The 281,903-nt window shown below is 52.4% G+C and overlaps 9 protein-coding genes across 19 annotated transcripts; 5 read left to right on the top strand and 4 right to left on the bottom strand.

The window, feature by feature from the left end:
* Positions 1-67,698: 67,698 nt before the first annotated feature.
* Positions 67,699-110,065, bottom strand: SGSM1 (small G protein signaling modulator 1). The gene is made up of 27 exons (XM_059827936.1): positions 110,047-110,065; positions 109,919-109,962; positions 97,564-97,639; positions 88,427-88,589; positions 87,438-87,590; positions 86,811-86,878; positions 86,118-86,263; positions 85,479-85,610; positions 84,764-84,888; positions 83,704-83,766; positions 82,678-82,745; positions 82,077-82,240; positions 81,414-81,543; positions 80,064-80,243; positions 78,816-78,954; positions 78,366-78,430; positions 77,824-77,969; positions 77,057-77,185; positions 76,394-76,576; positions 73,909-73,980; positions 72,527-73,111; positions 72,199-72,323; positions 70,753-70,835; positions 70,279-70,388; positions 69,885-69,981; positions 69,296-69,463; positions 67,699-68,776 (listed from the first exon to the last, which is right to left on the bottom strand). Exons 1-27 carry the CDS (start codon positions 110,063-110,065, stop codon positions 68,688-68,690), a joined length of 3,522 nt encoding a protein of 1,173 aa, XP_059683919.1. The 3' UTR covers positions 67,699-68,687.
* Positions 110,066-117,742: 7,677 nt separating this feature from the next.
* LOC132318924 (sodium-dependent serotonin transporter-like) lies at positions 117,743-125,508 on the top strand. The gene is made up of 13 exons (XM_059827935.1): positions 117,743-117,962; positions 119,634-119,768; positions 119,925-120,144; positions 120,446-120,584; positions 120,903-121,037; positions 121,721-121,824; positions 122,105-122,232; positions 122,540-122,652; positions 122,966-123,097; positions 123,236-123,335; positions 123,551-123,651; positions 124,752-124,919; positions 125,428-125,508. Exons 1-13 carry the CDS (start codon positions 117,743-117,745, stop codon positions 125,506-125,508), a joined length of 1,776 nt encoding a protein of 591 aa, XP_059683918.1.
* A 1,665-nt stretch (positions 125,509-127,173) lies between these two features.
* On the top strand, positions 127,174-127,488 carry C21H12orf76 (chromosome 21 C12orf76 homolog). Its single transcript, XM_059827934.1, has 2 exons — positions 127,174-127,282; positions 127,403-127,488. Exons 1-2 carry the CDS (start codon positions 127,174-127,176, stop codon positions 127,486-127,488), a joined length of 195 nt encoding a protein of 64 aa, XP_059683917.1.
* A 2,839-nt stretch (positions 127,489-130,327) lies between these two features.
* On the bottom strand, positions 130,328-144,778 carry ANKRD13A (ankyrin repeat domain 13A). The gene is made up of 16 exons (XM_059827494.1): positions 144,689-144,778; positions 142,204-142,336; positions 141,945-142,069; positions 141,469-141,514; positions 140,630-140,773; positions 139,991-140,186; positions 138,786-138,852; positions 137,272-137,353; positions 136,467-136,525; positions 135,636-135,644; positions 135,411-135,535; positions 134,876-135,033; positions 134,276-134,389; positions 133,382-133,533; positions 133,081-133,145; positions 130,328-132,273 (listed from the first exon to the last, which is right to left on the bottom strand). Exons 3-16 carry the CDS (start codon positions 142,032-142,034, stop codon positions 132,075-132,077), a joined length of 1,506 nt encoding a protein of 501 aa, XP_059683477.1. The 5' UTR covers positions 142,035-142,069; positions 142,204-142,336; positions 144,689-144,778; the 3' UTR covers positions 130,328-132,074.
* Positions 144,779-146,462: 1,684 nt separating this feature from the next.
* GIT2 (GIT ArfGAP 2) lies at positions 146,463-181,180 on the top strand. Of its 11 annotated transcripts, none has more exons than XM_059827592.1 (21): positions 146,463-146,514; positions 151,327-151,460; positions 152,012-152,124; positions 152,865-152,970; positions 153,333-153,419; positions 153,565-153,695; positions 154,830-154,924; positions 155,749-155,794; positions 157,359-157,407; positions 159,483-159,555; positions 159,899-159,996; positions 160,302-160,413; positions 161,429-161,571; positions 162,369-162,518; positions 165,739-165,987; positions 167,406-167,495; positions 172,907-172,989; positions 173,104-173,286; positions 175,006-175,131; positions 178,410-178,473; positions 179,310-181,180. In XM_059827592.1, exons 1-21 carry the CDS (start codon positions 146,463-146,465, stop codon positions 179,520-179,522), a joined length of 2,397 nt encoding a protein of 798 aa, XP_059683575.1. In that variant the 3' UTR covers positions 179,523-181,180. The 11 variants fall into 11 exon arrangements, with proteins under 11 accessions (XP_059683575.1, XP_059683574.1, XP_059683585.1 ...); XM_059827591.1 differs by having other exon boundaries at positions 157,356-157,407; XM_059827602.1 differs by lacking the exon at positions 175,006-175,131.
* A 1,524-nt stretch (positions 181,181-182,704) lies between these two features.
* On the bottom strand, positions 182,705-189,524 carry TCHP (trichoplein keratin filament binding). The gene is made up of 12 exons (XM_059827933.1): positions 189,346-189,524; positions 189,020-189,224; positions 188,644-188,700; positions 188,013-188,081; positions 187,007-187,180; positions 186,396-186,508; positions 186,013-186,079; positions 185,552-185,724; positions 184,458-184,539; positions 184,035-184,220; positions 183,798-183,941; positions 182,705-183,104 (listed from the first exon to the last, which is right to left on the bottom strand). Exons 1-12 carry the CDS (start codon positions 189,522-189,524, stop codon positions 183,072-183,074), a joined length of 1,482 nt encoding a protein of 493 aa, XP_059683916.1. The 3' UTR covers positions 182,705-183,071.
* A 1,430-nt stretch (positions 189,525-190,954) lies between these two features.
* GLTP (glycolipid transfer protein) lies at positions 190,955-193,823 on the top strand. Its single transcript, XM_059827840.1, has 5 exons — positions 190,955-191,057; positions 192,021-192,082; positions 192,382-192,515; positions 192,847-192,997; positions 193,321-193,823. The coding sequence occupies exons 1-5, from the start codon at positions 190,955-190,957 to the stop codon at positions 193,501-193,503; spliced, it is 633 nt and encodes a 210-aa protein (XP_059683823.1). The 3' UTR covers positions 193,504-193,823.
* A 4,428-nt stretch (positions 193,824-198,251) lies between these two features.
* Positions 198,252-204,213, top strand: TRPV4 (transient receptor potential cation channel subfamily V member 4). The gene is made up of 15 exons (XM_059827712.1): positions 198,252-198,628; positions 199,667-199,839; positions 200,069-200,221; positions 200,455-200,595; positions 200,708-201,006; positions 201,277-201,456; positions 201,531-201,689; positions 201,824-201,916; positions 202,114-202,187; positions 202,298-202,463; positions 202,690-202,756; positions 202,996-203,312; positions 203,433-203,560; positions 203,799-203,920; positions 204,074-204,213. Exons 1-15 carry the CDS (start codon positions 198,252-198,254, stop codon positions 204,211-204,213), a joined length of 2,589 nt encoding a protein of 862 aa, XP_059683695.1.
* Positions 204,214-211,322: 7,109 nt separating this feature from the next.
* Positions 211,323-224,444, bottom strand: FAM222A (family with sequence similarity 222 member A). Its single transcript, XM_059827872.1, has 2 exons — positions 224,348-224,444; positions 211,323-212,539 (listed from the first exon to the last, which is right to left on the bottom strand). The coding sequence occupies exons 1-2, from the start codon at positions 224,427-224,429 to the stop codon at positions 211,323-211,325; spliced, it is 1,299 nt and encodes a 432-aa protein (XP_059683855.1). The 5' UTR covers positions 224,430-224,444.
* Positions 224,445-281,903: the final 57,459 nt, after the last annotated feature.

Raw genomic sequence — 281,903 nt, 5'->3', positions numbered from 1 at the left:
CCATTCCCAGATCAGCATGCAAAGGGATAGTGGACACACTGTTCCTGGGGCTTGGCACGGGCTGAGCACTGCTGCCAAATGGAGCCAATGCTCAGGGCTGATAAAAACAGAGCTTACGTTAGACAGGGCCTCCTTCCTCGCCTACAGCCCAACTCCTCTCTCCCCTCTCCCCTGCTGCAGAATGTGAGCTTTGTTTCCGAAGGTCTCTGCAAGCAGCATATCGCCCGTCTGGGGAGCAGGAAGGAAATTTTTTTTCACCCTATTTTGTACCATTTGTCTTGACTGCGGGTATTCCAACCTTCTCACTCTGTATACATTCATCTGCAGTAAGAAGGACTTGCGAGTTAGAAGCATGAAAACAAGCAGAAAAACGCATCTGGTGCTCAGGAAGTAAAGGTTAAAACGGCCAGCTCTAAAGAGAATTAGAGGATTCGGAAGCAAGTATGCGGGAGGTCCTTGACATTCTATAACCCCAACAAGGTGGCAGGAACGTTAAAGGGGTAAATGTCTCATACCTACCTAGTGGTAATTTATTAAAGCTGAAGCTTATGCCCGAACATGGATTCCCGTCTCACCCACATCTTCTGACAAAAAAAAAAAACATTCTCCACGGCACACAATGAGAATTGTCCAACATAACACTGTGAAAACAGCAAAAAGCTGTTGAAGCGTTATGCACGCAGCTGATTAAACTTCCATGTGCAAGGTTCCAAACCAGTTTTATTTACAAAGAGCTACCACCTTTAACATCTTTTCTTCTTCAATCTTTCAAAAAAAATAGAGCGACCAAGTCTGATCAACAAATTTGAAACACACAGTTAGACATCCACACACTTCAAACAAGACAAGAAAAAGATTAGAAATTTTGCTGGGACATCATCTTTCCCCCTCTCACGCAAGAAGCACATTAGCGCATACGAAATGAAGCTTTTTATCACAGAGAAATGTTTTGCAATGTTTGCTAAAGAAGGTCAGACATCGAACACATCTAATCTGCCTGCAAGTGCAGCCCGAGGCCTGACCCTTCTCACTAGAACACGTGGTGCCCAGCGGTCGTGCGTGCGCGCTGCCCATTTCTGTAAGCTCTCATCCACATCCCCCTCTCCGCTACCACCATCCTTCCCAACATGTTTCGTGGTATCACACAGCTTACATCCATTCTTTAGATTATTAATCTTTCAGGGAAGATTTGTCTTACTGTTTCTGGAAAAGAGATGTAACACTCATGTACACTGCAAGAACAACAACAAAACAAACAAACAAAAAAATCACAGCACTATCACCTCATTGAGCTATAATTCCATACCTTGCGTTCTCATTTAAGACAAGTCACATTTAAGTACAATACTTACACTTCTTACAGATTTAAATCAAAAAAAGATAACAGAAGGGGCAAGAACAGGGGAAAGCAGAGGCACTGAGTAAGTCTTATTAAGTTCCAAATGCACTTGAAAGCTGCACTTTCCTCCAAATTAACCAATATTAGAGAATACAGATAAGAAAAAACCCTTAAATCTGCATTCTTTATTTTCCTTACAAAACTACGCTTATGATAAACAAAACCACTATTAATAATTTTCATGACTGAACACTCCACAGTCTTGTTTATACCTGCCAAAATAATTTTACCTTTCTACTACCATGGCCATCCTTGATGGCATCAGTGAAAACCTGCAGTTTCCCATTTCATTTGTAATCCAAGTAGAAAGTCAGCCATCCTTTCCTCTGTACAAAATTCTGCACACTTTTACACTACTATGTTATTATTCCAAGACTAATAAAAATCTATAAAGGTAATTGTGAAATATAACTTTTAATCTAAGTTTTTAAACAGTTTAAGTTTAAATACAATTACCAGTAGTAATTGCAACAACTAGAGTGCCAAAAGAGTTTTTTCAGAAAATGTTAATTCTTTCGTCCCCCAAACTATGCTTCTCTTGAACTTAAGGAAGCCCAGTTAAACATCCTGAACATGCATACTTTTTGTACCTTGAATTGTTTCAGTATAAAACAAAGCTATCAACGTTAAAGCTGAGGAACAAGCTAAAAATATGCTATTTTGTTTGAAAAACCACGTACATAATCATTCAGCACTTCCCTTCCATCTCAATGGAGGAGGAAAAACTGAAAAACAAAACAGAAACAGGAAATTCCTACAGTACAAATATTCTGGAAAGTAGTAAAAACATTTTCTTTACATTTGTTTACACCAAAAGGATCACTCCAAGCAAAAGATGGATAGTTACAGGTTCTTCCATATATACAAATAAAAATCCACTATGAAGAAAGTTTTTTGTTGATAAACATTACCATACAAATACTAGACATTCCCTCCAGTGTGGGCTGAAAACTACAAACAAATTAGCTACAAGCTCAGCAACAAGCAAAGCGTTAGCTTTTGTATCACCTAAGGAAGATGCTACGGAAAAGCAGGCGCTATCTTACAGCAGGAGAGATAATCTAATGTCAACAAGAAACACAATGTGAAACTTACCCGTAAGAAAAGGAAGCTATTTGCACAGTGAAATGAAAATATGAGCATGCAAACAAATACAAATCAGGCTGTACACGACATGCTCCCTGTAAACGTGCCCGCACGTTCTCAGGAGCAGTTCTGTTGTTTTGATCAAATACACGATCTCAACACGCGACTGATTCAATCCTCCCCGAGGTCCCAATCTTCAATTAGGGAATCTCCCCAGCATGCCAGGCAGTCACAGGGCAAAAGCTTCAGCCTGCAAAGGACCTCCTTGCACCAGGGAGGCAAACCAAAGCAGTACCACAGCCAGGGCTCTTCCATTAAGTCCAAGACAGGAACAGTTATTTCTTCATCATTTGATCACAGAATCACCAAGGTTGGAAAAGACCTGTAAGATTGTCAAGTCCAACCATCACCCCAACCCCACCATGCCCACTAAACCATGTCCCGCAGTGCCACGTCCACACGTCCCTTGAACACCTCCAGGGATGGTGACTCCACCACCTCCCTGGGCAGCCTCTGCCAGTGCTTCACCACTCTCTCCGTAAAGAACTTTTTCCTAATACCCAGCCTGAACCTCCCCTGGCGCAACTTGAGGCCGTTTCCTCTTGTCCTGTCGCTTGTCACTTGGGAGAAGAGACCAACACCCACCTCACCACAACCCCCTTTCAGGCAGTTGTAGAGAGCGATGAGGTCTCCCCTCAGCCTCCTCTTCTCCAGACTAAACAACCCCAGATCCAACGGACTCTCACACATTAAGCACAGGTAACTGCAAAACACCTTTAACAGAGACTTCCTGAGGACAGAACGTGGCCTAAAATAGCTCCAACTGCTAAACTTTTCTCGCGGGGCAAAGAAGGTAAGTGAAGTGAAAGAAAACAAGCATGGGAACATGCTACTTCTGCTCAAAACGGAAAGAAGAGGCGTTGGGAAATCTCTTGCTCCTGTAAGAGTGAGTCAAATTACGTGCAAACGAGAAAGGATAATCCGGTACAAAGAAACATTCAAAGTATTTCCTTTTCTTTGACTGATACAAAGTTTGACTGTCAATTCAGACCCGCATACAAGCAATCATTCAAACCCCTCCTCACCAACACCCTTCTGCAAAGGCATCAAAATCCGACTTCAGGGATAATGCCAGATTCACCAATTTCATTCCATCTCCTTAAAATTTCACCATGAAATTCTGATTCATCTCGCTAAATGTGGTCTGAGCAGTTTTGTAGCATTACAGCTCAGGCAGCATCTCACTTTTCAGAGGCAGCCAGCCCCGGTACGCAGGCTGCATGGGGTTTGTCATCCCCACCCTAACAGCAGCAATCCCCTTATGCGAGAAGAGCTCTCTTCTTGTGCACAGCTGAGCTTTTGGGGAAGAAGGATTTGGCCCACACGCATTACATGTATTAAGCAGGTTCTAGCAGTCAGAAAACGGCTCCTCGAATCTCACAGGTTTTAGTGTTGCTTGGTAATGCTGTATCTAAAGTCAGGGTCCGTTTCAGTGTGCTCCCGAGCGTCAGGCAGCAAGGGCAATTCCAAACACAGCAAACACACGTGGGCCAATTTCAAGAAGTGACAGACAGACAGACTGCGTGCTATATGGGGGAACGATAGGTTCTCTGAAGAGTTAGATTTGGTCCAAAGCACGCTGCTCTCTTAAATCAGTCAGTAAATGCCAAGTTTACTGTTTCTTAAATAGTGCATTTCTGTAATCCTTTTCAAAGAGATAAAAATACGGAACTTTTTATTACCGTCTGCCTGGAGAAATTTGGCAGTATTTCTCTTTCTCACAGAGGATTCTGGGGTAATCTCCAACTACTGAAGGTTCAAATCTGACTTTCAGAATTCAGAGAACACTCCGAAGAAAGAGCATCATTTTTTGTGCAAGGGATTTCCTTCTTCAAAGAGTAGTAACAAGAAGCTGGAAGGTAGAACTGCATCTTAAACCATTTCAGCTGTTCTCAGCATAATCACATGCTGCCTAACAACTGTCTAAACCACCATCCCGTGGTACAGCTGGGAAGCACCAAGCACCTGATTGTTCCTTCCATTTTCTCCCCGCAAAACACTATTCCATGCATCTTTCATTTACATCAGCCACTTCTTGATCGCAGTAAGTAGAACAAGTGTCAGGTATAAGTTTATACAATACGTCCTTCATCCATTTTATCTTGCCACATGCCATTTTTATGAAAAAAGCAATAGCATTTATTTGCCATTGCTGTGTAACACTGCATGCATACACAGTTCCATCATTTCCTGGACTCCGCTCTTACTGTCTCCTCCTCCTCCCATGCACAGCACGTCAGCCCCACGTCACCCAACGGGAGGGTGGCCACACAGCCCAGCAGCACAACAGCCCGATGCTACCACATCCCCCGGGATGCGGTCAGTGCACTGGTGGGGGACCGCCAGCCAGCCGACCCCACGCTTGCACCGAGCTACATCCAACCAATGTGCTTTTCTGGAGCCCAGAACAGTGGCGTGGTACAAGAATAGCCCCGTGATGCTGCAGAAGGCTACATCGTGAATTGCTTATCGGTGTCATTGTTACAGGTGTGGCCTTCCTTTACATTTTTTAGATTAAGTGCATTATTTCCTGCTAGGTCTGCAACTTTGTGGAGCTAAAAGGCTGATCTGCTGAAATTCCTTCTGCGTTCTCAACTAGATTTGTTGTATTTCCTGCCCTGAACTGTGAAATACTGCAGAATTATGGAACAAATCCAGAAGTAAATCCAGTCTCACCCAACATGTGCAATCTCCAGCCCTAGCAATCAAAACTTGCCAAATATGTACTGTGGTTAGCAAATAATCTCTACTGCCTTCCTTAATGTGGCAGGTATTTACTAGCCTCAACCATGAATCACTAAACCAAATAGTATGTTTTTTCCAAGCTTCATTCAGGATTAAGATTTACCTGAAGTTAAGAAGCTTTGCACTGCAGTATGAAGTCCTGTCCTATCTTGAGGGAAGTCCACTACAAAGAACTACTTTCACCATGCTCAAGTCGCTCCCTCAAACACCGTTTCCTTTCAGTACAGTAAACACGCACTGGCTGTATGAACAACTCACAACTGCTGAAAGAACAGGAACAATAGTGGGAACTTGGCTGTCTCCCAGCGTCAGCAACATGGACAACAGCATGGGAAAGCAGGAACCGAGTCAAAACAACTTTAGATCAAAATATTAGTAGGGAGGCAGTGAAGTTACCTCTGTTTTGTATGTATAAATGAGATTTAACAATCCACTTCAGCTTCGTGTCAGAAGCGTAGGCACTACTTCAGACTCACATTAAAGGGGAGGGGGGCAGGGGCAGACAGTCCCCCAGTTCCAGCTGCTCTGAGACCGGAATGACACAGTCATTACAAAAAAAAATTACCGGGTCTACAAATAGGTACATCTTACTGAATGCAAGCCTTATTGCACCGAGTTAACCTAGAATGCACTATTTCATAAAAGCTTTTTATGGTAAATTAAACTTAGTACCACACTTAATTATAGCAAACTGTCTTGGATTCTGCACTGTTTCCCTTGCACAAGCTCTGAAGCTGCGTGAGGACGAGTAGCCTCACGCCAGCACGCCGGCCTCCTGCAGCTGAACAGCACTCTCTCGTGTTCCCGCGGGGAATGGGCTTCCTCGGCCAGGTTTATTTCGTCTGCTTGCTCTTAGCAATGACATAGAAGTTAGAATTCCTCTTCCACAGCAGCATTCAGGAATTAGGAAAATGCCTTTCTGAACAGATTTTTCCCTGCAACAGGGCTTCGTTTACTCAGATTATTTGAAAGGAAGATTTAGCTGCTGACATCAGTACAGCAGATACACCTCAGACATGACCTGGGTGTGAGGGATTTTTTAGTCTTTGGAAAAAATGCATGCCTGAAATGCGATTGCTCCATCGTCAAAAGTGAACCCCGTAACAGAATAGCAGCAGACACTGTCCACAGGAAACCCCCAAGCAGCGCACACAAAGGGAAGCCACACAAGACGGACACAGAATGCCCTTCCTCCCTTAAAGCAGGGATAACCATCATCCGCGGCACGCAGACTGATGATTACGGTTTCCTTCCATCACCCACCAAAATGCTGCTGCAGTGACATGCCGTGACAGCATGGTTATTAACGAGCTGCCACTTCCTCTGGAGTCACCTGATAGGAGGTATCAAAACCGCTTTTAAAAGGTAGTAACTAAAACCTTGTCAAAACAAACTTCAGATCTTACTTCTTCCTTAAATACCCCAATTTTCTTTTGATTTCGTAATTATTGTTTAATGACTGTCAATAAAGAATGTCTTTTTAAACCATCATGGTGCTGCAGGGTAACATTTTATTTAAAACATACCATTTTCTTTTGAATGTTTTCAGGATGTAGCATTTGCTATTTGAACAAAGACAAGTGCCAGGCTGAGAAGAAAGAGCTCATCAAGAATGGTACCCAGCATGTTCAGGGAACTCACCGCCATCATCCATAGCAGAAGGCCTGAACTGAGCACTGAATCTGGAGCACGCTTTCATTTCCACTGTGTATCACAGTATGACGTATGTATAACATAGAGCTACAAGATTTATGAGAGATTCCCTGCTGCTAATAGGACACTGGTCAGCCACAGGCTTTTCGGAACTTCATTTTGTTGAAGTGGAGCCAAGGCCACTCTTAAACCAGATCTATAAAGTTTTCATGTTTTCAAGGCATCTTCAGCCAATCACGTGCCCAGATGCTTTTTCTGTCCCACTCAGCTGAACTAATGAAACTATCCATTTTATGAAGCGTCAGGATTTATGCATCTACCACATGCGCTGTGGAGGGATCCGGACCAGGCCAACATCTGGCTGTCAAGAGAAAGTCTACCTATTCACTAGAGACCACAGTGTGCTCTCATATAAAGGGGTGTGCCAGCAGCTGCTCTCAGCTTTTCCAGCTGTTTTCTCTCACCTACTGACTTTATCTGTCTTATCTGGATTGAACAGCAATCGCACAGCTCTCCATCGAGCCCTAAGATTTTGATTGTTGCTTGTCTCCGATACCAGGGCAGCACAGCTGGAGGCCCAGCCAGCCCTCTGAGCCAGGTCCCTCACTAAGCATCAAACCAGCGAGGACCATTCTGAAGGCGGCTGGGGCCAAAGTTGCAGCTGCCTCCTGACCAAGGTACTAAAAACTGTGTCTAGGACAGCTCATGCCCTGACGCCAACGCTCCTCTCCCCACAAGTACCGCAGCGCCTGTTCAAAATCAGCCAGGGCACTTATTCTTTTCCTTCAGCACCTATTCTGGAACGGATCCAGAGCCTTCCTATGTCTTGCCAGCTCTGCCCCTGCTGCAAGAAGTCTGGCCTCCACTCACTCAGCTGGCTTATGTTACCTGGTCCTACTTGTGGCACGGATCACTGTTTATCAGTATGCTCCTACAGTAACCTCAGAAACATCAGAAAAGAGACTACATCATAAAAATTGCAGCATCCCACAAAATGCCCTGGGGCAGAGCAAGAATTGCTCACAACTTTCAGACGCTAAGGACAGGAACAGAACCAATTGAGAGCGCTCCGCTAGTGGCTGTGCCCACAAGCAAGCCAAAAAAGCTGGTTATTGGACAAAGGGCATTACAAAGGAACAGGAAACCTCACTACTGCGGCTGCATACCTGGCATGCTGACCAGCTCGGCAGTGTGACTGATGCAAGCAGCTGGACAGCAGACTACTGAGCTGCACTTAAAGGACTTCTTATGCAAGTCAGACCTAAAGACGTCTTGTATCAGCTGCAGAAAAGCTCCTTACCAGCTGGAAAAGGGAAGATGAATACCCCACGTACCCTGGAAAATACTCAAACATAATAATCATAGCACATGGTCACTGGAAGACTGGCACTAGAATACATAATTACAATAATTAACCAATTAAAGATGATTAAAAGATCACAGTTAGGAGGAAGGTACATGGCAGGGCAGAGAAGGAAGTGATGACGTGGAATACAGAGAGCTATGATTCAGTCTCTGAATTTCAGCTGCTGAACTACAGACCACCACAACACACTTGGCAATTAGCGTGCAGTGCTCTGCTTTATGCTTATCTGAGCATTTGACTGAAGGGCTCCAAATAACAAATACAGCCTGTAACTGAACGTAGGACTGAAAGCAACTCAGTTTGGATTCCAGGTTGACGGAAAAGGCAGTAAGAGGAATCAGTGCTGACACCAGCTGGATGGTGAACTGCCAGCCCTGGAAATGCCAGGAAGCACCACCAGCAGCCTATGGGAAACACAGACTAAGGCAGGACCAGCCACAGGCAGCCTTCCCAAAGGCTGCAGACAAGGTCCAGGCTGCCTCCGAGGTCTTTTTCCCCTATCACCAGCAAAAGCCTGGTTGTATGCCATACAGGTAATATCTCACACCATCTATAATCTGAACGGTCAGAATCAAAAAGAAGGGTTGATATATTGTGGGAGTCACAAAACCACAAGCTTCTGAGAAATTCCTCCCAACAACGAGCACATTTATAGCATGAAGAGACAACTTACTGCGAGTGAACCACACACAGAGTGGTGTTTAAGAGTCCTGCTCTTCCCCCTCTCAAAGAAACATCAACTAATTTGACCAAAACCAACTGGTTATCACACCATCCAGGAACTTTTGGATCCTTGAACAGCCATCTTAAAGACTCATAAAAGCCTTATGCAGCAATCTGCAAGGCTCCATCAGCACTCTTGGCTTTACTCTTTGATTGTTCTTTTTTTTTTTTGCTAGTTGGTACAGTTGCAGCAATAGTTCTCAGTAGCTCTCGTTAGTCCATCTCCTGTCATCAAAAAGTCCGATGCTCAGTCTTCCCTAGGAACCTGCTTCTCAGTAATCCCTGTTTCAGTGTTATGTATCACACTAAAGAAAACACCAACCAAGAGCGAGCTGCAATATTTCAGAGTCCTGCGGCATGCCTCATCAAGAGTGGTGCAAATGATCCGGGTTTGATAAGCTTGCTCTCTTCATCATTGCAACTTGAATTGAAAAGGGAGCTCAAGGCTGAATTACTAAACGGAACTCTGCCTGCATCTAATACAACCTACTGAACAAAACATTTTGCTGGACACAAAGACTACTTTTCAGAAACTTAGAGCTGTCACTCAACACCCCTGACTACAGGACACAGACTTCTTGGTGGTCAGTCATCATTTTACACACACTCAAGCAGACCACAAACTATGCTGTGCTCAAAAAATACTATGAGGATTTCTTTTGACAACCTTCCTACACATCACAATAATACATGTCCTATTCGAAGATCAGAAGAGGAATCAGGAAGTAATTAGCAGATAGCTGGCACTGAGTGGATCCACTGATGTCCAACAACTCCACCACTGTGCAGGAGTAAAAACAAATACACAGCAGAAGAGATGCAACCTACCAGTAACTCAAAATAGTAGCTTTAAAAATGGATTTTCATTATAATATTTTTTAATTAAGAGTTACAGCTTCTTCAGGTATGTCCACCTAATGAATAACCTATCTTAGCTCCCCAAGATAGATTAAGTAACACAAAGCTTGACAACTAACCCCGACATCTCTGGTTACTGCTGATTATAAATAGAGAGAACTGATAAATATCTCCTTAATAGCCTTCAGCTGTAACATCAACACAGAAAGCTGTGCTTTTCCCTTAAAATTTCTTTTTTTATATATATTTAATATCATGAAAATCACAGTTGTCCTTCCAATATTTTCTTGCAATATATCAGGAGAGTGTACACTAATGAAAATCCCTAAGAAATATTTCAAGGCCTCTACAAGAGCATATACACACAGAAAATATAACGTACCTGTTCTGTTACAGACTAAAACTGCACAAGATTAGGTATCATCCCAGTGATCTTCTGGACTGATCAAAAAGTTTGTTTTGGTTTGGTGGGTTTTTTCCTGGCCTTATGGAAAATCACCAGATACATGTGAAAGCAAAAGCATTCAGAGATCTCTTCCAGACTTCTCACTCTGGCAAGCCACAAAGAACATCCGCCCCCTCATCATACTAAAGTCTGATTAATATCAGGCTAATTTTTAAATGTGCAATTTAAAGAAAATTTGCCTCTTAAAAATCTAGCTAAAAAAATAAAAGAACTTAAGTAATGTCCAAAGACTTCCATGTTTTACAATACCACAGTCTCCAACAGGAAAAGATTTTTAAGAAAATGCCCAGTCCTTCAAGTACTATTTTCTCTCCCAGCTGCAAAAAATTCAGTCGTCAATCTCTTCTCACTACTGATCAAAGCACATACGAGGCAAGGACTGTAAAATTAAACTCTACATGAGGGAATCCAACACTTTGTTACCATTTCAAAATGCACTATCCAACAGCTAACGTTAAAAGGTTTCAAGTGTCAGTGCTGATTACACGCTGAATTTACAGCTGAAAAAATTCTGAGATTAATGCAGACAATACCACAAACAAATGAAAACTGCTATTTGATTAGTATGGATGAAATTAGGTTCAAAGTAATATAGCATCTATTCATAAAGGCTTTAAAAATCAAATTCATCTTTTATAAATGTGAAAGTATCAGACAAATAGCAATCACTGTGCAAAAGTAACCCTTCAAAGCTGGCAGACCAGCTCAGTAAAAGCAGCCTGTTAAACAGAGCTTTTCATTGACGAGGGCTCTAAGGATTGTTTGAAGAGGAAGTGCTCATTGAGACAAGCGGAACCTATTAACACAGTCAAATTAAAAATAAGTAAGGAATTGTAAAAATACACACTTCTAAAGCCATTAGTACTGGCCATTTTACTTAACTAGCAGGCAGCAGCTCTCACTAGCCGCAGGGGAAGGAGTGCTTCTGGAAGCAGCAGTCTCCAGAGTCCAAGGATAGCTTTTAAACAAATGGGGAGGAATATTTCTAATACGCCGCCTGCAAAACTACAACTCCTATGATTAGACATAAACAAGGAAGAAACTCCAATTACTAAGAGGGTTTTCTGATGCACATTCAGGTAGTTGGCAGTCTCCTCATTTTAAGTGAGTATTAAAGATAAAATAGCCTTTCTCACTCAAAATAAATCCCAAGTATTCAGAAAGATCAGAAAGAAACTGCAAAGTAAAGCCATCACTACATGTGAACGTTCTCAGGATTTCTGAAAACAGTTAAAAATGTCCAACTTGGTAAGTGCAGTTACATTAAAGAGGACACTTACCCACAAGTATTGCAGCAACTTCAGCAAACGTGGACAGTAATAATACTCCATCTTCCAAAGCACAAAGTTAACGCAAAACCATCCTCGTTAGAGTCAGCCTCCCCACTCTTCCCCACCTCCAGCAGAAGTTAAAAGCAGACCAGAGCAATTAAAAGCAACATGAATAATGTACAGAGTCTGTTTATCCGGCCCCACGTCACCACGCTGAGCTCTGTGCCTTTAACAGATGCTGTGGCTACTTATAAGCAGTAGCTGAGCTACCGGCACCATGTGACTTAACCACTTGTTATTTAGCATCTCACTGCTCAGGCTTCTCCCATCTCGGTAATCCGTAACGTGTTAGTCTAGAATTAATAATAGTACTTTGCGTTTCACACTAAAAAGCCCTTCATCTGGAAGGAAAGAGAAGCTTCTAAACCCACTCTGTTTTGCAGGCTGGGTTATGAAACGCTATTAATGCCATCGCAGTTGTCGGGGTTGCGAGCTGACCTTATTTTTTTGATAATGTCCAAGAAAAAGAAAAAACACACATGCGAAAGAAAAGCTCCTGCTTTCTATACAAAAATGTCTTTTGTGAACGAGAAGAGACAGACACAACAGTGTCTTTTTATATACCACTGGAATGTTCCCAGCAAACAAATACTACCAAAAAAGGAAGAAAGCCTGGGCAAACCGAGTTATTAACCAACACTGGGGCATCCGCCTCTGGGCTGGTTTTAGAAGTAGGAAGCAGAGCTACATGACCAAATGATGGTAGGTGTTGTGTGAAGAGCAAAAATAGCAATCGTAGCATTTCTATCTGTTCCTACTTTTTTGACCCATGTCCTTATTTTGATGGGAAAAGGAAAGATAAGTGACAGGAGCCAGTCCAGGGAGGACCCTGACTGCCCTTCCCCTCCCAGCACTCCTCCAGCTCTCACCTTCCCTGGGGAGGTACAATGCGGAGGTGACACGAAACAGCTTCCAGGACTCCACAATCTCCTTCACTTGCAATTTTGGTTCCGGATGTTTAAGAAAAATACCCCCCACTTTTCTAATCACCACCTATAAGATCTTGTAGAGATGACAAATTCTTTTGATTTTCACCCAGGCTGATTCAGTTTTCAGGCTAACAGAACAATTCGCACATGGCAATTCTTTAGTACATCTGTTTCCACCTGGGAAGGAGTGAAGCCCCAGCATTAGAGGCTTTATACAATCAGAAGATGAGAACACTTGTTTTTCAATGGGCAGGAGAGAGACCTGTCACGGCCAGAACTGGAAACAACTGGTGATCTGTGACAAGCCAAACTATAAATTCATCTGCACGTGTTTATAAAATATTTATCTTCTCTCCCTTGCCTTTCCTTTCCAAAATATTTTTAAGAGTCAGCTCATGATTTTTTTAAACAAGTCCTCTCCACCCACACATCACAGTCTCAAAGTAAGTGCATCTTTATATGGATACCATTATGGATACCAGATTTTCCTCACCAAAGCAAAAAACCCAAGTTAAATATAGAACAAATTAAAAAATATACAACCAGAGGCTTCAAAATTATTCATGCCTACACCAGTTCTAGTACCAGAGTGCTCCGTTTTAACTACACAAAGCAGCAATTTTGGTTATAAACCATAGAGGCATTAAAGCTGCTCTGTTTCCAGGTGAAGGCGCAATCCCTTCAGCCCAATAGAGCAAGCCCAGTTACTTCTATTTGGGGGATGAGCCCCATCGCACATTCCTCAGTTTTTAATTCATAAGCCTCCTATCAGTGTTGATGACTTAATCAGGAATTGAGGTTTGTGACAGAACGTCAGAGATTAAAGACCTGTGTCAGCTGTGATGGAATCATTGTGATTTATGAAAGACAATACTTGAAAATGTCTTCTGAAATTCAGGAGGTGTACTGTAGCACGTTGCAGTTACAGTGCCTTCTAAGGGAGCACAGAGTGCATAATAACCTGAAGTCTTACACCAGGCTACACAAACAGAGAGCATTTTTTTTTTTTACCGATCTGTCGTTACAGCAGAGGCTCACAGTCCCTCAAGCAGCATTCAAGGTCTAAAGGAAAAGACCCCTCCCATAGCCTAAGGCATACACTAAGCGATGCAAACGTGCTCTCTGCCTGCTAGAGAGTCGGAGATTTGCAGCCAGTTCTGTGAGCTAAAATCCCAGTTGTCAAGAGCAAACAGAAAGAGAACACCTTTATTTTTATACCGATACTGTGGTGCAGGCAGGACTAAAGCACAACATACAGAGTATTTGACTTCACGAAGGAGTAAATATTTTTAAATGGGTAGGGAAAAGTTTTGTCTTTTTGATACTGTTAGCTCTAATGAAGTAAACAGGAAATTATTTATTCACATAAATTCTATTATTTTCCTTAATACTCTATTAGATTAATGCCTTTAAATCGGAAACTATTTCCTTCTTTACTAGAATCAGGCTATATCAAAGAGTGAAAAGGGAAAGAAAAAAAAATCTTACGTTGGAATAGAACGTTTAAGCAGTAAGCTACAATTAGAAGTAATGTTTATAATATAGTCAGTCACTTGTTAAAAAAAAATACTAACAAAGCAGCTTATAATCATAAACTTATTCTAACGTCCAGGGAATGGAAATAAAGGCCAAAATATACACACAGAAATCATAAATTAGAAGAACTCGCCTTGCTTCTCACCTGTATCTTTGTCACTCACGCACCCCAGAAAGCAGAAGTCCATCTCCTGTCCTAACCCCAAGGACAGCTACCCGGCTGACTCCTGCTGCGCAAGTCCCTGCCTGAACATCTCAACAAAAGACAGCCAAGAGAACACTAAAACATCCAACTACGCAGCAGCAGGAATAGTTTTGCAGACCATAATACGTTCTCCAGTACACGACACACGTAATGTTACTGACCTCAGAGAAAAATACACTTTAAGAAATCTGTCATTCTTCAAAGATCTTCTCAGTTTGAAGGTTTTTAACCATGACACCTCTGCAGTCTCAAAGACCATCACATTAAAATGCAGACTTCATTATCCTCGGTTCTGGAAGAGCCCAAATAAATAAGGGGGCAGTTCCAAACTGTGATATCTCTATTATTCATGGGGAGTGAAACCATCTTTTCAAGTTGTAGAATATGTGATTTTTTTTTAAAGTACATAGAGACACTGTAGCCCTATTCTTCCTCAAACTCCAGCATATAAACTGCTGGTAGTATGATACGTTCACAGTCATTAATTCACCACAGTCCGATGCATTCACAGTCATTAATTCACCACAATCTTCGAAGGTGGTGAAGTCAGGAAGCTACTGCTGTAAGTACTGAACATCCTTCCCTTCCACTGTGAACATCATCGCTTTGAACGCCGTGATGCTTTTCAAGTCTTGCAATACTAACAGCACTGAAGGTTTTCTTTGTAAACATACAGAGCAAAGTACCACCCATAGTAAAAACACAGACGATGATAGTCTAGCAATGATGCTGGAAACGTTAAAAAAGCCTTATTCTGTTTTTAAGCAATACAAACTCAAAATAGCTAAAAAACGCAATCAAGACAAGTGCTAAATCTCAAGAGTATCATCCTTCGCAATTTCAGCCACCAAACCCATATCGGCAATTGTATATTTTAATGGTTTGATTTCAAAGAAGTAATACATAATGTTTTGAAAAATAACCTCATTGGAAGTAGATTCCCTAGAATATAATTACAAAGAAACTACTCCTCCAGAAGTAAAATTATACTATTGCACCTTGCTTCCATTTAGCATTGTATTCATCCATAAGAATCTAGTTCATTAGCTGCCTTGGAAATTTTCATTCAAGTAGTTGTTTGTTACTATAGGCAGATGGGAAATAATGCAACAAATGCATATTAATTTAAGTTGGTTTGTCAAACATCAAAGAATATGGGACAGTATATTCCACTACTTTAGTTGTGAATGTGAATGAAAGCGAATCTTTCATTCAACAATAAAGGTAGCAAGTTGTCACTTTGAGCACTATAGTGTCATTAGAAGGATAACGGTACCTTGTGTGACCAGTGATACGTACTGTAGCATATTTTTTTGTCACTATGCCACAAGAAAAAGTAACTTCACAACTAAACAGACAGAGTAGAAACAGTTCAAACGAAACAGCAGCAGTTTTGTTTCCTCCTATCCCCTTTCAAAGGTGTACTAAGCGAAACACAGATTGCATTCAAATTCAGAGGAAATACGTCACTTAACTGTGATTCTCCTGTGAATCCTGACCTCTCGCATCCCTCAAACTCAAACATAACTACGACGCGTCTCTCCACCAGAGGGAAGTATTGAAACGTACTTACGAGAGCAGCGACCGCACAGCAGAAGTCTTTGCATTTTCTCCAAATGAAAGCAAAGGTAACCTTGGTGCCAGAAGAAATGGTTCAGTTTTACATAATCTTCTGCAATACTTATGTGGGACTTTGGAAAACATGAAAGTGTGGCGAGTTTTCCACCTTCTAAACATGTGTCGAAATTGCTTCTCTGCATCTGCTCACTCACAATTTATATGCATGAACGCCAGACTGCCCTTTTGGCTACCATGGCACTGCATAACAACAAATACACCATGATTAAGCTTTTCAAAGCAATACAAAGCACTCGGATCTTACTGAACGCCAGTGGATGCTGGACATGTGACTTTTCTCTTTTAGTGGGGCTGACAGCCTTCCTTCCCTGTCTCAGGCTACACTTGATGAAGTCAAAGGTTTATTCCGAGTAACCTCACACTTAACGACCAAGTTGGAGAATAACAGTCATATTTATCCGAGTACACTACCTGAATGGTTCAATTATCCCAGCACTGTTTCTGGCAGCACTTTTCTCCCACATACTCTACCTCGTCAACAACATCTTTACATATTTGCACTGTAAGCTGATGGCATGTAACAACTTTTAGGGACTGACTGATAATTGCCCATCCTGTAAATAACACAAACTCTCCCCAAGATGAACACTCAACCTGAAGTCCACGCTAAGAATGGGAAAGACAAGGGGATATCAGCCCTTGGATACCTTCCATGGAGTTGTAAGACTAGAATTGGAACAGTATGAGCCTGTTTCCAAAATTCCTATTAGGAAACTTGTTTACAAAATCCTTATAGGTTTCGGTATTTTCTTTTTCTTCACTAGAAGAGAAAAAAGAACTTGCTCAGTTCCTTTCCTTTTTTATCTTTTTGTCTATTCTCTATTAAAGGGCTGTAAATAGCAGTATGAGTTAATTACAAAAACAGGATCTCTGCAGAGGGCAATACATTCGGTCACCACACGAGTGTGCTAGCAGACCAAGAGGACAGATGAGATTTGACCTTGGGACAGTTAGTATGATAACATCTTTCAACCACTCCTTTTCCGTACAAGTGGAAGAGTTTTGAAAAGATGTCGGACATCCAGATTTTCAAAAACTGCAAATATGAATGTGTAGAATTATAAAAGAGTGCACTCTGTAGAATTATAAAAGAGTGCACTCTGACGTGACTACAGTATTACTGCAGTGTATCCAATCTGCTTCCATGAACAAGGTTTAAAAAAAACAAAAAAAAACACCAAACCAAAAACAAACCACAGCACTTGCAGTGCTTCAAAACAAGTTCTTTCAGTAAGGAAGGATTTCAGTGGCAGCAGTAATGTCTCTCTTAAAATTGTAGAATTCCGTGCTGTTGATGTGGTTTTCAAATCTTTTGTTTTCCACAGAAAATTTTGATATTTCTTTTATTATGTAACTTTTGGAAGATTCAGATCTTTGCTTTGAATTTCAGAACAACATCTGGTCATAGGATGCTAACCATTTCCCAACACAAAATTCATCTGCGGACTGAAGTCACGAAATCCTCCTGTAACTTAGGAGAATATCACCCAACAACTTTAAGTCGGAATGTACCCCAAAAGTATGCATATTAAGGACAAATCAGACTACCAAAAAAGTCAGTTGTGATTCTTCACTGTGTGTTGCCTACAGAAATAAAATAAAACCCATCAGTTTTCAGTCTATGACATGGTTCTATTTGCCTGCACAATTTTCCAGAAAATATTTTCTGGAATCTAACCAGTTTTCATTATCTAAGCTAAGAAACAAGCAAAAAGGATCATGATCTAGACCCATCTTAAGAGTTCAGGATGAAAATTCTTTGCTTAGAAAGAAAAATGAACAAGCTGCATGGTTAATGCTTTGTGTTTGAAGATTTGGCGTAGGTCAGTGTGGTGGAATTCCAGGGAGAAGCCTTCTCTGCCAGTTGAACTCCACGGAAGGTGCATCTGCTCCTTCTGCTAGGAAGGCACTTACATACTTTCTTTCACAGCTATTTGCAAAAAGGGAAACAGTGCTGAAGGGAGTAAGCCAGGCTGCACCTCCCTTATCTCTCCCCTAGCCCCTGCCCAAGAACCTCCTCCAAAATAACATACCGTCCCGGTATCTGCCCTTCTGTCCTTATAAAAACTGTGGCGGCTTCTCTGAGTAGACACCAATGTAAAGTCTGTTCTGTCTGGTTTGTCCAAACTCTGCTTGGTCCACTCTTTCCTAGAAGCCTGTTAAAATAAAGTTATGTATGTTGTTACTTATACGTGCATACGCATACATATGTATATAAAATGCCATTTTGAATGAAAACAGAGAAAGTTCAAGGCTGAAAATGCAAAATGGAAAGCATTAGAACCAACAGCGTCCAACTGGCTATGCATTAATGCGTTAACATGTCACCGTGTTAAGCAAATCACTTGCATTTCAAAGTCAGTATCAGCAGTGAAGTTTCACATGTAAGTGAGGGCCATTCACCCAGTAAAAAAAATTTGCTTCCTTCAGGAAAAAAAAAAAAAAACCACAACAAAAAGAACTGCAAAAAGATCATTGCTGACAACTTATAAAATAAACCCAAACTGCTTCTTTTCAAATAATTATAAAATTGCAGAATTAACAATTTAAGATCCTAGGTTCATAGCATTAATAAAATAATATGCACACGTTTTAAAGCGTTTTCAAGCTCTCCATGGAAACATCAATAAATATTTATACACTGGAAACAAAGATCTAGTCATCTAGTACAATACAAATTCCTCAAGAAAATACAACCCAAAAGGAAATTAACTCTATTGAAAAGTATGTATCTGCTCACTTGCTGCAAAGTCACAGCTAACACTGAAAACCAGTACAGAGACATAATAAAAGCTTCTCCTCACTTCCAATTTTAGTTACAGGAAACACTTAGCTACCATTTGGTAATACCTTTTTATCCTCATGGAAGAAAGATTCTGACCGAGATGACATCTTGTGTTTCCACCCATTATCCACACTTTCCAACGGGAAGCTTTGCCTGGATCGGTATAGATCCTTTCTTCCCCTTACTTCTTGCATAAACGGTAGATTGTCTTTTCCTTGGCGACTCTTTTCTGAATAGGATCGTCTTAAATCTGGGGGTGCACTTCCTAAACCAGTTGTATAGTTCTTCCCATCAGCTTGACTTTTCACATTGGAAGAGTCAGTCTCACACGTAGTCTTATTTGCATTGTCTCTGTTCCTCGTTATAGAGCTCCTTGCTACATTTGTGCTCCAATCACCTTCTGGAGACACCTCCAAGAACTGTTCTTTTGTGACCAACTTCTTCTGTAAGAGGCCATCATCTGCCTTTATGGACAACTTGGAAGCAAAATTAACTTCCAACCTTTGGTCTGTACCAACTGCATTTACAGGCTGTACCTTATCAATTACGAATTTTGAACTTTGATTCCTGGAAGTTAAGTTCACTTCTTCATCCTCATCAACAATGAAAGTTTTCTTCCTAGTGAACTCCACAGGTGAATTTACAAACTGGTCTGAAAAATAGCTGCTAGGATTTCCCCAGTAAGGAGGACTGAACTTTCTGTCTTTGGACTTTTGTTTATCAAATTCGGGGCTATATGATTCCAGTTTCTCTTTGCTCTTTTCATTTAGAATTAATTTCTCTGGCCTGTGATACTCTTCTGCACAGTCACCTTGTTTATTAACAGAATAGTGATCTGATCCCTTCCACGCTTTCCAGCTATAGGAAGAAGTCGTCCTATCTGACACATTTCTTTTGTTCTTTGATTTCTCCCTACTAAATAAACCATGATCTTCAGAGACCTTGTCTTGAATGTTACTGGCCTTCACTGATTCTTCTTTATATTCTGCCATAAGTGCATCAATATCGAGAATTTGGGATCTGTAACCATCCTCAACCTTCCTTCCAGATAAATCATAATTATTTTCACTACTTTTCGGGGGGGCTAGTTCACTGTCTTTATGCAACTGTGCAAAACCCAGGAGGGATCTGGGTTCATGGCAAGAGGAGGCTTTTCTTCCGCTACTTTTGAGGTCAGTTTGAGTTGTGTTTTCCAGATCCGGTTTTAACAGAAAAGCATCAACATCTATAATTTTCTCCTTAGAATGATCCAGACCTCTTTCATGATACTGCTGGTTATCTTTCCTAGATATATGAAAATTACCAAATGCAATGTTTTTGGAAAAAATATCATCTTTGTCTTCTTCTTTGACCCAATTCTTGTTAATATGCACTTCCCATGAGTCTTCTCTACAATTTGTACTTGTCATATTTTTATTTGGCTGCTGCAATAAAGATTTGGACCTTCCAGGAAAAACAGGGTCCAGATTAATTGTTGCTCCCTCCCTTGAGCTACAAATCGTATTAGTTTCACTTGTGCTAGGAGTACCAACACAGCTTTTCTCTTTCTTGTTACCAGGAATCTGGTAAGTCACTGCAAAATAAGTTGCCTTTGGCTCAAAGGCAGAACTCTGATTTTTCAAGTAATCATCAGGACTGCCAAGAAGAGTTTGGTTTGCCTCATTCCCTTCCATCCCTTCTTTGCTTTTTTTGCTTCTCTTTTTAACTGAGCCTTCATCCAATTGCAATGAATCTGTCCGACTCAGCCTTTTGATATTTTCAGGAGTGAGCCAGACGACTTCTTCTGTCTTGACAGAATCTTGAGGCAAGGTCCTCCTTCTCCACCTTTCAGAAATCTTCAACTCAGAAACGCTACTTCTGGTTCTCCTGACTTTTTCTTCTGGATCTATTACTCTGATTTTTTCGCTGTTTTCATGAGCTGTACTACCTAAGCTAAAGTCTTGTTCTTTGCAATGTAAGCCTAGACTTTTCCTTAAACCAAAGGTCCTCGAATCCTCTTTAACGGTTAGTACTTTCGTATCAGGATGGTGGCTACTGGAAGACTTACAAAATTGCCCACTTGAAAGCACTGAAGAAGACTGGGCCCCGTGTTTATTCAGACTTGTTGAAATAACTTCATGATCAGAGCTGGTTCTGAATTCATAGCTGTCTGTCCCGCCTGGCCTAAAACTCCTTTTCTCAGAAGAGCATTTCATCATATTAGACCTCTCTGTTTTATCCACGGAAGAGACTTCACTCATATCACTTTCAATTTCAGAATGTAATTTGTTTACTTTTTCACTCATTCCCAAATATTTACTTTTGTTTGTAGAATAAGGTATTGGATCAGTTTCAGTTTTCTCAGAATCTTTTTCCTGTTCAGGTGAAGCGCATTCACTGGAGAAAAAATCAGTAGGTTCTCTCAACACAGACTTGCTCATTAAACCTTTAGCATCTCTAGCTTCTGAAACAATGTTATCTTCTTTCAAGTAGAGAGTTTTACTATTTGTCCTAACCGACTGACTAGTGCATAACACATCCTCATCATTTTTATTCTCTTTCACAGATGATTTTCTAGTTCTGAGTGTCATGGCCTTTTTTTCAGGAGCCATTGTAATGGCTTCGCTAAGAGCTCTTTCACCACACGTCTGAAAGATTTCGTATCTCGGCTCTATTCTTTGGTAAATTAGAGAGTCTTCTGCATTTTTAGGAGTGGGTTTTTCACTTCCCTCAACCAAAGATCTTTCTAAGAGAATTCCCGGAGTCATTTTCTTGTCTTCACTTGAACAAGTTGGTTTTCCACTTTTTTCTACATCTGCTGTATGTTTCGATGATTCAGATTGTTTGTGATACTCCTTCTTTATACTAGTGGTTTCCTCCACTTCTCCCATCCATGATCGTCTGTTGTGCCCCAAAGTCACCACATCATGCTTTGCCTCAAGCTCATTATTCATTTTCAGTGCAGAATCAATGCCAGGATGATCAGCAGCAACATTATGCCTCTGAACGTTATGGTCAAACATGGTGGCTCGGACAGTTTTAATGTAGGTCTTTTCCATAAGTGTGGTTGGTTTTAATTTTTTTTCCAAGTTGCTTGTGAATGAGACAGAATTTTCACTTTGCTGAGAAAAATGCTGACCATCTCCAAGGAAACTTCCTTTTCTCTCTATCTGATCAGGCTTATTTGTTATTTTTAAAATCTGCCGGGGTTTCCAAGGGTTCCCAGGAGCATGCGCTTCAGTGAAATCTGTGCCATGCGCAAGCTTGCTCTCCTTACTCTGGAACAAGAAAATCCATCAGTTGAGATAGTTTATTTAAAAGATGTGTAACAAAGTTTAAAAATAAACTTATTTGCACCTACTCTGTGCAATGCAGCCCGCACAAGTTATACACCTCCATGTTCTCTGAACACAAAATCCACCAAGACAAAGGTAATCTAAACAAATGTGCACCTCCAGCTCCTGAATCTTGATTCTGAATAACAGAATTATTTCATAGCTTGATTTTTACTTTTAATACAGGAAAGTGTTGATACATGAGATATGCGTGATTCTGTGAGTTCCTGAGCTCAGATTTCACAAGACATTTTAATCTGTAGTAAATTTACACCCACATCAGACTCCAGAGAAGGCAACACATGCCAAAGTAGTACAAAACTTTGGAAGGTTCATAACCCCAGCTACCACAGAAACATTTATGAACATTTTTGCTGTAAGCCCTACAGAAACTCAAGGTCAAAAGCGAAGCATAGAACAACACCACAGGGATGTAGGCACCTTAAGAGGAAGTCTGAACTCCTGGGAGACACCAAATACACTGTATTTTGTCAAAACTGTCTTTTCAAATGTAGCTGTTCACTAACCAAATAGTTACATGGTCAGTAACCGCAAGGAACATAAAGATCTGAGTAAATACCACAGCTGGAGCTGCTCAGCTAAGAAGAATGTTAAGTCTGAGCTGAAGTAAAAAGAGAAAGCGGGAATTTAATATTTATTGCCAATTCTTTACTATTATCTACTGGCAGGAAATACAACTAGCCTCCTGAAAGCTGCTATTTTTAATAGCATTCATTGAAAAGGCACAGCATGCAAATCATAAACAGAATCAAAGAACAGTCCTCGGTCCTACAAGAGTTCAATCTTTTTTTCACATTTTAAAATTTAAAACTTGGAATTTACTTCAGATTCTCTCCAAAAAAAAGCTGAAGAATAATCAGAAAATTAACACTAAAGGCATTTACAAATAAAGATTTTTAAATCTGATCTATATTCTTCTAGGAATTCAAAGGAGTTTTTTTAATCCTACTTTATTGTCAGATTCTGAAAACACCACTTCCATTAACGGAAGATTTTATTTTTAAAACAAATTGATCTTCTTTAAAATTATATTAAACTACAGAAACTTTGTATCCAGCTGCTAGTTTCCCTACCATATATTCCTATCTTAAACCTAGACGGGGAAAAAAGCACAGCCATGGAAACTCACAAGAAACACCCTTAAAACTGCATTAAATCTCCAATACTAAGAAGTGTCAGCAGAGAAGTTATGTTTTGCAACACAAAAGTGTTGCTTAGAAACAAACACAACCTAACAGCTTTTACGGCAAATCAGAAGTTTCTGTATAATACTTTATTGCCAAAACTTCTAAGTTAAATGTTATTTAGGAGATGGACATGAAACATACAGCATGTATTTTAATACGGAGTTGTGACTTACATGTAGAAATGCACAACACTAGCACTAGGCTCAGAGAAAATAAAGGATAGTCACGGCACAAACCCACAAGAGTCATAGTCGATTCACTATGGGTTTTCGTGCATTAAAAGTCCCTTTAAAACAGTATACAAAATACTTTTCACCCTATACCACTGCATGCATTTAACAGCATGCACATTTAACTTTTTAAAAACTCAACAGACATGATACTCCCATACTTTATCAGCATGTCCTAAAGACAGACTTACCCAAGTAAACCTATAAGGATTATGTCACTCTTAATACTCTCAATACCCATTTTAAAGTCATTGATGGATAAAGACACACGGGACACAGGACAGTACTCTCTGTCTCCTAAATGCAAACCTAGCTGGAGACCACATCAGCTGATGCCATTTTCTTACTTTTTGATTTTCTTGCATTTCATTGATAGAGTTGTTTCTTGTTTCAACAGGTTTCTCAGGCTTTGCTTCACTGCTTGATGTCAGACTTGAAAACCTAAGACAAAAGACTTCTGTTACTTCTTTTAGTCCAGTTAGATAGCAGGTGCACTTCCTACCAAAGCAGACGAGTAGGAATTATCTAATAAATTATATTTCTTAAAGGAGAAACATCACTATTTCATAGTAAGTAACTGTATTTGGTGGTTTAATTTTATCTAGACCAAAGGATTGTCGTTTCCTGAAAAATGGTTAGTTATGCAGCTTATTGTGTAGTGTAAGACTTTAGAGGTATATAATGAGGCATACTGAAAGAGATACTAATACTCTCATGCCTCAGTTAAATTTCTTGTATTCATGTTGATCACAATGTTAAAAGACAAAGGTTTGCTGAAAAATTGTACTATTCTACTGTTCATAAAGCAGGTCCTGTTAGCCAAACATCTGCTGCGCTCATTATGCAGATCACACTTCCTTTACACTACCAAAAACCATTATCCTTCTTTCCTTACCCCTTTGTCATCACATACAGAACATGAACTATCCAGACTAGCACCAGGCCCTGCAGCATGGCCTCAGATAGTATTGCAAAGTGCACAAAGCGCTATCTCATTCATGACACAAACAAATTTTTACAGTTCTGAATTATCAGTTACCTAACTTTGTACTGAGAGAATACATTTTATCTTGGACCAAATCTCTATTTACTGGAAAAGTTGGGGTTTTTGCGGATTTGCTATGTAAAAATTAGCAGATCTCATATTACTCTAACAACACTGCTCATTGCCACAGCTTAGGCAGAATAGATGCCATAGATCTTTAGGCTTTAATATGACAGCAAAATAAGATTCCTGTCTGGCTGAAAACCTGATACTCTATATCGCTGTCAAAGACATGGTAACCATTCTTTTGCTTTCTCACAAATATATAAGCTTGCAGTCTACAATGCTCACCTCAAGATTTCAAAATGCATGAAATTTTAATAATAGATATGCAGTTACAGTAACATACAAAGGCCACAATATTGACAGCAGGGGGTTTTTTGCAGCTGTTGTCAGGGTATATTTTGTTACATTTTCTTCTTCTGAGGTAGGAAAAAGTGGGAAAGAGGCTCAGGAAGAATAGTATAAAAATAATTACATGTAGAGGAACCAAAACATTTAGTTATTTTACTGTACTGAAAAAGCAAGTTTCACTGAATGAGATGAAGTTAAGAGGATTAAATAGAATTTCTCTGCAACCTACATCTTTGTTAAGTCCGCAGAAAGTGGTCGTGATTGAAGTGACCTGCGTAGATTTCCCGGCTTAACATCAGTATTTTCTGTTGTCAGTTCCTTGATTCTCTGTTGGATGTTCACACATCTGTTTTCCTTCTCAGCAGCTGATGGGAGCAGCTCTGTATCCATTGAGGTACTGGGATTTTCTGAAGTAAACAAACTAATGTGTTTTTTAACACTACCTCTCACGATATTATTCTCTTTTTCTGAGGAAGCTGCAGGGCTTTCACAGCCTAGAAGCATATACGTTTCTTTTTGATCTGGTCTTTTCCCCTCCTTATTATTTCTGCTTTCACTAGTGGTTTCATGGCTTCTTTCAGAACTGTGCAAGTTACTCATTATTTCTGGTTTTGTCTCAATTTGTTCACTTTTAGATTTAAGCTTTGTTTCCCATATGTATTTTCCATTATTTAGGATGCCAATGTCCTGACTGCTACACTTCATATTTGTTTTAGAAGAACTGCCTTTATTAAATTCAGTTTCTTCAGTTTTTGGCCCCATTTCAGACTGATCGTGACAGCCCACATCAGTAAAAGAAATTACCGATACATTCTCCTTGCTTTCGTGAGATGAACAAGTCTTCTTGCAAGAAGAAAGATCTTTATGTTCGAACTTAGCTGTCAGGTCCATGGACAAAGGCCTTGGTTTTCTAACTGAGGATTTCTCTGTAGGAGATTCCTCCTCAGAAGCTTCCACGGTCCGATGCTTTTGATCTCGTAATGATTCCAGAAAAATAGCAGATACTGGTCTATGTTTTGGCTTTTGCTGCACATCAATAGAGAAATCAACTTTACTGTTGATATTATTTGCATCATCGTTGTTTTTCTCCCCTGGACAAGCTTCACAAGCATCTTTTTTTTCACCAGTTTTGAGGGAGTTCCAAGAGACTGGTCTAAGACTGGAGGAAAGCGATACCTGCCTATGAAGAGACGCTTCAGGGTTCCTGGATGTCACAGATGGCTGAGATGGTTTCTCCAGCTTCGCATTGCACTGAAGCTCTTTTGTTTGCATAGTACTAAATACTCTGCGGTCATCAGCAGCCCTTTTTTCTTGGGCCAGGCTTACCTTTGATTGCTCTGTGCCCGCTGTCTCAAAAAGAATGACAGTATTTGCACTGGGACCAGTGTAGAAGGTCATGTTTGTGACTACTTCACTGCCAGACTTATTTTCATTTTCAATTACTTTCTGATCTACTAACGGAGGAACATTTCCACTTAATACCTTAACAGATGGTGTTTCTTCAGTGGCCTTTCTAATAAGACTACTTGATCTGAAAGCTGGAATAGGTGGTTTTACATTTGCGAAAGTATCTGAAGATTTCTCTTTAGAAAAAGGCTTTGGGAAGAGTCTTGGCCTTGATCCTAGCGACGGCATTGTTGCAGATCTCGAAGTACTCCCAAACTTACTCTTCTCTTCAAGAGTTAGTGATGCTGAAGCCTCCTTTGTCCTGTTACTTGCATCTGAAAGCACACTTACATACACACGCTGTGATTTATCCTCGTTTCTGATTTCATTTAGGTCAGGTACTGTCGTCAAAGACGCCAAAGTAGAATTTATTTCTACTCTTGTTGCCATAGTTGTTATTACACATTCAACAGAACTGAAAAAATCCAACAAGGAAAAAGAATCTGCAAAAAAGAAAGAAAATGCAAGTATTGCTTTAGAGTCAGCACGAACATCAAATAACATCATTCTAATTTAAATTCATAAGGTAGCTAAACTCAGATTAAGGTGCCTTTCAGATATGCTGTTTACAGAGCATATCACATAATGAAAGACATACTGTGCCTCCTCCTCTAAAAAACCAGCAAGAAACACCATTACTCATTCATTAGGCCTAACAATCACAGAATACATCACAAAACCTACAAGAGCACAACACTGAGTTCCCATCAGCCGAGTAAGTTTCAAGGGTTGAGATACTTAAAGAAATCAATTTCTTTCTTGAAGCAGATATCTCAATGTTGACATACAAACATCAACTCCTTTTTACAAGGAGTTGGCCAGATGCATTGAGTATGTACTTTCAAACTAACAAAAACATCCAGATTGGTGTGACTGAAAGTGTTATTTGTTATCTATTAGCTAAGGCCCACAATTAAACAATGGAAATAAATGCATATTCTACAAATGTCCAAAAGCTTTGCTACCACTTACCAAAATTTGCATTTTCTGCTGCAACCAATCTATACACCCTGATTCTCTTCTCATAGTGAAAACAAGATCCTGGTCGCCAAGATCACATTAAGAACAGTGGAAAGCGATCACTTCAGCAACGCTGATCAGACCTCTCCTGCAAACAAAGAAAGAGCACTCAGATTCAAGTATGGCACATACCCAGATCGACACAGGTGATACCACATGAGACAAAAATCCTGAGCATTTTAAAGAAAAAAAGCTGGCTCCCATTCTGAAGTATAAAGCCACCTGATTTAACTGTACACAGCAAAAGAATGTTTATTTTTCAGACAGTTATTAAAGAATCCACAAGAAATTATCACCTAAAGCCTGAAAGGTGTAACTGAAAGGTGAAGGGTAAATCATTTGGTCTGCACAATAGACAGACCGAATTTTAACATGGTTAAAACCACATGCAGCGAGTACTGTTTGCAAATTTAAATGTTGTCAATCACTGGTTAAACACCGAGCTCTGTATTACTGTAATCTCAATTACTGTAATTTACTCTCTGTTGTAAATCTCCTTTCTGTGACAACAGTATGTGAAGTGCTACCTGAGAAGCTGACCGGCTGAATGGCTGATTTTCAATCAAAATATGACTTTTACCATGACAAAGCAGTTTTTCCAGTATCTCACCAACAAAGGTAGGAGATTAGCTTTGGCTTTAATTATATTCTTACTGCAGAGATGAGGGAAAACCAGCAGTAATTAGAATTTCAGCCACAAGAAGTAACCTGAATTTTTCCTAATAAAAAGTATATTTAAACTTTGTAGCAGATGCTGGTGGCTATGTAAGGTTAGATGCATTTTTTTTCCTTTAAAAGCTGTCATACTCTTAATTTTTAGGAAATCCATACTGTATTTCACAGTCTTTCACTCAGGGGCTCAATTTTGTGTTGCCACCCTCTTGTTCACTTGTGGGCCATCTTTGAAGAGGAGGTCTTTGGCCTCCTTTAGCCTGATCTATTTTGGTGTGTATTTACCCCACGAATATGCCTATTTGCAGATTCTGTGGAATATGGAGCCCCCTGCATGTGAATATTAAAAACCCCAGAATATTGCCTTCCTGAGTCTGCAGTCTGGAAAAACGGTTACTTCACCTTCAGCTTCCCTTGAGTAGACTAACATCACATTGGCACCATAAATTGCAGAGATTTATTTTTGTCCCTTGCGTTTATGCCTTCCTCTCTCAAGCAGGCCAATGAACTCTGTTCACCTTGCCCGCTCCCTTTCATCTTTCAATCCATTTGAAATTCTGTCTCAACTACTTACACGCTATGCTAGTCCCCTTCGAGTCCACGACCTCTCCTTTCCAAAATAGTCACTAACCCAATCAGCTTATCAGAATCAATCTGTCCCTTCCACAATCTCACAGATCTTAATGAAATCTTCCTCCCTCTCCCATTCCTTATACTAAGAAACACCAGCAAAATCCGATTAAAATGCTCTCACATTCCAAGGATGCAAAGGTTTTGTGAAGAGCAGTTATACGGTAAAAGGAAAATAGTAACACTTGCTGAAATAAGGGTGATGCTAACAGAAAATACCACAAAGCAAAAAATTAAGCTGTAAAAACGGCATCTGTCTTGCAGTACTTGAGAATATGTTTGCTCCTATCATTCTGTAGTTCTTTCTCTTTGGAAAAGAAGAAGGGGGCACAGAGCTTCTTAAATGGAATAAAACTTGATCCTCACCGGAACGCAAGGCAGTGAGTATACAATGCGGGACATAATCCTTGCTAACAGCGTACAACTCATTTCTCCAGCCAACATTCCTAAAGCACAGTTTCCCCATTCTAATGATATTTGTTCCTTAGTTTTATTACAGTACGCTACAGCTTTACAGGGTCTCATTTTTTTTTCTACACGATCTAGCGAAGTCAGTTTTCAGGTTTTAAATTCTTATTGCTCAGATACTCTACAGCAGATACGTGGCCCAAACAGACAAGTATTCAAAACAGGAGAACAAAATATTTGGGGGAAAAAAACCCACCCAATTTTGAAAATCATAAATCTCCTGGAACTTCAAAAAGCTGTACATTTGGTAAAGAGGAATCATGTTATTAATACCACGTATAACACATACTAGACATCGCATCTGGGTTTTGAAATACACGCCTTGCTTTAAATAAACGTGCTTCTGTAATAAAATACTATCTAGTCAAGTCGGCAATGTACAAAATTTTGGGCAATTTAAAAATATCAAGTGTAAACTAAATTGCATGAGAATTTTAGACGCTACTAGTATTTAGTATTACTACTATTACAATTGTAAGTCCCTCATCGTCACCTACAATAAGCGATTCCTTTTCCTGACCTGCCTCTGCTCACGAACAGTCAGCCACGCTGCACGTGCTGCCATGGCCCCAAGTCAGCCGTGCTGCCCCACGCTGCCACTCTGTCCTCTACGTGTCCCCACGCCGTCCAGCAAAGCACCCAAACCATGCTGTCACCTTCTCTGGCCACTATTGCTCTTCGTGCTCCCTAAGCATCACTCACACTCCCCTCGGCTGTTTCAGGTTGCATTCTGCGTGCACAAATAAAAGTATACACGGCACTGAAATATCTTCCGAAATTCTTCCTGCTTTTAATGAAAAGGATGGCGCATGAAGGCCTAGCTCTGCCCCCGCTGCTCTTCTTCCTCAGCTTCCAAACAACTGCAACTGTGATTTTTCCTGGGCCAGACTGAACCACTACAGAGTGTTACAGAGATGCACACGCAAACACCACTCCAGGCTCAAACTGAGTCTTAAATTCTTAACGTCTTGAGGTGTTGTTTGGATTTTTAATTAAAAAATCTATCCTTACAAAGATTATTAACATTGCTCATTAGAAATCAAAATGGATTATTCACTTCACGGTGTTATTTTTGCAAAAACAATAGTGGAAGGGCTTCACCCAAAACACACCCTTTATATTTAGCATTTGCCTGCCCTGCCTTGCCCACCAGCGGCACACAGAACTATTATTTACATCAATGGTAATTCCTTTAAGCCTATTAGGACAACAGGAGCAGCAGCCTGCAGATAATTTTTCCACCATGAATCACGTGGTTATTGCCAACTTCCTTGCTCAAATAAGAATGTTTTAAATGACACAAAGCATAATAATCTATAATCTGTCCCTGAACCTCACAGCAGATAAACAAGTCCATCTGTCTTTTGTAAGGATGGAAAGCATAAAAGTCTGCAGAGAAAATGTCTCTGCTATTAAAAAAACCAAACAAAACAAAAAACCCCAAAAACCCAGTTTATAAAATCAAAAACAACCTGAAAACATGGCTCCAACAGTGAATATCCGTGTCTGTTTATACTAAGAATACTCCAGCAGAAAACTACCAAATAAAGGTCTTCCTCTTTAGACACAACTTTACCAGCAAATCTGCTACCAGTATAACAAAATTTAGTTATACTAAACTTTAGTGTCTAAATACAGGAAGAGATTTGTATAACTACATATATTAGCAGCTTCTGAAAACACAGCTTTGCCAATGACTATATATTCATCTGTCCTGCAGGTTTTCGCTGGTGTAGCAAGCCACAGGAGCTACTAAATAGAAATGCAGTGGCCAAATACACCGCACAGACACAAAACAAGATTGATTTCATTCCTTCTGCAAAAGGCTTCCCCACTGTCTTAAGTGTTTCAGTCTTAAAAAAAAAAAAGTGGTGGGTTTTTTTTTTTCCTTCCTCTCCTCATTGACCATATATCTGCATCAGTCTACAGCAGTTCATGTCAGTTATCCTAAGCAGTCATCCTTCTGCTGCTTCCTACCACACTTGGAGAGTTGCTGATAGGATCTGCTCTGCTAATTCTTATTTAATCCAATCACTCCCTGTGCATGTATGAAAAAAAGAATAACTTCACCATGTGTGTGAATACTGTTAAGAACATAAGACTTACTATAGCACAGTCAAAATCACATGTAGAGAAAAATACCCTCTTCTGAAACTTTTATAACTAAGTAGATCATGCAGCTGATTCAGTAGAAAAAGGCTTCTTCTATTCTTGGATTTAAGCCTGATTCACGTTATTAGTACCGTCACTCACTGAAATGGGATCCATCAGTTGTATTTAAGAGGACATACAGGGTCTCTCAAAGAGAAAGATTAACAAAAATACTGTCATACTGGATGTAATTTTTAAAAATATTCCTGGACAAAGTTATTCACAAAGTAAGAACAAGCAATAAAATGCATTTAAATTATCTTTTCCCAGATTCACAGTGAGAAGTTCAGCAGAAGAAGGTGCTTGTTCTGCTCCTCAATAATCAAAATTAACAGGCTGAGAACTAAAAATACATACTCCAAATCTCACAAGACAGATACCTTGTGACCTGCAAAGCTCCACAGATCTTTAATACTAATATTCCAAAGCATTGCAAAATTTAAAATATTCTTTCTCCATTCCCCATGTGCAAGCCTATTTGAAGCCTCTATGGTTTTTTTCAAAAAAAAAAAAAAGGGACAAAGTACTGTTTTGGATATTATAGTCCAGTCCCATCGCAAGGATGAAATACTCCACTCTGACATTTTCTCCCACTGCAGAGAAAGATTAGCGTTTCGTTAAATAAAGTGCCCATCCTATAAATAGCAGCATTCACAAGCACTTGTAAATCTCTAATTGCTATTGCCAGAACAATTGCATAACTATCATCACTTGTTAGAGCTTCGCCGAGATCTAGGCACGTACTAAAGAACAAAAATATGTTCAACTATCCTTTTGATTATGCTGGCATCTCAGTACCAGAGTGAAAACTTTACACCTTATATTTTAATACTCATTATTTTAATAATTTAAATAGTCTAACCCATGTTACAAGGTAAGATAGTTAAAAGGGTAACAAATTATAAAGCACTACAAGCAAGTGGCTTCAGTAATTCAAACTGGCCCAACACAGGCAATAACATTTATAGCAAACCAAAAGTTCAATGTTAAATACGCTGGCATGCCCACGGAATGGACAACATAAATGTAAGATGACATTCTTGGTGTAGCGGGATAATTGATTGAGACAATCATTCAGGAAAATACATTAATTTATGTTAAAATAGGATTCAACAGCAAAATGCAACTGTCCATAACCAAGATGGAAACGCCCTGTGACAGCAGTGGGGCAGAGGGAGTCATCCTCCAAATTCCCTTGAATTTGTGAGACAAAGATCAGCCTGGAGGGAATGACCTGTGAAAAAAAATTATATGTAATTGTCTGCTTCCGCAGCTGTCAGCCCTATAGAGTCTTCATAACAATGTTTGCGTGTCACGTATAAAAAGTAACCAAACAGGATTAATCTACAAAAATCACAGTCACCACTAGCGAGCACAGTCACGCCGGCCCTTGTCTGTTCGGCAGCGTGTCTGCACTCTGTCCAGAAAGAAAGGGTTATTTCTAGAAAACAGTTTCGGAATTTCACCCCTCAAAGATGTTCGGTTTGATTCTGGATTATCAGCCTGCTTGTTCTGTTGCTCTTGCTCCCCACACAGCGCCGATGGACGTAGCGCCCGCCACCCCTCCTGTCCAACAAAAAACGCTCTTCTCCTCTGTAGTGTCAAATGGTTTTAAAGGAAGAATCTGGGATTCTTCCCGGCAAAAAAGAGATCCCTCCACACATCAACTGTGACCATACTTTCCCCTGCATGGCCATCTCATTTATTATCAATTACCCATTTTCAGGGTTTTCAGCTCTGAAACATTCTCAAAAAAATCTGTACTGCGAGTTTTGGGGGCAATTACCACTGTTCTACAGACAATTAAGGGCAATTACTTCGCTGTCAAGATAAACTTTGTTAAAACCAGACTCTTGGCTAGGGTTTCTCCTCTTCCTACATCACTGCCAGTGTGTTCTCCTCAAGAGAGAGGTCCACCAAGAGCACACAGGCTGTATAACATAACAAGACCACGTTAGGCGTTTCTTCTGACCTGTACAACTACCTCATTACATCTCATTCTTCCATAATTTCATTCTCCACAACCCTTTCATTGACAGTTTCAGTGTAAACTCTTTTCCCTTCCAAGTTTCACAGAGGGTCTAATTTGTTTTGGAAGTCTCATGAGAGCTAGCTACAACAAACCCTAAACAAAGGAAAAATGCTTTGAAATGTTGATGAATCATCATTTTTTGGTACCAGATGCTGTGCCTCCTCACCCTCCTGAGTGAGTCATCTTTTATTTCCAGCTAGCATTCTGCATGAGGGAGTCCACCTGGCTCATCAGTGGGTGGGTATTTTCAGAAAGTCCAATTCTTTCAGCAGTTGAAATAGAGAACAAAAGCAAAATCTTGATTTCTGCCAAAGGATGACACTCAGCAGGAACAACGCGAATTACTGGATAAGGCTGAAGTCAGGCTCAGAGCGTGTTTGTGCGGAAGGTCGGTATTCCCAGCAGGCCTCAGAAAGCATTGTTTTGTTTGCTTATGTCATCAAACATTTGCTTTTGTGGTCAGTTTCAACTCCTGTTAATACTCTTTTAGGTTTCATCCTCCTAAACACGTTTCACCCACAAACAAGGCCAGCAAATAACTTCCCCCCATTATATGCAGTTTGGCATTAAAAAAACATTCCAGAAAAAAATGCATTGCATGCCAGATGAAATATTAATGATCAGGTTTGGTTACAAGCAAGAAAAATTGACTGTGGAACTGAAAAAAGAAAAAGAAGTCAAGCCAAGCCTCTTACAGGAAGGTGTTCAGCTCTTGCAGGCAGAACGCTATTCTATATGCAGTTCCCAACGGTCAACGGGGTTACATCCCTAACACAGCGGAGGGAGGAGACTTTAATTTGCAACCTGGCAAATTTCTCCTCAAACCTTTTCAGAACCATTATAAAACTCCCTCCTAGTTAATTTGTAGGAACAACACGGTCTTCGTGTTGCAGGAAGCTTAACTTGATTCTTAACTGTTTTTAAAATAAATTTTGTTTAGAGTAAGGGTTTTTTGCACAGATTCTAGAGGAACAGGGTTAAATCCCTAGCTATGTCTTTTTTGTACTCTTATGCTGTACATCACCAATACAATTAAATTAATCACATACTAATTTATTTATACCTCCTTTGAGCGTATGGTCTCCGTGACCTTGCTTTAGAAGAGGTGAAATTTGGTTCATTATTGTTTCAGAAATACATCAAGTAGCTACTGATCCCCCTGACCTCGAGCAGGCGGCACATTTTCAACCATTCCTTTCCAGCTGAAGCCCGCAGAGGCGAGGCAGGGCTGCATTGTCTCTAGAGGCTCCAGCTTTGAGTGTGAATGCTCTCCTTTGGCAGACACACCATGGACGCAGCTGAAGGAGAAGGAGATGGATGAGCCAGCTGTCTGCAGCATAGATAGAAATACAAGACTGAAAAAAAACTTTGGCATTCTTCCATTTAATATTCCCCTACAGAATACCATATTCAATACCATGTTTCAACAGTAAAAAGAGCTTAGAGACCACCCACACCTGAAAGTATTTACTGTAATTGCATGTACTTCTTGTCCTCTTGGCAGTAAGGGAAAACAAAGGACAACTGTCTCTGATCTCAGAGCTGACAGGACACAGATACCACCACTGGATTTTCCGTTTCGCTCACTGTGCTTGCTGCCTTCAGAGGTACCAGGTGCTGCAAATGCTTTATAAGCAGCAAAGACATTATCGGGACAGTTTCCTCCCAAAACACTGGTGAAAACTACACGGACACTGACATTGAAACTATTTACTTCATGGAGCAAATTCAAAGTTAGAATACCCCTCAAAAATCCCTGCAGTGGAACACCTTGCTAAGCTTGCCAGCCAGTATGGAAACAAGCAAAGCTAATGAGAACTGCAAAGGTGCAACACTCCCACCACTCATGAGAGAAGGGCCTGCTTCTGACCCAAAGTGGCATGCAAGTCAAAGTGTCGAGTGGAACAGATCTGTGGGCTTTGGTCTATTAAAAAAAAATCCACCTACTTGTTACAAAAATAGGCAAGTGCCTTCACAGAACTACTGCTTGCAAGCAAAGGCTATGAAGCCTTCAGAAATAAACCTGACATGTCACCCTCTGCACCCAGGAAGGAATCAGAGGGAACGGATCGTTTCATATAAACTGAGCTTCTGAAGGTCACTATATTACAGAAATAGCGTGATGTGAGAAGACATTTCCTGCTTGCCTTTATGCGTGGCAGGTGCTTTTGTGTCAGAAGGGACTGTAAGAAAGGACAAAGCCCATAATCCTCTGATCTTCCTCTTCACATTCTAACAGGATTTCCAGCGCTGGAAAACGCATTTGTGACCTGGCCCAGTAAACCACCTTCAGAAAGCATAACCAGCTCGTGTTGTTCTGTGACTTGGAATCTCCAGTACTAATTTATAAATGCTATGACTTTTATACATTTGTCTGATTGGTGAAAAAGGGTTTAAAGGTATTACCATATGGAGAAAAGAGCAAAGTAGTTTCATCAAGACTTTAAGAAAACCTGAGGCTACTGGCCTTGGAGCCCTACCTTCAACACACTAGGAGATCGCTTCAACAGTTTAGTCATCTGAAGAAAGCCTGAACCCATAAAATGGAGGACAAAGGAAACAGAGTGATGGGATAGAAGACCACAAAGAATCATGACAGATTAAAATTTTTTATATATATATATATGCGCATCTTCTCCAAGATAGAACACCTGGGCAAAGCTAAACTGCACCGTTTCCATAAGGAAGACAGCTTTTCTCCTGTTTTAATCCTCAGGATTTGTTCTCACTATGAAGGTTCCCAGCCAGCTGTCTCAGGCCACTATACAGCTACTGCCAGCAATTATTGAAGAGCAAAAACTAACTGACCCTGGGAAAATGGCTCTTGTATTAGATTTACACCTGTACTTGTCTTGAAGGATAGATTCTGAGCTGCACAATCACTAGCTAAAGGACTCATTCACAAAAAGCACGTGCCACCTACAGACGAAATTCTTAGAACAAAGATGCTGTAATATCTTATGCTGCTTCTAAGCTTTCACCTAGCTAAAAAGAAATTTGTCATTGCCTATTCTTGTTACAAATGTTTATGTTCTGCTTCAGCTCTTACAGCTATACCATTTCATGTCTTCACTAGCTTATTTTCAACTTCTTTTCTTAAAAATAATACACCAAAAAGCTCTGTGTTCAACAGCTTTGGATTTTGCTGCTAACGACACATTTTCTTTCAATACAGACAGAGAATATTGTCTAGCAGCAACTTCTCCATTCAGTCCACCATTCTACCTTTCAAATATTTGCATTATTCATAACAGAAGCATGTAGCCCAGCTTGGTCAACAAGCAACTATACTCAAGCCCAAAATACTGGTCCCAAGCACTACTCTAGAAATGAACTGCAGCATAATGGGAGAAACACACTCTGAACTGGCCCTGCTCTAAACAGGGGGGTGGACCAGATGATTCCCAGGAACACGTTATTCTGTTCCATGAACAAAAGAACAATTTCTAAGCCTGCTCCTCTAAGTTGTAGCAACCTTTGTCTTAAAGGTCAAGCTTGCCACAAAGCTGCACCACGGCGGTACCTATCTGAAGTGGACAATAGTGATACCTCACTGTTACCGCTGGAAAAGACAACTGCTATGACAACAGACTGACAGAGTCAGCATTAATTAAGAAAACAACTCGATCTCACTTCCCCCCATCCGCATGCCAAGGCAGGCAGGTGGTCCCATGGAGCAGCTTTTAAAGGCACTGCCAGCCGGGACACTGAGTGCTGACATTAGCACAACGCCTTGCACCAAGCCTTGCTTCTCCGAGATTCAGCTCAGAATCACCACAGAATGCAACTAAGTGTGCTGGGTACAGACGTTTAAAAAAAAAGCCATAGGCACTATCTAGCAAATTTTGACTAACGACATTCCTAACAGCTGACAATGACAACGGTGGCAGCGCACATAACACTGAATTGCCTAGAAAGGGGGAAGCACCTCCGTCCCGAACCCCGGGTCTGCAGGCACAGGGCTGACTGGCACTGCCGAGACAAACCCCAGCTCCACTGACAAGCTTCCTTTTGTGCGCCAGCAGAAGCAGATCCCGACACGCCTCTCTCAGATGTCTGAATACAGAGGAGTTTTTATGATTGACCCTTTTTTATGCCTGGTCCCCATAACCCAAAAATATTTAAGGCAAAATGGAAGGAATAGTAGAACTGAAATTGGACTTGGGTTTACATGTCATTGGAAAATCTCCCCCCGAGTTGATGCCAGTGTGCTCAGCGCTGGCCTGACCATGTTGAAAATCCAACTTCAGCACCAGTTCTGCTAGGCCAACACCACACAGCACGGAAAACACCAGTCTCTTAGCTGTTTTACCCACCACCACGTATGTATGTTATCTGATAAAACCCCTCCTTTGCCCAACCTGTTGCTCCTATAGCAGCAATTCAAATGCTTTACTTAAAAGATGACCCGATTTTGAACAAGCCAATTATTAACAACCTTCAACTGGATTAATTTTCCTCTAGTTATGCCTTTCAGTATACAGATGGAGCCATTAAAATTCATTCAAATTCAAATGGACATGACCATCAGATTTACAATTTCCACTCACTTCCCATAAATAGTGAAAAAAATACCAAACTAGCAAGAGATGGGTGGATCTATTTTGAGTCAAATAAAATATTGTTATAAAAGGAAAAGACGTGGTGGCATTTATCATTCTCTGGGCAAAAATCCCTTATGTCATCCTCTGCTCTACAAAACAATTACATACTTTGAAATTAATCTTTTTGCCTCTCAGGTTGTTAGCAATTTTCAGACAGCTCTTTGATCTCTTCCTTGTATACTCAACACAGCATTAATTTGGGTAGGATGTGTTACTGCAGCAGGGTGCTGCTGCCTCCTGTCAGGCATCAATAATCTGCCCCAAGCTGCATACCCACAAAAAAAGCTGCTATGTCAAGAATGTTTTATGTGCCAGAGGAGCTACTGCTGCTACCCTGATGATAAGGCTCCCATTTTTCCTTCAGTGGTCACACCTAGCTTTTCACATATGCAGGAAATAGTCTAAGTTTTTTTCCCCCACCAATGCAATTACCCATTTCAGAAACGCTGGCTGGTTTTGCTAATTTGTATGTTTCTTTTGTTACCTGCTAGCAGGTTATTGTGAACAGCAATCCACAAAGCAGTTTCCTCTTCCTCCAAAAGTGATATGAATTGAACACAGCACCAAAGAGTCCTGGGTGACTCTGAGGGACCAAAGCAGCAATACTACGTTTCTTCCCGTTTGCGAACAAAAGCACCTTTCAGCCAAGAACTCCGACAGCACAAAGCCTGCATGTGCACATCAGCCATCCTTTACTACCTTGCTCTTCAGAAACACAATGTTCTTCAGCAAAATCAAGGCCTGTAATGAATTACTGCTCAACACACTATCTAGAAGGTTTATGCCTACAAAAACAATCCCCTCCATCTCCCTATATGCTTGAGAAAGCACAGAGAGGGGAAAACTGCCTATTAATTGAAAGGCAACAGTTCAGACACTTAAAATGTTAACATTTTTATTGTGGGGGCAGAAGAAAAAAAAATAATAGCAGAAGTGTGAACAAACCAGCGCTGAAATGCAAACTGTGGAGGCACTGAGAACCTGGAAGTGCCTGGCTGGGAACAAACACTCGTGTGGAACACACCCCCGCGTCCAGCACACGGTGCTAGCAGGGGCACGGAGGGGAGGCCAAGGAAAGCGTAAGCGGCTACTTAAGTGACATTCACAAGCTTTAGCACAGAAGTGCATTTTTAGTCACAAGTGAACAGTGTTTTTTTAAAACTTTCTGGTAAGTTTTAAGCACAGAAGCCACAATAACCACTCTAACACATCAAAATGGAGATAGAGAGTAACATAAAAACACTTTAAAAAAATGCAGACACTGTCAAAGAATACATGGTGCAGTGTAGAGATCACCTACATTTTAAGGCAGGATAATAAAGAATAGCTGGCACAGGCATATGTTGAAGCTCACAAAAATTAGCAGGAATGAAAGATCACAGGTGTGTTCCGAGCAGCTCACCCAGACCTGAGAACCTAGGCATGAGCTCTCACTTGCCTGCAAGCATCCAGACTGAGAAGCTTCTCTCAAATCAGGCCCATCTAACCACACTCACACCAGTTATAACAGCAACCCCAGCACCTGATCCGAATTTCTCAAGGCATATCCAAGGAAAGGATTTTAATAGCATTTTAGTAACCTGAGAATGGTCTCACAGTGAACTTAGAAACAACATCTTCCCAAAGTTATTACAAAGAAGGTTCCTTTGACTGAAATCTGATCCAAAACAAAACCAGAATACACTGACTTCTCCCCACCTCTGTCCGTTCCTGCCCCCAGAAAGCCACACAGCAAAGCATGACTAACTGATCCTGGGTTTAGCTTCACTGTTAATACCACTGGATGCCTCTGGAAGGCACAAGACACATTCACCAACTTCAAGAGGCACGGTAAGTCCTGCAGCTACTAGGGAACCTGCTGAGCTGACTCCCTCTCCGGCCTGTTTGTTGGAGATCTGCAAGCTCATATAGTGTCACGATGCTGTCATGAAAACAACAGGTAACTGACACTGGATCCAGAATTTCTGCAGGAGGAATCCCATCCAAATCAAATCATTTACCGAACAGGAGCCAGGCCAATCCAAGGAGCTGAATGTTAAGGCCAAATGTATCTTTAGCTTCCCCAAGTCAGTGGCAAACTTGGCAGGTGAAATCAAAGATCCATACATCCCAGCATCTTTCATGAGACAGCAGCCAGTGGAGGATGCTTCAGAAGTGACATAAGCACAAAATATCCTTTCTTTTCAGTTTCCAGTAATCTATAGTTTAGAGACTTTATGAGCCAACAGAAGACCAGCTGTCTGCCCAGTGAAGAAGATTTGCTGATTTTTTTTCTTTTGTTTATCACCTATGAGCCAACCAGCATACCATGGACAAAAGACACATCTGAACTACCGATCACAAACACTGCCCAGGAATCGCACTGATCAACCTGACTTCCCCTCCCCAGAAGTCTTCAGGTTCAAGAGCCAAAGTGATAAAAACCAGGGTGAACGGAAAACAGATATACAGGGTGAGAGAAGAGATCTACCCGACCAAAACTGCCCAATCTTCAGGCAATGCGTAGCCTGTTTGTTTTGCAGCAAAATTATAAACCCTACAGATTTTGATGCCTAATAAAAGCCAGTCCAGCTTCTTATAAACACTGTCTTGCACATTGGTTTAAAGCCAATATTGGTTAAACAGCTATAAACAACCTTCTGTTAATTATGTAGTTTAAAATATACACTCATACCTCAACAAGTTTTTTACTCCAGCCTCCTCTCCAGCATGCTCTCCAGACATATTCGAGAGCAGAGCCATTGAATCTGGCCAACAGTACATTCCCTAGTTACTCTTTGAAGACAAGTTCAGGTATTGACCCTCTCCCTGTTTTGTTAGCTGTTACCACCCCTGGTCTCAAACACATCAGAGAGTTCCACAACCAGAGCCCATCAAGCACTGGCCACCACACTCAAAGCAATGCCAGGGACTTGGAGAGAACCCCACGCAGGAGCAGCTGAGCAGGAAGCTGCCAGACGGCCAAGTGTCCAAACGGCATCCTTTGCCTTCCAACATGGGCTGTCATCAGTTCTAAAGCTCTCTGGATGCTAACCTGCCATCCGCTTCATTACCTCCTTCTCCACAGTCCTGAAGATGTTCTCAAAATGCCAGGTTTCGGTGCCCCTCCCACATTCACAGGCTTTTTCCACACTCCCATCAGCAACTGAGTCCTGGTGGAACCAGTGTAATTAACAGGATGCTGAGATGCAGATCTCCAAAACAGAGTTGCCTCACAGTATTTGAAGGAGCCAACATAAGCAGAAAATGGAGCAGGCCACAGTTTATAAAGGTTTTAAAGCAGTAAGAAAAATCCAGACTACAGCAGCCCTGAGCAGGAGGTAGGCAGGAAAGCAGAAGTCACCCTGCCCCGAGAACTTGTGGGAAGGCTCCAACTGACCCAAGGTATAATGACGCCCCTCATTCATCAGGAGCAATACCACCGAGTTCAACTTCCCAACATTATTAGAAAGGACATAACAGACACAACAGCACAATCATTTCTAGAGCCAAACTGAACAGAAAAGATGGCAAGATCTTTAACCTCAAAGTAACCACTTTCAGCATCTATAAATGCAGCATTTTGGAAGTGTACTAACCTGGAATTAAAGCAGTTACATTTAAAAAAAACTTTAAAAAATGAAACTCAATGGAGCTAGGATGAGACTTTTGGAGACAATTTGAAAATATTTTTTGCCAAAAGCTTGTGCAAAAACCATCTTAGTCAAACAGACATCTACAGTACAAGAAAAATGGATTCAAAACTAACTGCTTTTTACATTGTGTGCAACAGTCCAATTACCAACAAACAAAACACTCTGTGTGATCATTACATTACACGTATATCACATACGCTTTAACGCATCACAAGTAATCTCTAAAGATACTACACATGCTGTTTAGGAAACAAAACTAATACACATTCCTAGTATTCAAGACCAAACATAAGAGAAAAGACTTAGTATTGTTTATAAGAGGTGTCAGTAATGAGATCTAAGTTCCACACCTGCTTCAATACACAACTCTCATTTCATTTTTGCACGCACATAAACAACAAATTCAGTCATTACAGCTGCTAGTCTACCCTAGCCTTTCATCCCCGTATAAAGTGCCTTCAGGAGAGGAAAATACGTATTTCATCTTAAACAAGGCTTCAACCTCCCCATCGTGGTATCTTCTCCTTAGATTTCATCTTCACGCATAAGCACCAGCATGACAGTGACACTATTTAAGCAAGTACTTCATGTAAAGAACTCAACACAAACAGAGATCTGCAGACACGTTTCTTGCATGCGATTACAATACAGCGTACAAGAAAGCTTCTCCCTCTCCAAAACTAACTCTCTGTACTCCAAGCGCAGACCAAAGGCTCTGATGGAATCTGCAAGCACTGCAGAAGCAAAAGGAAGCGCAATTCCAATATGTTTAACAACTGAATTAGCATAATGCTCACCACGCAGAAACCAGTTTCCCTGACCTTCTTGAAATGCTGATCTGTAACTATTGATGAGTCTTTCCTATGTGTACTGTGATTCAACTATACTAAGGAAGAAGTCAAGAAACCATCCGTTGCCCTGTCAAGTTTAAGGAGAATAGGTCATACATGCAGAAACCTGTCCTGCAGCCTCACACAACCACATAGCAATAGTGAGCATCTCCTTCCTACAAGGTAAAGTTGTATTTAAGAGAGTAACAAAAGATCTGAAGTTGTACTAGAAACTCTACTGTAATCAAATCAATTCATTTAATCTCTCCTTCGCAAGCAGTAACCACAGAGAGCTGCAGTGATTAATTTAAAAAAAAAATTAATACTAATTTTGTGAAGAACGTAAACTGAACATTATGATGACTAGTAAGAATTACGAGATACATAAATTCAAACATGTTCAGAAGTACTTAATATCATTTGCGTAAATCAAGATATCTATTTTCTTGGACGTAACTGTTATTGTAGGCTTGAACATGTAAAAGAAAAACCCTGTATCATTTGTACACGTGTACTGCAGGAATAGGATGATATTTAGATAAGTCTGCAACCATCATGTTGCTTAAAACATTCTAAGGGCAGATTATACTAATATCTGACATTTAATAGAGCCAATACAGTAAGAGCACTGTTTGACAACAAATAATAAAAGTGACGTTTCTTATAAGGTCTCTCAGTAAAGGAACGAGCCAGCAGAGCTGCACAACTTCGGCATAAATGCCCGTTTTAGAATGGCATCTGTGCTTATTTTATTCAATGAAGAATTCTGAGTGTTCTCATGAAAAATCAATTATGGTAGCCAAAAATTCCAACCCTGTTTAAAATGTATCATGGCTTTGCTGGGCCGAATGCTTTCATTATGGATGAGACAGCTTTGTCCATCGAAAGCCTTGTATGGTTGAACATACTTGCAGCAGATAAACATCCCTCTTAAATTTTGGCACAACTCACTCCCTACCAAGACTTACTGATACTGTGGCTGAATTGAAAAAACGGCCAGACTTAATCCAAGCTGAAGTCTGAGCTCATTAAAAGAACAGAATAAAGACAAATTCCATTCCTATTTATGTCTTTCAAAGTCTCATCAACTGTAGAATAAAGATCATCCCAGTTTTACAATAGTAGTAATAACAAGTTTTAGAACTTCACATTTATAAATATCACTTGTTGAAAGGCACAGAAAGCATGTATTTAACCAATACTAAGACCAGAAAAAACAGTCACTATGAAAATATGAACAGAAAGGGGCTGATGTGTATGGCAACAACGTTGTTTGCATCAGCAAAAGCACACACAAATATTCGTATTTTCATGCATTTCACTAAAATACTGGCAGCTTTTTACCCTTAGAAACGACGAAGGGTAAAATTGGCTTCAACAACTAGAATTAAAGCATTAATTAAAGCATAACAAAACAAAGCATTAGCACCTTCACTTCTTCACCTCTTCTCCAACATGCCAAACCTATCCATTTTAGATTTAAACAACAAAAATGCAGCTCATTTCTTTTTCTTCTATTTTTGCCACCCATCTTACTCGCATCCAAGCGCTGCTTCTGCAGCGAAGTTGAAGTTGTCTGTTCCTGGGCTGGCCCAGCTCACAGAGCGCACGCTCTCCCCAGCCACGCCAGAGCTCTGCAGGCTTCGCTGCCGAACCGTAACTGGGTCAAGCCTGTAGCGGGACTTAACCGGCCACTCCGCTCGTGGCAATCCTCTCCCCAGCCCCCAACCAAATTACAGGGGTATTTTGACCTGGAAAAAAAAGATTTAGCTCTCCTACCACCCCACATTAAAGCTTACGCTAATTCTGTAAAATAAGACAAGTAAAAATTACACCAAATCTAGAGCCGATCGTATGCTGTATACGTATGTTCTTCAAAGAAACTGCTGGAATGCACATGCATGCTTTTTCCCTCTAAGTGAAAACTGTGTAGATAACGATTCAATTGCTGAAGGTTTGGTTATCTTTTTCTACTTGTTACAGCAGGCTAATGACCATCCTGACTCATAATTACTACAATAGTAAGAAGCTTTCAGTTCTCACACTGCTTGCAAGTCCAACACTTACCTTCTTTCAGGCATGCAACAGCTTTATTATAGCCCAAAACTGAAAGTTTTGGCACTTAATTCTGATAAGAACTTCTAATGAATGGCTCTGTAAGTGGCTTTAAAGGAGCCCAGATCTCTCCCCCCCGCAGTGTTTAAGTGCATGTTCATAGGACATGACTCAAAACAAAAATAAGTAATGCTTTGGATAATAATCCTCTGTAGTCCTAAACTGCTCAAATTGCATCACAGCAGTCACACAAGCCTAGGAAAAAATTCATTTCCTCTCCTCAAGCCTGTTTTGTAGACATGAAGAGTATAAAAAGAAAATTCAACTCTTACTGTTTCAACGTAATTGTAAGGTATTCAGAACTGTGGAAATATCTATTAACAATCTCCTGTTTATACAGAGGCATTGAAAAATTAGCCAAAACAGTTTGGAAAGCTGTTTGAAGGCTTTCTCGTCTGCAGAAGTTCCAGCATTACATATTTCCAGAACAAACCAAAGAAAGCAGGAAGCAAGAAAATAAGCCACCTTGATCTGAGAAAAGAATCTAAAGATTAAGCTGTTTACAGAAGTATACTTCTTTTAAGAGTCTAGATTATTTAAGCCTAGGCCTGAGGAAAATCACCATCCGCTAGACCTTCATATCCCTTTCTGATCAGATGTTCAGGTCATACTAGCGTAAATTGATAACCAGTCATGAGGAGGGGAAAAAAAAAAAGGGAAACGTTACTAATTTTTTTTAACCAACAGCTGCAAAAAGAGAGAATACTCATCATACGAAATTTAGTGTGTTTTGCCAAAACTCAATACCCAGGTTTTCTTAAGAAGTTGTTTTTCCCGCCATTTAACAGAACCTAAGATATGGAAAGTCCACTGTGCGCAAAACGGCTTCACCCACAGAAGCCCATTCAAGGCAAACAGTAATTGACTTGCTATGTTTCCGATTTATTACTTTTTTTTTTTAAAGTATTACTACAACACAGCTTCAAAAGAAGGGCCTGAGAGTTCAGAGAAACATTTATGTATGCCCTTCAAACCTACTGCAAGTCAATCAAGGAAAAAAAAAGAGAGAACTTCTTTCACCTCTTTCAATCCAGCAAGTGGAGTATCCCCTCAGAATCGGCTCCTGATAGTCACGTCTCGCTGGAAGCAGTGTATGGGCAACCCAACAGCAAATTCCTGTACATTTTTAGGAAAAGGCTGTATATTCAACTGCACGGGGCAGGTGCATCTAAAGTTTATCAAGCATGGTGTCTTCCAGTTAAAGTGTTAAATCTACCAGGTCTGTGGTCATTCAGAAGGCTGTGATTAGAATTCAAGACTAGTTTGCTGCGGAGGGAATTCCACAGCTCTCCTGACGCTATTATTCCAGTCTCTCCGGCTGCAAACTCAAGACAACCACGCACTGGTTTACACTGCGAAGGCCACTACTGCAACCAAGGAGTCTTCATTTAAATAGATTTCTGAGGCAAAAGCAAAAAGTTTGTGGCTTTTTCCATATGATGTCTTTGGGCGATTCCTGCATACGAAACAAAAAACACACCTAAACCATTGCAACATTCTCGGGTTCTAGTCACCCTTGTGCATCAAACACAAAGAAGTGATACAGATTGTGCCCACAGCATCACTGCAAGTTTCGTGCCTGGGCTTGCAGGATTCAGCCGTTTACTTGAATCTCGCTTTTACAAACAGTCCACTGAATACAGTGTGATCTCCTATTCCGTGAACGTCTCTTTAACGTATTGAATAGACATAGTACTTTCCTCCCAAAAGCTGCCTGCAACTTAAGAATTGAACAAGGAGCCCCAAGAGAAATAAATTAGTAACATAAATTAGCAGAAAAGCTAAGACACTGAATACCTCCCTACAACCAACAGCATCATGTAAATTTACCAAACTATGAAAGTGAAAGAAAGACTTCCGACTAGCATTATTTGTATCCTCATGCAGGAAAACATCCTATAAATAGCTTGAAAATAAGAAAAGAGCAGTGACATTACTTGTAACTGGATGCAGAACATTCAAAACTTGCACTTAGACATGCATGCACGCACACACCCCTTTTACTAGTCACATTTTTAAGTAACTACACAGCACACAACTCACCATGACAAACTCATTTGCTAAAGAAAACTTCCCCTGGCTAGTGAGCAGTGCCAAATTATCAATTTCTGTGGAAATTTAAGAAAACACAGCAAGTCTTAAAGAAAAAGCTTGATATATGAGACTCCTCAGTAAGAAACCAGTACAATTTTTAAACACATGAGCAGCCAAAGGTATGACAGTGGCAGTTTTCTGCAGCCACAACTGTAACTCTGTCCCTAACCAACATGCTTGGAGTAATCCTCTCAAATATGATCCCAAGTCCTGTGTCCCTGATCTGCAGAATATTCCCCACAAGCACCGCTGTACTGAAATTTTCAAGACTATGGGAAGTTTTCTTACCACTATTTAAAAACTCATGGACAGGAGGAAAATCACCAGGAGTTCTATCAACTTGATACTGATGATACTTGGAAAAGCTACCGGAAGAGAGAAAGCTCCACGACCAAAGATGAAACAAAGACTAATCCAGAGGAAAGGACTAGGCAGCGAACGCAGCAACACATTCTTCACCAAGGCGAGAGAGCTCATTTTTCATTTTGCAGTAACCAAGCACATGTGGAAGGGAGTGACAGGACTGGCTTCAAAAAATTATCTAGTAGCCAGAGAAACAGAAGCACTGAATGGAGCAGAGTCCAGAACAACACCCAAGCAAAATCATGGAGCTGCGCAAAGAATCCCAGGAGGTGGAATACCCGAGCTCTCCATCAGCCTTCCACCTGGGACCTGCTGGTGAGGACTTGCTTCTTTCACACGTGGTCTAAATTTTACACTCAGTCCATGGAGCAGTAAGGGCTGGTGAACATTTCAAACATAGTCCTCCGAGTCTGAAATTTTTTCTTTCCGTAAAATCTATTTCCAAGTCATGACTGACATTTATTTTTTTCCTTTGGGAGAAATCAGGCATCCAGGAAGCATATTCCTGCTGTCAGAGGAGTCTGCAGACACATAAGGGGCTCAGTTAGCATCCAAGGTGACAGTGCTACACGTGGTTGGAAACAGTATTTTAAAAAAAAAAAAAAAAAAAACAAAAAAACCACCAAAACCCAACCAAACAACACAATCATCACTACACATAGCTCTCAGTATGGAAATGATTAGAGGTAATAAATTGTTTAATCATCAGACATCAAAATTTTCCTAATACATTGGTATCTAGTCAGCTAAGAGCCCAGGTCAGGAGAAATGTAGATGAGTACTCTGCCCTTTCTCCTCCAGCCGTAAGATAGGCAGCCTCTAGAACTGCAGCGTGAGCACAAACCTTGGATTGGCGACGCTCACTTCATTTACTACCACATATAAAATAAGACAGTAAAAAATTACAAACGCAAGTATTTGAATTGGAGAACAGCCCTAGATTTTTACTTCTTCTAAGGACTTTCCATACTATGACACTCTAGAGTCACTTTGTGCTATGTCTGACATACATTGGAAAAGCAGCATTTAGTTCAGGATTAGTTCAGAGCGTTGTCTGAAAGAGAACAAACTAAGGTTTACAAGTATATTTTCAACAAACTACACACCTATCAAAAGTGAATTACAGGCTACATCTTCTATTTCAATAGGATTCCTACCTCGTTAATTATTCTCAAGTAGAAAGGCTTTATAGATTTATTTCCTAATAAATATCCTGGACTATTTTTACAGAAAAAGCCATAGCAGACAGTGAAGAAAATCCTACCCCAAAAAAAGCAAAAAAAAGAAGTTTATAAATTCTTGAAAGATTTGGCGGGGGGGGGGGGGGGGGGGGGAATCTTTACCTCGATTAAACTGGCAGGCAACTTTATCAGCATTTCTGCCATACATTGTCTGTTTCCTTACCACACCCTAAAAATGTCACAGGGAAACAAAGAAAACCAGTATTTTCATGCAGTCGTTAAAAAGATGCAAAGCCTTCTAATTTACGGAACAGAGACAAGGAAAAGAAAATACCAACAACCTTCAATTCTGGCAAGAAGCACCTCTGAAGCAGCTAAACAACTTCACAGTTACCCTGGAAACATAGTTTACCTCTTCAGCCTACCATGGAAATTGCCTTCAATTACCACAATGGCATAAAGCATCAGTTTTGACAAAATATCAATTGCTATACGCTGCAATTCCTTTAATGCAGTACCAGTATTTTACCATGAGCAATACTTTATCTTGAATAGAATTATATTAGTAAACTCTGAAGAATTAAATCTGTAGGTATAATAAAAGGTTACAATGTCTCATAATGGTATAGAAGAGCTCCGTCATCTGCCAAGTGTGATTTCCCTTAATCCCGTTCCTCACACACAAATCAAAATCACACGGATTACACCACAGAAATAGAAGTCAATACCTGAATCCACAAGATTAATCTCCTACTTTCAGACGGGAGAAATGCAAGAACAGTAACAATGCTGCAAACAGACTCAGGAAGGCAAAGCTTTTTACACGACTCAACATAATACCACACAGGAAATAAAGTGATTTCACAGATTAGCTTCACCCTTTCAGAATCCCGATTTTGCTCCCTCCCAGATTCAAGCGCAGAACTCCATGCAAATTCAGGGAACTGACCTCCATGCGAACGTTCGGATCAACTATTTCCGCCCAGAAGCAGAACTCCACATCCCTCCATCCACACGTACATCACTTACATTTGGAGTCAGGAAGAAAGATGGACAAATGGGTTGCATAACACAACACAGCAACACAAATCTGCCCACCTAAACGTCAGACATGCTTCTAAAATAAAAACATATACCCATGCACGGGCTGATATGCCAACAAGCAAAGGTATGTGCATCCGCAGTTCAAAGGAACCAGCGTGATGACCTTAAACCGGCACTTAAAATCAACTCTAGAGAGGAGACAGATACATTTCCTAAAGTCCAAGGCGTAAGAGACTCGCGTACCGCACTTGTGAAATGCCCGCGGCCCTTCTGCAGACTGCTGTCAACACAAGGTAGTACTCGGCACGGCTGTAAACTCTTCGGGGGGAGAACATCTTTATTTGTACGTTTAAGAACGCCAAGCACATTATCATCACTAATCCAGAGGGGAACAGATAATTGCAGTGCTTACAAAAGTCATCGTGGATTACAAAATAAGGCTCTAATCCGCAGTGCTCGCCAGCAGAACATTATACCCATGAGCCATCAAAACCACCACGAAACTACCTATAACCGCACCCTAAAAGCACCGAGGGGAGTTTAACTCCGAGCGCACACACGAGGATCCAACTTCTCCCCTCGCCCTTGCCTCTGACGCAGTAAAAAACAGGCGGCGAGGCCATCCCAACACCACCGTGGCGGACCCCGGGGCGGGTTTGCCCCCAGCATCCCCCAGCGTGTGTGTGCCCCCCTCCCGCTGCCGGGGACCCGGGAGCCGCGGGAGCAGCGCCGCCCCGGGCCCCCCCCGCCCTGCCCCCGGGCCGGCTCTGAGGGCGAAGCCCTCAGAGCCGGCCCGGGGGCAGGGCGGGGGGGGCCCGGGGCGGCGCTCCCCTCAGGATGAGTGAGCCGGACCCGCTCGCTGCCTCACCGGGCCGGGCCGCCTTTGTCCCGCCGCCACCAGCGCGGCTCCGCGCCCCTCACCGGGAGCCCACCGCCGGCACTTACCCTGACGGGGCACCGGCTCGTCCCTCAGGGGCGCCGAGGCGGGACGGCGCTGGCTCCGCCGCAACGGGGAAGTTGCTAACTAAGTTTGAGCGCGGCGGAGCCCAGCGGCCTGCCCGGCTGAGGTGATCGGCGGCCGGGCACGGCCGGACACCCCCACCCGGGGGCGGGGCGGAGCGGGGGGCCGCCCCTCCGCGCTCCCCCGGGGGCGAGGGGCTTGCCGGGGGCAACGCGAGGGCCGCGGAGGGGAGGGGCAGGGAGGGCCGCGCCGGGGTGCCCCGCCCCGGTCCCGCCGCGTCCCGGGCTGCGGGAGCCGCCGGTCCTGCCGCGCCGCGGGGCGGGCCCGGCCCTTCGCCCCGGCGCCAGGAGCCGCCGGCCGCGGCGCGCGCGCAGCGCAGCCCGGCCCGGCCCCGCGGGAAGCGCCTCTGTTGCCATGGCGACCGCGCGGCTCCGCCGGCATGGGCGGGGCCCCGCCCGCGCAGCCCGGCGGCCGTTCGCGGGTGGCTCCGCCCCCTCCACCTGCCCCCCGGTGGCCCCGGGCGCGGCGCTGGAGGAGCGGAGGACGCGCGTTCGCGTCCCGGCCCTGGCCCGCGGCCAGCGGTGCCAATCCCCCCGCCCCGGCCCCCTGAGGGAGAGGGCCCGGGTGAGGGCGGCCGCCCCTCGGCATGCCGCAGCGCTCCGCCGCTGCCCTTCCGCCTCCTCTAGAGACAACACAACCGCCTGCCCCTCACCCAGCCCCCCGCAGCCCCTCGGGCCTCTCACCCTCCCCGGGCAGGCGCTGGGTGGGAGGCACCCCAGGCAGGGGTTGCCCTTCCGGGTGAGCTGTCTGCCCCCCTGCTTCAGGCCCTCTGCTTTGGGCTGCGGAGAGGGCCCTGTGAGAGCCTCCCCGCTACCCCCACCAGAGCGGCAGCCGCAGCCTTTGCAGGGTGCTCAAATGGTGGCCTGGAAGGCCCAGGAGCCCAGTCTGGGGAGCGCATCTCCTCACACCGAGGAGCCGTTCTCCTCAGACGGAGAGCCTTTCTCCTCAGACCAAGGAGGTTTTCTCCTCAGACCGAGGAGCCATTCTGCTCACACCGAGGCGCCTTTCTCCTCAGATGGAGAGCCTTTCTCCTCACACCGAGGAGCCTTTCTTCTCAGACGGAGAGCCTTTCTCCTCAGACCGAGGAGCCATTCTCCTCAGACCAAGGAGCCGTTCTCCTCAGACGGAGAGCCTTTCTCCTCAGATGGAGCGCCTTTCCCCTCAGACGGAGGAGCCTTTCTCCTCAGCCAGATGTGTGTGGTGTGTGTGTCCCACCCCAGCGAGGAATGGCACCCAAGTCACTGAATCTGCCTGCAGGCACCTCAGTGGCCCTTCTGCTGTTTCTAAGGCTGTGCCAGGGTTGTAGTAATTCACATGCTTCAAATGCTGCTCTTTGTCATTACAAAAGGTGTGGTTTCATGTGACGGCGGAGTCCAAAGTTGGCTTCTGCGGCAGGGCTGGCGCGGAGGCTCGTGACTCACGGCAGGCGGGCAGTGCCCACGCTGCGGCCCGGAGCGGGCCGGGAGGGCCGGCGCTGTGGCATGCAGGAGAAGGCAGCTCCGCATCCACGCCCCGGCTCCTGGCAGGACCTTGAGAGGTCAGGCAGCAGGTCCCGTGTCCCTGCCGTCAGTGGGGAGCTTACTAATCTTTAGCCATTAACTGGCCCTCGAGGGTGCCAGTTGAAATCTCGCCTCTTTTGCAGACGTTGGGGGCCCTGAGCAAATCAAGCTGACTGATCTCTCTGTGACCCGCTCCCGAACTGCACGAGGGAGGCGACACTTCCTCGGCATGCCTGAGCTAGACGGGTGCACAGTAGCTGCCTCTCAGCAGGTGCATGGATGGGGGCCAACGGAAAGGTTTCAGCAGCGAAAGCATCCAGCTCTGCAACAGCTGCAGGAATAAACGAGCGTGCCTCACCTCCTCTGTCCCCACCCTTGTTTTATATGCCCACATCCCATTTAAATTAAGATCCCTTTCCCACAGACCCCCCTTGCTACCAAATCAGGATAATGTATGTCTTTTCCCCACCTTAGCAAGCCTTTTATCTTCACTACACAGGCAAACACAAAGGGATCCCAATTCCATGACTCATTTGCCTTTCTCTTTTCCATAAACAAAAGACATAACCCATCCCCTCATCCACCTATCCCGCCCCCAGCACCCCCCCCCGCCAGCCTGGCAGCAGTCACCGCTGTGCCAGCACCCACCCTGCAGCTCAGGCTGTTGCTGGCGACTGGTACCTGCCCGTACGGAAGGGAGTGATCCATGGCTCGGACCAGTACCTCTGCAAAGCGGGTGTTACTGCTTCTTACACCTCTTTGAAGTGGCTTTTGTTCCACCCATGGCTTGGGAACCCCTGCTCTAGCACATGGGACTTTCAGCAACTAATGTGAAACAATGCAATTGTCTGATCAGTTATTCAGGTGCCGCTCTAATGGCAGCACCCTCCACAAAAACACCTACATCTGTCAACACAGCCAGAGACGATAGAACTGGCCAAGCCAAGCTCCGGAGGCTACATACCCTCTGGGAGGTTGCATTCAAATGGACGACTTCAAGAAGAGCAGACGCGTTCCCAGGGAGCTGCTGCCTCGTTTCCCACTGTCTGAGGAGGAACCTCAGCGTGTGCCTTTGGAAATGCCTGGGGAGATGAGAGCTGGGAGCTTCAAAGTAGCCACAAAAACTCTTGATGCTTCAAGCCCTGGCAGGCCAGAGGCGGCAGCTGCACCTGCGGGATTGCAGAGCTGAGGGGTAGATGCAGTGGTGCAGAGCAGGCCTGCTCTCGACGAGCCTCCGGTGCAAAGCTGGAGGGGCCATATCCTCACCCTTACTCAGCCTCTTGCCCTGGGGACATCCCGACCGCGTGGGAAAGGGAATGGTTATAGTGTGGGCGCAGCACAGAGCGGGGAACCGTGGGACCTACAGTGCTGCTGCGGGGAGCCGGGTACCCCACCGGCCGTCATGCTCAGCCCTCGCACCCCAGCTCCTGCACCAGGCAGGAGAACCACCACCCCACCGCCACCCCACCGCTGCGGCTCCCTTGGGCAAGCGTGGACCTAACGTGTGGCACGCAGCCCCGGCTCCAGGAAGGGTTTCTTCCCCCGGGCTTTCTCCCCGCCTGAGAACCTACGTGAACCTTTCTCCCACTGTGTTTATCAGCAAGTATTGGACTAGAGTTAACCGCAATCTAGGGGCAGAGTTAAACACAGAGTCCTGTTCTATCACCCCATGTACATAAATTAGAGCTGTAATTCCACCCTGAGGTGTGGATGGCAATAGCAAACAGACACTGCCAGACCCATCTCACACAGACGTTTGAGCTCTGAACCTTCGGTTTATGATTTCACCAGAACTGCCAATGCGATGATATGCAAGCAATATACAGTGAAGAAGTGCTTGCACTCGGAAAAAATGACAGGCCCCTTATCTCTGAAAAGTTTTCAATTTTTGAACACATTCTTCGTCGTCAAGCCAACAAAAGGCTCTGCCAGGCTGATGCACCAGTTTACTAGCAGCTCCGCCTCTCAGATGGGTAATGCCACTGTTTCTCCTGTCTACCATACAATTAACTTCCAAGGTGGGACCTTTTCAGAATTAAACTAAGAATTGCATAAAACAGTGAATAACAGTAAATGTTGCGTGTATCATGGAGGCTGCTCCGGCGATCTGGTTCCTCTCGCATAGTCTGTCAGTGCCCTGTAGTGGAGAAATGGGTTAATTGCATATGCCACATGGAACGACTGCCAAACTGCTGTGTTACACTCCCGCAAACCTGAGGTCAGGCCACAGAAGCCGGTGGGGAGATCCCAGGCAAACACCATTGCCACTTCATAACAGCAGCTGGCCTGCTGTCTCCGCGGGGATGGAAGTCTGCTCCCGCGTCACCTCTGCCGTAACGGCAGCCAGGCTCTGCCCGAATTCACCAGCTGCCGTGGCAAGAGTCCCTGCTTTGTTCCAGCCATTAACAACCTCCATCTCTTCCCGCTGAGCAAGTTGCTCCTGTTACAAAGAGGTGGAGATGTATGCAAAAACACTTCATCTGGATCTGGGGAACAAGCTCTTCTTAGACCCACGTGGGTTCAAAATGTCCGGCCCTAAGCAGTGAAGCACTTCAGTGTCCTGTCTTGCAACCCTCCACAAAGTAAGTGCTCTCATGAAAGGGAAAACTGTTGGTGAAGGTTCAAGGTGAGGCCCCAGGAGGAACCAGCCAGGAGCTCCCTGCCCATCTCAGGCATTAAGTACTGCAGGAAGGTGCTCCGCTGCCAACTACAGATAATCTGCAAAAAGGAAAGGAGAAAATCCTCCTACTCTCCATCACCACCACAGCAGGGGGCCTTAAAAGCTCCTTTCCCACCTCTTCATCTTCATCCTCCATAAAAATAGGCGCAGAGCTACGTAGAGAGCACTAAGTGTCCGGCTCAGAGCACAGCAGAGGGCACAGCCCTGGCACAGCCTTCCTGACAAAAGCCCCACCAGCCGTGGGACCCCCCATTGTTTCCTCTCCTGTCCCCAAGTTTTACTCCTGATTTAAACAGGAGCAGGACTGGGAGAAGGAATGCAGAAGAGAGAGTCCTGATTTAAAGGGAAGAGTCTGTGGAACACACAGCCCAATGTCAGCCAGCTCGCTTGGACCATTGTTTGTGCCCTTGCGAAGGTTGAGCTCTGCCAGGGCGCTGAGCAGCCCTGGCTGCAGGCCTGGAAAGGGCACCCCCCCTCTGACCGGTGCACGGTGCCTGCAGCATTGTCTCTTCGGTATCCACAAAATGCTTCTTCCTCCAGAAAGGAGAAATTCAGCAAGGCAGAGGTTGCCCAACCTCAGCTGCTGAAAGCAGCTGTAGCCAGAGATCCTTGAAAAAAACCCAAGGATAACTGAGCATCAAATTTGTATCTATAATACTGTTCAGCAGGAAGGAGTTGTTAGATTGCACTGTAGTGGTGGTTTTATTGCATCAGAGTAAAAAATCAGTGGGTGTGGAATTTTAGTCGATTATATAATCTCCGGCGGTTTTGCCCCCCCTGGTTTGGGCGAGGATGCAGCACCCATCCTGGTCGGAGGCCCGCCCTGTGCTATCAGCGAACGGCACATGGTCAGATGTGGGGGGACTGTGGGGAGAACAAAGGAAAGCAGATTTCCTGGGAGTCTGTTTTTGTTTTCCCAAGCAGAAGAGTGACTCAGATTTCAGCTCGCGCTCCTGTAACTCAGCCAACAACAACACGTTGTTAGTCAAAGTGATAAAGGCGAGTATCTTTGTTCCACTTGCTGAACTAATGAAAGCTCAAATAAACTTGTCCACCCAACAGCCAGCTCAGTTGCTAAACCAGAGACCATGCGCTGAACCCCAAGCCCCCCTCATGGTGACGACAGCATCTTGCTCCCAAACAGCCTCGCTGAACTCCAGGAAGCTCCTCGGCAAATACGCTTCTGCCTAAACCAGCACAGATGATCTCAGTTTGTGCATTATCATAGTTGAGAGCTTTCTGATAAATATCGTCAACGCATTCTAATGCAGCTGCTAAAAGTGTTGCAGAAATGCTTTCACTGTCAGAGAAATGCTCCAGGAAAAAGCACTCTACTTCCTTGTGCTTAAGAAACAGTTTAACACATCCCTGCTCCTTTGTCTCCTGTATAAGAGCTTGTTTTTCATGGCTGTGAGGTACATCCACAGATCTTTGGAAATACCATAGCACGAATTGCTCCATCACAGCCACAGCACACAAACCTAGCAAAAGGAGACTCCAAATCCCAGGCTGGCAAAGCCTGTCCCCATTGCACAGAGCTCTGGCTCTCGGCGCTGCTGGGCAGGGTAGGGACCCAAGGCTGTCAGCACGGTTTGTGCTAGTGCACCTGGCACCAGGGTAAGTTAGCGGTGCCCGTGCAAACTGGTGCTGTACTGGTGCAAAATGGGGCTCTCCAAAGGATTTGCCCAGGTATTGCTACAGCCAGTTGTGGGTGAGCCTTTCTATACTGGCTTTATTTTCGCTAGAAAATGGGCATCTCTGAAATACATGCTAGAACACCTTAACGAGTCAGACGCAGCTGGAGGTGTTAACAGGACAGAGCAGACCTTCGCAGAAGCAGATGTTTAGACTAGAAGTACTTTGTTTGTGCTGAGATTTTAACATGTTCATTCATGTATGTTAACGATGTGCTATAAATACACCTGGTCCTTCCCAGCTGCTGCGGCCACGGCTGAGGTGCTGCGCAGGTGCCGTGCGCTGCGATGTTGCGGGGAGGGTGTGTTAGGACGGGTGCTGCTGGCAGTGGGCTTACCACCACAGCCCCTCAGCTGCCCCCTCACCCCCATCAGACCCAGCCACCGCCTTGGGCTGCCCTGGGTAGGTGCCACGTAAAACTGGTTTGTCAGCCGCAGTTGCTGCATTCCCACAAGCAGCCTAAGGGCTCGGACTCATGCAGCAGAGGATAAAAGCGGACCAGGGAAAATACGGGGCTGCCGCCACCCCTCCCGCCCTTGGAGGAGCTGCCATCCTCGGACGCCGGCTGATGGTGAAGCATCTCCTGAAGTGCTCTCGTTTGCAGCCCAGAGCACGATGTCAGGAACGGTTCTTCTCCCTGCAGCGGACAGAAAGTTGCTGCCGTTCAGGAGCTGCTTTGCAGGCGGTTGTCTCCTCCGCTGCGTGGAGGTGGCAGTTCTGATGAAAATGTCAGTGGCTATACCAATGTAACTGCACTTCAAAGCACAACCTCAGGATATCTGCTTTTGTGAGAAAGTATCCCGAGTTAAAAATTAATGAAACTCACTTTTAGGATCATTTACTTCCCTCCATCTAAACAGCAGGGGTTTTGCCAATCTCCCCGCACCGTGAATGCTGAGCATGTCTGCTTTTGCAGGTTGGGGACCTGGCCTCTAGTCATTAGACTGCCAATTAACATCAGGTAATTAACACATTTGCAAGGGCTGGCTGAATCCCACCCTGACATTTTGCAAACGATGCGTGTTTGGGGAGTGTCTTCATCAGCCTTTTGAAGTTTGTAACTGTGAGCTCCCTGGCAATCAATTAGCCTGCACTAAAAACTGGTGCCATGCCATTAGAGCAAACATGCCCCAAGAAGCAAACATATTAAGGATTAATTAAATAGCAGGTTTTATTTAATTAAGCCTCTTCTCATAAGTATGTAGAGGCAGGAATCTGGAGCTAGAATCCAATCTTGCTTTCACTCCTATCCCATTTTTAGAAATGCATTTAAACTTGGTTGGTGCTGTTTAAAACATGACATTCAGGCTGATGCAAATCTGTTCTGCCTTCCCAGCACGAGCGCAGGAACCGACAAGCACAACATCGTTAAAAGGTGGCTGATGGCACCGAGCACTCCCAGGGTCAGGGTTCACCTCGTCCCCACTCCCACACACGACACCCTCCCCAGGGAGCACTGGAAGCCCCCGCAAGCACCCAAAGACCTTCTGGAGGCTACAGGGATGCCAAGTGCCAGCCCCCAGCACAGGCAGGGACCTGCGAGCGGCTCGTCCTCCTGCTCTGCTCTCATCCTCCGTGCATGTTTTAATGAAAAACTTGTCACTCCCATCACCCGCTTACCTGCAGTGAGAAAGGCACCGCAGCCTGTCATATCACTACGAGTTTAAAGGTCTAGAGATAGACCCAGGAAATATCAAGGCAAGCTAAGGTGATCAAGTCCAAGGGCATTTTACGCACTGTTACAGAGAGCACTCCCTTGCCTTCTGCACACCCCGTCTGTGTTAGTGGAGGATCACATGCAGATATAAAAAATCACCACCACGTCCTGGCTCTGGGCTGCCCCAACGGCCAGGAGCTGCCCTCGTACCAGGGCCCTCTGCCATCCTTCCATCGGCTGTACGTTGGTGCAATTCACTCACTTCGCGCAGCAGCCGAGGATCTGGCCCAGCCATTCCCTAGCGATTGGCAGTGTTTTTTCTCTTCTTTAGGTGCTCTATTTCAGTTTAACAGTCACCAGTTTAAATTCTCCACAGTACCGGTACAGCAAGAGGAAGGATGGAGGTGATGGTACCAGCAGGCTGAGAGCAGCAGGCAGCAGAGGCGAGGAGGTGTCACTGCCTGGCTGCACACAGCATCTGCCCGGGGAGGGACCGGGGCAGGCAGCAAGGCCACGGGCTGGCTGGACCAAGAAGGCCAAGAGATGTGATCGGGGAAGGTGAGGACCATGACACAGATCAGAACAAGCAACAGGGCAAGAGGGGAGAAGTGCAAAAGGGAGAAGAGGTGACAGAGGGGTCCCTGGGAGAGGAGGGACTCGACAAGAGCAAAGGAGGGCTCTGAAAACTGGAAGCGATGTGAAAATACAAATCTCCTCAAAAACGCACTTCCAACATCATCCCTCCAGCTGCTGGGGGTCCTGCAGTGCACGTTCCTCACCTGGCCACCTCCGTGCCTCCGGGACCCTGGGACCCAGCCCTCGGCTCTGCAGAGCAAAGCTGTTCTCCACCTTCCACGGAGCGAAGGACTGGCTCCGGGAACGGGACTGGGTGTGTGCGGAGCTGCCGCACGGTCTGAGTCTGAGAAAAGATGATCATGGGGGAGAGCCACCCCCTGAGAGCTCAGGTGGTGGGATGCGGAGGGCTGCAGATTCCCAGCACTGGGTTGTGTCTCCCCAGCCCGGCTGCAACCCCCAGCTCCCCCCTGCCCACCCCCCGGCCAGCCATGCCACCGCCCGCTCCGTTCCCCAGGTCCCCAGCTGCGGAGCAGGGCTGGGCTGCGGCAGAGCGTGTGCTGGCCTGGTGCCGCAGCACGGGCCTGTCCCAGCACCTCTCCGACCCCTCCAATGCATTAACACGGCACTCCCACCTCCCCCTCGGGCCCAGCTCATTTCGGCTCCCCCATCCCACAGGCTGCGATTCTCAGGGTCTTGGTAAAACTTGGCCCTGGCCCCAGCCGACACTTGCCTGGAGAGCAAGAGGAGCAGGCTGCAGCCGCGTGCGCAGGGATGGGAGCATGGAAGACCATGGTGCAGCTGGTCACGCTGGCATAAGCAGGGGGCTGGAAGCAGAGCCAGGAGCCTCCCGCCAATCCCCTGGGGGAGACGGAGCAGCAGCTCTGCCCCAGAGCATCTGCCCCGCTGGAGGCCGGGGCTGACGGGGTGCTGAGGAGCACCTCGCCCTGCTCATGTGCGGCTCCCGGCAGACCTCCGCACAGCCCGGCAGCGATGGGGCTCTCCTAGGAAAGGAGACACCTGGGTAAGATACGCGCGACCCCCAGCACCGCGGGGAGCCTGGGATCGCCCACACGGGCAGAGACCCGCAGCTCTGCTGAACCGCAGCAGGCAGCCAGGCTTCTCAAAACATCCCCAGAGCCATTCCCTGTCCCACTCCCTACGGCCACGCCTGGACTCCCCTGCACAAGCCGGCCCGCGGCCCAGGGCCCTTCTCGCCTCTCTCACCCCAGACTCCGGCGCTGAGGGACCTCTGCCGCAGTGCAGGCAGGTCTCCAGCCCAGCTGCCTGCACCCCAGCTGCAGCTGCTGCCTGCGGGGCTGCGCACGCCGCAGCTCCACGGCACCCAGGGGGACGAAACCAGCACACCTCTGCCCACCCCAGGACGATCTCCTCCCCGGTTCACTTGTACCCAAGAGGCACCGTTAGATCTCAGGCCTTCCCCTCACCAGTGCTGCGAGGAAACAAGGGAAGCTGTTACACAGCACAGAATAAACCGAACAGCAATCACAGCGCTGCACAGAGCTCTCTGTGACTTTCAGAAAATAAAAGTGCGTTGAGATGTGCTGGCAGTGGGAGGAGGGCAAACAAAAGATTCTGCTCTAGAAGATCTCAGGCCATGCAATGATTCTTACTTTGAAAAATTCCATCAGCAGCTTAGAGAGCACAGAAATAGCTTAGTGCAGATTAACTTCACTGGAATGATTCTTTCATTAACGGCACCAGCGAGCATTTACCGATGTGCGTTCAGCAACGAGAGGAGCTTTTTCCAGACCGAAGTTCTTACAGGCCCAGTTGTTTTGCTGTGGCTTTGAGTGCTCATTGAAAATTAGTAGCAGTTTTTCTAGCAACAAGGAGCAGGTATGCCACAGAGGGGAGCAGAAGTCCTGTGAAGAGCACCCAGATTGGATCGGTAGGAGAAGTTTTATCCTGGGACCCCAGGAGCCTCACCCCTGCGAGGCAGGGCGGATGCAGCCGGGCTCGGCAGCTCCCTGCAGACGCACTGGGAGCCCAGAGCCGAGCTGCAACTGCAGCTGCAACCGTGCAGCAGAACCAGCAAGGTGGAACCGGGACAGGGGATCTGCAGGACAACCACAGCCTGTTTCCAGTGCTGAACACTGCAACGCCTCGAGGGGAATAGCTCAGATACGGTGACAAGGAGCACAATAGAGCAGATGATACAATGTTTTTCAAACAGCGTTTAACACTTTTTTTTCCTGGAAGTGTTTTTCCAAGAATGATCCCCGCAAGGGCTATGCTTCAGCTGGCTTCTGCAGCCATCGCCATCTCCGCTTCAGGTTACATCTCAGAAGAAAAACTGCCACGTCTTTACCTCCATGCCTTCACAGGGCTTTTAAAACCTCAGTCTCATCTTCAGAATCACACTGAGCTTGAGCCTTAGCCGTTTTGTCAACTCTGCGGGGGGGTCCCAGAGAAACAACAACAGAAGCTGCCCCACCCTCCAAGCAGCCAGTCAAAATGGAAGAAGGCGGCATCACCAGCAGCCTCATTGGGAGCGCTGGAAGAGGTGAAACCTGGTACCACCCATCCCACACACGTTGCATGCATTTGGGCTCAAGAGACTCAATCCCGAGTCCATAGAGGAAGGTTTCCATTCCCACTGGTGCTCGGATCACAGAATCACTATGGCTGGAAAAGACCTGTAAGATCGTCAAGTCCAACCATCACCCCAACCCCACCATGCCCACTAAACCATGTCCCACAGTGCCACGTCTACACATCCCTTGAACACCTCCAGGGATGGTGACTCCACCACCTCCCTGGGCAGCCTCTTCCAGTGCTTCACCACGCTCTCAGGAAAGACATTTTTCCTAATACCCAGCCTGAACCTCCCCTGGCGCAACTTGAGGCCATTTCCTCTTGTCCTGTCGCTTGTCACTTGGGAGAAGAGACCAACACCCACCTCACCACAACCCCCTTTCAGGCAGTTGTAGAGAGCGATGAGGTCTCCCCTCAGCCTCCTCCTCTCCAGACTGAACAACCCCAGTTCCCTCAGCCGCTCCTCATCAGACTTGTGCTCCAGACCCCTCACCAGCTCCGTCGCCCTTCTCTGGACACGCTCCAGCACCTCAATGTCCTCGTCAATGTCAGATGAAGAGCTGGGTTTCACCTACCAGCTCTGCCCCTGGTCTGTACGGGTCCTTCGTGTCTGTCCTCAAAAGAAGGATAAAGGACTTGAGCACCCCCCTGCATCCCAGAGACTAAAGCATTTTTGGGTGTAGCGCAGATACCCCCCCAGTGCTCTCAGGAGCAACATTTCTGAAGGCGTCAGCGCTGCATTTTCAGGGTACTCCACATTTGCCATCTTACCAGGGACTGTGCAGCCATAAAGACCAACCAGGATTTTATTGATTTGAAAATACATTAACCATAGAGAATAGAGCTTTAATTTTTTTTCTTTCTGAACAACAATAAGGAACAGTTTACATAAAAACCAACAGCATGGATAAAATAATATAAAACATATTATACCACAGTGTGGAATTCAAATAATGTAAGAACATTAGCAGCACTTCTACAAATATATTAAAAGCTACAGTGCTCATTAAGCTCAGATAGAGCGACTCCCAGAGACCAAAATGGCATCCAACATAGAAAAGCAGCAATTCAGTGTAGGGCAACATAAAAGTCTAATGCCAGTACACCAGATACATTCATAACCCCGCTGTTGAGAGGTAATCCCTTGTCCCTCAGCGCTTGCGATGGTACCTGTCATCTCCACGACGGCTGCAGCAGGGTGACCACCCAGCGTCACCCGCTCGCCCTGCCAAGCTCTCCAGAACACGCCTTAGCACTAGGGAAGTGACAATCACGGGTCTAAGGTTCCATCCGAGTTGGATTTTCAACAAAAGCTTTTGTTAATTCTGTTTGTGAAAAACAGCTTTCTCCTTCCCTTGCTCCTGTGAATTACTCTCCCAGAAGAGACTGAATTTCTGAGAATTTAAGTAGATCTTCTTATGTAGTCATGAAAACGAAATTTTTAGTATCTCAGTATCCAGTATTAGGATTTTCAATAATCTTCCTTAGCAGTGAAGCCACACCGTTTCTTAAAACTTCCATGTACTTTTTGAGATCTTGTGCATAGTTTAAATTTTAGCATTGATTTATTTAAAAAGAAAAAAAAAAAAGATAAATGGTGCTTTTTACCCCTTACTAAAAGGTTGATGAAAAGCAGCCTTCCTTCTAGCCGTCTCCCATTTCGGTGGCACATAATGCCCGTTCCCTGCTGCGTGCCGAGCGGCTCAGAGGCTCTCACCACCGCCGAGGGCACGGGCCACGGCCGCTCTTGTTGGGCGGAGGGAAGTGGGGTTTTCTGTGGGAGACCCGTCCAGTGGGGCAGAGGCTGGGACACAACCTGCACGCCCCGGGCAGGGCTGTGCCTGCAAGGCTGGCCCCGGCTGCGGAGCCCCAGCTGCAGGCAGAGCCGATGGGGACACGGACCCTTCGTGTGCCAGCGGCTCGGGAGCCATCGCACCCAGCCCTGGGCCAGAGGCTGTCACCTGCAGCTCTGTATTTGGACTCCCTGCTCAGTCTCCATGTGCAAAATCAATTTAAAAAAGGAAGTTATTAAACTACTGAACGAGAATTTAAGGTTGAATATGCTTATCACTAATCTAAAATTAGACACATATTAAAAGACTGCTATGGCTATTCCAGCAACGTACATTCTCCGGGAAATTCAGGATTCAGACCAAGTTTAGAAGAAATCCAAACACTCCAAGCTGTACAACTGCACAGCTATGGCACCAAAACCACCTTAACTCTGGCCCACGCTGCCACCATAAAACCTAGACGTAGTGAGCGTGACTGGGCACCACAAAGACTTCAGGTGCCTTAATCAGTGATATGTGTTTACTTCAGGGCAGCAAGGAGGATAATGACCTTGAGAGAAGATCACGGGAGTGCCTGAAATAGCAGGCAACAGTAAGTGGCATTTTATCTACTTCTGAAAACTTCTATCAGAATTTCTGAAAACTGGTTCCAGTGAGAATTACAACCCTTCCATATTGCTAGGAAATCGTCACTTCATCTGCAAGTTGTGCTCTTTCACTATCAGTTTGTGCTCACACGGTAGCAAAATGCTGAAAATGTGCCCAGAACTGCTCGGTACTCATAAAAATTCCCAAATGGAGTGAAAAATACTTGACAGATGTTTTGATGAAATGACAATCATTTTGGCCCCACTGATGCACGGGCTCAGAGGCTACCACTACCTGAACAGCAACGCCACAGTAGAGAGCAGCAATTTAAGACAGTAGAAGATATTTTTAAAAGCAAACTTACATGATGAGAGTCCTGAAACTGGTCCCATACCTATTTTGAGGACTGTTTGCCACGGTGGCTCCCAGTGCAGAGCATTAGTCAGCTGCTCCAAGTAAACGGGGAAAGAAAGGAAAACTAGCCAGCCAGATTCAAATAAGTAAACAAATAAAGAAGAAAGAGTTAAGAGCCTCATCCCAAGCTCTTGGCCACCAGCCTGCCGCAAGCCTTGTGTCTCCAAGGTGGGATTTAGGGATGGGCTCAGCTTGCCCATGGATGGGTTCCCAGCAGAACTGCGATGCCAAGCCACCACATCAAGAATAGTCACTTCTCTTGATTTATTTTTTTTTTTTACTTATTCGTGACCACATTTCTACTGCTGGCTCGAGTTCCAATAAAAGGTCTATCTGGATATGTTAAGGGATGTTCAAAATGTAAGAGGCTGGATGGATGGGAGCAGAACAGGGTGGCAGCAAGAAGTTCCCATGCAAAAAACCCTCTCAGTCTTCATGAAAAATGTTAATAGCCAAGCAATTCAGAGACTCCACACAGTAAGAGAAAAACTCTTATAAAAATCTCACATTTAAGAACAAAGACAACTTCTAAAGTGTTTACATGAGTAACACTAAAAGAGCTGGGTACCAAGAGTTATTTGGTAGGGTGCATCAGCAGAAAGCTCAAATGCAGAAAGAAAATCCATTAGTAACGCCGTCAGGGGAACTCGGGGCCAGGACACAAACATTCACTGTATTTAAACATATCCAGATTATCTGTGAGCTGCGCAGCTCTAACAAAAGATAAAGCGAAAACCCCACACCTCTGCAGATGCTCAGTGTGGGTGCAACGCGAGGGGAACAGCTCAGCCCGTGGAGCCCGTCCTTCACTCAGGCTCAGCTCTGGAGCGACCCGGAGCGGAGAACATGGGCTGGGGGCAAAGGGATGCAAACCTTGCTGCACCCGGCGGGAAGGATGCAGCAGTCTCGAGTGGGAAGGCACAGCAGCTCGAGTCCCTGGTCCCGCAGAAGGAACAATAGCAGGCTAAAGATAGTCCCCGGCTTGTAGTGCCATTGCACGGGGTGGATTTCAGCTGCACGGAGCTGCTGGGATGAGACATTCCTCTCCCCGGAGGAGCCAGACAAGATTACTGTATATGGGCAAGCATTCCCCTGCGACGGGCTTCTCCCTCTGTGGTAAACAGGCGATCCTTCAGCTGCGCAGCCGGGAAAGATCTGTGCCGTCTCGCAGGGCCACGGGGATTCACGCTGTCGGAAACCCAGAATAACGCCTTCACCTCAGGGCAATCTAGCAGAGGGACAGAGCCAGGCAGGAGAGGCTGAGGCAGGAGAAGGCCTACGAACAGCTGGACAACAAAAACCTTTGCTTAAATTTTAGTAACTTTTAACCATTGAATAGACCTCAAGCCCCAGACTCCTGGTGTTGTTTCACTACGGGCCTCCACAAGCACATAAACCTGCCGGTCTGACAGCGGCTGCCCCGGAGGGGTCAGCAAGGAGCACGGCTGCTACCCGCTGCGGCTTCTGATAAGGTGCTCAAAACCGGGCTGAGACCACGCGAGGACAGGAGCTGTGGAAGGGCAGAGCACAGGGACTATCACAGCCTATTTCTGACCCCCCGCAACCGCTGTCGTGCCGGCAGCACGGCGAGGGTCTGGCAGGGCGGGCAGCCGGGGAACAGCACCCTCCACCAGTGCAGGGCCTGGAAACCGTTCACATCTTCTGCCTCAGATCTGCATGGGAACACAAAGCTGGATCTCCCAGTTGAGGCTCGAGTTCTCACGGGAGCAGTCGGGAGCAGATGGTTTGCGATGACTTTTGTACGAATGGGAGTAGAGCAGTGCGCGGGGCACACTGCGCTCAGCAGCACTAGGCTGGAGGGGCCCTCAGGCGAGCGGATCAGCCCCGCAAGTACTCTGTACAGGTCGTGTAATACTCCCTTCCTAACCAAAGGGTACGATCAGCTGCAAAGGAGAATGACTTTAGTCCCAATTTGAACGACATACCATATTCTTTGGACTGTCCAATTTCTTTGCAACCCCCACCAAGCCTCAACTCTGCAACTGCTCTGACCCAAGCTAATCCCAGGGCAGGCACGAAACCCTGCACAGCTCGAGCAGACGTCTGCTCCTGCGGACTCTACTCAGCACCATGGAACAAAGCTTTTTTAAATTTTTTTTCCCCCTCCTTTTTTCTTCTTCTTTTCCAGTTTTAAAGTCAGAACAAAAATCCAGCCAAGCCGAGGTCACGACGGTGGTTCTACTCTGAGCTTCCTGCTGCCATACCAGAACAACTCTCACAGTACAGGGACAGCGACAGATTGGCACATCATGGAATAGGTGCTATAGAAACCACACAGTCCTTAGAAGCAAAAGATTTCTTCTCCCCCCCTCAAAAAATAACCCACTTAATTCACATATTTTCTCTCTATACTGTATAGATCTATATCATATATAGACACAATTTTCTGGTAAATGTTTACAAGATATTGTAAAGAACATTGAAAAGATATATCTCCATTTGCATAACAATGCACACTCACATACTTCAGTATACAAGGACACACAGTAATGTACAATCAATAAATAAATACTTTTTTTCCCCAGAAGTTATTCAAAAAACACTGCTGTTGAGCGGCCCAAAGACACTCTTAGTTAATACAGACAGCAAACATTGTGCAGAATTTCTTGGCTGTTTTTGTTTAAAAACCAAGAAAAGAAAAACAGAAGCTTGAAAGATAAAGTGTCAGCGACATTGCTTGATAAGACTGTATTTAAGTTGACCTATTGGTTCTTGTCCCTCAAAGGGGAGGACAGAGCACTCCCCTTCCCCTTCGGAGAAGGTGATGCAGGCAGACTATTACCTGTCCTGGGACCTGGAGGGAACAGGACCAGCCTGGTAGGGAGGGCACGAGCTTCCCCCGCTCTGCTTTGTGGAAAGATCAAAGATTCACACACGAACTGGCAGATTTGAAGCTCAAATGCCTTTCTTTCCTGTGCTACTGCAGACCAAGCACTCTTTGGAGATGTAATGCAGAAAATTGCTTCAAAGAATTTCCTAGATTGTTGGTACACATTTGCTTGTTGGGATTGTAAGAAATGAGAGGCTCCCCACTGCCCTCACCCCCTGCTGCGGTCCTCCTCCCCAAAGGGTTCCGTACGCGCTGCTGTTCCCTGGTTTTTCTAGCTGTGGCCTCCATGTCCCAGCGCTGCAGAAAGACTAGCTGCCTTGCTCAGAAACTGCAAACCCTTCACCACACTCTGCAGAACTTTTCTGAAGCAGCAGTTTTCTCTTCTGCAGATTTACATCTGTCTTTTTTCTGCAAGCAACATCTGACACGTGCCACAAGTAAATACAAAACACAGTCAGCACAGACAGATGTTCCACAGAAGAAGAGAAGGGCCCCTTTTCCCTTCTGGTGAGCAGCACTCCAACAGCAAGAGAAGAGCAGGGCCTTATCTTGCAGAGGGGAGGAGGAGAGCGCACACACATCACACATTGCATGGAGGGGGAACGCAGATTTTTGCAGCAAAATTTGAGAGAAAGTACCCTTACAGAGAGCTACAACCCAGCGTCTGCCCTGCTGCTGAAAGCACACATTCACAGCAGCCTTCTGTGGCCACGACAAAGCCAGCCCTGGCTGAACTAGACCTACCAACAACCTACACCTCTCCTTTTCCTTTATTGTTTTTACCTGAGTTGAAAAATGAATCCAAACCCTCCGTTGCACAGCCTTAGCATGAAACAGCAGCTCAGCTCTCACGCTGGTAGTGCTGGAGAGGCACTTCATGCAGCGTGCTCCAGGAGAGCCACTGCAGGAAAAAGGGCCACAGAAGTGCATCTTCCAAAGAGCAAAGACCACTCAGGGACCTTGGGCTATTTTCCTCCTCACCGGCATGTGAAAGAAGCCCTAACTGGAGACTTTCAGTGGACTTAGGGGGCTTTGCAGCCAGCCCCAGAAGCACACAGAAAACCTGCAGGCACCAAGGGGATTGTTTGCCCTGTCTAGCTTTGAGCAGCTGGTCTTTCAATTAAGAGAGGAAGAGACAGGCACCTTCAGAGGGAAAGTGAGGACAGTCGCCGAAGTCGGGAGCTCTGACTTGCCTTCCGAGGAGCTCTCCCCTAAGAGGGGTTGCAGAGGAACGATAGGGAGACCAGACTCCTAACACAAGCAGCTAGAGTAAGGCAGGTATGCAAACCTCAAGTCTAGAGTTCCCAGAGGAGGTTAGGACCAGATTTTCCAGTGTTCAGAGAGCGTTACAGAGACTGGATTTTGAAAGAAAAACCCAATGCTGAATTTGGAGTTCTTCTGAAAATCCAGCCAGAGGTGAACCTCTTGTGTGCTCAGCTATTGTAGTAACAAAGAACATAAAAATCCCAGGGAGAGAACAGAGCCCTAAAAAAATACTAAAGGGGATGCTATGCATCAAGGGACAAGATCAAAAGAAGAGGAATTCCTGTGATCAAAGTCCCTCTCTGTTACTGGCAGAACCTCATGTTAGTAAGAAACTGAGTGCTGGCAGCATCCCGGTCTTGCCCAGGCTTGCAGGGCTGGCTGGCTTCCCCATGCCACAGGGTAACGGCTGTCCAAGGAAGCAGCTTTATTTCCTTGCAACAAAGGCTGTCGAGCCCAAGTCGGCCCCGAGGAGGGCTGGCAGCTCTGCTCTCCCAGACCCCCAGCTCTGACCTGGGATGCTGGCAACCGCCTCGGCAGTAGTGGTGGTAACCACACTCACTGCCCTTCTGCTGCAGCAAGGCAAGGAAGCGACTGCCTGGGTCCTGCCTCCAAAGCAAGTCCTTAGCAATAAAATGCAATCGTACAGATCTTTGGTTAAGTCACTGAAGAAGGCTGCGAAAATCTGAGCCGGGGCCCCTGGACCTAACACTGAACACAGCACTTGGAGAGCTAAGGGTACTTCCAGTTTAGACAGCAGCATGTGTCCAACTACCTTGTTTCCACAGGTGTGGCACTTCGAGAAAAAGGAGAAGGGGAGGAAGCATTGAAGGGGAGTCCTGGCTCTTTGTCTGGATGCCTCGTCTTCCCCATGTCCTTCATTTGTTCTCGATCAGAGTCTGGACTTTATAGACAAGGTCCCGAGCCAGCTTCAGGATCTGCTTGGTGTTGTGCCGCTCAGCCATTTCTGGAACACAGACAGAAGGAACCCACAAAGAGGCTAGACCTGAGCAGCCCCACGAATCGAGGAGTCCCCCCAGCCTCACAGCTCTCTGCTTCGCAGCTTCAGCTCCCGCCTGAAGCTCGGCTGAGAATTCCTGCCCGAGTCCCCAAGCACCATCCCTCGCAGACACCCGACTGTGAAAAGCCACCATTAACCAACTCATCTTGGGATGATTACAGCCAGCAGGAAGCACAACCTACACTCCCAGCTGCCTTTGGGCACGGTAAGGTGGGCTGTTGCCAAGGATGGCAGGGTGGCTTCCCCCAGGCACCGCCAGACCCCCTCAGAGCCGGAACGCTCAGGGGCAAGGGGTCTCTCTACCATCGTGTTCCAAGTATCGACATCGCACAACCATACACTGCTCTGTTTCTTTTAAACATTTACCAGTATAGCCCAGATCTGACTGTCTATAGTCAGACAGACATGTGCTGCCTACATCTCAGCAGCTGCCACAAATTCAGCCCAACAGAACACAAGCTGTACCGTTGAAAAACTTGATGATGTCTGTAAAATCCATATTGTTCTCCAAGATTATGTCCCGGTACATTTCCACCAAAGCCAGGGCTATGAAGAGCACATAGTGTGCAGAGGAAACGTGTGCAGCTGCCCAGATGGTCTCCCAGACGGCGAACACGTCATCATACACCAGCTCTGTTAACAGAGGGAAAAAGCCCAGCAGTTACCACACCAGCCACGCGTTTACAATCCTCCTGACTCACAGAGTTCACAGCAGCACTGGGAAGACACGCTGGGTGGTTTCTTCCCACAAGAACCTGTTCGAGTTGGAAACAATAATTAAGTCATCTGTAGAGACAAATATTCTGGCCTGCAGCAGGTGGCACAGGCTTCAGGACACAAACCCGGTGGAGGCTCACCAGCAGCTCTGGAACAACAGGTTCTGTAGCTAGACAGAGAAGTCAGCCACAAATCTTCCAGGGAAAAGCAAAACAAGAACACATGGTAAAAAGTTACAGTCAGAAGTTGCAGAGTGGTTTCAGACGCGTGGAAGCATGGCAGACCTTGCCTTCCCTCCCCATTTGCTGGTCTCAGCTGCCTCCCTCCCAGTACACACCTCTCTTGAAGTCCAGGAGAAACCATCGGTAGCAGAAGTAGAAATGAGTGTAATCACCATTCTGATGCATCAGCTCGAAGAGCTCAGAGTCCAGAATCTGCCAAGAAAAGCAAAAGGAAACTCATCAGTGCACACCAGAGGCACCAGCCGTTCCTCTGCCTGCCTTCCTCCATTCCCACTGCCCTCCTACCACACCACAACATCTTCCACGCAGCTTCTCCCTCCTCTGCAATCCTGGCACATGTTACTCCCAGGCTGTCTTTACAGCCCGCTGCTCTCTTTCCTGCTTCCCACCACTGACAGCTCCTCTCAGCCCCTCCGAGACCCCGTCCCAAGAACAGCTTTCCCCCCTCTGGTTTGAGAGGCTGCTGTCCCTGTGCCAGGACCCCCCTACCTGGATCAGAGATCTCATGTTAGCAAAGTGGGTGTCCATGGCTCCTCCGTGGGGGAAGTTCTGATTCATCCTCTTCATAAGCTCGGTGAAACAGCTGAAAGCCAGAGCCTCTGCGCAGGGAAGAGACACAGGCACTGCTCGGCTGCATGGACACTGCTGCATCTGCACCCGCATCACCACATCCTGCCATCCGCCCGCAGTGGGAATATCCCTCCCCGCTCCACACACACAGTCAGGGGCACGCAGCAGGGACTGGCCTCGGAAAGGCAGCTCACACTGCAAAAAGTACACGCTGTCCTCAGGTTGGGCTCCTGGGAGTCAGACAGCATCAAGGACAAACGACAGCCAGTCACCAGCTGCTCCACACCTCTGCCACGGGACCCTCCCACTGCAAAGGGCCACCGCCAGCCCAGCAGATCCCCCCACGCACTCCCACAAAGGTTTGGGGAAAGTGGAGCAGAGCCACCCACTCACCGTCATCCAGGATGACCAGGAGAGGGGCTAGCAGGTCGCACATCCCCTGCACGTAGCCGATCTCAATGTGCTGCCAGATGTAGCTGTGGGAGAGAGTAGGAAAAGTGGCCCGTGAGCCCTTCCCATGCCACGCATGAGCGCCACAGCCTGCCACCTTGCTTGCCCGCGCCCTGCCTCCATTCCTGGCATTTCCTGCATGCTGCCACCGACGCACGGCGGCAGGCAGGGCAAATCAGACCTGTTTATTCTGTTATGCCCATGCTCTGTTCCTCTACAGCCGGCCTGCAAACGATTAAGTTCCTGTGGTGACTTTCAGGTAAGCCATGCGTGGCACAGCCCTGGATTGACACCCTGCTGTGGCCATTGCACGGAAATCGATGGCATGGTGTTGATCCAGGGCTGTGCCGTGGCCATTGCATGGAAATCAGTGCAGGGGAAAGTGAAATTGGAAAGCACAGCAAGGTAGGGGATTGGTCAAAGGGCAGAGACTGATAGAGTTTGTTAGTTTATCTCTCATTCTCACCCTTCCCCCTCGATTCATCCTCTTGGCTCTCTCTGCACAATATTGCCTGCTTCGCCTCCCTGGACCCTGTGTCCCAGGAAGCAACCAGCCCTGCAGAGATATCTTCCCATATTTGGTAGCGAGTCAAAATGTGTTCAGAAAGGACTCGGATCCACTGCTGGCACAAGGGAACAATCTTTTCCATTCTCCTCATTAGTTTTCCAAAATCTGCTGTATTGTAGGTCTCATCTCAGCAGAGATCTCCAACTCTGGCTGTCAGATAAAGCAACAGCTTTAATGAAATAGCAGCTTCTCCTCGTATTTGCAAGATGAGTAATAATATTTTAGCCTTCGCTGCCCCTGAAGCAGCCGCAGCTGCTGAGCTGGAGCTGTTTTGAGTCGGTGAATGTCACACAGCAACCTCTTAGTCACAGGGACTAAGCAAAGAGAATCAGAAACACACCCAGGTATTGCTGTCTCCTGGGTTCTTGGGTAGGCACTAACCACTCGGACGCTTCAGGCACTTCCTCATTAGCACTACAGCTCTGCGGGCTCATCCTCATTAAAACATTTTCCAGACATATTCCAGAGAGCAGGTGGGCTGTGCTGGGTTCAGACCGCGAGGCAGCATGCCTGGGCAGCCCCAGGGAGCCCTCTGCTTTGGCCAACAACCCAGCACGGCAGTCACGGGGCAGAGCAGCACAAGACAGGATGCCTGGACTCCTCGGTCTGGTAACCATGAGGTCCTTGGAGCTGCAGCCCCAGTTCTGGCATGATGAGGGGATTTGGGGGAGGAAGTCAAGGCGGCAAAACTCAGTAACCAGAACAAAGTTTGAGGCTCCAGCCTCAAGGTGAATTCAGGGAAACCAGCCAGCAGTGTGAGGAGCCTGCTCCCGTCATAGGGAGGGCTGGCAGGCCCCCACCCTGACCCCCGCAGCTCCCACCTGCACATGATGTTGCGGAGTTTCTCCAGGTTGGCAGGGGTGAAGTACCAGTAGTTGCGGTCACACCGCTGCACGTCCTTCTCAATGCGGTGCAGGTTTACCGTGTACATGTCCAGTAGCTCTGGCTGCCCAAAACAAAAGCAAAGTTGATTTGTTTTCAAACAAAACCCAAAAAGAAAGTTGCAAGGGCAACAGAGCGACAGGGCAGAGTTTGGGTGGAAGACGGAGAGCCCCTGTACACACAACTACAGGATTTGCAGAGGGCAAATGCAGGCAAATGGTGAGACACCCAGGAAGAAACCCACTCTGTGAACAAGTCCATACTTACAGAGTAGGTGACACCCGTCGAGGAGACAGCAGACACATCACTATTGGCCAGATCAGCTACAGCCAGAGAATCCAGCTGCGGGTACAAACTCTCCATCTCTGGCTCTTCGAACAGGTTATCTTCACTCTCTACCAAGCTTTGCTTTTCAGCTTCGCTGTCTGCCCAGCTCTCTACCACAGTCAGGGCCACAGCATTACGATCACACAGGACACCTGCCGAGCTCTCACCCACAGGAACAAAGTCCACGCTTCCACCGCTGGGAAATTCACCTTCCAGGCTGTCTTGGCCCTGCAGCTTCACCTCCTGCCGGGCGCCATCTGGGTCCTGTGGGGCTGGCACGTTGGACCCGCCGGCCTTTCCCTGAGAGCTGGCCGAGGATTTGTTGGTTTCCAGGGCACTGTCCTCATTGCTGAAGCTGCGCTCCGAGAACCCTGATGCGATGGAGAAGTTCTGGGAAGAGGGGTGGCCAGAATCAGGGGAACACATGCCATTGGGAACCATCCCGTTGGGGATCTTGCTTTGTTTGCCATCTTCCAGCTGAGCATCTGCTTCAGTCTGTTCCACTTCATCAACAGATTCAAACACCTGCAAAGCACGAGCAGAGCGCCACGTGAGAGCGAGCAAAACCCCTGCTTTCAGCAAACTGTTGAGAACACGAGCGTTATGTCCCCAAGCAGTTAAACTGCTGAATGCAGCTCTTGGGGACCTAATGCCCTTGTTCCCAACAACGGGGAGGGAGGAAGATCTGCTGCATATGCAGGGCTTATACAAGCAACTGGTGGAAGAAACCTCAGAGGACTTGAGGGCATTTAACCTACTAGTGCTGTGCCTGGCTGTGGCCCCACATCTTCGATACAGTGAGAGACAACTTCAGCCTGAGCATCTAGCTCTCTGTCCCGTTTTAACCAGACTCTTGAAGGAATTTCTGGACATAATCCTCAGCCTTTAGGTTCCCTTGCCTGGATTTAGCAGGTCAGTGCTTGGTCATTTGCGCAACTCGGAGCCCACAGTCCCTGCTCCAAAGGACTACGCTTTCCTCAGCATAATATATTGGGTGGAATGCCATTTAAACAGGTTGGTTAAACACATGGTTACTAACATACGGAGCAGCCAAGGGCCCTCAAGTGTGAAGGCCACATGGGGGTTGGTCCTTCGAGCCTGGGCAGAGCAGGCTGGTGAATATTAAATACCATCAAGCAGCGCACAGCTCTGACCTTAGTGGCTCCAGAGGCAGATTTGAGTCATTTACCTCCTCCAACTACTGTTTCTGTTTGCCAGAAATCATTATGGTTATCGATCAGCCCAAGCCAGGGCAGAGCGCCATACGCTGTCGGGTGGCCGGTGTCTGAACAAGCAAGAGGGGACAAAGTGCTGCCGCTCACCTGCGTGCTGGAGCTGGAGTCGCTCTGCAGCCGGGCGTGATTCTGTCGGCCAGAACTGCAGCTCTGCGAAGACTGCAAGAGAGAACAAAAAGGCCAGTGAAAAGGCAAAAGGCCTGGTGTCTTGAGCAGAGGGAAGCTCAAGCCACGCTACCAGAGGTGGGCACATCTGCATGTAAAGAACAAGCAGAAAATGCATCCAATAAATTCTCGTATTTGACCCATGAAAGACGTTCATGTCACATCAACTCTGCCGTGCAGGTTTATCACATAGCGCAGCACTCTGCCTCAGCCCACCACTGACATTTACTGCTGGAGAAAACTACAAAAAACAAAGTCCCAGGCCAATCCAGTTGTTCAAACACTGTATGGTTTGGGTCTGAAAGGAACTGCCTTCTTCTGGCCTTCAGAGAGGTCACGTTGTCTCCCTGGAGTGCAAATTTCTACAAATCTCTGTCCTAATTTGGCAGCAATGAGACTCACCCCATCTTAGTTTACATAAACGATGAAGTCACAGGCTATAAAACAATCCCTCCAAGCATATTAATGTTTTTTCCTTTTCTTAAAGGACAAATATTGCTGTTTCAAGCCAGACTCAGTTGAGGCAGCCCCTCTAAAAGTCAACAGCACCCTTTTCTGGCTTCCAGCTGAAGCACAGAAGGAAGCATCGGGCTTTGCAGCGACCCGTTCGGTGCTCTGCCTCGTGGACTCCCTCTAAGCAACAAGTCTTCACTAAAGAGTGAGTCCTCCCTGTTATCTAAGCCGCCCCTGCGCCAGGCTGATCGTCGCGCAGGAGCCTGCAGCTGCTCACGCGGCACACAAGTCGGGATGTACGGAGCATTGCAATGACATCACACACAAACAATAGGGTTTTAAGAAAACACGGCACTTTCAGAACGGCAGCAGGAGTTGTCCCCACCCTAGTATTGTGGGTGTTTGCTGGGCAGGGCTCTGATGGGGAGAGGAAGGGCGACAGTTTTCCTCCATTACCATGGGAGCATTTTATAACAGGAAATTTCAGGTTAAGATGGGAAAAGGGTGAACCTTTGCATGTATTAACTCTGCCAGCTCCCCTCCCAGCACATGTTCCCAGAACAAGCAGACATGGATACAAAAAAAAGAACCACAGCAGAGATGCTGTGGGGATGGGAACGATTCACGGGGCTTCAGCAATGCCAACTGCGCAGCCCACCTCTGCTCATCCCCTGCGAGAGCTGTGTCATCCAGCTCTTGCACACGGACCCCGGTTTGGACTTGCCTTCCCTGCATCTCTCTCTCTCTGTACACATACACGTAGCCCGGATGGTTGGGGCTGAGCTCATCTCTTCCCAAAAGCATCCAGACAAACTCCCCAGAGGAAACCAGACGAAGTCGCCAGTGCTGCACCTACCAGGCCCTTTTTAGCTCGGCCTCCATTCACCTCCGGTGCAGCAGCACGAGGTCAGATAACCCAGCGCCGCTTGCTCTGCTGTGCCAGGCTGTTCTCCCACAAGGACAAAACCCACATGGAAACACTCCCTGGACTGCCTTTCCTTTAACAGGCTTTTCCTTCCACACCCTTTGGTTTGGGCTGTGACTCTAACTCCTCACTGCACTGCTATAAGCCAGTCCCATGGAGCCGGGGCCCAGCTCTGTCCCACGATGGCACGGTGTACCGAGGCTGCCCTGAGCCCCGCAGGCTCCTTCACAGCCAGTCCTAGAGCCATCCCGCTCCGCCTGCCCACAGGGAGCAGCCCAGGCTTCCTCTGTGCTGAGCAGCCTATGGAAGGAGGGAGTCAAGAAGCCCCCTGACCTGTTTCACAGCCCCTCAGTGCCAGAAACATGGTCTTCCTCCCTCCCCCTACTTCAGCACCGACTTCCATGGAGCTAATCCTGATGTGCACCAGGAGTGCAAACTGGGTAATGCATATCTATCTCTTGTTCTCCAGAAATAACCACAAGGAACATTTCACAGTACTGGTGAGAGTGTCTGGATTCGGATACGTGGCTCCACAAACGAGTTCTGGGCTCCTGGCTGACCAGCTGCCCTCTGCCAGGACCCCCTGCCCTCTCCCTGCCGCCCATGGCTTTCAGATCCCCTGTGCCCAGCACACCCACCCGGGGTCACGGACGCAGAGCTGTTCATTGCTGCTGCGGATACTGCGGCTGCAAGAACCAAAGCAAATTTGTTAGACCTCCAATACGTTGTCACTCAGGCTGCAGAACAAAACCTCTCAGTCAGTGCAGTATCACACAGTGTGGAAACTGGGGTGATACTGCAGGAGATGCCCACTCCTACTGCTAAACACTCCTGAAGAGCAGATGAAAGAAAACCAGTAAGAAAGCTCCAACTCTAACTTGCATGGATTACCGTGAGTAACGAGGTGCAGGGGCAGGCACAGGTCAGGGAAGGAGGGGGAGCAAGAACTGTGTCTCCGTCCCTCCCTGTAGCACAGGCTGACACGGAGCCTGGGTGGGCACAGTCCTCCCCGAGCCCCCGCGCCCTCACCTCGTTGCTGATCGTCGAGTCCCTGTGCATCATCCTTTGAATGTGGGAATCCAGACTGGCCCCGGAGGAGCACTTGGCCAGAGCTGCTGCGTGCGACTCCTTCTCCCGCTGCCGGACGATGGCCTCGCAGCCCAGCCACTCTGCCATGGTGTGCTCGTAGCAGGTGCGGATCTGGTCGTCAGCCTGCAGCGTTTAGAGACAGAGGGTCTTTGAACAGATGCCTCTGGAACAGCCCAGAAGCCAGTGCCTCCTCCATCCCCAAACAGCCCTGCACAGACAAGTTAAGTGTATGCTTGCATTAACTATGGTTAGATGGGACAAAGTCACCCATCTCCAGCATAGTGACAGCGAGAGCCTGACCCATAAAACCTTGCAAACATTAGGACTGCAAAATGACCATCCATCTCCTTCCTGCCTTCCAGAGGTGCACAGGGCACTGAACACCAGCAGCTGCACAGGGGAGCGTCAAGCTTGGTCCCATCAATTCTTGCTTATCTGAGACTTCCTCCCACCTCCTATCTACAGCCGCAGTACAAAGGGGACGCAAGGCCCAGTGGTTTCACAGGGTGGACTCTGGCATACGGGCGCTTCAAGCTGTGAAATATCCAGAGCACACCAATGCAATACACCAGGCTGCTGAGCTGGCAGCACACCCATACCCACCTCTTTTCTTTCTGCCTCTGTCATCCCAAACTGATAATGGCCCAAAAGGAAGGGCCAGACAGCCTTCCTGATCTCGTGCTGGATCCCGCCATAGTAGATCAGCCGCAGCAGCTCCTGGTCCTCGTAACTCTGTGGGAAGAGCTCTGAGTCAGCGCACAGACGCGGCCAGGACCACAGCCCATCAGCTGGCAGATGCAAGTGCAACCCCAGCCCAGCCATGCTGCCTTGCAGCACCCAGAGTGCTGCCCTGATGCTGATCACCCGCAAACTCGCTGCCTATTCATTGCAGATGCTCTCTCAGATCTCCACTTGGGCTTAAGCACAGCCAGAGGCTCCTGCGGATGGACATTTTGCAAAACACTGCCTCACCACAGCCAGAAAGCGACCCAAAGTCACCCAAGGTCAATGCTGTGCCTCTGAGCCCCAGCAGCACATCAGGACTGCAGCACTGGTCACAGCTCTCAAGCTGTCCTGCTGTAACAGCACGCTGGGACCCCCCAAGACCACGGTACTCAGGGTGACAGACACTGCTGCAGACAGGCTCCGAACAGCAGTGGGCTAAGGAGAGCACCCTTCGTTCCCCGGCTTCCACGTGTCAAGGATTAAGAGCCCCGGGCTCTGTGCAGCCTGGGGCAGGCTGTGTGACTTCTCTTCTCAGGGAACTTCTCAATTTGCTTTACCTTACTATGCTATGACCGCTTAAGTGACGCTGCCCTGGACATCCCAAGCCCACCACAACTGGCATGTCCCAAGAGCGCTGGCCCTACCGTGCTGTCCTGCAGGTATCTCTGCCATATGTCCACAGTTAGTCCTGAGCTGGCATTGCAGGGCACATCAGGAGACACGATGTTGTGGTTAACCAGTGCAGATAGGTGGGTTCGCACCGTGGAGAGGTGTCTGCAATAGGCCAGCCCTGCATCAGGCAGAAGCAAACATTCAGCCAGGGAACTCAGGGAGCCGTGAGGATGAAGTGCAGGAGAAAGCTCTGACGAATCTGGTCTCTGAAGGAGACCCTCTGAAGCCACATCCAGCCTAAGCAGCAAAGCAGGGAGTCTACTAGGACAGGTCAGTATCTCATTGTCTTGTACCACCAGCACTGCTGCTCACTGGGCTGAAGTCCAAGGATCAGAGTTCAGATGTTTGCTCCCAATCCTGAGCATGTGTACATAGGGCCCTGCACGCAACCGACTGGTCCCAGTACCCTTGGCCACTACCCTGCTGCCTCAGCACCACCCCTAGCCTGGAGCCCAGGACCTTATCCCTTGCCCACCACACAACTCAAGGCGTCACAGTTGTGACAAGTACTCACAGCCGTAGAAGGCCCGGGAGAGGATTTGGTACTTCATATTGTCGCACAGGAGCTTCAGCGGAGCTCTGCCAATAAAAACATACTGGATGTGAGAAGAGGAAATGCTCCCATGCATTCCCTCAGCCCCTGCTTTGATCTGACTGTTCCAGCTTTGCCTTCAGAGGTGCACCACGGGACTGCTGCTCAGCTTGGGAGCAGCAATTCTTGCTGCCAGGACATGGCCACAGAGCAGCTGAGACGTCCCAGACGAGGGGACAAGCCTCACTTCAGCCTGGACATGTCCCACTGGCCCCTGCAAATGGTCCCTGGACAACTGAGCTGAGTGTGAGCCTGGAGACACCACTTGCACCATAATGGCTCTCGTTCAGCCATGCAGCTGGGCTTTCACCTGTAACCCTTGTTTTATTTTACCTGTATTTCTCAAAGCAAGCCACAGCAGAGCCGTCATACCTTTCGTGGCTGCAGCCGTTGGATGGCCCACCGTCAGAGGAGCCACTCTGAGAGCAGGAGGAGCAGGAGGACTTGCGGGTGCTGGGCTGCCACATGGGAGGCAGGCCAGCACCCGGCGTGTCCATCAGGTCCTGGGGCACTATAAGAGGGCAGAGAGAGGAGCATCAGCTACTGTCTGGCACTGCCCCGGAGGCAGGTGGGCCACAGGAGGTCAACGGAGAGCAGAGTTTTGATTTGCAAATGCAGCATCCCACACTCTTCCCAAGGAGACTCCAGCAACCAGGAAGGACCCATGGCAGGTAATCACAGCACCAGCACTGGTGAGCTCAGGAGAAAGGAAAGGAAATGAAGAGCATTGATGAGAGCGAGCGAGAGAGAACCATCTGCTAATTAACTACAGTGCCTTCAGCAAGCTAATCTTAAACCGCTGAGTGCTGACCAAGGCAGAAAACGAACACCCAACCCAGACAGACTCGAGACAAGGGGCTGCAACAGACTGTCACACAAATGAGGAAAAAACCATGATTGAAATCAACCATTGCCCCAGGAAGAGCGATCACTGGAAGGGAAAAGCCCCCATCTCTCAAACACCAGGATCCCATCCAAGATTGAGGGAAAGACAGGAGCATCCAAATCACAAGAGAAAGTCTTTGATGAAGAGGTTGAGAGGGACAGCAGGAGCAAGTAGCTCTTCATGTTGTCACTTGCTAAATCCCTGCTTAAACTCCGAAGTGCTATTGCAATGGCCTCGGATCCTGCTGAGGTATTGCCCTGCGAACTGAACAGGCACAGAGACAGTGCAAGGGGAGCGCGCAGCCCCAAGAGCTGAGCTGCCCGCACGCCGAGCAGTTTGGCGGCTGTCCTGCCCTGGAACAGCCCCTGCCTTTTGGTCTTAGGCCTCCCTAGGAAAAGGCCATCACGAAGAAGGTGAACTATGGGATGCAGGAAAAGATTAATGAAGAATAAGCCTATTTGCTTCTCCTTGGAAATTAAATCATGGCAGAAATTCCAGCTTCCAGCTTGGAGAGGGCTTCCTCACTTGCCCTTGGTCTCACCGACTCTCCCTTCTTGTGATACTGCATAACTGATACTAGCAAGGAAAATATTGAAATATTCTTATTTCCCTCATACTGAGCAGGTGCTGATGGGTCAGTGACGGTCAGCAGTGACAGGGGACATCTCTGCAGGAATTATCAAGTGACAACATAGGCAAGCAGTAGTACCAGACACAAACGACAGCTGCATTACACTGACACTGAGGGGCCCCCAGAGCAGCAAGGGGAGGTCGGGATGTGATGGGGAGACTCGGAAACCATTTAGGGATCACCAACGTCTTGCTTGCAGCTTGAGTCCTTGCAATCTTCCCTCTCACAGCAGTGATGGAGATCACAGACGCAAGGAATGGATGAAAACTACCATTAATGGTAACTAGAGACACAGAGAGAGGACAAGGGCACAAATGAAAGGGGAGAAAGGAAGAATCTGTAGAGAAGAAAGAAGTCATGCAGTTCTACGCCCCCCTCTGGGAAGGTCGACAGGAACTGCACGGACTTTGATGATGCCAGCTGAGCAGATTGCAGCAATTCATTTCACAGAAAATTTGGCCCCCAGCATGGAATTTTAAGGGGTAGATCAAAAGGAAGCTACAGAAAGGAGCATCTCTATCTGCTATTTTAGCCTCAATCAAGATTTTTATCTGACTCACTGAGTTGCGTTAGTCAGCTAAAGGCAGTGTGAACTAAGTATAATCTTAACTGATGTTATGGAGGAGTCCCAGGAGAGGCGATTGCCCCCTTCTAGCCTCAAAAACACAGGAACAAGTTTTTGTTCAAATTTCACAGCTTTTTAAAAGCACTTCACAAGTCTTCTATTGCACTCTTGGTTCTCCCCCTTATAAAGTCATCTGCGATGTTCCCAGAGGCCAAAAAATTGTTCTTAGTATCTCACAGACGAGTGAGGGCAAATGTACAGTCACTTCAGCCAAGCACATTGTTCAAATCATTCACAACCAGACATTAAGAGAGATTTCTGGTTTGGTGAATCCAGCAGCATCCTCTCCCTTGCTCTGTGAGCTAGGGAGCAAAGACAGGTGGGTCAAGCCTGGCAGTACACAGAGAAGGGTGCCGTAACCTCTCCTTTGCGCTGTAGGGTGCTGTAACCTCTCCAGAAGCAACACTGAAGGAACACAGCTGGATTTAATGCAGCACTTGCAGAGCTGGCCTGGTGATGGCAAGAGAAGAATCAGCCCTGGAGGCTTGTAATGGTGAAAAGTGACCCCCAAGGAACATGACCAAAGCAAACCTTACTACTGAAATTATGTACAAGAATTTTTTTTCCAACCATTAAGGCAGTCATGGCCTGTTGTGCAGCTGCAGAAACGAAGTACTCAGTAGCAAATGAAAGGTTGAAACAAACAAACAAAAAAAAACCCCAGCCCATACATGATGCTGAATAAAAGGCAGTACTGTTACAAGCGAAGCCCATTTCTCAGGAACCATTTCCTGGCGCGAATTGCCATGTGCCTGTCAGTGCTGCATCCCTGTCTGCTCATACACCCCGTGATAACCCACCTGAAACACTCTCTGCCAACGCACTCACCAAATTCAGACTGCGTCCCTGGGTAGATTATCCTGAAAACGTAATCCGTGGCTTCGTCATCTTCCTTGTCGGACGCAGACTCGGAGGAGCCCTGGGGACTTCGCTTCCGCAGCTTGGGAAACACCTTCCCCTAGGTGAACAAAACCTGCTCTTCACAAGCCGCCCCAGGCTCGACCACGCAGGCCAGCATGGTCACTGCCTCATTTGCCGAACTCCTGCCCAACAAGAGCACGTGCTTTGTCAGCCCAGATGATGTTTGCATGTTTCCTGTGCTGGAGCAGCCTTTGGATTAAGCTTTCAATTACACGGTGAATATATAACCCTGGTTGCGCACAGGGTAGGTAAAATCCACGCAGCATGGCCAGATCCATGAGAACCAAACCTACCACGCCTCATGGCAAGCACCCCCATACCACCTCCCTTCCGATTTGTCCAGAAGGGTCTGTTTAGCTGGTCAAGGCCATAAGCTAAACCGAACTGCCATATTTCAAGCCCACCTTCCTTCTTGGTTTCGGGAGGGGGATTGTTTAAACTGCAGCAGCCACTAATGCCGGGCAGAGGGTCCTCCCCATCAGCTCTGCTCTGAGACACTCCCCAAGGGAACACCAGCAAGAACCCACAGTGCCGTGGGCTCAGGAACAAGCCCAGTTTCAGGGTGCCTACCTTTCCCCGCTGCGACCAGAGGGGTGGATCCAGCTGCCCATGGGGCAGGAGGCCGTTCTCCAGGCAGGACAGGAACTGCAGTAAGTGCCCTCCTCTGGGGAACCGCAGCGGAGGCCTCTGGATCCCATCCTGGCTCACCAAGACAACCGTTCCACCGCTGTCTACTATTAGCAACAGTGACAGCAATGAGAAGACACGGACGTGAATGAGGGAAACATTACCAGTCAAAAACGCAGAAGACAGGCAAGAAAACTCAGGGAATTGTCTTTTTGATGTGCAAAACAAAGAATTTCTTCCTTGTTTGGATTCTTCCCTAAGTCCATTACAAGTCTGGGGCCCTGGAGAAGGCTTGCCTGGGAAATCGCACCCTTGAAAACCACAGAGCATTGCTCTGCAGGGAGCACTCCCCAGCCAAGCACCACAGCCAGGAGCTGGTTTAAAGGTTTTACTAGAAGCACTTACATAGCAGTGACCACCTAGGGCTCTGGACATCTGCCCTGGAGCTGAATCAGAACATTCCCACATGGGCACTCCCCAAAGATCTAATGAAGCAAATGTCAGGGTGATAACACCCTCCAGCAGCCCCCCAGTCTGGCCTTACCTTGCTGGTGACAGTGCAAATAGACGATCTCCTCCAGGCGAATAGTCATGGCATAGTCCCAGTACACACTGGAACAGAGAAAGAGAGGAAGTCGTGAGCTTCAGGGATGCAAGAGGCTCTGCTTCTGTTCACATCAGCTCCAGATCCCGCCTCCAGCTATCCTGGCGCCAGGGGAAGCTACAGAAAGGATGAGGTCCCAGCGGCAGTGCGACTGCCACGAAGCCAGCCTGAGTCAGTGACAACATCCCTCCAGAACCAGTACCTGTCCCTGCCGCTACAGCTCAATCAGGGCAAGTCCAGTCCCACCTGCCCCGGGCTGTTTCTCTACCCTCACATCATTCCCAGACATGGACAACGTGCCCATGGATCCTGGCAATTGCAGGGAGGGGAGCGGAGCCCTGCAGAGCCGAGCACTCTCCTCTGGGCACCCCGGAAAGGATTCCTCACCCTGCTGTGGTGCTGGGAGAACCCCGTGAACCTGGTAGGAGCAGCCCCAGAGCCCCAAGAGAACATGCAGTGCAGCCCGAGTCTGGAGCGCTGCTCTGCTGAGCTCCTGGCCCCCGGGGAGCGGGAAACAGACCCTCGCAATTTGTGGGTTTTTTCCAAGCTGAAAACAGATTTGATCCCAGTTGCTTCTGTTCGAGAACTGCGCTCCCTCAGCACAGGCACCTCCAGGTGACTGAGCACATCTAGAAAACACTGGGAGAGCTGCCGGTCACCAGCAGGGCAGGGGGCCAGAGAGACGCTAGAAGGAAGCCGGGGAAGGGGATCTCGCCAGGAGACACGTGGCCTCACGCAGGGTTTCATTTCTCTGGAACGCCTAGCAAGAGCACTGCTCTGTGAGGGTGTCAGCGCTTAATAACATCCTACCTCTTTGCAACAAAGCAAATTTCCAGATTCTGAGCAGCATTATCTGCCACTTCACAAAAATAGCGCTTAAAATAAAGGCGTTATAAAACGGCTCATGAAGACAGTTAAGGATGGGAAGGGGTGCGTAAGAGTCACTCCTTGTAGGTTCATACTTACTTTGTCATCTGACTCCTCTCTTCCTTGGTCACGTCTTGACACTGGGAAGTTTTAGAGCTTAGGCTGATGCCCAAGTCAAGAACTCAGAAAAGTAGTGTAGAGATGAAAATAGCATTTTAGGGGGAGGGTACCAGGCATAACGGAATGGCCCAGCGGCCAAGAAGAAAGGGGAGATGAAAAGAACACAGGTAAACAAACCCCAAAAAACTACAATTGAGAATAAACAAAACTGAGAACAAGTTTTGCTGAAGAAGATCTTTAGCCCAGGTCAAAGAATCAGTGTCCTAAACACTAGAGCGTTTGCTGGTGGAAAGGGATTTCGTTTGCTTTGTTTCATTTCTCAGGCAAATTGGGACCCCACATGAATCTGTAGTTTGTGAAAAGGATTGCAGCTATGAAGAGAAATGCCAGCAGTCCGTAAGGCAATCCCAGGCAAAAGGGCAATACATCCTGCCGAGCAAACTAAGCAGACTTCAGGCCCACTGGAGAAACAAGCTCCAGGGACTCCGTTAAATCCAAGGGACTTCGAATACCTGCACGTAGGACCAGCTGCAGACTGCACCGAAACAGCACTACAAAATGGCACGCACTGTGTTACCAAGGTGTGATTATCTGGGAACTGCTCACACTCCCTCTCTCTGCAGATATTCTTCCCCTGTTTATGAGCTCCTCAGTTCTCCAGATTAAAATAACCACGACAAACCTGAAAGCACTCTGTGGTGTGTAGAGAGGGCATTCTCCTGAGAAAATCCCTGAGGGCAATAAATGAAACCACTTTGCGTCTTTCAGAACAAGCACCCCCCACTTCCCTTGACGAACACTTCCCAGCAGAGAAGGGCAATAGCACAGCATCTCACACTATCTCCCGCAGCCCGTCTCTCCCCCCACCTCAGGCCTCCTTCCCCATCCCTTCCCTTGTTACAGGCTCAAGGATGATTGCTTTGTTCTGCAGTCAGTGGGAAAACTCACTGATGGCCTTGGACACCAGATCCAAACTCTGAACCCGGGGAACATTTGCCTCCCCTCTGCCCTGCGCCAGGGCGCACTCGGAGCCAGTCACCTCTTCTCGTAGTCCAGATCCCCCACAGAGCCGTTCATCAGCTGGTTGGGAGTCCACTTCAGCGCCATGATGTCAGCAGTCTGGTGAAGGGACAGATATCCCGGGATTGCCTCCATGTCATCTCGCTTGAGAAGAGAAACGCAGGGAGAGAGTGAGCTGGTGAGAGCATGCTGGAAGATGCCAGGAGCACAAAGAACCACCTCAGGCTACCCGAAGCTGAGCCACGTCCTGGAGCACAGTCCCGGACCGTAACGCAGCCCTGCCTGCTGCCCCTGAACCCATCCACTCACCAGCAATGAGAAACCCACAGTGGCCCTGCAAAGCCTCCCAGCAGAGACAACAGGACACCTCACCAGCTTGGAAAAGGGCCGAGAGCAGCTGCCCAGCTGAGGTAAACTTAACAGCTCCACCCAAGCAGTTTGCACTTCATTTATTTGACTACAGTAAGCAGAAAGGGACAGGAGGAGGGTTCTGTGGCCTCTGGCCAAGAGTGGGCAGGGAGAGGAGCCTGTTTCTACTCGGACAGAAGCAGAGCTCTTCCATTCCACTGGGAGGATCCATATCACCAGGACCTCAACAAACGCAGTCCAGTCACTGCCTTCCCAGATTAGAAATGAGCCTGTGCTTTTCTCCATCAAAGAACAACTTGGGACAGAATTACCTGGCGGGGAGCAGAGCAGTATTGTAAAGCCCAGATCCCCCAGCAGGTACTTACTGGCTGCACCAGGACATTGTTCTTGCCATAGAGGAGCGTGGCTCGGGAATTCTGGTGCAGTGACTCCACGTAGTCCCTGGCAGACAGCGATGGCCGGTCATCCATACTGCCACTCGAATGCCTTTTCTGAATCTGGAAGAGATCCACCTACAAACGTGAGGTCAGCACAGATGCCTCTTGCTTTCAAAAAGCTTCTCCTGAAAGCTCATTCCCTCCTCACTTACACATTTAAAGTCACTGCTAGAAATCTTTCCCTTTGTGTCCTCTACGAGGATTCCTGGCTCTGGCCAAGCTCGATTCTGTATGCAGAGAAGCCCCAGGAGTGTGCTTTGTTTGCAATAAACGGAGCAGACTTCAGCTGCCTTCGCTTTTAGTTCATACATGCTATTCCCAAAGGGCGAAGACCCCATGATGCAGTGCCACGTTCGTCCAGCACGCCTGCAGTCTCCACGGCCCATGTTCCCAGCACTTCTGGCTTGAAGGCTTCAAGTAACTGCACTTTTCTACCTTTTCTCATCAGAGGGCTTCGCAGCCCTTTTCAAACAGACAGAGCCTCAAACCCTGGTGAGTGCTGCCTGTGCACCCCAAGAGGAGCGCTGCGAGGGGCTGCCCCTCCCAGCCTGACCGTCCCCCACTCACGCAGAGCGCCGGGCGCTTGGTGGGCGAGTCCTGGCGACAGTGCGAGCTGTGGATCCGGTGCCTCTGAACCAGCTCGTCAGCTGAGGGGTCTGTCCAGAAGTGGTCAGCGGTCTTCATCTTCGTGTACTCCAGCGCACAGGGCCCCACTGCACAGAGAAGAAAATCACAAACATAAGGAAGTCATCGGTGTTGTTCCGATGACTGTGGCCACTTGTCAGATGCCCGGAGCGCAGCATCTCAGAGCAGGGTTGGTGGGGCAGCAGGCAGCAAGCACCAGGCTTAGCACACATTGCTGCTGCAATGTATAACAGCAGTGAAGCATTCAGAGGGGTCAGCCCCGGCAGTGAGCGAGCGAGCAGCGAGCAATAACCCACTGCCCAACTGGTCGTGTGCACGCCAAGCCCGGCGTTGCAGCACCGCACGGCTTCCCAGGCCCCGGCCTCAGCCCTGATTTATGCTCGTCAGTATTACTGAAGCCTGAGCTCAGCCTTGCAACTCTCCATCTCTGTGCACTGCTCAGCAGCTGGGCATCATGTGGTCTTTCTAAGCGCTCCACAGGGCTACCTGTCCAGGGCTATTAAGTTTTCGGAAGCTCTTACTAGAAAACAACTGCATTTCACATCCCAGATCACAGAACTGGGAACACAGGCTTGGAAAGCAAGCTATCAAAGTAGGGTAAGAGGAAAGCGTTACCCAATAAAGATGCAAGAATTGGCCCATCCACAGGATCCATCAGGAGAGCTTCTTTCTCGTAGTACTTACTAGAGGAAATAAAAGAGAGCAGAATGCTGTAGCATTTCAGCCGCCTGGGACTGCAAAATGATAGAGACAGTGGTTTTAAATCACTGTAATGCCCTTCTCTTTCTGTATCATCCTTGATGGTGAGAGGGCAAGAAGCCCTTAACAGGCTACTTCTGCTAGCCGTGAAATTCCTGGGGAATAGACACCCTCCTGCAGCACATTGCAAGCACCACCATCTCCTAACAAGCCATCCCCAGGACTGGAGATGACACGTCCCCAGGACAGGACACCTCAGCATGCAGTTTTCAGAAGACAAGGATGATGCGGTCCCCAACAACCCAGCCATCAGCAGAGCAAGCGTGGCCTGTCTTTATTTTAGGGATGTACCGTGGCCACCAGCAGCAGGGTATCAGAGTCCCCACGATGGGCACAGAGTGACACCACTGGCCTGTCCCATCCAGGGACTTCTCTGGCCCACTTGGACACAGCTCAGCCAGCAACACCTCCCGCACCATCGGAAGGGGAAGATGCTAGTAGTGGGTTGGGACGGGCAAATGGTTGGCCTGTGCCAGCACTCACCTGCTATTTTCTACCAAGTAATGCACAATTTTATCCAAGACCTTTTCAAAGAGGGCTGTGCGGATCCAGAGGTGCTTGATGGCTTGAGGGGACAGGTTGGGCAGCTTCGGCATCTTGCGCACATTCTCCGGGATGCCCTGGACTTGATTTCGTCTTTAGAGGCACAAGACAAAAGACAACAACGTCACTGGCTCATCCCTGAGCACTGCAGGAGCCCAGGCCCAGGGCACTCAGGGCACCTCGTGGGGCACGAGGCTGGGGTTTCGGTGGAGCTGACTGTGGTGGCTGGGGGATGCCCGGGGAACGCATGGGGACAGGGCTCTGGAGACTGCTCCCTTCATCTGTTCCACCCCCTACTCCAGAAGGCCCACATCTGCATTTGAAAACTGACTTCAGTAAAACGGTTTCCCACTGTAAAGGCACCCTAGAACAAGCCTCTGCCTCAGCAGAGTCCTCCAACCCACACACCTTTTCCACGGGTGCCTGAGGACAGCAGTTTGCAAGCAAAGCGGCTTATCGTAGAACAGCATAAAGATTCCTGCCCCCAGGTAGCGGCACCATCCATCTCCCTGGTTCCTGGCCAAGGATGAGTAAGCCACTCTCAAACAGAAGTTGAATTACTGCAGGTTCAAGCCCTGCACATTGAGGCAGACCAAATTTGGTTCCAGTTGGCTTAGTGCACTGGTCCATAAACTGTGACAGTTCAGGGGCAAACATGCTTAGCTGTCCCTGAAGCATGAGACAAGGGGCAGAGGAAATAAGAACTTGCCCATTCTACCTGAAACCACAACCACAATTCACAGTCTCCTAGAAAAGCAACCTGTTCAGTCAAGATATCCAAAGCCCAAGACAGGACTCAGCTCCACCGAAAGAGCGATTCCTTCTGCGGAGGCTCAAGCTGGACATTGCGATCCACAGCCATACCCAAACTACACACCCACGCGGAAACGTGAGCAACCTGTGGGATAACAGCAATGCTGGTGCCTTACGCATTCTCAATGAGCTGCTCCAGGTCTTGCACCTTCTTGCAAAGCTCCTCTGCCAGAGGAAAACTCTTGCCCACCTTCATAAACAGAGCTGCTATCTTGTTGCTGCGCAGGAATCCTGCCGCCCTCCGCTTCAAGCCGTACAAGACACAGGCTTCCACAGCAGCTGCAACAGAGCAAAGTCGCTACTGAAGCGGCAGGAGAACTCAGAGCTCACATCACAGCAGCCGGTCTCCTGCTGCATAACCTCACTCCACAGCAGAAATGATTCCCGAGGGGAAACCAGTGCCATGTTCTACTTCTGCCTAAGCAGACAGGAGATCAGGGAACCCAGATGTCTTTTGACCCAAAGCAGCAGACAGTGGCACAGCTTTTCTGCCTGTGGAGTCATCAGTTCTGCTGACTATATAGAGGTATAATTTTAGTTTTGCAAAACAGAAAAAGAAAAATTGAGGTTGAAGACTATTAGAGGTTTGGCTAATCTGAACAAAATGACTAGCTTCATGGAAGTAAACATGAACTGTGGGTATGCCAAGATGTAAGTACTTCAAAGGAGAGTTAACTTGTGCTTGCTAAAGGAGATCCAGGGTCTCCCTAAACCACCTGAGAGGGACTAGTCAGGCAGACTAACTTGTCTTGTACTCACTTATCTGACCAACCAACAGCCTAAAGAGACCTTACTAGACTGGCGATGAAATGGGAACGCGCAGCTTTCGGACCACAGAGGTGGTACCTCTGTGCCACCGACAGCGAGCAGTCTGCGCTGACGGGCCAAGCTAGCAACCTGGATTAGGATTTCTCCAAGCACTTTGCTCATTCATAAAAACAGAGTGGGAGAAAGGACTTGGATCGCTGTGCTCGCAGCCCTTTGTTCCGAAAATGTCAGGATCCGGCTCCACTACACAATATCCTGAATGCAAACAAATCGATGCTAACGCTGGAAAATCTCAGCATGCACGGAGATCACATCCTGCTTCCAGGTCTGTGCCGGCACGATCACTGTTACCAGAGCGGTGATTTTCCCAGCAGAGGAGCGACCGGCTGATGGCGTGGCAGTAATCGCATGGAGCAGGAGCTGCCAAGAGCCAGGTCATACAGAGTCACTCAGGTTAAGTCTGTGGGAGTAAACAGTTTATCTGTGGTTTAACAGCTTGAAGTTAAGTGTGGCTGTACACTGCACAGCGATGCATCTGGCTGCGCTAAATGGGTCTGAAACCATTTCAGGTGACCAGACTGTCTATGGGGCCGGCAGCCCCAGCCAAGCCTGGGGCAGAGAGCAGGCTTTTGCAGTGTCTTTGGGGAGGGCACTGCCAACAGCGCGCCAGACGTGGGGTCCCTCTGCAAGCTCAGCACACGAGTCCCTCTCCATTCTCTCCAGTGTGCTCATCAGTCCAGCCACCATCATTAATCAATGGGCTAGATGGAAGGATGGGATGTAAAACTTCTCAGACAATATATTTTAAGGCAGAGAACATCCTCACCTGGCCTTCAGGAAAACATCCTCATCAGACATGCGACAACTAACAACCAAGCACACTGCATCTTCTCCAGGTAGGATAATTGCTTTGCTATGCAGACAAACAGGCTGACATTCTCCTTGCAGGTTTCTTGCAGATTGTAGAGAAACCAGACAACTCCCTGAAGTCTCCCCTTCGGCCCAGTCTGAGGGATGGGTACGGCTGGAACAGGAGATTTCACCCCCTGGCCCCCTGTGCTGGGATGGCCAAGCGAGAAAGAGAAAGCTCGGGAACGAGAGACAGGCACACTGAGGATTTCTAAAGCAGCAGAGGAAATGAGGCAATTTTTTCACAAAAAAATCTGTGTTCACACAAACATTTTCCTGAAAAACCTAAAGGCAACAGAGAACCTGGGGATAAACCACAGGCAATGCCAGCAGCTCAGTCTAGCTTCAGAGACCCTCCCAGCTTGGTGGTGATTCGGTCGGTTCCTTGCAGCTGGTACTTGGCAGTTAAGTCCCCGTGCAAGTCTTAACTCCCTGCACTGGGCTCTGCCGAAAGGCAGCGTCAGGCACCCACGGAACCACAGCGAGTGCCCAGAAAGCACCGGCCGCCTGCCCTCTCCTGCCAGGCTCCCTGCCCGGGCACGCAGGGAGCCAGCTCTGCTGGCGATGGGAGACGGCGATGACTCCACAGAAAGACGCGCACATGTACAGGCTCCACTGGCAATCTGTTTGCCGGATTCCCCTGGGAGGGCTCAGGATGGATGTCTAGTGTCAAACACAGACTTATTAAACAGGCTGATCAAAGCACTGGAAAATTACACGGGCCCACAGTTCTGCAGGCTATTGATCTGGGTCTGCCAACAAGCTTTCTGGCGCACCGGCACCCCTCCTTCCCCAGGAACCTGACGCTGCAGAGCCAGCCGCACTGAGCCTTCCCTGCAGCGGCCCAGCAGATGCTGATTCGCCTCTTGTTTGGAAAGGCATTTTTTCCTACAGCTGAACAACTCTATGGAGACATTTAAAAAAGCATTTCATGCAGACCCATCAACATCAGCTCCCAGGGCTGAGAGATGCTCTCATTATCTCTGCCCTGCTTAGTGCCATGCCCGAGTTCACCGCTGAGCGGGCAGGGCGGGCGTGCAGCATCTGAGGTGCTGTGAGACACATCCTGTGCTATCAGCAGAAAAACAACGCATTTGGGCCAGCCAAGTCCTGCTCTCCCCAAACCAGCCATTCAGAGCCGCTGGATGGATACCTAGTTTTTAAACAAAACCCTGCAAATATCCTGAAGCCCATATACGCTACAGAGCACGGCCCATGCATGGATGGGTCTTCCTACCTGTCCCAGAGGACTATTTGCAGCTGCAAAGTAAGAACAGACTGCTTCATGGCTTTGGGACCAAATGCAAGACCCACCCCTCCCTCACACACACTCAAATCACCTCACCCCACGTTTGTTCTACGCTCCAAGGCTGAAATACAAGTGACAGACACAAACAACTCTACCTGCCTGAGACTGCACCCAGTCCTACCCACTTTAGAGTGCCCAGCCACGGATCAGGCATCTCCCGAAAGCGCAGGCAGGTCTCTGCTGCTAACCTCAGCAGGGCGGAATAGCAGTCATCAACCCCAGCCAAGTGGGGTCAGGAGCCAGCTGGAAGTGGAACCGCAAGCGAAAAAGCCACATGAACACTAACCCACAGCTTTGGTTTTGGAATGTAAGGTTATGCTGACATACAGCTGAACAAGCAAATCACAGCAGAACCTTCAAAACCTGCGGAGAAGTTGCCCCTCTCCACCAAGACTGAACCAGGGTGAGGTCTCTGTGGGACCACACTGCCAATGTCAGCGTTCTGCCAGGGGAGTTGGACTGCAGCCCCAGCGTCTGCTGCCAGCACTGGGCAGGGCACCACCCCCCCCTCCTCCAATTCGTATCTTTTGGGATTTCCCTGTTCTTGAGCAGCCACCTCCAACTCTTTGGAGGTGGCCTCAGCTTCCGCAGCGGGCGCTAGCCTGGCCAGGCTCCAACGCTCACCTGGGGCAGCCGGGCACTGGAGCTGCCGGACACGGTGCAAGAGCAGCGCTGGATTTGTGGCATTCCCAGCTCTGCCAAGCCATCAGTTGTCAAAACAATTACGCTGCCAATCAGCAACTTATCAGGGCCCAGTTTTCCACCAGCTGCACGTGGTAACAAGAGGCCAGCAAGGCAATGAGCCCAAAAGGCCCCTTTGTGCCTCGCACCCACCCTTGTATGCCAGAGAGAAAAGTCACGCAAGCAAGCTTGGGGCAGGCAGATGAGGTCTCCCTGCCTCTGCTGCCCACCAAAATGCCTTAGCAAACCGGGCACCCTCTGCCTCCACCAGCCCCTGGAGTGCCGTACGGTAACAAGGCACCCCACCGGGGCAAGCACAGGGGCTTGCCGAGAGGCCGCCATGGCTCCCAGCGCCACGGGGGACCAGCAGCCAGGGCTGCCCCCCTGCAGCCCTCCCGAGAGACAACCCCTCTTGAGCACCAGATGCTGGATGTGCCATCACTTCCACTCCGAATTTCCAGCAGACATGCGAGAGCACTCATGCTCGTTCAGGAGAGCCGCAGATCGCTTTGCTCAGGACACTGCCAGTGCATCACACCTCGCTGCCAGCTAGGGAGCAGCACACGGGAGCAAACCCGGACTGCTGAAAAGCCTCCCAGCACGCTCCAGCAAGACGGAGCAGTCATCAGCATCTCCCCTCGACACCGTAGCCTGAAGCTCTCCAAAACGCTACTCCTGCTAGCAAAACTACACAAGAACGTGCAGTCTCCACAGGAAAAACTCTCCCTGTGCTCTCCCAAGGGCTCCGAAGCTTGAGCACATAAACTAAGTGCACCAGGTCCGTGCTAAATCCAGGGGTAATGGTAGATTCTCTTTTAACCTTATGATTTTTTGAGCCCAGTTCATAACTTACTGTCACCACTGCCAACTCTGTGAAGAGACTCTCCTCATTCCTACAGCAGGGATGCATGGTGCAGTGGCTCTGTGCAGCTACACCCAGGCAAGGTGGGAGTTTTATTTCTTGGCAAAAGACTAAAGATATTTAAGATCCCGAGAGCACTCTGGCCTGGCACGATCAAACCGCTCAGGGGTTGAGCATGAAGCAGTCTCCGCACTGAGGTGGACAACAAACCCCTGGGCTCACGCAGGCCCCCAGCCCTGCCGCCGGCTCTCCATCAGCCTCCCAGGGCAGCGTGAACGTGACAGATGCCAACTCGCGTTTGTCTGCTTCAAACCATTCCCTCGCAGGCAAAACAGGGCAGCTCGCCTTTCCTGCCAGACCACTGCTTTCATCAGAAGGGGTTTGCGGTACACTGGCTACACAGAGGATGAGGATGGCTCGACGAGGAGGGCTCTGTGAGGAAGGTAGCTCTCCCCAGAGAAAAGGGCAGCTCTGCCTAGCCAGAGCCAGGCTTGCAGCACGCTGTGCTTGTCAGGGAAAGAGGTTATTTATAAGCTCACCCGTCTCACAGAGAGCCACAGCACCAAGGAAGGTGCACATACCATTCAAATGAGAGAGCAACAGCAGACAGACCAGAAGGTGTAGACACGAGAAGCCAGTGAAAGTGCAGCGGCATCATTAAGAAGCCAGAAGGAACCAACGAGCCCTTCGTGCCTGGATGCTTCAGCTCCGTGTTGCAGGAGGCTATAAATAATTTCAGGCTGCGAAGCCTCGTGCTGCACAGAAAAGCAGAGAATGAGTCACACCTTGAAGTCTGTTCTGCTCTTTCGATGCCATTCGGTCGACAGCATACAAAGGCTCACAGGCCTGAAACAAGCACCCGCGTGTCTTTTGTGCGAGGGCCCAGGAGCAAAGGAATAAAGCAGCCTCTTTGCTCTCCAAAGCAGACCTCACAAGTCCCTTCTCTTTCTTTTTGTGCCTATGTCTGTGGATGCTACGGTCTTACTCAGCGGCGACAGTGCTGCACGAGCCTTCTCAGAGCAACTTCTTCAAAAGCTAGTTGTCATCACTTCTGCCATTTTCTTCCCAGCCTCCAAATTAGCAAGCTGCCCTTCAGCTATTTGTAAATTGAGGAGTGCCGCTCCCCCTCCGCACGCTGCCTGCAGCATTTGCTCAGCAGCAGCCACATGGCCCCAGCCTGGGCGTGCTGGAAGCGCAGCTGACTGTAACTCAGCAAACATCTCTGCTGAGAGTGACAGGCACAGCAAGCAGATCAGGCTCCAAACAGGCACGGGCTGCCACCCCCTTACCTGGAAGCCAGGGCTCCTGGTGTCGGAGTAGAGCAGCAGAGAAGTTCCCTGGCAGCTTCAGTCCCAGGGCTGAGCCACAGGACGACAGGGGAGTTTATTGCTTTGCTCTTCAAAGAAACTTGCTCAGCCAAGGACCCTGCGAGGTCCACATCCCTGTCTCAAATCCCTGGCAGTAGCAATGCTGAGCAGACACCCCGCAGCAGCGGAGGCTGGCTTCGAGCAGGGAGCACAGGGCTGGCTAGCTGTCACCCGGGGAGGGCAGGCGGCAGCAAACAGCAAGCCACGGACAAAACCGACAGGTAGCTTTCCCAGCAGCTGGTCGTGGTCTCCCCCAAGGCCCTTTCAGCTGTACCATTTGCAGGGGACAGCCAAGCCTCCCCCCCTTAACAGTCCTTCTTTGCAAAAAGCAGGGAAGGTTTGTCAGCAGCTCTGTGCCCTGCAGAAAGGAATACAGGTTGCTTCTGCCAGAGGCCTCGCTGCCTATCCGCCACCTAAGGGCTTTGCCTTTGGGAAGGCCCCTGGTCTCAGGGGTTCACCATTGCATGGCAGCAAGTGACAAGGAAGTGCCCAAGATCTGCTCCAGGAGCACCCAGGCACGATGCAGTGCCCAGACTTTGCCCAGCACTGCCCCCAGGGATTCCCCACAGACCTCCAGGACCACGAAGAGCAGGAAGCCATGGCTGTTAGGAAGGCTCAGGCTAAGGGAGCCCACGTCACCTCTGCTACATGGCAGAGCTGGCCCCAGACTCTGGCTCTGCAGCCGCCGGCACCACAGTCTGCCTGCTCAGCCATCACCCCGCATGTTGCCATAGACACTACCGCAGCAGCCAGGAGCAGGGAGAGCCGGCACGTGGTGAAGAGCACAGGCGCCAGGGCTGCAAAATTGGCGAGTGGGCAGAGAGGGAGCACAGCTTCTTCCAGCAGAGCTATGATGATGCCCCCTCTGTCTGTCTTCTCAGTAGAAATAAGTGAAATGGAGAGGGCAGCAGGCAAGCACCTCACCCTGCTAAACGGGAGGGGAGGCACGGCTGCCTCGGCAGTGAGTGTGCGAGATCAGATTGAGCCAGGAGAAAGGGCAGCGCCTACCTTGCAGATGGGACCTCTACCCATGCCAGGGGCACAGGCACACACACCACGCTCCCCAAAAGCCCCTTCCAAGCAGGGACAGATGCTGCGCTCCAAGACAAGACATCTTGCCCTGGGCAGAGGGAACTCTAACCACTTCCATCAGGAGTCCAGTGTGGGAACTTTGTCTTGCAAAATTCAGGGCGCATCCCAAAGAGCGCAGGTCCACCGATTTTGGTGGATGGAGCCTCGTCTCACACATGCGAGTGGGGAAGCACAGCAGGTAAGATGCTCAGCACAATCACTAGCCCTCAGCAAGCCACCTTCAACAAACTACCTCCACCATCTGCCCAGTGCTGTCAGTGACCAGCAGTGACAGCTTTTGCATCCACACCGCTCCGAGAGCAGCACCTGGAGGGAGAACCACTGTGTCTGGCAGGAGTCCGGCAGAACGGTCCGTTGCAATGCTGACTGCTGCTCTGTTATACATAACACTGCCAAGGGAAGGGGCTATAAACAGATCAAAAAACAAAGGCACCTGGGAAAATCACCATTGTGCAAGCCAGCTGCCAACTTGGAGGGCAGCAGGGGACTGGCTCTTCTTCCATAGCGGTCACTGGTTTCTCCCAAAACCAGTATCCGTCTCTCAAGAGACAGCTGCTAGTGAGGAGATAGAGGCAGACGGAGGGCACCAGGCGCCTTGCCAAAGCACGCTCTCGAGCTCTGGGTGAGTGGGTAAACACTTGACACTGACAGGGCTGCTGGGGCACAGAAACCACGTCTCACGCGTCTGATTAATGCTGTCCCTTTGTCTCCTCGAAGCCCCCCATCTGGCTCCAGCTCCATCCCACCTGCACCCCCGAGGGGCTGAGAAATTTTCTTACCCACACAGCACCTAGCACAAAGGGCCTGTTCAATGCCCAGGGCTCCTGGACTACAACCACCTTGCTCATCCGACAGCCTGAAGTGCTTGCCCTGCTATCAATAGACTAATTGGTTTCTGAAATTCAAACACCCCCCAGTCGACCTGCCAGGTCTCCCCACTTTTGCAAACGCTGACCCTGGCAGCACTGGGCAGACAGAACAACTGAAGCTGCTGAAGAAGCTGCTTTACCTGGGGCATTAACTGTGTCCAAGGCAGACACCCAGCCTGAATGGGTGACCAAAGCTGCACAGAAGGGCCAAAAAACCGGAAACAATCTAATTTTGCCACCTTGATTACAAAGTCTCCTCTGATGATCAGCAGTGATCTTATTAAAGGGCAAAATTCCGTTTCCATCTGTCGGAGAAGAGATGGGAACCCAACACGCTGGGCCGTTAGCACTGCTCTGTGGGCTGGTCCAGCCCCCAGAAACTTTCTTCAGCCCCCAGAAACCTTCTCCACCAGCTGAGAGGAGCCTGGGCACCGCTGCCAAGCGAGCTCGCCAGCCACGCTGTGCATTACTGCATCGCAGTTGCAGTCTGGGCTGCCACAAACCGTGCTGCTCCACGGGAGCTGGCAGGCTGCCCCAAATGCTCCTCCTGGGATGCGCTCGCCTGCTGAGCTCTGCGCCAGGAAGGGTGCTGAGACCTGCCCTCAAACTCGTGACACGTGCCACCAGGAAGAAGGCTGCTCTCTCCTGCTCCTGTGCTTCCTTTGAGATAGCAATACTCCTCCTCTCCTTGGGACCTCCACAGTCCTTGCCCAGAGTCGCCCCAGCACGTACCGCAGACGCAATCTAACAGTTCATCAGGGAGGTTTCTAAAAAACACTTTGCCAAGACTTTGATGGATCCATTCTGAAACACTTCCACATTTACAAAATTGTCATGCCAGTAGAAAAAAAAGAATAGGTGAAAAAAGCAGGTTAAGTGAAAAGCACAGCTGCCAGAAAACAAGGCCAAAACCAGCACAATATCAGAGCAGATCTTCCACAAACTCCATTTACAATTCCTTAGCAGCCTCCAGCCTCTTTCTCCTGCACTCACGCAGACTGAAGACTCCTTTCCATAAAGTCCTATTCCATAATAGCAAAGAAATATTTGGACCTAACAGACTTTCTGTTGAATCAATTCTCAAGGGAATTAAAAAAAAAATATTATTTCTAGTATTTCTTAGGTGACCGTATACACTGCCAACATCCCGCCCTTTTTCAACACATCTCAATATATTTCAAGCACAGAGCGAAGGCCTCAGGGACTCACACTGCTGCCAGAACAACTCATCCTCTGGCACTAACCACCTCCCCAGACCCAGCACAACGCCCCAGAGCTGGAGCGTGCCCCCAGGAAACACGTGTACCACAGCCCCATCGCCGGGCAGGGAAAGCCCAACATGAGGAGGGTGCTCCAGCCCCCAGCTCATGTCAACATCCCGCCACCAAAGACTCACCGCAGAAGGAGATGATGTGGCTGCTGTCCTCATGCACAAACTTCCTCGTCACTGCCTCTTCCATGATCTGCTTCACCTGTGGGACAGAAGCCCAGTTAGAGAAAATGTTGAATTTCAGCCATAGACCGGAGCGAGGAGACCTGTGGTGGAGGGACCACGAGATGCTTGCTTCATGTCTGTAAGGAAACCTCCTCTGCTCTCCAACTTCTCTAATCGCCTCTAACGGCACAAGAGGTCTCATGGAGTATCACTGTTTCCGCTTGCTGAATGTCTCCTGTCGGAAGCATGCTGTCCTCCCTCCGCATCTGCCACTGCTCCTGGGAGCTACCTTGCTGATGTGCTGAGCTCAGTTATTCTCTACAAGGAGGACATTGAAGGGAACACCAAAACACACACTGCTGCTAAACAGTAATGGTTCTGGGGACCTCAAGCAACCTCACACTCTCAACAGAAATGACTTCTCCCAGTGCCCATAGGCTGGGGAAATACTGGGGGTGCTCTGACTTTCAGGGTGGGATTCCGAATGAAATGCCCTTAAAGCTGGATGATGTGGGGGAATATGGTCCTGCAATCAGGGCCAAAGCGCTGCCAGGGGAACGCAGAGCAGCTCTGAGAGCTGCCCCAGCTCGCAAGCAAGATCGTCTCCATTTGTCCCCACACCTCTGTAGAACACTGGAGCTGCACACGAGAGATATGGAGTTTAGTGCTGAGGGAGGTTTGAGCCTTGCTCAGAAAGCACTGGAGAAACAGGCGTTATTAATGAAGGTGGTAGCCCCGACTGATGGCCCCACGAACCACCCTAGCTCTGCCAGCCGCCGGTCTCCAGCCAGACTGCTTCCTCGACACCGTACCCCCCGCAGCCTCGCTGGCTAAGCCCTGCCGGCTCACACCAGCAGGCCATAGGATCTGCCGTCCCTCTGCCTGTCCCCCCCTCACCCCACAGCCCTGGTGCGAACACCTTTCCAGGCAGATCCCAGCCGTCCTGCTCCCACGGCACCGTGCCTCTCACAGCCAGCCTCTCCTACCCTGCTTGGAGCGGCAGCAACTTCCATCCTCAGCTGTCACCCTCCCTACTCCTGCTGAAATCAGCAAAGGTCCAGCTAAATGTTTGGTCCTTAAACGTTCAGTTCCTAACCGCTTTTCCTTTTAAATACAGAGCTGCCAGCACGCCCGGCTCTCATCATCTAATGCCTCTATAACATCTTGCTTTTCACTCTCTGGTTTCAGAAATGCAGGGGAAAGGGCTCACAGTGGGTGTAAGAGAGGCTCTGCTTATCAAGATGTTCTTTCTGAAGGCACAGGGAAGAGGAAAAAACAGGTCAAGACTTGGCCAAGCAAACCTTGCATGTATGAGAGACCTTTAATGGCATCATTTGGGGAATTAAACTCCTTTGCAAGATATAATCAAGGTCAGTTATGCACAGCTGACAGCTCAATACAGGAAATCCTTTTACAAATATGGATTAAGAAAAAAGTCATCTCTAAAGTCAAAAGCATCTCTCTGCATGTCAAAGCAATCAGGTCAGCTCCCTGTGCCGCTCTGCTCAAAGCGCTGGGTGACTAACAGAGCTTGCTCGTGAACCCAGGAGGGCAGCAGGACTGGCGCAGTGGGTTCACCTGCACGCCGGCAGCTCAATGAGCTTACAGTGAGCCAGGAACTCACAGCAGGGAACGTCACCCAGACGTGGACCTCGGGACTGGAGGTGGTTCAGAGCGCTGGGAAATTCCCTCGGGCACGGCACGATGCAGCTCCTACATCCCGACTTTTGGAGCAGCAACTCCAGCCACAGGAACGCCCTGGGCACAGAGGGCTCCGCTTCCAGAGACCCGGAGAAAAGCTCCCTCTACCTCAGTGCTTTATTGTGGCAAGTGGCCAAAAACTGCATCTGTCCCTTATCGGGGCACCTTCCGGCAAGGCGAGGCCAGGCGAGGTTAGCGAGCCCTTCATTTCATGACGCCTCACGTACAGTTTTGCCCCTTGTACCGTTGCCACGTGCTGAGCACCACGGAAGGAGGCAGCTGCAACCCTCGCTCAGGCTTCACGGCTCCAGCAGTGTTTTATTTTAACCTTCAACAACAGAAGGAGCACTGTGAAACAGAAATGGGGACAAAGCAAGTGCCAGCAACAGGGAAGGAGTCTTCTTTGGTTTGCTGCATTATAGTGAGACACATCCCTTGACCTTGGCTGCAGTGGTGAATTAGAGCCGGGAAGCAGCACCCACCTCTCGTCCACCAGCAGCCAGTGCCCAGGTGTGCACCAAAACACGTTTCCTCCTTCTCCTCCATCTGACGTTACAAGCGTCTAACAAAGACCTGCCAATCCCTCCTTTTGAAACCCCGATCGGCCTAAGAACCGTCACTGATCCCCACCTTGTTGCAGCCCTGGCAGAGGCCCAGCGATGCACGCCTTGGGGCCCTCAGGGATTCCCCAAAATTGGGCTCTCCCTGCAGGCTGAGCTGCCTTCGTCCGGACGGCTCACGGCCCTCACCTGCCCAGGCTGAGCGTCCTCTGTCAGCGGGTCACGGGCACTTCTCCCTCACATATCCAACTAATCCACCAGAAAACGATGAGCACACAGATATAAAATGTACCCTCACGGCCACGGCGGTCCCAGGGGCTTGTTCCTGCCTCCCTGCTCCTCCCGGCAGTTGAAGGGATACAACAGCTCGTGGGGCCATGCTGCTAACCACAGCAGATATCGCTTTTTAAACTCCAATCAGAGCATCAGTTCTTGGGATCTGAAATTTCTTCTGCAACACTGATCAGGAACCACCAGGGAACTCAGCCTCTCTATGAATCACCCAAAAGTGTAAACCGAGAATCCATATTTTAACCCCCCTAAAATACACTGGGGAATCAATGCGCACAGTTTGTTACCAGCTTCTGATTAAAATTAGGAGCATATTCAAATTAAAGCAGTATATTCAAATATTTGTCAGCCACCTTTTGCGCAAGCCATCGTCTCACCGCTCTGATGCAATGCCCGCAGTCACACCTACCGCAGGACTGCCTTCTGGGGGGCAGGGACCATCTGGTTATTCGGTGCCTGTGGAGCCACCAGCACAGCGGAACTCCGGCTCTGACCGAGCATCTTGGTGCCAACACAGCACAAACCACCTGCACTCTCAAGGCACACCAAAAAAAGCCTTCCGAGAGACACAGTTTAGTGGAAAATTACCCATTAGAAGAAAAAAAAACCAAACCCACGCTGTATTGACTGAGGTTATCACACTAAACAAAATAAATCAAAGATATCTAAAGAATTAGAAGCGGAAAGGGCCTTGCAACAAGGGCACTCACCTGACATGAAGGGCTAGAGCAGAACAGGAGCAGCGATACAACAAATACAAAGCCCCAACAGGTAGGGGCCAGCCAGACAGATATGGTCTTGTTACAGAAAACAAGTGTTATACCGAGAAAGTTTTCAAACAAAACAATCTTACATTTGCGCGTAAATGGACACGGCTGGCGTCTGTAGGACAGCTCCAACCCAGAGAACCCCAAAACTCTTGACAGGTCTCCTATGCTGTTGCCTGCAGATCCCGAAGGACTCTCCCACCCGGACCCCAGCCCCTCCACAGCCAGCTGGGATCAGAAACGCCGCAGCAGCCGCCACCATCTGCCACGGTGCTCCCGGATCCTCTCCTGAAAGCAAAACGGGTTTGTGACACTGCGGGGATGGAGAACGCCGGCTAACCCACGTTTGGCTCGCTCCACAGAGGAGACTTGAACAGCCTGCAACTATGCTGCATTCCAGCATTTTAATGCTAATTCTCACATTGTAGCCAGAACAATCTCAACAAATGAAGCTGCCCACTCTTTATCTAAAGCCAGTCTAAGGAAAATGAGATGTTTGCTCTTCTTTTATTAGAAAGGAAATTAAAACAGCAACTAATAATTTAGCTGTAGGTAAACTCGAGAGGAATATCATAAAGTATTCCACAACAATAAAAACACTCCTCCTGGCTCGAGCTGTGAGCACAGGACAAGCCCCACCCTGCTCCAGGAGAGCAGGGTCACAGGGACACCCCACAACAAGGTGTCCACACAAACTCAACCGCATTAACTGCAGTTCCAAAACAGAAGACAGGCTAGTCTCGACATTATCATCTGAGTCACTGACTCGTGAACAAGTGAGCTAGTCCTTCTTTTCTTCACATGTGTGTCTGAATTACAAGGAAAACATTTTTTTTTCTTCCTTGCCCCACCTCCAAAGCCAGATCCAAGAGCCACAGGCATTGAGAAGAGCTCTTGGGTTATGGTGTTCATCAGGGGCATCAGGAATCCCGCCGCACCCAAATCCCCTTGGGTTTTGAGCTTGCACACCCACACCTCCAGTGAGGCTCCTGATCCTAGAGGTCTCTGCCTTTCCTCTGGTTCCTCTTGACCTGGCCAGCTCCATCACAGCTGAAACATTGCTATTAAAATTTTGTTTAACTAACCGCTTCCCCCCCCCCCCCTTCAAAAATGAAAACAAACCCTTACCTATCCAACAACCCCCACACCTCAATGAGGGACGCAGGCATAGATCTCTCTGCTACAAAATTCCCAGGGTTACGCTTCATCTCAAAGGCCAATTTTCCTGTAACAGAGCTTCATAAGCGTACCCAGTCCCAGCTGTCATTTACATTGGTGGAGCAAGCCAAATATTACAGCAGTTAAAATAACCACCGAGGTGCAGAGATCAGGAGCAAACCAGTAACTCTGGGTTTAATTAGAATAAGGCAATATTGACTCACAACTCTGTTTTACCTGGCTGGATTTTTCCAGGCAAGTCACCATACAACCTGTACTCTCGATTATTCAGTGATGTTTTTCAGTCACAATTTCCTCTGCCATGGTTCCTGCAAAGCCCTTCATGGGGTTATCAAGGCATTTGTATTGAAGCACAGCATCTCCCGTATATTTGGCCATGCTCGTAACTCTGTGGAATTCTTTATAGCAAGCCAGATGCAAACAGAGTTCCCAGCTTGATGCTTTTCCCGGTTTTTCCCCTGTTTCAAGGGGAAGCTCGGTCACTTCACCAAAAGGGGTGCAGAACAGTGAGCTCTGTGCCATACGGCTGCGGGGATGCTCCCAGGCGTGGGCCTGTTGGCTAGAGCCAGCCTCACGGGTCCCGGAGACAGGACCCTGGAAGACAGCCTCTGGTATGGAGGCACACGGGTAGCTGAGCAGCGAGGCCGACAGCCGGCTGCTCAGACTCCTCTGTCCCCCTCCAAAGGGGCAGAGCAGCCAGACACTGACGCATGTACGGCCAGAGCAACGGGAGAGCAGAACCAGGTCCCATTTCAGCCCCTGCAGTGAGACTTTCCACAAAGACAGTCCCTTCATATAAATAAAAGCTACAATAAAATAAATGCCTCTAGTGATTGAGGTGGTTTTTGCAGAAGTATGTTTTCAGAAACTGCTATCGATCTGGTTTGCTCAGAAACAGGAAGACCTTCTGCTGAATGTTCATGTAACCCGCATCCTGAAAACAAAAGATTTACAGTAACAAATACAGTGGAAATTAAGGTGTCTTCTGCTACCTCTGCACATCCACCGCTGCATGGGTTGTCAAGGATTTGGGTGGGATGAGGTGATGCCACACCAGAGCCAGGCAGCTGCACTGCCTGCATCCTCCCAGACCCCACCTTGCCCAGGAGGGCAACGAGCACCGACCATTATGGTGCCAGAGAAAACCAGTCTGCTCACCAGCAGCACTGCAATGGCTCTGAGAGACCCTGGCAGACACAGGAGGAGCCTTGGAAACCCCTCCTCCTTCCCATCTCTTTTTAGCAGACTGCAGGAAGACCACTCCTATCCCAAGTAAATATGCAAGGAATCGGAAGAGGCATCCCCATAAGTATCCAGCACAAACAAGCACTGTGTTCAGGACCTACAACTGCCGCTTGTCCTTTAAGTCTCCTCACTAAACCTCAATGCATTTCTTTTCCATGAGCTTGTTTAATCTGCTCTTCTATATGTTAAAAAAACCCCAAAACTAAACAAAAAAAACCCCAACAACACCCCCCCCACACACGATGATGATATATATAGGCTTTAAACTCAGTTTGCTTTGTATGTTCGCTTTTCAAATTCTTTTATGATCTGGTGTTCTCTCATTCTCATTGCAAGTCCTTAAGTGCTGCTTTGATTATGTATTTGGAAGTTAATTCTAGCACTTAAAAATCCCATTTTACACGTTAGTTTTGGTGCAGGCAAGTCCACGTGGGCACTCCTTGATGTAATCTGAGCGTTTCTTTAATTGCTTCTCCGAATCAAGGTCTCTTTCCAGGAATAAGCTCTGGTTAAGCTCCACAGGAAACCGTTTCCCATACACTGTGCAAGACTTGTCCACGTAGCGCTATGGTATTATCACTTCTCAGGTATTATAAAATGATAAAGGATGACTTAGTGGGGCAGACGCAGTATTAAGACAATCCTAGGCACGTTTGTATTCGCAAGGACAAACACAATTCACCTGCACCGCAGCTCCAGCGGTCACACTGCAGGGCTTTGCCACCAGCTCACCCAGCTAACGCTTCCCGGCAGAAACGCGAGGCTGGTCTTTGTCTCTGGCTCTTCACTTGGCTTGTACCGAAGGCGGTTCAGTGTCCGAGGAAAAGCAAGCGCAGGATCTCTGTTCAGCTGTAGGACACAAAGACATTACCCCAAACCCCAAGTCCTCTACTGCTGGACTGTCCACGCTGGGGCCCACAGACGTCTCTGTGGGGCACAGCGCGCTGGGGATTGTGGATAGAAAAACCAGTACGTTCAATCGAATCGTCTGCGCTGCAGCTAAAAGGCACTTTTTCAGCTAAAGCGGAACTTCTCAGTCCAAAACCTCTCACAAACTAGATTTATTTTCTCATCTGAAAATGAAATGTCTGCCTGTTGCCTGTCTTGTTGCTACAACATCCTTTTTTGGCAGACTTGTTTATAAAACTCACATTATCAAACTCAGTGTTGCAAGATACAGTTTCCTATCTTTGCAGCAACAAACACCCTGATTATTCCAAAAGCAGGTGCCAGACAGACTTTTCCGGCACCATCACAGGTTGCAGCCAAGCTCTGCCACTTATCTAACAGTTTACTAGCTGACCATTAAATAATTCCAATTAATTGTGCTCCGATCCGTTAAAATACTGCCAGCTTCAGAGTATATGGACTATTTAGACCCAGAGACTTGAAGGACTCTCGCCAGCCATTTCCACGGACCGACAGAGAGCACGGCCCCCTCGCACCGCGGGAGGACAGCTCGGGCACTGCTCTAATGGCACCGTGCATTTTACGTGCACTTGCCCTTAAAGCAGTTAGGCAGCTCCATACGCTTGCTGCCACAGAAACAGCGATGGCAATCCTACCAACTGAGACCTTTGGCTTTTCTAAAGTCTTACTTAATTATTTATCACTGCTTACTAAATAAAACATAGCACCTTCTGCAGCTGGGGTATCATCCATGTGACAGACATGGGATTTTCAGGCCAGGAAGCAGACCTTCCCCAGGAGCCACGTGGACTCACGGTTGGGAACTGGGCTGCGTCTCCTTGGGGGGTAAGGAGGAAGAAGGTGTTAAGGCATATAAACTCTGAATATTTGGACAGTTGGCTAGAGAAGAAATCAAAAAGACATTAAATGGAAGGGTCCATAATGCAACGTTGTACCCTGGGGGAAACAGGAATGATCCCAGTGACGTATATTTGCTGACGGTATTTTGCACCAGACTTTCTTTATAGGGCAGCAACTTTTGTCCAAAAATCCATGCCTGCAACACTAATTTAAGATCACTTAAGATGATGTTATAGCTGGTTCTATTCCTGTTGTGCTTGTCAAACGCAAATTTCCATGCCATCTGTTGGCACTGCTGGTACTGCTAGCTGCAAGTTGCTCAATAAAGACGCTGCAACGTTTCAGGAAAAACTTTAGTCATTTCTCCGTTTTCAACGCCTGATCTCAAAGCTTTATTACCCTGTTTTGTTCTGCACCCATCACACCGCAAAGCTTCTATTTTCCGAGGTGCTAAACGTTACGCTGACGAGCGTTTTGGATTCAATTAGCAAACATGGCAAAGACCGACACTACTTGCACTGAAACCAGGTGCAACTTCCAGCCCCGAATTGCTTTGAAGTCCTGAATCCGTGCAAAACCAGGTATTTCCATGGCAACAGATAGGACGCCACAAGGAGAAGAGGATGACATTTTGGCAACAGAGAGGAGAGGCTGGGTGGGGAGGAAGGAGGCTCCTCTGGCATACAGCTCTCGTCTCCCTGAACGCCGAGAAGGAAGATGAAGGAAGGAGGAAAGCAGCACAAAACCTGTTCTGGGTATGAAAGATCAAGCCAGGGGTTCCTGGAGCATGAGAGCACTTCTGCACACCACTGCTTTTATCTTCAAAAGGGGAGAAAACGGTCCCCAGCGATTAGTAACGCTCTTTTCAGAAGAGATCGATGCAGGCAATCGAGAAATGCTGCATTAAAGCCATCTGTTTACTTTTGATATAGGAACGTTTGGAAAAGGCTGACCTGGGTGCTTGAGAGACATCAGAAGGTCCCTCTGCAAACAGCAGCTTTCATTACAAACCTGCAGCTTATCATCCTCATCTTCATTTTGCCTGAACAGTTTTGACAGCTACACAAAGCCTTTTTTTTTTTAAATTGGCCTTGAGAACCTTTAAAGCTATCAACATTAATTTTTCAAATCCTAATAACATTAAATTAATTTACAATTTTCTACCAATCCAGAATGAAAGAGCTGGCATTGACACCCGCAATCTGATATTTTGGAACCACAGGCATACATACACGCTCCAGAAAAACAAACCCAAGCTGCAAAAATATTGCTCTTCCCAGTCACTCTGTGTTACTTAGCCACGAACTACACAACATGGCTGCGTAGGGGGGGCACTTCATTGAAAAGGTGGGAGGAAGAGAGGCTGACTGTTGTCCCTGTGATATATGATGACGGAATTAGTCAACAGCTACATAGCGACAACCATTCAAGCTATTAAAAGATAAACAATATATCCGACAGAAGACCACAGGACACTGACAAGCGAGCAGGCTGTGGTCAACCAATAAGTTTTGAAAAAATTCTAAGAACAGTCAGCAAAATATTCAATACAGGCACAGCCATTATTGATGAGTAAAAGACTTAAAGCTACTTGCTGAACGGCAAGTTAAATATAAACTAAGTTGTTGCAGAAGAATAAGCAAGACAACTGTTTACTTTCTTATTCCATTCAGCTTTCCACACAACTCATTTTCCAGGCACAGGGTAGTACAGCCTGTATTTCACGGGTAACACCTGCTTCCCCACCTATTCTTGTACGCAATACATACAACTATCTGGAGGTAGTTAAAAACGTACCACAGGATTCTCCTCTATTAAAAATGAAACTTGCAAAAGAAGAGGAGGAGCATGGGTTGCGAGAAGAATATTTTTAGTTAATCCAACACCCTTTTAAACCTGGATATTTCAGGCTCTGGGTTTTTAAAGAAGCATCATTCCATCTGATAACAGCTCTAAAATAAATCAGAGAGGATTTGGTTATGCTTCTTATCCTGCATAACAAGAAACAGGATTCCTCAGGAAGTCATACTTCCACTGCTTCCCTTGCAGTCTGCTGACAAATAGTCAATTTTGCAGCTTTCGGGATTAGTTTGATTTATTATAACCATGTTGGGAGGGAGGGAGGGGGGAGACGGTGATAGCACAACTCATTTCAACCTGCAAATCTTCTTAAAAAGAAAAATGCATTAATCATGGCAACGACCAAATATCAAAGTCCATTTGCTCACTGTGGTGCTTTGAGTAATTTCCATTTACTGTTTATCTACCTTCTCTCATCAGACCATGTCTTCACAATATTTTATTCTTTCAGTTATCGCACTAGGACGACAGATGTTGCGTGGCTTCCCAAGCACGATCCACGGCTGTCCCCAGCCAGTCTCGGTGGAGTTCACCTGCACTTGAGGGCCTCAGCAGATCACGCAGAGCCATGGCTGAAGCAAAACCAGACACGGTCTAATAAAATGCGAATATGCAGTTTTGTAAAAGGTAAAAATTCCAGGAGTGGGAAAAAATTAAAAAAATGAGATTTCTGCAGTTGGCCCTTTCTACTACTCCTTGGAGTCTGCACAACCTCCTGATTTATCCTGAAGTCAATCTAGGAGAGGAAGAAAAAACAAAGCCCCGAGCAAAATGGGCCTAAGGAGCAGGGAGCAACAGGCAAAAGAATGCCCACCAGCTCCCAATTTCAGGGACGTTGCTAGATAATTAACTACATCACCCATGGGATCATGTTTCCCCAGGTTTTTTCGAACCCTAACAGAGCACAGCCCAGGTGGAGAGAGCGCAGAGCATGGGTCTGACATGCCATTCACCCACCTGTGTGGCTGTCACAAACAGCCCCACCTCACTGGAGCAAGGCCCCCACCAGGTCTCGCTGCTTCCAGCGGGCACTGAGCTGGGAGAATCCCGAAGGGAAGTGCAACCACCCGGCACCTGCGCGGGCAAAGAACCCACACCCTCACCGATGTCCTGAGGCAGAGCCTGGAGCGATGAGACCACTCGGAAAAAAATCTCTGCTCTGCATCAGCACTGCCCTTGCTGAAGGGCTGCTGGAGAGATACTAGACTGTGTCAAACACCCACGCCACGGCACCGTGACATGTTGGCTGGTGGCATTTCACCCGGGCAGAAGGGCTCTCCCCAGACATCACCTCTCTCCTTCAGTCTTTACTTGCATTCACCAAACTCTCGTACCGTATGCTTATTTTACCAAAAGCCAGCAGAAGGGCACGTCACAACCCTCAGCTCTCCTCCCCTAGGCACAAGCTGCACTTTCTTCAAGCACACAGCCCCCGGACAAAGGGAGAGAAGCCCGGAACTGAACGCCAGCACGGAAGATGCTCACGTGCAGTGACTGCAGAGGCCACAGCAGTCTCCGGAAGGAAGCTCCCGTCCTCTGGCCGAGCGCTTTAACCAGCACGCCGATGGGCAATCCTTGCCTCCCATCCTGCAGTCGATGTGCAGTCTGCTATTTTGTCTCTCTCCACTCAGGAGGAGTCACAGACAGACGGTAATAATGAGCTGTCAGCTTTACCCACGATGCTAAATAAATGTCATACCCTTTTTCTGTTTTAATAGCTGTTGCCAAGGCAACAAGTAGTATTCCTTACCACCACACCCGACACAGGATTAAAGGTGGGAAGTGGTCTGGATGAACAGCCAAACACACTGCGCTGTCACCCTCCCCAGACCTACCACCCACGGGTCCTGTTCACCCTCCTCCCAGCAGCGTCTCCAGCAGGGCCGTTCCACTCTCCAGAGCCCGTAAGCTGGTTATCAAGATGCTCGTAAGATCACAAACAAAACATCACCCCCCTCCAAAATCCCAGGGGAGGTGACCTGTGGGGACAGACCACAGGCAGGAGATGACAACAGCTCCTGGCGATCCAGCGCTCCACCACACGGCAGAGCAAGTCCAGGCTCCCCTGCAGCGGGTCCCACGACATTCAGCCGCTTCAGACCCAGCAGCCGCGGACGGGCGGCTCAGACGGTCCCGCTGGCCCACGCAGCCCACCTCCACCCACAAGCAACACACGAACTACGTGGCAGAGCAGTGGGACTCTCAGCTCCCTGTCTCGATCTACCGTCAGCTCACTGCGTTAACGCTACGCGTGTCACCAACGCTAAGCTCTGCACAGACAGAAGGAGCTGGAGGCAGCTCAGCACAAAGCAGAGTATAAACTAATAGAGTTAAAGATGAAGAGAGACCAGAGCAAGCAGACGTAAAACGCCATCGCTTCGCACTGGACACACAAACACACGTGTGCACGTTCCCCGTTTTCTTGGGGGGCTGCCGGGCCCCCCGAGCCCGGCTGCCTCCCGCCCGGCGAAGGAGCACTTCGCTGCAACCCGGGCCCCGTCCCAGCCCAGCTCCCAAGCTGAGCAGCACCGGGAGTTGCCCCTTTTTCCCTGGGGAAAACCACAACTTGTGAGAGCAGCTCTGCCGCCAGAAAAAGATACGGGACATCGGGGTGCCAAAATTCGCGGAGGGATGCTCCGCCACCTACCCAGGAACCGGGCAGCCACGCTTGGCCCGGCCGCTGGAGCCCACGCCGCCCGGGGCGGGCGCACGCCACGACCCTGCTCGGGCTTGGGGGTTTTGGGGGGGCTGCTAAATCCGCTGCAGCAGCGGCGGCAGGAGCCGGCGGGACGCTGCGGGCGGGCGAGCGCGGGGCCGGGGCTCCCCTCCGGGCCAGGCCCCGCCGCAGACGCCCGTCACCGCGGGCCGGGGGTCACCGAGCCGTGAGAGGGGAGCGGGGGGACGGGGCCGCTCCCGCGGGGGCCGCCGCGGTCCCGCACCCACCTCCTTCTTGACGGTGCGCAGCAGCCGCTGCCGGGTCTCCGCCTCTGTGGGGAGAAGGGGGAGAGGCCCGTTAGTGCGGCCCGGCCCCGGCCCCGCCGCCCGCGCCCCCCGCCCGCCGCCCGCCCTACCCGCCGGGGCCGCCGCCATGGCCGCGCTCCTCGGCTCCGCAGCGCCGGCAGACTGGCGGCAGCGCCGCTCCGCGGGGCCGGGCCGGGCCGGGCCTACCGGGCCGCACCGCCCACCCGCGCCCGCCGGGGTGGGGCCGCCGCCGCCGCCGCCAATCCGCGCGCGCGCCGCCGGGCGACGGGCACCCCCGGCAACGGGCGGCCTTCGGGGAGCGGCCGCAACCGGGCCCGGGCCCTCGAAGGGGCCCGCAGCCGGGCCCGGCCCGCAGCAGGGGGACGCCGACTAGGCCTGGCCCCCTCACGGGGGGGCCACAGCGGGCCCCGGCCCCCCGCTCCCGGGGCCCACCACCATCAGGCACCCCCCAACTGGGACCCGCCCCGCAGCGAGGCCCCGGCACCCCCAGACCTGGAGCCGACGTGCCCCGAGTGCCCGGGGACGGCGAGCCGCGGGGCTGGGCGACACGGGGACGGGGCGCAGGCCGCAGCCGGGGCGAGGCCTCCGGGGGTCCCGGCATACAGGGCCGCTGTGGGCCGGGAGCCACCGGCCGTGTCCGGCGCCGTACGGGGGTTTGGGAGCTCCGGAGTTACATGGAGGCGCGAAGCGGCAACGTCCTGGCAGCCACGCGCCGTCCAGGCACGCTCCTGCGGGCTCCTCCGCACTGGGAAGGCGATAATGATCTGAGAAGACCCGTTCGCGGGAGACCCTGAGCCGCCTCCTCTCAAAATCCCAACCCGTTCAGAGAAAGCCCTGTCCATCAGCTCCCATTAACGTATCTTCTGTTTTTCTCTTCCCTCGTTTGCTGTTCCAGGACATTTCCATAGAAACAGGATCCCAGCTCCTTCGCAGTCCAGTTTCCAATAACTACTAACAGCATTAGTGCGAGGGCAGCGGCGCCCGGCCACGCTGCATGCCGGCACGTGGCCACCGGCCACCGACACAGTCCCAGCAGGCTCTCGCTGCCGTCACTTGGGAAGAGACTCAATCCCGGCACAGAGAGCGGGGAAGTTCCCATCCTGTTACAAATTCCCAGCCTTGCCAGCCCCCCCGGTGACCCGCCAGCCCCCGCAGCCCTGGGCACCGCTCCTCCGCCGTGCCAGGAGCTGGGCTGCATCCTCCGCGTCGGAGCAGCTGCCTTTTGCTCCGTGCTGGTGCTCCGCGGCCCTGAAGACGGCAGCAGCCATCCATCCCGATGGCTCCCCTCTGCCGCCCAGGCCGGGCATTCGTCTGCCAGGAGAACAGGAGGGAGCTCTGGACTCGGGATTAATCAGAATTTCACTCCTTCTGTACTTTACCTCTGGCACAGGGACCAGGAGAATACCTGTGCCGTACCCGTTGTAGAGAAAACCTGTTTCCTTGTACATTATTTGCTTTTCACTGTTTATTTGCTTGCTAAATACCCTGTCCAGAGAAGTGGTGGCAGCGCAAATGTTACTGAGCTGCAGCAGCAGGGCCGGCCTGCTTGGGGGTATGTGATTGCTGATCCAGATGGATCCCAGAAAGATTCTAGGTCTGGGATCCAGCCTGGGCAGCTCCAGGTGCTGCTGGTGGGGGTCACAACTCCCATCTGCAGTAGCTGAGTGTTGACTCGCAGAATCACAGAATCACCAAGGTTGGAAAAGACCTGTCAGATCATCAAGTCCAACCATCACCCCCACCCCCCCATGCCCACTAAACCATGTCCCGCAGTGCCACGGCCACACGGTCCTTGAACACTTCCAGGGATGGACTCTCGGGATGCCGATCGCAGCCCAGGGAGTCACCCCTGGCCTCAGGTTGGGCCCCCCGCAAGTGGCACAGGACTTGGCGTGCCATGTCGGGGGTCTCGCGCCTGCTTTCTCGGTACAGCTGCGGCTCTGTGCCCCACAACCGCCGGCTGCGGACCCCCGCAGCAGCAAGCCCAGCTGCCCGGTCTCACCAGGTGGCACCATTGCACCTCTTCTGCCCCGCAGCCTGCGGCGGGGGTCTCTCCATGGAGAGCCCTGCGGATGGGGGCCCCTTCCTCCAAAAAGGGTGCAGGAGGAGAAGGACCGAAGGTGCTAAGACACAGGAGCCCAGGGCTTTTCAGGTCTGACCTGCGACCCGCACAGCCGGCCAGGACTCAGGCTGTGCTCGCAGTCAGCCCACGCGGCTCGTACTGAGCTCTGCTGCTCTGCAACCCCGCCTGTCATTTATTGATGGCCGCGAGTCCTACAGTCTTGAACAGGCAATTAAGACAGGCTAATAAACAATCATAATGAAGGCATTGCGGCCTCATAAAACACCATGTAGGAGCGCCATCAGATATCAACAGTGAATCAAATTACCAAGGGCAGAGGCAGCCTACTCGCTCCCCGACCCTGAGTTGTCGTGGGGACAGCGTGGAGCCGTGGCTCTGCACACAAGCAGATGCTGAAACGGAAAAGGTGCCAGGTTCCCAAGGAGCCAGGGCACAGCACGAACGTGTCACGCGCAGCACCTTGCATGGCTCTGGTCTCTGTAAAGCTTCTCCAGCCCAGGATGAGACTGTCTGACTTAAACCAACAGCATCTGCCAGCCAGGAGAGCCTGGCCTGCCTGAGAAAGCTTTGAACTTGGCCTCGGACAGGCAGGCGAGTTTCTCTTGCCTGTTTCTCACTTCTGCTATTGTGAAAATGATGTTGGAGGCATTGACCTGCCTCTTGACTTGCAGAAGAATGGGCATAGCAGGAATTGTTCAGTTTAGCACCTGAATCAGGAAAACGAGCCTGTCCAAGCTGAGCCAAACCAACTCTTTTAGGACCTTTCCCAACAAACGAACAAATCCCACTTAATTTTAAGGGCCAAGACGAGCCCAAGCAACTTTTACAGAACCCAGAACACCTTGGCAGCTCTTCCGTAGCATTCGCGCTCTGACAAGCGCTGCCTGGGTGCCCCCGTGCCCGTGCCAGCAGGATGCGGCCGAGGGGTGATGCTGAGGGAGCCCACACCCCTCCCAGGCTCTGCTGAGCTCGGGGGAGCGATGACCACCCAGTGAGCCTGACTCAAACGCACAGCGCTGGCAGAGGGAAGCCCAGAGGAGCGAGAAGATCATTGATTCCTGGTAATGAACCGTGCTGGTTTTGTACAATCTTCAGTCCTGTCAATCTCTCTGCCATACTCCAGGCGAACTATGACGGGGTGGGCAGCATCCGCACGCCCAACGGACCCAGAGGGGTTCAGGTGGTCGGTGGGGCCGGCACTTCTGTGGGTCTGTGTACCAAGTAAGGCAACGCTTAGGCCATTTGAGAGGGACAAAAAGTGATTTTCCTGGGTTCTTTCTCCCCAGGAACAACGGTGCTATACAGGTGGTGGGAGCTTTTACTAATTTATTACTTTGCTTTGGGGAGAAGTTAGCTTAAAAAAGCACAGGGACAAGATCTCCATAAGCCTTGCTCGTTCCTTTTCCTTGGAAAATTCTGCTTCTCCCTGGATTAAAGATGGGTGGGAGACAATTGGCCCCTGTTTTCCAAAGTCTGGAGAGCTTAAATGAGAGCACATTGATCTACACTTAATGCGATTAAGTTATATCTCTGAGTATCACGCTAATTAAATTAAACTTCCCACTTCTGCCTCTGCGGCTTAAACAGGATAGTTGTTTTAAGACCACAGTTCACTCCTCTGCATTTCATTGCAGGCATGAGAAGATAGGATAAAAGCAATCTGCTAATCAAATAATGGTACTGTTTAGAAACAACTTCTAACTCAATGGAAATTCAAATTTAAATCAGATTTGAGCTAGAATTAAACTCTTCATTTTAAATCTAAAATGATTTGTGTTTTGAGTAAGGAAAATAACAGGAAAAAGTAAAAGTAAACCAACAAAGGGAGTGCACAGAGTACATCTGCCCATGATGTTGCAGGTGTTTGGACAGCATGATGGTTGATGCGCAGGCGACCAGCTGGCTTTCAGAGCTGCAGGAACTAAAAGGCGGAGACCCCCACCACAGCTGCCTGCCGGCTGCCCCTTCCTTGTCACGGGCCAAAGTGAACGCTCGGGTCCAGCACCCCTGACTTCAGCTGTGCATTATTTCAAATGCTGCGTAGTCTCCACAGCCTCCTCTCTGAAATACTTCTAATTGAATGTCAGATGATGGACAAAAATATTTGGGTACAATTGGCAAAATAACAACATTATACCCAGAAAACTCCCTTGTCTGGTGTGTCAGTGATGAGCACACCGAGCCCCCTGCGGTACAGCTGATGGGCCAGACTGGAGCAACACGTACAGCCCCTTACACAGGGGCTGGAAAACTGTGACCAGAATAAACAAAACTCTAGGGAAAACTTGTCTCTCTGGCGAGTCGCAGAGCCAGAATCCTGCTGGGAGCTCAGCGCTTGCAGGGCCCCAAAACACTGGGTCTGAGTCTGGGGAACACAACTCCTCGCAATGAAAACCACCTCCCAAAGACACCTCTCCCTCTGCCCTCCTCCCGTCTCCAGCAGCCCTGAGAACATGCAACGGCTTTTCCAGCTTGCAGCTTCTAAAAAAAATTGAGATGTCAAAGCTCCCTCCTCATTGACTTGACAGGGGCAGCCTTGACCCCACGCTGGAGAAGAGGCAGCCGCATTAGCGGGTCAGAGCGGAGAGGCAGCGGGCAGCAGCACGGGTGGGCGATGGGGTGCCGGAGGAGGAGGAGGGAGCTGGGGGAGCAGGACTGGAGCACTGGGTGCATTTGCGGCTCATTCACCAGTGAGGACCCCCGGGGGGAATCTGTCAGGGATGAAGGCTGCTGGAACGGCAGCTTAGGCATCGAACCGACGGCGCGGCACATCGGCTTGGCTGGAGCGGAGCAGCACCAGCGTGCTGGGAAACTGATGCCGGTCTGTGCCTCGGTGCAGGGAGCTTTTAGACAGCAACGTGCAGGCTGCACATCTCTGCGTTGCAAAACCACCGTGCAGCTCTGGCTTGGAGCTGTTGTGCGGATAGCTATAGCCGTGCCTGGCTAGTGCCGCTCCTGCACGCCCAGCTCTGCCCCAGCTGCGAGTACAAAGCCCACCTCGGGCCTCTCATCACGTATAATTTAAAAGATCAATGTGGAGAAAACAAGAGGCTCTTCAGGAGGCAAGTAGCTTAGATTTAAAAGATGCTGCTGCTTCACACCCGGGAAGCGGCCTCAGCCCGGCACCCCACGCTGGGGGATGCTGCGGGGGCACCTGCTCCCCGCAGACCACCGCAGACCACCTCTCACCCCCCCGCCAGCGCCGCCAGCTCCTCCGGTCGGGACTGGGAGCGACTCTGAGCCCATCCGCTGCGGCTTCCTGAGCCGGGAGCAGGACCTGGGCGCAGGAGGATCTCCACGCTCGGCACACCGAGCTGTCGCGCATAAACTACCTGGAGAAAAGAAGGGTCAGCTACAGAGAAAAAGCTATTATTTTTTTTACAGTTGCTATGGCATCAGCTGTCTCTGCTCTGTCATTTACGCCCTTAAGATGGTCCTCGGTCGGGGGGATTAGACCTTGCTCCCCCCAGCACGCTCCTCAGACAGATCGCACCGGCAGCGGGGATTTCTCACCTTCATCCCTAAGCGAGGGACAGCGGCAGCCCCTCTGCCAGCCCCCCGCAGCCCCGGCAGTCGCGTACAGCCTTGCCTTTGATTTCCCACGGCTGCGCCCACGCCCGCATTATAAGGACTGCAGCTGAAAGTCACGGCTTTGCAAAGTCCCAGGAATGACACAAATCCCGTATAAACCTGCAGGAGATTAATTGTCCCTCACTTGTGTGCCGGGCCTCGGCTTGGGGGAGAGCGGCACCGGCAAAGCCACGGGGCCACGTGCATGTGGGCTCACGGATGGGGGGGCTCTGCTTGGCCACGGCGGGACCCCCCCAACCTCCACTCGCTCCCCAGCCAGCGCTGGGACCAGCATGTGGGATCACCCTGCCATGCTCCAGCTGAACCCCTTCGCTGGGAGAAAAGCCCGTGCATAGAGCTGTTATCAGTCACTCCTCGTAAACCCACGAGCAGAAAATTGTTGCGTTTTCAAATGAGAGGTGTGAAAAGGAGCAATAATTTCACATTCCACGAGCAGAGAGGGAGAAGCCATGCCAAGCGCAGCCCGCCCTGCGCTGGGACTGACAGCGGGTGGGGGGCAGGAGCGGGTCCACCACCCATCACTGCCTGCTGGGAGGGGGCAGCTCGGGGCTGGGTGCCCCAGTTCGGCTGTCCACTGCTGGGGTCCCCACGCCGGGTCAGGGAACACCTGGGGACACACGGTGAGGTGTTGGGGGCAGCCAAATGCAGGAGGGCAAGGAGGGGTGGGTGGTTAAGACAAAAAAATCCTGTTCCCAGTGCTCTCGTCCTCACCTGTGTGGGCGAGGAGCCGGTGGGGTGATGTCCCCCAGCAGAGCCGCGTCTCTGCCCCGGGGTGGCTGTGCCACCCCAGACAGACTAAACCCACCAAGGCACAGCCTGTCCTGCCCACCTCGCCACAGCCACCCAGAGCACCGGGGCGTCCGCCCGGGGACCAGCATCTGCCCCCCGAGCCGCTCCGGTCCGACAGCCCTGGCAGCCAGAGCCAGGCACACCAAAAAACCTAACGTGTGTTTTTAACTGGGCGTTTCTAAGGGGTCTCCATGTGTGTGCCTGAAGGATTAACAGTGTCCAGAGGTTTCCAGTGCCGGGCAGACGCCGGCTGGGCGGCTGCGTCACGTCGTCACAGCAACCTGCTAACCATGGCCCTAAGAAACGCTGTTCCCGGTTTGATCTCTTCTGTAGTTTCATTTAATCACAGATAAGGGCGCCTGGAAAAGCCAGCGCTGGAGCACCTGGGGGCCCTGGGAGCACCCGGTGGTCCCAGGCAAGGGCTCGCTCGGCACTGGTCCCCGTGTCGTGGTCGGGGGTGAGATGCAGGGAGTTCCCCGGGCTGTAAGCCTGTGCAGGCACATTTCATTTGCAATCAAATTTGCTGTTAAACTATCAAACTGAAGAGAGCAATGGCTTTCGGTGCACTGCCATCCCCTCCCTGATTGCATCTGAGCTGCAAAAGTTATTTCACTTTCAAGTGGCTTATTTGCAACAACTCGCACCCCTGGGCTACAGAAAGCCCCAGCAAGGCCACGAGGACAGACGGGGAGAGGTGGGATGGCTCAAACCGGGCAGCTCGGTGCTGGCTCCGGGCAGCACACAGCCATGCTCCCAGCCCACGAGGCTCCGGCGGGCCCACGGCGAGCGCCGGTCGAGTTCGTGCCCTGCGCTTGCCTCCCGACCAGGGGGGCATTTCCAGACCCCGCTCGCTCCACAGTTTCCCCAGCGAGAATGAGCCGTCGTCTCCTTTGGTGGGTCTGGTGTCATCATTCGCAGAGCGGTAATTGCAAAATAAACCAAGAAGAAAGAAATAACTGTTTGTCAGGAGGAAGGAGCACCATCCCTGTGTGCAAACACAGTTCCCTTTCACCAACCCCACCCCAACCCCAAAAAGCCCCTACCCGGGTGCAGACCCGGGGAGCAGAGGGGACGGAAACCCGGGCGGTGAGGCGGCTCCCCACGCCTCAGCCCTGCGCTCGGAAAACTGCTCTCCCCCCTCCTGCCTGTGATCAGAGGATGGGTTTCTCTGCCGGCTGCTCTCCGTGCTGTGGGTTTCCAGCGGGAGGTGGGGAAGCGCAGGCAGCCTGACCCTCCCCTCCTCGGATCTGTCATCAGCAACAGGAAAATCTTTCCCGTCCCCAAGTCAGCCTGAATCCTGCAGGATTTGCCAGGGCGGCAGGATGGCAGAGCAGCCCTGTCCGGCACCCGCTGCCAGCCCTCTCCGTCAGGGCACGGCTGCCCACCTGGGTCCCACGGCCGGCCCCGCACCCCCGGGGTCCCAAACCCACCCCAGGGACAAGTGGAGCAAAAAAATGGATTTCCTCCTCTCGGTCATCGGATTCGCCGTTGATCTGGGCAACGTCTGGCGGTTCCCTTACATCTGCTACCAAAACGGAGGGGGTAAGGACACCACTAGGATTATTTAAGTCTTCTTTTGGAGAAAAGGAATCTGTTGTCCGTCTTTGCAATGCTGAAAAACTCGCTGTTTCTTTTCTTTCTTTGTCTCTAGCCACTGCTCTCCGGAGCGGGCGGTTTAGAGACCGACCCAACTTCTCCTGACATCTGTCTCTTTTCTGTTTTATGCCTTTCTTCATTCAAAATCTTCTTCCATTCACTCCTTCCCCGGTCTCATTCACTCCTTCCCCGGCACGGTTAGAGGTGCGTTAGCAGCTCTAGGATCACAAAGACAAAACTAGCCTGGTCCAAACTGCGTAAAAGGATTAAGAATCTGCAAATTTGGGGTGGGAGGTTCATACGCTTTATGATCTCGTGACTTTGTGAAAGCAACGCTTTCTGATGGCTTGTGTTTTAAAATAATCCTCGCAAGCATCCCAGCCGCTTGCCGCTGATCACGGCCATGCAGCCGACAGTGCCGGACCCTGCGGAGGAGCCCCGGCTCCCCGGGATGCGCAGCCCCGCGCCGCACAGGGCTCGGGGTGTTCAGTCCGGTGGGTGATCAACAGAAAGTTAAGATACAAAAGCTCCATGAAGGGAAAAAACCTTGAGTAAACGACATCTAAAAAAATTGCTTTAAGTAGAGCAGAATAGGAAAAAACCCTTGCATGGAAATTTAAAATGAGGAATGAAAAATTTGTGCTGTTTGCAAAAGCAGAGTGGATTTAATTGCCAAAGTCGGCATTCGGGTAACGTCCTCTACTGCTTGGGAAAATTAGAAGGAGATAATTAGTGCCACACTCAAGGCTAAAAATGTGGATCCCAGGTGCCCACACTGAAGCACAGTTATTTGTGATTTACTCCTGTGGGAGCGGAGCAAACTTTAGCCACTCTTCATCCCCGTGGTTCAGGCAGAGGCTTTCCTCGCCTGCCGCGCGCACACCGGAGGGTGGGGAGTTCGAACCGCAGCTCTCGGCAAGGACGGCCGTGGTCCACGCAGAGCGGGAGCACTGCTCCAGGCCGGCGGTGGGCTGACCCACCAGCGGGAGATGTTCCTAGAAGAGAAACCCTTGAGGGGTTGAGGGTGGAGCGCGTGGAGGGCTCTCGGAGAGAGGAGCCGTGGGGGTTAAATTAACTAATCCCAGCAGGGCTATTCTGACGAGCGTGGAGAGCAGCTCCAGTTCCAAAACCTCCATGGGGTACAAGTGTAGCCCTGGTATAAATAACTTTGTTATGAATAATGCAGATTGCAGCGTTAATTACTTGTGTCTTGGGGTGACCATGCATATTCAATGGGATTTTCTCCAAAACTCTTCTAGACCTGAGAGGTGTTTGGTGCCCCGTCCCCTGCGCCCTGATGGTTCCTATTGCTTTTTGTACCGCCCTGGCCAAACAATCCCTCCCCGGCGAAGGCTGGGATGCCAGCGGGGACCGACACAGCAGCCCGGGCAGCTGGGGCACCGAGTGGGGTCCTCACACCCATGAGCCCCTCTGAACAGATAATTTGCAAAGTGTCTCACAAACACACATCCAAACCCCTCCTGCATGTTGCTCTGTGACACATCCCTGCAGCGCTGGGAGGGATGGCAGCGGCAGCCCTCCGCCCGCAGCCTGCCTGTGCTCGCCGGCCGGCGCGGGGCCGCGGCGGTCACCGCCACTCTGCTCCTTGCCCTGCAGGAGCCTTTCTTATCCCGTACACACTGATGGCTGTTTTTGGAGGGGTGCCCCTCTTCTACATGGAGCTGGCCCTGGGGCAGTTCCACAGGACGGGCGCCATCCCCATCTGGAAGCACATCTGCCCCATCTTTAAAGGTAAGAGACCCCCAGGCCACCGCCACGCACTCGGGGCCACGCAGTGTTGGTGAGCGGGGCTGCGCTGGCGGTGCAGGTCCCCGCAGCCACGTGCCGCGGTACAACCAGAGGACTGGACCGGTGGGGGCTGCTGCGTCTGCCCCCCTCTTTCCCCAGGCATCGGCTTTGCCATTTGCATCATTGGCCTGTACGTCTCCTTCTACTACAACACCATCATTGCCTGGGCTCTCTACTACTTCTACTCGTCCTTCTCGGGCACCCTGCCCTGGGCGAGCTGTGACAACCCCTGGAACACGCCCAACTGCACCAACTACTTCGGGAGGAGCAACGTGACCTGGACCAACTTCTCCAGGTCCCCCGCTGAAGAGTTTTATACGTAAGTGCACGTACGTGGATAATGCGTTTGAGCCGGAGCACATCCCTGCGGAGGCACTCGGGTGGGCTGTGCGGGGAGCCGGACTGGGGTGCCTGGGAGCAGGTATGCTACTGCCCACAGCCATTGCATGGGGACACTCTTGGGGAGCTCACGGCCCCCGTTCTCGGTGCGCCACGTGAGAGGCGGGCATGGGACTGCTTGCCCAGGGCCGAGCCCGCTCCCCGGCTGCCTGCAAGAGCAGAGCCAGCAGCACCGCGCTGGCCTGAGACACCCTCCCCGGCCGCGGGGTCCCTGCCCACAGGAGGAAGGTCCTGGAGATCCAGAAGTCCGGGGGTCTGTACGACCTGGGGGGCATCCGCTGGCAGCTGCTCCTCTGCCTCTTCCTCATCTTCACCATTGTCTACTTCAGCCTGTGGAAAGGGGTGAAAACCTCCGGGAAGGTAAGAAAGAGGGCTCTGGTGCCAGCCCTGCCCGGCACGGACACACCAGAGCCCTGGGCACGGGGGGACTTGCAGCCCGGCACGCAGCATCCCTCCGTGGCCGGGGCCGGGCAGGAGGGACCGAGCAGAGCGTGTGCCTGGCAGCTGGTGGGGTCTTCCTGGCTGCTTAACCACGGGATATCGCCTCCTCCCCACACCCCCACCCCTCGGGCACCCCGGGGTAGCCACGAGCGAGCTGGCTGTGCCGGACACAGGCGGATTGGGTTCTCGGTGGAGCAGCTCTGCCGGTGCTGGGGGCTGATGACTGCCTCTCTCCAGGTGGTGTGGGTGACGGCCACGCTGCCCTACGTCGTCCTCCTCATCCTGCTGGTCCGGGGGGCCACCCTGCCCGGCGCCTGGAGAGGGGTCGTCTTCTACCTGCGCCCGGACTGGGGCAAGCTCCTGAGCACCACAGTGAGTGTGCGGTGGGACGCGCCGCCCTGGCTCTGGCTGCCCCCCACCCCGGGGATGGCAGCACCCAGACCCCCTTCCCGGGACGCACACCCGCCCCTGCTCACGGGTCTGGCCCCGACAGGGCGCTGGGGCCCTTGTTCCTGCAGAAACAAGAGGCCCTGGACAGGCTCTTGGAAATGTAAATCTATAATTGAATCACCCATCTCATTGCCGCTGGGTTTTGTTTGTGCGTGTTCTCACCCCGGCCTGACAATAGGCTTCCTGTAGGTAATTACCAGGCAGAGCTCGAGAATTCTCATTAAAGGTAATCAGGGCCATGCTGCTGGCACTGAACCCGCCTGGGCAGGAGTGGGCACGGGGGTCTCGGGGCTCCCCTCAACTTCGTCCCCCCTCCAGGCACGGGGGAGTGCAGATTCCATTGCTTAATTCTGCTGCTGCAGGACCCCAGGGTGGAAACGAGCTCCCTCCGTCCCGCGGCTGCTCCCCTGCTCCTGGGACGCCTTTGCGGGGAGACTGGGCAGGGGAAGGAGCCGCAGGCAAGAGGGGAGGTTTGGCTGCAAGTACCAACAAGGACTCCATCCCTATGCCATGGGATGGGCACACAGTGGGGCACCTCCCAGCCCCGTCCCACCCCTGAGGACCCCCTGCGCATTTTCCAGCCTGCCTGTTGCTTCTCCTGCCAGGTTTGGGTTGATGCTGCTGCGCAGATCTTCTTCTCCTTGGGCCCTGGATTCGGTGTCCTTCTCGCTCTGGCCAGTTACAACCATTTCCACAACAACTGCTACCGGTGAGCTCCCCCAGCCATGGATCCCTGCGGGCACGGGGGCTGCGCCCTGCGGGCACGGGGGCTGTGCCAGGCACGGCTGCAGCGGAGCCTCGTCCCGACTCCTGCACCCCGTGGCCACGGGCTGAGCATCTTTCCCCATTTTACTGACGGTTTTGGTATGTGGGGCCAGGAGAGGGAGCTGGCGGGGGTGCAGGCGACTGGGGCAGCCGAGCTGGGGCAAGAGCTGTGCTGGAGGGAGGTTTCTGCCGCAGGACACGTCTCCCTGCTTTCTGCTTTCCAGGGATGCGCTCGTCACCAGCGCAGTGAACTGCCTCACCAGCTTCCTCTCGGGCTTCGTCATCTTCACCGTGCTGGGCTACATGGCTGAGATGAGGGACGTGGAGGTGGAGGATGTCGCGAGAGATAAAGGTTCGCCTCCCTCCAGAGCCACTGCCCCATCCTGGCCCCACGGTGCCCAGGTGCCCCAGGGCTCTGTGCACCCATCGCGGCTGAGGGGAGCTGGGGAGACCGCCCTGAGCACCCCGGAGTCTGCCGGGGCGCGGGGGCTTGTGCCCGGGAGCGGTTCCCAGGGCACAAGGTGTCCAGCCCGTCTCAGCCGGGGCCAGGCACGGCCACTCTGGCTTCGGCATATCTTCCCCACGCGTGTTTCCACCGGCACCCAGGGCTGTGCCAGAGCAGTCGGGGAACAGCAAACCAAACCACTGTCCCCTCCTAGGGCCGAGCCTCCTTTTTATCACCTACCCTGAAGCAATCGCCAACATGGTGGGATCCACCTTCTTTGCCATCGTATTCTTCCTGATGATGATAACGCTGGGGCTGGACAGCACGGTAGGCACCTCCGTGGAGTGCGGCAGCACAGCCGTGCAGCCTGGGGCTGTGTCCCCAGTGGGGACCGGGGATGGCCGTGTCCTACAGCTAATAGTGGGGTGACAAGGGGATCTATGACCTCGGGAAGGGGGGCTGCCTGCCCGAGCCCTCTGAGCATGGCCAGCGCGGGGACGGAGGGAGGGGACAGGGTGGGACGTCCCCCCTCTGCCCACAGGCAGAGGGGGCTGTGGGGGGAGCAGATTTTCTCGGGGACTGGGACTGGGACTGTCCCCACATCTCATTTCTCCACCCCACGCCGGCGTTTCCTTTGCAGTTTGGGGGCTTGGAGGCCGTGATCACGGCTGTGATGGACGAGTACCCCCAAGTCCTGGCCGGGTGCCGGGAGCTCTTCGTCCTCGGCCTCATCACAGTCTGTTTCCTGGGCTCCCTGAGCACCCTCACCTACGTGAGTACCGGGCACCGCTCCGCTCCCGTCCCCGCCGCACACCTACTCGTTTCTCCAGCAACCCCTGGTGCGGGGCTTTGCCCAAGACCAGCCCCGCGTGGGGGCTGCAGCCGCCCTCCCCTCCTTGTGCTGTGCCAGGGGGGAGCCTACGTGGTGAAGCTGCTGGAGGAGTTTGGTGCTGGCTGCTCAATCCTGGCGGTGGTGCTCCTGGAAACAATAGCTGTCTCCTGGTTTTACGGTAAGAAAGTGCCTCTGTTAGGAAAAACATCCTGCAGGCACCCACACGGGTATTTATCCTTACGCATGTGAGTAAATGCCAGGGGGTTTGGGGGCAGAAGCACGTGTGTGACTCCTGGAGAGGCTGGGATGGGGCTCGGAGGGCGTCGTGTCCGCGTCCCTGTACCCACGTCCTCCGCGGGTCTCCAGGGCCATGACGGCTCTCTCCTCCGGCAGGGATACAGAGGTTCTCCCACGACGTGAAAGCCATGCTGGGCTTCACCCCGGGGATGTTCTGGAAGGTGTGCTGGATCGCCGTCAGCCCTGCCTTGTTAGCGGTGAGTATCTACGGCCCAAATTAAAGACCGGGTTGTCAACCCCCCTCTGAAAGCCCCGCAGGGGAGCTGCTCTTCCCCTCACCGGCTGCTGCCCAGCTCCCCGGGCGCCGGCGCCGCTGGCTCCCCTCTTGCTCGCATGGGGTGAACAAGCTGTCGAGAGGGCGGTCTGGGGTCCTGGCCGGGGCTGCAGGACGTCGTGCCAGCCCTCCCTGCCAGCTCCCCACCTTGCTGCTCCACCCACGGGCATCAACAAGCTGCCCGCAGCCCCTGGGACAGCGGGTTTCGCCGAGAAAGGGAGCTGGAAGTGCATTTTCCAGCCTCTTCTGCAGCTCCAGGGCAAAGCTGGGAGCTGGCAGCTGGGTGCTCACACAGGCGCAAGTGCCGCCTTGTTTCCTCCTCCCAGTCCACGGCATCCCATGCTCGCGCTGGCACGGCCAGCCACGGCTGCGTCTCTGACAGCACTGCGGCGCTGTGCGCCGGGCTGGATCCGTCCCCTTTGAAATGCCAGCTCCCCCGCACTTCAAAGGTTGCCATCTGCGAGAGGCAGAGGGGTCTAATCTCGCAGGAGAGGCCTTGTGAGGATTAATTACGGCTCTAAGCGCTTTGCCCAGGTTATTAAAAGAGAAGTGTTATAATCAAAGCAGACAGCAAATGATTTCATTTCAGCACGGGGACGTGCAGCCTCCACCGGCCGCCGTCTCAGTGGGCTTTGTTAGACGAAGACCACACCAAACGAGGGGCGGCAGCCTGGGAAATGTCACCGCAGCGTCCACGCTGGCCTTTCGCAGTTAGGAAAGCAGCGGTGGCGGTGGGACATGGACGGCATTAACCCGCGGGATGAGCCGGCGTCAGTGCCGGGGCTGGGGAGGTGTCGCAGCTGATCTGCCCTCCCTGGGGAACCAACAGGGCTCATCTGCCGGGGATGCCCGGCCGTCCCCAAAGAGCTTTTCTGGCCACCCATGTCGTGTGCGCGTGGGTTTTGCGGGCTGTACAGCCCTGCTACAGCCCCGTGCTGCTTGTGCCGGGCCGTGGGGCGTGTCCTGCCGTGGTCTGGCCCCATGAGCACCCTTCTCTAATGACCTCCACTTCATTCCTTACAGTTCATAGTCATCAGCTCCCTCCTGGACCAGCCACCTCTGATGCTCTTTGACTATCAGTACCCCGAGTGGAGCATCTCGGTGGGGTACCTCATAGGAGCATCGTCCTTCATCTGCATCCCCTTCTACATGGTGTACAAGCTCGTCTGGACACCGGGGTCTCTCAAGCAGGTGAGGAGCAGGGTGGGCGATCCCACGGCCCCTGTGCGGGCTGGGGGTGGGCAGGGACCCCCGCTCGGGTCAGCCCGAGACCACGGCTGGGGAGCTGGGCAGATGGCTGACACGTCCTCAGCACCTTTGTTCACGTGGCAATTAGATCACGCCTGGAGAGCTGCTTGGAAAAGGGCTCCGAGGAGCGTGGCTCGGTGGCCTGATCGTTTGAACTCGTATTTCTGAAGGCGTGATTTCGGTGGGGCCAGGAGGCAGCGGGGCCACATCAACACGGCCCTGGAGGCAGGAGGCCGTCCCCAGCTGTCACCCCTCCTCTCAGCCCATTTTTGGGATGCCTCCTGCCCGCTGCGGTCTGCTGCAGGCCAACACGGCCCCGGCCCCGCAGCAAGCAAGATCCTGGCGGGGACGGCTTCGGCACGCCGGGGCAGGCAGCCCTGCTCATGGCACCAGGCCCTGGTGCGGGAAGGAAACCCACTGCCTTTTTTCTTTGCCTGCTTACACCCTCCAGCGCCTCGCCGTCTGCATTCGGCCAGAGAAAACAACCCGAGACCCCCAGGCAGACACAGCGTGCATGTCCCCTGTCCTGTAGCCCTGCCCCGGAGGCTGCACGTGCTGGCGGCAGCTCCCCGGCCGCCGGCTCTCGTTGTGTCTGAGCATCTTGGCGGAAGCGGCACCACCAGCACGTGCTGGCAGACCGGAGCCTGTTCTCGCTGCGCGCACACAGCGGGGAGAACGGGACCCGCCGCTGAGCCCCGTGGGCTGGAAGCGAAGGGGCCAAACTCCTCCGGTTTGGAGGTGAACCCCGACTCCCTGTGAAGATGGAGGCGCAGCTGCGAGTGCCGCTGCAGAGGGATTGCTGTCCGACGGTACAAGCTGTGAACGCGCCTTGCTTAGAGACGCTCGCGACCTTGCTGTGCAAACTTCTTGGCGCGAGCAGTGCATGCCTTTAGCCGTGCCGTGAGTGACGTGGAAATAAAGCTGCTGTCGGTTGTTAGGAGATCAGACAAGGGAGAGGAGCCGGAGCTGGCTGTGCTGCGTTCACGAAACGCGACGCTGCGGCTGAGAGCACAGGGCTGGGCTGGGGGGGCTGCCGCTGTCCTGACCGACAAATACCTTGTTCTGTTGCAAAGACTGAAAGTTCGGCAGAGAAATTGCGTGGGCCCTCAGGTCGCTCCTGGCAGCACGCAGCTGCAGCGGGGCAGGTCAGTCCCTCCTGCTACCTCGTCGCCGCTCTGACCCCATGATGCGGCAGCTTTGCTGGGCCGGGAGGATGGGCTGCGAGAGCAGTGGCGGCCTCCAGCATTTGAAGAAGACCTGAATATATCTCATTTTAAGAACAAATATTGGGGTCAGGGTGAAGCAGCCCTGGTGCTGGTGCGAACCAGCCGCCTGTGGTCTGTTGCGGCTTCCCAACAATCTCACGTCACTTCCAGTGCAGCCTCACCATTCCTCAGCAGTTGTTGGGCCCATGACACACTTTCCAGCGCCCAACGTTCACCGTGGCGGAGGCAAAGCAGCAGCTCCCGGCCGGCGTCTCAGCTGCTCTGCCCCGGTGACCCCTCACCGTCCCCTCCCGGCGGCTCCCGCTCTCCGTCAGGGTGATGCAGAACAGAACAGGGGAGCGCAGCCGAGAGCTGGGGATAGGCATAGGGCTGGGGGGCACACGGGGCTGGGGGGGACATGGGGCTGGGGGGCACACGGGGCTGGGGGGCGCATGGGGCTGGGGGGCACACGGGGCTGGGGGGGACATGGGGCTGGGTGGGGGACACAGGGCAGGGGGGGACATGGGGCTGGGGGAGCACACGGGGCTGGGGGAGCACACGGGGCTGGGGGGGCACACGGGTCTGGGGGGCGACACGGGGCTGGGGGAGCACATGGGGCTGGGGGGGCACACGGGGCTGGGGGGGACACGGGGCTGGGGGGCACACGGGGCCGGGGAGCGGAGGAGCGCGGGGGCGCAGGGCCCCCCGGATCGGGCCCCCGGGTCTCGCCCGCTGACGACGCGCCCTGCGGGCAGAGCGCTGCCCGCGGCTCCCGGACGGTCGGTGCCGGCGGCGGGGCGGGGCGGGGCGGGGCGGGGCGGGGCGGGGCGGGGCGGGGCGGGGCGGGGCGGGGCGGGGCGGGGCGGGCCCTGCCCGGGGCGGGGCGGGGCGGGACGGGGCGGGGCGGGGCGGGCCCTGCCCGGGGCGGGGCGGGGCGGCAGGAAGAGGAAGGGCCGGGCCGCGCGCACAAGGGCCGGGGGCGGGGGGCGGCCATGGGGCTGGCGGCGGTGCGGGGCTGGGCGCTGGCGGCGCTGGCGCTGCTGGTCCCGGGCCCGGCGGAGCGCAGCCGGCCCTACGCCGTGCTGCAGAAGCAGAACCTGGGTAAGGAGCGGCGGCGGGGGGCGGCGGGCAGCGCCTTCCGCTTGGGGTCTGTCCGGCGGGGCGGGGCGGGGCGGGGGGGGCATCGCGGGTCCTAACCTGCCGCGCTCCCTCCTCCCGCAGTGCTGCTGGGCAGCATCCTCAGCGCCCTCCTGCTCGCCATCCTCCTCATGGCCCTCTGCGTCTACAAGCCCGTCCGGCGGCGGTAGCGGAGCGGGGCCCGGCCCCCCGCCCGGGGGGAGCGCTGCCCGGCCCGGCCCCACTCCCCGCCGCCTCTCCCGCCGTTGACGCCCCGATGTCGCGTGTCGAGGCTCCATCGTGACATCGTCTTCAGCGACGGCGTGGCCGGGTGCTGGAAGTCGCTGCCCGGGCCGCAGCAGAGCGACCCCCGGGCCCCCCGCCAGCCCTTCCGCAGCGAACCGGGTGGGTTCGAGCGGGGCCTTCACCGTCCCCCCGAAGCGCAGCGTTCCGCGAGGCTGGTGGGGCGCGATGTGCTCCATCCCTCTGCCTGCGCCCGGAGCCTCGGGAGGCTGCGGGGAGCGCGACCCGCCCTGGCACCCGTTCCGATCAGCGCCGGGGAACCACCCTGGCTTGGCGCAGGGACACGGCCAGGCTACGAACATCGCTGTCCGTCGAGCGGGCCCACGCGCTCGATCGCACCGCATCTAGTTTTGCTTTCTGATTAATTCAGTTCCTGGCTAATGGCTGAGTCTTGAGGGTTTGTAGTGCAGCCTTCAAGAGTAGTCCGACGGCGAAAGCTCAGCAACCTGCCGCAGCTGCGGCTCTTACCCCTGAGCAGAAATGCTGACGCGTGAGCGGAGCCTGGTGCGGCTGTGCAGGGACAGGCTGGTCATTCCTGACATCGTTTGCTTTAACTCTCGGCTAAGCAGCCCCAAGCAGCCTTGCACCAAAGCAGCCACGCTGAGCCCGTTATGAACTGGGGTGTGGATGAGGGTTTCCAGCTTGTGCTGAAGGCACATCTCCTCACAGGCGGGTTTGTGCTCCCCAGTGGGCTACTGTCCCGCTGGAAACAGGAGCCTCCAAAAGCCTGCAAGCCGGGAAGATGCTTGAGACCGCTGGGCTCGGGCACGCTCTGCAAGTGCGTGGTGCTTCCGCCCCGGACAGACCTGTTCTACACATTTTCCGTAATAAGTTCGAGTGTTTACACTGAAATCACACTTGTGTATGAATGCTGCTATTTTGTTTTGCACTGCAATGAGTAGTAACTGGATTTTGCTTATTAAGTCTTACTTTGGTATTTAACATAGGGGTGTTTTGGGTAGTAATTTATTTAGTGTTTTAAAACTTAACTTCCAGAACTGTTGTGTTGACCTGTTCTCTGAAAGCCCATGCTGCACCTGGCATGCCTTCTGTCCACTTTGTGTTGAAGGACACTATGCTCATTGCAACAGGGGATTTTCTTTGCTGCTGCTCTGTTAGTGCAGTGACAGTGGGAGGCTGGCCTAGAACAGATTAGTTACTAATCTAAGCAGAACATGAGTGAGGAAGCAAGGGAGCGCTGTTCCATCGCTTCCTGATCCTTTTTTTTTCATCACTGAGTCCTGTATCACTGATTTGTCTTGATCCCTCGTCTGGTCTAAAATGTGGCCTGTAGCCGTGCGCTGCTAACGGGGCGGGGGGGGTGGCTGGTGTAGCTTGCAGCTCCAGCTCCGTGTTCCCGGCAGCAGCATTCTTGTTTGCATTTGTTCTTCGCTCCCTGCTATGTCTCTTCGTACAAATAAAAAGCTAAGCAAACAAGCCGGGACTCTTATTTATTCATGGGTGTTCTGTTTGTTATTAACTCGGATGCAGCTGTACGAAGGGATGAGGCGGTCCCCTTGCTGACCCGGATCATCTTGCAGTTCTCACCCCCTTTTCCATGGCGAGGGAACGGGGCAGGGCTGCAGTGCGATACTAACGGCTGGGTGAAGCCCCTGTTTTCATGGTTGTTCGTTAGCGGGGAACTGTTACAGTAAACTGAAAAGGAAAGCTCATCTGCAAGTGTAGCACAGTTCCCAGCAGCCGTTGACAGGTAAAGTTCAGTTAACTCAGCTATCGAGACCAATTTCAAGCAAAGAATTTCCAAATTAAGTGCATTGTCAATTATTGTACGTTGAAACCACAGTCCAAAAGCACAAAGTAGTACATACTTAGTCTCACTTTCAGGAACAGATACACAGCACCAATGCTGTGGAAATGGTGTCAGTTTGGAGAACTCTAAATTGTGCTATTTAAAAGCTGGTTATGGTTTTAGAACAAATGACAGCTAGCTGTAGCTCTGAGCTTCTGCTTCCCTACATAAGCCTCAGGCTTGTGTGGAAGGAGAAGTTGGACTCAGCTTTTATCCCTGTGTTAATATTAAACATACTATGTACCTCTCCGCCAGTCTCCCATCCTGCTAATCAGGCGCACAGGAGCCCTCCCACCACCCCACCTTTCATTGCCCTAGAACCGTCCCTATTGTACTGATCCCGCTTCTCAAAACATTTCTGAAAGTGTCAGAAAAATGGTTCCAGGGATCATGAGTCTAAACTGAAGCAATCTTTGATAGTTTCACAGATGCGTGTCACCTTTAATGTACAAAAATGCAATAAAAAGGCAGATAAGGATAATTAGTAAAAAAGACTCCAGTTACCATGTTAAAAAAACTCCCTCCTGTGTGTAGTGTAACATTGTGCAGTAGCTTTGTTCTTTCCTGCAGCACACACAGAGGATCAGAGGATACTTTTTACCCATCCAGTGAAAGACCTAAGCTAGGATTTAAGAAAAGCAGCACCTGTTTTGGGGAAGCAGGGCCTTCTGCTTTAGAGGGAATGATGCAAATGTCACAGAAAGCAAAAAAAAGAAAACCATCAAAACAAATGTTTTTACAGTCCCAGACTAAGAAGCAGGAGCATAACAGAGCTTGGACTGAAACTGCTCAATATGTCTTAGTTTACAATATAAAAGACAGAGAAAAGTCAGCTTGAAAAAAGGTATTTCCCCGCCTTGTAATGTTTGAAATGCTTAATAGAAAAAAAAGCAGTGTCAGACAGATGGGTTTATAAAGGCAACAGCACTCTTTATTTCTGCTGGAGGAAGAAACCAGTTTCATCTCCTATCTCACAACTCTGTCAAGAGCTCAAGGCAAAGCTTATTATTCCCTTTTTTTAACTGTGAAGGTCACAGTAATCCCCTTTTCAAAGAAAGATGCAATTCCAACATAGACCACCGCCACTGTGCAAGAAAGTCAACGTTCCTGCAAACACCAAATAAGCTATTTAGGGATGCAAGCTGTATCATCAAACAAAAACAGTGCAGATATACCAGTTCTAGCGTACACTGAAGGAATTTCAATCATTTGCTATGTAAAACAATGGATTATTGGTTTAAAATAGGGTTCCAAGTTACCAACCACTCACTGGTTATGATCAAGTCCATTTGATAGTGATTTTCTACTGGTTAGTAGTTGGTCACGCAGAACCGCCCTGTTTGCCCAAGGAACAAGTGCAGGATTAGGTAGCAAGATCAGACCGTATGTACCATAGGTTCTTCACACTTCTGCCAGCCGGAACAGAGGAATATTGCTCACGTTTGACTACTGTAAGGCTTTCCTGTGGATGTACATTGTGTACTTGCGGAGTGCACTTGAGAGTCACAGTGTAAGTACTGTAAACACCGACAGAAGTGCAGATAAAATAGCTACAAATATATTGTATGACGAAAGACCTGAGGAAAGCTGGTTAAAACATACTTGTGAATTGTTACAATACCATTTTTATGAGTGTAGTCATATTGGCTTGTTTTAAAATCAATAAAAATATTCAGATAAAAAAATATATGTATTCACATGAAGGATGAGCGTTTGAACTTTAAAAAGCAACACACGTTTCCCTTTCAGATGACAGAATTAAAACTTATCTTCCAATAAGTATACATTAAAATTTCACCTGAATTTTCTTCTATTTGAATTTAGCACCCACACGCAGGCACGCACTCATGCACACACCCCAAGTGATCGCACAGAAGCACCTGTATCTATCGCTTATTTTCTTGCTGCCCTCTGACTATGGGAACTAGCTGGTTTTGAATCACTGCAGAAACTGCTACTTTACTAGACAGATGGTCCCATTTTAGGATCTAAAATTTTACTGGCTACTTGTTTTGTCCTTTTTCAGAAAGCACTAGTTTAATCTTGAGCTTGGACTAGCTGTTCAAGTATAAAATTATCCCTCTTAAGCAGGAGCACGTGATAAAATCTCAGTAACTAGAGAAGAGATAATCACGTATGAACAAACCCAACAGAAAACATCTGTCAGCATGGTACACTGTCAGCATGAAGAACTACCGTACGTGCGTATGTGTGCATATGCATATAGATAAACTTCCATGTAACAACTGGAAGAAACAAACAATGGCTTTGAATTATTCAGAAATTACTAAGCAGATGAGCATTTCTTTGGTAAGTAATGAAGTTTCCCTCCTGAACTCCCCAGAAATCAGGTTCTCAAGCTTTACTGCAATCCTATATCCTGATGCTAAGCAAAATTTCCATCTGCTCTCCAATAAATACGTTTAGATAAAAACTTTTCCTTCAAAGCTAAGACTGCATGGTTGGGGAGCCAAACGCAGAGTCCGTGATCTGAAACTCCCTCAAACAAAAATAAATCAGCTTTTTGTAGCTGATGATGCCAACTAAGAAGGCAGCTGAAATGTTTACTTAAGCAATCCAGGAGTGGTCTTCAGACTGATAGCTCTGAAAGCCTTTTGTTTTATGCAGATTTGGTCATCCTTAACTCAGGAGGTCGCTAAAGAGTTATTTTTCCACAAGAGAAAGCTGTAAAACTTGCTGAAGCTCCGCATCTTCCTCTTCACGGCGCTGCTTCTCCCGTTCCTCCTGCTCTCGGACAGACAACTCCATGGCAAGCTGTAAGTCTTTTTCAAAACTGGAGGGTTCACTAGGGGTGCTGCAGTGTGAGTTACCTGAGCTTGTTAGATAGCTCTCCTGCAGTGCCCTGAAGGAGAAAAAGAACTTCAAGAAGTAAGAGAGACAGAGCCTATTTCACATTTCCTGCAATGATCCTTCCTAGCAACTGTTTTCTAACTGCAAACCTGAAAATCTCTCCCCGGAGGGCAGAAAGCAGTTTTCAGGGTAAGAGAGCAGTTGTTCTGACATCTATAAAATTCCCAACATAAAACCTGTTCTTTGAAGGTTCCTCAGAATTTTTCATACATATTAGCAGTTAAATTTTCAATGGGCTTCTAAAAGCATTCTCACCTACTTTAAAGGTAACGTAATTTCCATGTACAAAAGAACCAAGAGGATGCAGTTCTTTGTGTGCGCAAAGATTTCTTTGCGCTTAACTGCAGGAAGACCCCACAGATACCAGAGCACATTCTCAAGGGTCCATTAAATATACGTTGCTAAGTTTTTAAGGATTACGTAATGATTTTGAAAAGAAAGAAGAGCTACCCTGAAGTGTGCTGCATCTAATAAACAAACATTCAACCCAGAGGGACCAAATTCACAGTTTTAAGAATAGAACAGAAGGGCTGTGTTTATTTGTTGGGTAAAGAATCTGTTATGTGCATGGTCCAGTCCCACAGCTGAGCTGAAGAGCTATACTATATAAGCAAGGGAGGCCCAGTTTAGAGTCCTTGCTTCTTGGAAAAGTAAAAGTTAGAAGAACCACAAGAAAAGAGACCTTGAGTTCTGTGCATCTGCTACCTACATACACAAAAAATGGCAAAATTGCTTCACGCTACTGTTGGAATTATTTTTGCTCTGTCACTGCATGGCCTGACAGGAAAAAATTAGTTACCTCTGATACTGTATATTGAAGTCCTGTGAAAATGCAACTGCTCCATTGGAATGCACCCCCACTTCCTAGAAAGGAGGAAAGACAGACAATTCCACAGCAGTTAACAGATCTGCAGCGCAACTCACTGAAAGGTAACTCTTAAAGCACTCTTATTTCTTCTTCGAAATACATTACTATTTTTCTCTTCTGAGGTTCTTAGAAAAATAGGTCCTACATTGGTTTAATTCAGAGATGCAGCTATTGCTGCATAGTCCTTGTCACAACTGTCAGATCTGCACTGCACAGATTAGAGCACACTTACTTTATTTCCACCGGATTCCAACAGACTCTGCTGAATGGCAAACTGCATGATCTCGTTATCTTCATCCTGCACGTGTATGTTCCTGCCATCATCTTGGACGTGGTAAGATTTGGGGATCTCAAACACTGACTGGTCAACCTCGAAATTAGCACCTGTAGAAGCCAAATACAGTTACAAACATGGCATAGTACATTTTTGCAAGTTGTAACTTAAAAAATTCTGCTGAATGTTTATGCAAGATTAAGATCACTCCAAAAATTCAGATAAACCACATGGCTAAATATACCAACAGGCTTTGAAAGACTTCTGTGGCAAACAAGCACAGCAGTGAGACAGAATGCAGAGTCTCTCTTTAGGATGCTGGCAAGTTCCACAAATAAAAGCAGCGTGCAGCAGAGCGCTAAGGCAGCTGAACTCTGACAAAACCAGATGGGGAAAAAAAAAGATTGCAAAGATAAACACCGCAGTGGCTCTTCTGAGGTTATTCCTAACGAATGGGTGTCCAACAGCTCATAGGTCAGAGTATCACTGGATAGATGCAGTCATGAGCGTCCCACTCAATCGTAATCCACTCTTTTTTGAAAGAGCATGCAGACTTAGCTGTCACAGCAATTTTGTATTCCACTTCCCATAGCAATAGCTTGCATCAGAATTTAGACCTCAAAATACTTGGGAAAGCTTGCTAGACCTCAGTTTAATCAGTCCGGCAGGCACGGAACAGGCAGAATGGGTCAGTATGACCAGTATCACACACTCCAGATCAGCTGTAATGCATTGCAGCTTCCTCTCACCTGTGAATGTTTCACTCTCTGCAGTTAACCCATCTCTCTCTCCTGTGCATTCCACTGACAGAAATGTAAAAACATACAATCACTGCATCTTTCCACTCCTCACCTGAATCACACTGTGCACCTCCAACCATTTGTGATGATGTTTTGTCAGCTGTCCTGCAGCCATTGACATTTTCAAATGTAATTCGGGCATTCAGCACATGAAATAGGGGAATTTCTATAAGAAAGAGCACAAGATTTCCGTCAAAAAGAGAACTCTCATTCACTTCCAACACCTACAGCCACATCAAACCCTTACATGTTTATTGAATATATTCCACAAGCAACATCCCGTAATGACAAAGTATATAGTAACTCGCCTTGCCAAGAAGTTGCCCTTAGTCTTTCTCACTTTCTCTCTAAATCTCTTATTTTATAATAGGATTTGCCAAATCTAAGGCATTGAAGCTAAGAGGAAAGGGCTAGCAACAGCTCATTCTTACTGAAATAATGCCGTCTTTAAAATTATACTTCTTACGGGTCATTCAGAATTTGGAGTCAATGAGCACAGATGTACAAGACAACGTACATCTGGGTTCTCAGTTCTAGATATTGGTGAGATGACGAGTAAAAAACTAACATGGTTTTTGTAAATCTATGCTGCCAAACCAACAGAAAGAATGGAAATGAAGAAAATGCTACAATAAAAATTGCTAAATATTACCAATTTTGACAGGAAATCCTGGTGGAAATTCCAGAGTGATGAAATCCCTAAGTCTGGCAAAATGAGCACTAGTTCTGGCCATCAGATCGATGATTGGAGTGACTTGTTCCATAAGAGACAAGGGAAACTCTTCACTCATCCACAAGGTCGCTTTAAATCTTAAACAGAAAGTTGCATATGAACATCCTAAGCTTACAGCTTAGGAACAGATGCAAAGCAAAACACGTAGCATTGTCACCTGCTTCATACATTTCAAAGAGTCAGAACAGTTACTGCTCTGAGAAACCGAACCATGTTCCTGGTCAGACCAAAGGCAAAGCACAGGAGGTTACTAACAAGTAACAGCACTAGTTCAAATGTTTTCTTTGACTTAGTGGAAGAAGAATTAGACTATAGCTGAACACTCCAAGATCTCTCTTTTGATTAATTTTGGAGGCTGGGGGGAAAACCACACTGGATATTTGTAAAAATGGTTTTCAGAGATTAGATGACTGGGAAGAGACAAAGTAGAAATACTTAAAATTTTATTTCTCACTTCTGCGTTCGAATGGTGACTTCTTTCGGTCTTCCTATGTCTCTACCTTTCAAATCAAATTCTGGGTCAAAGTATTCCTCCAGAGTAATAGCAGTAGGATTGTTACTCGCAGCATACTCTGTTGTCTTGGTCGTACTCTGTAAGAGGGAAAAAAAACAACCACAAAAGTGCAGAACAAATAGACAGTGGCTACTATAAGAAACTTTCAAGTTACCTCTTGCAAACTAACTCATTCTCTATTTTAGACATCAGTGACACACAGCCATAAATACAAGCACAGGCATTTAGACTGCTTTCTACTGAGGCTAAAAATCTCCAAGCATTTTAGAGACAGGAAAAATCCACTTAAATGCTCTAAAGCTAGAAACCAACCAGAAACACACATATAAGCTACAGCATTTCTAGGCTGCAAGTCCTTTATTACAGGCAAAACTTTGATGGGGTATTTTAAACAAATATCTCTAGATCCACGAAAGATCTGCAACGCCATCCTGATACAGAGCCAGCAGTTGGCAAATCTATTATCTACTGTACTTAAGTATGTACAGATGCAAGGGAGCTTCAAAAGCCATATCGAAATCATTACCAACACATGTCAGAACAGCAGAGGATATATGGTTTTCCTCCGAGTTGCTCAAGTGCAGTGTGCTAACATGTCACTTCATCCTACATATCTTTGTCTGTTAATCACCGTGCTAGCACAATCTCCCACCTGAGGCTCCTGCAGAGCTGTGGACTTGTCTTCCCAGATTACTGGTGGGCTGCCACTAAGATCTGTGCTTGCTCAGATTTACTGCCACTGCTCACACCCTAGCTCCTGCTGTGCTAACGGATTCTGTGTCTTTCTCGTAAGAGTGTTCAGAAGGAGGTACCTGCTATTCATAGGGAACATTGGAGGGCTTAAAACAAACAGAAACATCCTCAGGGAAAATTTAAGCCTCATAGTCAAAATTACTGCCAAACTAACAAAACAAGAGGCAACTCCGCACACCCAGAATTCCTACCGGCACAGATCTCTGCGCTGCAGTGGCCTGTTCCAACGTCAAAGATACTCACCTGAGCACCATATTCATGCTCCACTGTACCCAGAAACGATTCCAGGGGGTTCCTGTCAGCTTCAGATAACAGGAGGGAAAAACCAAAAAATCTATTACCATTAATTAGCAGTAAAATTTATGTACATACCAGGCTAACAAGCAAGGCTTCTAGCCCAAAGTGAAGTAAGCTGTTCCATAAGCTTTACCAAGCAAGCCCAAGACCTAAAGCTGACAGTATAAACCATCTCCAACACACAGAATAGAGGCAAAGATTTTCAGTGGTTTCTATCATTAGCAGAGAGCTGTATTATTCACAGTGCCTCTCCTCCTGGGCCCCAAGGTAGGCCAATGAAGGGCAGCGCTTCCACATGAAGTTACTGGCTGGTCACCCTTTAGTCTAGTTTAAATACTAGAAGAAATTAGTGGACGAAAACAAAACCAAAAAGCAAGACAAAAGTCCAAGCAAACAAAGCCTACATGAATCTTGTAATCGTGGCCAAAGCGAAGTAAAGACATGAATACATTCCAGAGCAGGAAAAAGCATGGAAAAGTGCAGCCTTTTAAAACTTTCCGTGAACTTTCAACAGTTTTGAAGAGCTCTTCTTTCCTCTAAATACAGCTAGGATAAATACTGGTTCATTTGTAGGCTAGGAGTCAAGTAATGAGCTACCTCAGACACACAACATGTGAAAGTAAAGCAGGGCAAAGTCAGCAAGAAAAGTACTTCCCTTGTCTATCTGCCCATTTCTTCTGCAGTCACACAGAGAAGGTATCAGAGAGCCAAAAGGTTCTACTTATTTCCAGTTATCCTATAGGAAAACTACCTTTATATCTTTTCTTCTCCTCTTCTGTTAAATGTTCCGTTCGGATTTTTGTGACCACATTCACATTGTTTGCAATGTATACCTTTAAAAAAGTGCAAGGACAAAACCCAAAAAGCAAAGGTTAAAAAAAGAGAGCTCTCTCTAGTAAAACACCACGTACACAAATCTAAAGACAAAATAAAGCAGCATGGATCTGCCTCTCATTGGCAAAGATCTTAATCTTTAACATACTGGTGATCAACAGGAAATGCTGCGCTTTGATTTTTCTATTCGCCTTGGTATAATGGAAGTCCTACATGATGTGTTCTTGACAGACCTACGCTAAAGCTGAAACTACATGCCACCTGCTGGGCAAGCTGATAAAATAAGAAACCCCGCAAATCATACACCACAGTATCTCCAGGCAGCGTTAATCTCGCAAACATCCTGCGCTGAAAGAATGGCAAAGGAGTTTGGTCATCGACTTTGACGGCAACAGAACTCAGCCTTTCAACCAGGTTCTTGGAAAGCAGATTTACACACTTCTATATACGCTTTTGTAACTAACTAAGCTGACCTTAAAACTAGACCGGCATTTCCAAGCTTACTGGAAAGAATCCTCACCTGGGCAGAGATTTTAAGAGAGAACGGGGAAGGAAAGTCAGGTAACGCTATTTCTAAACAGAGGTTACTCGTAAGACCTTCAAATGAAATTTAGTGATAGTTTAATTCTGCAGGAACACTGATGAACCCCATGTCCAACTGAATAGTCCTCCAGTCTTACCAGAAGAACCTTCATATAAATGTAGAAAGCTATTCAGCATTTATTCTTCTGTTAAATGACATTACAAAATGTAATTTATTGCACAAATTCCAAAACCTGGAGTAAACACAGACTTAGGAATCAGGGAAGTTAATTCTTGTGATTCTTAACTTAAATTCCTAACACAGTAAGGCTGTAAAGCCTCTTCAAAAATATTTCACTCAAGTGAAATGGAAGACAAAAAACAGTGTCACACAGAACAAATCTAAGCAACTGTATGACTCATGAGCATGGTCAGGGTCTTTAATTTACCAGCAGTCTTTTGTTACTTGAATTCATGATGCAACTCATGGCAGCAGGAGGCTGTTATTTCCTTGCAATACTGTTACTAGAGAGTGCTCAAGGCACTTCACCAACAGATTCCTCGTCTTTTAAACAGTGAAAGAACGACAGTAGTCAACAATGAGTTAAATTCTAGTTTTTGGATGGAACGGAGTTCTAGCACATATGCTGAATCTTTTGCCCCTCTTCTCCCGAAATGTTTTGATCCCCCCTCTCCCCTACAGCCCCTGCTGATGTTCCTGCCTACAGGCACCATCCCTCCCACAAGCCTGGCAGCCTTGAAGTTCCTCACTCCTGCTCAGCTCTGCTGGCAACACAATAAAGCTCTCGATGGGAAGTTTAAGACCTGAAATATTCAGGAAATACAGGCAAAACACAACCACATTTCAGTTAGCTGTAAGACTTCTTAACAGAATAGAATGGGCTTTACCTTCGCTTCATAACCATTTACACCTTCCGCTTTTTCTGTCCTCCATACCCAGAATCCGGACGTGGTTCTGACAAAAAGTGAACACCACAAGCGTCTATACAGTTGCATTTCTACACAACCCCCAGCCTGTTTTTCCAAAATTAAGTTTAAACAACATTTGATAGGTTATTTGATTATTAACCCCAGACAAAAGCACAGGCCAATCTGTCCGCACACACACATATCACAAGACAGCCGAGGAAGTCATGCCGTTTCTGTTCTTACTCAGTCCACGGCCAAAGCGCAAAGGCTCAGATAGAGATTTTAGAATGAGGTGTGAATACCTGAGCCACAGAGGAGGACAGCCTAAAAACCTACCACAGAATCACAGAATCACTAAGGTTGGAAAAGACCTGCAAGATCACCAAGTCCAACCATCACCCCAACACCATCGAATTATTTTGTCTGCCAGCCTGGGCATGGCAGCTTTTAGCACAGAGTTTAATCTCAAAAGTAACCTGTCACTGCAATTTGGGGAGCTGGATAGTAGGAATACTTCTGCCTAAGAAATCTTAGTTCCTGGATGTGTAGATGCTGCAGTTGCTAAGGCTCACTGAACATCGCAGGGACTGATTCTGGGCAGCTTTGAAAGGGTACTAAATATTCAGGAGAAAGATGCTGGAATTATACATCACACTTTGAAAACACTTGTTTCGTATGATCATGGGGTGGTTTACCGCACCACAGAATGCTGCAAAAGCAGCTTCCTAAAAAGGATTGTTTGAACTAAGCTGACGGATACCTGGATAAACACGTGTAGTAAACAAGGAAGAAAAATGTGTGTCTGTGGAAAGACACACTATACACATATTTCTATTTAAAGTATTAATGCGAGATTTGACTTACTGAGCTACAAGATGCAAGTTCTTGCCCATTAGTTTCAGCCCTATACATATGGATTTGGGCGAAATGTAAACTTGTAATGAGACATTAACATTGATCTCACTAATATGATAAACTGGAAGTTTTCTGCCAAGCAACAGTGGCAAGCTGACCAAGCCAAATTTCTTTATCTAACGGTATGTGAAGTTTAAAGTAATTTCAGATCTAGCCCTAAAAATTTTTATTACCAGGGCTTTTGAGAGTTTGTCTTTAAAGCTTAATTGCAAGTACGACCATCCATAATCTCGAGGTGTTTCTTTGTTATGAGAAACTTTGCATCTTACCTTTCAAAAGCAATATTTTTTGTATCAAGGCACGTATTAATAATTGGAGATGTAAGGCGCCTTTCCACATCTTTTCTTTTTGGTGTCATAGATCCCAACGTCAAACGCTTCATGTGTTGGGAAATCTCAAAACGCTCCGTTGTAACAAACTTATCATCATGATTGATCTCAATTAGTTCTGCCCAACCTCCAGTATCTGTTGGAAATGGTACATCTCAATCTAAAAAACTTAGCAACAGCATTCCAGAATGAAAAACTGAGAATATACTGTATATCAAATCAGGGTGGATGCTAATTCACTGTATTTTGCAGTCAGCTGAGATCAAATTTGGAGCTGTAGCTAAAATTATTTTTTATTTGGGGGGTGGGAGAACAAAAGGGGGAAAACTAAGTAAAAGCTTGAAGTAAAATTTTAGCCCTCTTGCTAAATTTTGACCTCAGAGTTACTCAAAGGAAAGAAGTTAAGCCGTTATGTTAAACCACAAAACAGTATCTCTATATGTATATCTCTATATGTATAAAACTTGTATAAAATTCAGTATTCAGCCTCAACAGGTCTTTCTATGCAAAATCGGGATTTCTCATTGTGGCTCACATAGTATTTGGCGATTAATGGTGCAGACATGCTAAAATATTTACCTTCTCCCTTGAAAATTAAACTACGCCTTCCTCTCTCCCAGCTCATATTTTCAAAGCCCAGTAAAGTGATATCAACACGCAGCTTGGCACCACTTTTCCAGATGCGGCAAACGTCACTTGGACAAACTCTAGAAACCAGTGGGACTATAAAAGAAAAAATGAAAAAAAACATAAATAGAAAATATTCAAGAGACTAAGCGCACAGGAAGTCTGAACTCAAGCAGAAGCTGTATCCCTGATACAGGATTGCTCAGTACTATGACCATTATTCTGGAGGAGGTGAGATACTGATCCTCTTCAGCTTTAAGAACAATCAGCTTAGGGACAAAACCCACCAATTTTAATTTAAAAGATGAATATGAAAAGGAAAAGACATTAGTTCAGACTAAAAGATGTGAAATGGCCTAAACCCCATCTCCTAGCAGTCTAATAGTTAGTTGTTTGGAAAATTAAGTCAACTGTAAGGCCTAGTGTTCATTCCTTTAAAAGAAAAGCAGGTACTTCCCAAGTAGTCTGTGCATCTATACATAACGTGTATGACTGTCTTAATCATCGATAGCCAGAGCCAGGTAAACAAAACCCCAAGAAAAGTCTTCAGCAATTCTAACAACGGTTAAACTCCCCATTAAAAAACAAACGAACAAACAAAAACCAAGCCAAATAAACAGGAAACAAAGAATAATTGTGCAACAAAAATGTAAGAGGTTGTTTTGAGACATGAAGAGATTAAGTATTCTGGGGAGTGGATATTTCTCGGCGTATCTTTTGTGACATTTGCACAAAACCAAGTCCCTTTGTCTACATAGTTTAGAAGAGGTAACGGTGACTAGGATTCTTACCCCAGCTAGTGAACTCCCATTTCATTTCCACATAGAAGTCAGGAGCCTGGAAAAGGAAAACACTTTATGAATACTTCATGAAATAGTTCTAATCTAACATTCACTACAGCATTTCTCGGGTACATTTTAGATAAATTAAAAAAAAAAAAGAACAGAACTCGAGATATGTTAAAAAACTGAAATTGAAACCAACAAACATAAAAGACATCAGGCCACCACTGCTGCTTTCTGACGAGCTATTCTTCCTTATTTTACTATAGGAGCAGTAACACCTTCAAGATTCAGCCTCCAATGTTGGAGGTCACGACTAAGGATTTCAAAGTAAAGTCAAGGAAAAAGCCTCCATCTCCCACAGCGCTATGGAATATGCAAGTTGAAACGAAGAACACAGTTGCCCATCTGATTTCAGTTTACTGAACAGAACTACTTGGATGAGAACTGTGGTCTGGAGTAAGAGGTTTAAACTAAGTAATTACCTCATTTATCTTTTGGAGTAGTTCGGGAACTCCTCCAAGTGTCATAGAGGTCTGCTGGTAGTCCCGATGCTGCAGAATCATTTGTACCATCTCTGGATCTCCTGTACTGACAGCCTCATGTAAGACTGAAAGAAATCCAGACACAAGCTAGTTCCTGTTTGCTTTCTGAGCAAAATACAGCATGTAAAAGCAGTCAAAATACAACATCTGCAACTGAAAAGGAATAACACACGACTTCTGTTTTCCAAGTGATCTTTACCTGTCCATCCCTGCGCATTCTCTTTAGTTACGTCTGCCTTGTGTTGAAGGAGGACTTTGGCAGATTCTATATAACCCAAGGAAACAGCAAGGTGCAACAAGGTCCGGCCTCGTGGATCACGTTGATCAACATCCTGTTGAGTATCCGAGAGAGAAATAATGCTGAAGCTGTCCTATCAAATGCCACTAACCAGAGCACACTGAGAAGAGCTTATATAAAGAAAGCTTGTCAGTAGAAATCCATGAGTCAATATTCCCTAGGTATTCCCACGTATCGGTCTGTGGTGCACAGTCGACTCAGTTTTCAAATGCTACTGTACTGCCCTTCTGCACTCCGTACAGTGCCATCTTACTTCCCCACTGAAATAAAAAGAGAAGCAGAACAGGGCCTATAAAACCGACACGGTAAGAACTGGTATCACTGTAAGACACGACTGAGTTCTTGCTGATGCTTCTCATTTCTTTTTCTGTAATTATTTCCCCTTCTGTCTCCCTTCAGAAGGGGTCTCCTTCAGGAGAAGACAGGAGTTCTGGTCGGTGTGCATTGCACCATGGACAGTAAACAGCCTGAGAGATCAATAGAGGGTTTAACATGATACAAGATAATCAGGGGGAGAAAGAAAAAAAAAAAAAAAAAAGAAACAGGGCATACAACACCAATTTTGTACAGCACTTTTTGAAAGTATAGAAGCAAATGGTATTTTACAAAGCATCCATTTGACTGACACACACAGCACAATGAAGAGTGAGTGCATTTTGTACAAGTCACTAAAAAACCAAACAAACAAACAAAACTACACAGGCATAAATATCCAAAACATGCAAGCACAACATACTCATACCTTACATATTTTTCACTATTAGCTTAGAGATTTGAAACAGAAGAGCATCTATAACTAAAGGAAAAGGGGAAAGTCAATAGCAGAATAAGAAAGGAAAATTATTATGCAAGTTAACATGGTTATCTGACAGCATTAAGTTGGAAAGATCACACACAGAGTAGGGAAAGCTTCATTTTAAAGCACTCTCTTTTCAATTCCGTGGTGGAATACTAATTAATTTGCTCCCCCACTTCCTACAGCTGCAATGTCTACCGCACTGACGGGTAAAGGACTCGAAGGCGTCCCTCCCAATTGTCTTTGCTGCTATTAACCGGTAACCACACATTCTACCCATCATTTGCCATACCAAGTGCAGCTGGCAAGTGTGTTTTGATTCCCTTACGCACCCCTCCAACAGCAAGAAGCTTATCCCAAGGAAGCAGGAGGAAACATATCTTTGGAACACTTCAAAAAAAAAGAAGTTATTTCAAAGCAGACAGACATATTCCATCCTAAGACGTTGCTCATTTCCTGGCAGTATAAAGCGTTTGAGGTAGGAAGCAGCACTTCACAGGTGTGACCTGCAGTCTTGGACTAACAAGAAGCAGAATGATCCTTATTTAATGACAAATTTTCACAGGCGAGAATGTTATTGAAACAGAAATAAATACACAGAAGCAACGTGCCAGTAAGGTTAAAGATTTTGTTAAGGAATAAGATCACACGAATTAGATAAAAAGTAGCTGCATTCCAAAGATTCTCCTAAAAATAGGACAGGAGCATGCTCTAAGCAAGCATTAGTAAATTGTCGTGTACCGTTAGAATTGCAGATGACAGTCACTAGTCAGGAGGTGGCACAGATGATCTTTGGCTCATATACTTGTGGTGTCAGGTATAATGTAATTAATATGCTCTGCTTCTGCAAAGCGTACTCCACACTAGCGAATGTCAGAGCTTTTACACAGCACCTCAGCAAGAAGGATGCTTGCTGCTCGAGCTCTGCTGCAGCTTTTCAGACCACTTCCTTACGTCATTACCATTTCTCGCTTAGCCGTCCCAGAGAGGGAACAGCTTTGTATTTTTCTACTCTACAGCATGAAACAATGATCCTTTTTTTTTTTTTTTTTACTAGAGATGCTGAAAACATTCCAGCCAGTATAAAAACGCTGCCCCCACAGTCTTGGACAGCAACGAATCTGTAAGAACTGCTGGTCCTCAGCAAGCGAGAAGCTGGTTTAATCTTCGGCAGCAGCAGCCACCTATGCTGCATGTTGACTTCCCGTTAAGGTAAGCAGTATTTATTGCTTTTCTGGCACAGAAAAAAAAATTAAATGTCCATCATATCTGCTCTTCCTCATCTTTTTCAATGACTCCTAATACTTTCTAAAGAGCTATTCTGCAACCTTGCACTTGAATGCTCTGAGCACAGCTTTACAGATAAGTCAATATTTAATATCTTACATAACAAAAAGTATATTCCTACACCTTCTTACATCACTCCCGCAACCACAAATAACTAGATAAAGAGAATGAAGCGCAGCAAGCCCAGCAGACAGACCTGGGAGTACCATCGAGGTTACTTCTCCCTAGAAAGGCAGTAAGCGGGGGGCACCAAGCCCTGTACCACGGCACAAGCTCTCTTGGTCGCCCGGGTGTCCCGGTTACCTTGTCCTGCAGCTCCTCGTCCAGCCGCCTGTAGTCATTATTCCAGACCAGGACGTGCAGGGGAAACGCGCTGCTGGCCCTGCCAGGGGAACTCATCATGCCACACACCTGCAGGAGCGGGGGAAGCAGGGTGCCTACCCTCACTGTTCCCCCTCCCCTTATTCTGGAGACCCCCGATTACTCAAACCCTGACCCCTCGAGCTTCTCCTCTCTCCCGGCACCCACCTGCCCCAGGCGGAACACGGGGCCACAACCCCCTACGAACCCCTCACCCCGCTCCAAGGGGTGCCCCATGCAAAATCCCACTCCTGGGGGTCCCCTGCTTCTGGGCACCCCCCCGTGTCCCCCTCCCCCAGCCCCAGGCTCTTGGGGGTCTCCCCTGCTCCTGGTGCCCCCCACAGTCCTGGGGGTCCCCTGTTCCTGGGCGCACACCCCCCCCGGCCCCACACTCTTGTGGGTCTCCCCTGCTCCTGGTGCCCCCCCCCGGCCCCACAGTCCTGGGGGTCCCCTGCTCCTGGTGCCCCCCGCTCCTGGGGTTCCCCTGCTCCTGGTGCCCCCCCCCCCCGGCCCCACACTCCTGGGGATCCCCTGCTCCTGGTGCCCCCCACAGTCCTGGGGGTCCCCTGCTCCTGGTGCCCCCCCCCCGCCCCACACTCCTAGGGGTCCCCTGCTCCTGGGCAACCCCCCCCCCGTGTCCCCCCCCACCAGCCCCAGGCTCTTGGGGGTCTCCCCTGCTCCTGGTGCACCCCACAGTCCTGGGGGTCCCCTGCTCCTGGTGCCCCCCACAGTCCTGGGGGTCCCCTGCTCCTGGTGCCCCCCCCGGCCCCACACTCCTGGGGGTCCCCTGCTCCTGGTGCCCCCCGCTCCTGGGGGTCCCCTGCTCCAGGACTCCCACAGACCCGGGCGCTCCCGCCCCCCCCCCCGCCTCACCCCCGCCTCCGCGTCCCTCCTTCCTGTCTCTCCAGGGCAGCGGCCGGGACGGACCACAGCGCAGCCGGTGCGGGGGGGGGAGGCTCCCCCTCGGTTCCCCTCAGCCTGCCGCCACCGGCGAGCCCACGGAAAGAGGAAGTTGCTGCTCCCCGCCCATCCTATCCCCCCCGCGGGCGGGCAGATGGAGCGTCCCGCCCGCAAGCTGCCCCATCGCCCTCTGCGCGAGGGGGTGGCAGCGCGGCGCTGGGCCGGACGCGGCGCTCAGTGCTGGCTGGTCTCCCCCCTCGCCTCCACCGAGCGTTGGTTTCACCTGCCCGCCCTGCCGCCGCCATGGCGGGTGAGGGCAGGGCTGGATGGAGAGCAGCCTCTTCCGCCAGCCTGCGGGGCCCGGCTTCCGAAACGTAGTTTCGCCCAGCTTCCCCCTCTGCCCTAGTCGTGAGGGGACAGGGAGCAGGCCGGCGCAGCCACCTACGGGAGGTGTCTATGCTCCCCCGCAAAAGCGCAACGCTTCTGTGAAGCGGAGCGCAGCCTGAGGCAAGCGTCCGCCAGGGACAAACGTGGCCGACCGCGCCGCGGCCAGAGCCTCGCCCGGGCTGACTACCGCCCTTTTGCCAGGAGCGAACATGGCGGCCCGGGGCCGCCTCGCACCACCCCCGTTCGCCCGCGGAACGCAACCCAGCGCTGGCGCACGCGGCTTGGTGAATGGCGCCGGCGGCGGAGCGGGCGGCGCTGCCGTGCGCCTGCGCGCTGCCGCCTCGGCTCGGCCGCCTGGCGGGGGCTGGCGGCGGGGACCCGTTAGCGCGGCAGGAAGCGCCCGGTCCCGCCGCCGCCGCCGCCGCGCACCATGTCGAAGCGCCTGAGGAGCAGCGAGGTCTGCGCCGACTGCAGCGCCCAGGGTAGGCACCGCCGGCGGCCGGGAGCGCGGCCAAGGCACCCCAGCGCCCGGGCCAGCCCATCCCCCTCCCCGCAGACCGGGCAGCGGCGCTTCCCCCTCGCAGGCGCCGAGCGGGCGCGGGCAGGTGGCGGCCGGGAAGCGCAGGGGCTCGGCCGGGCCGGCGCGGCGGCGGGGCGGTGGGGGGGCTCCTGTCAGCGGGCCGCCCCCGGCACCCGGCGCGGGGGGAGCGCGGCGCAGCGTCCCGGGGGAAGGCGGCGCTCCCGGCGCGGGCCCGCACCTCCCCGGCGCTGTTCCGGAGGTGTCGCCGCCCGGCAGCGGCCCCTCGGCGGCGGGGAGCCGGCCTTGCCGGGGTTTGGACGCGCTTTCAGCGGTTTTGTCCGTCTCGGTGCGGTCTGCCCTCGGTTGGCAGCGCGGGCGGCCCGGCTGTTCGCGCCGTCTCCCCCCCCACACACCCCGGCCCTGCCAGGTCGGCGCCGGGGCCGCGCTGAGGGGCCGGGCGGTCGGGGAGCGGCCCGCGGCAGCCCCCGCGCTCGGGTGATAAGTAACGTGGAGCTGCTGGGCTCCGAGGGGAGGAAGGCGGCCTTCCAGAATCCTCCCGTCACGGAGCGGGAGGAGGCTGTAGGCTGGGTCGCTGAGCGGGAGAGTGGCCCTTTCGGGGGGCCTGTGAAGGGGAGAGCGGTCGGACGTGGGGGACATCCCTTATTCTGAGGGGAAGTAAAACTTCAACTTCAGTGCATGACTTGCCCCACGGCCGGAGGTGAGCGGAGGTATCCCACACTTGTAAAGAAGGGGTGTCTGGAAATGCCCTGTGGACTCGGATTGAAACGTTCAGTGAGCAACACATGCTCTGTGTTGACATGCACATTGTCTGTCTTATGCTGCGGATCAGTTTGGGAGCTTATTGAAACAAATCCTGTTTTTAGAAAGTCAGTTGCATCTCCCTTTCTGACCATCTGTAGTTCTGCTGTTCTTATATTTTAAACTGTCCAATTTACTTTTTTTTTAGCATAGAGCATTTATATAGCATTTAGCGTATATTTGTTGCCTTTCCTTCTCAGAGTTAGGTAGGTTTTGTTGTTTGTGTTCTGTGCTGGTTCTTCCAGTGTAATTACTGATGTACCTACTGAAATGAATTAGAACACTGTAACGTGGATAACATTTGAATGGCCGGAATCACTAAGGTTGGAAAAGACCTGTCAGATCATCAAGTCCAACCATCACCCCAACACCACCACACCCACTAAACCATGTCCCGCAGTGCCACGTCCACACGTCCCTTGAACACCTCCAGGGATGGTGACTCCACCACCTCCCTGGGCAGCCCCTTCCAATGTTTCACTACTCTTTCAGTAAAGAACTTTTTCCTAATATCCAGCCTGAACCTCCCCTGGCACAACTTGAGGCCGTTTCCTCTTGTCCTGTTGCTTGTCACTTGGGAGAAGAGACCAACACCCACCTCACCACAACCTCCTTTCAGGTAGTTGTAGAGAGCGATGAGGTCTCCCCTCAGCCTCCTCTTCTCCAGACTGAACAACCCCAGCTCCCTCAGCCGCTCCTCATCAGACTTGTGCTCTAAACCCCTCACCAGCTTTGTTGCCCGAGGGGATAACAACTTGTATAAAATGGGACTTCTGTTTAACATAAAAAAATAAAAAAAAATCCCAAATTAACTCCCAGGGAGTTACTTCTATCTTCATAGCATTTTGCTCTCACAATAAATAGAGCTTGCCTATCTTACGTAGGCAGTTGTCCCTATCTCATACAGGGTAGCGTATCTATGCTTTGAAACATCAGTGGCATTATGACTCTGAGATAAAGTTGTTTTACTGTGTTTGTATTCGTTAAGCTCATCAGGAGCATGCAATGTATTGGAATCACTATTGGGGTTGTCTTGTAAGCTGGCCTTTCCTTTTGCTGTATCATGACATTATAGATTGTCAGATATTTATTTGATCTTGGTGAAGAAATCTGCTGGCTTATCCATATATATAAAGAAATCTTACCTTAATCCTTTCTTAAATAAAAAAAAAAAAAATCAAACCCTTCTTTCACTTAAACCAGAAGGAGTTTGTTGGAGGGGTGTTTGGGAGCTGCTATATGTGCAGCTGTGCCAAGAGACCTGGGGGGACTGCAGCCTTTTCACCCACATCAGGTGCAGCAAGTGCAGGGTGCCTGACTGCCGTAATAATTATTACTCGCCCCTTGAGCATCATCAATACACACTTTGTTTCTATGGTGAGGTCTGAATAGTATTCTTTTACATGAGGTGATTTTACGTGTACTTTCCTGGTACACTTCCTATTCTCGGGCAGGAGTTCACTGTTTGCGCTCACGGTTCGGGCTTGTCTTCATCACACGCTTCCTGTTTTGAATCGCTCTGCCATGTTCCTGAAAACAGATTTGACCTATCTTTCTGGCTTCTCCCCTTTTGTATTTTGGTATCGACTTAAGCATATTTTGATTGTGTCCATAATTGGAGCTCTTTTAAAAATGATTCAAATAAATTCCAGCACAGGCACTTCATTAAATTTAAACCTGAAATACCAATTTTCCCATAACCTGAAAGCTCTTTCTGTCTTCAGCCTGTCTAACGCTGTCTTCCTTCTCCTGTTCCCATCCCCATTTGTTACTGGGGAACAGGTGAACGCTACTAAGCCAGGTATGAATTGTATTGAGGGGCTACAAATCATTGTGCAGTTTCATTAAAAAAACTCTTTCAGTTAAACCAGTGTGACTCAGAAAATGGGTTGCAGTGCTTAACTTCCCTCTGCTTTTTGATCAGTCCCTTCTCCATCACGCACGCTGTCAAATCCGCGCTGTGTCATTTAGGCTCCTGAAATGGGGCCTGAGCTGCTGTCCATCTTCTCTCTGGCCTCCCCAACGCTTAATAGACACAGGGAGCATTCTCTTTCTTTTTTCTTTTACTGTCATACTTTCTTGCATCACACCATCTACATTTCCAATGGTACTAGTTTTTGACAGATTCTACGTAAACGTGGACTCTTGTCAATGTGGTTTCTTTTAAGTAGAATGTACAAGCTGGAATTACAAGCCAAGCCTCAGCTTTTTTCTTCAGAAGAATTTTAAAGCCCTGTTTCTGCTGTGAAATGACCAAATAAACAGCAGCTGAGTTTATCATGGCTAAACGGCCGTTGTTTGGAGCTGGTTAAGTTAGGTGTTGAGGTGGGTGTAAAGAAAAAAACTGGATGATGACTGTTAGTCAAACCAGAGTGAGGTTCAGGAGCAGCTGTAACTAGTGATTGAAACAGGAAATGTAATGGCTTTCAGAAGAATCCCGTTAGTTTATGAATGAGCGTGTGATAAGGTTGCCTGTAATGAAAAGGGACTAGACTCATTAATCTGGAAGGCTGCCTCCAGTCTTGGGTTGTTAGGTTAGTGCTAATGCATCTCATTTCATTGCTATTTTTCCCCTTCTTAGAAGTGAAAGAGGTTAAAATAATGGAATGATTAATAAGGAGGTTGCATGCTTGTTATTAATTTGTTTTTTAAATTAGGTTAGGTTTTTTCCTATAACACATGCTTTAATTTGGCTCTGGGCTGTGATAGTTATCATCGGTGAATAGATGCTCCCATCCCTCATGGCCCGTGGTTCGAACAGGTTTGCCTACGTTGCCTTCAGCACACACACAACATCAACTCTGCTTAAAATCCACAACTGTGATCGGATCTCATGTTTCAGGGATTCAGTAAATGTATTGCATGGGTCAGAGAAGACTTTTTTTTATGATGCACAATTGCTTAGATGTATTCTGACAGGATGCAGAAGATCTCTCATCAGATGCCAGGCTTGTGTTGTACTCACCTACTTAGCCTCAAAATCATCTCTGGATTTGAAATTAAGAAGAATTTTCCAAAACAGAAGAGATCTTGATTCCTTTTTCTTTCTCCTGGGATGTGCTAGGCCTGAAGATCTGTCTCGTTCCTGAGTTGCCTGTCACTGCAGGGTTCTTGGCATGTTGAGTTTCACAAGTCACTGACAGAAAACTGGAGTTTCTTCTGAAGACTGAGCTAGGAGCAGCAGAGGGACCCCAGCTTAATGTCCTGTTGTGCATATATTCAGTTTCAGTCTGATGTAACATTCTTACTCAGTTTTACACTTTCTGATGTTTGAAGCTACAGAATAGCTAGTATATATTATTTACTACTTCTACCTTCCGTCAGTTGTCTTTCTGGTTTGCTTATAAGATGGCTTCAGTTTGGCTCTGTTAAGAGTTTAAGTTAATTTTATTGACAGTTTCTGATTTTACTGAGCCTTTAACTGGACACAGATGTATCTTGCTCTTTTTCTTTTACTGTGACACTCTTGAGTGTTTTTATTATTTAGTGTAGAAATTAAAAAACATTGTAATAATACAGAACTGAAGAGTGAGTAATATGAAAAAGCATGACTACTATTAACACTTTTTATTTATAGACTTCCGAGATTTTCAAAAGAGCGGGTAGGTACTATTGTTAGAAATATTTCTGTAAGACTCCACTAAATGACAAGTAGGCACTTCAAGAAGGTAATAAGCGTAACAGGACGCTAAGTTTACGAAGGAAAGTATTTTCTTAGGAAGAACTGCAAACAGTGGGACTTTTTTCAGAGTTTCCACAGCAGGTATCCTTGCATCAGAGCAAGGGCTGTTATTTCCCCAGCATCCAGAGGCCCAGCAAGGTTGTAGCTTTTACAGGCTCATACACTGGCTAAGCTATAAGCTAAGGTTAGGAGGTGGGGCTCCTCGTTTTAGACTGTGTTTGAAATAAAAGGTCATGCTGCCTTCTGTGTTGCAATTAATGTATTCTTTTTCAGATCCTTGTTGGGCATCTATAAACAGAGGGATTCTGATCTGTGACGAGTGCTGTAGTGTTCATCGAAGTTTGGGGCGTCATATCTCTCAAGTGAGACATCTCAAGCATACACCATGGCCTCCAACACTGCTGCAGGTAAAAAGTAAAACTGTATCTTCCTTCATTAAAGCTAGATACACTGATTTTTTTAAAACATTTTTTATGGAATTTAAATCACTAAGCTTTTGTTTGAGAGGGGCTGGTCCTTTTAAGCTTTCTGTTTCTAAGTTAGTCTCCTTTTATTTCTCTTGTTTTGCTATGATGGACCACTAAAATCAGAATTGTCTATGCCTTTTTAATTTGATACCTTTGTTTTGGAAGGTCACCTTCAACTTTTCTTTCAGACTTCTGCAATGCATCTGCTGCAACCTGAATTTTCAATATATAGCAAGCCTCTCTTCTCAGTAGAGCTACTGTTGGGGAGAGCAGAGAATTTTAAGGGGGTTCTTATTACATTCCACATAATAACCTCCTAAGCATGTGCCTGGTTCTGATATCCCAGGAGGTTATGGGTGCTGGCACACAGAATATGAATCTCTGTTGGCTTGCTGTCTGCTTGAAAATAGTTACAGCTATTCGATTAGTCAGTCTGTGCAGCTAGCAGCAAAATTTCTTTACTGCCTATGTGTATACATTTTGGATTTCAGATGGTTGAAACACTGTATAATAATGGTGCTAACTCCATATGGGAACATTCGTTGCTGGACCCTGCCTCTGTTATGAGTGGAAGGCGCAAAGCTAGCCCACAGGATAAAGTGCAGTAAGTGGAAAATTACAGAATTTTTATTTTCGTAGAAGTGTGATTATTTTATTTAGCAGTGACAGAGGCAGCAAGGTATCCATGGGAACCTGTGTATGTTTTGTTGCTGGAAAGGAGTAAACTGGTTTGTTCACTCATTTTTAAATTCTTTTATTTAAAAAAAAAAATTCCAATAATTATGTTTTTAAAATTTATTGTAAAAATGGAAGTACATTGCTTGAGTTCTCTGAACTATTGATTCCTGACCTCTAGCTTTGAACAGTGAGGACCTTTATTTGTACTTGAATCAAAAGACTTTTAAATCTCATGCCACATGCTTCAGTTAACTGAATGCTGCTAATGAGATTGAGTTTGGTTGATTAAGTAAAAAAAAAATTATTTCTGTCACTGAATATGGTGCTTCATTTTAAAATGTAAATAACTGCATATAGTGAGTATAGATCTTAAGTTGACGTTATTTTAAGTGCAACGTTTGCTTCTAAGAAATACATACTACATCCCAGAGTCTGCAGATATTTTGATGTTTGTAACAAAAGTATGCTCTGTATAGTTAGACAATCTGCACTGGGTTATTTTTTTAAGGAATATATTTTTCCATGTCTGAATTTGCTAGTGGTGGCGTGCAAAGATCTAATGCAATCTTCACCTGTCAGTTTTCCTTTTTCTAGAGCATCTGTATTGTTGTGAAAGTGCTAATATTTGTTTTCTTTCCCTTCTGTTGCTTGGGTTTCTCTTTACAGTCCCAATAAAGCAGAATTTATTAGAGCTAAATATCAAATGTTAGCATTTGTTCATCGCTTGCCATGCCGTGAAGATGACAGTGTTACTGCCAAAGATCTTAGTAAGGTTAGTATGTTTTCTCTGTCAGTCTGCAGAAGGTACAGCTTGTGTGTAACAGAACGGTGAAATCTGACTGAATTAAATTAGTTGCTTTTGACTTGAGATAACTATTGTTGTTCTTCATCACTATTATGTAAACAAATACAGCTCGATTTCAACTTGAAGCCACTTTTTTGGTGATATATATGGATACTGGAGATGTGGGTGGTTGAGAGGCATCAATTTAGGTTAACTTGGAGAAAAACAGGTACACAAAACAGCTGTAGCAAGAATTCTTGCATACCTGTTTCTAAAAGCATGGCTGAAAAAACAAATGCTGAATCGCAGTTACTGCCGCTGTATTAACTATAATCCTGCTTCTTTTTCAGCAACTCCATTCCAGTGTAAGGACAGGGAATCTGGAGACGTGTTTGCGATTACTCTCCTTAGGAGCTCAAGCCAACTTCTTTCATCCTGTATGAACGCTTTTTTCATTATTTTGATATACAACCAATTCTTACAGTTTGTAATCTTTATACTGGTTTCAGCTGATGCACATTATATTTCAATCTTCCACTCAGACTTGTTGATTAAGTAGATATTTTTCTTAATAACTTGTAGGAGAAAGGAAACACACCGCTCCATGTTGCTGCTAAGGCAGGACAGACTTTACAAGCAGAATTACTAGCGGTTTATGGTGCTGATCCTGGCACACAAGATTCCAATGGCAAAACTCCGGTTGACTATGCAAGGTAGAAGGCTCCAACATATGTGATGCTCTTATATATTAACTGATGTTCATAAATCACATGATGAACCTGCTTAGATATGTTTCTGTCCTGAACATAATTTGAGTGTTAAATGCTAATAAGTACTTTTTCCAGAAAGATTGAATGCATAAAGAGTGTAAATAAGCATTTTCATCATTTCATAGCCTGTGTTCTCCTGCATGCTTGGGACAAGAGTTGTGATCCCAGTGAAATGGGCTGTGCCAATCTAACAGCTCACAGAAGGGTAATCTGAGGGAGAAGAGTTTCTGCGAGTTCAGCAATCTGAGTGGACTCCAGGAGTGCGGATTGACGAGGGAATTGCTGTAGGAAAGGGCTGGACTGCACAGATGGGTCAGGGAGCAGGGAGTGGAACCAGGCTTTTTAGCAGCAGGGAACCGTTAGGCACATCCCAGTTGCAGAAGTACACCTGCAGGAAAGCCTAGCTTGAGAAAAGCCCTAGGCTTCCCAAGGGCAGACAACATTCACGTCAAGAAAGATTAAACATGAATGTCTCTGCTGATCAGTTGGGCAGTAATGAGGCACTGCAAGATTTGTAGCACAGCATTGAAGATTTTCTGTGTTTATGTGCAAAATTGGACAGTACTGATCAACTAGAAGCTGCACATTTGCGTAAATAAAGCATCCTCGTTGCTCTGATTGCTTTTGAATTGAGGCCATACATGGAATCTGAAGACTGAGTAAGTTCACTTGGTTGCGGAACACGTTATGCCAGAATATTTCTATTTCTCAGTGCTATTAATCAAATGTGAAGTTGGGTGAGTTTGCTGCATGAGCTCAGGAACTGTCTAGAAAATTGTAAATAACGTATTCATAATAGCCTATATAATCTGTTTATTCTATACAGCAAAGCAGTAGGCAAAGGTTTTCAGAGTTCTCACTGACTTATTTTGTGACGTTCATAGAAGTTTATCTATATTTTTTTTGCCCACTGGAACATACTGTTGAAAATCCTGCTGTGAGTCTGTGCTGTGTTGATACACTCAAACGTGCAGTGTTGAACAGTGGCTTGTACTAAATCTATTTCTCAGACCATTTTTTAATTTTTTGTATGTCTCAGAATGAATAACTAATGTAACTTTTGTGTGTGTAAACCAGGCAAGGTGGGCATCACGAACTGGCAGAGCGCCTGGTGGAAATTCAGTATGAACTCACAGACAGGTTGGCTTTCTATCTCTGTGGCAGGAAACCAGGTAAGTAGGAAAAACTACACTCCAAGATCTTTCAGTGTAAATCATAGGATAGTTCAAACTATGGTATATAATGTTTGTGTCAGTCTTACTACACATTTTATATGCATTTCAAATATTCTAACTTTATATAAATTATACAGGAAGAACTAAAGAAAGGCTAAGATGTAAGATTAGTGATAATGCATTTAAAGTTTAGATAAAACTGCAGGATTTTAAGTATATCTAAATTAAAAAATAAGTTCTGTTTTTCCAGAAATATGTGTTCTATAAATGGAATACCCCTGAAAGTGTGGAGAAACTACATAAAAGATCAGCTGAGTACTGTTAACTTCAAGGAGTGAATTGCTGGGAAAATACAGGTTTTTGTGAATGTTGAGTAGTCTGCAGGAGATATTGTAGAAACTCTGCTGAGTAGTATCTTCTCATTGAAACACAAAAGCAGGGAGTATTCAATTAAGTCGGTGCCTTTTGAACATAAGCACCCTTAAAAATTTTTAGCCGTTAGGTGCCATAAAGGCACCTATGTTAGAACTTGATTTTTTTAAATGGAATTTTAATACAGTTGATAAGCCTTAATTGGAATCTTTGATAACACCAGGAAATTGTGGTAGGAACCTTCTTTTAAGACTTGCAACCTTCCTATAATTGGAAATTGAGTAATGACATGCAAGATAAATTACTCTGTGTTTGCCTGTTGCATATATTCTTGGGTTTCTCATTACTATGTCTTTTAGTAAAACTGAATACCAGCTGTATATCCTGACAACATCCAAAACTATAGTCCAGTAACAACCTATTAAAGTGCAATTTGTTTTCGATTCTAGAGCATAAAAATGGACAGCACTTTGTTATACCTCAGATGGCAGACAGGTAAGTTGCTGATTCCATGGCATGTCTGAAAACATCAAAATAAAAAAACCTAGTAATTAAGTTTCCTTTCCTTTCTGAAACAACTTCTAAGCTTGTTGTCATTCTAAATTTTTAATGTGTGCCTTTATCAATCTTGGAAACTTTTTTTTTCTAGAAAGAGTATTGTCATTTAAACAAAATCAGGAAATTAAAGATGTTTAGTGTATTTGTTTAAAATGCAGGGGGAAGGTGAGACAATTCTATTAAGGGAACATGCATGGGGATTCCTGGGAAACAGATTTTGTAAATAATGTAAGAACCAATTGAGTTAGTTTCCTGACACAGCATTTTGAAACTCATACTTGAAAGAAAGCTGCATTTTTCTCTGAATATATTTATAGTTTTGATCATGTCAGTGCTTTTAACTTTTGGTTATGATTAATGAAATCATATTTGTATGAAACATATGAAGTGTTATTAAAAGTCCCTATTTTTCTTTTATTGCTATGCAATTGGAAATAAGACGGCTGTAAGTAAACTACTGTTCAACTTATTGCTTGCAAAATTTCTATGGAAAACTAATAAAATAAAAATTATAGAAACAATGTAATAGTTGGTAAAATACTTAGAGTTAGCATCTGTAATTTTTTTAGATACGCTGTGTTTAGCAATTGGATAAAGTACTGTATATTTTCAGTGCAAAGTATTTAGCAAAGCAGAGTAAGTATCATTGCCTCATTACACAGAGAAGGAAGTTGGCATGCAGCGAAGAGGTCTTGTTCAAAGATGCTGCTCAGGTTGCAGAGCCTGCAGTACAACCTGACTGTCTTACCTCTGCCTGATGTCCTCCGCTGGTCTTCCGGGTGGTTTTTTTCTTGTCTAGGCGACTGCCTACACAAACTCTCTGTGATGTCAATTAATCATACAGAGGTTTTATTTGAGCCTTTCCATCCTTGTAGGTCAGGGGAGTCTTCCCCTGGGTGATAGAAATATGGACTCAAAATTTGTCAGCTTCCCGATCTGTGGCTTTTATGATAAATTCTGTAGAACTGCAGAATTTTCATCTTGTGCCTCGTGTTCAAGGCTGGAAACTAGTAGAAGAGATTGCTTACTAATCAGCGCAGAATAATTTTAAGCATGGCCCTATTGCTGTAGCCCTTTGCCAGCTTGATGGTCACCTGCCTCCTGCAGAGTCCAGTAGAACAAATGCTGTTTTCTGTGGGCTCGAGTTTTGGTCAGAATGATTGTATTATTCAGATTCCTTACAGAAGGCATTTTGTTGCAGCACAGCTTGACTGCTTCTTGAGCTATGCAAATGTGGGTATTCATATTCCAAAGGATTTTTGGGATTCTTTTGTTTTAAATTTAAGACTGTCATTTAGGAAAGCTTAAGAATATACTAATTGGTATATTAGCGATATTAATAAGATCAATGTATTAAATACTCTATTAAAAATACTAAAAGATTAAGGAGTTTCAAATAAAAATGACATTCTAATCATTGCATTATTGAAATGTAGAATTTGTGTTTAAACAAGCTATTAAATGCTGTAGATGTAATGATCACTTTTTGTTTTCATAGCAGTCTAGATTTATCAGAACTTGCAAAAGCAGCGAAGAAGAAGCTTCAGTCTGTAAGTAAAACTTCCAGTGTGCCGTGTGACACATCTTTGTCTGAACGTGGCAAACTCTGCACTTCACCTTTCAAGCTGGTTTCAGCTGCTATTAATTTCTGCATAAATAAATGTCAACTCTGTAGCAAGTTAAAAGTCTGGAGAAAAACATGAAAATAGGCAGAAATGGAGGAGCAGAGATGATGACAAATCCATGACCAAGAAAAAATACTTGTTGGTCTGGTTTTGGGTAGTATCTCTAGGTCTGTCTCCCCAGTTCAGCACCTTAAACTTTGTTTGCCTTGCTCTCATGTATTTCCTGTGAATCTGTATGTTAAATGTTACTATTTGCCTTTAACTTTCTGGAAAGCCAGAATAGTGCATTACTGTCTGCTAATTAGTTGATGGTAATGCCAGCTCACTAGTTGTACTACAGTGTTGGTGACCAAATCCTTATACAAGTTAGAGTGGGGATATGCTTTCCCTCTACTTAAAGCTTTTAGCTGAAGCAAATTGTATCAAAGGATAAAAATTTTGCAGGTGGGGGAAGAACAATCCTGGTGATGCTCTTCTATTCAACAGTGTCCATTTTTCTCTACACGTAATGCTAGTGGTCACGAAAATTCCAGCTAAGCCAGCCAGCATGTGTAGAGCTGGTATTCAAATAGTAATCAATACAAACCAAGTATGAATTCTACTTTAGAACTGGCTTTCTGCTGTTAACATGCTGCTAGTGGCTACTTCAAATGCATAGCTAGCTAGAAGTAGATGGATTCCTGCATTGTATTTTTGCAAGTTGTGGTGGGCTGACCCTGGCCAGCAGCCCAGCACCAACACAGCAGGACTGGGGAGGGCACAGAAAGAGCAAAAGCGAGAAAACTCATAGGTTGAGGTAAAGGCAGTTTAATAGGTGAAGGGCAGAAGTGAAGCAAACGAAATCATGTAACACCTCCCACAGGCAGACCACTGCCCAGCCAGTCTCTGAACAGCCATCTTGGAAGCCGAAAACCAAACTACTTTTTCCTCCACCCCAGTTTTTCTTGCTGAGCATGCCATGGTATGGAATATCCCATTGGTGGATTCACGTCAGCTCTCCTGGCTGTGTCTCCTCCCAGCTTCATGCCCACCCTGAGCCTACTTGCTGCTGGGTGGTGGGGTGGGCATAGTTTGGGGGGCGGGGGGAAAGAATGCCTTGATGTTGTGCAAGCACTGTTCAGCAGCAGCCAAAACAAGCTAGTGTTATCGACAGTGTTTTAGCCATAAATCCGAAACACAGCAAGCATCATGCAGGCTACTATGAAAAAAGTTAATTCCATCCCAGCCAGACCCAGTACACAAGTAAACTCACTGGCTTTATCTGGGTTCCAGAATGATGGCAGTTGCTCTTTGGTTAAGAATTTAGGACTCAAACTCTGGAAAAAGTGGGACTGGTCTTCGTGTAAATAAAGCTAAACCCTAGAAAAAGTGTTAGGTTTTTCACTCCTTTTAGTACAGCTTGTCCCAGGGAAGGAAGATCAGCCATCTAGTCAGGCTTGCTTACACTGTCAGTTAATTGTCAAGTCTGGTACCCATTACTGATGTTAACGCGCTGTACATCAGTAAGTGAACATCCACACAGCCCTGTGACGTCTTAATTTCATGTCTGATCTTCCAGGAGCTCACTTCCTTGTAACACAGGTTTCGCTCTTGAACGATCCACTGTAGGAACGCAGTTTGAAACACGCAAGCATCTTGTGAGTTTTCACTGTTCAGTTAAGCCCACATCTACAGTGGCATTTGGATACCTAATTCCCACAGTAGGTCTGCTTCACCCCAAATACACAAGTTCTTTTTGTGATCAGATAGGAGAGAAAAAAATCCATTAACCAGTAAAGGAAAAGTGTAGAACAGTATTGTTGTCTCTGTGTCTAGCAATTGGGTGGTTGTATATGTCTGCTTGCTGGATTACTTTACTATGCAGGCTGAGAAACAAGCAATTATATAGGCTGAAAAACAGCCGAGGGAGAGCAGAGTTGTACTCTTGTGTCTTCTGTATTATAGAGGTCTTACTAGGTTTCATTTATTTTCAAGGTGTAATTATTCTCTCCTATCCTTAGCTAAGCAACCACTTATTTGAAGAACTTGCCATGGATGTGTACGATGAAGTTGACAGGAGGGAAACAGATGCAGGTGAAGGAGGCTTTCTGGAATGTGTATAAAATAAATTTGAGTTGTTACATTACTTGCAAGATGCTAGTGCAAGCATATGTTCTGTTTAAAGTACTTTTGTATTCAGTAATTACTGATAATGGTAGTTTCTTTGTCTTGCATTGTCTGAAGGTGATGTTAATTGAAAAATCTTGTGATTTTTACAAAGTAGAGAACCCTCTGGGGAAAAAACCTTTCTTTGAATTGATTGTGTTTGTGTTTGAAATTGTGGTCTTTTATTCTTTGACAAGAAATGCTGTCAAATAGTACAGGAAGGTTATTCCCTCTTTTCTTTTTTTTTTTTTTTTTTCCCTTCCCTGAGCAGTTTGGCTTGCTACTCAGAATCATAGTACCCTTGTGACAGAGACCACAGTGGTCCCTTTTCTTCCCGTAAATCCTGAATATTCCTCAACCAGGAATCAGGTATGCAATCTTCTTAATACTGTAAAACTATTTTTATTTAATAGGCCAGGTATTCTAAGTAATATTGCTTTACTGTACTTCATTACTGTAGAAGAGTTGCATCTACTTGTAAAGAGGTTAAAATAGTTTCACGTTTCCCCTGCCCTGGAGCATGCAGCTGGATAAGTTAAGTCACACTTTTTGCAATAAATGTAACTGAAGAATCAACTCGCTCTAAGTGCTATAGTCTTAGTTTTACCTCGGAACTCTGCTGTTCATCTAATACACGATGTACCTTTTTTTTTCGGCATTATTCTGTAATTTAGGGAAGACAGAAACTGGCTCGATTTAATGCCCATGAATTTGCTACGCTAGTTATAGATATTTTAAGTGATGCCAAACGAAGACAACAGGGGAATCCTCTCACTGGTTCAAAAGGTGAGTATACTTGTGGTTGTTGTCTCTTCCATATGCAATTCTTCAGTAGTTTAATCGATACAGTAGCCTCATTCAGAAGTACTGCATGGATGAAGAAAGACTGGTTTTTTTAAGTAAGAACTAAATCATGTGGATAGGAGACTATTGACAACATGCATTAGGCCACCAAAATAATGCCCACATACAGAAGATTTGTCTGTTAAGGTTGGTATTTGTAATACAATTAAATCAAGTGGGATATGTGCAATTCAGGAACACCTTTTTATGATGGTTGTGATTTTTATGATAACTTGGTAAAATTTTCCAGAATACTGCTGTACAGTTTTAGTGATACTTCTTTTGATTGGCAGCTAGGGTAATGTCAGTGTTCTAGATGCTGGCTTTCTCTGCTGATCTATACATGCAGGACTTTGCTGTAATTTAGATGCTTTTGAGCTTATTGCTAATTTGCCTAAGAACGTTTACTTTATATATTTCTTGAGCATGATAGATATCAAAGAATACGAATACCTATGCCAGCAACCAGACAGAGCCATGGTTCTAGCCACGATGGTACAAAACAACATCTGAACACTGGTTTTCCCTCTGGAGAGGAAATACGAAAAATCTTTTCTAACTTGTAATTTTTGCCTATATTCTTCATTTGAATGTTGACATCTGTTTTCCAGAGTAGTCAGTTTGGGGTTTTTTCCCTTGTGTGAATTTTATTAAGCTGCTAAAGCATGATTCTCACCACTTACTTTAACTTGTCTAAACACCTACAAGAAGTGAAAAGACAAAACCATAAAACTTTGATGCTTTGGATAGTAATAATCCGTACCTATTAGGTGGATCTAAATTATTTTTTTTGAACTGGGCTACTCAAATGATGTTTTATTATGGCATGTCTTGTATTGTCTCACTGGATGAAGATCTTTTCTGATTTTACTTTTTTTTAAATTACTTTAAAGTATGCACTTCCATTTCTTCTCCAAACCTACTAGTACATTTTTAAATGGTGTTTGTTGATCTACAGAAAATGTGGAACTGATACTCAAGTCAATCGGCAATCAGCATAGTAGTGAAAGTCAGGATAATGACCAGCCTGATTATGACAGCGTTGCTTCAGATGAAGATACAGATCTAGAAACAAATGCCGCTAAATCAAACAGACAGAAGGTAGGTTTGAAATATTTATACACACACCAAATTTTATTCATAAAGGTAATCTGCACTCAATCTTTCCTCTTGCGAGGGGATTTAGCATGCATAAATGATCAGAAAATGAATATTCTAATTCATTTTCAAATTCATTTCAGAAGCATGCCTCAGTCTATGAACTTCAACAAAATTAAATGTTAAGGAATTTTTATGTAAATAAAATGCTCCTCTAGAAAAGTAATGTGTGCCACTATGCATGTCTGGAGTTAAGATACAGATCTAATTGCACAGATTAAATAATTGGATCTACCAAAACAGTCTTAATCAGTGATCCTGTGGTATTTCACAAACATTTACTGCTTCCTACTGAAGAAATATTTACAGCAGACCAATAGTGACTGAGTGTTTTAAACCATTCCTGAAAATAATGCAGCATGGTAAAAAAGGGGCAATAAACCTAGTAGTTCTAGTTTAATCTTCCCTGGTAACATGCACACTGGGGATATTTAGTAATCTGTCTTTTATGACTTTCCAGTTCTGTATTGCATATTTAAAAAAAAATTCTTTACGAAAGAGTATTGTGTCACTGAAATGCTGAGACACAAATGCTTTTGTGCACAGAGGAGCCAAGAGTTGATTGACATAATTTTTTTTTTTATATTGGACTAAAATTATTTCAATGAATGGATCTTACTAATTTGAAATTAATTTGAACCATGATTCCTTTGAGTACATGAAAAGCTGTCAAAATCTCATTGTCTTGTTTTCTTTTGGTAGTCTGTTTCTCAATGGTATTGTACTCTTACTGTTTATAGAGCCTGGATTCAGACTTGTCAGATGGACCAGTGACAGCCCAAGAATATATGCAAGTTAAAAATGCATTGGTGGCTTCTGAGGTAAAGATTCAGCAGTTAATGAAAGTGAACATCAACTTGAGTGATGAGCTGAGAATCATGCAGAAAAAGGTAACAGGCACAATACTGTAACCCCTTCATTTTTTGATGTGTTTTAAGTTGACCAGAAAAGCTGCTACAACTGAAGATGCAATAACCCAATATTAGGACAGCAAGAAAACTTATTTTAAAATGGAGCTGCTTTGGAATCAGATGAGACTATAAATTTATTTGGACAGCACATGCTATGAACGTTTTTTTGTGGAGGTGATGATGATCTGCTTAGTTCACTTTTGACATAAGTTTTCCAAGTGACAAGGCAGTTGTTGCAAGTCTTGTATGTTTTTGCTGTCTTGCTTCAAGATAAGCAGTTTTCAACAATGAGGAAGTAAGTGCTACCACACATCTTAGGTGTGTGCACATACGAATCTAATGTACTTCCAACCTTTTTCCAATAAATACATTGGGTTTTTTCAATTAATAAGTCTAGCTGGAATGAAGGGAAATTAAAATCCCAATCCAGTTTGGCAGTAGAAAATAATCAGAAATGTGGCAATACAATATAAACTTTTTGTTTACCAGGAGGCCAAGATTTATTTGTTTGCATGTGGTTGAATCCATGGAAAATAGCACATAAAGGGTATAGTGGTAAACTCAATTACTGCTTTAAACTGTCAGTGTGGGTTTTGTCTAGACTACGATAAGGTAACTCATTTACAATATGAGTTACTATGTATAGATAGTCTTATACAAACAGAAAACTGAATGGTTTTTGCTAAAATCCTGAATTTAAAGCTCCAAAAACCCACTTTGGAAGCCAGACCTTCTAAGCCGTATATAAACAAATCAATAATTTGTTGAATGCTTTGCCGATGTTCTGCTAAATAGAGATTTTTATGGGGTAAAGGGGAATTAATTATCTGTATTGAGTTCACTATCCCGTGTGTCACGCTAGCCTAGAAAGGGCTGGCTGCTTCCTCAAATTAATTCTTTACCTAGTGTTAAAAATCCTGGTTTCCAAATAATTACAATACTGCAGGACTTACAGTGTGTGCCGCAGAAAGCTCTCTCCCTGTAGAGGAAGTTGTTGAAGCTGTGCTCTTGCAGAGGTGAACCTGTGCTGAGAGCTTGTCTCCCTGTTGTCTTGGGACAAAGAGGCTGATGCTTTGGCGAGTGGTGGGAACCGTTGAGCTCTTAGCATCTGAGGCCGAGCCAGTTCAGCAGATTGGAATGTCCTTGTCTGTTCAGTGCCATCCTTCTGTTACAATTGTGTTCAGCCTTTCAGATCTATCGGAATGGTGAATACTGAGAGGAACCTAAGAGATATCAGGGTGTTTCCTTGGTCTTTTAACAGCTTGTACTGGTTAAGCATTTCTCTGCATCAGTTGAATTAACTTTTCACTTACATTGAGTTTCTTTAAATAGATACAGTTTATTTAGGGTAAAAAAAAAAACTTTAGGGCCTATGAATTAATGAGGCTTTAGTATATTTATGTGGTGTAGCGGAAGAGAGATCATTGCTGTGCTGTAGTTGAACTTGTTTTGAAAGATGGTATAGCCAGGGCTCACTCACCCTGGAGGTGAGTTGCACTAATTTTATGTCCTGATGAGGTATTACGGCTATGGGGCTCATTTAACTTAGTGTGTAGTGGCTCAGGATTGGTGAAGAATCGATATAGCTGTGCGCCATTGCAGAATGCTGCATGGGAGGAAGGGATAACAGCTGTCTTAGCTCTAAGCTACTGGGAACTTCAGTACGATATGGGAATTCCCTGCTGGGTTATTTATGGCAAGGCGCCAATATATTTGTAACTACTTCAGCAATTCTAATGCAATAGATGTCTTTTAAGAGTCTCTTTTTTTTCTTTTTTTTTCTAAGCAAGAACTTAGGAAGTCATCAACTAAAAAAATCTCTCCACTTTAGATACACAGTTGGCTAATAAAGTGATACATAATCTTTTGCGTGGAAATTACTAAGCAAAAGATGTTAATTAAAGAAGAGGCAAAGCTACACTTGCTGAATGCCACTTTAGAGTAGATTCCTCCTAAATAAAAACGAAAATAGTTCTGTTACTTTAATGGGCATTCTAATGGAAAAAGTTATTTTTTTATGCATGTGGATTTTTTTTAGGTGCTTATAGGTGGTTAAGAGTTTGGTCTGAGTTTACATTAGCTGTGGCTAAAACCACACCAAAAGCACATTTATAAAACGTGGAAGAAGTTTGGAAGAAGGAGACTATAAAGTTGACCTATTTAATTGCCTCTAATGTCAAACTTTAAAGGGGTGGCTTGGCTCTTGGCTGATCCTCAAATACTAAGACTTGATGCATCTTACTACAGAGCATACAGAAAGCAGGGAGAAAAATCATAAATGGTCTTGATAGAAGTCTGCATGTTCCGTTTAGGGTTCTGGGAAGTGCTTTAAGCACAATAGGATTTTTTTGATAGAGGTAATGTTCTTGAAGGTTCATATGATGCAAAGTAAATGCAAGTAGTAAATGTCCAATTTCCTGTCTAAAAGGCCATCAGCTGTTTTGAAATATTATACTCAATTATTGTTAGAGAATTGCTGATACTGACTTTTTTTACGTCTTTTCTTTATGATGTGTTAATATAGCAAACTTACTCTGAGTAACTCCACCAAAAAAAAAAATCAGAATTGTTGCATTTTTGCTATCCATCAAATATATAATAATAAAAAGCTTTAAAATTATTTCTTGTTGGCTTCTTAGAAAGCAGTAGCTGATACTTAATTTTCATAAACTAAACTCTCTTCTTGCTTTGCAGAGCAAGCTCTAGTTTTCTTTGCGCTGCCTCTGGTGTCTGTGCTGTAGTGTTGGCATTTTCAGATTTCATAGGCCTTATGTTAAAGTCCTCTTTTAAGTTCTTGTATTGACTGCTGAAATGGATCACTTTGCTTGAAAAACTGTTTTGTTGGCAGTCCTTCCCCCCACAACCCCATTATATTACACTGTTCGTGTGCCAGTACAGCCAGGCTGGAAGAAATGGATTGTGTGTTTTTTCTCTACAACAGCCAATTTTAACATCTAATTTACCTTGCACCCCAGCAAAAAGTGCTGGAAATCAGCACATAAATATTTCCAGATCTGGAATATAGATGTTTCTATGCTTATACTGAGCAAGTCAAGTCGATTTTGAAAAAGAAATCAAACCCCCAGCTACTAGTAACTGGATTTACTAGTAAAGCTGACAAGCGTGTATTGTATAGTCAGTTTGCTTTTGACGCTTGCTATTAGAAAAACGAAGTCCCACTGCTAAACATTTCTTTCAGCTTCAAACGCTACAGAGTGAAAATACCAGCCTCAGAAGACAGGCCACAACCAATATATATCAGGTCCAAACTGGTTCTGAATACACAGACCCTACCAACAATTCTTCTTTAAAGCGGCGACCATCTGCACGGGGTAGCAGACCCATGTCCATGTATGAGACTGGATCAGGTCAGAAACCCTACCTCCCCATGGGAGAGGTCACATATCCAGAAGAAAGCATAACAAGACTGCAGCCTTTCCCTCCACATGTAAGTAAAACTGCTGATGCTTCTGCATTTCTTCTTATGTTCAGCTTTTCTGTCTATTCCAACTATGCTCATGTACCAAAGCTGCTCAACTGTCTGCCTCAGAGTGGATTTGAACTGTAAGAATTGTTAATGTTTGCTGTATTAACATGTCTGCAGGAGCTTGATGTTTTGAAATGTAAAAGCTATAACAATTCTGGAATATGTAAACTGGAGCTTTTGGCTTCTGCTCAGCTGTTTCTTTTAACCACAATATATATATGCCAGATATCAATGAGTGGCTGTTTGAAAATCAGGAGGGGGAAAAAAAATAGTATTCCAAGAAGGTAGGTAAAGTTCATGGATTTCTTTCTTGAGATACTCAGGCACGTGTCAATTTGTGGAACTTCAGAACCACCTTTCAAAAATAAAATAAAATTGAAGCTAACTTTTTCATTAGGCCACCAGTTTCTTATTCTGTATTTGGAACTGGAGGCTGAAGGTGGTTTAGCTCTGTTAGTTGAACAAATTCTTCTGGTTTAGTATTTTCCTCTATGATGTGCCAAGAGTGGAGAGGGAGTTCTGTATTAGCCACGAGGATTCTGCACTGACGTGTTCACACTTTAGATAAGTGACCCAACACACACTAGTGCTTATTAAAGTTAATTTTTTGTTGTATCTTTTTAAATTGCCCTGTGGGCAGGAATATGGGACAGTGGGGTTTTGGCACTTATTTAACATTTGTGGATTTGTTTCAATATGTTTCCCTGTTGGTAGCACTCTCTTGAATTTCCTTCCAGATAAACAATTAAGCCCTTTAAAACATATTTGGAAGTTAACAGGTTTTTTGCCTGGCATGAGGGAGGGCAAATGTTCCATGCACATTCCACAGACAAGAGTTGAGTGCACCAGGGAATCAGCGTAGAAATTTGTTTGCTGGGTTTTTCCCCCGCCTTCAATTAAATTATTAAGAACTTTAAACTATGAAACCTGGATAATTTTCAATTATATTGGCATGTTGATATGAAGGCAGTTCTGGCAGCAAGAAATGTCAGAATTCTTTTGTATGTGGCAATGTTTGCAAAACATGACAGTGGTTTGTATAGGGCCTTTGGTCATTTGGTTTGAAATTTAGATAGAAGTAGCGTTTCTGAAGCATTGATTTTTATTTTTGTTTTTTTATGTGGAGTTAGTTTATTTGGTATTATGGTGAATGTATTTTATTCTCTGTGGAATTTAGCACCTCTGGAATATCAATATTAGAATTAACATGAAGTCAATTGTATTTTGCAAGAGTTAAGTCCACTCAGGCTTAGCCAAATTCTCAAAATCATTCTTGCTTTATGTCATCTCCATGGTTTTAAGAATGTTCCTTTATTTCAGTTAAGAATTTATTTGTGTTTTTTTGTTTTCCCGAGTGTTTTTCTTTTTCCCATTTTTAGATCGGGAGGAGTGCGCTTGTGACCTCCTCTTCATCTCTACCTTCCTTCCCCTCCACGCTTTCCTGGTCAAGGGATGAAAGCACACGAAGGGTTAAGTACCTTCCCAATTGGTCTTTTACCTGGAGGAGGTGGCAATCTCCCTAGAAGCCATTATGCCTCTGTCTTCTCCCCTTTTATGCTGTCTAGCCTTCATGCTTGCATGAAGCAGTATCTCATCACTTTCCATTTCTTCTGCCACATGCTGTGGATACTTGCTTCCCTCTAACTTTACAACGGCTAAAATCTTGAGTGTTTAACACCATGCACAGTTACTTCAGATCACTTGTTCAACTGCGTAACACTGAAAACAGCCAGAAGACAAGTTGGTGCTGTTCGGAAAGTAATTTGGCAGGCACTCGCTGATATTTCATAAGCCAATATGTAACTCTTCCTACTGACTACAATGCACTGCATGAGACATACGAAGCTCACTGGGTCCTAGCTTTAGTGCTTGCTTTCTTTGGGGGCTGTCAGTTTGCACCAATCCAGATTGGAGTTGATTGACCATTTATCTAGCAGATGTTCATTAGTTTGTTTGAAGTGAGTTCTTTAAGCATCCAAACAGATAGCCATTCATATTGCCCACTGATACATTTAGTATCAGCTAGCCTGCTTTCTGCTGACCTTGATAGACGAAAGACTGAACGGGAATGGGAATTGTTTTTAGCAAGACTCCTTTCAGGGCAAGATTAAAGACACTGAGAGTGTATAAAGGAAGATTATATTGCTGTTCCGTCAGGATCTACAAAGCTTTCCTCTTAAGGTTTTTCTTAACTACAGTACTGACTCTAGGAAAAAAATTGCAGTGTTACCAAGAAACACTAAATGCATTCTGTAAGCTTATGTTATTGCAAAGACACTGTCTTTGCTGTGGCCTCATATGTGAGCTGTTAGCTATTTGAAGAAGCCTCGTCCAGCTTCTTAAACTTTTTTTAAACACTGTTCTTTTTTTTGTAGGGGGACACTTAAATCTAGTCTTACTCATTCATTTGCTAGAAGTGAGCATAAAATGCCACCTTGCAAAAGGACACATTAGCAAGGCTAACAGTTTGATAGACTAGTCTGTCCGCGACAGCTTCTTTTTAGACCATGTTTTATTTGGGATCCTTGAACTAATTGCGAGTTACACATTCAAAAGAAGGGAGAAGCACATTGCATTTGCAGCTCTAGAATAACATTCATTTTTGGCTGTGAAGGGGCTGGACTGAAGTAATGGACCCTGAGCAGGTACAGCTTGACATGTTGCAGACTAATGAGTGCTGAAGATGAACAACCCATAGCTTTTACGCTGCTGTTTGACCAGCCTGAGCTACCAGCTTGCACTGCTTGCAGAAAGTACCCTCCATCATCAGAATGAGTTGATTACGTTTTGAGGTCTCGCCCTGACTAAACCTCTTTAACTTTGAAGCAAATATTGATACAAGGTCCTTTGGGCTGTTTTTAGATGTTTATGTCTCGTTTCTTAGAAAATAATGAGTAGCTTATACCTGTTTTGTTGTATCAGGTGTTCAGGATTTAGGCTTTGCTTATTTCTGTGTTAAAACAAGACTTTCAGAGAGTAAACTTGAGAGAGAAGTATTTGTATTTCTTTGTAAGACTTAACTGATTTTAAAAAGATCTTTCAAGAAAAGTTCTCTGTTTTTGCTCTGCTTTTTCTGTGTGGTTAATATAATGAAATCAGTACCATCTCATTCTGTTTCTTGGGCAAGCATTGGAGAGTCTCTAATCAAATTTTACTACGTAATACTAAATTTTTCAAAGAACTCAAGTTTGTGGGTTTAGATGTTGAATGGTCATACTCTGGCCTCTTTCTGCCAGGATAAAGAACCTGCTTTTTAAATTCTTATGTCCCCATTTTATTTTGACAGTGCAGTGTGTGGATGTATCCGTTGAGAAAATACTAGATTTGCAAGTAGGGCTAGATGATAAAACTTACAAGGAAATATCCTGCTTGGTCAAATGCAAATCTAGGTTTGGCTGCAGCTGATATCAGTACTGTGTAGTACTAGAAACTTGCAGAGGTTTTGTTTCATTTTTTTTATTGTACACTGATTCTATACTGTATTACTGATTCCATAATGTCCTATTTTTGTAATTCATTGTTGTCACCTGTATTTCTGACCATAGCGTGGAGCTTTGCTGCTAATCGTATTGTTCTTCCTCTTTATGTCTGGGAGAGGGGAAGGTCAGACCCTACATATAATAGTTTCGTATCTTCAAAATAGGTGTCACTTTCAGATTTGATCTTTACTAGCTATCCTGAGAGGTGAGCGTTCAAAAAATGGTTGTTTTATCCTTCTGTGCAGAATAACTTCAAAATGGATGGAAAGCATTCATAGTCCAGGTGCTTCAGAGTTAAGAATTGTTGGTTTTAACACTAGACGAGTGCTTAACAAACATACTGGATCTTAACCAATGAAAACCAATTCCTAGTCACATTTTTTTGTCTGTCCTTAGGGTATAAAAGTATTATTTCCTAAATGTATGGATCAGGGATGCAAATTGAAGGTGTCCCTTACAGTCTAACACTTGAGATGCCCTCATCTTGACTTCAGAGCTTCTGTAAAGCTCCAAGACTGGTTATTCAGTGGAGATTGCTCATGTAATAGGGTCCTTCACAGTGTCTGTGACTAAGGCAGGAGCTGATGCAGAGGCTGGTCTGTATGTAGAGCGACACTGATGTGGCGTACTTGCAAATGGGACGAGCTGTAGTAGGCGCTTGTGATGAGCTTTGCAATTTTTAAGACTAAAGTAGGCGGATGTGTGGTGATCCTGGGGGCCTGGCTTGAGGGATGGGAGTGTGCCTCAGAGGCTTCAAACTCCAAATTCTCGTGAACTGCAGAGATTGGCCTGACAGTAGGTATTCATAGCATAAACCTCCAGGATGTTGTATTGCCTGGGCATAAAATATCCAAGAAGGCTAATCCAGGTTAAAAAAGGGAGCCTGTCTATCTGAAAGTCTGCTTTGAATCTCTTCCTGACAGAGAGGGCAGTATGTTAGGATCTGCAGGGAGAGCACTCTTGAGCTGTCATGGTGCAAGTATGCTTATTTGTGTTAGCAGCCCTCTGAGAGGGTAAAAAAAAAAAGAGGTTGAAAAGGTGTTTAGGGAAAAAAACCTGAGCATCATCCTTGCCCATGGATTGGATGCCTTACTGGGAGGTGCAGAACTGGTCTGTATGGGAGTAGGAAGTGGTAAGTGTTCTGCTGTCGCACCAGGGAGGAAGTGCGTGTGCTCAGAGGCAGGGAATGGGCAGCACTCCGGTTCCCAGTGTGGACACAGTCACTGTGTATCTCCCCAGGGAATGCCACGTGAAGGGGAGAGCAGGAATCTTACGGGCCTCTGACTCTGTTTATGGCCTCCACCCTCTGGAGCAGCACTCTGCAGCTGGGCCTTCCTGTGCTGTTTCAGCCTCTGCTGTGCAGCTGGCCTCCAAGCTCATTCTGGTACCCCACTCTTGATTCATCCTTTACTCTGGGTTCAGACTCCTGGTTGGATCAGCCTCCCCTTTTGCAATGGGCCTCCCATGCTCAGACCAGCCTCCACTTCCTTGTGTGGCCCTACAACGCTCGGACCGGCCTCCACTTCCTTGTGTGCCTCCTGCCCTTGTTCCGGCCTCCACTTTGGAACTGGCCTACTACCCTCCTTTTTAACACAAATTCTTCAGTGGCCCTCTACTCTTGATGGTTAGGCCTGCAGACATTGTTTCATGCTATGCTCTGGGCCACAGCTGTCACTTACTTGGCCTCCCAACCTTGTTTTGGTTGCCAGTCTGCAGTGGGCCTCAACTCGGCCCCCCTTTGGCCTCAACTTGGCCCCATTTTGGCCTCCTGCCTGCAGCGGGCCTCAACTCGTTTCAGCCTCAGCACATCTTTTTTCGGCCTCCTGCCACCATTTCTGCTTCCTACCCCTGTTTTGGCCTCCAGTCCGCAATGAGCTTCAGCTTGGCCTTTTTCGGCCTCCCACCCCAATTTCGGCCTCCAACCTGCAATAGGCCTCAACTCATGCTCCCTTTGGGCCTCCCACATGCAATAGGCCTCAACTTGCCCCTTTCGGCCTCCCACCCCCCTTTCAGCCTCCAATTTCAGTGCCCTCAGCTTTGGCCTCCCACCCCCCTCTTTCGGCTTCCCACCCCCCTTTCGGCCTCTAATTTGCAGTGGGCCTCCCACCCCCCCCTTTTGGCTGCCAATCTGCAGTGGGCCTCAACTCACCTATTCTCGGCCTCCCACCCGCCCTTTCGGCCTCCAATCTGTAACGGGCCTCAACTCACCTATTCTCAGCCTCCCATCTGCTCTTTCAGCCTCCCACCCGCTCTTTCGGTCTCCAATCTGGAATACGCATTAAGTTGCCTTCTTTCGGCCTCCCACCCCCATTTCATCCTGCAGTCTGCAACAAGACCTCACCTCACTTTGTTTGTCCTCCCACCCCTGTTTCAGTCTCCAATCCGGATCGGACCTCTACTTGCGTTGTTTCGGTCTCCCACCCCTGTTTTGGCTTCCCACCCCCATTTTGGGCTCCAATCTGCAACGGGCCTTAACTGTCCTCATTTTGGCTTCCCACCCTTGTTTTGGCCTCTGTTCTGCAATGGGTTCCAAGTCTGGTCTGTTCAGCTTCTTACATGCCCTTTGGTCTTCCTCCATCTGGCCTCCACTCCGCACTTGGCCTCCCGCCATCGTTTCAGTCTCCTGTCTTTATTTTGGCTTTTCCATTGCAACAGTCCTCGACCCTCCTGTTGGTCTCCTGTTCAGTGGTGGGCTTCCCATGCCCGGGTCAGCCTCTGCTTTGTGGGCAGAGCCCCATGGTTGATTTGGCCTCTACTCTGCCATAAGCCTCCCACATTGGGTCCAGCCTCCGACTCTGCCATCGGCCTTCCCTCACTTGGTTCAGCCTCCCACCTTGTGTTGGCCTCAATTCTCGGTTCAGCCTCCCATGCTCGGTTTGGTTTCCGCTCTGTGTTCAAACTCCCGCGCTGTGTCTGGCCTCCGGTCTGCTGTGGGCCTCCTGCTCTTGGTCTGGCCTCTCTCTCCCTGGTGGGCCTCCCCCTCTCCAGTGGGCCTCCCGCTCACTTTTCAGTCTCCTTCTTCGTGGTGCTCCTGCCCTCTCCGTTTGGCCTCTGCTCCCCTGCGGGCCTCCCCCTGCGTGCTCACGGGGTAGTTTCAGTGGCAGGGGAAGGAGGCTGTACTGTGGCCATCTGTCCTGCCACGCAGCCCCGCTGGGTGCCGGGGCAGGGCCCTTGCTTTGGGTCTGGTGTGGCCGTGCCGTGCCGGCAGCACCCAGGGCCTCGGGTACAAGCTGGCGGCAGGAGTCTGGCACAGGGCGGGGGGGCACACTGGGCCGCAGGGCAGCGGCGGGTGCGGAGGCTGTTGTGCTAAAGAGCAAACCCGCGTACGCAGGACGTGGCGCTGGCACAGCTCGGGGCTCTTCTTTCCTGCGCAACACTGAAATAAATTGTATTCGTTGCAGGCCTCCAAGCTGGAGAAGCAGAGCAGCGTGTCCGAGAGCGACTACGATAACCCCACCACCCCTCTGGAGCTGGAGGAGACAGGGTAGGTGCGGTGACGCAGAGCTAAGGGCACAGCTCTGCGCTGTCAGAGGACGGGACGTTGTGTAAGCAGCCAGTTCTGTCCCGCAGGGCCACCCTCTGCTTTGTTCCTTTGCAGGTCAGGCAGGAAGGGCCGGCAGAGGAGCGTCATTTGGCAGGGGGAGGGATCCATCCCTGAAGACACCGACACAGCCCCCAGCTCCAGTCTGCCCAGTACAGAAGATGTGATTCGGAAAACTGAGCAGATCACTAAGAATATTCAGGAGCTGCTGCGAGCAGCACAAGAGAACAAGCATGACAGGTAAGGCGTGAGTGCCGGAAAAGCTCCGGAGTTTGTGAGAGAACGAAGAAAATCCTTCAGGTGTTTGTGAAAGTACAACCACCACCACCCGCGTGAATGCTGGAGATGCCGATTTCATCCTACAAAACGTGTAGGTCCCTGGTGTTTCCTGGTGCGCTGGACCTAGTGCCACGGGGTGAGCGGGTACGAGTGACCAGCACAGGCGGTGGGAACGCACGCTCCCGGCCAAAAAGCCAGCGCAGCCCCCTGCGAGTGGGTTGTAGCTGCAGCACTGCCTGCCTGCCCTGCCCACAGCTGGCATAGGGACGGGGAACGCTGGGGAGCAAAGGGCTTGCGAAGTCCTGCTGCAAAATGAGTCTTGTTTTAGATACAAATCAAACATGTTGCAGAGAATTTGGCGTAAATTTCTTTCGGATCTTCAGACCTCCGTGTCCTTGGGTAAGGACACCCCACAGAAGCGTGGTAGTAACACCAAGTCTGGTTTCAGGAAAAATTTGAGAAGGCGGGGAGGATTTGGCTTTCCTACTGAAGTATTAGTACAGATAACGGACCAGCAAAAGCTATTTTGAACCATCAGGTTTAGACACAGATGTCGCTGGGTAAGCGGGAGACCGTTCATCAGCACGTCAGGTAGCGCGGAGCTTCTGGCCCAACTGACCAATTAATTTTCAGAATAGCTGTGAGCGAGTAAAAGTGATGGTGCCCCTGCCTGATCATCAGGTGGTGCTCCTGCACAGCTCTTTTAGACGGCTGTAAAGAAGAGTTACATCTTCCCAGGTATGAAGATGTTTTAGGTCTGGAACAGCTTTGGTCTCCAGAAAATCTGAATGTGCAGACTGGCAGGTCTTACGTTCTGCCTCCCCTCCCAAGTTCTCTGCCCGTCTTTGCCTGTGAGAAGCGGCTGGCAATTTATGTTAAGCCCTTGCTTCCTGCCTTGCTGAGAGAAGTGCACAACAACGGCGCCACTTCTGTTCTGTGTTTTTTTCCTTCTTGTACTTTTCTATTTTTAGAAGGGACCGCGCGCGGCCTCTCCTTCTCACGCTGAATGGCAAGTTCTAATGCGTTTGTGCTGAGCTCATTGCCCTTGTCTGTAACCTTTTTCACTGCAATCCGTTGTTGCTTGTTTCTCACAGAGAAGCAACAGTAAGAGAAGCTTTAAATGAATTTGGGTTTTATGTGTATCACAGTTTACAGTATTTGAATTATATTTTTTAAAAAAATCCTTGAATGAAACAATGCAGCGTATCTAGCTTTTGCTGTTAAATTTAATAGGTTTTTAAACAACCTGTTAGATTCTTTTTTGTTTTCTCTTCTGTACCATGTGTGGAGTGAGGTGTTTGCCAGTACTTAAATGAGTATAATCTTACAAAACACTGAACTGTGAAGTTGCTGTTCTTCGTTTTCCTGTTCCCTGGCTTTGTCTCAGTGGGCTGAGAACCGCGCAGCCTGGGGCACGCGGGAGATGGAGTAGGCTTGTTCCACCATTCTCTTCTTGCAGTTGGGGAACGCCTCCTTAACAAAATGAGATGCTCAGGGATGTAATAATACATCCTCCAAGATAGCGCTGGGAACGTTGTAGATAAAAATCACGTGCTGTGTAGATAATTGGAGAGTAATAAAATGATGCAAGAATATAATCTATTAATGAAACACCTTCTTCCTTTTTTTTTTTTTCTCGCTTTCTTCTGTTCCTTTTCCTGTGCTCAACTGGCTGAGTAGACCGTTAGAGCGTGCGGGCGTGCTCAAGCTCAGACATAGCCTCGGCTGCTTCAGCACGCTGGTTCCCTGGGCTGAGAGAGCTCCCCTGCAGCCTCTGACCATCCAGCAGCCCGGTCCTGCCTCCTGGTACTCTGACCTCTGTCCCTGCCTCCCAGGCACAGTGTCCTTTCTCTTTCTCTCTGCTGCCTCTTTCCCTCACGCACCGTCTGCACAGGGGTCGTTGAAAGCTATGCATGAAATGCTTCGGATGGTAACGAAACTGCAGGTGGCCAGTACAGAGCGTTACGGACCCATGAGATGACCCGTTCAGTCAGAGCTCCCGGTATCAATTTAATGGGGAACAGAATCACAGCCTGGAAGTGTAACCGTCTCTAGTGTAAAAGATTCTCCTGTCTCTGATCTGTTTATTGTCCATTGAGATAAATTAGATTATGACAACTAAGAGCATAACACGTGGTTGCAGCTTCTGTGCAGTGCTGCAGAAGTGTCATGGTTCCCAAGATGCAACATTGACACCCAACAGCTCAACTATTTATACAGTTGGCATGTCAGATGACATCATTTGTGTCTTGAATCAATGAAAAAAGATGTGTGTTTATATAGTATCTTCCAACCTGACCAAAATATTTTTTTATTAATGCCTAAAATAAAAAAGAAATTTAAGGGAGATGTTCTTTAAAACAAACTTCCCGAGTTCTAACCCCAGGTGTTATTGCCAGAGAGAAATATCAGGAGGAATATGTAAATACCTATATTTATATATATAAATACTGGAGGAAGAGGTTACCACAAGGTACTGCTCATGATGGATTCTTTTTTCCAAGCTGTCGCTACTTGAAAATCTTCCTGATGTCTTAGTGGAATGTGTGTAAACTCAACAAATGTGTCAGGTTATTTCATGAGCTTACAGTGAGGGTTTAGACTATAAAATAAAGCAATTCCTCCAAGACACATTGCGAACTTTGCAGCTAACCTAGAGAACATACTATGAAATATGTCTCATTAATCTTGGGCTCTTTTGTTCAAGTTATTCTTAGGGCTTTCTCTGCCTTGTTAGTGCAGGGTTTAATCAGCAAACTGGCTTTTTAATGAGGTAAGGTGCTGTTCAGCGTGACTTGTAGGGAGCAAATTAATTGTTAGCTCAATAGCAGAACGGGAATTCCAGTGAGCTTGGAAGACTTCTCTCCACTTTTAGTTTATTTGGAAGAACGCATGTGATTTGAGACATATGGAAATACTCCTTTTTAAAGCAGTTTTCCTGCATTGCCAAAATGACCCCCGTGCGTTGCTTCTTTCTCAGTGCATTTGCGAGTGACCTATTTTTGCACCTTCGGGATTGCAAGATGACTGCATAAATAATGACTGGGGGTTGGGTTTGGGGGTTTCTTTGCTTGAAAGGGCAACGATCTACCATAATCTACAGACGCTGAATGTTTTTCTTGAATGCTGCTGCTTTGTGATTTCTGAGATTCTCTTGCTTAAGACTGAATCATGTTAACTAACATATGCTGAAATTGAGTCTTTGAAGCATAAAAATGAGTTTTTTTAAATTAGACTTTCGACAGACCACACTAACACAGCGTTTCACAGCAGCTTATGGGAAATCGTTTTAAGATCTGTTTTGAAGAGACCAGTTTTCATTTGGTGTATAAATCAGAAGTGAAATCTATGAGGACTAATGGAATCTGCCTTTGTTTTATTAGCTAACTCAACAGAATTACTGAATATTTCGCCTAAAACTCACACACTGTGAAAGTGGTTGGTAGTTTGGAGATACATCTATCTGTAAGCTGCTGTATGAGAATTGTGCGTTGTCTGTTTATTGTGTATAAATTAATCTGAGAAGGCATCTTGGTGTTCTTAAGTTACCTTCATGTGATGTTTTACCTTTAGTTGAACTTTACCAAAAAAGCGAGGTATGAATTCTGTACTGGAAGTTTGGCATGCCCCGTTCTCAGTAGGTGTCTAGCCTTCCAGTTTGTGAAATGAGAAAGGGGAAATAATGTGCATGGTGCTGCATTCCTGGCCTCAACCGATAATGAACTGACACAAGGACGGAAATAAATCTCCTTGGAATCAAGGTGTGTCCTCAACGTGCATCTCTGCAACAAACTAAAGCTTCCAGCCCCGCTGCTGACCCAGAGAGATGCGTGTTTGTTACCGCGATCGCTCAGAGTTTAGCTGAGAACCGATGGGTTAAAAGCTTACGGAGGTCAGACTTCAGGTCTTGCTGCCAAGTGTTTTAATACAGTTTTTTGAGTTTACGGTATTTTGGTAACTCAGGTACAAGGTGGTTTTTTTTAAAGGTTTCTACTTTGTAACTTACACATGGAAAAGAAGTGCAGGAAAATTGCATTGCTTCAGAGGTGTAAGCAAGACAGTCCTATAAATATCAACACTTGGCTGTTAAATTATTTTTAAGAGTTTGGATGGCCAAAGTTCAACTCTGAAACATAAAATCAATTGAAACACCTTTGGGGTTTTTTTAACTTTTCTTCAGAGATTAATGGATATTTTTAGCTGCTCAGATCCTTAGTAGTTTTAAAACTTTTTTTTAGCAGAGTGGTTTTACAGTCTCTTGTGTTATGCAGAAAGAGCTCTTTCAAAACAAATGGATAGAGATTTCTCTAAAATGGCAGCAAGCTAAACTTGATCCCACATACAAAGTGGGTTTTTTAACCTGCTTTTGATTGTCAACGCTGCACTGAGGGGGAAAAAAAGGTGCTTTTTTTCCAAAGCACCTCTGTGTCACCGCATTTTGTTTAAATATTTTCAAACTGCAGAATCTTACTTTACTTTGTGCCTGACTTACATGAACCAGTTTGCTTGGGCACGCTCTCCCACACGTAACAGTAATACGTTGTTGGGCATACACCAGACAGAACAAGCTGAGCAATTTTCTGTACAATTTGGAGACGAGTTCTAGCATTTGAATAGTTGGGTGGGGGGAAGGTTAAGAAATGCAGCTGTATGAATTAATGTGCAGTTAATATTCATAGACACATTTCCATAATTGCATACAAATTGGGACTTTTTCTGACAATGTTTGGTATAATAGGTGTGGACAGTTACTCCTTCAAACAAACTTTGATCAAAGAGTAATGAAAACTTAACCAACAGTACAAAATTATTGCTTAAGTTCTTGCTTTTTCTGAAGTCGCATAGTTACATACAAACTTGTGCTGCAGTGTGCCGGGCAATGCCGAGGAGGCACTAAGAGTCACCACGTTGTGTGTCGCACTACCTACTTCAGTTGCCTACAGTGCAGCCTACAAAGATATTTTTAGGATATATATGGGGGTTTTGTTACCCAGTTGTTTTTAGAGTAGCAGCCCCTGACTAGTGAAATTGGAAGAGGAAAGGGAGTCTTTACATAATGAATAATACATTGCATCTTTTTGCAGCTATATACCGTGCTCCGAGAGAATACATGTGGCAGTAACGGAAATGGCAGCCTTGTTCCCAAAAGTAAGTACCTTCCAGCATTAAAATGGTTTTGGCCTCATTCCTCCTTGGTAGAATTCTCTTCAGTACATGAAAACCAAAAGCCGAAGGTAGGGAGAAATGCCTAGGTGTTTTTGCCAAATCTTGCATCTTTGTATTTATTAGCATGCCAATTGGGAAGGGCTAATTTGTGAATCCAAGCCTTTAATTTTACTCTTGAACTCTAAGAATTGCATGCAGTTCCTCCGAAACGTGAGGTGACTTGCATCTAGCTTGAGGAGTCATGTGGTTATAGAGAAATTTTGCTAGAGTCGTCCCCTTCAAGGTTCCAGTTGAATGCTGTTGCCTGGATTTCTTACTTCCAGGTATGTTTAGATCTGTTCCTTCACACCAAATTTTAGGGAGGGAAATCTCAGTGATTATTTTTTTTTTAAGTCAGATAAAACTGCAAGGAAAATCTAATGCTGTTGTGTGTACCTGAACGGATTGTCTTGTACACGCTGTACCCTGATGTCAGCCAGGACATGGGCTGGGTAGCAGTAAATGGGCTCTAGAAAATCTGTATGAGTAACTTCCCAAAAGAGAGCGTGAAGCAATATTCCCTGCGTGCTGCTTGGCAGCAGTCTGAAATGTCCCTGAGATGAGAGAGGAGAAATTCCAGGAACTTGTTTCATCCACCGCTACCTCACGTCTCTGCAGCGATGGCTTATAATGTCTCCTGTAGCACAGAGAAGTCCGTGCAGAAGGCAGGGCCCTAGCAGTAGAAGTTTCTTATTAAAGAACATTTGTGAATCACAACCGGCTAATTAAAAGCGATCCTAAAACAGTTTTGTTGTTCAACTTCTACTTTCCTTTCCCAGAAACCCAAATCTGAGCTGGTAAGGACTTCTTTGCGTCTGCTGACATCTAGTGCCTACAGACTCCAATCCGAGTGCAAAAAAACCCTTCCTGTGGAGACGTGCCCTACGACAGACATCCAGCTGGTCACGCAGCAAGTGATCCAGTGTGCCTACGACATCGCCAAGGCTGCTAAACAGCTGGTCACCATCACAACCAAAGAGAACAACAACTGAGTCACACTTGGTTTTTTAGTCGTGTTTTTTTTAAAGGTTGAATTTCAAATATAGATGTGGAACTATTCGAATTTTTATGAGAAAAACTAAAGGGGCAAGAAACTTTTTTTAAAACTCAGTATTATTTTTGCATGTTTTCTAACAATTTTATGATTAATTTAACCCACTGCCTTATTTTGTGCCTGTGTCGCCAGTTTAGTTACAGATAATAGCATGTTGCGAATAGCTGTTGAGCCGTTATCACGTACCAGCGTTGTATCAAGCTCTTGCTAGATGTTTCCCTGGGGCCACGTTCTGCTTTCAGATATTGCTTGCAAAACTCCTGCTGAAGTCAGCTGCACGCGTCAGAGGGCAGAATCTCGCCTCCGCTCTGTCCGTCCTGGAGCCTCACGTGCCGTGATGCTGCTGACTGAGAAACCTGCAGACGAAACAGGCTCCGAAGGCTCCAGGACCGTAACTGCTACCAGGCAGGAAGAAGGCTGTAGTCCTGATAACAGGGTACAAGCCGAATATTATCTGTTCCCATATCAACTGTTGTGCAATAATATGTTTTTAGTTTGCTAAAACGATAGTAGTTGTGGGCATCTGAGCTTATTACATGTAACTATACAATCTTTGTCACTTTATCTGTTTTGGAAGGAATTTGAAACTTAATAGTTATTTCTTTTAGTTGTCACTATGCCATTAATATATAAGTTTGATGTTACTTTAGGGCATTAGTGGTTAAAATATTATCCTTTGTTTCTGATTTAATAATTCATTCTTAAGTTTCCTACAGAATGTTACTGTCATGTTCAACGCACCATCCTGTCTGCAGCAGCATTGCTCAGTAACTCAAGATGCAATTTCACTAAGGATTTCTGTGCTAATTAAAAAAAAAAAAACAAAAAAGGAAGTTAGAAGAGTGCCAGTGCAAAAGCAGCTGTGTCTGACATAGCGTATAACCTCTGTACCTCAACATATCCAAATGTGAAAAGATTGCTTATATCTAGTAAGTTTTATGCAAATCTGTCAAAATTTTACAGCCTACATACAGAGTAACCCACGCTAGGCTGCCTGTCAGAAAGGCAGGTGGGTGACAAATGTCAGTGTGTGTTTCCGGTCTTCCCATTCACAACAGTCCACAAAACTTCCAAAAATGTGTCAGTCCGCAATTTCAAAAATGAGAGGGTTTTGGGAGTCTAAATTTCATGACGGGGAGGAGGAAAAATGACTAATTTTTGCTTCAGTGTGTGTCCCATTTAGAAGTGTGTTGTCATTTTCAAGGAGCCGGCCACGGCAGTTCAGCTGGCAGCCACTTAAAGGGGTCTTTTAGTTAAGAGCGAAGTTACGGAACTGCAGCGCCTGTCACGGGGCAGCAGCTGATGTGAATATTCAGACAGTTTTCACAGAATTGAGTCAGAAACAGCTATCTGCTGTTCCACAAACAGGTCGGCAGTATGTGGTCTGCCAAAACCATGAACTCTTCAAGGCTTTCTGGTGAAAAACTGCCAAATTTAGGTGAACAAATGAACTAAAGTTCAGTGGCTGGTTCCTTTTCAAATTGTGCTGTGTTTGTATGTATATATAAACACCAAGTGCCACAACACTGTTGGATTCTTCTATGTTGTAATTAGGTCCCTTTTTAAAGTAGTGCAAGTTGGAGGGAGGGAAGGGAGGGAGAGTAGATGACCCAGTAAATTAATTATGTTCTTCATTGTGGGGTTTTTTTAATTTCCTTTCTGCACTTCTGAATTCCAGAACTGTCTCTAAACTTACAGGAATGTGGGCAAGCTGGGATTAGAACTGCAACAGCATTTGTAAAATCTACTTCAAAATTATGTTGCTGGCAATTAAATACATTGATAATCTTCTAGGAACTTTGCCTTAAATTGGCATCATTGAAAGGCAGCGGACGGCATTTTTATATCTCTCAGGACACCATTGTATGCTTTTCTTTAACATATCTTACCCGATTTCCAAAGCAGGGTAACGCTGAGTTACGTTGTAAGTTACCATTTGTTTAAACTTGCCTCTCTACCAAAACAAAAGGATGCTTTGATAACTGCAAGCCCTTGTTCCAGCTACGCTAGCTCCAGATTTTTCTAAAATCAGTCATTTTGCTTGTCGGAAGGCCTAGCTGTAACAACATGGCCAACCCCGAACTGATTTCTCATTCTGTCACTTCAACAGCGTTTCTGGACAATTCCCCCATCTCCTAGTTTGTCCTAGGCTGGTTATGGTCACACTGTCATCGCTCCGGAACCACGGTGACTGTCATGCAAGATAGGCAATTTTCTGACGTTCTCAGTAAAACAGACGTGGTCTGAGCACGTGCTGCGTCGGCTCTTTTCACAAACGGGCAGAGTGGTTCAAAACCACGGGTGGGACTGAAGAGTAGAACGTAGATTAGCCCTCAAATCATACAGCACTGCGGGTCAGAAGAGTTGCAATACCCAAAATAACAACAGTGTTTTTTTCTTTTATGACTAGATCTCTTTTTCCCCTGTAAACAAACTTGCTCTTTCTTTACTAAATGCTGCATAGGAAAGTAAAAGTTTTTTTGCCTTTTTCCAAAACTTGTATTTATCAGTGTCATTCTGTCTGTACAATATTTTGACTTAATCTTTTGTTTACTGTATTACTATAAAATGCTAAAACCCTTTCAGTGTGTGAAGTTATTTGGGGTTATTTGGCTGCTGATTCTGTAAAGATCTTGGAAAAGGTTCCTACAGTTGAGTAAAGCCTGCCGTGTTAACGGCACCCATCTTTCTAACGGCCCTGCAACAGCTCCTCGCGTGCTGTGCCAGGATCTGAACGTGCCACACCAGCTGAAGTGTGTGGACTGATTTTAAGCTGCAGTTGCTGACAATAATAGCAAGGAATCAAGTGCAATAATCAGCTAAAACTCCCCTCCCTCCCCTCCTGTTGCAGCAGTTTGCTCACGCAAAGAAACAAAGGGTCCTTCAGGTTGCAATTACTCATTATTTATGAAAGAAGTAAAAAAAAACAAAAATTAATGAAGTCTTCAGCACCTTCTGGAGAGGAACTGGACATGTTACGAATTGCTGCCGCAGCACATGTTACTTATCTTACTGATTTGCAATACGTGGTGTGAATTAACTCCTAAAAGCCAGTGGGGCCTCTAGGTGCATCCTCAGTGGTGGGAATCCAACACTTAAATAGCGAACGCAGCACATAGTGGTTTATGGTTCCCATTCCACGGGAGGCACGGATTCTTTCATAGGTTAGATCCGAAGGGCCCATTTATTTGCTGTGCTGCTACTAAAATACATCATCACAACTCCCAAACACGGAGTAAGTGAAGCAGTTCAGTCCTCCAAGGACGCTCACACCTCCGCGTTCTTGAAGCCAGTAGAGATTTGCTCTTGTGTTCAGCTGGGCCAGAGCTAAGTATTCTCAGAAATCCACTCAGTTGAGTCTCGGAGTCATTGTAGGCTATTCCAAAGCCACTGTTATTTCAGGAGTTCCTTGATTCTTCAAATTTTTCTTTCTGTAGCCTGCAACTGCAGTTAGTGCTTGTTCCTCAGGTGCAAAGGACAAGACTCCTCAGGTCCATGCTGCTTTTGGGTAACTGTAGAGCTACCAGGGTCAAAACAAAGATCATAACTAGTTCATGGGCTCTAGAATTTATCCGCACACATGCTATTCAGCGTGCAGAGAAGGTACTCTCAGAGTATCCTCCAAGAAAAGGCAGCAGTAACGTTTAAGAGTTGATGCTTTAAGGCAGTAACACCTCCTTCCAGCTGCCCCTGACTTCTGTAGCTGCTGTCTAATAAGCGACAGAGAGGTGAGCGACTCTGCACAGTACCTCATAGATTAGTATGAAAAGTGTGATCTGCTGGGCGTGTGGGTTAGGTAGGGTTACTCAAATTCAGCTTAGTTTTTAGAGCTAGGCAAAGTATGACAGAAGACGGAAAGACACGGAGCAGCTGAGATGCGCTGTACCAACGGCATTAATGCAGCTGACAATGACGAAAATAATTAGAATAATATTTGAGGCAGCAGCAAGTCTGCCGCAAAAATTATGTAAAAATGGGGACCTAAAGCATCAATATCAGCAAAAGAAAAGCAATTTATAAGAGAGAACTGTAGACCTCTGTTAGAAATAGCAGCAGGGGAGGGCACGAGCCCGGTGTTCTGCCCTGGTGCTGTGCGGCAGCTAAGGCGCAGGTTAGAAGCAACAACAATTCTGCTTGAGTGATGCCCTCCCCGATGGGCTCGCGCGTCAGGGTGATGCGTGTGCGTGGGCTTCCCCTTAATGCTGCTACCTACCCGGCTGCGATAGCCTTGCTCAGCCATGTGCTTGGCCTCCTGCCGCACTAACTCCTCACAGCGCTGCCGGGCTGATCGCTCCTCTTCTTCCTCCTCCCTCCGGCGCTGCTGCTCCTCCCATTCTTGCAAGCGGCGCTCCGTCAGCTGGGCACAGAGAAGACGGGGCTGTTAAGGCAAGACCAGACACAGACTGGGCACCTTCAACAGCTGGGTGCGGATCTGGGAAGTGTGCTGTACCTGCGCGTCCAGCTCCTGCCTGCGGGCTGTCTTCAGTTCCTCCTCCTGCTCCTTCTCTCTCCTCGTCAGTTCTTTTGCCTCTTCAAGTTCTTTAATCAGCTGCTCTCGATACTTTATAGACTCCTCCTGGGCTCGTCTGTTTACCTCCATCTTCTCTTGGATCTGGCGCTGCCTGCCTGCAAGGACCTTCATGAAGCAAGAGGATAAAGGGAGAAGGTAAGTCAAGAAAGGGGCCAGACTTAGAAGCAGAACTGGGGAAACCTCAGTGCAGATGGTTAAACAGCTCTCAGAAAATGTATCGGACAAGCAGAGAAATTCTGCCCTGGGCACTGCAGGCTGTAACCCTCTGGAGCATGGAGGGTCACAGCTGGAACGATGGCTTCATCGAACCAAGAGAGACACCTCATTGAAAAAGGTCATCACCTCGCTCATCAGGCGATCTCTGGCTTTCTTCTCTCTTTCCCATTCTTCCTCCCTCTTCTCCCACACTTTTTTAGCTTCTTCTCTAGAGAAAAGAGGAAGAATTATCTCTAAGGTTACTACTTGCAGTTAAAAACACCCTACATACATACTCCATGGGCATAGACGAGCTACCCTGTGCTTTAGAAGAGCGCTCAGGTTTCTCCTCGCGTTTGTTCCCAGGCAGCTAGTGTGTCCGCCCCACCTGTGCCCGTTTCAGAGAGCTCTGATCTCCCTGGTGCTGAACAGCAGGAGGTAACACGCTGAAGGGAATGCTGGCCTGTAGCAGGACTTCTTGGATGGCTGATCTGCCCCAGGCACAGAAGGGCCTCAGGAGAAAGCCTGCATCTTATCAAAAGTACAACTTCACACGGGGCAGCGGGTAGTTAAGGGCATTGCTGGAGAAGCTGAAGATTTTGCAAATCTTCCCCCTGCAACAAAACCTTTAACTAAAACTTGATGGTAGCACACACTGTCCGGTCACCAGTGAAGATGCTCTCTGCGCTGGGCAGAGTGTAAGGTGAACCTGAACGAGGAACCTGAGGCAGCTTTTATCTGCAAGCTCCGAGATACAAAAGGAAACAGTATGCAGGTTTTGGAGTCACTTAAGACTAAACCCCTCCACATCAGTAACGCAGAATCATTGGAAGCTGGTTACAAAGTACTTACAACTAAAAGGTAATTCTTGCTGTCTCTGTGTTACTACCTTTTCTTGTTACTGAAGCTGTTGCCTTAGAGCTAACGTAACAGAAATTGTGGGCTAGGTTTCAGGCCGAAGTAATTGAAAAACAACTGCAGGCTTCGATTCTGTCCTGGCAGAAAAGCTTCGGGTCTGTACTGGCACACTGACTGCCCAGCACAGTACTAGCACACAGAATGAAGGGGCAGAGCTCGCTTCTACCGCGGGGCTTCTAGAACTGCAAGGCCAACCGGACACCGCTTTTTAACGTCCACTTTCAAAGCCTATTTAACAAACACGAATGGAGCTCTGCCAACCAGGCAGGAACATTCAGCACACATGGTCTCTTTAGATGATGCTCAGAGGTGGGCAGACTCACCTAAAAATAGTCTGCAGCTCTGCCTCCCTCTCCTTTTCTAACTGAAGCTGTTCCTCAATGACATGTTTCATCCAGGCAACATCTGCAACAGCTCGCTCTCGTCGCACGGACTGGCGGCGCTGATCCTCATCTTCTTTCTCAAGGAGGGCTAATAAGATTTGCCTGTCTGTCTCCTTGAGAAAAAAAACTACAAGATTAACAACTATCCAGCAGGCTTCCGCCTGGGTGCAGGGCTACTCTCCACAAATTATTGGTGATAGTGTCACAGTGCGCTCAGCAAGACACTCAGTCTGCTGGCTTCCCCATGATCCTTTTGCTCCAGCCCTGTTCACAAGCTGGAAGGGGCTTCCTAACTAATTATCTGTAGGCATCAGAGGCAGACACATAAACAAAACACAAAGAACAAGTTTCTTCAGCACACAGTACCTATAATGTATAAATCAAGGGGTGCTTTCTCTTACCAGCTCCTCCTGTATCTGCTGGACTCGTCTCTGTAGCTGGGCATTACACTGATGCCTCAAAAAGCGACTGAAGGAGAAAAAAAAGGAAACATTCAAACTGACTCTAAAGCCCTATGTTATTATACACCAGCACTCAAGAAGGTACATCTACAACGACCTAACTTAGAGGCAACAGAGGTACCTGCTACTGCTAACACGAACAAAAAGAATAACAGCACCAATGCCTGTCCTCGTTGGCTGTTCTGGGCGCTTCCATCAAAACCCGAATATTTACAACCCACCGCCGCTACCTGAAGTATCTCCCCATGCCCCAAGTACTATCGCGGACATAGGAACAGATTGTACCCAAGCCCTGCTGAAACAAGCTACACTTGATCTCGTACCCAAACTCGCTCTTCTTCCGGTGCTCTTCCATTTGTTTCCTTTCTTCTTCCAAGTTCTCCAGCTCCCACTGCTGCTTTAATAAATTCTCTTGTTCTTTTTTCAGCTTTGTTGCCTAAAACGAAAAAACAACCACCAAGAAAGGGCGTGTCAGAGAGCTAGGACATTCCAGAGAGAGCGTTTGTACCAGAGTTTGTACCCCGTTCTGCTCCTCTGCAAGCAGTCAAAATCCTAATTGCAGTAAACACTCCACATTCATTTAATTTGTGGCTCAGTGGCTCACAGCACAATAAACACTGTGAGGAGCCCCAGCTGAAAATGCCTTTGACCCGAACCTGTCACACTTAGAAGTTTCTACAAACCTTTTTCTCATCTGGTGCAGCACAAAAGGGTGCTCACATTTCAAGAGGAGGAAACAAAAGCTACTGGAATGCAGTTATTATGCCAGTGTTCACGGGAGAGGTCTACATTACTAACAGAAATTACGTCACAGCTAACTTTGTTCCAGATTTAATCTAGTGGAAACCTGGAGGGAAGAGGTCAGGTCAGCGTTGCTGTATTTCCAAGTGAAACAATGAATTTCCTTCTCAAATGAGGAGAAAGTAAAGATTACCTCTGTCTCCTGTAATTTTAGTTCTTCTATTTGTTGAAGCAACGTCTCCGCTTGCTTCTTTTCTGCCAGCCGACGCTTCTCTTCCTCTCGTCTCATTCTTTCCAGCGCTTCCCTTCGTGCAACTTCATATTCGTTTTCATAACGCTTTTTCTCTTCAAGTTCAGCTGCTTCTTGCTTTCCGAGCCAAAAGAAAACATGGCATTTAAGGTTAGGCTAACACAAAGAAACAGGCTCTGGCTCAGGAAATCCACAAATCAAACTCCTGCAAGCTGACATGTATTGGGAAAATATGGAACAAAATATGCTAGGAAGAAACACAAGGACAAAGTCAAAGTGCTGCTCACTGCCTGAAAATGGTTATCAGTCTATAGACGTCCTTCGCAGGACCCTGCACAGGTCTGATGCTAGGGTCAGGTGGTCTCACAAATACACTCAGATTTTCCTATTACAATCTAGATTATTGTTTTATTTAACTCTGAAATCTGTATTTGCAGGCCTTTATTACTCTCTTACATCAAATCACTGCATTCCCCTATCTAGTAGGTGCATATTCAAACACTGAGCTCTTGCAGCTTTGCACGGGCTCTGCACTGCAGTTGCTGTTAGACAAGCACCCAGTGCCACAGTGAATCCTGCAACGGATCCGTTCAGCAGATAGCACTGGATTTTCTAGGAGATGGATAGTGTGTACTTGTCAGACAGGAACGATGGCCCTTCATGAAAAGCATCCTTCCTGTTCACAGCTCTGGTCATTCTGCGGACACCAGAACTCCCCCTCGCTACAGAATGAGCACAGTGGCCTCAGTCATTGTGTGGATCAAAACTGGTGTGATAAAAACGAGCAAACAGCCAACTCCTATTCCTTCCACATCCGAGCTGTGTCCGTAGAGGAAGGCAAGCTGTCTGCCAGCCGGGTCAAAAGGCACATGGCGTCACACCTCCGCCTGCTCACGGGTTTCAGGAGTCTGCCCTAGTGACCAGTAACACCAGGGCTACCCCAGCGTACCTTGGATTTCTGCATTAGCTGATCCCCCCAGGCCTCCATCACGTGCTTCCTGTGCAGATCCGACTCCACCTGTAGACGACAACAGATGCCATTAGTGCCGGAGGCTCTCCTGTCCCCCAGGATCTACTGGACTCTCTGGAGCTCCTCCTGGCCCAGCCGTAGGCCTGAAATCCCAGCAGGATCTGCCTCTGCAGAGGTGGGCTCATTTGGGTGTCCTTGGTGCCCCCCAGGTCACGAGCTGAGGGTCAACGTCACGTGCTGGGAAACACTACGGTGACACTGAAACCAGAGCTGTGGCGGCCAGAGCAGCAGGTCAGTGGAATAAATAATAGGGAAGCGCCAAGGACACAGCAGGTACAGCTTTAAGAAGCACCTGAGATACTTACATCACAGGCACTGAAAATCTGCTCTCAGTGTCAGAATAGATTCCTGACTGGTTTTGAAAAATATCAGCTTTGAGGGGACTTCTTACACAGTTAAGTCATTTAACTCTTTGCCTTTTGCTTATCAGAACTGCAGACAATTGCTGTGATTCAAGATGAATAACAGCAGTAGATAGATGATGATTTCCAAGCTAAAAACTGGTTTAATAAATGCAGGGCAGCAGGGACTAAAAAGAAAGCCACATCACCTCCCGGAGCTCAGCGTTGTTTTTCTTCCAGTGCTCATACAGCAGCTGCTCCGCAACCTGGGAACACGGGAGCTGGATTAGGTGGGAATACGGAAGAATTCGAGACATCAAACCCTCCCCCGGCAGCCATTAGTTAAGCGCACCGAGGGCTGAAAAAGGCAACGCGGGGCCCCTCTCTCCGGCCGCCAGCGAGTGCCGGTTGCAGGTCGAAAGCAGGGCAGCGGCCTCGCCCGGCCCGTCGCCGGGAGGGCTGAACGAGCGCTCCCTCACCGGCAGCGATGAGGCCGGGACCCCGGGCCGCGAGGCCTCTCCCGGCGCCGGGCACGGCCGGGCCGCGAAGAGCCGGGGCCGCGGGAGGCCCCGCCGCTCCCCTCACCTCCCTCCGCCGCTCCTCCCGGCCGCCTCGCAGCTCCTCGCTCCGCCGCCGCATCCCGACGAGCTCCGACCCGCGGCCCCGCCGCAGCTCCCGCAGCTCCGCCGCCAGCGCCTCCCGCTCCTCGCCCAGCAGCCGCCGCAGCCGCGCCCGCCGCTGCTCCAGCCGCGCCGCCGCCTCCTCCGCCTCCCGCCGCGCCGCCGCCGGGCTGCGACACACCCGGCGTGTCAGGGGGAGCGCCCGCCGCCCGCCCGGGGCCCGGCCTCCCCGCCCGGGGTCCCCGCTCCCCGCCCGGGGCCCGGCGCGGCCTCCCCGGGCCCGGCCCGTACCTGGGCGGGAGGGCGCGCGGCGCGCTCCACCGCGCCTGCCTGGAGCAGCAAATGGCGGCCCGGGCGAAGGAGCGGCTGGCCCGCTCCCACTGCTGCCGGCTGCGCGCCTCCAGCTCCCGCCGCCGCTCGGCGGCCCCGCGCTCCAGGGCCCGGCCCCGCACGGCCCAGCGCAGCGCCATCGCCCGCCGCTAACGGCCGCCGCCCGTCGCCATGGCAACGCTGCCGGCCGCTACGGGCGCCGCCGAGGGACACGCCGGGCCGAGCTTCGCGGGAAGGGCGGGGCGGCCGCTCCCCGCGGGCCCACACCCACCCGGCGCGGGGGACCCGCTTCTGCCGCCGCCACCTCCGTGCCCCGTCTGAGGCCAGAGCGCGAAGGAGCCGTTCGCCGGGCTGGGTGGCCGGGGCGGTCTGAGAGGGCAGCCGGGCTGGCGGCAGCGCGGGCGCTCGTTGCTGCCGGCAGCTCAAGTTACTTATCGGGCTGTAAATATTTCAGGGGGGTTGAAGGTCTCCGTTCGTGCCAGCCTTGGCAGCGCCGCCGGCAGAAGCTGGCCCCGCACCGAACCGGCCCGGGACGCTGGCTGAGCCGGGAGGTGCCGAGCACCCGGGGACGGGGCCCGGGCACCGCGGGCGTCGCCTCGGCGGAGGCGGCAGCTCCCCGCGTGTGCCGCCGTGGTGACAGCGGCCTGGTGCCAGCACCTCCCTGCGAGCCGGAGATCGGGATCGCCCCACGACCCGTTTTTCCAGAACAGCCGGTGAAAACACCGGATTGGGGGCCCTGTCAGCGGTAAATCCCCTCCCTCCGCACCCGTCCCCTCTCCCCACACCGCCACGTCCCCCTTCTCTCTCCTGCTGCGGGAGGGGGAGCTCACCCTGCCCCGGCGGAGCCTGGCATCCTTCCCCCCCCAGCCCTTCGCAGGGAGGATAGAGTTGACCCCTCCCGGTCAGCCTCGGTTCCCCAGCGCGGGCCCGGCCGCGCCGAGGCCGCGAGGGACGCGCCAACCCAGCCATCTGCTCCCCATGAAAAATTTATCTCCCCTAAATAATTAACAACCCCCGGCCTGGAATGCTGCACCCGGCCGGGGGAGGAACGGCCGCTGCGGGGCCCGAGAAGGCGTAAACAACGGCGGCGGGGGGATGCTCCCACTTCCCCCCCGCTGCCGGGGCAGGGCCCGGGCGGCCCCGACCAGGCCGGGGCCGAGCCGCGCTGCCCCCAGGCCGCGACGGGGGATGAACCAGGGCGGGTTGAGCGGCGAGGTGAGGCCAGGCGGGCCGGGGTGGGCAGTCCGGCCTACCCCAGCGCCCAAAGGGGCCCCCGCACCGGCCAGGCCCGGGGCCCGGGCCCGGGGCTGGAGACGGAACCGGCCCAGGGGCTGAGGGGGCTCTGAGGGGAGCGCGACCCCGCCCCTCAGCACCGCCCCGCCGCGCCTCGAGGCCCGACCCCGCACCCCGATTGGCGGGCGGGCGCGCGGGCGGTGCGCGGCCATTGGCCGGAGCGGCGGAGGGCGGGGCGCGGTGGCAGCGGGCTGCAGGGTCGGGCGGCGGGGCCGGGGCCGGTGCCGCTGCCGGTGCCGGTGCGGAGCGGAGCGGGCGGTGCGGGCCGGGCCGGGCCATGGCGCTGCTGCTGGAGCACGAGTTCAAGCCGCTACCGGCCGACAAGCAGATCGAGACGCTGCCCTTCCTGGAGGCCGTGGCGCACCTGCCGCCCTTCTTCGGTGAGCCCGGGCCGGCCGTCTGCGGGGCGGCGGCTGCGGCGGGGCCCGGCCCGGTACGGGCCCCGCCGCCGCGTCCAGCCGTGGCCGTCTGCGGGCAGAGGGCCCTCGGGCCTTGCCGGTGCAGGTAGCCCCTCCCCGGTTCCGCGTGCCCCCCCCGCCCCGGTCCTGGGTGCTCGCTCCCGCGGCTCCCTCGGCCCTGGGTCGTTCCTCCCCCCCCGTCCTGGGCCCCCGGTGGGTGCTCACCCCCGGGCCCGGCTGCTCCTCGCTCCGGGTGCCTGACGCCCGCCGGGGGAGGCAGCCTGCTGGGGCCGGGGTTGCCTCACGGTCCCGTCAAACCTGCCGAGCAGCCCCGTTGGGAAACGTCCCGCTGACCCCGGGGCCCCACGCCCCGGCAGAGCCGCCGACGCCGCAGCGGGGCCCGGCCGCCTTCCCCCGGTACGCCCCGGCCGGAGGCATCGCCTGGGGCCGGCAGCTCCCAGCTGGCCCACGGATCCCACCCGTGGCCGCTGGCCCCGTGCCGGGGCCGTGGGTGTGAGCTGGCGTGGCCACCATCGTGCCACCACGGCCGCCCTCGTGCCGCCACGGCCTGCGCCGTCCCGCTGCCCTCCACAATGTCGGCTATTGTGTGACGGCTCCGTGGCAGGGCTCGGCCGGGCAGGACACGGGGCTGCCTGCCTGGGGACGGGCAGAGAGGGTCCTGTGCCCGTCGGGCCGCTCCGGACCGCTGCATCGGGGCCATGTCCCGGAGCCGGGGGGTGGCGGGGCCGGGGCGGGAGGCAGGGCTGCCCGGATGGTCGGCAGCCGCTCGCCGTGGCCGTGCGTGAAGCCTGAAGAGCCCTTTGCTGGCAGGAGTCTCGGTGCCTTGGCTGTGGATGAGGTGAAGCCTGTTGGTTCCAACTCGGGACTTTGCCGTGTCTGCCATGTCCCCTAATGACTAATCGTCCTCCCTCCGTGTTCCCACAGATTGCCTGGGGACTCCCATCGTCTACTCGCCAGTCAAAGCAGACCTGACGGGAAATATCAAGGTAGGCAGGGGCGCAGGAGGGCTGGGCGGGGTGAACCCCCAGGCAGAGACACCGTGGGATTGGAGAGGCAAGACCTGGAGGCGTTTAAAAAGGGCTTTTCCTCCCATGGGGGCTTTTGGGCTCAGCAGCGGCTCGTCTTGGCGTGTTTATTAACGAGGTTCCCTGGTGAAAGCACCGTTTAGCAGCCGCAGTGCTCACCGCAGATGCCACATTTCCCCACACCGCAGCCGTGAGCATCAGCCCGCTGCCGCTCTGCCCGCCAGCTCCCGGGAGCCAACCCCTCTTCTCTGCCCTCTCAGAAAATCCGGGCAGTTTACGACTCCAACCCCGCCAAGTTCAAAACGCTGCAGAACATCCTGGAGGTGGAGAAGGAGATGCATGGCTCAGCCTGGCCCAAGACGGGCGCAACACTGGCGCTGATGTGGTTGAAAAGGTGACTCACGGCGTCGGGGGCTGCTCCGGGCCGTGTCCTGGCACGTGGGGAACCTGTTGAACGCCGGCCAGAGGCTGCTGCGGAGAGCATGGGCCCGGCTGGTCCCTTCGGGCTGGGTCTGGCCGGGGCAGCATGGGGTGCTGCGTTTCGGGGGGCACAGCCGGCACGCTGGCTGCACAAGCAGGGGCAGGTATCAGCCTCCTGGGGAGGGTGCGCTGCCGGGGCTGGGGGTTCTTGGGGGGCCTGGATGCGCCGGGCTCAGGGGCTGCCTTGCTGGAGGCTGGGGAGCAGCATCCCCTTCCCCACCCCGACGTCTCCGCTCTTCTCACAGGGGCCTGAAGTTCATGCTGGTGTTGCTGCAGAGCATCTCCGATGGCGAGCGGGACGAGGAGCACCCGAACCTCATCCGCGTGAACGCCATGAAGGCTTACGAGATCGCGCTGAAGAAATACCATGGCTGGATGCTGCAGAAGCTTTTCACGGTGAGCATTCCCGTCTCCCCAGAGGAAAACAGCCTTTTTTTAAGCCCAGCTGCTCCGTTAGTTGCCCCGAGCAGTGATGTGTTTTAGGGGAGTAAGGGCTTGGAAACATGGGAAGCTGCTCATCTATTTTGAACAGTGTTTCCAGGGGATTCTCTCTGCACACCTCTGCTTCTCCGAGGGTCCAGCCACCATCCTCAGGTTGTTCCTGTGCGTCTCCGGGCGCTTGGAGACACACAGGAACAACCCAAACCGGGGTCCTGCATGTAGGATGGGGAGGACTTTGGGCTTGTGGGAGCCTTACAGCTTCTTCCCCTGTTTTACAGGGTTCGGTCTACGCTCTCCCGTACAAATCGGATTTGCTGAAGGCGTTAGAGAAGGGTAAAGAAGTCAAAGAGGAGGAAAGCATTGAGAAGATTCATCAATTTCTCTCGAGGGTCACCCCCATCCTGGATGCAATTTATGAGATGTACACGAAGATGAACGCCGAGCTGAGCTACAAAGCCTAAAGCTCGCACGGACTGGCAGGGCTTAAACAAGGTGTGACGGGTGCTACCTGTGTCTTAATCGCTGAGGCAGCTGGGGCGGCTCCTGGCTGTCAGGTGACTTTGATTCTTATCTGGATCTGCAGTGGATAACCTGTTTTCTTAAAAAAAAAAAAGGAAAAATTAATTTTCTATTGAGAATACAGCAATAAAACAGTTGTACCCCACGTCATCGCAGGATTTCCCAAGCTTTTGTACTAAAGAGGAAAAACAAGTGTTTCTAGTCCTAACCGCCGGGTTTATGTCTACCGCAGCACCGGGAATGAAGCGTGGCTGGCGGCAGCGTCCCGCCGACACTGCCTTGGCTCTGCCCTGACTCTCGGACTGCACCTCTGTGCCGCACCCGGTACCCGCCGCGTGCCGACAGGCGCCCGATGCCGCTTGCCCACTGATGGGCGCCCAGGTGAGAAACTTCCCGAATGATGCCGGCGGTGCCCGTGGCAGAGGAGACAATGACTTTCCCGGGTGACCCCAACTCCTCCAGCGCCTGCGTGGGAGCGAGCCCCCTCCGCCAGGACGGCCGCACCGGCTGAAGCCGCGGGACTGTGCCGGCGCGGTGTTTCTGGAAGCACACGTTGCCTTATAAACCGATGGCCTTACGGCGCTGCCGAGCCCCGCGCCGGCAGGGAAGCAAAATTTAATAAACTCCCGGTAACCTCAGCCTGGGCAGCTGTTTTGGGGCTGTTCCTGGGGGGGCTGTTTTGGGGAGGGTGTTTTTGGGGCTGTTCCTGGGGGGGCTGTTTTGGGGAGGGTGTTTTTGGGGTTGTTCCTGGGGGGGCTGTTTTGGGAAGAGAAATTGGGGGGGCTTTTCCTGAGGGGGCTGTCTTTGGGAGAGTTTTTGGGGCTTGTTTCAGGGAGGGTGTTTTGGAAGGTTGTTCCTGGGGGGGCTGTTTCGGGGAGGGTGTTTTTGGGGTTGTTCCTTGGGCGGGCTGTTTAGGGGAGGGTGTTTTGGGGCTTGTTCCTGGGGGGGCTGTTTTGGGAAGAGAAATTTGGGGGGCTTTTCCTGGGGGGGCTATTTTTGGGGCTTGTTTCAGGGGGGTGTGTTTTGGAAGGTTGTTCCTGGGGGGGCTGTTTTGGGGAGGGAGATTTGGGGGGCTTTTTCTTGGGGGACTGATTTCGGGAGAGTTTTTGGGGCTGTTCCTTGTGGGGGCTGTTTCAGGGAGGTTGTTCTGGGGGGCTTGTTTGGGGGATTTCTTTGGGGAGGCTGTTTCGGAGCTGTTCCTGCTAGGGGGCTGTTTCAGGGAGGGTGTTTCGGGGGGTGTTCCTGGGGGGGGCTGTTTTGGGGAGGGTATTTTGGGGCTTGTTTTTGGAGGCTGTTCCTGGGGGGGGCTTGTTTCAGGGAGGGTATTTTGGGGCTTGTTTCGGGGAGGGTGTTTTGGGGCGCTGTTTCGGGGAGGGTGTTTTGGGGCGCTGTTTCGGGGAGGGTATTTTGGGGCGCTGTTTCGGGGGGGGCTGTTCGTGGGGGGGCTGTTTTGGGGAGGGTGTTTTGGGGCTGGGTTTTAGAGGGTGTTTTGGGGGGCTGTTCTTGGGGGGGCTGTTTCAGGGAGGGTGTTTTGGGGCGCTGTTTCGGGGAGGGTATTTTGGGGCTGTTTTTTGGAGGGTGTTTCGGGGGGCTGCTCCGGGGGGGCTGTTTCGGGGAGGGTGTTCCGGGGGTGCGCCGGGCCGCTGCCCGGGTGCCGGCAGGAGCGGCGGGGGCGGGCGGGGGCCGCTCCCGCAGGCGGGTCCCGGTGCCGCCCGCCCCCGGAGCCGGGGCGGGGAGGGGCCGCTCTCCGGGAGGGGCCCCGCGGCGACTCGGCGGCGCCGGAGCCTGCGGGACCCTTCGCGGGACGAGCCGCGGTAGGGGCCGGGAGCGGGGCGGGGGGCGGCACGAGCGTGGGGGTGTCCGGGCCAGGACGCAGGTACCGGGGCGGGACCCGGGGCAGGATGGACCCCCCGGGCAGGACCCGGGGACCGGGGCGGAATGGATCCCGCGGGGACCAGGGCAGGATGGAGCCCCCGGGCAGGATGGAGCCCCTGGGGCCAGGACAGGGCTGCGGGCTGAGCGGGGCAAGGTGGGGTGCAGCCCCACGGGCTCCCCCGGCACCGCGGGGTCCTGACCTGTCTGGCCAATTTTGGGGCTCACTGCTCCGAGGGTGGGGTGCCGGGTGCGTGCCCACGGGGAGCTCTGAGGAGGGGGATACCGAGGGCTCTGACACGCAGCCGTCGGCCCACGCCGAGTTCATGGCTCTCACCAGGGTGAGCACGGCCCCAGCGGTGCGGTTTATTTTGGAAGGTGGCTGGTTCACTCCCGATGAGCGCTTCCACCGGGGCTGAGTGTGAACACGATGTGGTTTCAGTGATTCACTCCCACCCGGAGCCCTTCGTGCTTTAGTTTGAGGAACACTTGTGTGGCAAAGGCTGCACCACCCCCAAATGGGGCATCCTCCCTGCCGCCGGCCCAGGGCATATCCCTGTGCGTCCTGGTGTCTGTGCCGGTGTCCGTGCCAGTGTCCATGCCCCCATGGTGGGCTGGAGTGGGGGATTAACTGGGGATACTGGTCTGGCTGGGAGGTAACTTGGCAGAAAGCTGGGGAGAGGTGGGAGTGCACGTGGGGGAGCGGGTGGGAGGGTTTGTGTTGGATGTGAGAGCCGGGGCCGTGCCGGCGAGCCTCGGCACGCAGTGAGCTGCGCCTTGACTCATTTATTCCATGGGGTGAGGAAGTCTGAAAAATAAAAACCCAAATAACTAACAAGCCAAATAAAACCCCATTGACAACACCTTTCCTGGCAGCGGCTGTGCCCGCGGGAGCGCCCGGGCTGACGGCACCGGCCAGCGAGCCCGTCATTTCCGACGCAAGCTTCCTGCCCCGGTCGCTGGCGGCAGCACCACCGGCTCCTGGCCCCACCTGTCCTTTCCACTTGTCCCCTCACTTCTGCCCCACGTCTCACTGGACTGGAGCCCAGCGAGCATCCCCGGGGCTGCCTGCCGCCCGGCCGAGTCCCCTGGCTGATGTCCTTAGCTGCTTCCCATGGGGAACCATGTCCTGTGCCGGTGGCTGGCTCCCTCGCTCTGCCGTGGGCTGCAGCCGCGTGTGACAGCCCGTGCCGTGTTTGGGCTTTTCCCTAAAGCTGTGCTTGTCCCGGGGCTGGGATTCCCAGCACAGCTGAAGAGTTAGGTGCTCCGTCCCCACGCACAGCCCGCAGGGTCGGCGTGCTTGGCAATCCCCCCTTCTCTGTTGCCCAAGGACAAATCTGCCATGCAGAGGCCCGTGTTTCCCCGGGGTCGGGGTGTGGGACCTGCGCACTTTGGCAGGTGCTTGTGGAATTTCTTGCAGAGACGGAGATGGCAGGAAAAGTCAGCAAAGAGGAGAAACTGTGTCGGCTCTGCGGCTTGCCCCGTGTCTCCCAGGGCTGCACCATCCCCGCTGGGTGCCACCCAGGGCAGCAGGGAGGAGCGGACCGCTGCCCAAGGCACCCCCCCTCCCCGCTGCAGTGGGATTTTGGGGCTGTTTGCAGCCCTTGTCCCCTGTGTCCATGGGAGCATCGTGGGGCCCCGCCATGGGGCTGCCATGGGCGGCTGTGGGACACGCTGCCTAATTAGAAGCACGTTATCCGGCAGAGATCCCTGCCCGCCCCGGGAGGGCCCAGCCTGCCATTATGGCTTGTTGTACAAAGCTGCAGCCCAGCAGAAAATGATACGTTTCTCGGCTGCTTTTTCTGTCCCGGGATCCACAGGGAGGGCTGAGCTCCCCGGAGGCAGGAGCTGGGCTGAGCCTTAACGCTGCTGAGTGTCGCGGGTGCGTTTGCATGGCAAGTGGGGCTGGGGGACAACCCGGGGTCGCTCCCCTGTCTGCCCTGCCTGTCTGTGCCCCTGCCAGCGCTGCCTGCCCCGAGGGACCTGGTGGGCCAGGCACGGCAGTGCCGTGGCGTGGTGTGGTGCTTTGCTCTCCGCGCCGGTAGCGCGGCTCTCCTGCAGTCCCGTCTCCCTCTGGGCAACCTAAACCCGTAATTTCTTGTCCTAACCACTGCTCCTGGCCTCCCGCGGGCTGCGGTCCCCCTGTGCCGTGTCCGTGCCTCTCCCGGTGCCCAGCGTGGCCATGCCGGCACAGCGGGTGCCCAGGGCCAGGTCCCACCAAGCCCCCCGGGGCTGCCAGAGTGGTGGGGCATCGGGGACCAGCCCTAGTCCCCCTCCCAGCCCCACTGCGGTGGCAGCTCCCCACTGCCTCCGCACACTTCCCTGGACGTGGGGTGTATCCCAGGAATGTTTTCTTTCCTTGGGCGGCAGATCCGAGTGCACAGGGACTGCTCTGTGCCCTGTCCTGGGCTGCACCCAAGCCGACCGCAGCGGGGAGAGGCAGCGGGGCCAGGCTCGCCCTCGCCCATTACGGCTGCGCTTTGAAGCCGGCAGCGCCGCAGCCAGTGGGGCCTCTGCAGACGTGAGGGGTCCCCACAGCCGGGTAGGTGGGTGCCGAGGAGAGCTGGAGCAGGCAGGACCGGCCGGGTGACCCTGGGCTGCGGGGGGGTCCTGCTGGCCCCATCCACTGCCAGGGTCGGCGTGGGACCTGCTGCCACGCGGGGGCACGGTGCCCCGTGGGAGAGGATGGGGAGGGACAGGGGTTATTTGGGGATGACACTGGGTTTTCCTCTGCCAGGTCTCCTGCTCTCGTGGAAGGAGCTGGGGGTTGCAGCCGCCCAGGCAGGCTGCTCGTGCCTGTCCCCTCCGGCCAGGGAGCATGGCAGATGCCGAAGACCCCCCACGCGCCGTTGGCGGCGATGCCGGGGAGGGCCCGGGGGATGACGGGTCCCTCCAGAATGACTCCTTCCCGCTTTCCTCACTGGCCAACCTGTTTGAGAGCGAGGACAGCCCGTCCCCTGCTGAGGTGGCCCGGGGCCCCCCCGGTGCTGGGGATGGAAAGCAAAACCTCCGCATGAAATTCCAGGGGGCCTTCCGGAAAGGTGCCCCGAAGCCCATGGAGCTGCTGGAGGCCACTATCTACGAGTCGGCCGTGGTCCCCGCGCCCAAGAAAGCCCCCATGGACTCCCTCTTCGACTACGGCACCTATCGTCACCACCCCAGCGAGAACAAGCGCTGGCGCCGACGGGTCGTGGAGTGAGTACCGGCATGCCCGTGCACCCTGGTGCCGGTGGGGAGTCATGGGGTGGGGGGCACCCCAGGGGCGTGGGGTGCAGCACAGGTGGTATGGGGATGCCCAGCAGCTGGGGACGGGGCCAGACCCCCCATGGCTCTCCAAGTGGCACTTTGGGGTGCTTTGGGCAGGGGGTGCCATGTACACGGGGCAGCTCCCAGCCAGTGCCAGCGCTGGGCTGTGCCATGCCACACCATGCCATGCCGTGGTGTGGGTCTGCAGCCCCACGGTGCCGCGGGGCCGGGAGCACAACTCGCCTTCCCCCTTGCCGGTGCCGTGAAAGAGGCTCTGTGCGCCCAGCCGCTCCCCTGGCCGGTGCGGACGTCTGGCTCCCCGGCATGAAAGGGCTTTTCAGGAGGGCCTCCACCCTCCCCGCGCCAGGAAACCGGAGCCGGGGGGGCAGCCCGCAGCCAGGCGCACAATGCCCGTCTGTGCCAGGCACCTGGGGTGGCCATCGTGGCCCCCAACCACTGTCCCCACCCCAGGGGTGCAGCCTGGCTCGGGGCAGTGGGGTCCCCCCGTGCCCCGGCGGGAGCTTGGTCCCCTGGGAGGGCAGGGATACCCCCCGTGCCCCCAGCCCCGGAGATCCCTGGCTGGGGCAGCCGCTGTCCCTCCTCCCTGCGTTCCCGGAGCTGGCCGGTTGTCCCCAGCCCGTTCCACTGCTGCCAACTGCTCCAACCGGTCTGGCTTCGCCTGTGGCACTGGAGCGCGGCCGAACCCATGGCCCATCCCTGCTGGGGGCCCAAACTGCTGCAGCACCCGGCCAGGAGCGGGCAAGGTGCCCATCGGCCCCCGTGGGCGATACTGGGAGGTGTGATGCTGGGAGCACGGGGCTGCTGTGGGTGGGGACGCTGCCCCGGCCCCGTGGGTGACCCCAGCCCGGGGTGGGGGGACGCAGGTGCCTGTGCCCTTCCCCAGTGGCTGAGCAACCTCGAGCTCATTGCACGGGTGGGAAACCGAGGCAGTGGCTCTGGTTCCCAGCACTGGCGCTTCTCCCACAGGAAGCAGGCACCAGGCACGAAGGGGCCGGCTCCCAACCCACCCCCCGTCCTCAAGGTCTTCAACAGACCCATCCTCTTCGACATCGTCTCCCGGGGGTCCCCGGCCGGCCTGGACGGGCTCCTCTCATTCCTCCTCACCCACAAGAAGCGCCTGACGGATGAGGAGTTTCGAGGTGAGCACCTGGGGCTGGCCCTGCCCCGGGACCCCGCAGTGCCGCGGCTGTGCCGTGCCACCGGTCGTCCCCGCGGGGATGGTGATGCACAGCCCTGGCACAGGGGGCTGTGATATGTGGCGCCCAGGAGGAGCTGGGGATTTGGCCAGGGAGTGCAGGGGTGCGGGGCTGGGCACCCCCTTAGCCTGGGGGGTCGTCCCAGCCCCCCCTCAGCACCCTCTGCTCCCAGAGCCCTCCACGGGGAAGACCTGCCTGCCCAAGGCGCTGCTCAACCTGAGCGGGGGCAGGAATGACACCATCCCCCTCCTCCTCGACATCGCTGAGAAGACGGGCAACATGCGGGAGTTCATCAACTCGCCCTTCAGGGACGTCTACTACCGAGGTGGGGGGGCGTGGGGCCGCTGCCAGGGCATGGGGGACCCCAGGGAGGTTTGGGGACCAGAAAGTGAGGACTCTGGGGAGGAGGGAGGATGCTGGGGAGGTTGGGGACTGGAGCAGTGGGGACCTGGGGGAGGACGGAGGGCTGGGGCACCAGAAAGCGAGGACCCTGGGGAGGATGGGGACCCGGGGGAAGTCGCGGGGTGAGGCAGGGGCTGACGGGTGCCGGCGGCGCAGGTCAGACAGCCCTGCACATCGCCATCGAGCGCCGCTGCAAGCACTATGTGGAGCTGCTGGTGGAGAAGGGAGCGGACGTGCACGCCCAGGCCCGCGGCCGCTTCTTCCAGCCCAAGGATGAGGGTGGCTACTTCTACTTCGGTGAGTGGGGAGGGAGCTGGTGGGTCACCCAGGGGGAACCGGCTGCACCCCGGGGATGCCCCCGCGGTGGGGCGAGGGCGATGGGCGCCCCGACGGCGTGCTGTCCCCGCAGGCGAGCTGCCCCTCTCGCTGGCCGCCTGCACCAACCAGCCCCACATCGTGCACTACCTGACGGAGAACGGGCACAAGCAGGCAGACCTGCGGCGCCAGGATTCTCGCGGCAACACCGTGCTGCATGCCCTGGTCGCCATCGCCGACAACACCCGCGAGAACACCAAGTTCGTCACCAAGATGTACGACCTGCTCCTCATCAAGTGCGCCAAGCTCTTCCCCGACACCAACCTGGAGGCGCTGCTCAACAACGACGGCCTCTCCCCCCTCATGATGGCTGCCAAGACCGGCAAGATTGGGGTACGGTCACCCCTCCGGAGCCAGGAGCCATCTGCCCTGCCATCCCTGGCTGCAGAAGCTGCAGCGTTCTGGGGGGCTGCCCGCTGCGATGGTGTCCCTGCACCCTGGGAGCACCCCAGCCCCCCTGGGGTGCAGGGAGTGGTTTGGGGTGCTCAGCAGCGGGAGGGGATATGCCTGGGGTGGGGTGGGGTGGGAGGAGAGCAGGGTGTCCCGAGCAGGCAGGGGCCGGGTGCGGGTCTGCCCGTGGGCGAGCGGTCCTCCCCCCGGCAGATCTTCCAGCACATCATCCGGCGGGAGATCGTGGATGAGGACGCCCGGCACCTCTCGCGGAAGTTCAAGGACTGGGCGTACGGCCCCGTCTACTCCTCCCTCTACGACCTCTCCTCGCTGGACACCTGCGGGGAGGATGTGTCTGTGCTGGAGATCCTCGTCTACAACAGCAAGATCGAGGTGCGCAGGGGCTGGGGGGAACCGGGGCAGGCCATGGGGCTGGGTCCCCGTTGACGGCACCCGTGGCTCACCAGAACCGCCATGAGATGTTGGCTGTGGAGCCCATCAATGAGCTGCTGCGCGACAAGTGGCGCAAGTTCGGGGCCGTCTCCTTCTACATCAGCGTGGTCTCCTACCTCTGCGCCATGGTCATCTTCACCCTCGTCGCCTACTACCGCCCCATGGAAGGCCCCGTGAGTCCCGCGGCACCGTGGCACAGCCCTGTGGGCCAGTGCCTCCTGGCAGAGGGGTTTGCTGGGACTCTGCCCCGAGCAGCTCTGCCTGCCCTGGGATGATGGAGCAGCTCAGCTCTGTCCTTTCCCCGCAGCCCCCTTACCCGTACACCACCACCGTCGACTACCTGCGCCTGGCCGGGGAGATCATCACCCTTCTCACCGGCATCCTCTTCTTCTTCACAAACGTCAGTGTGGTGAGGCGGGGGGGTCCTCCCGTGGGACAGCCGAGCCCTCGTGGTCTCCATGCAAGGAGCGACCCGAGGGTGACAGCCCCGTGTCCCGAGGCATCAAGCCCCTGCCGCGATGTCCCCCAGACGCTGGGACCTTGCCACGCAGGGGCTTGCTCCCCTGACCCCCCCCCACCTCTCCCTCTCTCCCCCAGATCAAAGATCTGTTCATGAAAAAGTGCCCAGGTGTGAACTCCTTCTTCATAGACGGCTCCTTCCAGCTGCTCTAGTACGTGGGGAACCCCCGGGGCCTCCCCGAGCCACGGCACCCCCGGGCTCGCAAGGGGCAGTAGCCGGCGGTGGCTGTCGGTGCAGGGTCTGACCCTGGCTCTTCTCCAGCTTCATCTACTCAGTGCTGGTGATCGTCACGGCGGGGCTGTACCTGGGGGGCATCGAGGCGTACCTGGCCGTCATGGTCTTCGCGCTGGTCCTGGGCTGGATGAACGCACTGTACTTCACCCGTGGGCTCAAGCTGACGGGGACCTACAGCATCATGATCCAGAAGGTCTGGTGGGGTCGGGGGATCTTCTCCTTCCCCAGCAGGACTGGTCCTCCTATGGATGTGCGGCCCAAAAGGAGGGTCGTCCATGCTTTCTTTAGGATTTCTTGTGGCTCACCAATGCCCTGATCTCAGCCCGGTGGTCCCTGCAGCATGGCTCGGCAATGCTGCCCCGGCACACGGCTGGGCGCCGTGGTCCAGCACATCTCACCCCCCTCTCCGTCACTTGCAGATCCTCTTCAAAGACCTTTTCCGCTTTCTCCTGGTCTACTTGCTCTTCATGATCGGCTACGCATCAGGTAGGCACCTGGCTGGCGAGCCGGGGCTCCGGGGAAGGATGAGCCCTGCGGCACAGCACAGCACAGCCGGGCAGGGGGCTGCGGAGCCCCCCGCTCCGTCCCACCTTCCTGCGGGCTCAGCTTTTGCCTTCTTCTGTGGTGGAGAGGGGCTTGGCTGGCGTGGAGCCGTGGGGGCCTGTTGTGGACCCTGTCCTTGATGCTGCCCGCGTGGACTCGCCACCCCTGTCCTTCTCCCCCAGCTCTGGTGTCCCTCCTCAACCCGTGTCCCAGCAGTGAGTCCTGCGGCACGGAGCAGGCCAACTGCACGGTGCCCACCTACCCCTCCTGCCGGGACAGCCAGACCTTCAGCACCTTCCTGCTCGACCTCTTCAAGCTCACCATCGGCATGGGTGACCTGGAGATGCTCGAGAGCGCCAAGTACCCCGGCGTCTTCATCATCCTCCTCGTCACCTACATCATCCTCACCTTCGTGCTCCTCCTCAACATGCTTATCGCTCTCATGGGTGAGACCGTGGGCCAAGTCTCCAAGGAGAGCAAGCACATCTGGAAGCTGCAGGTACCACCCCAGGAGCTGCACTGCAGCACCCCAAGCTCCATCAAAGCAGCATCGCCTGGGCGAGGGACCCCCCATGTCTCCGTTGCCAAGTGGCTGAGGGGTCCCTGGTGTCCTTGGCAGTGGGCCACCACCATCCTGGACATCGAGCGCTCCTTCCCTGTGTTCCTGCGGAGAGCCTTCCGCTCGGGGGAGATGGTCACCGTGGGGAAGGGCACCGATGGGACACCCGACCGCCGCTGGTGCTTCAGGTAAAGGCAGGTGCTCTTGGGAGCCCTGGGGAGCCGGGGACTGGGACCAGCTGAGCCTCTCCCACCGCAGCGAGCAGCATTTCGGGGTGCCGGCGCCATGCATTCGTTTGCTGGGCAATTTGTACAAATCCGGAGCTAGGTGGCATTGCTGGTGGTGGGATGGCGCAGGGATGCAGGGGCTGCTGCCCCGGGTCCCAGCCGCCCCGCGCAGCACCTCCAGGTCTGACCTTCCCCGCAGGGTGGACGAGGTGAACTGGTCCCACTGGAACCAGAACCTGGGCATCATCAGCGAGGACCCGGGCAAGAGTGACACATACCAGTACTACGGCTTCTCCCACACCATGGGCCGGCTGCGGAGAGGTGAGCGTGGTGCCGTGGGCTGGGAGCATCCCCTGGGACACTGCTTGCAGCCTCTGATGAGCCCCAGGAGCAGATTTGCGTGGCGTGGGGCTGACCAGGGAGGGGGGAGCAGCCACATGCTCCCAGCTCTGACAAACTCCACCATCTCCACAGATCGCTGGTCGACGGTGGTGCCGCGCGTGGTGGAGCTCAACAAGAGCCAGCCAGAGGAGGTGGTGGTGCCGCTGGGGACCGTGGGGACGGCGGAGGCGCGGGAGCGGCGGCATGGCCAGGCCTCAAGCTCCCTGCTCTAGCACGGCGGCGGTGCTGGGAGCCGACAGACTCTGCCTGGGCCCCCGGCATGGCGCTGGCACTGCCAGCAGAATTGCAGACTGGGCTGGACGGTGCTTGTCTGCTCCTCAGGGATTCATGCAGCCTCCGTCCCTCTGGCAGCCACTGTCCCGCAGGTGTCCAGCCTGGATGGGGGGTCCTGGCCCTGCCCCGGTGGAGCTGGGGGTCTCCAGCTCGTACAGACGAGCTCCAGCGCCGCTGCTTCGCTTTGCCGAGCCTGGGCCGTCAGCCGTGCCAGGAACCTCTGCCACAGGCAGGGTGCGGGGAGCGCGGCCCTCTCTGCCCACCAAGGCCAATGGTTTTTGCCACACGTTTTTGCACAAGATTTATACAACTATTTATTTAGTAATAAAGACTGACCTGCCACTGCAGCCTCCTCCTGCCTTTGATTTTGGCTGGGACAGCATCACTGCAGGCAGGTCTCCGGGAGGGAGGCAGGAGCCTGCTGCTCCCTGCGCTGTGCCGTGCTGTGCCGTGCCATGCTGTGCCGTGCCGTGCCGTGCTGTCAGGCAGCGGATGGCCACCTCACATGCTGAGCTCACACTCCTCTGCAGACAGCCCCTCTCCTGGTGCCCTCTGCGGCCTGGAGCCTGCTGCCAGCCCCGCAGGGCACCGTGATGGTACGGAGCGGGCAGAAGCCCACAGGACATGGGGCAGAGCACCCGGCACCTGCTGAGATGGGCAGGGCTGCACCGAGCAGCGGGTGGGGGTCGTGGCTGGCTGCAGCACCCGGCGTTGCCCTCCCGGCCTTGGCTGCTCTGCTCAGGAGATGGGGGAGCCCGGCTCTGGCAGCCCCGCGCTCATCCGGTGGTGCATGGCCAGCAATGCACGGCTGCCATTGCACAGCTGCGGTACATGGGTATGGTGCAGGGCTGCAGTGTATGGCTGCAGTGTACAGGTGCGGTATGTAGCTGTGGTGCATGGCGATTGTGCGTGGCTGTGGTGCACAGCTGCGGTGCATGGCTGCAGTGCAGAGCTGTGTTGCAGGGCTGCGGTGCATGGCTGTGGTGCGCAGCTGCAGTGTAGAGGTGCAGCACATGGCTGCAGTGCATGGCAATGGTGCATGGCAGTGGTGCAGGGCTGAAGTGTGCAGGTACAGTACATGGCTGTGGTGCAGGGCTGTGGTGCACGGCTGCAGTGTAGAGGTGCAGCACATGGCTGCAGTGGAGGGCGGTGGTGCAGGGCTGTGGTGCATGGATATGGTGCATGGCTGTGGTGTGCAGGTGCAGTATATGGCTGTGGTGCATGGCTGCAATGTAGAGGTGCAGCACATGGCTGCGGTGCATGGCTGCGGTGCATGGGTATGGTGCAGAGCTGCGGTGCAGAGTTGCAGTGCTCAGGTATGGTGCATGGCTGCAGTGTGCAGGTGCAGCACATGGCTGCGGTGCAGGGCTGCGGTGCAGGGCTGCGGTGCTCAGGTATGGTGCACGGCTGCAGTGTGCAGGTGCAGCACATGCCTGCGGTGCAGGGCTGCGGTGCATGCCCGCGGCGCACGGGCGGGGCTGCGGTGCCACTGGAGGGCACCACACTCCGTGCCGTGCCGGGCCGGCCCCGGCGGCGAGGGCGAGCCCGGGGCCGGGCGGGGGGAGCCGCTCCGGCGGCGAAGCGAGGGGCTGCAGCCGAGCTGGGCACCCGCCCCGGCCCCCCTCCGCGCCCCGCGCCCCGGCCGCGGCTGGGGAGCGGCCTGCGGGCCGTGGGTCCGCAGGATGAGGCCGATGACCCGCTCCTGCCCGGCGGCCCTTGCTGTGCCCTGCTCTCGGGCGGGGAACGGGGCTGAAGTTTGGGGCCTGGGGGGTGCCCGGCCGGAGCGGGATGAGCTCCCGGCGGGATGGGCAGCGGGACGGGCAGCACGGCCTCGGCAGGATGCCCCCCACCCCATCGCATCCCACCCCATCGCATCCCATCCCACCCAATCCATCCCCAACCCCACCTCATCCCACCCCATCCATCCCAATCCCACCCTATCCCACCCCACCCCATCCCACCCCATCCATCTGCAACCCCACCGCACCCCATCCCCCCCCATCCATCCCCAACCCCAGCCCACCCCATCCATTCCCAACCCCATCCCATCCATCCCCCAACCCCATCCCATCCATCCCCTCCCCATCCCATTCCACCTCACCCCACCCAACCCCATCCCATCCATCCCCTCCCCATCCCACCTCACCCCACCCAACCCCATCCCATCCATCCCCTCCCCATCCCATCCCACCTCACCCCACCCAACCCCATCCCATCCCATCCCATCCCTTCGCGCCTCTTTAACCATGACGCTCCTTTTCTGCTCATCTCCCTTCACAGCCACCTGCAAGGGCATAGATTCCTTTTGCAGCTGGACCTTGCGCAGGTCCGAAGGAGCGATTCGGGTGGGTGCTGGCGGCGGCTCAGTGGCACGGTGGCACAGTGACATGGCGCCAGAGACCCTGGCCAGGGCCCTGGAGGCAGCCCAGCTCAGTAAGCAAATGATATAGCAGAAAAGGGGACACTTCATCTTCAAACTTGATTACTCGCCGTTAGCTTTAACTGCACTGTCTCCGTTTAAATGTGATTTACATATATCTCTCATATTGTGGTTTAAGTATTTCCCCAGGGTGAGGGAATGAATAAGTTTCATTATCACTACTTAGGCGAGGCTGAGGATTCAGCTCTTGGCTCACGCTGCATAATCGAATGAGGAGCTGAGCCGGCTCACACTTTCACGCCAGCTGTTATTTGAAAATGATAAACTTTGCTTTCGCCCAGCCGGGCGGCCGGGCCGCACCAGACCTGGGGGCACAGGCTGGGGGAGTCCTGGCACTGGCCTCGGCCGCCCAGTGTGCTGGAGAAGGGTGCTGTGCCGCAGCTGCCCCCGGCTACGGCACTGGAGATGGGATTTTCCAGCATAATTGGAAATAAACCGAATTTTCCCCCTGCCGTGCAAATTCGAATGTCCCAAAGCTGAGGGACCATGTGTGAGCAGGGTTCAAAGCGGTCGGGATGCAGGAGGGGTGGACGTCGCCTTGCACCAGCACCCTGCGCCATCACGCTGGACCCCGCGATGGCTTGGTGGGGATGGGGACACCACGGCCACGGCGGTGACATGCCAGCACAGGGTGCCTCTGCCACCTTCGGGGCTGCAGGGCTTGCCTTTGGCCCTTTTACACCCTGTCCTGCGAAGCCCTGAGCTATCGCACCCTCTGCCTTCAGGCATGGGGGCACCCCGGGGGCCGGCGGGCTGGGGGTGCTCCGGCACGGCCCCCTCCCACCCCCCCGCACCGCCCTGCCAGCGCTGACAAACCCAACAAAGGGAAGAGAAAAGCACTTGTCATCCAGAATGCGGAGCGCGGAAGCAAATTTATTTTTAGATAAATCTAAAGCTTAATTTGTGAAGCTAATATCAATCAAAATGAGAGATGGGTTTTTTTAAGTCCTCTTGCAGCCGTGCAATTTATACTGCCTGTCTCTGCTCCTCACTCTCAAACAGCAAAGGCGGCCGCTAAGTTTAATATCAGCCTCATGCACGCCTGCCTTAGCAATTATTATTATTATTAATTTAATAGGAAGATATTTGCAGAGCAGAAACGGCATCATTTCCCCCCCGGCACGTTCCTGCAGCGCTCGTGGGGTGCTGCATCCCGCCGGGGCGAGGGGCTGCGGGTGGCGGTGGTTTTGCCCTGGGTGCCGGGACGTATCTCAGGGTGGGTCCCTGCCCCATCTCCAGCCGGCATCCGCACGTGCTTCGGGTCCCCACGGACTCACCTGTGCCCGCCGGAGCCGGTGCTGCAGCAGTCCTGGGAGGGACGCATTTATTTTGCATTACACGTTTGAAGTCTTCCCCTGCACAGTGAAATCCTCCTCCGAGAAGGAGCTATCTGAGGGGAGAATTAACCTGCTAAATAATAAAAACCCCGCGCACCTCATAATGAAATGTAATGACTTCGAGACCTGCAAGATGGATCGCGCCGTCGCTCCAGCCGCTCGCCCTGATTTATGGCAATGTGGGAAACGTGATGGAGGCAGCGCTAATGAATCCCCCCCCTTGGAGGGGAACCGGTAACGGAGCAAAGTTTCTCCTGGGGCCCCCCAAAGAGGCTCCTTGCACCAGGCAGCCCTGGCCTGGGTAGGGCCCCCCCACTTTGGTAGCCCCCAATGCACGAGGGGAGGCACACGGAGGGGCTGCAGTCCGCACCGCCGCCCCATGCCCGACACAGAGCGACCCCCCAGCACCGCCGCCGCGCTTCAGCCTCGCGTTTCTTTTGATGTGGCATCTTTTTCACGACAAAGATCTAAGCAAATATTTTCTCCAGCCGGTCTAATTTTAACACGCAGGCAGGCAATGGCACACCCCCCTCCCCCAGTAACAGTAACCTCTGTGAAAATTTCCTTTTGTCCCAATTTCTCTTTGTTCCCTGGATCGGCTGTCACGCCGCTCGCTGCCGGTGACGGAGCGGTCCCCTCCCGGCACGCCATAAATATCGGCAGAACCACGCGCGCCACGGTTGTGGCAAGAGAGCAAACGAGACAAATGGAGCCGCGCTCCCCGGCTGCAGCCATGGCCGCGGAGCGGCTGCGGGCACGTGGCTGCATGGTGTGTCCCTGTCGCCATCCCCATCCCCGGCAGGGCCGGGGGGAACAGCACAGGGGCCAAAAATAAGAATAATAAAGCTCTGCCCCCGGCAAACCAGCCCTCTGCCTCCCTTTAGAGGCTCCCAGCCGACATCCACGGCCGTGCTGCATTTCGGGTGTCTGCCCGTGCCCAGCTCAGGCTGGCGGCTCGGCGCGGGTCGTGGCCACTCCACGGTGGTGGCCGTCCGGCCACGGGCAGGAGTGGGCAGCACTACTCCTACAACCCTGCCGTGGGTTTCCACTGGGACCGGTGCCGCAGCCAGCGATGGCCGTGGGCAAGTTCGGGCAGGACCCGGTTTAAAAATGATCCCAATTCTGCAGGTGGGTAAGTGGAAAATAAAGCAACCCTCGCCCGTGCCCTCGCAGTCGTGCCGGGGTCGCAGGCGGCCACGGGCAGGGGTCCAAGCGGGCAGCCGAGCCCCCGCCGCCCGCAGCCCCCTCCCCGGCCGGGATAACGGCACGCCATATGTCACCGCCGCGGGATGCGGGGGCCAGGGAGACGTGCCCTCTGCCCAGAGCTATTTGGGATTTAATACTATTATCCTAATGCAACCGGCTCATTGTTCGGGCTGGGAAGCTGCCGCCGGGGCAGAGCAGGGGGTGGTCGGTCTGGGTTAGGGGTGAGCAGCCCCTCCGCCGGAGCGGGGCCACCCGAGAGCCCCCCGCTCTGCTCCGACAGCAGCAACCCTCCGGCCGGGGGGAAACGCCATGGCAAACAACTTGCCGCAGCTGATGGGTGGCAGGGGAGATGCCGCCGCCGCACCGGTGGCAGCTGCGGGTGCCGGGATGGGGATGTGGTACCCGAGCCCCGGTGCCCATCACCCGGTCCTCGGGGCTGCGAGGGGCGAGCACCCCGCGGGTGCACGCGGGGCCACAGCCCTAATCCCAAGGGATTTGGCCCACGTGTGCCCACCGCGCCCGGCCACCCTTTGGGTGCGAGGCGGAGGCTGGCGCCGGGGCCGGATTAATGGCTCAGCGTCGTTAGCAGGTTATTTATAGGTGCTCCTCCGTGCCCTAAAAATCTGCGGGAGGAAGGTGGGGCGCGGGGGGACCGGGGGGTCCCGGCTCTGCGGGGTGGGGGGGGGCCAGGGGAGGCCACAGCAAAGCAAAGAGACTCCAGAGCACACATCCAGCGATATCCTGGTTTTACTTTGGGAAAAACACCATCCGGACACACGGCTTGCGGGTTTTGTGTTGTCTTTTTTTTTTTTTCTTTTTTTTTTCATTTGTTTTCTCTCATTTTTAAAACAATATAGTGCAGCCAGCACTTCTCACAGTAGAATATAATGGTCAATTTTAGTATAAAAAAAAACATTCTCAGAGATTTGTAAATGCACTTAGTGCTTGAACAGGCCTTTCAGGGATACAGTACCTCTTTTCCGAGCACAATCACCTTGGGTTTCATCGGGGTATTTTTCTTTTTTTTTCCTTTAAACATCAAAACACTTTGTATTTTGTGGTGCGGAGCCTTTTTTAAATGAATAAATCTATTAAACGCATAATTACACATAGTGAATAACGGACCGTAATGAGCATTTTGGAACTGTTTTTTTTTTTTTAAAAAAAAAAAAAAAGGAGGAAAAAAAGGAGGTATGTGAGTGCCCCCGGTACCGTGGTCGCCTCTAACCCAGAACCAAGGTAGAACTGACAGTAAGGGGAAAAAAAAAAAACCACCAGCCTGGAAGTGTGAGACCCGGGCAGGATCCCGGGGGTGCTACGGGGCGGGAGAGGGGCCGGGGGGGTCCCGCTGGGCACCCGGGGGGGGGGCACCGAACCTCCCGCTTGAGTGGGAATAGGAGCCGGTGGCCAACGCGGGGCAGGGTGGGAGGAGGAGGATGAGGAGGAAGAGGGGTGTGAGGAGACTCTGTAGCAGCCAACACGGAGATGTACAGCCTAGTCAACTAAAAAAAAAAAAAATTAAAAAAAAAAAAAATCTGTTCAAGTTTTCAAGTGTTTTTCTTAAATAGCCTCCAGACTGTCCCCAATTATTAGCTTTAATCAAAGCAGTGCAAGTTACGGACTTCAGCTACAGGTCAGGCGCAAGCTCCCTGCGGCCGCCGCGCCGGCCGGCTGCCGGTGAGCCTCCCGGCCGGCTGTGGCACGGGGCTCTGCCCCCCACGGATCCGGCCGGGCACCCGTAGGCGTGCGGAGCGGAGCCTCCTCTCCCTGGATAGCAGCAACTCGTAGCGATTCCCTGTTCACATTCGTGGAGATAAAATGATTTCTGAGCTATATAGACAAGCGGTCCTTCGTCCTCGGCTTCCAGCGGGTTGCGGGTGTATCCAGTCTGGGGACCCCGGTGAAATGCCAGTGTCCCGGGAGCCCTGTGGGCAGCCGACCCCGTCCCCCCCTTCCCCGTCCCCCCGCCCTCGCTGCCACGGTCCGGTACCCGCGCGGCGCCGGAGGGGAGCGCGGCTCGTGCCGAAGTCCTCGCCCTGGGTTTGGGAAAAGCAGCACGGGTGCCTTATCTGTAGACGGGCAGGCGGATGTGGGCGTGCTGGTGGTCCAAGAGCCTTGGCACAGACACGGTCTCGTAGCCCTTGCCCAGCATCTGCTCCTTGATGCAGGGCGGGTGGATGTCGTTGATGAGATACTCCAGGGACTGGAGGCTGCTGCTGAGGATGGAGGTATTGCAGAGCGTCTTGCTGGGCAGCCCCTCGGCGGGGGGCACCCCCAGCTCGCGGGGCCCGGCCCCGAGCTCCGGCGGGTTGTAACAGTCGCTGTTGGGGGTCACCAAGATGCTGTTCCAGGGCGGGGCGAAGTACTGCCCCACCGAGAAGTTGCCGTGCATGCAGTTCAAGGGGGACGAGCTCACCTTCTCGGCCGCGCCGCCCAGGGCGTAGGGGCGCGAGGCGCCCGCGCACGTCTCGGGGGACTTGCTGAGGGCCCCCCCGCCGCCGCTGCCCCCGCTGTACATTCGCAGGTGCTGCTGCTGCTGCTTCTGCTGCCAGACCAGGTAGTCCATGCCCTCGGGGTAGACGCCCGCCTTGGGTCCCAGGGCCGCGGCCGGGTTGGAGCCCAGCGCCAGCTCGGCGCCCTTGCGGCACTCCGGCAGGATGGCGCTGGTGTACGCGGCAGCGCCGGGGAAGGCGCCGTGCTTGGCCGGGCTGGGGTTGGCAGCCACGACGGCCGGGCAGCCCGGCTGGGTGCCCTGCGCCTGGCACTGCTGATTGATCTGGTAGATGATGCTCTGGATGGAGGGCAGGTTGGACGGCGGCAGGGCCAAGCTCCTGCCCGCCAGCGGCAGCACGGAGGCCGCCACCGTCACGTTGGGGGGCACGGGACCCTCCAGCTGCTTCTGGCCGCCGTGGTAGCTCAGCTGCCCGGCGCAGGAGGGACCTTGAGCTAAAGTGCTTGACGCGGGATAGGGAGCGACGCCGACCTGGGCGGGCGAGAGCTTAGTCCGCTTCCCCTCCGAGTTCTTCACCACGCTTTTGCCGGAGGCTTTGACGATGGCCAGGAGACCCTGGTAGCCGCCGGCGTGCAGGGGGTAGGGGCTGTAGCGCTGCCCCGTGGTGTCGTAGCCATTGACCGTCCGGTTAAGGTGCTTGTGCTGGGGGACCCTGATGTTGGTGGGGAAGATCTTGATGGTCAGCGGGCTGTTGGCCACCTTCTGTGCGTAGGCGTCCAGCTCGGCGGGGCTGGGGTAGCGCGGGGAATGCATGGGTGCCGCCGTCTCGCCTGCGGGAGCAAAGCGTAGGGTGAGTCCGGCGCCACCGGGAAGAGGGGGACCCAGCACCCCATCACCCATCACCCCCCCCGGCTCCCACCCGCTCCCGGCAGAAACCAGGTCAGGGCACCAACCTGCCCCCTCCCACTGCCGGAGTCACTTGTAAGTGGCCTAAAATAAACTCGGTGTGGAGAATGGAAATGTCACTTTACCCAACGGGGGAATCTTTCTCCGAGATTGGATTTAAACTACATTATACAAGCAATTTCATGGGTGCTTTGCGCTGCTACGAGAACCTCACCAAAAATGGAAAAGCATTGCATTTACCAGCCATAAATCAGCAGTTCCTATAATGAGCACAAAAATGTCACTTTTATGCAATTTTACAGATGAACAAAACTGGTGAAATTAACTGTGGTAACCTACTGGAGTCAGCAAAAGCCACTGCAGAAAAAAAAATTATATATGTATATATTTTTGTGCCTTTCAAACTCTTTCCCGAGCAAGTTTCTGCCATTCTGGTGTGAAAACTCATTTGTCGTACCCATTATACTTTCATTTGGAGTTTATCTTGAGTATCCAATGAGCCACCAACTGTGAAAATGATTAAATCTACAAAATCTATCTAATAGATGGAATAAATTAGGTGTTTAAAATCTCCACGCACACACGAGCGCATGCACACACACGCCGGCACACGGGGGACGATGGTTGCTCCCGAGCTGGTCCCAAAACCCCCAGCAGACGTCTGCAGCACCCCGGGGACGCCGGACCCAGCGCCTGCCCGGAGCCTGTTTTTGCAAGGCAGAGGTGGTCAAATTCGGGGAGGGGTTTGGGGCTGGTACCCCCCACCGAGGAGCCCCAGCCCTTCCAGCGATCCTTCCCCTGCTACCAGGCAATTTTGGAGGCTCCCGAGCAGCGCAGCCCCACGGTACCCGGGGGAAGGGGAGCGCTTTGCTCTGGATGCTACCGGGACCAGTGATTCCTGATGCCACCATGCGCTGGGTGACAAAGCCTCTGCGGAAGAGCTGCGCCATCGGGTGCATTCAGCACGCCTAACGAAGTCGTTAAATGGGTCTGAAGTGCCTGCCTTGGTCCTGCTCCGGGTGATGCTCCGGCGCGGTGCCTGCGGCTGCCCGCACGCACAGGCATGCCTGGAGGAGCCAGGCACGGCGTTAGGACCGGGATTCAGGGGGAGGTTTGGGCACTGGCAGCTGCAGGACTCTATGTCACCCCCCGGGCAGCAGCGTGAGGTTCGGGGAGATGCAGGGGCGAGGCCGCGGCCGCTCTCCGTCCTCTCCGTCAGAGCAGCGCGGCAGTAATTTAGCAGGCAGAACAGCAGAGCGTTCACCAGCCATTCCTCCCATTAAGCTAATGTTATGGGCTTTTTACAGGTGTCTTAAATAGACGTTGTTATTAACGAGTATATTAAGCCAATTAAAACCAGGGCCTTTGAGTAGGATTTAATGTAGCTGCCGGGAGACAGGAGGCACGGCGTCAGCAGCTCCCTACGGCAGGACACGTGCAGGCGCATGGTGTCCCGGGCTGCGCTGCCAGCTCCGCCGGGCACGTCCTGGGCATCGACCGTCCAACCTCCGTAAAGCTCCCGAGCCCGGGTGGCACCTGCAGAGCAGCCAGCGTGCTGCACGGGCGCACGTGAGCGTGCACCCTGGGTGCTGCTGGGCACGGGCACCCTGCAAGCCGGTGGGTGCAGGGGGCTGCGAGCAGGACCCTGCCTGCCCAGCGGCACAGCATGGCATGCTGCCGGCGCCACGGCGGTCAGCACCGTGAGCCATGCACATCTGCATTCCCCTTCATGCCGGTACCACTGTCCTTGGAGGTGGCAGCATCGTGAATACTCAATTAACATGACACTAATTAGCTGGTGACACTTGCAGAATCCCTAATAAGCCCATTCCATGGAAACGCTCCTTTCCAAGCAAAAATAATTAAAAAAAAGGGCCATTGCTGGAGGGAGGGAGGTGGCATTGCCCATGGGCACCGCGGCTCCCCAGCGCAAGTCACCAAAACCCCGTCCCCGTGCACTGGGCCTGCAGGTGATGCTTTTGGGACGGCCCCGTTGCAGCCCCCCCGGAGCTGCCCGCTGCTGCGGGATGGGCAGAGCTGCCGGCCCGGGTGAGCCGAGCTCGGCCGAGGGCAGCCCACGCGCGAGCCCCGGTGCCAGCGCGGGCTCAGGGAGCACCGCGGCCGACCACGAGCTGGCCGGGGGGGAGCCAGGAGTCACCCTTGTCACCTCTTTGCACCAGATGGGTCGGATGTGACAAGCCACCAATTCGGTGTGTTGTCACATATCAGGGTGACGCACCGAACCCCTGCCGGGAAAATTACAGAGCGACCGATTTCCTGGCGGTTCCCAGCGTGCCGACGGCTGCGCAGCTCTGGCGCTCCCCCTCTCCGCAGTAATTACTGCTTTCTAACGGGCTGTAATTACTGCGAGATGCAAACTCTGCCGAACCACCGCCGTCACCCATCAGGCGCAGGCAGCCCTGACACCAGCCGCTCGCCGACGGCTTTGCCCCCCCCTCCTCTTCAACTTGAACCACCGGAGCTGTCACGCCGGGGCTGGGTGGGATGTGCCGCGGACCCCCGGCCGGTGCGGTTTATCTCCGCTGGCTGCCGACACAGGGGCAGGCTCAGCCGGGCTCGCCGCCACGAGCAGCCCCGGCTCTCGCCGCCCCTAAACCAAACCCAGCCGCCGGCAGCGTGCCGGCCTGGGGACAGGCACTCGTGAACAGCCGCTTCTCCCAGAAGATGCTTCACCGGCTCCCGGCTCCCTCCCTGGCTGGCGTTCCCACGGGATGCGGCCGGCACACCCTCCGCTCCCGTCTCCCCCTCCCTCCCTGACCTGCTCTATTTTTCCAGCCTGCACTCAATAACAGCTAAATAATTGAATCTGCTCAGCAGCCAAAGATTTGTTTTGAATTTTATTGGAATTTTAAATTGTTTTGTTTCTTCAGTATTTTATTACTGTAAATGGAAAATGCATCGCCCGCAGTAATAATCCGATGGCTTTTTATATTACTCCGAGCTTCTGCTCAAAGCATTATTGGAAAGCCAGGCAGAAACGAGAAGCCATTATAATGGCAGCACAGGCTTATAAGATTACGCCTCCAGCTAAACAACTTTTTACTTTAGCAAATTGGCCACCAAACCCGGTTCAAGACACAGATGTAAATCCCGGACCCCACCGGTGCCGCCATCCAGAATAAATCTCTGTTTATGGGTCAGGGAGCCCCAGCCCCGCCGTGCCCGCAGCAGCTGAGTCTGCAAAATGTCCGAGGGGGCCGGGGGGCGGCTGCTCGAGGGGCGGGCGGGGGACGGGGGTGCCCTGAGAAGCCTGCCAAAAGCCTCCCCCGGCATGCGCACCCACTGCCGGCATCCCCCGCATCCCCTGCATCCCCAGTGTCCCCTGCATCCCCAGTGTCCCCTGCACCCCCAGTGTCCCTTGCATCCCCTGCATCCCCAGTGTCCCCAGCATCCCCAGTGTCCCCAGCGTCCCTTGCATCCCCAGTGTCCCTTGCATCCCCTGCATCCCCAGTGTCCCCAGCGTCCCCTGCATCCCCAGCGTCCCCTGCATCCCCCCATCCCCCATGTCCCCTGCATCACCTGTGTCCCCTGCATCCCCAGTGTCCCCTGCATCACCTGCATCCCCAGCGTCCCCTGCATCCCCAGTGTCCCCTGCATCCCCCACATCCTCCGCATCCGCAGCGTCCCCGGGGTCCCCCACACCGAGCCTGGCTGCAGCCACAGCCCGCAAGGGCCGGGGAAGAAGGAAAGACGGGGAGAAAGGAGGGAGGGAAGCTAACCAAAGCCATCCTTGCAGCAGGAGAGACCAAGGCTAACCGGAGGCCGATGATCCAGGGCTTGTGCCGCGCAGGAGTCGGCCGGCACAAACCCACAACAGTCCCCAATTACGCCCAGCCCCGGCCCCGGCTCTGCTGGGACACAATGGGCGCCTGCGAAGCCCAGCTGCCGGGCCCCTAATTAACCCTGATTTTAACTGTACACTTTTAAAGGCACTAAAGCGGTTACAAAGTGGAGAACAAGGCAGGGTTAATAGCGCAGACCTAAATTGCAGGCCCGCGGGGCCTGGGCCCCATAGAAATAATAGACCTGTCTGGGCTGCTCAGCTGTCAGTCAGGCGAACAATTCGGCACCCGAGGAGCTCGGTGACGGCACAGGAGCGGCGGCATCGGGGCTCTGGTAATCAGTGTCTGCTCAGTTAAAGCAGTTGTGAGATCAAAACGGCGCCAGGAAGGATGCTCAGCACCGAGAAGGATACTCAGCACCGGGAAGGATGCTCAGGACTGGGAAGGATGCTCAGCACTGGGAAGGATGCTCAGGACTGGGAAGGATGCTCATCATCAGGAAGGATGCTTGATAATGGGAAGGATGCTCGACACTGGGAAGGGTGCTTGGTACCAGGAAGGATGTTCATGACCAGGAAGGATGCTCGGTTCCAGGAAGGATGCTCAGGACTGGAAAGGATACTGGGCACCAGGAAGGATGGTCGGTACTGGGAAGGATGCTCCACGTTGCTCCCACAGCCCAGCTGCCCCGGGTGTCCCCCAGCTTGGTGCCACAGCCCCATCCCTGGCTGGGCCCCCTCTTCCCTGGAGGAGGGCGAGCTCATGCACCGGCACTTTATGGCTTTAATTTTCAGGCCACGACACTGCGGAGACACTGCGCTCCCCAGGTGGTTGCCCCCCACTCTGGAAGGGGATGGCAAGTGGGACGTCGGGGTGCATTGCGGGGGGTACGTCCCGGGGATCAGCGCCAGCAGCACCGCAGCCTTGAGCGAGGACTCGGAGGGGACAAGCCGAGCGAGGATGTGGCAGCAGCACGTGGCACCGAAGTGGTTAACAGCCAGCACGAAAGACATGCGCTGCCTGCCACAGGCAGGCAAGATGAGCTCCCTCCCTCTCCTCCATTCCTTCCCTCCTCTGTGAGATAAGATGGGACAAACCTTATTTTTACACATCGAAAGCACTAAAATATTTTGCAACAAATGAAAGAAGTAATCTCAGCAGTAAATCTTTGTAATGCTGCCGAAGGCGAAGCTGCAGCTGGAAGCTACCTGGTGCCTTGCTCAGGCCTCGCTTCCCCACGCCCCCAAAGGAAAACGCTTTTCACCCCTTTTTCAGATGGGAGCGGAGCTGCTGCCGGGGCTGCCCCAGCTGCCGGGACTGCTGTGCTCCTCCTGCCATGGCACAGCCCCGGGCAAACCGTGGGCACGTCCCGGCTGCTCTGCCGCAGAGGGCAAGCGGCAGCAGGGCACCCCCTCTCTCGGGGGTAACCCCATCCCGGGGAGGGCGAGATGGCGAGACGGCTGCCCAGTGGGACCAGCTGGCACTGGCCTGTCTGTGCCGGGACCTTCGGAGCGACAGGCTGCTTCCCACTGCCGGCACGGCCGAGCCGACGCCAGCTCCTCCTCCCTGTGCAGGTCTGTCCCGGCAGCGGTGTCCCGTGCCCGGGCAGGGTCGGGGCTCGGCACCGCGATGGGCTCAGGTGTGCCCAGGCAGCTTTGCCAGGGACGCTCGGCAAGCTGCAGCGGCCGGCGCCGTGCCCGCTGCTCGGGCAGCCGTTCAGGAGGAACGTCCGAGGGCTCGGCCGTGGTTTTCTGCCGCGAACCGCAAGGCGAAGCCCCGGCTGCTCTGCCCAGCCTGGCTTCGCCTGGTCCCGTCACCACATTCGCCCCCGGCACGGGGGAACGGGCGTTTCCCGGGGGTCGCCCTGCCCAGCCGAGCATCCTGCCAGACCTCACCCTCCCGCCCCGTCCTGCACCTCTTACAGGAAAGCGCTGGTGTTCCCAGCGCTGAGCTGGCGTTTCGCTCCTGCTCTGCCTCCCCGAGCCGAGCCGGGGGGCACAAGGGCAGCAGTTCGGCAGGATTTTTAATTTGCGCAGGGGCAGGAGCGGGTGGGAAGGGGAGCGATGCTGAGCGCGCTGGGCGGAGGCAGGAGGAGACGCTGGGGCCCGGAGCAGCCGCTCAGTGATTGGCGTGCCAATGGCTCTTATTAAAAAATAATAGTGCTGCAGCCACCAAATGAATTAAACTCGGCAAGAGCCGAGAGCTTGTCCCCTGGCTTTGGGACCAGGCTCCCTGTTCCCCTCGCACCAAGGAGATCCCAATGTCTTCGAAGCTTCAAAGAGCATCAAAAATCCCCTTTTTCTCTGCCTGCAACACTGAGAGCAGATTTTGGAAGAGCTAAACCCTAAATATTTGCAAAACACTTGGAAGAAACCTCAATATTTGGAAAACACTTGGAAGAAACCTCAATATTTGGAAAACACTTGGAGGAAAACAAACAAAACCTGGTGCATTTCACAAATCGATAAAGTCCTTGAAGTTCGGGTCCGAGCCCCACGTGGCAAAGCCGCCTGGGCAGGAACTGGCTGCCCCCGCACCGCAGGCAGCAGCTCCCAGCGGGACGCCCCTGCCCGCCCCACGGGGCCGGGGGGCAGAGCCCGCCCGCGCGGCACAGCCGGGGCCAGGGACCGGGATGCGGAAGCCGGCGACCCCCTGCCCAGGGCAGGGCAAATCTTTGGGGGTCCCGGTGGAGCCGGGGCAGTGTCACCGGGCGATGCTGCCCCGCCCAGACCCAGGGTGACCCATGGGTGGGCATGGGGGTGTGCAGCCCTGGGGAGGGGAACTGGCGCGGGTCCCACGCATCCCCTGAGATGTTTTCGGGGTGCAGCCAGGCAGAGGGGGCTGCCAGCGCTCGCTCTGCGCCAGGCAGGTCGGGCTGCTGTCACATCACACCAGCTTTCCCACCCTGTGAAGTGCGGTGGTTTCTATGGTGACGGTGTCCCCAGGATGGGTGGCGCAGAGGCCACCGCGCCGCGGCGGATGTGGCGGGGGGCCCGTGCACCAGCGTGGTCTCTGGCCCGCTGCGAGCACAGCCCCGGCAGGCACGGCAGGCACCCGTGACCGGCACCCTCGGCAGCACCGCGGCTGCTCCCCAAAATCCTGCACCCCACTGCAGGCCCCCCCACTGCAGGACCCCCCGCGCCCCGGCCCCCGGCACGGAGCCAGGACAAAAGCATCCTCCGGCAGAGCATCCTCGGCGCGAGGAGCCGAGAGACAAACGCACCCCGGCTTCGGGGGCTTAAATTAAAACCAGCTACAGAAATAATAGCGGGAGAAATCCATCTGAATAAACGTAGGTGGCAAACCCCGCGCGGCAGCCGCGCAGGAGCCGTAATCTGCAAAGACAACAAAATTCATGACAAAGCACAAAGGGAAGCGCCGGGCTTCGCCGTCCCCAGATATTCATCCGTTGACACGTTCCCTTTTTAGGCTGACATGTCATTTCAGACGGGCCTTTTTTCCTCCCCTTTCTTCTCCCCCTCGACGGCGCGCGGCTCTGCCGAGGCGGCTGCTGAATTGGATCACCTCAGGGCGAGCACTTTATTATCTGCAGTCAAAGCGTCACCACAAATACCCGTCTACACACACACGTGTCACTTCCCATTTGTCTCCTCCACGAGGTATTAGCGCCGTGCGCGCCGCCGCGCACCGTGCCACCGCGTCCACCGGCGCGGCAAAGGCAAACGGTGCCGGGCGGGAGGCACACCGGGAGGGCAGCATCGCGGCCATGAGGGTGCCCCAGTGCCACCCCACTGCTGCCCCGATGCCACCCTGATGCCATCCCACCACGCAACCGCCGAGGGGACCCCGGGACCGGGAGGGACCCCACCGCAGCCGGCAGCCCCGCAGCTCAGCCCAGCCGCCCCCCAGCCCCTCCGCTCTGTCATCAACAGTAAATTAGTATTTGATTAATTTGAAGACACGGGCTTCGCACACTGAGCACGGCTGCTGGCGCTCACGGCACCCCGTCCCTGCCGAGGGGAGCAGGGTGGGCACCCTGGGTGCATGCTGCGGGGAGCGGGTGCCCCGTCCCTGGGTCTGCAGCCCAGCAGGGCCCTGCCGGTGCCCGGGAACCTGCGCCACAGCCGATGGACCGGTGCGGCCCTGGAAAAGTCTGGACACAAAGCAAAACCCGCCGTGTGCCGGGGCGTTACCAGCGAAGCCCACCCAAAGACTGGGGCTCTGACCTGGTGGGAGACGGTCCCACCCGGAGAGGCTGCCCCGGTGCCGAGCAGCCCCCCCTCGCCCATCCATCTCCCACCGCGCACGTGACCGATCGAAGAGTGTTTTTGCAGCGCTTCCTGGCAGGGAAAGTGCAAGTCAACAGCACATTTTGGGCACGGCAGTTAATTGAACTCCTTTTTATGGCACGTATATAAATACACAGAACCATCATTAACCGATCCCTTCTAGAAACTGAAAATGAAAGAATTAATCTTATTTCACTCATGTGTAACCCCTCATGAAATTAAAATGATATTTTATGGGTGTGTACAAAAGCAGAGCCTTGCTGCAGCTACTTTAATGAAAATGCCCTTGGAATAAGTAGAATTGGGTAACGAGAAGCCATTAAACAGAGCTTTATCCCATATGCAATTAAACAGTTTTATCACTGATGAGCGTCCCCACGGGCGAGTGGGGAGAGGTGTGGGTGACCCTGGAGCCGGGTCCCCGGCGCCTTGCTGCTCTCTGAGCCCCGGCCATCGCCCCTCATTAGCGGTTTAATAACCCGGACCCCAGCGCGGGCTCACGCCACCCCTTAAAAGCCATTTCTTACACGGTCCCCGTGGGACCCCCGGCACGAAGCCAGTGGGGCCGGGCTCCAGATCCAGCCCCGCTGGAGGATGCGCACGCTGAGAGGCGGTGGTTGGTGCTCACACGGCGAAACGGGATGGCAGCACGGAGGGAGCTGGGGAAGCTCCCCGTAACTCCCAGCTCCATAGCCATCCCAGCCCGAGGGGAGCACGCATCCTGCGCCCCCCAGCCGCACGCCCAGCCCCAGGCTGACGGCAGAGCCGTGCAGGCTGAAAGAGGGCACACAGAAAGTAACATTTAATTAAATATGAGCCACCGCTACATTACTGCAGAGAGCAAGAGCAGCAAAGAGTTTGGCCAAGCCGAGACTGGTATTATTTGATTTATAATTTAAATAAAGCTCAGGATTCCTGTAATGCGCACAGAATAAAATCAAAAGGGACCAGGCTGCTGGAGTTAATTGGACGTGATATTTTCCTGAGGATGCTGCTTCTCCGCAGGCTCCTGCTCCTCGTCTGCAGGCGGGCAGACACAGGCAGTGCTGGCAGGGCTCTGGGCACCCTCCTGCACCCTCCTCGAGGATGCAACGCCGCCATGCCGGGCCGGTGCCCGTGGCGCAGCCCTGAGGATTACCGGCGAGGGAAACCGGCCGCTGCCATAAGCCAGAACTGGCAAGCACCGTGGCAAACTCACCTACAGCATTTAATGGGACGAATTTTGTGGGATGCACTGCGCCCGCTGGGACGCGGCCGCACCAGCGCGCGGGGCACCGAGATGGGGGGACAGTACTTAGCAGGAGAGCCAAGGGGCAGAAGCGGGGGGCGAAGGCACCGGGGCCGTCAGCTCCCAGCACGGGCAGGAAAATTAGTCAGCTCACCTTTTACGTGAAATTAATACAAAAATTAATCAGTGGCGCGGGCAGGATAATAGGATTTCACAGTGGTGCCGGGCCAGACGGCCAACGTGCCGAGAGCCAGACTCATTTAATATCGACAGAAACAATGCCAGAGGACAGAAATAAGACCCATAAAGATAATTACTGAGATACTCAGGAGCAAATTAAGTAATCAGAGGCACTTCTAAATTGTGCCTCGTTTTAAGAGAACGCTATCTTTGTCTATTACCTACGCAGGCGTTTAGGAGGCGGCAGGAGGCTCGGCCCTGAGCGCCGGCTCGCCGGCCCCTCTTACCGCAGGTGCCATAAATAAAGAAGGGCAAATCGTATTCCAAACCAGCTGCGTGGCCCTGGATGTCACCTGCAATTTAATTTGCACTAGCAGGAGGCAGGGAAGAGCGAGATGTGCTGGATTTGCCCATAATGAGCAGAAACATACGGGCAGCTAAACTTTGATTAAGGTGACCTGGCTGGCGGTGGCCGGCAGCGAGCGCGGCGCGGGGGTCCAGCCGGGGAGCGTGGCCACCGCCGCACACCGCCCGCCCCGGGAGACGCGCCCCAGCGGGGGACAAACCTCAGAGATCTCGGGCGAGCACGGTCCTGCCCCGAGAGATGGGGCGTGAACGGCCAAAAACCCCGCTCCCCCGCGCCTGCCGGCTTGGGGTCAAACCTCTGCAACGCGCCCACCTCCCACCGGTGCGGCTCAGGGACCCCCCGGCACCCTGGGGCTGGGACCCTCTCAGGACCCAGGTGGCTGCACCCATGAGTAGCTCTCCCCGCCCATGGGTGCCTTGCCACGTGGCAGCACCACGTACGGGCTCCCGCTGCCCAAAGTTCCTTATTTGAGCATCGTGTCTGGCGGGGTGGGAAATGCTGGGGAGCACCAACCCCCCCACCACGGGAGGGTGCTCCTGCGCCCCGTCCCCAGGGTGCTGCTCCTCAGCATCCCCATGGGCTGTGAGGCTCCCTGGCTCTGAGCCCCAGCCAGGTCTCTGGAAAACCCTGCCAGGCTCAGCCCGCCCATGGGTCTCGGACCGTGCGGGCACGGCTGAGCTAATTAGCCCGTGGCAACGAGGCACACCGGGAGCCGGACCCTTGCGCCAGCCCTGCGCTGCCGCACGCTGCTCAGGCGTGACGGATTAGGAATAATTTTACAAGAGCAACATCCGTTTTCCTTCCAGACACTAATAGGAAGGAGAGCCGAGCGGCACCGTGAGCTCCGACGCAGCGCAAGCGCGCGGGGGTCCACGCACGCAGCCACCCACTTTGCAGACTCGCCGAGACCCCCGAGAGCTGACACCCCGATGGGTGCTCAGGTGCAAACAGCTCGGGGGGGGGGGGGCACCATTGCTGAGGCACACACAAGTGCTTCCCCACCTGCGATGCTGGGATGCACAGCTGCCCATCACCCTGCCTCTGGCCTGGGCGACCCGCCTCCTGCAGCGATGCTGCGCTGGAGCTTGGGGAGCATCACCCGAAAAATAACCCTCCTGGCTGCCAGCGTGACCCAAGCCCCGCCGGGGCGATGCCGGGGGTCCTCGGGGTGGCCGAGCATCGCCCAAACCCCGCGCCCGGCTCGCTCGGCTGCGTTGGGGTGCCCAGGCAGAGGGGAAAAAACGTCTCCGGGAAAATACAGATCATTAAACAAATGCCCGGGGGCTGTCACAGACTAACAAGCAGAGCTTTAGCAGCTGATTTGTCTTCAGCCGGCAATGTTTAAAAATCCAACTGAGACCAGCAGAAAAATATCCACTCCCCTCTTTAAAACACACATTCATCACTTGAGAATCTTAATGCGTCTTTCCCAGCCGGGGAGGTCAAACACGCCTGCCTAAAGCAGGCTCATTAAATATACATTTAATCATGGTTTGGATTGAGAGACAAAGGCTGGGAGAGACAGGTGCTTTACTGGAGTGACCTTTTGGATCCCATTTTAATGTAACTAGTTTACAGCTTATCTGAAAGGCCAGCTCCTGGGGAAGGCGAGCCGCAGCACAACGGGGAAAGTAATTAGGGGGGAAGGAAGGGCCGGGGGGTTTGGGGGGCCGCAGAGCAGGCGACGGCAGCACCCGCCACCGCGCTTCCCAGACAGCTCTGCAACATTTTCTGAAGTTCGACTTATCAACCAGAGCAAGCCAATTTAATTTGCTTATCTTGTCTCCTTCCTCCCCCCCTCCTCCCCGCTTCTCCTGCTCTTTTTAATTATCGGTTAAATAAACGTCTTTTTCAATAAGAGAAGCAGCATCAAAGCGGGCGCGCACACCCCCCCGGGCACTTACACTTGCGCGGCTCCAGCGCCTTGTTGGGGCAGGCGAGGTGCTGGGCTGGGGGGTTCTGGGTCCGCTGCAGGCAGGCCAGCATGGTCCAGGTCTCCCGGCGGGCAGCGCCGCCCCGGCTGCCAGCCCGCGCCCTGCCGAGAGAAGAGAGACGCGGGTCAGGCGAGGGGACCTGCCCACCCCACTGCCCGCCACCCTCCCGCCCAGCCAGCCGCTCCCCGGGCAGAGGCTGGAGGCGGTGAGCTCCCGGCGCCGAGCGCGGGCACGCGCTGCTCACAGCCCTTTGCTCCTCCGGGGAGGAATAAATAACTCTGAAAGCCTTAAATAAATATGAATGTATATAAAATAAATATGAAGCTCTCAGCGGGTGATCTGTGCTCCCTGCAAAGCTTTCCGCCCTTCCCGTCGGGAATGGGGCAGAGCCGGGGCATCCCTCCGGCACCATGCGCCTGGCAGCGCCAGACCGCTCTGCCAGCGTGCCAGCCGGCACCTCCCGGCAGAGAGCGACCCCGCCGGCTCCGGCCAAGGCTGGGGAAAAACGGCGTTAAAATCCCACTCGGGGTCCTGGGATCTGTCGCCAGCTCCCAGCTGGCATCAAAATCTGCTCGACAAAAGCTGGAGGGGTCAGGCCAAAGTCATTGCCGCCACCGCTCTGCTAATTGTACATCCTTCACGAGCCGCCGCGGAGGGCATGAATTATAACCAGTTGCTGCTGACACCCTCCCACCGCTCCGGCTGGCGCGGGAAGCAATATTCCTGCTTGGAGAGGGCAAGGAGACGTGGGCAGGAGCAGCAGAAAAGCAGGCGGCGGTGCCCATCCGCCGGCATCGCAGCTTCTGAGCCATCGCTCTCCCGGCTGAACGTTTACTGATGGTTGGGTGTCGTGGCTGGGTGTCACGGCTGGGTGTCATGGCCAGGTACATCACTTCACCCACTCCGTCGTGGGGGAACTGTGCCCTCCCGCAGCCACCTGGGATGTTTCCGCATGCCCCGGCGGCATTGGCGAGCGGTGCTGGGGCCGGCGTGCAGGGGAGCTGTGTGGTGGCCTCGGGCACGCGCCGGCAGAGCCTGTGACCATCACCCGCTGGGAGGCAAGGCATGGACGGATGCTCCCCGAGCTGTGCCCTGGGCTCTCCTTGCTCCGGCAGTTCAAACGTCACCCTTTGAAACACTCCTTGGCTGCCACCGCGGGCGCACAGACGACAGTGCCCGCGCGCTCCCGCCCCGTGGTCCCCATCACCGGGGTAGGGGGGTCCCAGGCTCCGGGCTCATCCCCGGGCTGGACGGCCGGCAGCGGCACCCGTGCGGGGTGTCAGTGCCGTGGCTGGGCTCTGCTCGAGGGCACTGGGGGTCTCGCCCCGTCCCCCCCACCGCCACCACGCTGCAAACGCGGGGAAGGGAGAGACTCGTTAGGGAAAGGTGTGAGGAGCAGCAGGGGAGGAGGAAGTCATCTAATACCAAGCAGGTGTCTGGAGAACCCAAATTGTGCTGTTTTCTCCCAATAATGAAGTATTCATGAGTAAAAGCCTTTTTCACTACTTTCTTAAGATACTAATTTCACAACAAGCGCCTTGTTACCATGCAATTATTCCAATCGTGCATTTCTCCCAGATTCCATCTGTCCTCGCGCTCTCTAAATGAAAGACAATCATGTAACCACCTTTCATTATTCACTATTTTACTTTCAGCAAAGGTACCCTGAAAGAAATGATTTCCTCTGAAAGGGACTTTTATTCAGTTTCAAAACCAATTTTCTCCTATTACTGTCTTAAAAAAAAAAAGGAGGGGGGCAGGGAGGTGTTTTTATTTCATGCATTACATATCCTTTGTTAACGCAGCTCGCAGTAAAAGCAGCCGTATCCATTTTCTGGCTTCGATTTCTGGTAATTTTAAAATATGCCATTACAATCAGGCAGAAATTATACAGTTTGAAAAGAGAATGAAGTGCTTCTTATTCAGAGGCTGAGCGCACTTGACTGCCAGGGAGCTCGCCTCTCCCCGCCGGGACTCGGGGTTCATTACGCAGCCCCGCTCCCAGCGCGCCCCGGCTCCCCCGGCACGCGCCCACCGGCCGGCTGCGGCGGCAGCTGCATCCGCACCGGGGAGAGCTGCCGCGCCGACCCCGTCCCCGCGGGGTGGCCCCGGGTCGGGGCGCCCATGGCTACGTGGGGGACGGCTGCGCCGGGCACCGGCTCCCGCCGTACCTGAGCCTCACCTACGCAGTGACCTCGGGGACAGCGTCCCACCGGCTGTCACCATCTGGCTGATTAGTGGGTGGATGTCACCTCCTCCCCTGCGGCGAGGCCGGCTCCTCGCTGGGATGCTGCCCCGTGTCCCTGGCGGGCACGGGCTTCGCGGGTGGCTCATGCCACTGCCGGATCCGTGTCGGGTCCCTGCAGGTCCCCAGGGAAAACGGGGCTGAGCGCAAGGAGAAAGCACCCAGGGGAGGGGGTGGCACGGGGCGAGCAGAGAGGCCAACCAGCCCCCACGGGGCAGGATGCGGCCGCCGGCAGGGCACCAAATCCAGGTGCCGACAGGAGGGAGGGCGAGGATGCAGCCCTGCTCCGGGGCTGAGCCCCCGGGGAAGGGGGGATGCCGGTGGCCGGTCACGGGAGCTGTGGGTGCCCTGGGGGCCCAGCAATGGAGGTCCCCTGGGGACACCCCCATGATGGCACGGGTGCTCTCCCCACTGCTGCTCTCCAGGCCCCGCCACGCAGCCACGCACAGCCCAGTGCCCTCCCGGAGCCATCCCAACCTCGGCCACGCGCAGCAGGAGCATCACCGGCATCAGCCAGGAGAGACGCGGGAGCCACATGCCAAACTAAATAAAACCGACGATTAATTCCGACCCCAGTTCTGCGCCCGCCTCCCAGCGTCACGCAGCGGAGATGATTTTTCCGACAGCTACGCTGTGCTTCACCCCACCTTCACGGGCATGCTTCATGCCCCGATGCCGCACGTGCCGTAACACCGTCCCTCCGTCCCGGCACGCTGCCGGGAGCCCCCCAGGCCCCTAAAGCGCCCGTGGGTGAGAGGGTGGGCGGCCCGGCACAATTGGGCATCTGTGCCGCGGTGGCATTTCCTTAATGCCGCTCAGAAAAGCCCCTGAATCAGCTGATGGGAATTGGGCGCTGGGCTGTCCGAACGCTTAGCACCGGCTTAGTTAGCTCCATCTGCATTTGAACTAATTCCAATCAGCAGGATCCGATTTAGTTGAAGCTGCTCTGGCTCTTCCTGGCGGAAAAGGCAACACTCAGCAGTTTTGCCGAACCACCCCGAGTCTGCACGGCCTCTGCCCAAGCCTGTGCCGACGGCCCTGCCGCCACAGCGGCATAGCCGGCACCGCGGCACATGGGGAGAGCGTCCCGCTCTCGGGGATGCCAGGAGTGGGGTCCCTTGGGGAGACCTGGAGCAGGGTCCTCCAGGAGCCCCAGCCCCGCATCCCAAGGCACCGCTCCCCAGCCCCAGCATCGTCCCCCTCCATCCTTCCCCCGCCCCTCTCCGACCGCTCCTTCCCACCCCGGGCCGGCTAATTTCGAAGCCCTATCTCTACATCGCACTATTTATAAGCCCAAGGTCTTTGTGACTTTAATAAAAAAAAAAACCACCACCCTCTATGTCTAAAGCCCCCGTGACGGGAGGGTTTGGCACCTCCTCTGACATCAGCAGCTGATAAGTCAGGCTTATCTCCGCCGAGAGCCCCGCGAAGGTCCCTCCGGCGAGATAAGGCCAGCGCAGCTGTCGATAGAGGCTTTCGCAGGCGAGGATTTAGATAAAAGAAAATGTGACGGGGCGGGGTGGTGGGGGGAAAGGGAACTTTTAAAGTCTCAGCCTGAACTGGGTCTGTGCCGCTGGCCGGGCAGTGCAAGGGCAGAGGGGAGGGCAGGGGCAGCCCCGGGCGGCGGGTTGGGCAGGAAAAGCTGGGAAAAGCAAGGTCCAGGCTCTGGTGTGCGCATCCTTCCTCGGGCGGCCTGGGGTGCAAGCCCATAAAAAGGGGGTTTTCGGGGCTGGGAGGGGGGTAGGAGTGGGGACGCTGCAAAGCCGTTTGAGTCACACCGCCGCGTCTCCCCCCTGGCTATTAAAAGACAGCGCTGGGTTCGGCACAAGGACAGGAGGTGACCGGGTCACCCCGGCTAGGAGAGGCGCAAGAGGCTTCTGAGAGTGCCAGACGGACGGATGGACAGCGTGGGAGCGAGGCCAAGGCTGGCAGCAACCCCCTGTCCCTCGTCCATCCGCGCTGGGATAGAGGAGAAACCCACCGCCCCGACGCGGAGCTCCCCTTCCCCGCGGCGCTGAGGACATCGTGCTAGCCCTGCAGCAGCACCGGCACAGCCGCTGCCACCATCCCTGGTCCCCATAGACACCGGTTTCCCATCAGATGGCATCCCTCCTGCGAGGGTGAGGAGATGCCAGGGGAGGAAGGCTCCCCCTCCACGCACAGAGCGGGGCGAGCAGGATTTCGGCTGGCACTGCCGCCTGGCACCATGGCGGTGCAGGCAGCTGCCGTGCCAGCTCGTGCCCATCTCCCATCCAGCAGTAGATTTATGGTCCCCCGGCCGAGGCGGGGGGGGTACACGGCACTCAGCGAGCAACGCCGCACCTCGGTCCTGCAACGGGCGAGCACAGGAAAGGTCACCCCGACGTAAATCACGGGGAGCACCAGATAAAATAAAGCAGAAAGTTTGACGCCGCCGTGCCGAGGGCTGCAATAAAGCACGGCGCGGTGCCGCCGGCCGCGCCACGACCTTCCCCTCGCCCGGCCGCCGCTCCATCCCGCCCGGCTAATCCGCTCCCCTCCGCACGCTCCAGCCCCAGGCCTTTCAGGGGGCCCTGTTAATAATTAAATGTTAATCTAAAAAGCAATTTTAGCTGCAGTGCTGCAGATCTGGTTAGAGATTACATTAGCATGTAAGAGTCAAGGGTAATTTTCTCTAACCCCTCTTGTGATCTTTAAAACCCGCAGATCTTAAAGCAACACCAGCTCCTCTGATTAAAATTGGAAGCTGGGGTTTGCAACGGATAATGATGCTGGAAGTGATTATTTTGCTGCTCAGGATCTTGCTGGGGTGGCGAGGGAGCGGGGGGCTGCGGGGGGCTGGGGGAGCGACCCGCGCCGGCTGAGCAGCTTCTCCCGGCCCATGCCCTGCAGAGACACGGGGAAGGTGCCCGGGGTGAGCCCAGGACGCATCTGGCACCGAGCAGAGCTGCACCCTCAGCTTGAGGGTCCGACCCCGGTGGTTGGACCCCGCTCAGCTGCGCACCCGGGGGGTCCCTCGTCCCCCAACATCTCCATCATCCCTCACCCCGGGAGACGGAGCCTGCAGGGAGAAGCCCATGGAGAAGAGGGTGCACACCCCACCAGGGACGCGGGTGCACAAGCCTCTCGCCAGCGCACCCTGCGCGGGGAGGGGGACGGTCCCCTCCAGCGCGGGGACACCAGGAGACATACAGGGCCAGGCACTGCCTGTGCCCCCAGCTCAGCCCCAACCTGGGGGGTGGCTGCCGCTCCGACACAGCGAGCATCCCCATTTCCCGCTTCCCCAGAGCCTGCCTTCGCTCCTGGAGGAAACATTTCGCTGTCCCACTGCCCATGCGATGGTGCCTTTTCGGGGCTGCCACGACAGTGGAACAGCACGGAGCTCACCGGCCGCGGCACAGCACCAGGGACGGAGCAGCACCGGTGCAGGCGGTGAGGGCTGCAAGCCCACGCCGGCACCCGGATGGATCATCCGCTCGCTGCCAGTATCCTAAGGCAGCAACAAGGAAAGGTCTCATCCCACCCAGCGCTGAGGTTTCTGCTTCCAGGGTGGCTCCAAGGAGAAACCCTGGACCGTTAAGAACATCAACTTCAAAAAAACCCGCAAAATACCCTTTTTCTCGCGAGTGGGGCCAGGGAGGCTGGGCTGGGGGCACGGCCACCGCAGCCTGGAGCGCAGGACACAAGCCAATTGCCTCCCAACAGGTACAAATGAGACGATGGAAGAAAGAAGGTATCAGGTGTGTCCGTAACGATGGCATTAAAAAAACCAATGCGAGTGCTGTTGAGCGTTTGCAGACATCCTCGCGCAGGGCTTGGGCAGCCTGGTTAAATTTATGTGTCAGCTTTAAGGAGGCCTCTCATCAAATGAGCTATTTTGGGCAGAGATTAAAGATCTATTTTAGCTGCGAGCGGGAACAGCTCTCGAACAGGTTAATAATGATCCTGGAAACCCAAGCATCTCCGGCACCCTGGGGCAGGGCAGCCAGAGCCCTGGGCAGCACCGGCGGGTCCCCGAGGGTCCCCGAGCCGGGAGGGTGGGGGACCCCACTGCAACATCCCCCCCAGCCCGCTGCCATCCTGCCGGGGAGGAAGAAACCCCCGCGCCGCCGGCGGGCGAGGAGAGGCTGCGGCGCTGAGCAGGCGTGGGTAATTGGAAGTGGCAGACGCTGGCACGCCGCTGCCGAGAAGGTCATTACGTGGGACTGGGAATGGAACACCAGGAGCGAGGCGGGGAGCGGCCCCGTTAGCAAAGGTCAGGGCCCCGGTTGGGTCCCTTCGGTGTTTTTGGCAGAGCCCAGCCCTGGCTGCGTGCGCCGGAGTCCTGGCAGGGCCGGCACGCAGCGTGCAGGTGGGATCTGCCTATACATACATATCCTCTAATTCGGTACCCTGCAGGAGCACGCCCGGCGGCGGGGAGCGGGAGGCACGCTGCCCCCGGGGGGGCCTTTGCCCAGCCCCTCGAAGCGAAACCGTGCTCATCCAACACGGTCATGCTGTGCCTCCATCCTGCACACGGATGGGGGGAGAGGGGCCAGGGGGATGAGCCCACCAAGCTGCCCACCGTCCCTGGCAGCGAGAGCCGGATGCTCAGGATGCTCACAGGCTTTTGGTCGCAGCCCCAGCAGAGATGTGGGACCAAAGCAGCAGAAAAGCCAAGCGGCTCCAGGGGGGCCTCCGGAGCGGCAATGAAAAGCACCCAAGACCCCGACGAGCCGGGAGCCCACCCGGCATGGGCATCCACCCCCTGAGTGGGTGCGGCACCCACGTCGCCAGCTGAGACCCAACAGACTCAAGACCACAGAGACCAAAGCTCCCCAGCGCCTGGCACGGCTCCTCCTGCCCCATCGCGGGGCTCACCTGCCCCCCGCGGCAAGAGGGGGCCCGGGGCTCCCACGGTTAACATGGCAGCACCGCGGTGCCCGGGCCGGCCAGCCGCCCGCCCGGCTGCACCGTGCATGGCGGCCAGGCGCACGCCGCTCGGTAATTACAGCCCCCAGCGCCTGAGCTGTGAAAGAATCTGACGAAGGAATCCAGGGTAGATCGCGCTGCTGAAATTACTATAATCAAAGGCTTTCACAAAGGCTTCAAATGCAACCAATTACCCTGAAAGGCGAGGCAAGAAAGAAAACAAATTAACGTGTTTGCACAGAGCCTCTGCGGCAGCGCACACATCGCCCCGCGCCGCCCTTGACCCTGGCTGGCCGCTGCTCTCCATCCCCGCGTCCCGCTCCCCATGCCCACCGCTGCTCCCCATCCCTGCATCCCGCTCCCCATCCCCTGGTCCCGCTCCCCATCCCCGCATCGGCTGGCTCCGTCGCCGCTGCCCCGGCTCGCCGCGGGGCACAGCTGCACACAAAGGGGCTCTGTGCCCGTCCCGCGCCCCACGGCCGGCCGCTGCCCCGCCGGCAGACAAAAGCCCTGCCTGTGCCGGCAGCCGGGGCCGGCGCAGACTCGGGGGCTTGCCAGGGTGGCCCGGGGAAACCTCCCTCCCTCCTCCCTGGCGCTGGCTGGGGTCTCCGGGCGAGGGGAGGCGCGGGGTCCTCAAAGGCACCCATTGAGCGCAGCCCCACATCGCCCCGCCGACAGATGGGGAAGCTATTCACGGCGGGGGCCTCCCCAGCCCCCCGGGCCCCCACCCTCGCCTCCTTACGTTACGCTTCGTCTGCGCCGCCAGTCTGGGGGAAAAGAGGGGAAAAAAGGGAAAAAAAAAAAAATCAACTTCTTTCTTTTAATATTTAACGAGAGTCCATCACCCTAAGTCTATTTTGTAATACAAAGCTCTGCAGATTTAAACCCTTCTCACCCGGAGAGATGGAAATGAATGGTGCTCTTTAATGAGCTGGTTCAGCAGAAAAGATAGATTTCTAAGATTACTGTAGGAATTCTTCTAATTGATGTGTACTTTTGTAACGAGGATTATACCACCATCCGGTCAAGTAATTCCAGCTCTTCCCCCTCCCCGCCTCCCAAGCCGGCCCTGCTTTTGGGGTTCCCTGGGGGAGAGGGACCAGCCCGTGTCCCTGCGGGGAGAAAGCAACACAAAGTGGGGGAGAAAGGAGAAAAAGGCCAAGAAAAATTGAACAGGCTTTTCTTATTTAGCCATAGATAACCCGACGCAGCCACCAAATGGGAAAATAAGGCACCTCTCAAAATTTCTCTCTTTGTTTTACGAAGCCCTACTTTCCCCCACCGATCCGAGGCTGGATGAGCTGCTGAATGCCGAGTAATTAAAAGGAACAGAGAACAATACCCGCGCCCGCCGAAGAACGCGGAGTTTCCCTCGGATGTTTATAGCAATTGTATGAAAATGTACAAGCCGGGATGGCAAGAGCTGACAGGCGCGCCGGAGCAGCCGTGATTGCGAGCTGGCTGCCTCCCCCGGCTGATTGGCATTAATTGTGCGCGTTTGCAAAGCAGAACGGAAAGTCTGACATTAGCTGCAAGCCAACATTTCTTTCTAATAGTCTTAATGATTACGACGAGAGCTGATGATCATTGTGGGGCGTTAATAGTCCGGAGAGCAGCTCTGCGGCTTCTCCCGGCATTTGGTGGGGACGAGAGCCGGGCTGTCCCCGTCCCCGTCAGCGCCGTGCAAGGGGAGATGGTCCCCAGGGTGCGCTGGGGGTGCCACGGGATGGACTCGACAGGTCCCACACGGCCAGAGCCCCCCCGGGGGGGACACTGCCCATCAACTCTCTGGCAAGTGGACGGGAAGGGGACAGCAGCCCCCTGCCCCGTCCCCTGGCTCTGCCCCGTGGGAGAGGGGTGGCTGGCGGGGTTCACCAGGAGGGAGGATGTCCCCCACGCTGAGAGCCCTCAGGGGCAGGGCTGTCCCCAGGGCTACCCCACACTGGCCGTGCCCAGAGGGACGCGCCGGGCCGCCCTGCTCCCATGGGTGCCCCAAACGCAGCCGGGTCCCCACCAGCTCCCACAGCCACGTCCTCACCAGGCGCCGCAGGAGGGGCTGAGCGGGAGATGCTGCGTGGGGAGCACGGAGAGGGAGGGCAGCCTGCAAACGACCCCCATAAACAGCAGAGCCTGTTATTAAAAGCTGATTAATGAAACCTGAGTTTTCCAGACTTTTTACAAGGCTGGCTTTCTGGATGTCCTTGAGTTTTGCCGCTGCACAGAGGCCTGCGGGAGGGCGGGAGGGCTGTGGAGACCAGCACAGGATGCTCTGACCGCGGGAGAGCCAGAGCCAGACACGCACGAAAATCCTCCGCAGCCCCAACCCATCCAGGTTTACACGGGAGGAAAAAATCAATGGCCATCGATCTGCAATATAAAGCGGGAACACGGCGCTGGCAGGCGGCAGGCAGCCGGCGTCTGACCGGTGTTGTGCAGGGGACACGGCTGGGGGTCACACTGCTGGGGGACCGGCGTGCCCGCCGGGGAACTCGGCTCGGGGCACAGTCGGGCTACCAGCAGCGCCGATGGCCGCCCTGCACACACCGGGCAGCAAGCAGCGCCACTGGTCCCCGTGCCATAAACCCTCGCAGCAGCAGATAGGATGCATCCACGGTGCATGGGTTGTCCTTGCCGGGACACGGCCAGCATCCACCCAGCCTCCCCCCGGGGCCACCGCGCAGCCCGCTGGGATGGACGGACAGACGGCCTCAGCCCAGCTCCAGGCTGTTTCAGCGCTTTTTTTTTATCATCTGTTTTGGCCAACGTATCATTCGGCTTTGGGCTTTCTGAGCTCACTAATAATTGTTCCCAGATGAAAAGAAATAAAGACTCGGTCCCTCTCCATCCCACCCCCCCCAAAAGTCTGTAAAGAAGAGCTATAAAAATGGCTTGTTATCTCACCTAGCGAGGCTCAGACTGTATGTTATTGCTAATTGGGTATAACATCCTTGTCTTGTTCTGCTCTCTGAAGCTAAATCAAGAAAGCACCACTGCTGCGAACTAATTATATCTCTGGACTGCAGACTCCAGCTTGTCTTCCCCTTTATTGAGTTAAAAAATGGTCACTAACCTTAATCTCTCATATCCCCAAGCATTAGGGCTGCTGAAAAACCTCCACGTCCACCCGCATCCCAGTCTATGCTGAGAAAGATGGAGCACGTGGCCTGGTGAAGGCTTTGTGCTGCTCCGGGACGCAGGCTGGGACACGGCCCCGAGGTGCCCACCCCTGCCGCACCCCGTGGCACCGGCACACCGGGACCACCGCAGATGCTGCTCGGGTCCCCACATCATCAAGTTTTTATCATATGCAGCTCGGAGGCTTCCTGTGCCGCGCACACCCAGAGACCGGGCACTGCTGCTTTTCTACCTTTCCTTCTTCCAGGGAAGTTTAAGCTTCTTTCACTATGATTTTTTTAAAATCTGAACCCTGGGCGGCATTCCCACGGCCCAAGCTCGGCAGATGTGAGCATCTGGGTCACGCGTGCATGAACCCAGGGGAGGGGGTGCTGCTCCAGTTCATCCGCTCCCAGTCCCAGCCCAGGACGGAGCCTGATGGTCCCGTTAACACCGGCGCTCACCTGTGGGTTCCCCATGGGAGCAGGGGTGACGCGGTCACCCAGCTGCGTCACTACAGGCGGCTACGGCCAAAGCGCTCCAGTTACCGGAGCGGCACGGCTGTACGCTACAGTGCTGCTGCCATGGCACGGACCTCTGCAGCAGCAGGTCATCAGGAAAAGAGAGGGGAAAACCGGACCCCCAAAGGGCACCAAGAGGAACAGCGGGGCTTTGGCACCGCAGCCATGCGCAGCGGCCTCATCCCTCCCCATCCCCGCACTTCCCTTGGCACCAGCTACGCGGGGTGAGAAATTTAAGCAGAAATATAAGGCTGCAGGTCAGAAACCAAAGAGCAATGCCACCGAGCCCGGCTCAGCTCCATCACCCTGCCTGGGGGACCCATGCAGACAGCATGACTTTCCAAAGAGAAAGTCAAGCTTCGGTCCTCCCCGTGAGCCAAGAGCATCCCTTAAAAAATTGATACTTCCCTGACTATTAATTAACCTGAACCACTTAAAACCGCCTTCAATTTGTCAGGTTTAACTGCCAGCTCTTCTCGGTAAATCAAGCGTCGCACGCAGATGGAGGCGGCGCGTGCAAGGCGGTGGCGCAGGGAGCAGGCAGCGAGCGGAGCGAGGGGAGCACCCTGCGCCATGCTCACCACCCTGTCCCCCGAGAGCACCGATGATGATATTCATACCCTGCAATTAGCCAGGATGCGATATTAAAAGCGACGGCCGGGCGGGTGGGCAGGCAGGAGCAGGCAGGGCAGTGGGGCTGCGGAGCACCCCACACCGCAGCATTCCCATCCCCGCCACGTCACCCCTGTCGTACAACCGAGGCTGAATTCGAAAGCAATATGAATATTTATCTCTGACAGCGAAATCTCCCTGCTGCAGGGTATTAAGGCTTTATTAGTGTGCGGTTCCCAGCGACGCTAAGCCAGCCCTCGCTCTAGCCTGGAGCACGGCAGAGATGACCTACAAGAGGTAGATGGCGAAAGCCTTGGAGAGCCCTGCGCCCCGGGACGTGCCTGCCCTCGCCGGGGCAAGGAGGGGGCTGTGCACCCCGGTGCCACGCAGGGGGACAGGGAGAGGGTCGGGAGCCCGGTCCCCCCACCGGTACCCCACTGAAACCGCCCTCCTCGCCCAGGGCCAGCCCCTCTGAAACGCTGCCCCACGCTGGGGCCGTCCCCTGGCCCCCGTGCCGCACGGCTCGCCGTTTTGGGTTAAAACGCTGATGTATTCTCTCTTTAGCAAAAGGAGTCCCAGGGGCTATAAAAATTCCCAGCAGGCTCCTGTCAGTCTCAGGTCATTAACTTTCTTTCATTGGGAGTTTGTTTACAGTCAGCCATAAATAGCGGCGCCCGCCGCTCGCCAGCCGGGACGGGACGGGGCTGCCCACGCAGGAGGGTGCAGCACCCCGGGGCATGGGGTCCGGCACTCGCCCCCACCGTATCGACTTTTCCCATGCCCCGCGTTTCCCACCGGCCCGGCACAGCGCTGCCCACGGTACCCTTTGCCACGAAACCACCTCAGCCCTGGAAATCGATGGGGTCACCTTGTGCGCAGCCGGAGGGAGCCGGGGCACGCGCTTGGGCGTGCTTGCGGTTCAGGTGTGGTCTTTCCCAGAGAAGGAGGAAGGCAGCCAGCCCGAGGTCACCGGCACCTGCCCTGCACCCTCACCCAGCCCAGCACCCGCTGCAGAGGGAGCCCGGCCCCCGCGCCCATCGTGAGCACCGACCTCACGTCACAACCTCCACGTTTGGAGAGATGTCCCGGTCCTGGCACACGAAGCCCCAGGAGGGACCCCAACACCCCTCATCTCACCGCAACCTCCGCCCTTCCCCGGCAGCCCCTAAGGCACCGGGACGATTTACCAGCGCGGAGGCGGAAAGCAGGAAAGCCGAGCGCACTGCCGGCATCGCCGGCACGACACCACGCTCCTGTCGGGCTGCTTTGCACGCTGGAGCTCCTCCGCACCTGAGAGCACCCGGGACGGTCCTGGAGCACCCACGTCCCGCCATGCACCTGAGAGATGCGCCCATGGCACTGCCGATGCCCCCAATACCGGAACACCCCGTTAACGCCTCAGCAGGCTCTGGTGTGCCTCCCGGTTCGGTTCGGAGCCCACCGGGTGCCGGTGCCCAAGGCTGGCAGCGGAACCGCAGGTGAGCAGGAGCTTTATTTGCCTAAGTGAATACGGCGGCTCCGCCGCAGCCGTGCGAACCCACCAGCTGCAGCTCTAATAAAGACACAGGATCACACAGCTCCCAAGAACCACGACTCGGTGGGGCTCAGCCGGAGCACCAGGCCCTGGTTAAATATTTACGCCCTGGCCCAGTGAAGCACCCGGCACTCCCTGCGTGGGGGCCGAGCGGGGAACCGCAGAGCTCGCGCCAGCACGGCCGCAGCATGGTGGGATGCTCAGCACCATCAGCCCCATGCTGCCAGGGATGCCCAGAGTGGGGGCTCAGTGGCATGGCCCCCCATGCCTGGTCCCAGGGGAGCTCCTGGGGGTACAGGGCCGCGAGCAGCGCAGCCGGGTCCGGCTCGCAGCAGCCAGGAGCCCAGTTCTTGGTTTATCCCATGGGATGGCTACGGGACGGGCCGATGCCGGGGCCCAGCAGCACCCCGGGCTGTGCCGTGGGCCAAGAGCTTGAACCCCAAACTCAGGCGCGGTGACTTCTGCTCTTCCGCCCGTCCCCGGGAGAGCAGGGACTTGCCAAAAATCACAGCCCCATCACTCGCGGTCCCCCGGGCCTATGGAAATATCTGTATTTTAAACCATCTACCCGCACAACCTGTAATCAGAGCAACACAAATAGCCCCTGCTTCCCATGTAAATTAAAAACACCCATTAGGCAGATTTCAAAAGATGTCAGTAGGCTTATAATTATACACGACATCCTTCCGAGATAAAAGCGATTACCGGGGATGCAAATCACTTAGCAACCAATCAGTGCCCCCAGAGTGCAAAGCACTGACCAGCCATCCATTTTCGCCTCGTCCTTTTATTCCCTGCATCGAGCAAATACAAACACAGATAAAGAGAGGCACAATAGCTCTTGACACGCAAATAGGTTAACATAATAAAGCCAGCTTTAGCCGGCTCACTCGAGGGAGAAAAGCAATTCTCAGGCAAGCAGGAGGTAATAAAACAGGGCTTTTGTGTTCCTGGCTCCCATTCTCACCCCTGCGCCAGCTCTGCTGCATTAGCTGATAGGCATCGCGCTTTGATTGAATTACCTTCCATGAATATCAGCTTTTTGAGGAATGCGCAGGCAGAAGGGAAAGAAGAAATGTCTTATTTTCGCCTGCCCGCGCCCGCTGCAGAGGCCCGTGCGGCGGCGGGGCCGGGAGCGGGTCCCTCCGGCTGCCGCCCCCCCGCTGCCCCCGGCCGGGGGTCGGGCACCCCCGGGGAAGGGGCCCCGCTCCGCCGGGCAGGGAGAGCCCCCCAAAACAAGCGGCCGCGGGGCCTCGGGGCTCCTGCCGGCACCCCCACGGCCCCGGCACCCACCGCGCCCGCGGGTGGGACGCGCACCCCCGCCCCGGGGAAGGGGCTGGCTCCCCCCCAGCGGGGCCGCACCGCAGGTCTTCCCCACGCGAGTTCTGGCCACGCGGGAAACCCGCCCCGGGCCACAGTGCGGGGGAGGCCCGGCACCGATCCCCCACGCGCCGTGGGTGCGGAGCAACCGTGCTGGGTGCGGAGCAGCGCCGCGGGGTCGCGGGAGCCGGGGACCCCGGGGACCGGAGCCCGTCCCCGGGCAGGGCAGCAGCCCGCAGATAAAACGGCACCGGGAGGGAACAGGCTTCTCCGCAGCCCGCTCAGGGGTGCACCCGTGTTTCGGGGGCTCAAAGAGGGCAGATAAGGAGAGGGGCTTAAAAAAATGAGGCGACGCGCCGAGGGGCTCCGTCCCCCGGGACACGGCCCGGCAGCAGCCACCCCATCTCCTCCCTCCGTGGGCTTCTCTGCTCCAGCCTGGGGCTAAATACTCACTCCGAGATGTTTCAATTTTTAATGATACGGTCAGCTGAAACGGGGCCCATCTCGCAGCCAGCGCTGCTCCGGCGCAGAGAACGCGCCCCACCGGTACCGACCCACTCAGCTGGCAGGAAAACCATTCCTAAAGCTGGGAAAACAAGCCAGGCTCCCGCAGCCAGGGAACAGCTTTCTCTTCCCCTGCTCTACACCCAAGGTCAGAAGGCGGCACCACGGCGAGAGCTTCCCTCTCCTTCCGCTACGGCTTCGTGGCGGCTTGACCCAACGGCACACGGCTCACGCCACGGCACGGCCGTCGGCACCTGAAAATCCACTCCTCAAAGTTTAAGGCTCCTTAATAAGAAGAGTCCCCCCTGAGGGCCTGGGATGCTGGGTGCCCTCTGCCAGGGATACCTCCCACCTCACCCCACAGCACCGGAGCCCTCGTGCCAGCCGGGGTCCCGTCGGAGCGGTGCGGGCAGCCGGAGCAGGGAGCAGTGGCATGTGACGACGGTAAAACCCCACAGCGGGGGCACGGGAAGGGAGAAAACTACCAAATTCCACAAAATTAGCCTGAGCACGACACGGGACGCTCCTTACCCGGAGAGGGGCCACGGGGCTCAGCTCCGACGCCGGTGGAGCCCCACGGCCATGTGCCCTCAGCTCCACGAAAGCACATCGCCCACCCAAGTGAGCTGCCTGCAGCCTCTGAACGACGGCATCCCTGGCAGGAGGATGCACATATACACACACATATACATACATATATATCTCTATCTATCAAAAAACCCCCTACGGAGCCAGCAGCGCCCCGACAACCGGAGCCAGGCAAACCACCGCCGCTCGAAGCCAAGCAAATTCATCCCTCGGCAAACACCGAGCACGGCTGTAAAACTTTGCCACCGCCTCTCCTTGGAAAACAACCCGCGGGGCCGGAGCTGTGCCACGGTTTCACCCGGTGCAGCGGTGCCCGGCAGCGAGCGGGGCCGAGCCGCCGGCGGCTCTCTGCGTCCAGGCCCGGCCTCTCCGGCCATTGAATTCCCACGATCCCACGGCTCTCCTCAGAGGGGGGTTTGGATGCTGGGGCTGGAGCCACCTTCCACCGGGGCTGGAGCCACCTTCCACCGGCAACACCCCGTTTTGTGCCGGGGGCCGAGCCGGGGAAGCGGCACAGCCCGCTGGTCCCCGGCCGGAGCAGGGGGATGCTCAGCCGTGCTGCCCGTGAGCTCCCGGGGGCCACGCCGCCCCCTCCCCGGTGCACGGCATCCCCAGCGCCGCCGGTCCAGCCGATCCGCCGGGATGCTCCCGCCGCAGCCGAGCTCGTTGCGGGAGACGGGCTCTCCGCCGACACCTCGCGGGGCGGGTCCTTCTCTCCTCTCCTTTGTGGCCGGCGGTATCCACACCGGCGCGGGGCCGACGGCGGGTGTCCCGGCTCTGCCGCCGCCCGCTCCGGCGTCCCCGCGGGCTCGGGGCGCTCCCCCGCCGCCTCCCTTCCCCGGCCGGCTCCGGGCGGAGGGGAACCCCGCGTCGTCCGGGCGAGAAGGGGCACCGGGGGTGGCAGAGGAGGCAGCAGCTCACGGAGGGCTCACGCTGGAAGTGTCTCAGCTTTCCTCGTGGAGGCACCCGTGGATATTTTATTTCCACTTACGAGGCAGGCGACCCAAAAAGCCATCCAAAAAAATTAAGGCAAAAAAATAAAAAAGTTCCTCCCGTTCCTCTCCGGTAGCGACGGGCGAGCCGGTCCCCAGCCGGCGGCGGCGGCTCCGCGCCCACCGTGCCTTCCCCGCGGCTGCGCGGCCGGGGAGAGCCGGGCACCGCCGGGCACCGCGCTGCGGCGGCGCCGCCTCCTGATGCGCCCCGGGAGCCGGAGCCCCCCCGCTCCCCCGCGCCCCCCCCCCCCCGCCCCGCGCCGGTAACCACCCCCCCCCCCCCCAACTCCCCGTGCCCGCCGCCGCCGGCCCCCCGTTACCGTCAGAGCTGGATCCGGGCCGGCTCCGGCCGCTGCGGTGCGGGGCGCGCCGGGCCGCCCCCCCCGGGCCGCGCAGCAGCAGCGGCGGCGCCCGCCCGGCCCCGCGCCCCGCCGGCGGCCCGCCCCGCCCCGTGCGCGGCCAGCGTGCGGCGGCTCCCGGCGCTCTGCCCCCGGGGCGGCGGCGGGGGCCGGGGGGAATATCCGACCAAAAAAAGAGAAATTAAAATAAAATAACCCCCGCGCAGATAGGCTCAGGCGGCGCGGCGGCTCCCGGGGGCATCACACCGCGGGTCCTCCGGGTCCTTTGTGCGGCGGCGGTCGGGGCCCGCCGGCCCGTGGCGCGGCGGCGGCCGGGGCGGGGCGGGGGGAGCAGGGCCGGCCGCGGCTCAGCGCTCCATGGCGGCGGCGGCGGGGCTCGGCGGGCGCGGCCCCCTCGGCGCTGCCTCCCGCCCGGTGCGCGGCTGCGGCGACACTGAGCGCCCCGCGCGGGGCCCGGCGGCCGCACGCGGCTCGGCCCCGCCCCCGGCGCGTTACCAAGGGGACGCCGCCGCGCGTCCTGCGGGGAGGGGCGGGGCCGCCCGGCACACGCGCCCCTTTCGCGGGAAAATTCGAACCGGCCGCCGGCAGGCGGCTCCGGCGGGCGCGCGACGCGGGACTGCGGTTCCCGGCGTGCCCCGCGCGCCGCCGCCGCGCCACGGCCGGCCGCTCGGCGCCGCGGGGCCTGATGGGAGTTGTAGTCCCGCCGCCGGAGGAGGGTTTGGCCGGCGGGGCCGCGGGCCTGGCGGGGAGCCCCCCGGGGCCCTCGAGGGCACGGGGACGGGTCCGCTGCGGCGGCCGCCCCCGGGGTGCCCCAGCTCCGGCAAACAGGGGGTGAAACCTCGGCTGGAGTTCACCGGCGGACAGCCGCAGCGCTCCCCGGGGAGCCGGTGACGGCCGCGGCGACGGTGTAGCCACCCCTGAGTCCCCGCGGTGCGCTGTCATCGCTGAGTCTGCCCTCATCAGCACGAGTCCTGGAGCCCTTTATTCCCCCCCCCCCCCGAACCCTGTGTACCCCTGCCGTGGGCTGCGAGAGCGTCCGTGGATAGAGAGGGCTTCGAGAAGCAGCCCGTTCACTCTTGTCCATAATGACGCTGAGGAGCCCTACGCACGTGCACATGCAGCTCCCTGCCGCCGAGCACCCCCGAAGCAGCCGCCGGGGCTCGCCGCCTTCCTGCCTCCCTCTTCCCCGGCTCCTGCCTTGCAGCACTGAGCTTTGCGGAGTTTTGGGGCGGTTTGGCTTCTTCTCGGGGCCCTTCCAGCTCCTCTGTCCAGGGCAGCCCCCGGCAGCCCCCCAGGAGTCCGGGGCCTTGGGTGGGCGGGAGGAGAGCTGAAACCCAGGAGCCGTTTCGGGAGGCTGGGTCTCTCCGAATGTGGGGGATGCTCCAGTCACCGCTTCTGATCCAGCAAACGCTGAAGGCTGAGAAATTAAAATAATAGCTAGATATGCTTTCAGGAGAGCGATTCCTCTGTGCAATTACAATACGTATTATCCTCCCTGTGAAAATACATTATATTGAATAAATTCCCTCTTTGAGCAGGGCTATTCATACTATTCATTTGTTTCAGTTCAAACATTTTTAGCTCATATATCTGGCAGGTTCTCGTGCAGCTTTGTACGTTCTCTGCAGCTTATTTATCTGCTTTCTGTGTTGCAATATAGGCCAGCGATAAGAATAAAACCATTATAGATTTGTGAACAGCACTTAGATTTTTCAAAGATAATTTAATCAAAGCTATTAGTAAGTCAGGAAGAAAGATTGCTTTTTATTCGGCACAAAAAAAGGAGCCCTCATTCTTCCAGAAAATCTTTTAACCACCTGAAGTCGCTCACAAGGACTTGAAAGGGTGACGGCGGTTTTGCTGGGGAAGAGATCCATCTTGAAATAGCCGACTTCAAAAGGTGGGTGTTTCGGCACTGCCTTCCAGAAGATACTATTAAGCAGTTCTGACCTCCCCATCTACATCCTTTTTTTTGTTGTTTTTTTAAGACTTTACAGAGGAGAAACACTTTTGTGATGCAGGGAACCCGTGAATACTTTGCCGGAACATAAATTTCACCCAGCGATGTTGGGAACACAAGGAGAGCCTTAATCTGCTAATGAATGAGCTCTGCAAAGTGAGACCGGCTCCGCTTCCACATCCAGAGGGATTGAATTGCAAAAAGGAAGCGGGCAGCCCTGGCTGCTGGAGGAGAGAGGTTTTTAAAAGTCCTTCTGCTTTAGCGCAAATAAATAATGCATCGGCCGGGTCCGGGGTGGCGGCGGGGAAGTCCTTCCCCTGCGGCACCGGGGAGCCCACCCAAAGTTTTCCATGCCGGCTGCTAGCCATTGCGCTCGCAAAGCGGAGATACGCGGGATCGTAACCGCTGATCTTGAAGACGACGGTGTCCCTTTAATTTAATAGCATTATTTTTGACCGGGCTAGCAATCCGGAGCGCTGAGCGTTTTCATCTCTCATCCTGACAAATGCACGCTGTAATTCTTTGACCAAAATGTCAGTCTGCTCTGGAAATGACTGGCCCTCAGAATGAGAAAGATTTCCAGGGGATTAAAACCGGGCCATTACTCTCCGCTTTAAATGCATTCAAGGCTCTGAAAGCCGTAGCTGCTTTGGTTCCTTTTGTACGAAAAGTTATTGACTTATCAAGGTTAAAATACATTCAGTATGGCCCAATAAAACAGGGATATCTCCGCATTCGTGCTGTCATTTGCAGGTCCGTTTTCATGGCAACAGGGCTCTTTTCTGCACATTAAACGGTTCAGTTGTGCAAAGTTCAGACATTACATAAACAGAGAGGTAACACAAAAAAAAAATCAATGAGCTCATAGGCATGGAAAAAGGAGATAGCATTGATCGGGGCCGGCATCGATATTTGGGATCGCTGCCTCCTGCCCCGCTCGCAGCCCTCCCGTGTTGGCAACGGGGACTCAAAGAGATGCTGAAGGACACGGCGGGGGGACGGTGCCTTCGCCCCCCCAGCTCCTGCCTGTAATTAATAGGTGTTCAAGGGACGTGTGGACGTGGCACTGCGGGACATGGTTTAGTGGCCATGGTGGGGTTGGGGTGATGGTTGGACTTGGTGATCCTACAGGTCTTTTCCAACCGTAGTCACTCTGTGATTCTGTGTGATTCCGTAACATCACGGGGGCACAGCCCGGCACAGCCCGGCGCGGCGAGGGGCAGAGGGGGTGCCCACCTGCCGGGCTGAGGGTTTATCGGTGCTAAAGAAGGTGTCATTGCATAGGTGGGTGCTTCCCGTGGCTGGTTTCCGGCTAACGACCCTGATCCCTATTCCATGGCAAATCCCAGGATGTTTTCCCTGGCTCCCAGCCATTTCCAAACGTGGCTCCCCAAGGGGCACCGCTGGGATGGGAGGTTTGGAGAGGTGGGTCCCTGCGGGCAGGGACGGGGCTTGGGGCAGCCGTGGGGGACACAAACACGGTGGGCAGTGGGCGTTGAGCACCTTTGCGGTGCTCCCGGCACCGTGCCGGGTTGGCTCCGGCAGCACCGGGCTGCGGGTGCGGAGGAGCGCGGTGCCGGCAGCCGTGGCGGGGCGCGGGGGGTTTGGGCGAGTGATTTTGATGCTGATGGGAGATGTCAAGCTTTTTGCTTCCCAGTCAAGGGGGCGAGAGAGATTCCAGCGTTAAAATGCTCGTTAGGAGAGAGACACCAACATCTGTTGGGAAAGCAAATGGAGAGCGGGAGTGAGACGGCCACGGGCAGCCAGGCGTGAAGGGGGAGGAGGAGGAGGGAGGAGGAGGAAGGAGCAGGAGTGGGGGTCTCTCCGAGCTGCTGCTGTGGCATGGATCTGCTGCCCCTCGCCCTGTACCAGCACATGGGCTCGCTCCTGGATCCCAAATCTCACCGGTGTGAGAGCGGAGTTTGCCCACTGGGAAGCCTGAGGCGAGAAACTGGTCCCATATGGCTCCTTACCGGGATCCCCGGGACCAGAAGCACCCCGAGTGCTGGGGCCAGCCCAGGAGAGCCAGAGCCGGGGGGCACGGAGGGCAAGCGGCTGGTCTGGGCGCGGAAAGGTCCCATTTTGGGCAAGGAGCCGTGTCCCAGGAACATCCTCCTCGCTGCCCCTCCGGGTGACACTGCCGTGGGAGGTGGCAGAGGTGTGGGGCCGGGCAGTATTTGGGGGCGGCCGCCTTGGGTGCTGCCGGGGTCAGGAAGGCAGAAGCTCCTGCGCTCTGTGGTTGCTTGTTTCCCTCCCCAGTTTATTTATAGATTCAGCAAGTTATTCAGCTGAAACAAATCTCCGTTTCAGTCAGGTCCTGGGGCCAGCGGCAGCCTGCATTATCTCACAGGCAGCCATACATTAGGCAGCACGATTTCTATGGGGGCATCGGCACCCCAGCACAGACAACCCGGCGTGTGCAGGCTGCAGGAGGAAGGGGTGTGCCCGAGCAGGGTGAGGGTCCCCAGGGCGCAGGCGGTGACGCCAAAGCCACCCTAAGGGCGAGCCAGGACAGACCGTCCCTGGCGGGGGGATAACCGTGCAGGGCTCGGGGTGGGCTGGCCGGGGCGCGAGGGGCTGGGGTGCACCTAGCACCCCCATTGACAGCGATGCTGGGAGCGAGTGCTCACTGTCAGCCAGAGTCTATTTTTATTCCCTGCTTAAAAATATCCCAGTCTGGGTCACTGGCACATGATGGATCATTGCTCCTGCGACTTCCCCCAGGGTCTTCCCAGCTCTGAGACGAGGAGCAGAGTCGGGCTTCCTGTGAAAGCCCATTGCACCCTTCTCACCCAGCTCAGAGGGGACATCACAGCACCCACGCTGTGGGGGTGCAAGAAACACCCGTGCGCTCCTGGGGCCGGGGCACGACAGAGCAGCAGCCCCAACCGTGCCCTGGCACGGCCCCGTGCCGGCTCTGCATCCCAGCAGCGGCCAGGGAGCATCCCGGAGTCACTGCGTCCTCGCTCTCCGCTGTCCCCGCACACGGTCCCCTGCCAGCAACAAAGCAGATCCCACGCCTTTTTCTTTCCTCCCCATTTGTATTTTGAGAAAAATTCAACCTTGCTCAAAAAGCTTGGGCGAAAGCCCTTGTGAGTGGGGACAGGAGCAGAAGAAGAGCAGATTCCAGCCCTCAGTGCATTTTCTAGCCCTATTAGTCACAAGCCTCTGATGCCACAAGAGATACGGGGCTGACTGACAGGTGATTTGGTTTTATCTCACCTGGGAACATTTCATATCCGGCACGGGGCCGTTTCGCAGCCTCTTTGTGCGGGAGCGCTCAGCAGCATCACTGGGCGGAGGCGCAGCCGAGGAGGGGTCCAGGGGGTCCCTACACCTCCAGCTGCGGAAGGGACCTGCGGCGGGCAGCACCCCGGCCATCGCAGAGCCGCAAAGGCACCGCTCCCAGGGAGGGGTCAGCGGTCACGACCACCCCCAGCTGGGTACGGTCCCCCTCTTCCATGGGCATCACCTCCTCCCTGATGGTCCCCAGGGCACCTTTCAGCCCACAGGGCCCCACGGAGCCCGGGGTGCCTCCTCCTTTGGCAGGGGGTCAGAGCTCCATCGCAGGGGATTCAGCGGCTCCTTGGCCAAAACCTTCTGGTGACCGGTTCCTGGAAACAGGAGATGATCAGGGCTGGGAGTGATGCTGCTCCTGGGTTTGCTCCTGCCCCATCCCTTGCGTGCGGTGTTACGTACCTCCCTCCTGCACAGATTTTTTTATTTCCTTTCCGTTGCTCTGCAACTAGTTTCCTTCTCCCCCAAACGACTCGATTACGATGCTTAATTGCATTTACGGAGCGGTGCTGGCGCGTGCTGTCAGCCTGGATTACAGGGTGGTCTCTGGCGAGGGGGACAGCCCGGGGGGAGCACGTGTCTGTGGGCAGCTGGGCTGGAAGCTGGGCTCCGGGAGTGAAATCGGAGCAAGCTGGCGATTCCCAGGAGATATTCACCTTTAACTTATTTGCTTCTTTCCCCTCCAAATCTGCTGACATTTGGAAAAGGGGAATCGTTGCAATTTGCTTGTTTCAGCAAGTTCCCCCTCTCCCCTGTGCCGCTCCCGGCTCGGCAGGGCTCTGCCAGGCTGTCAGCGGCCCCGGCACGGCGGAGGGCACCGGCTGGGGGGAAGAGGAAGGTGAAGGATTCCCAAACCCACTGCGGTGGGACAGGCCGGTGCCGGTGGCACCGAGCAATGCCTGGTGGCCCCAGGTGATGCCGCGTGGTGGGACCGGAGCCCCCCTGCACCCCATCAGCAGCAGTGGCGGGCTGCCGGGCGAGCCGGCACAGCCCCTCAGCCTTTCAGCCGGGAAAGCACCAGATTCAATCCTCCTGACAGTCAAGAATTTAAAATGATTTATTAAAAATGTATAAAGCCCGGTTGTCGGTGTCGCTGCTCTGATAAGAGCATCGTCTCCTGCGCCGCTCCCGTGGCAGGCGCACTCAGCTCGGGTTTATGTTCCCCTCACTCAAACGGCTCCCGCCGTGGCGCCCGCGCAGGGGGGAAGGATCCCCCCACTCTGCATATTAATTTTCGACAGACTGCCGCAGGCAAACATATTCAGGCTTCAGGAGGCATTACGGCTGAGCCGCGACCTCCGGGAAGGCAGCATCGTGCCGCAGCCGGGCAAACACTGCGCCGGCAAAGTGATGGGCAGGAGCCCCTGCCCACACCCCTGCCCGTCCCCCCGGTCCAGCCTGGCCGTGGCACTGTGGCCGCCACTGCAACAGGCTCTGCTCCTCTGCCCCATCTGCCCCCGGGAGCAGGGGGTCCCTTCCCAAGGAGTTGGGGGGTCCCTTCCCAAGGAGTGGGCCCCGATGACCCGCAGTGCACAGGGAAGATGAAAGGAGACATGTACAGTGTAGGAGCGGCTCTGTCCCCACGTGATGTTTTCCAGCCTGTGGCCGTAAATCCGGTTATGGGGGTTCAGCCGTAGAGCTGAGGGCAGAGGGAGGCAGAGCCGCTGGCTGCCCCGGCACGGCAAAGGTCAGCGGGGGCAGGCGCAGGAGCAGCGCAGGGCCGGGATTGATCCGTGGCCCCGTCATCTCCCTGGATTTTCCCAATGATGATTGTTAGGGGGCTCCAGCTCCCGGAAGGATTTATTTGGGCAAATTTGGAAACAAAGTGGAAGGAGTGGGAAACCTCCTGCATGGGCTGGGAGCCCTTAGGGGAGGGGTGGGGGTGCTGTGGCTGTGCCGGGGGGTGTCCCCGGCCCTGCAGCCCCCTCCCCATCGCCCTGGCCCCCGCCCATAGGAGCTTGCTTTCCCAAAGATGCTCCAGTTTGGACCATTGGAGTTTTGTCCCTGCTTTGGTGCGGGCTCACCAGTTGCCAGGGACAACATGACACGGATGCGGAGGGCACCGCTGAGCCACGGCACTGAAACGCTTGTCCCATTCCCATGGGACACTGCCTGGCCCCACTCAGGGTCTCGGCAGGACGACGCAGACACGAGGCTGTGAGAGTCTGGGGAGGCACGGCAATAACGATTGAAATCAATATTTTTGCAGGAGAGAGATAAAAAGTCTCATCACAGTCATCGTCTGGAACATTGCAGGGAGAAAGAGAAATCAGAGGTCTTGGCTGGCGGAGCTGCGGCTCTGCCACCCATCCGCGCCGTCCCCGCCTCGGGCTCTGCTTCCATTGCTGTCCCTGCTACCTGGCACCGAAACCTGCCCGCGTCCTCAGCAGGGTGTTCCCAAGCCTATTGCCTCCAAGGCAGGTGATTGATTTAAACCAGGGTTTTTCTCCTGTTTTTTTCAAAAGCCATTTTCTCCGCAGCACCTTGCTTTTCTCTGACAGCCCAGCCAGCAGCATCGGGCGTCCCCAGCCCCGCTCGGGATGCAGTTGTCCCCGCCGGACCATCCTCACTGTGTGAGCCACAGCGGGGCTGGTGAGGAGGAAGCGAAGCCTTGGTGACCGAGCCAGCGCATCCGTCACTGCCGGCGCCACTCCGCCTTTGTGTGCTGCCGAGACCGTGCAAATCAGGCGCTGTGTGCCCCCGAGCCGGGCTCCATGTGGAGCCGGCCTTGAAATCCCTCCTGGAAAAGCCATAGCCCTCGTGGGCAAGAGCCTCGTTGTTCCAGGATAACTTGGTGCGAGCTTGCTGGAGCAGAGAGCCTGGGGGGCTCCCAGCCAGGGGCTGCCGAGCCCGGTGGATTGGCAGGACCACCCTGCCTCCAGCAGCACCCCGCTCCTGGCACCCCGCTCCTGGGACCCTGCTCCAAGGACCCTGCTCCCAGCATCCCACTCCCGGCATCCCGCTCACCACAGCCCCGCCACGCTGCCCCCCCCCGCCACACCTTACGAGGCCAATTATCGCTCGGAAACTAGCACGATGCCCAGGTGTATGGTCCCAATTAGGCTTTGCTTAAGAACAGTTTAGCCACCATTAAAAGTTTTCCGTTTCGGAGCAGGTTACCATCAGCTGCCGCCGGGAAGCGGGCAGGACGGCTCGGGGCTGGGTGCCGGCGGCGCTGCCAGAGCCCGTGGCTGCCCTTGCTTGGGGGAAACTGCTCCTGACCCCACACCATCACACCGGGGTGGCTTCCCACCCCTGAGCCCCCACGGTGGCACCGGCCGTCGTAGATAGGATGGTGCCGAGCACCGGGGTGGTGGCCTGCTTTGGGCTGTCCCCGTCCCCATCCCTGGGGCAGCAGGTCTCATGGGGTGACGGGAGCCAGAGCCGGGCACTGGGAGGATGCTGGGGGCACACGGGGACAGCCGCAAGGGGCTGATGGCCGGGACGGGGCGCGGGACGCTTGGCTCCCGTTGCATCCCGTGGCAGTGGAAATAGGGAGGAGGTGGCAATGCCGGACAGTGCTGGGCATCGCCGGGAGCTGGGGGGCCGGGGGTGCTGGGGGCCGTGTGGCGCTGCGCATCACTGAGCTTTCCGGGTGCTGGCGGGTGTCCTCCCCACCGCAGGGCTTTGATCCGCCCCGAGAAAGAGCAAAGGCAGCCGCCTTTGTGCGCTGGAGGCTTTGAAGTCTCCCAAAACGGAGTGGGGGGCGCAGGGGGGGCAGCCGGCCCTTCCTAGCCAGCCCGGCCCCTGCCCAGCCCCACTTTCTCTCCCTTTTTATTTCTTCCTTCCCAATTAGGAGCCACCTCCGGCTCATGCAATAAAACCTGCAAATTTTCCCCGGGGAGCCCAGCCGGGGTGCCAGGGGCCGTACTGGGGGCTGTGCTGCACAGGACCCCCCGGGGGTCCCGGCACGCACCCTCCCACCTGCCATGGCCACACTGACCCGCTCCCCCCAGCACAGGACCCCCAGTTTGGGAGCGGTGCCTTCCCCGGGGACCTCGCACCCGGGCCAGGTGACAGCAGGCAGGTCCCTGCCCAGGCGGGTGACGGTAATTAGCTCTGTCCCTAATTCTCAGCCCATTTTATCTTTTCCCTTCCAAAGGCAGGAGAAAAGAGAAGCTCTTTTCCAACCCTCCCCCTTTCCTTTTTCGGTGGCCCTGCTCAGCCCCGGGAGGGTGAGCGGAGCCCAGTGGGTACGTGTGAGCCTGTGTTTTTGTGAGAAAAATGAGCATTGATCATTTCTGGGAATCAGACTGTGTTTTTTACTCTGAAGCATCCATTATACACAGCTGCTTAATTGACGAGCGCTGCCTAGTCACCTCGGATGCTGGAGTAAAACAGCCTAAAAGCTCCAGCGCAGAGGAAGTCCGCGCTTTATAAATTGATTCAGTGGGAGAGAGAGGGAGCGAGCGAAAAAAAGCATTAATTACAGATGCTTCTGTGGGCACTGTTTTATGGCAGCGAGACCAGGATGTGGGCAATTCTCCTAAATGTGCTGATTAGACAGCACTTCATGTCTCGGAGCACATTAAATGGGCTCTGTAAAGCTATTAAAGATGCAGCGCCATAAAGAATTGACGAGAGCGAGTGGCAGCGGCGCAGCCCGGAGCTCCTGCCCAGCTCCTGCCTGCCGAGCTCGGCAGCAACAAGTCATCGGTGAGGCCGGCAGAGCCATGTGGGTGCCGGAGCCGGGGCGAGCCGTGGCAGTGGGGTCCCATGCTCCTTGCCGGGTTTCCATCCCTGCTGACCCCACCTGAGCCCCCTCCCAGACCCTGCTGGGGTCGGGGGGCTGGGGACCACCTGTACCCGCCATGCAGTCCTGTGGCTCCTGTCGGGTCCCATCCCCGCTCTGAAACCCCTGGCTCCCTGCTCCAGGCAGCCCCTCTTCCCCAAAAACCACCTGGGGCCGGGGTGGTCCCTCTCCCGGCACTGCCAGGAGGGCAGGGACCCCTGCCCCGCGATGGAGGGGCACAGGCGGAGCTGCAGGGAGGCAGGAACCGGCGAGATGGGACCGCTTCTCCCCAGGCTACTTCTGCCTGCCGCGGAGCTGGGAGGGCAAGGACAGATTTGGAGAGGTTTGCTGCCAGCCCAGGGGATGTCACCCAGGGGACAGGAGAGGTGCCAGGACAGCGGGCTGGATCCCAGCCACCGCCAGTCCCAACGCCCTCTCTGACTGTCCCCAACCCTGCAGGGACTGTCCCCAACCCTGCAGGGACTGTCCCCACTCATCCCGCTCTCAGGTGCTGAGATTGAGCCTGGCTGCACCATCCTGGCTCCCTCCGGGTATCCCCCGTATAAGCCAGTGGCACGGGAGCATCGTGGTGGTACTGGCTACCGGCAGCCCTTGGAGCATCCCTGGAGCATCCCTGGAGCATCCCTGGAGCCAGGCTCCTTCCCCTGCTCCCATGGTTGGAGACTCGTGCTCTCCAGAGGACAGCAGCCCCTGAGCCCAGGCGGGGTGAAGTCGCAGGGCTTTGGGTACCACTCTGACTTCACCCACAGTCTCTGGCCACCCCAGTGCCGGCAGGAGCCAGAAAGGAAGGAGCCACCCGGCCCCGTGGCTCCGGGATCTGCGCCCGGCAGGCCAGCGTGACCCCCCTGCACGGCGGGTGCGGGGCCGGCCGGGCGTGCAATGTTAACACAGCCCCGCTGTGCAATCGCACCAGCAAATCAATTTGTCAGGACGCAGCTCACCAATTAGCATTTGCTGGGATTATTACTCATTTGCGCACTGCAGGTTTCGGGGAATTAATCAGGGGCTCATCAGGTAGCTGGGACAGCCAGGGCGGGAAGGGTGACGCTGGCACCCAGCACAGCCCGGCATTGCCGACGGTGCCTGTAGCTGTGCCGGAGGCACCCGGTGCTCTCCCTGCACCCAGGGGGAATTTGGCCCTTTGGAGGGGTCCTCGGAGGACATCCCAATACAACGGCAATCCCGTCCCCTGGAGCCACACATCCCCACCCGCACCACAGTGGGGATGGAACCTGGCCGCCTCAAGGTGCCGGGAGAGCGGTGGGATGTCGAGCGGAAAAAATTGAGCCGAAGGCAAAGTGACACTTCCCATGTCGTTCCGGGGAGGTGACGCTGAATGGTGTCACCCACCCCGCACCCGGTTTGGGCAGCGAGCGTGGCCCTGGCCCCGGCGTGGACCCGGCAGCACCGAGGGAGGCGGGTGCCGGTGTGGGCGCCGGGGGCTTGTGGAGCAGATGGGCTCTCCTGGGCGGGAGCGCGAGCCGAGCCACGCACGTGTGAGCAAACAGGACGGGAATTCACAATCAAGGCTATTAAATAAAAAAGCGCTGAGCCGTACTGCTTGCTGCCACAGCGGGTGGGAGCAGCCCCACGGGACCCCCCGGCCCCCCGCTCCCCAGTGCAGGGACACAGGCACCCGCCTGCCCTGGGACAGGCACCCGTCCCCTGCCCTGCCCAGGGGAACGCTGGAGCCGGGCGCCCCAGGGGAGCCCCCAGCCCTGGCCCCAGCTCCTGCCCCAGCCGGGGGTCCCCGGGGTTCCCGGCCCCGGCTGCTGGTCGGAGACGCATGGTGTGCGCACGGTGTGCGCGGTGTGCGCGGTGCGAGCAGCGTGCCCCAGCCTGCCCGGCCCTCTGACGGATAATCGATTTCCCCGAGCCGGGGAGAGACACACTGTCCAAACGCATCAGGCTTTAAATGCCAACTTTCCTAATGCGATTTTACAACCTCCTATAATTGAGTCGCAGGGAAACTTCCCCCTTCCCCGGCAATGGGGGGGACGGAGTCAGCCCTGCCCAGCCTGCCGCAGCCTCCCCTCCCATCGCAGGGCCGTGCAGATCGTGGGTGCATCCCCCCCGAAGACCATGCCGTGCTCTCCACGGTGGTCAACACCCCTCTGGGACGAGCTGTGGCCTCGGGGTGCCCTTGGGTGCCCTGGGGTGCCAGCAGCCACCCTCTGCCAGCACACAGTCCCCAGAACCGATGCGCGTCTGCTCCGAAGCATGGCCACGCCGACGCACAGCCGCCCCAATGCACAGCCGCCCCTCCATGCAGCTGCACCGATGCCCGGCCACCCAACCGCATCTCCCTGGGGTCCCTGCAGCCAGGTGACACCCCCCCCCCGCCTTCCCCATGGGGACTGGCCTGCATCAGCCCCCAGGAATTATAAATGAAGCAGTGCCGCATCAGGGCAGGGTATGCTGGGGGGCTCGTGCCCCACCACGGGGCTCCACAACCTCTCCCTGGGGCTGGCAGGCTGGCGCAGAGCCCGTCACCAGCTTACAGCGCTGAGACGCTGCCACATTTTTGGTGGGACCAAGAGCCCCGGCAGCCCCCCAACCCTGTGCAAGCCCCGGGCCCGGGCTGGGGGCTGCCAGGGGGTCCGGCGTGGCCATGGGGCTGGGGCTGGGGCTGCCGGGAGCCCCAGAGCCGCACAAGGTTAGTGCCGGCAATTAAGGGCTGGGATTTGCATGCAGCAAATTACTCTGGCTAATTACAGGTTTAAACGGAAAATGATCGGAGAGAGGATTGTTTGTAAAATTGGGGCACGGCAGAGGAGCGGGCGGTATGCCCTGCTTTGCTCTGCTCTGGAGGTCGTCAGCCTTAACCCGGCTGGCCGAGACGTCACCGCTGCACATCTGGGGACAGCACATCTGGGGACGGCACATCTGGGCATGGCACATCTGGGGATGGCACATCTGGGTGGCCATGGCAGGAGCTGGCGATGGCCCGATGGCCCCAGGGACTGGACTCTCAGGTCAGGGAGCCCCGAGGGACACAGGGTGACCCCCAGCCCTGGGGGTGCTCCTTGGAGGGTGCTGGGTGCCCCCCAGCCCCGGGACAGGTACCCCAGGCCCCCAGCGTGTGGGCAGAGCGGGGCAGCCCGGCTGCCGGGTGACCTCCAACTTACCCACCGACACCCCCCCGCCCCAAAAAAAAAATAGGCACAAATGCCAGGGTGCTGAATTGATTCATTTAATTTTCCCTTCTCATTTGATCAAGAGCAGGGTGACATTTGGCAAAAGTTGCTGATGAGGGATTGAATGATTAATTGTCATGACAACCATTCCTGGTTAATGACAGGGATGAGATTGTGCCGGCATAAAAGACGGAGAGTGGCCTTGAGTGCCGCGGCGCTAAATTACCAGGCATGTCACTGTTTGTGCTTTTGGTAAAACGTGGCCATGCGTTTCTAATGAGAGGTTAACTGTGTCCCCAAAGTAATTACAACTGATTGAAGAGGTAGTTAGTAATTAGAGGATTAACTGTAATGAGTCTCACCTGCAGCGGTTGCCATAGTTACAGTATTTTAGATGATCGGAGTTAAAATAGGACGGAGGACGCGGTGCTGGGAGAGGCGGCTCTGCCCCCCCCGGGGCGCACCGGGGCATCGTGGGGGTCCCAGGGGTGCTTGGGTGGGTTGGGTGTCCCCCTGCACCCGCCGCCCCACGGCACGGGGTGCCCCGTGGCCAGACCCCCTGCAGCCCCATGGGCTGTGGCTGGGCTGTGCACCGAGCCCGGGGGGAGCACCGGCAGGGAACCCCCCAAATCTCCAGGATGCCCGGAGCAGAGCATCACCCACCAGCTCGCGGCACCCTTTGCTGTGCCGTGCCGTGCCATACCTAGGCATGGCACAGCCCCGCACCGGGGCTGAGCAGCAGGCTCTGCCCGCTCTGCCAGCGGGCGATTTCCGAGGGCAGGAAAGTCATCGAACAAGCTTAAATCTCCCCATTCCCAACAGCCCAGGCCGCTCTCTCCAGGGGCCAGGAAGGGGGACCACAGGCGGGAACAGGGACGTCTCCGCAGCCACCACCGGCGGTGGCATCCTCCAGGCTCCCACGGCCCTGGACGCACCGAGGGGCTGCCTCAACCGCCCAAATTGAAGCTGTTTCAATTCTACTTATTCCCCTACTTCCACGGATGACAATTTACAGGACCATGTAAAACCTCCAAGTACAGTATCTTTAATTATTCCATCCATAAATGATAAGCACCATTCATTTCAGGGCTCTCATTACGAATTTATACCCCTGTTTAATGTGCTCACTAACATCAGACATCCCACAGCTCGCAGAGAAATATTGAACAATCCTTTCTGGAAGAGCTGAGTGGATACCACTGGAGCTATTTCGGACTTGGGAAGAGAGATGGGCAAAATAGGGGTATTGGTTTTTAAAAAGAGGGGTGAAGCCCCTCCTGGGGAGGCTGGGGGAGGCAGAGGGGCTCCGGGCTGGGATCTGCAGGCGGGTGGCTCCTGGGGCTCAAAGCTTTTTGTCCAGATGCTTCCCAGGTGAAATTCTGCCACTTGTTTTTTCTGGACGTGCCGACGGTTGAAAATGAACTGCATTTTTAGATAAGTATAAAAATAGAGCTTCATAGTTTTATATATACACACACACACACACATATGTCTATGGGAAGGCTTTTGCAAAGGCTTAACTTGAAAAAAAGGAAGGAAATCCCCAACATTCGCGTTTCAGGGCAAACACGATGAGTTGGTTTGACCTGAAACAATTCTTTTTCTGGATTGTTTTCCACCACGAATGTCAGCGTGTCCCCGGTGCCAAAGCGGCCCCCTCCCACATGGTTTTCCTTCGTGCACTGAAATGCTTGCTTTTCCCGCAGGGCAGCATGCCCTGGGCTCGCTCCCGTGCATGGCCGTGGCCGTGGCCGTGGCATGGCCATGAGCACCGGGCAGGGGCAGGCGCCGGGCTCTCGGTGCTACCAGATGGCTTTTGCGTCTCTGGTTTAGCAGGTCACACATGGCTCCCTCCCAGATGCGAAACTGGGACTGCAAATCCAATTTGGGAAATTTGATATTTTTCTGCTCCCAGCTGCTCGCTGGGGTTCCCGCGGCTGTGCCGTGCGGTGCGGGGCTGTGCCACGGCTGTGCTGTGCGGTGCGGGGCTGTGCCGCGGCTGTGCCGTGTGGTGCCAGGGCTGTGCCGGGGTTGTGCTGGGGCATCCCTGGCTGCCACGTCCCTCCCTGCGCGCAGGCTCCCGTGGCTGTGGGTCCTGTGGCTGAAACCCCTCGTTTATTGCCCTTCGTACCGGGGCGCACGGCCGGGCCGGCTTCGCCCGGGATTCCCGTGTAATAGAAGGGCTTAGGGAGCGCGGGCGGCCACCGGCGACCAGCCGGGGCTCCAGTGCGGGACAAGATTAGGGAGATTAAAGAGAAAGTTAATCATGGCCGGGCAGGAGGGGCGAGAGTGGGGATCAGCCTCCAGATTTCCGGGGAGCAGTGGGGACGGGGACAGGGACAGGGTGACCCAAGTACATTTGCCCAGTTTAGACTTATTTCACATGGCACTTCCTTCCCACCCCAAACCCATGGTTTATCCAAGCCCCAAGGCACAATCTGGGGGACAGTGCCCTGCCCCTTGCGCACCCCGGTGCCCTGCCATGCCATAAGCCGTCAGGTGGCCGCACTGGCATCCTCATCCCCATCTCCATCCCCGTGGCACTGCCGTGCGGGACCGGGGACGGCATCGAAGCGCTCGGTGTGCCTTCCTGGGGACATGGCTAGGTGGCTAGCTGTCCCTGTGCCAGGGTGGCGTGGCACTGCATCCCCAGCACATGTGTCTTGAGTGCGCCAGGGCTCAGCCACCACCACCGCGCTCCCACCAGCCAAGCGGCTGCTTGGCACGGGCAGATTTTTCCTCTATGTGCCTTCGGTCTGTTTTCATGGGTAAAACAGCAATGTGGGGGGAAAAATCCGGCAGGCAGGCAGGCCCTTGCCTTGGCAGGCGGGATGGCTGCCCGCCAGTAGCGTTTTGATGCCATTACACCACAGATACAAGCTCTTAAGCATTAAAGATGGCTTTTATGGATCATAAAATCTATTATTACGGCTCGCCGCAGTTACTGGAGCAGCAATCAGCGGCACGGTGGGGTGTGGGTGCCACGGGGACCGTCCCCTCCTGCCCCATCCTGCCGGCGGAGGCGATGCCCTGAGGTCCTCCGGTGGGACCGCGGCGACAGGGACAAGGAGGGGGCATCATCCAGCCCCTAAAAACTCACATCCATCAGCCAAGCTGGGGTTTTCCAGCCATCAGCAATAGGTCCCCATCACCGCCCCGGGGCCCATCCCCTGCCCGGGGCACCCTGCTGGGTGCTGGGAGGGGGCAGCTCTCACCCCCCATGGGGCAGGATGGGGCTTGCCCACAAGCTTTTGGCAAGGACACGTCTTTATGGAGACTTTCAAAGCTGTCTGAAAGCTGCTGGCGAGCCTGAAGGGGAAACGCGGCATGCCTACTGTAAATTGAAAAAGAAAACCCAAACGTAAAATAATTAATGGGAATATTTGCATTAAGGTCTTAGGTTTTTTTGCAAATCTTAAATTTAGGGGCAGATATTACCTGCCAGGGCTTCTTTAAAGAGGAATTAATAGTAGCTGTTGTAATTGCCGACGAGGAGTAGCCTTCTGCGAGAGATAAGCTTATAATAAGCTGTCGTTGCCGGATGGCTTTAGAGTATTAACACGTAAGTTAATAAACACATATAATTGGGTGTCCCATCCCCAGGGAGGCCTCGGGGCCGCTGCGGTGAGCGGTGGAGCAGCCATGTCGAGGCGGCTGGCAGCAGCCGGCGGCTGGGTGAGCGGCGTGGCACCCGGCACCCGGCACCCTGCGCCCAGCCGAGCCTGTTCATTAATATGCGGCTCAGGCCGTGCGAGGTGCCCCTTCGGCTAAGAGGATGCCAAAAGGCAGACGTGCCGAATTTCCCCACTCTGCCACCTAACTGAGCACAAAGCCGGCGGCCGCGCTGGGCTGTGCTGCCATGAAGGTTGGAAATGAGAGTGAATTATTGACGGTGGTGGAAAGCGGCGCACGCTGGCCGGCTCGGCGGTGGGCAGCGGCCGGCTCGCTTGGGCTGGGTTTTGGGTGGACGCCACTTCACTGTGGGGTGTTAACCGCTGGGACGGGAGGCTGAGGAGAGCATCGGCTGTGCCGCGGGGCCAAGCCGAGGCAGAAATCCCCCACCAGCGGCACACAGCCGTGGTGATGGGTTGGCAGTCGCTCCCGGCTTTCCCAGGCCCTGGTAGTGAAGAACCATGGGTGGGTGCTGCCCCATCCTGCACCTTCATCATGGGGTGCTCACTGGATCTGGTGCTCGCTGGATGCGGTGCTCGCTGGATGCGGTGCTCGCTGGATCTGGTGCGCACTGGATGCAGTGCTTGCTGGATGTGGTGCTCCCTGGATCTGGTGCGGACTAGATGTGGTGCTCACTGGATGTGGTGCTCACTGGACATGCTTCTTGCTGGATGCGGTGTTCTCCAGGTGGAATGCTCCCCGGATGCGATGGTGCCTGGATGTGATGCTTGATGGATGGGATGCTGTCCAGATGCAAGGCCTGACGGATGGGATGCTCACCAAATGGGATGCTCTCCGGATGCAGTTCTCACTGGACAGGATGCTTGTGGATGGCATGCTCTCCAGGCAGGATGCTCCCTGGATGCCATGCTCTCCGGATGCACCGCATGGCGGATGGGATGCTCAGTGGGCAGGATGCTCGCTGGATGCCATGCTTGCTGGACGGGCTGTTTGCTGGGCGTGATGCTCGTCGGACGGGATGCTCACAGGACTCGACGCTCACCAAGTGCAATGTTTGGTGGATGCGACGGTGGCCGGATGCAATGCGGCGTGCCCGGCTCACCTCTCCTCCACGGCTCGCCTCCCACCTCTGCCCCGGGCTCCTGAGCGTCCAGCACAGCTGAGAGGGTCTCAGTTATATTTGCAACAGTTTTCATTGAAATTAAAAATATAATTCATGAAAGCCCTTCTGCTCGTGTTGGGCTTGGTAAACGCTCTGTGCTTCCTCCCCCTCCTTTTTAATAAAATCTAAACTGTGAAGCTAAACTACTTGACAGAGTCCTTTAAATATGTGCAAATATATATTTGCACTCATTTTTTTTTTCCCGGAGGCTCTTCCATTAGGTAATATTTGTTGCCAACATTAATTTCATTAGATTTTCATGGCATTTTAATAGGAGCCCCAGTGTTTTTTTGCATATATTAGCATGCACAAGGAAGCTAAGATCGACAAATTATAGTAAAGTAAAAATCCGTTTCAGAGGCAGTAAAAGGAACTTCTCGGGAGCTGCGTGTGAAGCCGGTGAGAAGGGGCGGAGTTGTGCTCCCCGGTCGTGCCCCGTCCAGCTGCAGCGTTTTGGGGCTGGCGTCCTGGCTGGGCACCACGCGCTTTGCCGTCGGCGATTGAACGTCGGCTCCGAAACCTGACAGCCACTTAATGAAGATATTTTCAACCTGATTGTCAGACGCGCGCACGGAGCCTGATTACAGCCAGAGACCCGAGTGGAAGAGCTCACAAATTAAATATGTGTTGATTATGCAAACTTGATCTCGTGTTTATTTCTCATAAATAAAGCATGAGCCGAGGTTCAGCTCTCCCGTGCACGCTTCCGAGGGCGATATTTATTGTATGCAAATTGGGCACGGGGCTGGGAGGAGAAGTAATCACCTGTTTATCAGATGGCGTATACGATCAGCCTGGAAATAATAACCAGGGTAAGAGTTTTACCTGGATTCTGATGGAGATTATATGGTCATCACCTTAAATTCACGGTCCCGAGGGTGTGCAGATGACACGTGTGGCAGCCGGTGGGTGCCACCCCCCCCGTGATGCCGGGCGGGCGCAGGGTCTGGCAGTGAGCCCAGAGGATTTAGGTGTATTTTACTGTGATAAGGGTATCTTACTCTGCATAGGGACATTTTACTCTGCATAGGGGTATTTATTTTAGTCTGCATAGGAATATTTTACTCTGCGTAGGTGTATTTATTTTGCTGTGCATAGGGATATTTTACTGTGCATAGGTGTATTTAAGTCTGCATAGGGGTATTTCACTCTACATAAGGGTATTTTACTGTGCACAGGGGTATTTTTACTGTGCATAGGGGTGTTTTACTCTTCATAGGGATACTTTACTCTGCGTATGGGTATTTATTTTACTGTGCATAGGGATATTTTACTGTGCATAGGTGTATTTAAGGCTGCATAGGAGTATTTTACTCTGCATAGGGTATTTTACTGTGCACAGGGGTATTTTACTGTGCATAGGGGTGTTTTACTCTGCATAGGTGCGTTTTACTGTGCTCAGGGCTACTCCGCTCAGTGCCATGCGATTCCGGGGGGCCGGGGAGGAGGGCTGGGAGCCGGGCTCCGGAGGGTCCTGCACCAGCCGGCAGGCTCCCGGCAGAATGAAAAATGGCATTTAAAGTTTTTAGAAAAACCCGATCTGGCAGCCTGTGTGGTCCTGCCCGGCGGTGCCACTTTGGGGAAGGTTTGGGAAGGAACCTGTGATAATGATAAATGCATCCAGGGCGATTCCCCCCCCCCCATCATTTCATAGGAAATACATGTTGGAAATGAAATTGAAATGAAAATGAATAAATATTTCATAGAATACAATTACCGTGGCTCAGGACCAAGACAACTGCAGCATATCCCACTGCACACACCGCGTTAGCAATTCAGCAGCAACGAATTGCTCTCTCGGCTTTTAATCTGCTTTTTTGCTAACACAAATAATCTCCCCAGCCCCCAGAGGGAAGGCGCCCATGGCGAAAACCGTGGCGAGGGCCGGATCCGGGCATCGCCCATCACCCTGGGGGCACCCTGGGTGCTGCCGGGCCGGGCTGGCAGCGCTGCAGGCAGGCTGGCTTCACTGCCAGGTCAAAAAATACCACGTTAAATCCAATTCTTTGCCGTAAAAGTGAGGAAGGGGGAAAAAATAGCAGGGGAACAGTGAGGAAGAGCTGAAATTCAATAAAAGGTGACGTGTTGTCTGTCCTTTCCCTGCCGCTGCTGCCCCGGCTCCACAGGACGGTGACAAACGTCCCCACCGGGGCTGGCAGCTCCGTGCCCAGGCTCTGGGACACGGCGGTTTCAAGCCTCCACCAGCCAATGGAGAAGAAAAAGGGCTTTTTCCGGAGCGCGGCGGGGAGCGGAGGATTTATGGGAAGCAATTTGGTGGCGAGAGTTTATTTTGTTTGTTTGCTTTTGTGGCCGGGGTGGCGTGAGAGCCTGGGCTGTGATGGCAGCCGGGTCTGGGGACGGTGCGGTCACCGGCATCCCGAGGGGCCCTTTCGGGATCTCCAAATCGCTCTGGCTCAGCCAGGGTGACACAAGCTGGTGTCACCTATGGGTGCCCAAACCAGGGCTGGCCAATGCCCCGTGGCTCCCAAAACAGCATCCTCCTCCCTCTCCCCTGGGATCCAGGAGGGATCCTCCACGCTGTCTCCCGGAGCGGACGCCTCGCTCGCGCTCTCCCCTCGTCCTCCCCATCGCCGGCCTTCAAACCGAAGGGGAACCACGTAAACCACCCCGCTCCGTTCCCAGCAGGCTCCCTGAGCCAGGCCCTCCCTGTGTTCCCCGTCAGGGGTGCGCTGGGGCGGATGGGGGGATCAGACGCTGCCTTTGATGCTCGCGGCAGGCAGCGGCACGGCAGCACTTAGCCTGATGGCGGGAGGCAGGCGGGAGCGCGGGGCCGGCGGCAGCGCTTTGAACAGGCATTACAGGGAAAACTCAACAAAATGGCACAGCCGCGGCAGCTCGGCAGCATCGTGTTTTCCCAAAGCAGGAATAAAACAGACGCGCAGACAGTACTTTGCAAACAATTTAATTTGCCTGATGCTTTGATATAGATGAGGATGCGGCGAGGCAGGCGCGGAGAGAGATGAAAAGCTCCGTCGGCTGCGGGGGGTGTCTGTGCCGTGTGTGACGTGCCGGCGTGCAGCATGCGATGTGCTGGTGCGCAGTGCTCGATGTGCCGGTGCGCGGTGTGTGACGTGCCGGTGTGCGATGTGCCAGCGCACAGCGTGCAGCACGGGGTGAGCGACTCTGCCTGTCTCCAACCCAACTCTGGGGCTGATGCCGGGGTGACCCCAAGCTCTTTCAGGGGCTGAGCCCGGCTGCACCGCAGGGGTGATGAGCATCACGTGCCGGTGCTGGGGACCCTGCTCCGGTGCCACTCAGGGACACCCTCTGTGTCACCTAGCCCTGCCCGACACCCATGCTGGGCTGGGGCTGCGGGAACCCTCCTCCCCCAGCAGCCGGGGAGCTAAAGAGACAGGGCTGGGAGAGCGTGAGGAGCGCGGCTGTCAGATATGGGGCACGCTGAAATATTAATGGAACTAACATTTCAATTACCTTTTATCTGTACAGGCTCAGGCTGCGGCGAGGGGGCTGGGGCGGCCCCCCCCGCGCGCTGTCACCCAGACATTCATGCTGTGCTGGTTCTTTTTATTGGTTTTCATCACTTTTGACATTGCCAACAATGAACCTTGAAGTAAATTTTCAGTAGTGACTGTGTCAGTGGAAAACCGTCTCCCCGTCATTTTTCTAAATTAGGCAATGATTTGAGTCCTTGGGGCTGGAGTGGGAGGAGAAGTGATAGGGCTGAGGAGGAGGAAGGGGGGGGCCATGGGGAGCGTCTTCCTGACCCCCCGAGCCCAAGCCCTGTCCCCGGCAGGACGAGGGGGCTGCCACCTCCCTGCAGCCACCCCTCCCCTCCCTCCCGATGCCGCAAAACCTGAGCAGCACCCAGATGTGCCCCAGCACCGGATCTGCCCTGAGCAGCACCCAGATGTACCCCGAGCAGTGCCCAGATGTGCCTCAGCGCCAGATGTGTCCCAGCGGCGGGGCCGGCAGCAGAGCCACAGTCCGGCCACCCACCCTGGCCCTGGCCCCCCCACGGCACCTGCCGCGCTGGCGGACACCGGCACTCCATCACCCTAACGAAGCTGGCACTGCCTTCCCCGTGCACCGCCCGTCGATGGGTGCACAGCTGCTCCCCGAGCCGGGGCTGGCTTGTGGCTCTCGGCTCTCGGCATTTGCTCGGGCGCCCGGTCTGCTCCGGCTGCGGCACCTTGCGCTGTGATGCCGGGAGGAGGGCTGCCCCTGGGGATGACACCACGGCACGGGGACACGCAGCCTGGCACCGTGTCAGGCCACCGGCCATGCTGGGGGTGTTTGATCCCCGACTGGGACCTGTCCCCCCTCCCAGCATCCATCGCCCTCCACCCCGTTTGTGATGCTCCCAGCCCCTCTCCTGGGTGCTTGCTGGTGCCAGGAGACCCCCCCGGCACTCGGGGCCAAGGTCCCCCTGCTCCAGACACACCAAGCTCCATCCCACACACCACGGTGATGCCGGGATCAGCCTTCCAGCATGGCGGAGCCGCTCCAGCTTCCATGCGCGGTGCCGGCACGTGGGCACACCTCTGCTGAACCACAGCCCTTCCTCGCCCCAGGGGGAGACTAAGCAGAACTTTAATTTTAATGTTCATTGAGCATGTAAAGGGGAAAAAAAAAATCAATTTAATAACCTCTCTTCACAAACAGCGCCTGGAGGCTGCTCGGCAAACGCAGCTTTGAGAACTTCAGAAAGTCTTTTGTGCTGTTATTTATCGCGGGGGATTAAATGGAGCCATAAGCGGCAGCAGGAGCAGCACCACCGTCACCATGGCTGAGCCGGGTCTGCTCCAGCCCCACGCCGCCGGCACGAGGCACCGGAGCCGAAGCCCAGCCAGGGTGGAAGGGCATGGAACGGTGCGAGGGCAAACACGTATAGCTGGGAAAAACTCCCGGCTTGGCTTTTTCCGAGAGGATGCTGCTCCTCCACCACCACCCGTTCCCCGAGAGCATCTTCAGGGGGGCTCTGGTGATGCGGCAGGAGCCGGGGGCTCCGGCAGGAGCTGCCAGCTTTGCAGACACCCAGGGAAGGATTTATTGTTCAACCCAATGCAATTCGCAGGAGAAATTATTCAGCAAACTCTGTTTGAGGCAGGGCAGGAGCGCGGCTGCCACCGCCACGGGGCTGCGGGGGCAGAATCGGTTTGCTCCTCGAAAAACAGCCCCTGGCAGCGGCGGCTGGGTGTCGGGAGGTGCGGCGTAGTGGGTGCCGTGGCAGCGTGATGGGTGCTGTGGTGGTGTGGCGGGTGCTGTCGAGGTGTGATGGGTGCCATGGTGGTGTGATGGGTGCTGTGATGGTGTGATGGGTGCCATGGTGGTGTGGCGGGTACTGTGACAGTGTGATGGGTGCTGTGATGGTGTGATGGGTGCCATGGTGGTGTGGCGGGTGCTGTGACAGTGTGATGGGTGCTGTGATGGTGTGATGGGTGCCATGGTGGTGTGGCGGGTGCTGTGACAGTGTGATGGGTGCTGTGATGGTGTGATGGGTGCCATGGTGGTGTGATGGGTGCTGTGACAGTGTGATGGGTGCTGTGATGGTGTGTTGGGTGCCGTGGTGGTGTGATGGGTGCTGTGGCAAGTTTCCCACCTCCTTGGTGTCAATGAGGTGTGCTGTTGCGTTTTGTCAAAAAAAAAAAAGGAAAAAAAGAAAAAAATGCCACCCAACCCCCCCCAAAACTGCAAAACAAGGCAACCCCCACGAGAGGGGCTGCCGGCGGCACGGCCGCGGGCTCCAGCAGGGTGGCCACCGTGGAGCCCCACACCGGGGCTGGAGCAGGCGGCTGGGGGCCGGGGGAGCCTCCTGCCAGAGCAGCTCCGCCAAGGAGCCCCGCGGCAGGATAAGTATGACCATGGCGGGGCCGGGGCAGCCGGTGGGGAGCAGGGTCGGTGACCGAAACATGGTCAAGCCTCTTTCCCCTGCCCCACCAAATGCCCAAGCAAAGCACTCAATTCCTCTGGATACGATTTGGGATGATGACGATTTGGCATTTAAATAATTCCCCTCTCTCAGTTCCGGCTCTGCTGAGTCGGGTGGAAACGCTGCACCTTATTTCTGACTCCGGTGCTGCCTCCCCTCTCTGCTCATTAACGCCGCTCTCGGCGCGCCCGTCACCGGCACGCTCCTCGCAGCGCGCCTGCCCCAAGTGCCTGGGAACAACTGTTTGCCATCAGCTTTTGATTCCATTCCTTTTTATCTTTACATTTCAATATCGTTACAAATCCTAGCGTTATTCAAATTACATCAATTATTCAAATTCTGCTGCTGGGAGGGTGAAGGGAAGGCGTCGTGACGGCTGAGCAGCACCCACCCGCCCCCCTCGGAGGGATCTACAATTCCCATGGGATCCATTTGAGTCCTGTTAACCCATGCTTTTGGCTTCCGTGGAACCAGTGAATTGCTCCAGAACCGCTTTCAAGTTCATTTCCGGAGACCATTTGCGGTGGGAATGATTTGAATAAACTTTCTGTTGACTTTGATGGCAATTTTTCCAGCCCAGCGCCTGGCAGCCTTCTTGTTTTGCTGCTCCAAGAGCGGGAGCGAGCGATGCCGGCAGCGCCGACCCTCCCAGGCCAGGATCCGGCCCCAGCGCAGGGCGATGCGCGACGTGCTGCCACCTCCGGAGCTTCCCCATTGCTTCCAGGGGGAAAACTTGGCTCCCGACTCCATCATCCCAAGGGCCTCGACCCCGCGGTGCCGCCGGCAAAGGAGGCTGCCATGGATGCCGCCCCCGGCCCCCCCGCGCCGCCCCCTCCCGCCCCCGTTTCTGCCCCGGCAGTTCAGCGCGGGTGACACGCAGATGGATGGTCCCTGTCATCGCCCCCGTCCTGCCCTGAGGAGGTGTCACCGTGATTTATGGCACTATCTGCGGCAGGCCGCCGTGCACGCCGAGGGCCAGCAGCCACGCTGTGCCGCGGGGGACGCCGCCATCCCGGGGACCCCGCCGGGCACCGCTCTCGTCCCCAGGGTCGGGTCTGGGGGCTGCGGGGACCGAGGGTGCTGCCAGCTCCTCCCACGGTGCTGGGTGCTGGGGCTGGGATCCTGCTGCGGGGAGTAAATAAATCACATTTCTGGGGGAGCTAAATAAGGGGGACCATCCCTCCTCACTGCTGCGCCCTCAGAGACTGAGCAGTGGCTTCTCCGGTGGCTGCTACGGGGCTGAGCCCATGGCAGCCGTCCCTGGCGAGAGGGACAGTCCTTGTCCGCCATACAGCCCCTCCGTCTCACCAGCCTTCTCCTCCGCTCTCAGGGCCGAGATTCCCGATGGGATTGAGAAGGAATAGGTAGGAATGCCCCAGGGAGCTGCCAGCTCCAGCGCTCGCCTGACGGACCCACAGAAGCTGAAATGTCCCCTTGACGCTTCAGCCTGCGGCTGATCTCGGGGACCTCACCCGCCACTGCTCCCCATGCCTCCCGTTTTATTTTATTTTCACGGCTGAAGCCAGGGGCGGGTTTTGCCCGAGATCTCCAATATCGGTTCTTTCCCACTGGGAGAACATTTTGTATAAAATTCAAGAGAAACGGCCGCAGCCGGCGCTGCCAGCTGCAGAGCCAGGGCTACTTAGAAATTGCCTCAGTTAAATGAAATTGAAATAAAATCAGGGACGTGTTTGACATGCAAAGGCGAGCGGCGGCTCAGGGGTCCCCACTGGCCTCATCCCACCCCGCTCCGTCCCCATCCCGTCACCTGGCCGTGGGGCCACGCCGGTCCCGGGGACCCCAAACCCGCTCCCCGTGCCTGCCGGCTGCCACCCCCGTGCCGCCGCCCCCCCCGCAAAGTGGGGGCCCAGATTTCTTTGCTTTCAGTGATTTTTGCCAGGCACAAGTATGATTAACACATCAAAAGGCTGTTTTGCTTTGCTTAACAATATTATATGCTTAACCGCTTCATTAATTGAATCATGGCAGTGTTTGTTTGTTCAGGTTGGGTTCATTGTAACAAGTCTATTTTATTTTGACTACTTTTGTGTTTTATTAGTATTTTTTAATTCTGGCTCTGCCTTGCAGCACATCAGCAGGGCTGGGCAGGGAAAGCAGCCGGCTGATGGACGTGAAGCAGGCCCAGCTTTTTAGCTGTGAAATCCCGGCTCCCGCGTTTGCTTGGGCACCCATGGCTGCGACTGGCCCAGCAGGGCAGGGACAGGGCCATGGGTGCAGGCAGAGCCTGCCAGCACGCTGCCCACACCTGCACCGGCCTCCACACGCAGTGCCATCCCTCCTGTCCCGCAATTGCCAGGTGAGTGCTCCGGCCTCAAGTGCCCGCGATGTCCCCAAGCATCCCGCTGCCCTGGGCATCCCACTGCCCTCCATGTCCCTGAGCATCCCACTGCCCTGGGCATCCCTGAGCATCCCACTGCCCTCCATGTCCCTGAGCATCCCACTGCCCTGGGCATCCCTGAGCATCCCACTGCCCTCCATGTCCCTGAGCATCCCACTGCCCTGGGCATCCCTGAGCACCCCACTGCCCTCCATGTCCCTGAGCATCCCACTGCCCTGGGCATCCCTGAGCATTCCACTGCCCTCCATGTCCCTGAGCATCCCACTGCTCTGGGCATCCCTGAGCATCCCACTGCCCTCCATGTCCCTGAGCATCTCACTGCCCTGGGCATCCCTGAGCATCCCACTGCCCGCCGTGTCCCTGAGTATCCCACTGCCCTGGGCATCCCTGAGCATCCCACTGCCCTCCATGTCCCTGAGCATCCCACCGCCCTGGGCATCCCTGAGCATCCCACTGCCCTGGGCATCCCTGAGCATCCCACTGCCCTCCATGTCCCTGAGCATCCCACTGCCCTGGGCATCCCTGAGCATCCCACTGCCCTCCATGTCCCTGAGCATCCCACCGCCCTGGGCATCCCTGAGCATCCCACTGCCCTGGGCATCCCTGAGCATCCCACTGCCCTCCATGTCCCTGAGCATCCCACTGCCTTGGGCATCCCTGAGCATCCCACTGCCCTCCATGTCCCTGAGCATCTCACTGCCCTGGGCATCCCTGAGCATCCCACTGCCCTCCATGTCCCTGAGCATCCCACTGCCTTGGGCATCCCTGAGCATCCCACTGCCCTCCATGTCCCTGAGCATCTCACTGCCCTGGGCATCCCTGAGCATCCCACTGCCCTCCATGTCCCTGAGCATCTCACTGCCCTGGGCATCCCTGAGCATCCCACTGCCCTCCATGTCCCTGAGCATCTCACTGCCCTGGGTGCCCCCAGTCCCACCGCCCAGGGAGCTGGTGGCACCCCGGAGCAGGGAGACCGAGGGACTCATTCCAGCCCCTGTGCCGGGTGCCAATGTCCTTCTTGCCTTCACAGGTGACAAATCCCCCTCCAGGGCTGGGAGCAGGGTCAGGTGCATGGTCACCCTCTGGGGACGTGCTGGCCAGGGTCCCTCAGTCGGACATGGGTGGGCTGTGGGGACCGCACGCACTGCTCGGGGAGCACGGACACCCTGTAATCCCAGTCTTCTTCCCAGGTTCCCAGCCCCTCTGCAGCCCCTCCATCACAGGCTGGAAACCAAGAAACTCAACCAGACTGGAAAAATGGCCCTGGGGGTCCTTCTCAAAGTGCCCACCAATGTTCCCCCTGCAGACACTGCAGCACGGCCTCTGAGACCCCCCCGAACCCCCCCGGCTTGCTCTCCCCCTCCTCTCCCAAGGATCCCCTCTGCAGGGCGGCATTCCCGCCCTGAGCTGCGTGAAATCAGATTAAGGGCAGCAGACAAAGCCCCGTGCAGGAATAAACACGGCGGGAGTGGGTCGGGGCTGCCGGGAAGCGGGAAGAGCCCCAGGAGCGGGGTGGCTGCAGCGGGAGCAGGGGTGGCTCAGCCCCCCGCGGGGTCCCCGTCCCACGCTGCGCAGCACGGGGACACAGGGATAAACACACGGAAGATGAAGACAGTGTCTTTCTGAGAGGCTAAGCTGTTCCTGGAGGGTTTCTGGGCCCTCCTGCCAGTGGGAGAAGATGAAATGATCTTGCAAGAGTGATGGAGACGGGGGCACATCCCTCCGCACGGGCATGTCCCGCTGAGCCCCAGGGAGGGCAGCCGGGGACACAGTCTGGGGACAGTGACCCCGGGACAGGACACAGCGAGTGGAATCACGTCCTGACATGCCATAGCAAAGCGCTGCGGGCTCGGCCGAGGCACTACCGACTGGATGCTTTATCGTTCCCATTGCGATGTTATGTCCCTGCTCTGGTTTTCCTCCCGCCGCTGGCGTTTCAGCCGCGCTGGGGCTGGGGACAGGCTGGGACGAGGCGCCCGGCCAGGCTGGGCGATGCTGGGGAGCGGAGGGAGCCCCAGCCGCAGGAGGAGATGGGATCGCTGGAGAATCCAGACAGCAAATAATCTGGATATGAAAAGAGCTGCTGATGCCTCATTAGCAACTTTGAAAAGCATCCGGTGTAAAAAAACGGTCTGCCCTTGTATTTGGTGTTTTCTGCTCATTCCTCCTCTTGTCCTTGATTAATAATGACATTTGCATGTAAATTGGCTCCTGGCTCCTTCAGAGCAGCCGCTCCTGCCTGTCCCCACCTGAAGCTTCCCCCAGTCTGCACCCCCTGCCCTGGAATGCCTGGGTGCCCGTGGCACGGCACGGCATGGCATGGCACAGCGTGGCATGGCACGGCATGGTCCAGCACCGTGCATCGAGCTGGGACCCATATCCTCCCTTTGCTCTGCAGTGACCGGCTTGAGCCACCGACATCTGCAGGGCTGGGACACGGGGCAGGGACATGGGACAGGGACACAGGGCTGGGACATGGGGCAGGGACACTGGACACGGACATGGAGCCGGGATATAGGGCAGGGACACAGGGCAGGACAGGGAGCTGGGACATGGGGCAGGGACAGGGAGCAGGGACAGGGAGCTGGGACATAGAGCAGGGACACGGAGCAGGGACAGGGAGCTGGGACACAGAGCAGGGACATGAAGCAGGGATGAGGACATGGAGCAGGGACAGTGAGCTGGGACATGGGGCAGGGACACTGGACAGGGACAGGGACATGGGATATAGGGCAGGGACACAGGGCAGGACAGGGAGCTGGGACACAGAGCAGGGACGCGGAGCAGGGACACAGGGCACGCTGGGGAAGCCGCCAGCCCCGCGGTGCCCGGGATCCAGTGTGCCGCTGTTGTGTGTCGCCCGTCGGCTCTGCAAAGCTACCCTGTCAGAGTGCGAGCGGCTCTGCGACGCCGACTCCGCTGTTTATCGTACAAAGGCATTTACAATTGTTTGAACAAGTTCCCCGCTCCACGCCTGCGCTCCCCCGGGACTTCATTTTCAAAAACAAATGCACTTGCTGAATGCATATGGAAAAGTGCCTCTCAGTCGGGCAATCCGTCTGGCTGTTTGATGTCTCGTTCCCACATCATGTCATTTTAAAAAGTAACATTTTGTTAATGGAAAACATTTCGTGGCTGTTCCATCTCCTCTTTCCCAGCCTCAGTGGATGCGGGACAGGACAGGGGACCGGCCGTGTGCCACCAGGGCTGCCCATGTGCCACCGCCTCGCTGTCCTCGGTGGGACGCCTGTGCCGTGCCGCCCCGGGAGCGCTGTCCCTCCCCTCGCCCTGCCAGCCGGGAAATCACTGGGGGCCGGGGAGTGGAGTTGTTTTAAACCTGTAATACAGTGGACTGGAGCATAAATTTCCAAGAAGGACCAGCAGCAGCGCGGGCAGGAGGAGGAGGAGGAGGAACTACGGCCCTGACCGGGGATACTGCGGAGAACCGTGCCTGTCCCCCCAGCCGCCGTGGGGAAGGGGGACAGTGGGGGCTCCCAGGGGACAGGGGTGTCACCTGCACCCTCCCACTGGGGAAATACGAGCTCCCGGGGTACGGCCAGGGCACCCCAGGGCGGGAGGCTGCTCCTCTGGGGGTGTCGCAGAGCTGGGGGGGGCCCCGCACAGGTTGCCCCCGCCCGAGGCACGGCCAGCCCCATCTGCACCCCAACCCAGCCCTGGGGACCCCGCTCCCCCTGGGGCAACGCACCAGGCTGCTAAGAAGGCAAAGCCAAGCCCGTGAGGAGCCGGAGAGCCACTGACCCTGTGACAGCGGTGGCAATAGGTGTCGGAGATATTTAAACATCTCCAAACTTGCAGGAGGAGGGGGGTATTTTTAGCCGGGCATGGTGTGCCACCGCTGCCGCCGCCTGCCAGCCCCTCGGCGAGGGTGGGAGCTGGCACCAGGATGGAGCCGCCGGCCGCAGGGATGGCCGGTGCCGGTGCTGCCGCTGCTCGGACAATGCTGATTTTAAAAACACAGTGTGTAGCAAAGGGCGATGCTCTCCCGGCACAATAAATTCCCCCAGCCCCTGCTAATCAGGAGCAGTTGCTTAATTGGCATGTTTCTGCCCGGCTGGGGTCTCTGCCAAAGAGGGAGCCTCACCGGTCCCAGCAGTCGCAGCCCAAAACCTCCCGTGCCCTCGGCCGACAGAGCAGCCCGGGACCAGGGACAGAGCAGGGACACTCCGGGACTGGCAGGGCAACCGGGAGGGCTGGGGCCACCCACGCCGCCTGGCCTTGGTCACATCACTTAGCCTTGGAAGGGTCGCCATGCCGGTGTCACCACCCCCCAAATCCACCCATCCTCAGAGACTGATGCCAGAGAGTCGGCGGCAGGGCTCGGCGTGCCGGCGGCCGGCGGGACGGTGGGGTTGCGGATGCCGCGCACAGGGGTGATGCTGGCGCGAGCCCCCGTTTGTGTCGTTCCCAACCTGCCACCGCGAATCAAAGGAGCTGCCACGCACGCCGCAGCCCTTTCTTCTCATATCACTCACACCACTTCCATGCTACATTGTGACAATGGGGTATAATTAAGGTGTCAGCATATCATTTAGCCTTTTCAATATAAAACCAGGAGACAGGCTGGGAAATCTGTAGTCGTCTTTAATGAGGAATGCAGGGGAAAAAATAGAGAGGAGGAGAAGAGGAGATAGCGGCTTGGCAAAGGCGAGACAAAAGGCCCCTCCGTGACACGGGGCTTTGGAAGACGCGGTGCTGTCGCCAGGTGCTGCCATGGCCCCGATCCATGGGGCACTGGGCTCACACGCTGCCACGGGTGCCTTCGCTCTGATGGGCCACCCAGTCCCGCAGCCGGAGGGCAGGAGGGGAGAGGGGACCCTGCCGGGGCCGGGCACCCCCAGGGCTCTGGGAGCAGCCCCGGAGCGGTTCCCGGCAGCTCCCACCTGGAAGTCGTGCTCGAACGCTGCTCCCGGCCCACGGGGGTCTTGCAGAGACGTGTGGGACATGCAATGAGCTCGTGGCATGAACAAATGCAATCAGCTGCTCAACAACGGACAGAGCCATGTGTGCCGCCAGCTCACGCCGGTGCCGGTGCGGCACCATGAACACAGATGCAGCACCGGTTTGATGGGTGCTGCATCCACTGCATCGCCAATGGTTTGCACAACAGCCATTCCAGCCCCGTTAATATTTTTCCCAAACTCCAGCGGCTGATTCCCAGCAGTTGTTACATGGGGCGAGCCCGACTGCATCATTGTGCCGAAAGCGGGGTGTCCCGGCTCCCCCACACCGTCCCACAGGCACCGCACTGGGGGCTGGTTGCAATTCAGAGGGCAACGAGGAGTTCAATGCCATCAATAATCTCTTGATGGCTATAGAAAGCGCTTTCCCGAGGAATAAATTCTTGCTGCATCAAAAGGAAGCTGCAAATCAATGCAGGAGTCTCCCGTTCGTAACGATGGGAACTCGTCTCGCTACAGTGGGAAGCATTAGCTGGGCACGGAGAGATGTGGGGCCGGGGCTGTGCCCCTGCGCTCGCCCCACGGCCGTGAGCATCAGCCCCCTCCATAAACCGGGCACCGAAATTAATGATGGGGTGAAACGAGAGCGGGATGAGCTGCCCGGGCCAGCGCAGTGGCCACGCTCACCCCCACTGCTGTGCCAGCCCTCGGAGCCACGCGCCGGAGGACACGGCTGCAAACGCCTCGTCCTGCTGCTAGCCCGAGCTGGGGGTGGTTAGAGGAATTTTATTTTTTATTATTTTTATTTCTTTTTCTTGTATAATGATCCCTCTCAACTTTTCTATGCGGTGCAGCCCTGCACAGCCGGCTGGGGCGGCTGGGCCCCCTCCGGCGCCCGGCTGCGGTTCAAGGCAGGGCTGTGGTGCTGCCGCCGCGGCGGTGGCCCCCGCGCAGCCTCCCGCCTCCGTCCCGGCCTTTGTCTGCGCCGGCTCCGGCTTTCAGGGCAGTTTCGGCGAGATGGATGTGCGGCCCCGCCGAGGCAGACATGTTCCAGGCGAGATCCCGGGAAGAGGTTTCCTTAGCAACAATAATGAAGTGCGAGCGAGAGAAAAGCTCTCCCGGCTCCGCTCCCTCCTCCGGGACTCCTGAGCGGGTTTGGGTACCTCCGATAGCAGAAGTGCATTACAAGGGCCTGGACTGAGTGCCGGCGCGGGAGCAGAGCCGCCACCGCGGGCCCCGGCAGCGGTATCTGGGCTTTGCTCCCCGGCGCGTGCCAGTGCCGCGTGTGCTGGGCAGCCAAACCACATGCAAGAGCCGAGGTCCCGGCACTGCCCGAGCATCCCTCTGGCCACGGAGCAGCTCTCGCCTCCCAAATCTCCGAGCTGCCTCTGCTCAGGAGGACGGAGATGTGCCGTGCGTGGGGCCAGGGAGGAGCCGCATGCCTCAAAAGCAGGTGCTGCAGCCCGGCTCCGGCGGGAAACCCCAAAATGCGACGGGTGACCCTGTGCCCCGGCAATGCACGGTGGCACGACCTGCCCGGCAGCTCCTGGCGGGATGCTTGGGGAAGGGGCACGGGCTGGAGCATCCCTCTGGCCGCAGGGGCTCCCAGCAGTCCCCGCCGCCGGCCACCAGCACCGGAGAAGCGGCTGCGATGGCGGGTGCCGGGGCGGTTCCCAGCGAGGATGGTGCAGGCAGGGCCGGCGGGACGGCCGCTCCCCTCCGCAGCCCCGGCAGCGCCCGCCGGCAGCACACCGCGCCGCCTGTAATTGCTAATCCGAGTTCTTAATTATCTCGTTTGAAATGTATTTCTCCCCTTTCACCTCTCCCGTAATGAAATCACAGGTGAGGCGCCCTCCGACAGGATGAATCCCCGGCGGCCGGGGCGTGGGGGGGCCGGGGGCCGCAGCTTCACACAAATCCCTCCGTCGGGCTGGGGAGGTTTAATGGGGCTCAGCCAGCAGCTGCTGCACCCCAATATCTAGTCTTGCAGGGAGGTCAATCAGCACCTCATTAGCGCCGCGCTCCCTCCACCCCCCAGCCCTCCTTGCAGCACCCCCCGGCTTTTGGGGGAAAAGCCAACCCATTTGGGCTCTTGTTCAGTTGGGCATCACCGGGACAGCCTCCATCCTCTGGGAAACCCCTGCAGGAGCGAGGGGCTGGGGGTGGCTCTGCAGGGTGGTGCCCCGTGCCCCGGCTCCAGTGGGACCCCCCAGATCTCCCCGGGAGCCTTCCCCCCCGCCTCGGTTGCGGCAGTTTTCCAGCCTCACCGCGAAGCAGTGGTGATGCCACTTCCTCCCTGGCCCCACCGGCTCGCCGGGCGATGGCACTGTGCCTCGAATCACAATTACAGTAAATAAATCCTATTAGAAAGACTTTTACTACCGCATGTGCCTCATTACAAGATGCCCAAACCCCCGGCTCCTGGGATCGCCATTGTAATGAGGCCAGGATGGATGGATGCTGGAAAATTAATGCTTATACCAGTTAATTTGTTTTTATTAGCACGTGTCGGCCACAGAGGGGATGGCGGGGGGGTGGGTGCCACCTCACCGGTGCGGTGCAGGGATGGGGACCCCACCATGGCCGTCCCTGTAAGAGCAGCAACCGGGCAGCGAGCTGGACCGCTGCGTGCCATCGACCCCCCCCAGCCACCGCCCCGCTGCCCTTGGCCTTGGGGACACCCCTGTCCCACGCCGGGGCAGGATGGGCATCCTCCTGGCAGATGGTGGCGAGGAACCAGCACGCCGGACAAGGTCACGTCTCATTAATAAAGGCTAATTAAGAGGAAATCATCAAAAAGAGAGGATGGAGCCGGGCTAAATAGTCCACGCTGGTGCTAGCTGGTAATTAACTCGTTAGGGCTGCGGTGGCTCCAGCACCCGGTGCGGCACCGGGGGGGCGCCGGGAGCATCCCTGTCCCCGTCCCCTGCCCCGCGGCCACCGCGCGTCCCCTCGCCCGGCCCCGTGGCACGAGTATTGACAGCCGTACCTGCGGGGACAGCTGGGCCTTCCTCTGGCTTGGAAAATATAGATCGCACCGTTAATAATACATACATTTATTAAAATTAAACCACCAGCAGATATTACATCCAGCAGCACTAAATTATGGATAGACCTCATCCCCAACCTTTGTTTTTAATTAAAAAGCCCCTTTCAGTAATTCCATTAAAGCAGCAGCTTATGTTTTCTTTCTCTTCCCCTCTTTCAAGCGCGCGATCCGGCAGCATTTGGGTTGCGCTGATGAAACGTCTTTGAAGTTTCATGAATTGCTGATGTAATTGAATAAAAATAATATTAAGGAGAGAGAGAGAGAGAGAGACTTTTCTCTAAACCTAAATCCTAATGAAATCACCTTACCGCGCTGAGCAGAGTGACAGCGAGATGCTGGATTTGTGCATATTCCCGTAATCCTAAACCCATTAGCCGGGAGGCTCCGTGCGAACCACATGTTGCGGATTACGGCCCGAAAAAAGGCTCCGACAAAAACCTGAACCTCCCTTTAATTGCTGCGGGGAGGCACAAAGACGCGGGACCCCCCGAGGGCGGAAGGTGCGCTGAGCGCGCCAGGGCTCAGAGCCCTCGACCTCCCACCTCGCCCCACTAACGAGCCCCTCGCAAACACTTCGTTAGCACTTTCCTCAGGAACCAGGTGGCCCGCAGTTAAGGTGGAGGGCTTTCCAACCATTTTGCCACGTGCTGTTATTAATGGAAATATTAATTTTGCATAAGCGCCTCTTTCCACCCCTTAAAAAAAAGATTATTTTAAAAGCTGCTGGAAGGCAGCAGCGGGGCTGCAGCGGCTGGCTGCACAGGGACCGTGATGGTGCTCCCGGTTACACCGGCACCCGCTGCCCTCCGGCCTCGGCACCCCTCGGCAGCGCCGGGCTGCCTTCCCTCACCTGCTTATGGAAGGCCGATGGAGCCTGGGGCCACCCGCGCTCCGAGGATGCTCCCACTAACGGGGACCGTGTCAGGAGGGTTCGGCTGCGTTCCCCCATCGGGTGTAACTGCAGTTTCCACCCTGCGCGGCACCGGCCCAGCGCCTCCCCGGCCTCCTGCTCCTTAATTGTGATCACCCTTAATGTATTGTACCAGCCGCCGTTAACCAAATGATAATTGCAACATCGATCTTGCAAAAAATCACTGCGGGAAACCCAGGCGGCTGCATCCCAGCGCCGAGGTGAAGGGCAGTTCAGCCCCGCGCCGGCAATGGGGCTGGCAGAGCCGCGACGCCGTCGGGACCCCGGCCGTGCCCCGGGCCGGGCTCTGCCCTGCTCTGCCCACCCCGGCTCCCCCTGGGCAGGGATGCCCGGCCCGAGGCGATGCTCAGACAGGAGCCGGTGCTCCGGCAGCCGCCGGCGGCTCCAGCCGGCAGAGCGCAGAGCCCGGGTACCACAGCACATCGCGCGTGTCCCCGTGCCGGGAAGGGGACCACGCTCACCGGGACTGGGAGGACAAACTTGCCTTTCCTTTCTTCCCTCTCTCCTAATTTCTTTCTTCCCAATTTAAACTCCTCTCCAGGATAATGCAATAAAGACTTGAAGCACCTAATTTTCATTGGGGGACAACAGACGCAATGGTGTATTTACCCAGTCATACCATTATGAAATCCTACAATTAAGGCTTCAATCAGATAAATGCAATTACATAATACGATCTTATACGATATAATTAAAAACATCTGCAATCAAACAGAAGCCGATGGTACAGTAATCCTTAATCAGAAATTACCCACCAGCAGCTCCAGTGGAGAGGCTCCATCCTGGAATTTGGCGGGATGCAGCGGCAGCGTCATGGTCCCCCTCGCGCACAGCCACGGTGGGAGGATGACGGGTGGCCGTGGGTGACCACGGGGAGCTGACGGGAGCCTTTGGGCCAGCCCGTCCCATCCCAGCCTCGCTGTGCCCCAAAAGCCATGCCCAGCTCCCGTTTCATCCCATGAGCCCAGAGCCACAAGGGCTTGATGTTCCCCACTCCCCAGCTCAGACCCGGACCGAAATCCCACCGGTGCTGGCATGGGGACACCAGGACACTGGATCAGCAGGCACCGTGGCACAGAGAGGTGCAGGCTGCGCGGCAGACGATGGGGTTCACCCGCAGGTCCCCCCAGCCCTGCCAGGGTCTCAGGCTGGCAGCCCCATGCCTGCAAAGCGACTGGGGACACTCCCCGGGATGTGCACGTGGGAATGGGCTGGGCATCGTTGGCTGGTTTTGGTTGCACCGGCCACATCAGCACCAGCATCCCGGTGTCGGTGCCGGGACGGGCTGAGCCGTGCCGGGAGCGGTGCGGGGCGGGTGGGCTGCGTGCCTGGTCCTGGCTGTGTCCCCGCGTGCCGCTGGCTGGCACCAAATGAAGACAAATGGGCTGGGTGACACATTAGCATCCATTAACGGAAGCGTCGCGCCGGCGCAGGCAGGAGCAGCAGCGGCTCCCAGGCTGGTGTGCAGAGCACCGCAGCCCCGGGCCCGGCACCCCCTCCACGGGGTCCAGGGGTGATGGAGCTCAGCGGGGCTGGCGCAGCCTCGGGGCTCCCGGCACCAACACCTCGGCTCTGCCCGCAGCCAGAGCCCGCCCGGGGCCGTTGGCAAGGGCAGCGGGAGCTGGACGGGGTCCAGCCCCGCACAGGCTCCCCAACCCCTCGGCTCACACCTCGGCGTCAGCATCCCGCTAAGTTTTGCTTTTGGGGGCTGAAGAGAGCGTCGGCTCCTCCTCATTATTTCGGGGCACAGCACACCTCTCCCCGCCCGGGGAGCTGTGGGAATTCCACGTTTTGCTGTCAGATGTGCACACCACGAGGGATGGGGGCGATGAACAGAGCCGTGCTCGGGAGGAGAGAGAGAAGCAGGGTTTTAAAAAGCCCACGGAACGAGCGTTGCTCTTTCAGCCTTTGCATTGGAGTGTCCCCCATGCAGGAGGTTGCCCACGGCCCCGTCCGAGCAGCCACCCGAGAGCACCGGTCCCGGCCCCGTGCCAGCAGCGTTGCGCCCAAACCAGGCTGCCACCGAGCAAAGCCGAGCCGCGGCGGTGGGCTGGGGGCAGCCAGGGTCTGCACGGCCCCATGGCCCCGGCAGCACGGCCCTGCCGCGGGACCCCCCATCACTCTGAGCCCCTCGTCCTCTGTGCCCGGCTGGATGTTAGTGCTGCTAATTAAAAAAAAAAGGCAGAGAGTGAGAATTATAGCTGTTCCTACCTAACTGCAGCATTAGGGACAGGGCACTTCGCATCTCCTCCGAGCGCTTGCCAAGCTGCCGGCCAGCTCTGCTCCGGTGGCACCAGGCGCAGGAGCTCCCCGCTCCCACCTCCAGCCGCAGCCCCAGCTCCTGCCCTCCACACCCTGCCTCTCGCAGGGATGTTTTTGGGGGTGCAGACGTGAACCCCTCCCTGTACATGCCGAGCCATTTCTCAGCTGGCTCAGGCATCCCTGGGACAGCACGCGGCGCTTCCCAGCGTGCCAGCGCCGGCCACTGGCAGCCAATATTCAGCCAATGCCGGGGGGGTCAGGCGGAGCCGCGGGGCGAGGTGGGAGCACCAACCCTGCCAACCTTTTCCACCCCCTGACCTTTCCCAAGCCCCTCTCGGAAATGCCACGGAGTTCCTCGCCCGGCCGGATTAAATGTCAGGGAAGGTGCATTGAATATCTCCAGCCGCTGCGCCGGGTGCTTGTGGGTGGGTTTCCCCAGCACCGAGGGCATCTCTAATGGGTGCACAGGCTACGGTCCAGCCTGTCCCCATCCCTGTCCCCATCCTCATCCCGGCGCAGGGCTGAGCCGGCCGTGCCGCTGGGACGATCCGCGCTCGGCTGGCTGCGAGCGTTTAAGCAGAATTGAGTGTGTGTTCAGGCACTTTCAAACACAAGTAATCTTCATCTGGGAGACGGAAAGTGAAATATGTTATTGCCGGCCGCAGTAAATTACCCGTGCCAGCCCTCGCGTATAAAACATCGCAGTTGCCGGCCAGTGCACTCACTCACCCGCGCTGCGCTGCCTGCCGCCCCCCATAAATTACAAAATAAATGGCTGGTGGTCAGCCCTGACGCGGTGCTGGGGCTTGCGTGGCCGCCCCAGCACCCACCCCAGCACCGGCTCCGGCACCACGCAGGCAGGTCCCGCTGGGGCAGGCAGGGCCCCGGCCTTGGGGGACGGATCCCCCCTGGAAAGCACCGGGTCCTGCCGGCAAGGCCAGCGGGAGCTGGGGACGGACCGGCGGCAGCAGCCCCACCGACTCCCGGTGCCGGCAAAGGCGTGCCGGCTGGTTCATCCCTGCCCCCCCGGAACGGCCCCCCAGCAGGGCCCTGCGTCGGGGCATCCTTGGCACGGCGGCAATGGCGCGTGTGCACCTGCTTCGTCAAGGCTAACGAGCCGCAGTGGCAGCAGCGGCGGAAGCGCCCAAGGAAGGCAGGAGGAGAGCACGCAGCTCCCGCTCATTTTTTTCTCTGGGAAAGGCCTTTGGAAAGCCAAACCCAAAGCCATAAAATAAATAAAATAAAATAAATTCCTGCAACTTTAACAATCATTGTGTTGGATTTGGGAGATGTTATTCCTCGTGACAGACAAGGGCAATTATCTGCTATCCGCCAGCAGTTTTAGCCTAATTTCATTACTGCTGTGCAATTCTTCCCGAGCCGCTAGTCTATCACTGTCTCACAGAAAGGATTAGCCGGCACTTTCTTCATCTTCAAATGAATTTTAGCTGTCATGCCCTTGATGAATAGAAGAGGGAGGACTGCTAACCCACGCAAGCGAGCGTGGCAGCCCAGCTGCGCCACAAGCGCCGGCACTGGTGCTCACTGACGAGCATCACCCGTGCCGGGCACGCCGGAGCTGCCGGACGGGGATGCTGCCTGCTGCTGCCGGCACGCCGTGGCGAGCAGGGCTTTCCTCCGCGCTCGCCTGCTTGCGTGCAGGAGGAATCGGCCGCAGCGTTTTCTTTGGAGACCACATTTGGGAAGCAGGCAGGGCTCTAAGCTGGTGCCCAGGGGCAGCCTTTCTCCCGGCATCCAGGAGGGATTAAAATGACAGCATCTGTAATAGAAGGAAATAATGAACACGCCATCTTTCTCCCTCTCCAGAAGATGTTTATCTGTCAGTCCGGGCCACCGAGGAATAGAGAAAACCAATTTAAACTTCAGAGCTGAAACTGCAGAGGATGCCGTGGGGACAGATGTCCAGGCGACGGCGTCCCACGGGGATCCACCGTGGCCCCAGAGCCGAGGGGTGAATTGATGCTTCGCTTTCCTGGCCAAGCTGGAAAAAGGCGTACGGAGCCCGGCTCGATGGCCCCGTGCTCGCGTGGCAGGGGGAACGCCTGCACTGCAGGCGTGCCAGGGGCTCTCGGCCCCATCAGAGCCTCCTCCCCAAATAACGGGGGAAACGGCTGAGCTCACCAGGGCGGCGAGCCCGGATGCGCCCCGGGATGCCCAGGGCAGGACGGCCGGAGCAGGTCCCCGGGGCCACCCCGGGATGTGGGACGTCACCTTGCATAGACGAGAAGCTCCGGAGCCAATTGCCAGTGCCTGGGGCTGGTGGCAGCCCAGGGGCTCCGATATTTTTGTAAATGTTAATTCCCAACCAGCGCATCGTCCCGGCGGAATATTTTAGCACCTTTAATGCAATTTCCTACCCTCTCTGAAATACTATTTTAATACAACCCAGCCGCACCGTATACCTGCTCCCTAATAAACCTCTGTGACTTTAATGAACTAAATAGCAAATTACTTTTTTATTCAAGAATGAAATTTCATCATATTCATAATTCATATTTTATTTCAGACATCTGCTGCTGATTACATTACATTTAACTAAAATTAGATGATGCTCAGAATGTAATTAAGCCCCTGCCAAATTCTCTGGCCCACCAATACCAGCCTCGCTCAGCGGGGGCCGCTTGGAACCTAATATGTAATTAGGAGCTATTTTCTAGCTGTTTTTAAAGTCTGAAAATTAGCTGCCTTTATTAATCACACAGACAAATATAAAGCAGAGCCAACGCTTGCTGAAATTTCTAAAAAGGATTTTTTTTTAATTATACACCACATAGCGCTGAGACTCATTTTGAATGTTGATTTGTTGTGCACTGACATTTTGACAACTAGTTCTCAATTTGTCTGTCGTAGTTAGGCAACAACAAAGCAGACGGTAATACTTAACTTTCAAAACCTTCAGCGTGCCGGGAGGGGAGAGGGAAGGGAGAGACGGGGGCGACGGGCTCCCCGTGGGTGCTCGCCTCGCCGGGGTGCAGCTGGGCACCCCGCTTGCTCCGTGCCGAGCCCCAGCCAGACCCGGGGAAGGAGGGAGCCCCGAAATCCCCGGCACCGGGGCGGCAGAGGGCACGGGAAGCCCTTCTGCAGGAGCAGATGCAAGCTCTGCAAACCGCCCTTGAAATGGCACGGGGGGGTCCCGGCTCGCCCAGGAGCCCCTCGTCCTCCTGGGGGCATGGGGCAGCACCCAGCTGGGGCACCCCCAGCCCCAGGGGGGACCCCCAGATGCCCTGAGCCCTTCAGGCTCCCCGCGCAGAGCCGAGCACACAACACACAGCACTGAGCCCTGCCAGCCGTGCAGGGGGTCCCGGGCCCCAGGAGGGACCCCGGGAGCGGCGGGGAGCCCCGAGGGTCCCGAGCAGCCCCCCGCCCCTGCCATGGCTGCATGCTGACATTTCCTCTCTCTCACTGACCCTTTTTCTGTTCTCTCTGTTGTCGCAAATAATGTCACTGCCTCCT

The sequence above is a fragment of the Gavia stellata genome, chromosome 21 (assembly GCF_030936135.1).
Source record: "Gavia stellata isolate bGavSte3 chromosome 21, bGavSte3.hap2, whole genome shotgun sequence".
NCBI lineage: Eukaryota > Metazoa > Chordata > Aves > Gaviiformes > Gaviidae > Gavia > Gavia stellata.
Note: the sequence above shows the minus strand (reverse complement) of the source record. Positions and strands in the feature narration are given on the sequence as shown.

Excerpts from the sequence above, each read along its gene's own strand:
- SGSM1 (XM_059827936.1), bottom strand. Across the intron at positions 86,264-86,810 it reads AATTCTTGCATCTTTATTGG|TGGGGCCCTGTGCGCTGGAG; the intron begins GTAACGCTTTCC and ends TTCTCTGTGCAG. Across the intron at positions 72,324-72,526 it reads CGACGGGTGTCACCTACTCT|CCAGAGCTACTGGACATGTA; the intron begins GTAAGTATGGAC and ends TGTTTTGGGCAG.
- LOC132318924 (XM_059827935.1), top strand. The coding sequence starts at position 117,743 with ATGGCAGAGCAGCCCTGTCCGGCACCCGCTGCCAGCCCTCTCCGTCAG. Across the intron at positions 120,145-120,445 it reads CCCGCTGAAGAGTTTTATAC|GAGGAAGGTCCTGGAGATCC; the intron begins GTAAGTGCACGT and ends CCCTGCCCACAG. Across the intron at positions 123,336-123,550 it reads AGCTGTCTCCTGGTTTTACG|GGATACAGAGGTTCTCCCAC; the intron begins GTAAGAAAGTGC and ends CTCCTCCGGCAG.
- C21H12orf76 (XM_059827934.1), top strand. The coding sequence starts at position 127,174 with ATGGGGCTGGCGGCGGTGCGGGGCTGGGCGCTGGCGGCGCTGGCGCTG. Across the intron at positions 127,283-127,402 it reads GCTGCAGAAGCAGAACCTGG|TGCTGCTGGGCAGCATCCTC; the intron begins GTAAGGAGCGGC and ends CTCCTCCCGCAG.
- ANKRD13A (XM_059827494.1), bottom strand. The coding sequence starts at position 142,034 with ATGGTACAAATGATTCTGCAGCATCGGGACTACCAGCAGACCTCTATG. Across the intron at positions 140,187-140,629 it reads TTTAATTTTCAAGGGAGAAG|ATACTGGAGGTTGGGCAGAA; the intron begins GTAAATATTTTA and ends CATTTCCAACAG. Across the intron at positions 138,853-139,990 it reads AAAAATATTGCTTTTGAAAG|AACCACGTCCGGATTCTGGG; the intron begins GTAAGATGCAAA and ends ACTTTTTGTCAG.
- GIT2 (XM_059827591.1), top strand. The coding sequence starts at position 146,463 with ATGTCGAAGCGCCTGAGGAGCAGCGAGGTCTGCGCCGACTGCAGCGCC. Across the intron at positions 159,997-160,301 it reads ATTCCTCAACCAGGAATCAG|GGAAGACAGAAACTGGCTCG; the intron begins GTATGCAATCTT and ends TCTGTAATTTAG. Across the intron at positions 172,990-173,103 it reads CTGGAGCTGGAGGAGACAGG|GTCAGGCAGGAAGGGCCGGC; the intron begins GTAGGTGCGGTG and ends GTTCCTTTGCAG.
- TCHP (XM_059827933.1), bottom strand. The coding sequence starts at position 189,524 with ATGGCGCTGCGCTGGGCCGTGCGGGGCCGGGCCCTGGAGCGCGGGGCC. Across the intron at positions 186,509-187,006 it reads TAAAATTACAGGAGACAGAG|GCAACAAAGCTGAAAAAAGA; the intron begins GTAATCTTTACT and ends TTTTCGTTTTAG. Across the intron at positions 184,221-184,457 it reads GAGATCGCCTGATGAGCGAG|GTCCTTGCAGGCAGGCAGCG; the intron begins GTGATGACCTTT and ends TGCTTCATGAAG.
- GLTP (XM_059827840.1), top strand. The coding sequence starts at position 190,955 with ATGGCGCTGCTGCTGGAGCACGAGTTCAAGCCGCTACCGGCCGACAAG. Across the intron at positions 192,516-192,846 it reads GCGCTGATGTGGTTGAAAAG|GGGCCTGAAGTTCATGCTGG; the intron begins GTGACTCACGGC and ends CTCTTCTCACAG. Across the intron at positions 192,998-193,320 it reads TGCTGCAGAAGCTTTTCACG|GGTTCGGTCTACGCTCTCCC; the intron begins GTGAGCATTCCC and ends CCTGTTTTACAG.
- TRPV4 (XM_059827712.1), top strand. The coding sequence starts at position 198,252 with ATGGCAGATGCCGAAGACCCCCCACGCGCCGTTGGCGGCGATGCCGGG. Across the intron at positions 201,690-201,823 it reads ACCGCCCCATGGAAGGCCCC|CCCCCTTACCCGTACACCAC; the intron begins GTGAGTCCCGCG and ends CTTTCCCCGCAG. Across the intron at positions 203,561-203,798 it reads GACCGCCGCTGGTGCTTCAG|GGTGGACGAGGTGAACTGGT; the intron begins GTAAAGGCAGGT and ends CCTTCCCCGCAG.
- FAM222A (XM_059827872.1), bottom strand. The coding sequence starts at position 224,429 with ATGCTGGCCTGCCTGCAGCGGACCCAGAACCCCCCAGCCCAGCACCTC. Across the intron at positions 212,540-224,347 it reads GGCGCTGGAGCCGCGCAAGT|GCGAGACGGCGGCACCCATG; the intron begins GTAAGTGCCCGG and ends TTGCTCCCGCAG.